This window comes from Drosophila willistoni, chromosome 3R (assembly GCF_018902025.1).
Source record: "Drosophila willistoni isolate 14030-0811.24 chromosome 3R, UCI_dwil_1.1, whole genome shotgun sequence".
NCBI classification, from domain to species: Eukaryota; Metazoa; Arthropoda; class Insecta; order Diptera; family Drosophilidae; genus Drosophila; species Drosophila willistoni.
Window position 1 is genome coordinate 11,948,527 of NC_061086.1, and position 214,120 is coordinate 12,162,646.

The window sequence follows — 214,120 nt, forward strand, 5'->3', positions numbered from 1 at the left end:
TGTGTCCCTGTGTGTGTTAGCCTGCTCTATTGGCCTGTTCTGTTTGGTTAGCAATTTGTGACACTTATTGTTATTATTATTGGTCAGATCACAGTTTTGATTGACTTTGAATAAATCTGTTGACAGATTGAATAGAATAAGAATGTGATACTAAATGCAGATTGAAACTTTTGTCCTCATTGAAGAATAAACAATCGAGAAAAATTGAGTTACAATTTTACTAACGGGAAGCTAATGAAATAGAATAAGAAAAATAAAGATGAAAAGTTTGCTGACATAGAAAGGAAAGATAGAAGGAAAGGTGTAAATAGAGCGCTAAAGAGGACTATAAGATATTGCCCTGATTTTAACATATTTAAAAGGCACCTTTAATTTGATTTGAATTTTAGCTTATGCGCACACTTTTTAGTTAGTTTGTTTCTTCCTAAAAGATCTTTTCGAAATAGTATTCTAAACCTTAACTACTAAGTCTATTCTAAACCAAAGAACCGTAGTATCAATAAATTCTTGTTTTAGAATATAAACAGATGTAAATTTGTATAATCTTGGCTAAAAATCTATTAGCTTATCATATCTTGAAACTCAATATGTAAGAAAGAATGGAGAAAATAATTAGATTGCATTAAGCATCTAATGAGCCAAATGTAAGTCCAATTAATATAAAATATATCTTACAATTGCTGTGATAAAATATTTTCAATATGATAATAAATGTCAATTACAATCTCACTGTCAATTAATCGCATTGGAGTATCTGGAAAGTCATATCTGATTCGCACGCTTCAGTGAATCCCTTCTAAATAAAGATCTCAACAATTGTGATTTGCTCATGTACATACATACATAATGCCAACATTGATGGCCAATTCACAATTCGATCGGGCACTCTATATTCTAGATATGACTCCATCTCCTTACATCTCTGACCCGCCAGCCATCCTATATCAACTTCAGCTTCATTGAACATTCGATTCGACAACTTCAAAGTGCAAAATTCAATGCGGCACTTTACTTACTTAAAACGTTTTAGGCCAAAAAGTTTGTCGATTTTTTTGTTTCTCTAAATTTTTAGTTTTTTGTGGTTTGTGTTTGTGTGTGTGTGTGTCAGTCTTTTTTTTTTTGTATTTATAAGTATCTGGCATTTTTGTTGTTGTTGTAAATTTTGTTCAAGTACGTCAAGTTCGATTGCGTTCTTTACCTTGAAATCTTGTTTTCTATCCGTTGTTAAATATTTGTTGCGGCTTGCCAATTGCCTTTTATTGTTGTATTGCATTTGCAGCTGCAAATCTTTTGCATGCAGTCCCAACACAGTCCCTCCCCTTCCGGCCCCCCACTCCCTTATACCGCCCCCAAAAATATTTATTTATTTTGCATCTATCTACATATATTTGAGCGAGGGTCGTCAATTTAAGTATCATCAATAAAATCTTAACTTGTTTGAAATTTATCTCTAAATGTTGAAGATAATAGAGAAATAGATTAGAATCATCTAGTAAGCAGATTTTTGGAATTGTTAGGTTAAACAGATAATAAAGAGGGAGAGCTCTCATTTCTCACCTCATCACCTTTTTGGGAAACAACTTCACTTGATGAACTTTATAAGCGACCCTCTCATAAGCCAAACGTCATCAATTGTGATGTTGATGTTGCTGTTGCATTCTTTATTCTAAATACTCAATTTGCATTTATTTTTATATGCCAGAGATTAATTTGTATGCTGATAAATTCAATTAAATTGTTTTATACATTTGGGTGCAATTTGTTGTTGCGAATGTTGCTATTTATGTAATTATTTTTCTTTGCAATTTCTGGTGTTGTTGTTATCGATGCTGTGTGTGTGTGTGTTTGTGTGTGTGTTTTTTTATCATAAATAACTTTAATGTATTATTAATTTTTTTCTCAGCTCATTCAATGCGGAAATTGATGATGGCAAACTAAAATGCCAAATGCACACACGCACACACACACTTGAATACACACACACACCCACATATTTATGTATAAATAATAAATTAGGAATAATTGCAAACTAGATTCGTCCGTCAAATTTTGCATTTACATACTCAAAAATTTCATTTCGAATATTTTTGTTTAACTATTTGTTATTTATTTTGCATAAAACCTTGACATCAAAATATTTTTTAAGCTCAAATATACAAAAATTATTACGTATACGCCGCGTTGCGACTGTCTGGCAACTCTATGCCTTCTATAGCCCAAAATGCAACGCTTCGTTGCATACGCAAAACCGAAAAAACAACAAAAAACTTAGCAAACACGCTACAACAACAAAGAGTCAAATATATTTTATTCAAATTGTGAACGACTATTCAGTATCCTATGAACGAAAAATATTTAAAAACGAAAGGGAAGAAGCATATTTGGGGTTTTTTTTTCTTTAATCCTTTACTTGAATATATAATTGAAAATTTATAGTAAAGTGTTCTTAAAGCAGTAAAGAATATAGATATAAAATTTTCAAGCTTTACTTTTCGTCTAATAAATGTAATGGAAATTTCTTTACAAAGCCATCTTGAAGTATTTAAATTCGCTACTCAACATTTTCAAATATTTCTAGAGATTTGTCTAAAAAGTAAAATTTTGTATTATTTATATTACTTATTTTATATACAACCTAAGAACAATTGGGTAAAATAAAAAGTTTTGTGGGAATGTTGTTTAACTTTACAGAGAAACGATGAAATTCTTCTTCAGCTTTTTAGTAAAGGGTATCGCTGTTGTCGTTGAAGTTGTTATCGCAGTCAGTCTCTTTTTTTTTCTATTGCCATTTAGTTTTGGCTGCGCTTGGCCTCCATTTTGGCATGCATTCATAACGCTGCAATGGAAGCCGAGGTTCTCATTGGTTTCCAATTTTTACTATTTGCTATTTGAGCTGCCGCCGTTGCAGTCGTCGTCGTCGTCGTTGTCGTTGTCGACTTCTCCATTCTCTGCCCCTTTCTGCTGCCCGCAGTTTCTGCCGCTTTGTGCCTAAAATTTATCGTTTCGTATTGTTGTTTTCGGTTAATTTTTTTTATGTTTGTTCGTCGCATCAACCTCGAACTTTAGATTTGTTTGCAATGTTTATGAGAGCATAACATTCTGTATTTTTTTGTGTTTTGTTTGTTAAGTATTGTAGAACTACGTGTTTTTTTTTTTATCAGTGTCTTAAATGACCAAGGGCAATATCATATTCCGCTTGGACTTTAATTGGAGTGGCCCAAAATCAATAATTAATGGAATTCATTTTATTCACAATAATTGCTTTCAGATGACAAATTTTCTTCTTAACCTTGTCGCCGAATCATCAAATGAAGTTTCATTGAAGTAAATATAGCTGAAACTATGTACATACATATACATACCTACATATGTATTAAGTTGCTTGACTTTCCTATTTGCACATTCATTCATGGATTGAAAAATGAAACTGTTTAAGTCATTTTCAGCTTTTTTCATATTTGGCATTAAATTAATTCAAAAGAACATCTCAATTATTAAGACATTTTTATAGAGTATGAGTTTAAAATTAGATTATCATTATGTCATCTTTGTTATTTATTAAGATTTATTAGAGAACATTTGAATGTTAGCTAGCTGTTTTTTTTTTAATTAATCAGAACTTTCTGAAAGCTTCTTTAAGGAAGAAATTTAAATTTTTGTAGCTAAAACTAAATGGTCATTAAAATTATTCATGCTCACTTATTTCCTTAGCGATTGTTCCTTAGACTGTCTTAATAGTATGAATAATTTGGGTGTACTCATGGACCATAAAGAAAAATTGAACCCACATATCTCCAAGTTAATTGCAAAGGCCAAAGTTGTTCTTGGTCAAAAGTATTGATTAACCATACACAACTACAGTTCCATTTTACTTATATTGTCCGTCCTATCTTAGACTAGGAATCTTGTTAGACTTAAATCCGATCAAAAGTAGTTGTGATATTTGCTTTTCTTATGCTTCAGATTGTTTTTATGCACAACCTTTTAATTGGACTCGCCTGAGTTCTTGTCTAAGGTTAATCTATTGGTAGAAGTCCCAATCCCTAAGCCTTGCATCAACCATTTAGGGTCCTCTGCGCTGATTACAACCATGTATACCCTTTAATCTACGTAGAATCCTTTCTTCTTCTATTAATACAAAAATCTATCCTTTCCTATTTAGCACATAAATAGCTGTAGTTTTTAAATTTAAAAGGTTTGTCTTATTTGCGCAATAAACGGCTGCGATCTTTGGGAGGGAGATGAACAGTTCTGTGCTTTGTCTTGCAGGCTCTTAATGCTTCGTCCTGTTGTCTTGAGAGCCACTTGAACGGACTACGTATTATATTCGTCAACATCAGCTAAATTAAAGATATGGCCAAATATTATGCAAATTTCTTTTAATAAATTGTTAACAATTGGAAAAGTTTACATTTAAATTTAACCTATAAGTATAAGTTTTTTTTCTTTTTTTTTAGATTTTTCTAAGCCAATCTAGTTTATATCCTCGAGAGGGCAATAAATACTTGACGATTTTAGCCTAACCAACTAGTTGATTAGTACTGCCATTTAAGAGGCCGTTAATGTAACAAATTTAATTAAGCTGCTCCTTAGCCAGCATTTAATGATTTTGGCCATAACTTAAGATGGCAAACTGGCAAACTGTGTCTTTGGCAACAGGAAGGAAGCCAATAGGCGCAGTTACAGTAACACACATTTGCCATTTTCTGGCCGACAGCCATGATTTCCATTTGCCAACCGGACGGTAAGGTCGCTCCTAAGCAAGTCAGGGTCCAAGACAAGTTTTTGTATTTCGTTTTTCTCTCTGATGACGACAGCGTCGACGCCAACAGCGACAGCGACGACTTCATTGGCGGCTTTTATAGTGAGTATTTAGCCAAAGCAGTTTTGTTAGCTGTTAGTTATTGCATTTTTACCATTGCACTTGCCCCTGGCTTTGAGTTGTCTGGCTTGATAGTTAGTTAACTCGTTTGCGTTTTGAGGCTTTTCGGCTTGATAAATGACTGAATTACAACTTTGTATAGAAGTGTTTGGTTGTGCGTGTTGGCCATTTTATTGCTCTTGACCTTAATGCCAATACATTGACGACTATTGTGCATACTATGGGCATTATCAAATCTCAAGTTCACTGTAATAGCTTTCCTCATTTCGAAGACCATTTTCTGCTCTGTGGCTACTGCCACAAGTTTTGGCTAATGTCCGACCGGAAATAGCGCGCCCATTTCCGGCAGCACTCACACCCACTGAGACCCACAAGACCAAGTTTAAAAGTAGCTGTTGCTGCTGCTGCTTCTGCTGCTGTGGCTCCTGTTGCACGGACATGTTGCAGGAAACGTAAATTTATCGTTGCGAAACTGAAGCTTTCCCCCCCAACAAACGGTTAGCCATTAGTACCATCGTTTGCGGTTTGGTTTTTGTTTTTGGGGCAGGGGGGTGAGAATCATTTCATATTTATTCGTGACTCACTTGTTGCACGGAAAAACTAATTTAGTTTCGTGTGTCGGCAACTTTTCAGAGTTTTCATTTAAATAATTGCCTTGCTAATGGCCACAAATATTAAGCAGTTGCAACGATTTAGTTTCCCCCAGACAATTAATTGGAACAAAGTTCAAGATAAATAGACACACACACACACAGACTCACTAAATGACAGACGGACAGATGGAGAGACAGAGAGTAATAAAAATCATGGCATTTATATCAGTATTGGCTTAATAAATATATGGTTAACAGGCTACCCCTGGGTATTTTTTTTTTTTGCCCACTATAAACTGGAAATTGTCCGAATATAAATAACCAAATGACTGCAGCAATGCAATAAAAACAACAACAACAACAACTGTTACAATAACTGGTTCTATTATTTAGATTTTTTTGTTGTTTCTATTAGTTGTTGGTGGTATTATTTATATGGCCATTTTGTTTTTTTTTTGCCTCTTGCCTTTTTTGTGTGCAATTACCTTGAATGCATTTTTTTTTTGTATTTTTAATTACAATAATTTAGCAAATGTGAGAACTAACTAAACAAATTGGCTTAGGAAAACTCTATAAAACATCATTTTAAAATACTCTGCTAATGGAAAAATTCTTATTAAGGCCAACTTTATGGATCTCAGATCATAACGAGACTCTGTTTAATCCTTTTCATAACTAAAGTAAATGCTCATCTTTGTCTTTGTTTGGAATTCAAATTATTTTGGCTAAATAGATGAATTTTAGTCAATAACTAACAGCATAGCATTTGTATTTACTTATTTTTAGTGCCTTTAACTAAAAAGTTTTGTAATAAAAACTCTTTTAACTCAATAAATAACTCACTATATGAACCAGGAAAACAAATTAATTTCTTACTAGGTTTTTTTTTGTTAATAATAATTAAAAATTTATTATTAACAAAGGTTATGAAGTAATTTTTCTTTCAATATTTATTGGATTTTAGTATGTTTTTGTTTTAGTATCCTTCCTAATGCATTTGATTATTATATTTGAACATTTTTAGAGTATGTGACTTAGGAAAATTTAATTTTGATCTCAGTTGGTTCATTTCCTGAAATCGTTATAGATTTACCTATTCATATATTTTTTTAATAACTCTGTTGACTTATTAAGTCTCTCTCCCTCCCTGGCTGATGGTAGAGAAATTGCTGTTTTGCTATATAGTAAATATTTGCAATTTATAATCTATTGGTTAGATGTGGAGTGTGTATTTGTGTTTGCCGTCAAAGTTGGACAGCGTCAAAACGAGCTTGCAAATTAACTGCATAATGAAATGTTTATTCTATGCAAATTGCTTGGCAACAAATTTTAAGCTAAAAACCCAACTGTGCAGCTGAGAGAATTGCAGTGAGTCGTCGTTCTACATCTACATTTAGTGACATTTATTTTTGAGTTAAAAGAATTTATTGATATTGATATGGAATTTGGTTGGGTTTTTTTTGGTTTCGAGTTCTTCAACTCGAGCGACATTAGGAAAGGTCAGTGCCACTTTTTGTTGTCGTTTGTGCCACAAATGCATCAAAACTCGCATAGTTTTTTGTCTGCCTCCCGTCGTTTGTCGGCTTGAGAATCGGGGGGCAATAAGGGGGGCCAACGAGGCACAAAAACTCACTGTGTTTTGCGCTTACTTGCTTTTAATTCTTACTTTGCGTTTCAAGTTGCAGGGCACACCAACACACACACACTCTCTATAGAGAGAGAGAAAGAGAGAGGCACGCATACTCTGTAAACTGTGTGGTTGCAGCTGCAGCTGCAGCAACTGCATCACAAAAAAAAAAAAAAGAAGAACAAAAAAACGCGCAACTCATTTAAAAATGCCAACGTCCATCAACGAGGATCGCCGAAGATGGCAGAATTTGTTGTCGTTTCGCTTTTTTTGTCAAATTGTTTTGCTGAATTTTCTTGAGAACTTTTGCATTGTACTGCATTATACTCCCCTCCACAAGCAACCGCGTCAACCCCTCGACTAGTCGCAAGTCTTCTTTTTTTGCTGCCGCAGTTGCAGCTAGAGCGAGATGTCCGAGGAAGTGGCCACAACTAAAGATGACAATGAACTGTTTTTGTCTTGTTTGGTTTTGGTTTACTTTGGTTTGGCCTGCTGCACATTTTGTTTGAAGTTTTATTTAAGTTGAGTTCAGCTTAGGTCAAGTTTCTGCATTACATAATCTATGCAACAGCAACAACAGAAACAAATAACCGTCTTTCATTAGCCCCTTGTTTTAATTTAATTAAAGCAGCAGCATAAAAAAGAAATAAGAACAAAAAATGGCTCTAAATTCCTTTGACTTCAACGACTCATCATATTTTCAACCGAACAAAAACAAAAAATAGACCTCTAAATGAAGTTGGGCTAATTGAAATAAGTAAAATGCATAATGAATGAAAGAAAAATCTAAAGTTTGTAATGAAAAGTAAATAAAAATTATCAACGGCATATCTAATACCCTTTAAACTCAAATGACTGTCTAATTAATACTTCAATTGAAATTAAAAGAATTAAGAATTGAAGTTAAGCACTTTTAAAAATTTTACCGCCTGGGCCTCGTGAGCTTTTGATTTAAAAAGTGATAGTTTTTTCCCAATTTTTCAAATTATTTATGTTTTGGAATAAAGAAAAATGTTACTCTTTGAATTAAATTTCCGAAATGATTAAAACAATTATCGACATTAATTATTTAATAATATGTAGCGATAAGTGCCTTGTCGCACTCTTAAGTGTTAGACGGTTAAGGAAATATTCCATATTAAGTTTTTTACCTATCTACCTCATTTCTCAAGGCTCTATTTTGTCGATATCAAAAGCTAATTGCAATTTAACCAATAGTATGTTTTAAAATGGCAAAACACACTTGCATAGTTATGAAATATAAATTTCAAAAATAATTTTGAAAAAATTAAGGTTAAGGTTATATATTTCAATAAGTAAAATAATACTTAAATTTAAAAAAACGGGTTTAGTTTGACATAGTTATAGATTGCCAAAGCTTGATATTTCTTTAAAAAATTTCAATTTATATTTTTGGAAATTAGAATTAGATAAAATAGGTAAACTAGCGCATATTTTATTTGTTTTTTAAGTTAAAATAATTTACTGAAGTATTAATAATAAAATTAATTTGCAGGTCTTAGATATCCTGGTTCGCCATGTACAAAATGTTGTCTAAAAGGATTAAAATAAAGTAAGGGAAAAAGGGCTCAACTGTTTTGAGGAATGAATATGAAACCTCATACAGTTTTAATGCCGCATGGAATTGGGAAAAAGATAGATATAGATCTAACAATAAGACATTGCATTAAAAAGTGAGGCGAGTTGAGTAGTTGAGTTGAGTTGAACAAAAACATAATACAATTTGTGATACCTAGACTAAAAATAGAGAATTGACTTGTTTATAGTTTGCTGGCGAATTCAATTTAATTTAAAATAAAATTAAAATGGTAGTTTTTTTTTTTGTATATTTAATAATTAGAGTTTTTCTATATTTAATTTTGCACTTGCCATCTTTAAGGGGCAATTTGAAGTGATGGCTATTTATTTGTGGCACTTGAAGCTTGATAACCATATTTAGGCCACAAAACAAAGCACACACACATTCACACATAGACACATACACACACGAGTACAAATTGCAGCTAAGTGAAGAGTACTTTATTTAAAGTGCTTGGCAATTTTGTGGTCCTTGACTGGCTGCAACATACCGAAAACATACTCTCACACACACACAACCATCAAGTTCAACTCACACACTCAAACAACTCAAAAGTTTTCGGCAGCAACATTTTGTGGTAGCCTCCGGCAAATAGGGGCAGGCCATGAAGAGGAAAGCTGCTTAGGCGCCACCTGTTGCCAGCAAGCAAACTAATTTCATTATGGGTCTGGGGGCATGCCGCCTGCCATAAAGAGGCAAAAAAGGAGCAACAGCAACAGCAACATCAACCACAACAGCAACACTCAAAGTGTGATTATGGCATCTAAATTGAAAATTGCATAGGACTTTCGTTTTCAATCTACACAAACACACACACACACTGTGCAGTCTGCTCCACTCCACTCTCATTTGATGGCTAACTGGCTGGTTCAGTGGCTCACTGGCAACTGGCAACAATCCTCATTCACTCACTCTCGCACACACACACACACATTCACCCACTTATATGCATCGTCTGGTTAGTTGCCACCGCCACCCACCTGTTGGCTGCAACCATTTGGATTAGTGTCTGCTGCTGCTGCTGTTCTTGTTGTTGTTGTAGTTGTTGCAGCTTACGTTCTATGCATTTTCATTGCAAATTCAACAGCATCAACAAACACACACACACACACACAAATTAAATTGACTTTGTTTTTCGAAAAATTTAGTTCAGGGTCAATTTTGCATGTAAACCAGAGCAAATTGGGGGAGGGGTATTTGTGTTATATTCGACCGATTTTAGCCATTTTCAATTTGATTACATTTGATGAATTATGCATCCATTGCGTATACGACAAGTGGGCCTAGCTGGACCACAGTTTCGTTTTGCTAAAGGAATAATATTAATTGTGTGGTATATTGATTTATATTTTCTTCATTTCTAGTGTTATTTATAACCCCATCGATCTTGGTCAATTTTCTTTTTGGTTGCTTTTTTTCATCTTCCTGCTCTCATAATTTGCTCAACTTCTCAGCGTGTTTTTTGTTGTTCCTCTGTTCCAATTCTCATTAGCAAAAAAAAAAGATGTTGTTCCGTTTTTTTTTTTTTGGTTTCTCTTCTTTGTTCTCTCTTTTTTGTTGTTGTACTCCACCCATTTAGCTGCTCATTTAATTGCATAGCATTGCATTCGCTTGTCCCTACTTCACGTCCTTCGGTTGCAACCACCCCGCTCGCTGACTGCCAAAACAAATTGTGAGAAAAAAGAACACAAAAACAAAAAAAAAAAAAATAAGAAGAACGACATAGTACTACATAAAAACAACAACAACAAAAGCAACACAAAATGTGCGTGCTACATAAATTAAAACCTATGCTTCACTGGCCCTAGAAAGAGATGGCGAAAGAGGTTGCTGCTGCTGCTGCTGTTGCCGTTGCACACTCTCTACTTAGTCGATCTCATATTTTATGTCAAGTCTCCGTTTTTTTTTTGCGTTCTCCTCATTGCTCAGCTTGGTTTTGCATTGAATTCGGGTTTAAAATTCTACTTGTTGCCGCTGCTGCAGTTGCTGCTGCTGCTGCTGCATCATGGCATATTCGTCAATTTTTTTGTTGCTGCCGTTGCAAGTGGCTGCCATCTTGATTATGTTGTAGCTCCCGTTGTTGTTGTTGTTGCTCTCTCTTACTCTGCCCTAGCCGGGCGTCTGCAATGATAATGATGTTGTCGATAATCATGATCATCATAATGATGATGATGGCGTGTTTGCTGTAATTTGCGCTACGTAAAACGTTCAAAAATACAACAACGAACTGCAGCAACAACAAAAAAATTGCTCTCTAAATGAAGGGAATTGAGTTCTGCGATCGTTGACGCTGCCGCTGCCACTGCACCGCAGTCGAAGTCGACGCTGTCGACGCGCCGCCGCTGCAGAGCACAAAAAACAAAATATAAAGGGCAAAATACGAAAAACCTTGAGGACGGTCAGTAACCGACAACCGCCAGCCCAGTAAAATTTGTATGAGTTGCAAACGAATTTTGTTTCCTTTTTTATTTTTCGTAAATATATACCCTAGCAAATGGGGTATTGGTGATTGTATATTAGAAATGCCACAATGAAGTTGGAAAGTAATTTAAGTGACAAGAATTGTAATACAAGTCTTTTTAGTTTAACCATTTTGGACCACTGTTTGACTTTGAATAGTAAATACTGTATGTTTTGAAAAATTGTATATCTTATTTGATTATACTTGTTTAAATTAAAGTGACTGATTTGTTGACTTGACACTGATTTTTGCTCACTTCTTTGGTGATTTAAGACCATATTTACAATTTTAAATACAGCATCCAAATAATTTGAATTGAAAAGCAAGTTTAATATATGGCAAATAGTGCAAAATATTCGCAAATAATCTAAAATTTTAAAAACGGATAAAGTATACAGATTTAAATTCCTTGTATGCTAATTACCCAAAACAAAATTCCCTTTTCATCTTAGTGATCAGATAAAAGATTCTACATATTCCATAAATTCCTTAAATGTGTTAAATAACATTTTTAAATTAATTGAATCTCTTTCCATGGGTCTCATTACATGAAACAATCAATTTTTTCGGTACTTTTTAAGTTTTTGTTGTAAAAATGCTTACATACATACTTGTCTACTAATAAACTTAAAATAATTATAGTAATTATAATAAAACTGGGTTCGAAATTTCAATAATCCAAACCACCAAATTAATAAAATCTATATAAAATATAATTAAATAGTTCACTATTAAAAAATATATTTAAGATTACGATTGAGAGAGAGAGCTAACGTTATCAAAATAATTAGAAAGTAATTATTATTCTGATGGAATTAAAATACTAATTAAAAGAATTACTTTAGAAATGTAATGAAATGTTTAAACGTATTTTAAAACAAACTTGCTTAATATAGAATTAATCTAATTAAAGTGGTGACTGAATTAACACCATTTAGCCATTGGCTATTCATTTTTAATACATATTTTAAAATTAATGTGTTATATTCCCCTAAAACAAAGATAGTTTCCCCAATTATAACTAGTAAGGGCATGCCATGGGTCGACTTGAGTGTGCGATTACTTTGAAGTATTTATTTTTGGTTGCGCTTTTTGTTGCATTTTCGTTGGTTTCCATTTACTTTTTTTTTTGTGCTATTTTGTTTCATTTATTTTTTGTTGTTGTTGTTTTCTTTTATTTTCGTACAGTCAAATTGCGCATTTTTTTGGCTTTTGGGGTGGAGCCTTCTCTGGATGCGTTCTGCTGGCTGAGCTTCTGCCTTTTGTAGCTGCCCGGTTTTGTTTTTGGGTGAGGTCGTGGTTGTTGCCGGTTCATTTTGTGAGTTTTTTGTTGTGTTGCTTCTTTTATTATTATCTTTCTTTTTTTTTTGTTTTTTTGTGGTTGCCGTATTCTTATTTCCCTTTTTTTTTGGTCCGTAATTTTGCGTCATCAGCGCAGCAGCGGGGAAAGAACTCTGCACTTGAAAACTCAACTGGCGTGGTTGAATGGCGAGATGGCGGTTTGGCGAGATGACGTTATGTCGGTTTGGTTAGCGGGCTAGCCGCTGTTGGCCCGAACCGACATCAACGTCATCATTGTGGACTTTAAGTGGTTTTGGGTGTGCTTGTCTCGCTTGGCATGCATGTGTGTGTGTGTATGTGTGTGAGAGTGTATGCGTATGTGTATCTGTGTGAGAGTATCTGGACCCCATGCGGTTAATTTATGCCCTGCTTGCAATTTTGGCAGACACTGCAAAAATATTTTTGGTCTTGTACTTTTTGTGTCTTGCGTTCTGTTTTTTTCTTTCGTTTTTTGGTTTTTGTTTGCTAAAAGCCAGTTTCATTTTTAGAACTTTGGCGAACCGGTTTTTGGTTTTGGGCCGCGGCTTTCGATTTTATTTGTTGCCGTCGTATTAACTGGTTGTTGCCGTTTTAGTTTTTTTTTTTCGCTTTTTGTTGCAGTTGATAAATCTCAGCAGTGTCATAAATTTGCATTGGGCCATGCCATTGGCCCTGACATTTCTAAGGCTTCCTTGCCAACTAGCAAAGTCTTGATGCAGCAGGCAGCAGCCAATGCAATTAATCACAGCCAAATGCACAGAACGACCATGTGAAATGACAAAAACGACAGACAGATAGACATACTGAGTGAGTCTAGGAAAATCTATATATACAGATGTATATACTGAAGTTATAGTAATTCATTTTATCCAACTTATCCATACAATTCGACAGATGCGGCTAGACGATACCCCACCAACGTTTCGTTTCGATTCCATTACATTCATTTTTTGCCACACACACATACACACACACATCTACCTGAGTGTAAAGGTGCCGATGATGATATATTTCCATGTATGTGGCAACAATTTGATTGACTCTTTTGCCCGGCCATATCATATTCAGTCAAGCCAAACCAAGCATCCAACCGAAGCAATCCCAATAAGAGCATCTCTACCTTCTATCCCAACCCCACCATCAAGACTCATCTGCAAGCCTTCTTTACCTACCTTACCTATGTGGAGTAAACTGATTATTTTAAACAGAATCATTATCGTCGTCGTCGTCGTCAACCGTTGTCACTGACATTGGTGAGCAACAACCAGCAGCAACCCAAGACCAAGAGCATTTCAGTCATCCAGCCTAGTTACAAATTTCATACCCTTGATCGATTGATGGGTATAATCAATTGAACAATTAATTGGTAATGAATTTACATGTCCACATGATTGACGACATTTAACCAAAATGATTCATCAGGAAGTTTTTTCCATTAAAAACAACAAATATTTTTGATTATCTATAAGCATTGGGTATACATATATTTTAAAAATGTCTTAATAGCTAACATTTAAATCTAATTAAAATAATCACCAAAGTTTCCCCAGTTAGGGTATTCATGTTTGGGTTTATGTCAGTTATTTAGGTTTAGTTTGTTTTTTCATAATTTTTTTTTTCTTTTTTGCTGTGTGTAATTTGATTTTCTGAAAAGTTTCCGATTTCTAGTGAATTTTTCGCACAGTAAAAAAATGTCTACAGCTTGGGTTTTTGTGGTTAATTTCTTTTAAATTGTTTTTGCAGTTGTATGTATGTATGTATGTATGTATATGGCCTTATCAAAAGGCTGGCACAGCTGCTGTCAGACTACTTACTTTGGACTTTAAAATACTTATGCATATGTACATATGTATATACAATGTGTACATATGTATGAATGCATGTTGGTACCTATGTAATCTTGCTTCTTCTATGTACAAACTGGCACTGGGTACTTGTATCTTGCAGTTTATGCATGACTCAAAATTGAAATTCAAAACGAACTTGACGAAATTAAAAGAAAGAAGCTTCATTCATGCACGCACACATAGAGAGTCTAAGCAAACAGCATACACACACATACACACACACACACACACATACGCATGACAGGCCAAATAGCCAGCTAGTCAGTCAGTCAGTCGGTAGGTCGTTCTGACGGTCCGGCAGTAGTCAGTAAGTCGTCAGCCAGCGCCCTCAATGCACGCTTTATGCGATGACGACAACGCCGGCGATGACAACAACGTCAAAAGCAAAAGCAACAGCAGCAGCAGCAGCAACAACGCAGCCAAAAAGTTCATTGAACCTGGCCCAGTGCGAATTCGGTTGTCGTAGGTTAGGGACGACAGACAGACCAGGCGACCAAACAGTCAACTATAGGGGCCAAAGGGGTCTGTGCTGTAAAAGGGGCCTGCAACGTCGACGTCGTCAACGCTGTGCAAATAAGTTGCTGCCGTTGCTTTTGCTGTTGCTGTTGCTGCTGCTGCTGTCGTCGTTGCTGCTGCTGCTGCCAAGTGTGACGAAAAACATACAAAACAAAATACACAAAAACAGCTACAACAGCAACAACAACAAAAAGTGTATTCAAAATAATAATAAAAATCGGTTGTCGGTTCAGTTCATGCCCATGCCACATGAAGGAGGAGTGCTCTGCCAGTGACCGACCGACCAACCGACCGACCGTCAGACAATTGTCTGCTATTCTCTGTTCTCAATTCTTAATTCTCAGTTCCCTATACTCTCTGCACTCTGTTGTGTTGGTCATGGACACAATTTTTGTGAATCATGTGTCGCGATAACAATATATGTATACACATTATAATATGAACGAAAAACGAATCATAAGCCACAAAAGTTGAAACTCTTTAGCCCTCCCCCAAATCCCTTTGTCCAACATCCATTCGACATTTCTTTATGCATCTCCCTCTTGCCTTCGTTCTCTTCTTCTTTGGTATAGAAATATCAACAATTTAGTATGAGCAATGAGGTTTCTGAACTTTTCTTTCGTTCATATGGCTCATTGTTCTGACCCTCAATTTGGTCAAATGATTTGCAGCGAACAAAACAGAAAGAAGTTTTCTCGAGTGGGTGGGATATTTGTTACGGTTTGTTTGCTTGTCGAACGTTGGGTTACCTTTTGAGCCATTGAAAGCAGGCCAGTAATTGCCAACAACAAATTACTGTTATTTACTCATATGCGTGGATTTTTCGGATAATGCTTTAAACATTAGGGTTGAAAAAAGGCAAATGCAGAAAACAAAGAGAAGTTGCGACAACATTTTGGGGTTCATTTGCCAACTTAAAAGAACCCAATATTGAATCTGATTAGCCTTCTGGAAAAAGCAACCAGTCTCAGCTTATCGCACCGAATCACAATGTTTCCCTTAACCGAGTAAGTCTCTGTACTTTTTGGCTCTAATGGAATTCACCGAGAAACAAATTCTATTAACCATGATTAACTTAAAATATAATTGAAAAATTGCACTCCATTATTATTCGTGCTTCTTATTAAAAGCATTTTGGATGTTTTACCTGCTCTCTGAGTTAATGGAAATTGCATTAACAGTCTAAAGTTATTTTCCAGACTTTCTAGAACTTTTATATTACACAACCATACGATAACTAAATCCAGCTAAATTTCTTAAAAACAAACAGACCAAAATTTTTAATGCGGTTCAAACCAATTTAGGCCAAAGAATTTAATTAAATTTCGGAAAATTTAAGAAATTTTTAGTTTTTCATTAAAAAGTTTAATGAATTTAAGTGCTTAAATTAAAATTGACTTTGAGCAAGCTAATTAATTTGTCAATGATTTGTTTGAAATGATCTAAACTAGTTTTATATAAAACGTGTATCTTGATATAGCTTCATTGAAATTTAACTCTCAATTGGAAAAAATGGAAAGGGAATTTCTGAATTTTTACTAGCAATTAGAAAAATATTAAATTAACAATCAAACGAGAAAGATAGTATCCTTAATTCTTTTAAGAAATAACTTTCTTTCTTTTTCTACATATTTTTGTATTTTATAAAACTTTTCTATAATTTGAGACAATTTTAAATATTTTAATAAGTTTTTTACTTGTATATTTCTCAATAAAGTAGGCTTTTCGATAGCAGATTTCTATGACAGATATATGTTATAGTGGTCCAAATCGTCGAACTGCCAAAATTAATCTTAATTAGGTAGTAAAAAGCATAAACACCAAGTTTTAGACAGTCAGACAGACAGACTAATATCGATTCGGCTTTTCGTGCTGATCAAGAATATATTCATTAAGTTTTGATGCTCTCCTTCTTTGGGTCACAATTTTATAATACCCTCTGCAAGGGTTTAAAAACAGAGCTAACATTTTTTACTTCCCTTATTAGGGTAAGATCATTTCCTTGCTAAAATGTTTTTGATTTTCACGACTTTTCTCTGGTAATAAAGGTTATAAAATAAATCAGACATTTAAATAAAATAATTAAAGATTACAAAATAAATATATCCACATATATAATTCTACCACACATTTCATACCTATATTCCAAGCTATGTATATGTGTTTAGGAAAATCCAAACTTATGTGCAGACAAATTAATATTTAATATTTGTTTAGCTATTATTGTAATTACCATATCTGCAATTCTATATATGAACTTTCTATTTTCTAATTCGAAATAAAAATAAATAATTAAATTTGTGGTCTATTAAATTTAAGTGCTAATTTAATGCACATTAATTTGCCACAAGTTCAGCGACCACACAAACACACACACACACACACACACACACATACAAACAAATTAAATTGAATGCTTTGCCAACACTTTCGCTTTCGACTTCATTGATGATATCTAAAACACTAAACACATCTAAAATTGGCAGCCCCAAAAACAGCCCGGTCCTCCCTGCGGCAGCAACATGAACAACAACAACATTGGGCATATACATATGTATTTGTTTGTTTGTAAACACGTGTCTATATATGCAAAAGGCCGCACGGACTTCATCTGTTTTTGCATTTGGCATAGAGCCAAATAAAATTTAGAGATTTGACCTTACACAATGAAATGTTGTCGGCGTGCAGCAGCAACAACTCGGCCCAAATGTGGCAAAACATTTCCGCGTGGATGCTGGCTCCATTAGAAAATCATTTGTGGCTGCTGTTGCTGTTGCTGCTGCTGCGGCTCGGTTGACATTGACATTGGCTAAATGGCAATTTGTGCGTGCCTCTGTGTCTCGGTGCGTCGTCGTCGTCGTCGTCTATGTGTGGCAAATGTGAATGCTAATTTTAAATTGTGGGCAAACCAGACCAACTGTTGCACTAGGCTAAAACGTATTTTTATATTTATGGCATGCCTTTTGGCCTTTACTGACCTATAATGGCCTGATGAGCAAGCACTACGCTTTTCGCTGTCGCTGTCATTATTATCAGTTAAATAGTTATCTTATCAGCTAACTTAATCTCTCGATGGCATATGAGTGGGTATGCATACATACTTAACTGAACTTTTTCTTGTCGACATTATTATTTTCCATTGAAAATTAAAACGTATATGCCTCAAGGCAAAAAACAAAAATAATAATAACAACAACAACAACAGCCACAACAAAAAGGAAAAGTAAAAGAAAAGCAAAACAAAACAATAACAAAAAAAAAAAAGCATTTAAAATATTTATTGTATATGTACATTGTGCCTGACCAAGGCCAAGTAATTTTGTATTGCTCCCAAGTTCCTTGGCCTCAGCAATCTGTGAGGTTTTCATTGTTGTTGTTGCTGCTGATGTTGATTCTTGGTCATTGGCTTCAGCTTCGTCGGCTGCTGCTGCTGTTGCTGCTGTTCCTGCTGTCTCTACTGCTCCCCATGATTATTTGTTGATTTCATCTTGGTTTATTTGTTTAGAATTTTCGTTTACTTTTACTTGAAACTGAATTTGGCATTAAACAACTGAGGTCATCATCAACTGCAATGAAAATTAACTTATTTATCCAAATTCTGAAATCTCTATAGATGGTTTTAGTTATGTCCATATAAAGACTTTCTTTTCATTTTAAAAACTATAATAAACTTGTATGCGTTTTTATAAAGAAACCAATTAAATTGCTGAAATATAAGTACATTGGTCTGTACTTGGACCATTCCTGAAAGTCCTCAAAAGAGTCACTCTCAGATAAAGAAAAACTTGTTCGAAATAACTTCTCATATGAGCCCTTAAATATATGTAGGGGAGACGGCCTAGTTATGAGACGGGTTTTGAAAAACATCAACATTTTTTCCTCAGTTCCGGGAAATGAAAAATTAAGAAAATTAACATTTAAATATTAACCTAACGCAACTTTTTTCTAAAGAAAGTATGTTTATTTGAGTTACTCCAAAAATTTAGAACAGATTTAATCTGGATATCTTTTTTTAGGCGGAAAAAAATTAAGAAATTCAATAAAAATAAGAAAATATGAAAGGAATGTCACACGAATTGTTGTAATTTAATGGTTTATTATTTATGAAGGCCTTCAATGGCAAAAACAATAAAAAACACAAAAGAAACTGGCATAACTGGGCCAGAGGCACAACTGGGCCCTCTCCCCTAAATATATCTATACAATATAGGTGATCTATAGACCGAATATCTATTTCTGATTTCTTAACTTCTGTAGAAGATCATTGACAGTCTCTGCTGATATATCAATAATTACATTACAAGAACTTATTTTTTTTTGCAATCATTATACAATTTTTATATTCTAATGGTATAGCACTTAACCCCGTTTTCGAAAACCATTTTTTTAATAACTTTAACTGAATAATTTTCTTTTGGGAAATAACTTGACAAGGAATTATCTATGTCAATCAAAAATTTGTAATGTTTAGAATATTTAAACAACTTTAAGCAATTTCAAGCAGTCGACGAAAAATCATCAACAATGGTTTGCTATTTAGTTTGTAGGCATATACAAAGATTTGAGTTTTTTTTGGAACTTTGAATAGGGACTTGGAACTTAAACACTTATCCAACTGAAAACCAAATCTCATTAGAGGAAATTGACCTATGATTAAAAAACGTTTACAAATGTTGGAAATTTACTTTAAATTTTTGTGTCCTATTCGGTTATGTCACACTGACCCTAAAAGCAGAAGCCTTCTTCTTTCTAAAATATGATGGTCCAAAGGCGTCTTGTACTATGTTATATGGATATCGATATGGATGGACACCAAGATCTATCTCAGCTCAAGTTTTGAAAGTAAGTTTCCCTTATTAAGGTTGTTTTGCTGTAGTTCTGGACTAAAAACTCCTTTTGAAGAGTATATTAGCGGTTTTCACAGTTATCCCTATCAATTGTCTATACCTATAAAACAAATACCCTTTATATTGCAAGCTCAAACTGTCGCACAGTGATTCCACCCCATAATAATATTTGCTTCTTGTCCATTGCAAATAAATATCTAAACAAAAAATGGAATATTTCTAGTTAAAAATGAAATTAAATATAATAAGTTGGTTATTTTCAACGGGCTTTATGATAAGAAATATATATAAGGCTTAACTCTAGAGTTGATTAAATGCCAATCTCAATGCATATATGTATGTACTTAAATACGATTTCAATTATTTATTGTACCAAAATTTATAGTAATGTATGATTAGAAATTTTATGAAATTTTTATCAAATCGAGAACTTGTAGTTTTAAAGATCAAATAAATTCTGAATTAAAACCGATTGTGATTGATCGCTTGCTACATGCTAACTAATTAAATCTGCTCGATTAAGTTTGCTTCCTTTCTTATATATAACTATTCTTTATAGGAATATTTCAGTTTTTAATTACACAAACTAAGAGCATATTTAATTAGTTACTGTTTTCTTTTCTCTTTTTTTGCAAGGGGCTGTAATTTTAGTGAATAAACAAAACATTTATTCTTAATTTAGCTAAAGCATTGGCAATTATTACGGCGTTTGCTTGATTTTTATCTAATTGCGTTTAATTTCGCTCATTATTTATGGTGGCCAGGTCCGTCGACTGGCTAGCGTTAATGCCCAACTATTTCCTTGTGCCCACTGCAGCAGCAGCAGCAGCAGCAACTCATTTTAGCTTTCAACTTCCGTCTGGCTGCAGTTCCGTTTGCCAAACAACTTAGAACGGATGCAATTGGCTTCCTGTGCTGGGGCTGGGAGATGACTGTAGATGCTTTGGGACACATGGATGAGAAGTAGCCTGGGACCCCTTTGGTCTCATTTGGGCCAATCACACTGATCATCATTTTGTGCATTTTAACTCTAAAGGAAATGCATAATTCTGGCATGGCAATAATTGAAAATTATTCATTCATTTGGCCGAGATATGTTACTAATTATTCACCATATTATAAATGTTGAAAATTCACCTCGGTCTCAACCCTATTTCATGTTGATGGTGATGGATGCAGCCGCAGGATAAATGCATTCTTAAGAGAGACAGAGAGAGAGAGAGAGAGAGAGAGAGTGTGTGAGTAAAGTATCTTCAAGATGCACAAAAATGCATTTCTTTCCTGTGCCATTGCATTCGCATTGTGTTTGCCTGCAGTGGCGCGTTTTAATTGCACGTGTGTGCGTCTGTTGCAGTTGCATGCATGTATGTATGGATGTGCATGTGTGTTTGTATGTATGTGTTTGCGCACCCCTTTGGCTGTTTACATTTCGACAACCCGTCGCATTTTAATTTTAGAATATATTTTTGGGTCTGGATTTCGCACAGCTCAGCTTTCAATGTGCATGCATGCAATGCGTTTCATTATTTTGTGTGTTTGGGCTTGATATGTGAGTGTGTTAGTGTATGTGTGTGTGTGTGTGTGTTTGCCTGCTGCATTTTTCATTATGCAAAAATTGCATACCATTTTTTTCCCATTTTTGTTCTTCTCTTCTTTTTTTTTATATTTTTTGTTGTATTTTTTGGGGAACTTCCAGCGGATTTTTTTTTTTTTCAAAATGCATTCAACAAAATTGCACGTTTTGGTTCGTGCATCTTTTGTGTGCATCGGGTAAAAATGCAATTGCAATAGGGTGGATTTTTATGGGCTTCTCTTCAGTTCTTTTTATTTTACGATTTTTTGTTTTTTTTTCGGGGCTTTTTTTTTATTTTATTTTTTTTGTCGTATTTGCTTACGTGGTTTTAATTTTAATTGCTTGTCGTCGGATTTTTTGTGCATATTTTTCGTGTATTCCTGAGTTGTGCCGTGTGCATGTTGTCGCCGATTTTATCTTTTGTAAATACAGCAATTATGTGTGTGTTCCTTTATGGTGACATTATGTTTTGAAGTTTTTTTTTCTGCCGTCGTTGTCGTCGTCGTCTTTTTTGCCCAGTGAAGAGTGAGCGAGTGGTTAAGTGGTTGGGCGGTTGGAGGGATACGAGTTTAATGAGAACGGATGTGGGGATCACTCAAAGGGAAAGGATTTCACTTAATATTTAGTGAATGGTTCCGCATTTTTAATGCAGCATTTTTTTTTTCATAATATAATTGCATCAATTTTTAAATTTTTATTCCAAAAGCAGAAAAAATCTTTAAAATGTTGACAACTCAAGGAAAATTGTAATGTTTTAGTCATGAAATTATTTACAAATACATAAATACTTAAAAACAACCAAAAAAAATGTTTTCCAGAAAATGCTTCTTGTTGCTTATTTATTGATTTATGTGAATTCACTTATTGAGGTTTTTACACTTCACAATGATAAAATTCCAAATATCCTTTGTCATTGTGAACACGTGTCCTGAGCTTCATTAAAAGGTTCTCTTGAGAAATTGTGCCCTCGGAAATTGTGCCTAAGGAATCGCTAGAAGCTCGACAACAATTCAAAATTACACTTAAACTTCCCAGGACATTTAATGATGAATTTCATTCTACATAAGGACTAGAAAACTGTATTGAAAAGTTTTGCTAAACTAATTTTAAGATCGGCACTTTTGGATTTGATACAAATGTCAAAAGATTCTGAAATCTTAATGTAAATATAAAGGATAGAAACCAAGCTGAAGGCCCTCGACGCCAACGCTTTAATCTTAAGTTAGACTTAATTTCAATTATATCTAACTTCTTAAATAAATAAATAAATAAAGAATAGGTTTGCTTCAAAAATAAGACTGTTATTTTGTTACTTTTACTTTGTTTGAATGCTCACAAAACCTTAAAAAATAAGGTTTTAAGAACTTAAAAAACAGAAGGAAGGAAGTCTTTTGATTACTTTGACAAAAACAAAACAAATTGATTCTCATCTTTGGATAAATTTGATTAAATGGATTATTTAATTAAAAGCTATCAAATTCGACGCTCCTCTTGGCCATACCTGGACGTCCTTGACGTCATCGATCGACTATATAATCTGTTTCCCTTAGGATCAAGTATAGCGAATCCTTGTTGCAGCATATTGTCTGTTGGGCACAATCAACCAGATTTTTGAAATGAAAAAGAGTTTACTAGAGAGCTTTATACCGTCTTCTATGGATTTTTCCTGGTGGCTTGCTTAAAACAGACATTAATTTTAGAAGCAATTAAAGTTTTCACCTTTTTCGTTGATCCCTATCTGAAAGATTCCATATTCCGGGGCGTTTGTTATCCTAAAAAAATATTTTCTGAACTTCTGATTTGACATTTGACAATTGAATTCCTTTTCAACTTCCGGTTTCAAGCCTTCTTCCGCTATTTTACTTCATTTAATTTAACTTTAATCATTTTCCAATGACCATGGCTAACTGGGAATTGAAAGCGAAAGTAATTTTCGAATCAAGGCTTTAGTAGATTCCTTAACCTTCCAAATCCAATATAATTCTTCTCATTGCTCATTGAGACAACACTCAAATGCCCCACCTACCCCACCAGCAACCATTGTCAATTCAAATGCCACAAATGCCCAAGGTCAGACATGGCGGTATATGTATTTGAGTGCTCGTAAGTATTTGTAAGTGCAATTAAGTTTACAAATATTTTGCTTATTAGAAAAGCATTAAATGCAGTACACACAAAAACAAAAAAAAAACATATAAAAAACACACACACAGAATTCTGCAATAAAAAAACAACAACGAAAATAACAAAACAATTACTATTTTTATAATACACGAATTTGTTTCTAGTTGTTAGTTAGTTTTTTTTTTATTTTTTTATTTTACAAGCATGCAAAATAACAAAATGTGAAAAAAACAAAAAATTACAACGAAATTTTCGCATTAATTGAGGGACCTTGAAACCAGTCACGACGACTAGAATTTCTGGCAGAGACCAGGCCCAGTCCATAATTTGTTGAAGTCGCCAACGCGCAGTGCCGAAAAAAATACAAAAAAAAACGAAATATTTTTTGTCTACAATGACATGCAATTGAGTTGCTGTGACTGGCTGTGAGTCGAATCGAATTGCAGCCTGACTGTCAGTCAGTCGGTCGGTCGTTTGGTCTGTTGGTCCGCCAGGCGAATTATAATAATTTCAGTTTGCTCTCGCGCTCGACATTCGCACAACCGAAAACCACACTGAAAAAAAAAACAAAAAAACAAAAAAAAAAACGCAAAACTAAAAACAAAAAACAACAACAACAAAAAAGTGCATGTGCAACGGTCGCGCGTTGCCCAGAGTCAGTTGCATTTCGAGCGGTGAGTGAGCGTCTCCAGTGCTCTAAACAAAGCGCTGTGTCTCGGTTTCGGACTTGTTTGTAATGCTTAAAATCGAAATCGACCAGAAAAAATAAAAGGAAAACCAACAGCACAACAAAAAAATACGTAAAAAATTCACCAAACTGGAGAATAGAATATCAACAAAACCAAAAAAAAAAACTACTACTACTACTACAGGAAAAAGTGTATATAAAATAAAATAAAATCTGAGTGCAAAAAGTAAATTCTGAGAGCGCTGAGCGTTGAGTTAGTGTAAGTGTGTGAGAGTGTGTTTACCAATACCATGACATTAAGGTGCATTTGCAATTAAAAAAAATGCACTATCGCTCGACACTAGCCCCCCTTAAGCCCCCTCCCTCATTTCCCGCTAGCTTCTTGTGAACTGAGTTGTCGCTTGCTCAGTTCTCGCTCATTCACTCAAAAGCCAGGAGCTGCTGCTGCTGCCGCTGCCTCTGCCGCTGCTGCTGCTGCATTGTGAGTTGACTCTTGGCCACCATTTTCTTTTTTTTTCGTTTTTGCTTCTTCTTCTTCTTTATTTTGTGCTCTTGCTCTTGCTGCTGCTAGCCGTTGTGTTAACCAATTTCGCTTTTAACGTTTTTTTGCCGGTTGCCATGAATGAACGGCTCACCAATACAAATGCAACTTAGTTAGGAGCCAAATGCTAGCTTCTAGCCGGCTGTTGGCTTCTGCCTCCCACTTGGCAAAGGCTCTCTCTTGCCGCTCTCTCTCTCTCTCTCTCTCACTCTGTCTCTTTGGTGGGGTTTCTCTGTCTCTTTATCTGTCTGAGTGTGAGTGCATGTGAATGCAATTTTTTTTTCTTTTGCCCTACACCTACACATATGCACTTTTGAGCGAGAACCGAGAACTGGGAAACTTTTCTTAGACTTTTACATGTGTGTGTGTGTGTGTGGGGAGAGCAACTGACGCTTGCTGCACTCAGTTCTCAGCAGCAGCAGCGGCTCTTTTGGTGGAAAATGGGTATTGGGTACTCCGTGTGAAGCTCAGCTGGATGGCAGGCAGCTTTATAGTCGGTCGTTTCGAGCGGTTCGGTACGCTGTTTTTTTTTGGTTTTGCTTTTGGCTTTGGCTTTAGCTTTAGATTCGGATTCGGTTTGTTGTAATTGTAAAGGCAGCGCAGCGGCAGAAGAGGCAGCAGTGCAGCTGACGTCGTCGTCGTCATAGATGTAGATGTTGTTTTTATTGTTGTCGTTGTTGTGGTGTTGTTGTTGTTGTTCTTGATGTTGTTGGTGTTGTTGTTGTTTGCGTATTAGTAAAGTTGTCTGCGCTTGTTGTTAGTGTCGGTGTTTGTTTGTTGTTGACGTTGGTCGCGGTGCGCAATTTTTATTTATTTTTCTGCTGCTGCCTCAGCTTGCCTTCTCTTCAACACACACACACACACACACACACACACACACACACACACACGCATACATACACATGCAGCCATATGCGTGTGTGCGTATGTGTAATTCTGCTTCTTCCTCATTGAACAAAACAACAACAACAACAACATCATCACAAAGTTTAAGTGCGTTTCATCTTGTGATAACTTTTTCTAAATGACACGCCATATAAATAAATATAAAATATTTTCAACAAAATAAAAAAAATATATTAAATTTTATCAACAATTTTTGAAACTATTTGCAATTTGCTGCTTAAAAGTGCTGTGACCTCCAATAATTTTAAAACAAAAACAAATAATTTTAATCATAAAAATTTGTTCAAAGTGAGTATTATATGGAAATATTTTTGCATGTTTTATCAATCAATATGGTGAAAAGAAAGAATATTATATATACATACATATAAATTGTGAAATTTTTGCGGCATTTTTATTTATCTCTATGTGTGTGGGCGAAGCATCTGCCTATGTATGTGTGACTGTGTGTATGTGTTTGTGTGAGAGAGTGACTTTGTTGCAGCTCAAAAAAGGTCAAGAAGTTTCTATAAAATTAACGCAATTTTATATATATTTTATTTAAATTTTTTCTTAGGCATCTTAAAAACCAAAGCTTAATTTTATTGATTTTTATTTTATGAAAAATGTGGCGTTATCTGTAAAACTCATTTTCATTTTTTTTTGCTCTCCATAATTCTCCCCTTTTACCTATCTCACTCTTACTTGGGTCTCACTCTCTGCCACTCTCTGTTTTTTCCTTGTCTCCCTTGTATATGTATATTCTCTCTTTCTTTTGTCATTTGCACTCAAATACATGGAGTTTTTTTGTCTTTCTTATTATATGTTTGTGATAGTTGGGAAACTGTCTAGTAGGGATATAGAACTAGGAATAGGGATATATCCATAGGTCCTTCTAACATATCTGAGCTCTTTCATTAAACTTAATTATCTTGTTATCAAAGAATAATTACTCTATAAGATAGTTAATCAAAAGGCAACAAGACCTTACCCTGTGATATAATTACTAAAGTTCTTGGAATATTGATAAGCATTTGAAATGCAATCGCAATTCAACTATTTACTGCAGGAATTATTACCTGAACCTAGGCTAACCTAAGTGTTATATATATTTCTATTCATTTCATTGTATGGAATTGATCTAGAGAGGTATGAGAGTTAGGGTCTTTTGATAAACTATAACTTTAATGGAATCAGTTTCCTATAAAGAATAGTAATTGAAATTAAATGCTCTTAAATCAAGTCTTTAATGCAATATTACAAAAGTAGTGTTAACTTTCGTAAGATCTAAGCCGTTCTTCTATGCCAATTAAATCCTAGTAATCTGTGTATATTGATTTTAACATTTGCGTAGAGTATATACATATATACATACTTAGCTAATGGCTCCTATATTTAATGGAAAACTACAAGTTCGAAATGCCAAATTGCTATATTAAAGAGACAACGAATAAGAACTTAGCTTTGGAGCGCCATCAAAAAATACTTAGTTCCTTCTTAAAACAGAACTTCCTTGAATATGTTTCGTTTGCCAAACCTTTTTGTATTTTTATATATTTTTTTTAATTATGAGAAATTTTTAATTAAGTCTACTTTAATACAATTTTCACTAGACACACTTCTCACACTTCTCTGGCCGTAATATGTAATAGTGATCCGATCCGACAAAATGTCAATCTTGATGGCATTGCCACAGTCGGACATTCCTATGTCGATTCGGTTCCGTAGGCTTAACATTGAACAATCTATACATAGTTTAAGGGGTCGGCAAAGTGTCCTAAGCAATTTCATATTACCCTTTACAAGGATAACAATCATTACTTTCATTAGTTCCACCTAAAGTCCATATTAATTTTTATTTCAATAAAAGTATTGAAATTATTAAAAAACCATTAAGAGATTCATTGAACTTTAATAGCCTTTTATTTCCTTTCATTTCATTGCCAAAATTTGATTTTAAGTTTTTCATAATTGCTTTCTTAACTGAAATCATATCATTAATTGTGTATAAAATCAAAATTAGGTATGTGTGTGCATGTGTATGTATGTGTATCAACGTATATATGTATATACATATATACAAAGAAGCTCAACAAGTGTCACATATGGAGAAAATGCTGGCACTTGGCGTCATAATTCGTAATAAACTTTTTCGGTTGAGTTTGTTTACACAATTTCCACTATTTCTTTTTGTATGCGTATAGGTGTGTGTATGTGTGTGTGTGTGATTTCGCCTATCGAAATACAACAAATTCACGGAAATCTTTATTAGTAATTAGTTAATGCGCAAATGTGAATGTGTCGCCTCAAATTTATAACATTGGCTCTGACAAAAAACTGGTAATAATTAAAAATAATAGAAATTTCTAATTAATGCGCTTCTAATTTCACGTTGACAGACGGAAATGGTTTTTCAGTAGAGATTTTCTTTGTGTTTATTTGTAGATTTCATTTGATTTCATATAATTCATTTAATGCTTAATTTATGGCAAAGTCAGCCAAGACAACGGCGACAAGACAAATAAAACAATGAATCAGCTTTAGGGGACAGACAGAATGGATAGATGGATGGATGGATAGATGGATGAATGGATAAATGAACAAATGGATGGCCCACGCAGTTGGAAATGGTTTTTGTTTTTTTTTTTTTTTATTTGCAATAATAATTGTTTTCCATTTTTAATGCGACCGGCACGCGTTGTCCTTGGCTATATGTTTTTGCTGTCACAAAACATGATGAGGAGACGATTTTGTGACGTTGGGTGGCATTTCCGCATTGCAACTAGTTTGAGGCTTTAATTTTTACCAAGAGAAAGAGACAGTGAGAGAGAGAGATATAGAGGGGAAAGGGGTAGCAGTAGAATTATTTGATGGAAGTAAAATAAATTGAATTTTAATTTCATGTAGCATTTATGCAATGGCAAATTGATTTGAACAGACTATGCCAGAGACTTGGCAGGCGCTTCATCTTAGGCCATTAGTCATAGCTGCGGTGAAGAAGCCATTGCCGACGGCAGCAAATCTGCCAGGATTAGCATTAGAAGCAACAGCAGCAGCAGCAACAGTTGCCGACATGCAACAAACAATCATCTGACTGGATGGCTGGCTGGCTGGCTGGTCGTGGCTCTCTCAACGTTGTCATCGGCCTCTGTATGCTGTCTGCCTGTCTGTTGTCCCTCTGTCCTGGTGTCTGTGTCTGTCTGTGCCTCTGGCTTTGGCTTTGCCTCTATATGTATGTGTGTGTGTGTGTGTTGTGCATGCGGCACGTAAGAAACGAGTTATTGGAACAGGTTCATGACCTTGACCATCAACACCGTGGCAAGGCAACACTTTTATAATGCAACGGCAATTGCTTTACCAGCAGCAACACTAACAACAACAACAGCAACAACAACAACTGCAAACGTCTGCAAAACTCCGCTGACAAAGGAAACTAAAGGCAGCCCCCGTATAGTAGTTGTTGTTGCATTTGCATTTGCCCATTGTTCGCTTTGCAATGGATTAGATGCAGGCAACAAGTCGCCGGCAACTCAAAGTCGGCCAGTCAGTCGTTCACCAAGTTTGCCTTTATCATTCGAATTGTATGTATGACTCACTTAAGCTCAACAGGAGGCAAGCAAAGGGTTAGTTCTGGTTCAAATAGGCGATAAATATACAAATATAAATAATATATAAACTACTATTTATACATACACACAAACATACATACATATACATCAGTGATTTGGATGATTCACTGGCTTTCTTTCCTGGTTTAAAGACTCAAAGTTTTCATTTCAAATTAAATAAATAAATCAAAACCCAAATTTGATTTACTCATCGGCTATGCCTCACAGCAAATTAAACAAAAAACTATGATTAATACCATTTAATGAACAAAAGAAATTCAATAAAATTATATATATATATATATATATTTTTTTTTTTTTTATAAATTCTGATTTTAAAACTGTTTTTCTATAGCAAATAACGGGGAATTTTCACAACGCAATTTATACAAAAATATGTATATGTAAGCGATATTTTGATAAAGAAAACTAATTTACATTTTATCAGGGACTTTTTGTTTTTGTATGCAATTTGATTCGAAAACCAGTTCAGCCAGAAATCTCGACTTCTAATTGCAGTATTTGACTAAAGTATTCACTGAAATGCAATTTGAAGCTTAACTATTGCAAGATTATATAAACTTTTTATAAATTTTTAAAGCTACAAGTGACTTGATAGTTTAGCAAAAATTTAGTAATAGATAGTAACTAAAATGTAATTCTAAAAAAAGGAAACGTACTCAATTTATATATAGAATTTTTGTCGCCTTAGATAGTTTCAGTAAAGAAGAATAATTACTTAGGTATTATAAGCGCAAATTTCCTAAGAATGCCAATTTTTGAGTAATGCCAAATTTTTATTTTCTTACAATTAATTGATATTAACCCATTTTGGACCACTGTTCGACTTTTCAAACAGCAAGTTTTGTATGTTTTCAAAGATTCTGTATTTTATTTGACTCTATTTCAATCAAAGGGAAGTATATAGTTAGTTCCACAAAAATTACATTGAATAAACCTTCAAATCCATTTTTTGAACCAGTTTCATCCCAAACTAAAACAGGCAAAATGTTTTATTTTTTAAAAAAGTCATTTTGCAACATTCAGCCCGGTCCAAAATGAGTTAAATTAAAACGAAGAAGAGTCTAGATAATAGAAAAGTATTTTTATTGTTTCTTTTAGTTTTTTAGATGTCTTATTGTTAGACTTTTTTAAAACAAAATAGAGAATAAATTCTGACATCAAAAACTATATTTATTCTTGCTCAGGAAGTCAAGTCGACTATCTGTCTGTCTGTGCGTCTTGACTTCACGAGAAAGGATCAAAAATAGACCTGTAACTCGAAATGATAATATTTCAAATGTAAATAAGCCACAATTTTAACTAAAGACCTCATAATTAAACTCTAGATATGGATGTCGCGTTTAAACCTTATTTTATTATATTATTATCCATTACTTTTTGCGGTTGTTAAATTTTAACTTGTATATATCAATCATGATTAAAATTATGAACAGAACAATAAATAAAGATAAATAAAATAACAATTTAATTTAAAAAGTGGAATCCGAAGGCTGAGAATGAAATATTTTTAAATTGACAAGATATAAAAGTCTTGGATTCTTTTGTTTTTAGATAAAATTATTTAATACTTGATATTTTTATTGTATGTATAATGCATTACAAAGGCACGCTGTAAAAATGAACTATGAATCCCATGCTTAAGCCAGCAACTAGCAACTTACGCGCCATCTGGCTCTATGAAAACTCCAGAGGCAGAAGTAGAGAGTGAAAAAACTAAACTGTTGCTCTATAGTAGTAGAAGTACATGGTCGTTTGGGTGGGTGGAGTTGAGGGAAGGCTTTTGGCATTTTTTTCCAGGATTTTGCTTTTTACTTTTTGCTTACTATTTTTATTTTTTGTTTTGGTTTTTTGCCACCCACCCAATGTTGGGAGCATCAGCCCACAAATGCTGGAAATGCTGGAAATGTTCTAAGTATATAGCAAAGTGCAACAGGCAGTTGTTGTTATAGTTGCTTTGGTTGCTCTGCCTGGCGCAGAAGGCGTGGTCGTTAGAGGACCGAAAAAAAACACAACACATACATACATATATACAAGAAGTATAGCAACAAAAAATGTTTTTAATTTAACTTTAGCCATTGCACATACAATATGTATAAAAAAAAATGTACATAAATTAAGATGCACAGTTTGCATAGGAAGAGAAATGCAATTACATTTGATTCTGGCAACAGGTGTTGGTAAGTCTAAAATTTTTAAAGTAGATTGTACTTAAAAAGAATGGAGTAGCTGAATTTTGCTAGATATTTTTGCAAATTTACATAGATATTCCCTGTTTGACCATGATTTTGATAATATTAAATGTCCTTCGGTTTATCAAGTTTTACCACAAACAAAAAACTAGTAAATTCAAAAAACACATTTGTAAATATCAATAACAAAATGCTAAATAGCAGAAACAAAAAAAAAATAATAATTTATTTTTCTACATCTATCGTCAAATATTTGTTTATATGTATCTATCGAGATTATGGCATTGAATTTTTTGGATAACTTGCATATAGTTTGCATAATTTGTTTGATTGGATTATAATATAATATTCTATTGACTATTTGAGAATATAATATTTGTTTATATAGTTAATGAGGTTGTCAATTGGAAAAATAAATACTAATATCGATTACTAAATAATGTACAAAGTATTTTTTTCTTTGAAAATTGAACTTTTATTAACTAGAACACGAAATGAAATGGAAATCAACAGTTTAAAGTGACTTTTTCAAAATGTTCCAAATTACTTTCATTTCAATAGATTAAACTGGACTCTTATATGGATTTTATTTTATTTCTGAAGCATTCCACAAGAGCTTTTAAATGATGTCATGCAAATGGGGGCTGCAAAATTGGGCGGAGAGGAATGCCAAATCAATTAAATGCATAAAATTCTACCACTTTCCCACATTCTCCCCGTTGCAATTGGAGGGCTGCATGTTCCTCTATTTGGTTTTTTTTTGACGATACATATAGAAGGCATACACACACACTATATAGAGAACATATATGTATGTATATAAGGGAGAGACAACGTATGGCCAGTTCTACATATTGACGTTTCGTTGGCGACAATTGATTTTTGTTACGTTTTCGTTTATTTCTAATAGTTTATATTGTTGTTGTTGTTGGGTATTTTTTGTGCACATTTGTTGGTGTTGTTGTTGTTGTTGTTTTTGGTGCTGCTTTGTTTTTTAGCAATTTAGTTCGTTTGCTTTCTGGGCATTGTTGCCGACGCCGTTTGGCTATTATTTAGACAACTGCTGAAAAAATATTTTCCTCACATACCCTCCCAGCCATCCTATCCTCTTCTACTCAACCACACACACACACACACCCCCCTTTGTCATATCTTTTCTTCTCTTCACTCTCCAATCTATCAACAGCGAGGCCACACACATACACGCGCTGCACTTTGCTGCATTGTTCATAATTTGTTGTTCTTTCTTTCCATATTTTTTTTTGTATATTTTTTTCTATTCTTCATTTTATATACTCTTGCATTTTGAGAGGTATATAGAATTTGGCAAAAAATTAATAAAGCTTAAGTATAGGCTTAAGTAAAACGGATTAGACTAGCCAAATATATATTTACTTTTCATTTAAAAAGAGTTTTTAAAATTCCTTAAAACTTTGGAATAACTTTTATTAAGTTTTTTGTTGACTGAATACAAGAAGAATAAAAATGGGCCATAATTTTTGTCTTTCGTTTAGTTTAGATTCCGAAATTTTACTTCTTAAATGATTATCGTTAGATGTGATGGATGGTAAATCATTTGATAAAAGGAGATTTTTGAATAGTTTGGCAAAGGGTATAGAGAAAACATTGCATGTGAAAATCCATTCGTTTTCCGTCACATTTTCAGTTTCATGCAATTTCCCAAACTGCATGCGAAGTTAGTTTTTCTGGCTGCTTTGTCGGCTTGACTCAATATCGTCTTATCTAATTTTTGTTGCAATTCGTTTGTTTCCTTTTCATTTTTTTCATTTTTTCTTCTAACTGCTTACAAGCGCATTCGAGAATCGTTCCATATACATAGTTATAGTTTTCTTCACTTATATTTTCGCATTTTGTTTATTTTTGTGTCGAAATCAGGGCGAATCATCATCAACATCGTTGCTGTCGTGCCCGTTGTTTTTTTTTTTGTATTTTTTTTTTTTTTGTATAACCAAGATAAGGTTTCGCGAATGAGTGGGTTTTTCTTGTTGTTGTTGCTGATGCTGCCGCTTGCCTTTTTTTTTATTCTTTATATAATTTGAGACGAAGTCAGCGTCGGCGGCCAGTTGAGTTTTTTTTTTTCTGGGCCTTTTTTTTATTTTTTTGTTTTTTGTGTGTTTGCCGAGTTAATCATTTCGGGCGAAATTTGATAATTTGAAGGTGACCCCAATTTGTAACGATGTTGTTGCATGCACTTAGCTAAAAGAAACTGAACAAATGCACTTGCACATTTGATAAGGTGGAAGGGCAGCAGCAGCAGCAGCAGGAACAGTTGCAGCAGCTCCACCATGGTGGCGTATGCGTAATATGTGGCTTGCATATACATAAAAACGATAATGTGATGATGCATTTTTGCCTGCTCACGTATTTATTAAAAAACATTTCCATTACATTTGCCAAATTGCATTTGTCGAAGGAAGCCAAGAAGTATGAGCTGAGCTATACTCTCTCATATCTCAAAAGCAGTTTTAATAAAACCCGAAACTGACATCATAAAACATAGCATACATATGACAGCAACCAGCCAGAGTCACCCAGGTCGTATACGTAACACTTATAACCTATGGCATACGAATACACACATCTATATATATATGTGAGTGTGGGTTGAAGGTGGCAAGGAGTGCAAGAAATGCCACGCCCAATTCACACACAGACACAAAGCAACAAGTCGTTGTACCCAAATATATAGCCGCAGCAAAAACGAAGAACTAAATAAAATGGGCAAAAAAAAAATAAAAGGAAGGAAAACAAGAAGGCGGAGCAGCAGCAGGAAGAGAAGAAGAACTAGGTGGTGTACATCACACCACAATACACCACACAACCACCCACCCACCTATCCTTCCAAAACTTCCAATAGCAGCCAAAAAAAAAAGAACAAAAAAAAAGGAAACCAAGCAAAGTAAAACACAAAAACAAAGTTAAAAAAGTGGGGGGTGTGGGATGGTGGAATGTGTTAGTAGAATTGGGTGGAATTCGGCTGCGTCTCTGTTGGCGTCGCCAGCGATGCCTCCTGTTGCGCATATTGCAACGAAAAAGTTTCGTAACGATATTTTCACATTTCCTGTAGCTCGTGTTGGTGTTGGTTCTTAGTTGCTTGGCTGGGGTTGGTCCCCATTTTGTCTAGCAGAAAGAGAGAAAGAGGAGATAGAGAGAGGAAGAGAGAGAGAGAGAAATCTGCCAGATAGTTGTGTGTGTGTGTGTGTGTGTGTGTAGAGAGGTCGTTGTTGTCACTACTATTATTATTGTTGTTGTTGTTTTTGCTGCCAAAATGTGCACAAAACATGTCGAAAATGTGCCACATGCCAGCAGCCAGAGCCATGTTCTACCGGTTGCTGCTTCTGCTGCTGCTCATTCCACAATCTGTTGCTGCATGCAACAGTTATGCCGACATAGAGACAAAGATACACACACACACACATACACAGTGAGGAGACAGAGACAAGCACATTCACAGATATAGACAATGCCGCAAGCCAAATAGTGCCATACAAATACAGACAACACATTTCGACATGGCACATTTAGCATCCTTGAGCGGCATTTAACTTCATTTTGTGCACACAACACCCAGGATACGAGAACGATGCTTGGCATTCTTATTGTTGTTGTTGTTGTTGTTGTTGTAGTAGTTGTAGTTGTAGTTGTTGCTGATGTTGCTGGTGTTGTTATTTTATTTGATTTTAAAACAGTTCTAGGGTCTCGTTTATGCAATCAATGTCAGCAGCAGTTTCGTTATTTGGAGCTTGCTCTTTTTAACTATGTAGGTTTTCCCCCCACAAAAAAGGAAATTGAATTTTGGGCTAAACTGGAAATTTACGAACGTTCCTTTGCTCTTACTAACATAGACAAGCACACACACACACACACACACACACACACACTAACTATAAAACATTCATTAGGGTCAAGAGCAATTGGAATGGGCTATCATAAAACGAAAAAACGAATGCTAGTAATCCCAAAAAGACTTAGCATATGTATGTGCATACAATAAATCAGCCAATATCTACCACAACAACAACAACAACAACAACAACAACAACAGCAACAAATAAAACTCAAAGCCAAGAGCAAGTCCAATGGCAACAACTGTTGCTGTTGCTGGTGTTGCTGCTGCAATGGCTAAACTTGTCTTTGGTTGCAGTTTTCGGTTTGTAGGTGAGCTGGGCCATGAACGAGCTCGGCGACCTTACTGCCAGCATAGTGCAACACTACCAGCGCGAGGCCTATGTGCCACCCATCCCTGCCCCTGCCAATGCCCCCTCAGCCACTACCTCATGCCATTGCAGTTTCAGTCATTGTCGTGGTTTTGTCGTGGCTGTGCGCAGATTGCAGATCAACGTTAGAAATGGAAATGCGCTTGACTGCATACAATGGCAAAAGCCACACCAACAACTTCAACAACAACAACAACAACAACAACAGGCTGCAACAAATGTGTGTTACTGTAACTGAGCCAACCAACCAGCCAGATCTGTCGGTCTGTCTGAATGTCTGTCTACAAGTCGGCTGGCCAGTTAGTTAGCCAGTTAACCAGCCAGCAGTGACTTTGGTTTCGTTTTCGATTTTCCTGTCATTGTGTTGGTGTTGTTGTTATTAATCTTGTTGTTGTTGCTGTTGTTGTTGATGTTAGTGTTGGCTCGTGGCGCGTGCGCCTCTTGCTTTAGTTAGTTGTTGCATGTTATGTTGCTGCCTGCACTTGTTGCACATTGCACGCGCCCCACGGCAACAGGTGAGAGTAGTTGCTATAGCTAAGAGTTGTCATTGTGTTAAATGTTGGCATTGCACAACATTTTTAATGGACAATAATCTTCAATCAGTAGACATCAACCAGGGCCAAAACGCTGCAAGTGACAGCATCAACGGAAATGATGAACATCTTAAAAACAAATGCTAGAAATTATCACCGGAAGCGATAACATTCAGTCAGAAAAGACTTATAAAATATCTTTAAGCTACAGTTTCTTTCAATATTTATTTCTAAAAAGTAAATTTAGCAGGAAAAACTTCTTCGAATTTCAATCTCTATTAAAGATTATTAGTTAGTTAACAATTAGAGGAATTGTCTGTTATTTTCCTCTAACCTTCTCAGTTTACTACCCTTGATGTGGTCTATTACAAGTATTTAGCATATTTTACCAATTAGTTGATTTAGATCCAACTTGTTTATCATATTGAAACCATTTGATTTATTAATACAAATAATAATATGTGTGAAATTTGAAAATTACAAACACAACTGAAGGTCGATTAGCTGCAACATGCGAACCTTATGTACTTAGTCCCTAATTTCTAGAAAGTAAATTCATAATAATTAAACACAAAAATTATGAGAACAATATAAAGTGAGTTTTAAATCGATTTCCGCCTTTTTCCTAAACAACAAAATGAACGCATAAAATTTAATTTGATTAATTCAGCTAATCAAACAACAAATTAATGCATGTTAAATAGTTAAAAGAGGGGGGATAAAAAAAATGAATTCCTAATGAAATGCAAATTGAGTATTTAAAACAAAAACAAAAAAAACAAAAAATACCCATACATTTGTTCAATATATTAAACACTCGATTGGAACAACAATGGAAAATTGCAATTGCCAGCAGCAACAACAACAACAACAACAACAATTATCAAGGTTTAACATTGGCCACGATTTCCAGCAATAATAATTAACTTAAATTTGGCCCAAGCCTTGAACAAAAAACTTTGATTACTGACAAAATAACAACAAAAAAATTGAATTTGAAATAAAAATTAGATTTCAAAACTGGTTAACCGAAATGCACTTTGTGCACTGAGAATTCTAGTATATATATTTGTTATTGCATTTGGCCGATCTAACCGATATTAACTGAGCGCCAACTTGTTTTCTATAACAATTTCTGTTGTAAATTTGTTGTTGTTGTTATTATTATTTTGTTTTGTTGCTAAGATCGGTTTGTACCTTTGTATCCAATAAATTGCGTTCGATGTTGTCGCCATTTTCTTTACAAAAAAGTTCGTTGCTGTTGTTGTTTTTCTATTCGTGATTTTTTCGACGACTTCGACTACAAACGACGACAACGACAACGGCACATGTTTGTATAAAAAACAAAAAAAAAAACTATCTCAATATTCTATATTATATTTTATATAGCTACAAGTTTCAAGCTGCAATTTGGCCTTGATATTTTGCAAAAAATTTATTTATGAAATCAAATGCATGCGAACGAGAGACGGAGATGCAGATATAGATACAGATAGAAATAGAGATAGAGATATATATAACGACAGCTACAGATACTTGTTGCATTTATTATAATGCCATCGATTGAATGAGAGCTCTTACAACACACAAGTGCAGCCAACCTATATACATTTTGTTTTCTTCTTCTTCTTCCTATAAGGAAGCAAAACAAATTTTACATATTACCAACAACTGAAATACCAGTCAGAAAAGATGCCAAGATAGATTAGATCCATCAAGGATATATATAATTGCTATGGCAACAAAGAGTAAGAGTCGCTATGTAAATAGCCAAAGTCAAAGTCAAAGCATGTTCTTCTTTTAATTACAAAATTATTTAAAATAACACCAAAAACAACATTAAGCTGAAAATGAAAAGGAAAAACAAAAAAAAGGCGTTGGGCTGGCACCACGAATCGCTCAATCTCCTTCAAGTTGTGGGCCAAAATTGCTTCTGTATCTTCTTTTTTTGCACATCTCTTGGGTTTGGGTATGGGTTCGAGGTAGGCAGAGCAACGTCCATCATAATCAACGTCCATCATCGGCTGCTGATGCCGCGTGCTCAGTTGACACGCCCACAAAGTTGCTACTGCATGCAGCAAGTTGCACGCCAACTGTGCTGCAAATTGTTGTTGTTGTTGTTGTTTTGGCTGTTGCATCTGATAGTTTGTGGATACTTTTGGCACTGCCCGCCTTTGGCAATGGCAGCGCGAGTAATTTTTCATCAACATAAGGCAGGTTGGCAGTCATCTTCCTTCCTTCCAAACTCTTGTCGGCTACCAGTTTTGAGCTAGGGATCTGATCTGACTGCCATGTTGCAGGTTGCCTTTAAATAAGCGCCCATGTAGCTGCTGCATATCTGATATTAGAATCTCAATTAGTTTTCCACTGTCTTTTTTGCGTATACTAGTTACGCTTGAAGCATGTTGGGGGTATTGTAATTTGCTTTCGGTAGGCCGTCTCAATGGGCAGTACCGAAGCTCTTGCTCCTTCTGCCAGTTGAATGGTAGCAGGTTTTCTTACAGCAACAACAACAACACTAACAAAATCCAAAAATTGCTTTTCAATCAAAAATGATAGAATGCTTACAAGTTACAATTAGTTATACATTTTATTTATTGATAAACCAAAATGAAAATCAAAGGAAATATAAAAATAGATAAGATTGGGATGAGATTGATAGACAGATTACTTCAAGATAAATTGCATCCTGTTTTACTTCACAAATTTTTGGCCAAACCCAAAAGTATCTGCCAATTATTAAAGCTTTATTTTTTAAATTACATAGAAAGAGCTAAACTCTTATTCATCATCCGGCTGCCATATTAAGGAGCCTTAATGCTTCCTGTTTAAGCCCTGAGGGAATAACAAATTACAGAGAATCCGGTCTCTTTCATTAAACCCTTTTATTGTAATTGTTCTTATTACTACTTTTCATTTTTGAATTCAACTCAACGCACTTGAAAGTTGATAGAAAACAATTTGCCATTAAGATGCAATCAAGCCTTTAGTTGTTGACTTTTGGTGATTGATACGATTTCCGCTTCGGATAAATTTGATAGATAAATACTTTCGAATTGTACCAAAAGCATATTGAATCTAATTGTACAAGTATGTATATATATATATATAGTATATGGGTAAGCAGGAGGAGTAATAGATATGTTCTCATACAGAAAACCCAACACGTTCGACAATTTACGACTTTTTAATAATAAATACAACAAAAATTAATGCAAACGCCAAACGGCGACGCCAAACGACAATTGCATTTGAATAAATTAATGTAATAGACAGCTTAAATGACAACAACAACAAATACATATATATATATAGTAAGTATATGGTTCCCTTGTTGTGTGTGTGTAACTAGGAAATATCAAAAACTGGTAGCTGCCCGAATAGTAAAAGCCCCCACAATTATAGCGAAAACCACAAAAACAAAAAATTAAAAAAAAAGCAACTACAACTAGAACTACAGCAGCAACAACAACAACGCACGACTGGCTGGACAAGAATGCAACTAAAACAACAAAACAAAAAAAAAAAACTAAAAATAATATTAATGCAAAAAAAAATTGAGCATATGAAATAATAATAATACAACAAAAAAGAAGAAAAAAAAAAGTGCAACAGGTTTTGTGTGTGTTTTCGAGCTAACCTTGAAATAAAACTCGTTTAATCATTTTTCAAGCGTTCGAAAATGCAACAACAAGAACATGAACAACAACAACAATTGCAGCCAATATATGAAATTTTATATGGCGCATTATAGATTTAATAAATTAACACTAACAACGCCATTGAGGGGGGAAATTTTCGTTTCACTAATTGCATCAAAATTTTTCCAATATTTATATATATACTTTTTTTTTGTGTTGCATTACAGGTAAAACAGACAGACAGAACAGATACAAGTACAGTTGTGTTCAATTAGTGTGCCTCAAAAAAACAAAAAACAAAAACAAAAAATATGGCCGAGTGCTCGTTTGCCAGATGCCAACAGGAGCGGCGTCTCATCAAGCGAGAGCTAATGAAATGGTCCAAGGATATGCTACATATAGTTGGTAAGCAAACGAAAACTCCTTCCTATAAAAATCCATCTATGTATATACGGAAATATGTTCTATATATATTTATATAATGTTACCTAACTACATATTACTTTTCCAATTAAAAGTCTATGAGCAGTTTCCTTCTTTTTTTTCTGTGAAATAAGCTCAATAATTTTCTGATATGCGAGCGGGTTGAAATCTAAAGGGAATAGCCACACCAATCTCTTTTTCTATATCTTTCTGTTTTTATTTTCTTTTATTCTTTATCTTGTTGTTCGTGTATATAACTAGAGCAATTTTTTTTTTGTTCGTTGTCGGCAAACACTTCCAGCAACTGCGGCGGCATCTTCCAGCAAATCCTTTGTACACACACACACACACACACACACACACACGTATAGCTGCTGGCATTAGTATTAGTAAAGATTTTTATATCCTTCTTCTTTTTTGTTGCCATACACTTTAAAAAATCAAATGTGAAAAGTGTATATTCATTTTGGCAAAATGTTTGACAGAGCTTTGAAAAAAGTCTTTATAATGTATAGAGAAAATGTTTTGGTTATATATATCATAATATGATAAAAACTATAAACTAAACAGATTCCAATTTTAGTAAATAAAGTGAAATTTATTATGGAAGAGTACAGATATAGAAACAAATACTTAGTTTTATTCTGATTAATCAAAATTCATATTTTTTTGGTAGTTACTCAAAAGGTGAATTTGATTAAGAAATTCTTTTCTCTATAAGAAGATAAATTTTGTAAATGAAACCTTAAAAATAATTAAAAACATGTTTACAATAAACCTAAATAAAAGTGCTTCAATTTAAAATTTATATATGTATAATAGCAGAGCAACTAAAAAGAAGGTTTTTTTCTGCGACAAGGAGCACATCTGTTTTTCAAGGTAATTTGTTGATTGATTTCAAATATTGACTTTTTGATTTTCTGGATTGACTCCAGTGTCTGAGATATTAAAAATACAATTTTGGAAAATCAAAATTCGATAAGGAAATGTTTCTCTTTTTTAACGTTTTAAATAATTACTACAGCTACAAATTAACTTTTAAAATTGATGTTGATACATTTTTGTCACTAGATTTAAAATGATCAGTGTGAGAAACATGTAATTTTTGGAAATTCTTTCAAATTCAATAAAAGTTATTGTTTTTATATGGTAATATTGAGAAAACTGCAAAAAATTTGAACGATTACAAACGTTAATTTCCATCCAATAAAACTATTATTAACTAGATTTTCCGGGAACAACAAGTGAACTTGAAAATGCTCTACTCTTAGAGTTATCTTCTTTATATGACCATCTGACTTCAATATTTTGGGAAGTTAATGCCAGATACAACAACTAGCGATCCTAAGAAAGGATATAAGGTGCTTTTTCAAAATTTCAGTTGACAGTCGTTTCATCGTTAGAGTATACAAAGTTTCGTTGAAGTAAAAGTTAAATTTGTTTCTATATTTTCAAGTATCGGATGTATTTGGAAGGATTCTGTGTGTGTGTGTGTGTGTGTGTCTGTGTGCAACGTAAGATAGGATTTCTACGAAGTCTCTTCTCTCATATTAAGGCTGTAAATGGGATTTGCTGGTAAATGGCAAATGAAGTGTGTGGGAGAAAAATCACAAGAAACAAAAACGAAAAACAAAAAAATGCATATAGAAATTGACTTTATCCATCCCTAATCAACATAAGTTGACACCCCCCTCACATAGCCCCCCTCTTCAGCCGCAACAGCTTTAGCTTACACCATATGGCACTGGCTTTAGCGTTCCATGAGTACATAGCACGTAAAAAAAAGAATATAGAATATAGCAGAGACAAAAAAAAAAGAGGAGAACTTTGAAATAAAAGTAAAATAAACAAAATGCAAAAAGAGAAAACAACGAAAAAAAAACCGTGTGCCCAGGCGCCCAGACGCTTGGCCTCGCTCGGCCTGGGTCTGGGCCTGAGTTGGCTTGGCCTGGCCAGGTCTGGCCAAAGCAAACACCAAGTAAAAATTAACATAAATTGCATTTTTTTCGCCCGTCTTCTTTTGCCTTGGCTTGCCTTTGCCGTCTGCCACCTTATCCTTTACCTCATGCCTGAAACACTCATTTCGGTTTTTGAGCACGTTTAGCACGTTGCCATCAAGTTGCCCTATCCCTTGGCCACCCACACCAGCCACACCACCAAACCAAACCAAACCATCCCAGTGCTAGCTCATCCTTATTCTCTATACCCAAACCATCGTCACCTGCATTAAAACGTTAAATGCCTTTTGTTGTTGTAACGAGTGGGTGGATGGTACATACATACATACCACCTATATATACAATTACTTATATATACATATATATGTATATAGTATGTATGTATGTATTTGGTTTCGTTATTTTTTTCAAGCTACAATGGGGTGGTAGCCTGGCATGTCCTTGCCTGGCCGTCCTTCGTCCCTGTCTCATGCACTCAATTACTTCCTCAATGCGCTCCATAATGCTTATCGTCCTTGTTTCTAGTTGACATTCCCACACAGCCAGCAGCGCTTCCAATGCCGCCTGGCGACAGAAGCAGTTACCCCAAACCCAAGCTCCAGCCCCCAAACTAAAAACTCAAACCCAAACCCTTGGCACATTTTTCCAACGACAATTTTTGTTGGATCTAGTTTAAGGAGAAGGAGAGATGAAGGAGAAGGATGAGTTGCATGAATGCGAGGATTCACCGTCGTCTTTCCACGAAGCTGCAAAATACGAAAATACAAAAAAAAAATCCAACACGGTGTCTGGGTTTTAGGATATATTTTCTGGGTTTGAGTTTTGGATTGGGTTAGTTTCCCAGCTAACTGCACCTACATAAAGGAGACCAAACAAGGAGTATGGGTATTCTACGTGGGTGTGTGTGTTTGTGCCCAAAACGAAGTGCTGGAAGATAACGAACCACACTTAAGCGCTAGAGAGAAGCAGGTGGTGCGGTGGTTCTGTTAGTAGCTGTGGATAACACTTTTGGTTAGAGGAGGAGTGTATCCCTACGAAATATATTGCACAATATAAAAATGCAGACGATGACTGCCGAATGCGTTGGTCTACCTCCCACCCCAGCCCCTCCTTGTTAGAGGGACGGTGTTGTTGGTTTGGTGTGCCGAAAGCCAGCAGAAAGGCAGCAACAACCGAATCATCCGAATGCTGCCACCGAAAGACGAGCCAACGAGGAGCGAGCATTGGCATCGTCTCTGCTGTTGCAATGGCTTTAGCCTCCTTTTTTGTGGCCGATTTTCGTTGCCCTCGCCCAAATGGGAGGTGTGTGTATAAGTGTGTGTGTTTCTATTTGGCACGAGCAACGAATTTTCTTCCATACCATCTTTTTTTTTTCTTCTTTTTATTCTTTGGCCCACCCCACAACGTTCGGGTATTTTTTTTCTTCCTTCTTTTCTCTTTTTTTTTGGGTTGATCGAAGAAGAGGCCAGCCAGGCAGCCGCTGGTTGGCTAAAGCAGTGTGGGTAGTAGACGGCATTGGGACACAAATCGGATTGGGTTTTTCGGGTGGGTGGAGAAGGCAAAAACTTATATAGCCTGTTGCACGAATAGTTTGGTCCTGGCCCTCGTTTCTTTGACTGTGTACCCTGTGCTTTCCGGGCAATGGCTCAATCAGTGTAGTAGTCCTCCATTTGATTGCAATGGGACATACGTATACCACTTGTGGATTCTGATATGGTCAGGCGCCATGTAACACATATAAATACATAGATAGGAATACTTATATATAAAAGATTCATTTTGTATTTATTAAAGATTTTGCCAGCATCAACAAAAATTTCTTAATTTCCAAAGACTCTTATGCAAAACTTTGTACAAAGCAAGAAAGTGTTTAAATATAATGGATAAATAATATAACTATAAGGAATTTCATTTTTAGTTTGTTTTGAAAACTCTTTTTTATCTTTCTTCTGTTATTTAGGAGTGTTTAAAAACCTTTTTTGAACTTTTTGTTGAATCAAAAGTTTTATTTAAAGTTTATGGGTAATTTGTTTTGACAACTTTTCTTTACCTTTCAGCTATTAAGCAGAACTGTTAAAAATAAACCTTTTTTAAACTTGTAAGTTTAAGTTTAAGTAATTTTTTGGCTTTTCTAATTTGCATTTTCTTTACCATTTTGACAAAAGGGCTTTGAGGTTAATGATATTTCCCTACAATTTGTTAACATCAATAGTAAGCCCACGACTTACATAACATTTGATGTTATTTTCCAAATTATTTTATAAAAGTCAATTTGGATAGCTAACAAAATCAAAATAGAAATTGAGAAAATCAACGACCTGTTGGGCAATAGCTGAAAAGTGTGAAACTAAGAAAAATTGAAGTGACTCTTAGTAGTTGAGCGAAAAGTACCAGAGTATTGGGGAAAAAAGCAGCGAAGCAGCAGGTGTTGGGTAATATTGTGGGCCATTTTTCCCAACCATTGAAATCTAACTACATGCCAGTTGGTAGTGGTTGCTTCTCTTGTAAGCCGAAACGCATCTTTCGATTGCAACAACAGCAAAACCAATGAAGCCGATGCCAAACGTCGATGGCAGCGTTTTCTTCATCGTCATCGTCTTGGTGTAAGAAACGAAAAAAAGAAAAAGGCATTTTTACGGCAATACGCTGGCAGAAGGAGATGCAACAAGCTAGAATGCCGATGACGATGCCGCCAGTTGCCAACAGTTGGCTGAGGGGGTTGAGTGGGTTGGGTTCAACCCGGAATCGCATCGTTTTATGGACTACGCAATGAGTACTCCACCTACTTTCCAGACACAACCTTCCTCTCTCCTTCTTCTTCTCGTATATACATATATATATATATATATTTTTTTTTTAGTTGAATGTTCTCGCAATATAGCGAAGCATTTTTTCTGGCGGTTTTTAGGTTACATTTTTACGAGTTCTTCACTTCCACTATGCTAGTTTGTTGTTGTTGTTGTTATTTGTGGTAACAACGAGGACGACGGCAACGACGCCAACGCCAAAGTTAACGACAATGCCGACTACGACAACGACAACGAGGACGACGATGACGAGGAGGACAACAACGCTGATGACGATGACGCTGCAAGTGCCGAAGGAGTCGCTAATGCCGCTCTCGTCCTTCGTGTTAGAGGGGGAACAACAATAGCAACAACAACAATACGATAGCAAGGACATAGCCAAATTCATGTACGCTCATTCTCTGCCCCTCTGCCCCTCCACTTCTGGCCCATCTGGTGTTGGCGAAGCGCCACAAGTGGGTGAAACCATGCTGCCGGCCTCATGTCGTGCCAAGTTTTGGGTGGCATTTCTTCCTGGTTTCGGTTCGTTCGAGTGTATGGAGCGGGTAGCATCTGGGTGCACAGAAATTGGAAAATAGATTTTTTGGTTGGTTGCTTTTGGTCGTCGCTTTTTTTTTCCTTTCTTCTCCACTTTTTCTTTAACCCACCTATCGGTTGGGCATTTTTTTTTCGTCCTCCCCATTCTGTTCTTTTCTCGTCCTTTGCTTCTTTCTTATGTGCATTTTGGCTACGAGGAGCAAGCAGGATGCAGTATTCATGGGAGGTTGTTTGGTCAGCCGTCCAGTCGATGTGTCGGTCGTTTGGTCGGTCTGTCAGGAAGTCACTGGGCTGAGGTGGCTTTGGGGCTTCAGTTTGATTGTGAATTTGCCTTGGTCCAAGGTAGGTGAACAATATTCGCTGCCAGCATGATGATATCCTCCTGGCTGGACGCACAAGACGCAGCAAACTTTTTCCTTTGCATTTTTTCTGCAGCATTTCCTTTTTTTTACATCCTCGGTTGTATTTTTGCTTTATTTTCATTCTTCTTTTTTTTGTGTGTGTGTGTGTGTGTGTGTTTGTGTTTTGTGTACAGAAAAAATGAAGCGGAAGCACGAAAAAGCACAAAGTTAATGCGAAGTAGTGTGGGTGCAACAGGGTGAAGAAGAAGGAGCGGCAGACGGGTGGGAGACGCGAAAGACATGAGGCAGGGGGAGGCTAGAAGAACAAGCAAACGCGCCAATATGGCGCTAAGGACATTGGGCAAAATGCAGTGTAAAAAAAAAATGCACATTATGTGAGTTTGTGTGCGAGTTTAGCTTGCGTGTGGACGTAGAGCTGGAGTGATGGGGCTGGGTGCTGGGGGAGGGGGCCAAGAGATGGTGGCAAGGCGTTGGGATGAGGCAAAACAGCAAAACACACAAAAACAAAATGGCGCAAAAAAAAGCTACAAAAAAAATAGTCGACGCTAGTTGGTTGGTAGATGGTTTGGGTTGGCGTTTGGCTCCGGGTTTGGGTTGCCATTTAGGGGGCTGGAAGACGAAAGGAGGCGGTAAGGGGCTTCTCTGTTGGCGTCGCTGCATTTTATTTTGTGCTGAAAAAGTTTCGTGTGCTCGAAAAAAGTTTCGTCGCTTCGTCGACATCGTTGCCTGTCCTGGTATGGCATGGCATGGCGTTGCTTTCGTCGTTTGCTTTTGGTAGTTTTTGTTGAAAGGTGAAGGGGTGGCGGTTGGGGAAGAGGTTAGAGTCTGTGTGTGTGTGTGTGTGAATAGCATTTGGCTGGGTTTGAGTTTTGCAGCAACATTTGGCTGCACTCGGTTGGCTGAATGGCTGCCTTCAACTGGGCGGGCGGGTGCCCGCCTTATAGTTTGGTGGGTGTATCTCGCATTTTTGTCGAATTTGCAGTAGTTGTAGTCGTAGTAGTTGGCAGCGACGGCAACGGCGGCAGCGACTGCAGAGTCAGAACTATTTGTCTGCTGCTGGTGCTGCTGCATATTGGCGTTCGGTGTTCGGTGCGCATTGTGCAACAAGTGAGTTTGGCAGCAGCCACCAACAGGACGACAACTACTTTTCGGCAGCTTAACCAGCAGCAGCAGCAATAGCAACAACTAAAGTGACACTCGTTTTTTGATGGCATTTGGTAACCATTACCTTTTTGAATACACCGACTTTACCTGCTCTCAGTTAATTGTGTTAACTTAAAATGGCAAAAGTGGTCGCATGAATACAATATCAAGCAGTTTGCAAGGAGCTGCCATCTGCCATCTGGCATTGTGGCATTCGCGGACTCGAGTGTTGATTGAAGCAACAATTGGCGCCAACTGTTGCTCCCTTTTGACATTTGTTAACGTTTTGACGTCGCTAACGTTTTGAATTCTTGTTGTTGTTGTTGTTATCGTCGCTGTCGCGTTCGTTTCAAGTGCTGAGACAAAAGTGTTGTGTGCTTTTGTGCGTTCCGCTCGAGCTGTCGCTATATACATATGTGTGTATGAGTGTGTGTGTGTGTGTATGAATGTGTCTTGTGTAAAATTTAATTAAAGACATTGTCGTCGACTGCAATGAGATAATTTATGTGTAGGCATTTAATTAAAGCGATCACACCAACATTTGCATACAGACACACAGATACAAAGCGGAACTTACAATAGTGAGAGTGAGACCGCCCGATGGCGAAATGGAGAGAGATATAGAGACATTTTAAAAGTCTGGCAGATAATTGCCCGATGTCTAGCATATGTATGTCAAAACTTGTATAGTTACAAACGTTGTAAGAGTTTAATTAAATTGACTGTATTCAAAAATAGAAAATTCGTTTTCGTGGAAAATTTGAAAATGCCTTTAGACAGGTGAGTGGCAATGATAGTAATAAATAAATATGTTAATTCAATTGAAATCTAATTTACAACACACAATAAACCTTTAAGTCTTTGAAATTTGTTTGGCAAGCCATATTGAAATCTCTTAAAAGTCGATTATGAAAATAGTCAATAGTCAATTACTGTCTAATTCTTGCTTTTTCGATTCTTAAATGGTCGTCCATTTGAAAATTACTTTTTGGTAGCTAAATTCTTGAGGTACAATTAATGACATTTTAACTTATTTTAAAGTTTATTATTTGTTAAAAAAAAGCTACCGAAAACCCATTTAATTATCTTTAAAGCTGACTTAATTTTTGTTTGGGATAAACGGTTTAAAAGAAATTTTTAACAATCTTTAAAAAGAATCACTAAAAACAAAATGTCAAAGACAAAAGGGATATATTTAGAGTTTTAAATTTAAACTTTTCACCTTAATTCTTAAATTTCTGAGAAATAATTAGCTTTATTTTAAACTACTGCTTTGATGTTAACAAAATAAGATTAACTGTCTTCAACGAATACCACACAAACAACTTCTGCCATCAAATAATCTCATCAAATGATAGCTTGAATAGAATATTAATTAAAAAGAATACATAAAAAAAGTTGAAGGAAAAATCACATTAAATTAATAAATTAACAAACTGCTGTGTAACAATACTTTTCAATTAAATGAATTAACTTTGATGGTTTGACTTTATAAGTATTAAATGATTTCTTAAATGTTCTGAAAAGAGACTAACTAAATACCATACAGAAGGTTTATGCCATTAAATGATCTCTTAAGTTCTAAAAGTTTGTTTTGTACAAGCAATTTAAATTGCATTTCCAGACTCTGTCAACAGTTTAAGCCAAAATGGCGTGAATATTGGCCAACTTTAGCCTTTAACAGATTGTGAAAACATATGCTTAAGAAGACACTCGTTGACTAAGTATTTTGTGTAAATTTGCAACACAACCTGAAACTAAAGTAAAGTAAACCTTGAAGGCAAACAGTGTAACAAGAATTTTATGCTTATATGGAAATGGTTTTGAGTGAAACTTTTGCAAATAGACAACAGCCAGCAAGCAGCAAATCGTTCGTACCAAACAACAAAAGCCAACAATGTGCCAAAAAAGGAAAAGGAGTAGAAGGAGGAACACAACGAGCAGCAGCAGCAGCAGAAGCAGCAACAGACCAGACACCCAGAAAACCCAAACATGCAACGACACTGATGGCGTCGTTGTAGACGTTTATGTTTGACTTTGTAACATTGTTATACAGCAACAACAAAATAGCAAAGAGAAACTAGCGCACTTGTTGCATAAGTTTTACACACACACACACACACACACGAGTTTTCCGACTCACACCAACAAGTGGCAACGCAGAAAAGTATGCAAAGACTTGTGGCCGCCACATGCACTTCACACGTCCTAACACCACACAAGGCGCAGTGGAGTTGACTTCAGCCCCAGCCTACGGCCAGTAACACGGTACGAGAGGGGGGTGGAGGGGAGAAGCTGTTGTTATTGCCATCGCGGCACTTTCGGCGATTTTCGACGAACGCCTTCCCACCATGCATGGTGCTTTGCGAAAAAAAGGAAGTTTTCCTCTGACTGGAATTCTCATCCAGCCTCAGATGTAGCAACAGTTGTCAACTGTCGACAACTTGTTGTTGTTCCATGTTACACTTGTTTGCTTGTTTGCCGCTAATGCTAGTCCCTTGGTTGGTTGGGTTGCTTGGTAGAAAGCCAAAAAGGATGAATGGTTCCACCAACACATATGTATGTAAGCAACAGGTATATAGCAGGCAAAAGACTGGTAAATTAACAAAGCAATCTCAATCTGTTGACGGCATCTCAAAATGAACAAGAAATTTCTGTATTGTTCCGAGTGCCAGCGGCCACACCCAAAAATACCATTATCACTGCATATTCAGGCAAACATTGAAATCATTTTAGGTTGTTGTTTTTTTCGGCCTGCATTGTTTTCCGCCTCCAACCGATACGCACACAAAAAAAGGACACTCTGAGAGAAAAAATGACAATTTCCAGACAATTTTCATATTTTTTTCCTAAGCTGCTTTTGTGGGTCGAGTTTGGAAAACTTGTAGAACCCAAACCCATCATAATACCATACTTTTTTCTATGTACAATGCACAAAAAAAAAACCAAAAGAATCAACGAAAAGTTCCTTGCTTTCTTTTTTATTTTTTAACTTGTGGCACTTGTGGCGTTTTTCAACTCCTTGAAGCAAGAATTGCCAGCTTTTGTATGGACACTACAAACTGTACTTCCGTTATATCTGCTGCGTCTTTGTTTCCCGAGACATGGCAAAAAAAAAAAAAAATGGCAGAAAAAAAAACAGGCAAGAGAAACTGGTGAAACAGGCGACGACATCTAATCGATAAATATTCAGCACATTGCTTGTAAAAATACATTGAAAATGCATTAGAGTCTGGCTCTACGGCATGAATTTTAATGTCAACCATTCGAATTTGTTCTCCCCTATATTGTACAATTTCAATATCGAGTATAGACATTTTGTTCATTTAATTAGGAGCAAGTTGACTCCTGGTTACTAATGCAGAAATCGTGTGCTATAAATTTTTTTTTGCTAAGCAAATCTAACAGAACCATCCAAGTGCAAAACAATTTCCTTAGCATTTAATATAATATATACTAAGTTGATATATGTATATAAATGCTCTCAAGGTTGAGAATACGAAAACTAATCAAAATCCAGTTACCTGTTGAAATTGCAATCAAAATGCTGGCAAGTCAAATGCCATGTGCCGGCCACTAATCAAACGTAACGAAATTGCCAACATAAACAAGCTGAAAGAATGAATGAGACACGTTTACCTTGGGTTTTGACCAAAATGGCGTTGCAACGGTAAAGTTGACGATGGCAGCGAATCCGATGACGACAACAACAACAACAGAAACAGCAGCAACAACAACAACAACAACAACAACTTGTTGAACGACATTTACGCGGAAGCAAAAAAATAAAAATATAATAAAGTGCGAGAGTATTTTTTGAAAAATATTCAATTCGAAAGCATGTGCAAATGCTGCGTATACGTAATAAACCGTCTAACTATAATGATGAAATTTAAAATCAATACTAAGCACCTATAATGGCAGCAAAACAAGGTAATGCAAATATCAAGAAGCTGCAATTAAGTGTCAAGTAGTTGGCATTTTAGCCAAAATTCTACACAATATTGCTCATACGACCTGTCGTTCATCTTTGAAATACATTTCGTACAGTGGAGTATTTAGAGCTGTGAAATGAGGGAACTTTGTTTCCCAAATTATGAACCTCTATTTTTAAGTAACAAGGCACACTAAAAGTTATGACTTTGTTGAAAACAATGAGCCTAAGAAAAAGTTTGGAAAATATGCATATGAAATATTTTGCAAACTTTTTCTTAACAAACTTTTATGATATTTTGAGTGAGGCTGAGGATCAATTAGTGGGGTAGTTTCATCAATTGGAAATAGTTAACTTAGCTGATTCCTTAAAATACGCAATTAACAGTGATTCAAAATATTATAAGCTTAAGAATGACAAAAAACTTAGCTAAAAATAAGAAGAAGTCTTATATCCAATCAATCAGTTAAGTGTAAAATGGCAAAAAAGATTGCGGCAATTAATAATCAGCTTAATGGAATGAGAATTGTTTCAGCGAAAAAACAATATTACGCCCTGTAATGAATTATTCATTTGTCAGCTTATAAAAATGCTCAACGCATGCAACAAAATTTTCAAATTCAATAAAAGAAATTGCAATATAAACTCAATAATAAATATGTGTGTACAGACCTCAAGAAAACAAAACAAAAAAAAATCAAGTCAAATTGATTAAAAGCTTATCAGTTGATTAAAATAGAAATAATGCAACAATTATTTGTATATAGCCACAGTTCAATGAAGATGTTGTGAAAAACTGCATGTGTCTCAATAACTTTTTGTGTGGCAACAAAAAATGCGTTGTCTTTGTCGTTTGGAAAAACAAAAAGTCAACAAAAACAAAGATAAGCAATGAACGACGATCAAACTGTGAATATGTATACACTAGAATGAATTATACAGAATTTTTACTCTCACATACACACATAAGCAATTACACTTACAATTACACTCAATTACACTTGGAAAAGAGGAATAGTTTTAGATTGGACTAATCTTTGCATTGCATTCCAATTTGTCTAAAAGGAGACAAGAAGTTGGCGAAAGATATTGAAAATATAACTATTTAGGACTTGTTATCTTAAATTGATTGATTTTGAGTATTAGACAACAAATAATTTAACTATAATTATCGGATTCTTTTTTTAGTTTTTTACAATCTTTCAACTCGAGATCATTTGTAGTTTAATTTTTTTTCTTGTGGTTCTGATATTCAAGCTATTCAAGAAAAAAAATTATCCAATTATTTATAAAGAATATCGTTGGTTTTTTATGAGTGTATGCAACGGCTCTTATCATTCAATTTTTTTGCAATGCAATTTTTCCAATACCCTTGCAGAATTGAGCATATTAATTATTGCTAAAAATTTGCATACCCCAAAAAAAACAGTTTTTTATATTTTTATATGAACATTCCTGTCATGACGAGCGAAGTTTTTGTAATTATTTAAACCAAGTGCCTACATACAGTATGCTAGTTAAAGTATCTAAATCATATTTTTCGAACTATTTTTGGCCCTTGGTAGACTTTTCTCTAAAAATTCCCATATTTCTAGAACTTTTCACTAAATGTAGCTCCACTCCATTTGATGGGGTAAAATGAAGATTCTTTGTTCATAAAATTATAAATCTATCTGATGAAAACTATTAAGTCATTCTATCCTATCATTTATTTTTTTCTAATGCTATTCTATTTCTATATTTTATTAGAACAGAATCTTTTAAATCACTATTAATCCGATTTTTTTCAAATTTTGGAGTAACAAGATTGGATTTGCTAACAATTGAGCAAAAGTCTTTATTACAACAATATATACAACAATATATAAACGTTCTTTATACGTTATTTTTTAAATGGAACACGGCTGTATCAAAAAGTTCCGTGGACCTATTTGAGTGTTATATATATGTATATAGTTTCTGTTCAGGTGTTATTTTGCCAAGTCATTTCCTAAGGGTATTGCGGCAATGTAACAACGGAAATTAGTTAATTTTGTTTTATTATTTTATTATTGCATTAACTAATGATAAATCAATCATCCAAAAGGCACTGCCTTGTTTTTCTTTCCAAAATGCGAAAGAAAGAGACAGTGGGATAGCGAGAGAGTAAAGTAGAGGGAGAGAGTGAGATAGTAGAGGGACAAGTAAGTGTGTAAGTGTCGCTCAGTTGCAGCATTCGCCATATGACTTTGCAACTGTTGCGCTCGCATTATTATTGTTGATATGAGCAAGGGCTTACACACACACACACACACACACACACACACATGTGACAGCTTCACTATGTGTGTGAGCATTTATGCGATAATACCTTGAACGTGCGTCAGTCAGGTCGTTGGCGTTTACAACTGCAATTGTTATTGTTGCTCTTGTAAGTTGTTTGTTGCCGTTACTGTTGCTCTTACTTACGACTATTGCTTAAGGCAAATGAAATCAAAAGTGTGTAGAAATTATAGCTAACATACGAAATACTTGACGAGATGTAACCCCTATCATTTTATTTTTTAGTTTGCTTTTTTTGCATAGAAAGAAATGTCAATAATTAGTCATCTTAAAAAGACAGCCAACAATCGCATGACACGTTTCGCATTTTGGACAATCTAACTGCGCATTTAGTGTACCCCTCTCTGAAATCTCCCCCCTTTTAACCATCAATCCATCTAGTTATCAGTAGAAAATTTTGTAGTTTTTATTTTTTATTATTTAGCAGTTAAACAAAGCAAAAGCAAAGTTCATATTTGCCAAAAAGAAAAAAAAAGTAAAGCCACCAAAAATATATATATATTTAATTTCAACTCTCTCATTTACATAAATAGTGCAACTAAGAATATGTGTGTGCTTGAGTGAGTGAGTGAGTGGTGTGCGTCTTGAGCCATGTTCTTGAGTCGAGTATAAACATTTGAGTCGGCTTCAACTGCATGGGGAAACTCACCACTAAAGTGTTGCCCCCTTCGCAGTGTTGCACTTTATTTTCAATGAGCAGAAGTTCTTCTATAAAGTGAGTGAGTTTTTGTATTCGAAAAGTGATTCTAATTGTAAGATCTTATTCATAAGTTTTGGATTTAAATAAAACTTAATGGAATATTTGTAAAAGATGTCTTTTTTAAATAAACGCTTGAAACAATTTAGCTTACTTACAATTACCATAAGCCACAATTATCAAATCGGGATATATGTACATAAATCACTTAATTTGTAACCTTTTGTATATTTAAATCATATTTGACTATCTAAACTTTTAGAATCATGTTGTATTAAAGTGTTCTAGCTACATAAACCAAATCTTTTTCCTAATTACTAATTCATGCCCATTTTGTAAGACTTATTACCAAAAAAAAAGGAAAATATTTGCTGAATCAACCTAATCTATCGATTAAATATAAAAATGAAAATTTTACAATAATCTTGAAGTAATGTGGAATGTAATATTTTTTGTTTCTTTCAACAACGGAGGCCATTTTTGTTTTGCTTGTTTTTACAATCCAACGATAGCAAATATGAATCATTATAAGTTAATGGTTGATAATTGAATTAGGGACTTTACACATAAATCAAATTTCACAAGGGTTGCAAAAAATGGAAAAAATTTACAACATTCTCTTCTCTAGCTTTTCATTAAAATTATGAAAAATATCAAATTTGGAGTTCTCGTTTTTTAATTTTTGTTTTTGTTTGGCTGCTCCCCCTAAAAACTTACCATTATGCAGCTAATTGCTGTGACGATGGCAGCGCTGCAGCAGAATTGCATTCTATATGTGTGTGTGTGCTTCTCTGCTTATTAACTTAACCCACAGTTATTGTAGTCGTATGCGTAAGCGAAATAAAAAAAAGGCGACACGAAAAAAAAAATGTGGTGAATAAATTTGAGATGCTTGTCTCTCTGTTTCTGTGTCTGTGTGTGTTGTCATTGTTCTATCATGTGTGTGTGTGAGCGAATGGTTAACAATTTTGAGTGACTTTTTCTTTTTTCCGCTGCTGTCCTTGCGAGTCTTTTGGTGTTTGTGTGTGTGTATGTGTATGGCACGTATGTGTTAATTGTGAGCTACATTTCTTATGGCAATTGTCAAACAATGTCAAGCTCTGACAAGCCAGGAAGAGAGGACACGAGACTAGCGGGTACACCAACAACAACAACAACAACAACAACAACATTGACACCGGCTATTTTGGCAGCGCAGTCGGCTGGCTTTTTATCAACGCGCGCTGGCTTCGCAGTCATATTGCAGTTTAGCCGAGAATTGCATTGCTAGCTAGCAATGCATTTCGCTCATCGTACTCTCTCTCTCTCTGTCACTCTCTTTTGTGGTCTGTTTCTCTCTCTCTCAGGTGCTCTCTCTATCTCTCTTTCTCGGTTAAGGCTGAGTCTCTCTGTGTGCGGCTTACACTTACCCCGTTATGTGCTACACTCCTAAAGTTCTCGCGTTTGCGCCCCTCTCAGTGACTCAATGATGGTAATGATTCTCTTGCTCTTTGGCTCGCTTTCGCTCTCGCAGGTCTCTCTGGGAGCGCTCTGAGCATTCTAGTTTTATGTATGAATGCGCTTGTATGCAATTTTTTTTTGTATACATTTTGTCGTATTGTTGTTGTGTTTTTTTTTCTTTTTTGACGTCGCTGCTGGTGCTGCGGCGGCTAGTTGCCTGTCTTCGTGTGTTGTTGTGATATAATTTTGCAGTCGGCTTCGGCAGTCGCATAAACACAACGCATCCGATATGCAACGGAACGCATTTTCGGACGCGGCCCGAGACGTACCGAGGTTTAGGTGTAGCGTCCGACCGATCGCGTATATCAATCGTAAAGAGCATTAAGCACATTGCCATTGACCATTATTAACACGTAGTCATTGCCAATAATTATTAAAACAGAATTTCCCCAAAAAAAAAATACAAAAAAAACACGAAAATAAAATACATAAAAATTATCAAAAATATAAATCACAAATTATTGAAAATTCAGAATACAACAAAGTGACAACAACAAAAAGAAACATAAATATTTAAATGAGAAACAAACATAATTCGGGAGTGTCAGTGTCAAAATAAAGAAATCATAACAGAAATTTCGGCATATCAATGAAATTATCAACAAACATATATTCCTTTATCAAGTATACGCAGTGTGTGCGCCCAGTGATGAGTCTTTTTGGGCAATGCACGCAACGTGAAGGCTTTCATTGACTTTAGTCGTATTTTCTGATTTTTTTCGGTTATTCTTACTGGACAATAATTGAAATTGTCTCGTCAACTGTGTGTCTCTGTGTGTGTGTGCATGTGTGTGTTTGTAATTGTGGTGTGTGAGTATGTATGGGTATACGTTAACGTCGACGCCAACGACGCAGTCACTGTCGCCGCTGCTGCTGTGCTGTCGTTGTCGTTGCCGTCATGCAAAACGCGGAAAACGTTTTTTTCGCGCACTCGCAAAATTTTTATAGAATGCATTTTTATTTCGGTCTTTTGGTTGAATAGTTGCATTGCCCAGCTCATGTGCGTATTTAAACGCCTGCGTGTGTGCCTCATTATCTCCTGCATGTGTGTGTGAATGTGTGTGTGTCCGTGTGTGTGTGTGTGTGTGTGATTGTTAATTTAAAATTTTACAATAAATTCTTAAGAATTTTTTAAGAAATTCAAAAAAGTGCATGAAAACATATAAAAGCAAAATCTTGTGATAAGAAGTGCACAATTTATGGAATTACCCTTAACGCTAATAAATATCAAAGAAATAAATAGTGAAAAAAAACCTACAAATCAATAAAATAAAAAAGAAATCATATCAAACTTTCATGCATTCATACATATATATTTCATTTATCAACAACATTTTGCCCTGCACTTTTGTTACGCTTCTGATGAAGTTGGCGAACAAAATTCATTTGACGTACCAAATTTGTCTTACCTAAAATTGCAAAAAAAAAAAACAAAATAAAATAAACAAAAACTAAAGAATTAAACAATGTGAAAGAGGAAAAAATATACCACAAAAGCAGCATATAAATGAACTGTAGCAAACTTCAGGAACAGAAACAGCAGCAGCAGCAGTAAAACAAAACAAACAAAGCAGCCAAAAAAAAAAGAGAAAGAGAATGAGAAAAGAAGATGTAACGAAAAAAATAACAAAACAAAAAAAAAGTGGAAGCTGCAAAAGAAGTATCTACAAGTACCTAACCGAGGAGTAATAACTAGAGTGTGATGGTAAAGGCTGATGGTGCGGGGTGGTGCTTTTCCTAGGTGGGATATAATGTGGGCGGTTGCCGCCTGGCTAGCCGTCAACTTTATGCAAAGGCAAATGTAACAAATTTTTGTCAGTTTCAATTTTCGTCAGGCCACACTCCCCACCACCCACATCCATCCCCCACTACTAACGCAGCAAACAGTGCAACTCCATCATGACAATGGCCAGTGGTTCCCATTACCATTTCATCCTGCCAGTCCTGGCATTTACTTTGCCGTCGGGTTTGGCGCACAGCATAATGAACAGAGAACAAAAAATAAAAAAGAAGATGAAAATAAAACACAGAGACCCCACAAAAAAAAACAAAAAACACAAATCCAAAAGAGAAAAAAGAACTTGCAACAAGAAAAAGAAAAAATTGCAAATTAAATAGCCAAAAAAATTCTACTGCCCGGATGGTTTTTGGTTCGGTTCGCAGCGAATTGTCCATGCGCTGCCATCTGCGCAGCAATTGGAATACCATCCAAGCTTAACCCATGTGCGTTCAACATCTTGGCTAGCTGCTGCAACTCCCAGCTGAATGGGCTAACCAAACTGAAAGCAGCGCAGCATCATTTGATTTTGCTTATTTCCTTGGCTTGGCTCACCTTCCGTTACGTTTTGTTCCGTTCTCTCTCTCACTCCGTCTCACTCTCTGCTGGTTGGCAATTTTTTTTGTTGTTTTTGCACCCTGCCTCATCATTCTTTTTTTTTTTTTTTGTATTTTGGCACATCCCTTTTGCCCGAAACTTAAATTACTATTTACAATGGTTTTTTCATTTTTTTGTTCTTTATTTTCCCCCTTTTTTTTGGTTTTTTGTTTTTACTGTTCAAAACTTGCCCGGCGAATGTATTTTTTCTCCCATTTCTGGCATTTTTCCGCTGCCATCAACTTTTTTTTTTTTTTGCCATCTTTCTCAAAACTGAAAATCTTCCCAGTCTTGACCATTTACAACCTGGGGCAGCTGGGCAGTTTGTTAATTTCATTTGAGTTCATATTTAACTCCGTTTATATCCACAAATTTAAAAGGTTGCCCTATTATTTTGCATAAATTGATCGGAAAAGTACTTGAAATACTTGAAAATACAGTTTTCCAATTTTAAAATATTTTAGTTCTAATAGTTCTTCATTGGTAACTAAATGAGTTAATTTAACAGTTTTCAATTCAAATCTTAATTTCAATCTTAAGGATTTCATAATCTAGATAGACTTTTCAACATATTTTAGAAATTATAGCATGACTTTTAGAATTTTTGTACGAAAGTTCTTTAAAATGACCAACCAATATACATATATATATATATATCTATAATATATATTTTATAAATGTTTAAACACATTCTTTATTAAGCGCCGCTAAATCTTATCATTGTCAGTTCATTGACAAAAAAAAAAAAACGTGAGCAACAACAAAAGCATTAATCAACGAAAAATAAAACAAAATCAAGTAAAATAAAATAAAGAAACAATAAACAAAAAAAAAAAGAAAAAGAGAAAGAACGAAAAAGAAATGCCATAAATAGCTTAAATATTTGCCAAAGAGCGATAATTTTTCTTTTTATCATGGAGATTTCAATTTCATTTTTATCTTAACAAAAGTGCAGATGCAATGACATCATAAATCACACGTTTCACAAAAATTGACTGAATACAAACAACAACAACAACAATAACACAACACCAAAAAAAAAAATGTTCATAAAGTTTTAACCATTTCGTTTGATTCTTAATATTTTAATAGCATCAGCAGCAGCAACAACAACCACTAAATTTTTGTTAATAAATTTATGTTGAATTTAATACAAAATAAAGTTATATACAACAACAACAAAAGTGCAATCCAATATAAAACATTATTATACAACAGCAACAACAAATTAAAAAGAAAGCTAGCAACAAGAAAAAGGTAAAAAAATAAAAAATAATTAAAAAAGTTGAAATTACTTTTGAATTATTTTTAATGCTGTATAATACATAAAACGAGGAAAAAAAATATTAAAATATTACATTGAAACATATCACACAAAAGACAACAACAACAACAACAACAGCAACAAAAACCATACCGAAAACCAAAAAATAATAAAAAAAAAAGAAATTCAAGAAAATTATAATTAAAATAATAAAATACATACAACAACAAAGTGCAACAACAAAATCACACAATTGCCGCTGTCTGTAAATTGAACACACATACATACACATACATATATGTATATGTATAAATATATGTAAAAAAAAAGGAAAAAAACGAGAGCTTGGGTGAAACAAAAAGGGATACAAAAAAAAACGAAAATTCGTAACGAAAAGCCGTTTTATTTTTGCGCTGCATCATATTTACTTTTTGCTCTACATAAAAACAACACCAAACAGCAACAACAACAACAACTTTAACTCCAACAACAACAACAGCAATAAGGAAAAATTTAACCAACCAACAGCCGAAAAATATATAACAAAAAAAAAATCTGCAACAACAACAACAATAACAATAATAATTGCCTGCATTTTGCCTTTTGTGCGCGCACCGAGAATCAAAAAAAAAACGCGACAGAAAAAGAGAAGAATTTATATATATTGTATATAAAAAGGCACAATAAATATAAAAAAAAAAAAAATATATATATATATACAACAACAACAGCAGCAACAGAAGAAGCATCACCAACAGCAACAGAAAAATTACCGCAGCAGCAGCAGCAACATCAACGCCAGCAGCAACATCCCAAGCCACTCCACTCGACTCCTCCGCCAACAACTCTTACTCTTTTTTTACTTTACATAGTCCAGCAGCGCAGTCGCGACCAGCAGCAGCAGCAGCAGCGCAGCATACGTAAGCTGCAACGGCAGCCGCCGCATGGTGGCAGCATCAACATCAATTTCGCTTTTGGGCAAAAATAATTTAAGAAAAATATATGTGATGCTATGCACATCAGCAGCTATGAATTATGTACGTATATCCATTACATCTTGTTATTATCTTTTTCATTCAATGCAATTGCAATTAATTTATGAAAATAATGCACCAACTACTTATGTATGTACATACATATGTACATAATGCAACAGAAACATCATTTAGCTTTCTCGTCTTGGGAGGAAAACAATCCTGACAATCGATTAGCACAAAGAATATGTTTTCAATATATATTTGACTTTGTTAGTATCCAAAAATTAATGGAATTCGTTAATTGGTCTGCTTAAAAATTGATTTGCAATATAAGTTCAGGGTTCTACAAGACTATCAACCATAACTTATATTGCAATGAAAGAAAAATGAGAACTGCTAGAGCATATAGTTTGAAAGAAGTTTTCAGAAGTGAGAAATGCCTCCAAATTTTACTATTTACTACAACATGAGGATTGTTAAGAAGTGGAACGATTTTTGATTCGTATAATTTAGCGAAATTCTATAGGATGTAATAAGCAGTCCCATCACATTAGCTTTAATATTGTTGAAACTTATACAGGGTGGGTTAAAAGAAGTCATCCGGACTAAAAGAAGTCATCCGATGTTGTTTGAGTCTTATTTTTTTGTTCTTAATAAAAAATGAATCGTATGTTTACTTGACAAATAAAATTATCAAGGTTTAAATAAACATAATTTAAAAACAGAATCAAAGTTATTTATTTAGGTAAAAAAATGAGAGCCAAACAACATCGGATGACTTTTTCAGCCCACCCTGTATACATATTATTCAAAGTAATGGAAACAACAAATTAAATCTCTAAATTCTCTAAGGGATAGATAAGAAATGAATTGAATCTCTAAGTTCTCTAAGGAATAGCTAATTTTTAAGGTCATCCGATTGTGGGGACAGCGGGATCAAACACTTATTTTGGCACATAAACCACGTTTTCATTTCATATTGGATTAAACATTTATGTTATTTATTGCCCATAGTAAGAGATATTTATTGACAAAAAAACCTATCGTGGAACCTTTTTAGGATTTTTTCGGGATTTGTTAAACAAAATTTGTGGTCCAAGAAGTCGCAATGCTTAAAATATTCATACAAAAAACTATGTCTTTAAAAGAAAGTTAGAGAATAAATATATTGGCTACTTATACTTGAAGATAGGAATTAAAATATGCTAGTTTTTTTATTCCATTTTTATTTAGAACATTTATTAAAATCTAGATATAGAATACAGATATTTCAGATATTTTATTTCATTTTGTTTAGATTATTTACACTTTTGAAAGAAGTGTAACTCTGTTCTTATTTTCCAATTCTACATTTTTTACTTAAGTCCAAATTCAATTTGATTAGATTAAAGGAGTTATTTTAAATCCTAATGCTAAAATATCTAATCTAAATTTATGTAAAGTAAATATCTGGTTAGATTACGACGTATTTGAAATTTAAATCAAACCTTGCAATTTAGCCAGCTCGAGGTCAATCTTCCAAAAAAAGATTATTTAAAAGATAGCACAAAAAGGTGAGCAGGTTGTCTGTATAGCTATTTCAACAACCACCAAGTTCTATCATCAGCAGAATTGGCTAAAGAACTCCAGAATTGCAATAGCCATACCATGTGTTTAACGCTAAAACTAACTAGTAAAATGTATTATAGCTGATCTACACCAAAAAAGAAGTTAATATAGCTAATTTATAGACAGGTTGGACGAGTAAAGTTTGGTGTAGAATAGACCTTAATAATGTCTAAATTCTCACAATTTTGATCATACATCAATTGTTAACCAAGTTTATTAAATATATACAATATATTTAAAGGCATTTTCATTGAACTCTCTTAACGAATTTCACACAAATTTTTACCTTGATTTCATTATTTTCCGTTAATGCGTCTTATTTACTTACAATCTTTTGAAATCCTTGAGTGTCTTATTTCGTATCAGTGAAAATGATTTCAAAATATATATCAATAACCTTTAGCAACTCTTTTTTCGTTTTGGTTGTATTACTTCATTTCGTTACTCAAGAACATTGAACGGTTATCAGTTTTGTAAATCCTCCATATATTAAATTGTAATTTGTGCAATAACTCATTGACATTGTCCTTCAGTGAAAACGAATTCTCTATATGTATGTATGTATACCTATAAATGTGTATGTATGCATTTAGCGAAAATCAGAGCAAAACGTACAACGAAAAGCGAAATGTGTAAACAAAGATATACACAAAGATACTTATCAGAGACTGTCGTCACAATGGTTTACATACAGAAAAACGATCACAGTAATATACTCATGAATAGATACACACTCATATGTAACCACATACTCATATGTCTATATATGTATGTATTCATATCAAACTTAAGGACAGAGGTTCAAGCAACTGTAGAGTGCTTTCTCACAAAATATAAACGATCATAAACGTAATGCCAATTCGTCAATTACAACATTTTATATCTAGGGAAATAATCTGCATTCATTCAGAAACTGAATCAGAATCAAATTATATACATATCTCAGACTTGTGTCCCAATCAAGAGCGGAAGTTTTTCTTTTTATACAGCGTGAAAAACGTAAAACTTAATGCATATCTCTTTGCATTTTTTTTTTTTGGTTCTTATCTCCAAAATGATGATGACCAAGAGCCACCACAGCTGAAGATAGTTTTAATTCAGAATGTGCTTAATATTTATTAAGTGGGTATATATATATATACATATACATCTATATAATAATCTGACAGCAGACACATACAGTTACAGTACCTTATCAGTCGGGCCTGACTCGACCAATTCTGACCCAAATTGCGAATACAGAAACATCAGCCCCGCCCCGTCCTGCCTTGTCTTGCCTTGCCTCGCCTCGCCTGATATGAGGTAGAATGTATGTACTTATGAAATCTCTCTCATAAAATACAAAAAAAAAGAACAAAAATAATAAACAGAAATAAATAAAAAAGTTTAGCAAGAAATTATTGAACAGCAACAACAAAATGAAATGCGAAATATTGATATTGAATGCATTGCATGAATCGTGCAACAGCAACAAGAACAAACAAAAGCAACAACAACAACAACCTAAAATGTGAAACAAAAAAATCAAAAGCGGAAACATTTTCGCGATTTTTTTTGTTGTTGTTGTTGTTATATTTTTTGCACTCTTTCTCTTATCAGCCGCAAAAAATTGATTTTATTTTGTGTTGAAAATTTGTGTGCCATAACGAAAATTTAGCTCTCTATGTGTAGCCACATATAAAATTATATATAAAATCAAATACATATATATAACTAAAATAATATTATATATCAAAGCAGCTGCAAAAAAACGTCAATACCACTAACTACTCATAGTTTTAATTATCACAGTTCAGTTTTTTTTTTCATTATTATTATTACAAATATGATGAACAAAATCATGGGATGTATATAGAAACATTTCATACACATTCCACAAAATAGTTTCCACTGATAGTAGAAGTCCGCTCAGTCATAAATCTATTTCAACTTTATCTCTATTTGGTTGAGACAGCAAATTATACAAAAATAAATCTAGAATTCTAGTATTATTCCATCAAAAATTTATGAAATTAGTCATAAAAGGTAGTTTTTTAGATATTCTTAAATATGCAAACAGATAAGATCAGTCGAGGTAAAAGATTAAAACATTTCTATAATGATGAACAATTTATAAAAACCACAATGGGAAATTTTTCGCTAACTAATCAAAAACAACAATCATGACTATTGCAGTTGGCTTTAAAAATCAGTGAATCATTTCAATTTTATTTCAAAACTTATTCTCATTTCAAGTAATCAATATAAGATATGAACCAATTTATATATATATTTAAAGAAATTAGTGATTGAATTCAATTTGTGCTTTGTATTGAAATGTAACTCCCATTGGATCATGAATTTATATATTATTTTAATATAATAACAAAGGGTTCTTTTTTTGTAATCTTCTCTTATTTTGCAAAAATTCTCTTATTTTTGAAGCCCTCTGAATCACAGCTCTATACAAATTTGGGTGATTAACGAGACGAAATCTAAAAAAAAACCCAAATAAAAAACAATTATAATTGAATGTGGTTATTTTTTTTTAAAGACATATCAATAGAACGCAATTATTTATATTATTTTGCGTATTTTTTCAACCAAAGTAAAGTTCAGTTTATTTAAGTTGTGATACAAAATGGAAGTCTTTTCGGAAGACATTTAATTGGAATTGAATTTAATAGTTAGTCGGGCAGCTGTTTTGGTCATTTCTATTAGATAATGGACACTCGAAAATTGTTTACCTAGATAACGCCAATTCCCCCCCACACAGACACACTTAGAGGCACACACACACACACACACACACACATAACAATAAAACAAAAAGGTGTTGTAAATAAATGCAATGTGATGGTAAACAAAACTAAAACAACAACGTGACAAATGTGTGAACATTAAATATACTTATTAACAAAAAAAAAACAAAAAACAACAATAAATAAATAATAAAAACAAAAAAAGTTAAAAAAAGAAATGTGAATTGCAAGGCAAAGTGAAATGAAAACTGCTGACTTGGCCAAATAGAAGAAAGCTTTAGGTGTTCTAGGAAAACCCAAAGACCACACACAAACATGGTAAATACTTACTTACTTACTGACGTCGTATATGTTTGTATGTATGTAATTAGTTACATTAATACATAGTCCATTGGCATTAAATGCAACAAACAAATTTATAAACATCAATGTCTTTCGGATTCAGATCTGGCTGCAATCTCTTGCCAATCATTGGGCTAACCAAACATTTTTACAAACGGAAACAGCTGTCTGTGTTGGCATGCAGATATGCCTGGCCAAGATGCTAGGCTTTTTGTCTAAAAAACATTTCTGTGGGAAAGGAGTTGTTCAAACAGGGCGGGGAAGAGGGTAGGAGAACGATTTCAAGAGCAAAGGGAACAAACGTCAAACAACTGCCAAAAGGAAGCTGCTACTACCAAACACTCTACTATAAAAAGAAGGGGGAAAAACAAAAAAAAAAAAAACCGAAAGAGGCAGAAAAATATGCAGCCGGCTGGTCGAACTTCCACCAATGCTACAGTTCTAGCCATAAAAGCAGCAACAACAACAGCGGCAAAATAGTAACAACTGCCTACCAACAAATGAAAGAACGAACCAACCTGCTGCCTGCCGGCCTGTTTGGGCCTATGCATTAAACTTGGCTAACGACTTTTTTCCGTTGGCGCTCTTGACTTTTGCATTGAAAATCGTGCAATTCACCTGCTGCCTGGCAGAGTAACTAACTGCAGCAACAACAATGACGTTGAATGCATCTGCATCTCTAGAGCAGCAGCAGCACCACCACCACCACCATCAGCAGCAGCAGCAGAAGCAGCGTTGTTGCATGTTAATGTTACAGCTGCACTTGCACTTGCAGCAAACTCCGCGTCGTCGTCGCCGTCGTCGTCATGAATGACGCGACTTGAGATCTCTTGCCTAGGCTGCTCCCTACCTCCCTGAATACTTCCACATGCAATTATTATTCTTTTTTTCTTCTCCTTTTTTTTCTAGGCTGCAAATTGCACGCCTGCATCTAGCTGCCTCTGTATATACTACTCTCTCTCTGTCAGTCTGTAGCCATCTCACTCTTTATCATTTTCTGACTCTCTATCTTAAACTCTTCTTAGCTAGTGTTTTTTTTTTTGTGTTGTGTTGTTGTTGATTTTACAAGGTGTGGAATGACTTTGGTAGCGCCTGCTTCATCGTCAAACTTTATGCCCCGTTTGCTGGTATTGGTTTCGGTTTCGGCTAAGCCAACTGCAACAACAACAACAGAAACAACAACCTCAAGACCAACTCCAGCTTTTGTGGCATGTTATTGCTGTTTGGTTGCACGTTTATGGTCGCGTTTTAATGTAATTGTTGTTGTATTACAGCAAATTGTTGCTGTTGTTGGTGTTGTTGTTGCTGCTCTTGTAATTTGCCATTCATGTTGTCGACCAAAGTGGCGATTTGTTGTTTGTTGTTAGAAATGCGAACCGCTGATGCGACTGTTGATGATCAATTTGTTAGACGCTTTGTCGTGTGCCACACCAGATTAGTTGCTCCCTCTTCTCTCTCGCGCTCTCTCTCCCTCTCTCACTCACTATAATCACAATCAATGCCAAAAGAAAACCCCGACTTAAAGAGTCTGTCTTGCAACCAAATTGCCTGGCATTAAATAATAGATATTAGCGTTGATTTTGAAAACAACCTTCAATAGACAAAATGAAGAAAAATCGAAAATAATGTTTAACAGAAAGGAAAACAGGTAGCCAAGTGCCAATTTGTTAAGAAATAAAGCTAACTATAAGGTATATATCAACCTATAATTTGCTCACTTTCCAGTCGATTGTGGGTGTGGCAAATTTCATTTTTTTTTTAAACTCTAACTATTCGAGTTCTAATTTGGAAAATAATTTTCCAAGTATTGCAGTTGGAAGTCGAGAAATAAATGGATATGTCATGATCTAATTTCAAATAACTTCTGGTTCTTAGCCATAAACAAGTTCAATTTTACACAAGCCAACAAAAATGAGTTGAAACCGTGGATCCAGCGACACTTTTCTAATAGATAATGAGGCGCTGAGTCAGAAACAGTTCTCTGAATTTTCAGATTAGCTCTTGTTCAGCTAAAATGTGCCAAAAATAGTTAGTATACCTTTTATTCATTCGACTTTGATTGGTTTAGTTATAAAAATGCAACTAAAACGATTGTTACTAAGGCCATCGACTATTGAGTCTTATTCATAAAAAGTCTATTTAAAACACAATTGCTTAAAGAATAAAGACTTAAGGTTTTAGAGAATATAAAAACCAATCCAAAACATGTCTGAAAAGGTTTTACCATAGCATAAACTAATGTTTTATATAGACAAATGTCAAAAAATGAAAACCTAATACTAGAGTTCTTTTGACTGTTCCATCCCATTTGAAATTGTTGGGCATTATTGCCGGCTAACACCCGCTACCATTGGGAAATTTATTATGACATTGATGGAAAGGATGTGCAAGTGGCATAAACCCACACACACGCACACACACACACACATGCACACATTGCGAAATGAATGCCTCTACTGGCCTAATGAATAACTGGAACTGAACTCCCTTTCAGAAATCATACATATGTATGTGGAAAAGTGAGTGAATGACTGAGTGACGAGCAAATGACTGATACTGATGGCAAAAATAACGCTTCACAGTGTCATAGAGCCAGAGTCAGTGGCAAAGCCGAAGCCAAAGCTCTGTTATTAGTTAAATGGCGTATAATGGATGAATAACTTGGTGGCCAGCGGTGGCTAACAAACAAAACAAAAAATGAAACCAAAAACAAAAGTAAAGTCAATGCGCGTGCTTTTGTGTTTGGCAAACTGTTGGACGACTGACGTTGTTGACGACTGACGACGACAACAGGCAACTGGCGACGGGGCCACACCTTAATAATTACTTAAAAGGAAAATAATTTACGAAATTGCATTCATAGTTCAACATTGCAGTGCTCGGTGCAACAAAAGCCAGCCATAACAAACAACACCACCAACAATGCCCCACAACAGCAACAACAACAACAAAAGTAAAACAAACGACCAAGGCAACAAAAAATATACACAAAAAAAAAACAAAAATAATAGGAAAAAAAAAAAATTGTGCGAAAAAAGTCAAAAGCTGCTCGTAGCCATTTTGTATTGCCAGCATATTGAGTTTCCTGTGGCTCGCATCGGTAAACATTTGTCCCACGGCAACAATGTAAAAGAAAGAACACACAAAATAAAAACAACAACAACAACAACAACAAAAATGGAGACTCACTTACCGTCCAGCTACTCGTTTATTGTCACAATTTCTTGGCCAAGTATTGGTATAAGCCATCTCAATAACCCTAATTGCCAGGCCAGCTCCTTATCAAAAGTCATATTTTTTAATTACACAAATTGATACAAGTTAACTAGCACAAGAAATTTCATTTACCACATTATGAATAATATTGGAAATTAACGTAAATATAGGCGGGTCTGACTAGTTAAAAAACTTTAATTATAAAAAATTAGTATCAAGATATTTTCTAACTATTTTAATACCTCAATATAAATTCAATTTTATTACCAATTAGATATCTTTAACCTCAACCTTTAACCTCTCCAACCTCTTCCAGAAGGTTGGAAGTATTCAAAGAATTTTGTTTTACTTACAATTAGATTAGTGGCGGAAAATGGCAATTTTACTTTTGAAACTGATTAGATTTCGAGTTTGTCAAATTTTTCGCCCGATTTTTTCTCCGTATAAGTTACATAGATCTGTTACTGATTCCAAAATATATTTCTTTTGAGTGTAAAGGAATTGTTTCTTTTTTTAAATTGAACTGAACTGAATTTTCAGTACACAAAACTCAGAGAGACCGTTTTATATGATTTTTTTAATAAATTTTTTATTGATCTACAATGTTTAATAATATTTACGAAATACAGTTTGCAATCATGAAATAAAAATGGAAATGGGTTACTTAGTTCATAAAAATTCCTGCCAAGGCTAACAATTTTTAGCCATCCTTGAAGTGTCTGAAGCCATTTTTGAAATTGTTTGACAGCTCAAAACCTAGATTGAAATGAATGACAAGAAAATGTATGCAAAGAATAACCAAATTTAGTATAGTATTTAGTTCAAGCGTATCTGAGTCATGAGTCTAACTAACTGAAAAACATTCTGGCACATTTTCAATGTGCTAATGAAAGACAAATGACTTTTGCACATTCCAATTCAATATGCATTCAAAAGTTCCTCGAAAACTAAAGTCTTTTGTATTATTTTTTGAACACTTCCAAGCTAATGAAGTTCCTAAATAACAATGGCAAAAAATTTAAATAAATTCTATAAAATTTTCATTTGTTTTTATGATCTTGGTAAATAGTAGTTCTTTTTATTTCTGCAACATTTTTTGTCATCTATAATAATTTCAATGTCATTTTCCTGAGAAATGAATTGTAGAATATTTATGCTTACTTTCTATGGGAAACGAACCAGACAAACAGACAAACAATTTCGTCCTCGAACGGAATAGACGGACACAGACTTTGTGTAACCTTCGGCAATTGCTAGCTGAATGCCAACTTGGGATAGAAATAACTACATAAAAGTAAATATGAGAAAGTGCATCTATTGTATTTGCAATTGTCTAGCCACAAAAGTGGTTTGAATACGCTAAAGGCGCTGGAGCGGGCTGCCGTTTGGACCACTCAATAATTCAAGTGTCAGCTTAAATATTTTTTTTTTGTTCACTCACTTGTTGTTGTTTCCTTGTAATCAAATTCCAATAAAACTAAGTCTGAGGAATGACAAATACTTCCCCGTTTAACAAAATTTGCATAATTCAGTGACTCAAATGTTATACGAAAACAATGAAAAATTGCACACTAAATGAATAAAACAAAAACACGAAAATAACAAAAGTGGAAAAAAAACTAAAGAAAAGAACAATTTTTTTGTTTTTTTTTTTTGCGGGAGCGCCCAGTGGCAATAATAATTCACGTGTCTGTATCTGTATCTAAACACTAACGAAGGCAGAGATCAGCTTCGATCCATTGTTGTTGCACACACACACACACACACAGGCGTAAGACGCCAAGAACCATGAACTGGAAAACCTTGAAAACTCAACTGCAATTTATGTTCATTGCAATTTATATTTTGCATCGCTTTTCTGTTCTTAACGTTGCGTATCCGAAAGATACTTTTCTTTTTTCTTCAGTTTTTTGCCTTTTAACGTTGACAATTTCCTTTTTTCTGTTGAGCAAAATCAAGAATTAGATTTGTAAACCTTTCCAACTCTGGCAAGCTAACTAATTATCAAGTGAATTACATTATATACTCTACCTTTACAACCCCTCCAACCTCTCTGCCTTTCGCTCTCTCACTCTCTGTCATTTTTTCTTGCAATTTATTCACAACTTTGCATTTCTTTTTTTTTTTGTATTCTCTTCTTCGGTTTTAGTTAGACATTTTTATTTTCCTTCTTCTTTTTTTCTCTTTTTTTGTGCGCACTCAGTCAGTTGTAATTGTATTAGAGAGAGAGATAGGCCTAGGTGGCCCCCATCCGTTGTTAGATTCGCAGTTCCATCCGCGTCCACATCCGCATCCCCATCTAGTGCCACGCATGTCTCAAACTGCATTATTATTATAATTTCTTGCCTTTTTTTCCCCCCATTTTAACCTGGCTAGCAGGTCGTAGAGCGCATAGGTTATTCCGTTGGTTAGTTGGTTGGTTATTTAGTTAGCTTTGGCCTGCCGCAATTGTTTTATAGAGAATTCGATTTGGTTAAGTGCGCTTATGTTGCCATGTTTAATTTTTAAACTAAATTATTATTAACAGCCAAGTGGCTGGCTTTGTGCTACATTTTTTTCTTCATGTTTATTTTTTTTCGTGTTTATTTTTTCATATAAATTAAACAGTGTGTCTCGACAGTTTGCGGGCTTTTTATTAATTATGCATTTGCCTTTGACAATGCAAGTGAAACGCCATTGATTAGACCGTGAGGAGGAGTTGCCTCCCCCGCACGGAATTGACGTCTTTTAGCCAACTTATTGCATGGAAATGGCAAAAGTATTATTCCACAATTTAATTATTAATCATGTCTTTAAATTTTAAAGAATATCTAAAGAGACGTTTTGATGAATTTTCTCTTATGGGTTTAGATTTGTAAATTCAACAAAACTATAGTCTATGAAAACCTATATACCCTCTATGTTAGGGTATAGAAAAATTTGCATATGCCAATGGCTCTCAAGGCTAATCAAACGCAAAATGGAAATAAAAAAACAAACAACAAAAAATTTGCCACAGATCAAAAAACCGAAATGTCAAAGCGACGCCAGCGTGGGCGACCCCTCTACTGCTCCTCCGCCCCTCCCCATCTACCCACAAACGTTTGTCGGTTCCAAATTTGGTCAAACTAAATTTACAACAAATTGCAATATAATAAATTAAATACACATATAGAAAACAAGCCTTAATTTAGATTCTCAACCGTTTAAAACGTTTTTCTTCATTTTCAGCTCTCTCGTTTAGTTTATTTTGCTATTTTTTTTGCGCTAGCAAAGTGCAACACAATTAACACCCCAAATGCATACAATTTTTGTTAACAGTAAAATTTGTTTGTCTCAAAAAAAAAAACCTAGAGAAAAAAGAAACACAGTCTTTTTCGACCTGAACATAGAGATACTTACTGTTGTACAAATTTTCCACACACACACAGACACTCACACAGAGACATAAATACCATATAGATAGGAGGTCTGTTAATGAAAATGAGCAACAAAGCCAACCTCAGACACAAACCGCATGCAAATGTGTGCAAAAACTACACAAAAAAAAAGTTTTTGCAACAAAAAAAAAAAATTAAAAGAATTAGAGAATTTTTCAGCATATACGAAAATGCGCAAAATACATACACTAAATAAGTAGAAACGTCAATAAGCTACGAAAAAAAAAACAACCTAAAAAAAAAAAAAAGAGAAATACTACCAAGAAGCTTCGACTAAAAGAATACCCTTGATTATTTTATGCCTCTGTTTAAGTAAGTGTTTCAAACAAAAGAAAGATTTAGAGATAGTTACTCATTCTTATTTAAGAATGGCAAACTAAAAGATGTGGCCAAAACTTGAAGATTAAGAGACAAAAACAAGACTCAAAACTCTCGAACTAAATATGAAAATTGTCTTAAAATAGGCGTAAAAAATTTATGATAATATACCTTTGCAACTCGATACAAAGGGTATAAAAAACCAAAGAAAACGAAAAAAATGAGCGCACATTAACGTACCCAAATCACAAGGCAAAGAGAAATAGATAGATAGATAGAACAAAAGAAAGAAAGAAAGATGGAAAAGAATGAAAGAAAAGAGATGGCAAAGTGCAACGGCGGCTTTGTGAAAAACCTGACGAAAAACTGGCATGCAAAATCACATAAGCGAAAATTCATAGAAAATTATGTACATACATATGTAGATGCAAATGATAAACACATACACACACGCACACACAGACACACACACACAATCATATATGTAGATATTTTGCTAGAAGAAAAACTAAGCTAAGCTATTCGTGTAAAGTGAGCGGTTCAAAAATGCAGTGCAAAGAAAATGAGCAAAAATTAATTTTGTAAAGTAATAAGCAAGTTTAATTATGCATAATTGGGATGCACTTTGAAAAAAACTGAAAAACTGAGAAACTGAGGGGGAGATAGAGAGCGAGAGAGAGAGAAAGGAAATTAACTATAACTATGCAGTTATGGCAGAGAGTCAAGAAGTTTGAAAATCACTTTTTTTATGACAAATAAAAATATGCATTTATATCTATTATATATTGTAGAAGACGACAGTATGCCACATTCAACTCAGCACACCCAATTGACTTTTATGGTTTGCCTTTTGTAACAGTAATTCCACAATTTCATGCTATGTACTAACACTCACCCTGACATTCAGTTTGAATACCCTAAGCCAAGAGAGGTACATTCAAAAGTCTATGCACAATGGTCTATAAGAAATATGTTAGAATTTTTCGTTCAGCTTTGATTTTAATCAACAGATTTTGAAGGGAAATTCTAAGCCGAATAGTTGAAAATGTTTTATTGCCATTTGATGTTGCCAAATTCGAATGCCAAGTTCAAAATGAAAATGACTTAGAATATGATTTTCTAGCCAACAAAATGCATTCATTAATAGAACGTTTCGCTAGGCAAACGTTTAGAATTAGTTAAATAATAAGCTCAGTCAAAAGATCATCAAATATTCGTTGAGAATGAGAGTTGTTTGTCTGTGATTCATTGCAAAGAATAAACATCAATTAGTTATAAATTATTAAACATTTATTTAATTAATGAGCATTTTTCGTTTTCGTTTTTCCTTTTTGTGTTTAAATAAGCCTCAAGTTGAATTGCAATTTGAATAAATGCAGTCAGAGATGGGAGAGAAATTCATTTGTAATTGTTATTTGTGCAATAAGTAAATAAATTAAAAATTATTTAGCTAGAAATTTATAAGGTGAATGCGACACGTTGCCAAGCCCCAGACCCAGACCCAAACTCAAAACCAAACCCAAACCCAAGCCCCGTGTCCACACCCAGTACTCCCCTACCGCAAAATCTGTACCCCCTGCCGTTGCTCCTCCCTCAGCGCACTTATCCACGACTTTATCCCACAACAACATGAGGTTCCTTCACCACCCTCCCCCACCCACCGCAAGTGGTCGCTGCTGCTGCTGTTCTACGTATGCGGAATTAAGCACTGAAATTGTAACCAAATATGGCGCAGCAAGTTCAATTCTAATTTACTTGTTGGCCCATAGAACACGGGCTAGAAGGGAAGGGTATTCGGGGGTGACAGGGACCACAATATTTTTCGTTTTTTTCTGTTTTTTTTCGTTGTCTTGCTCGCATTTTATATCAATTGATTCAAGGTTTTCTGTTGCTACTTTTGATTTGAGTTTTTGTGCAGTGGGCTGTTTATACAATATGAACGATATTATATATACCTACCCCATATATACATACACATATATGTATGTATATAGACAAATCGTGAGCCTTCATTGGAAGTGACAACAAATGCATTTTTAAATGATTGAAAATTAACACGACAAACGGCGATGAAAATTGAAAATGAATGACGCTAAAGACCAGACAAATGGATTGAGATATAGTAATATAATATAGCTGAAAGATAGATCAAATAGGCCTAATGATATTATATAGCAGTTATGTGGTCATAATAGTTATGAGGATTGATAAACAGAACTACTATACTAATAAACTAATTTACGTTTAACCTTTTGTTTTGGTTTGTCTCTTTTGTTTTGACTAGGATACTTTAGAACAAAGTTAGTTAAAAATAAATATAAAGAATGTCATAAGTACATATGTATATCTAAAGACTCAAGTTCTGTCTCATCCGAAAAAAACACATTTAATTGTTATGCTTGATAAATATATCAAATTTGCCATAAAAGTCCAAAATACATCACTCTCTTTTTGTCAGTTCAACCATGTGTGATATCTCAATTGCTATCAGATTTCCCAGTCGTGGCATTTTTTTTCCTTCCCATCAACATTGTCTGTCCTGTCGTTGCATACAAATCACTGACAATCACAGGCAGCCGCCAGTTTTGGGTCCTAGCGAAGCCAACGAGTTGCAGCTATCCAACAAAACAAAAAAAACGTGGGGTATAAAGAGATGCTCCTCTTTTTGTTTTGTATGGTTTTTATTTTCGGGGGCAGAAAAAGCACAGCCTGCCGCAGCAAAGGATAATCCATGGCACACATGCCGCCACTCGTCTCTGGTGTTTGTTCCCATACGTCCCTAGCCTCCTTTTCCTTCTGCTGCTCTTTGGCAATTCGCGACGAGGTGTTGCTGGTGTGGCCGCGAAAAAAAATTGGCAGATGCCTGTCCGGGTATGTCTATAAGGTTTTTTTTCATATTTTTTTATGCCCGCCTACAATGCAATCAAGTGGATGAGTGGTTAAGGATGTGGGCGAAGCAGAAACGAGAGGAGATCACTGTGGAGTGAGTGGGTGAGAGGGGGAGAATGTAAAGAGGACCAGCCAGTTGGCCTGTTTGCTTATGGGACGAGATTGCAACCAGTACAAACGCATACATACATATAGCACTCATACGCCATGCAGGCAGAGCATGGCCTAAAAGGATTAAGGCGATCTGTGCGCAATCCGCGCAATTATCCTTTCATTGGTTAAGAGGAGTGGAGTTGGATGGGCATGTGTGGGTGTGTATTCTGCCACTGTTCGTTGGCAATGCCCAGAGCAATTAGTTGCATCACTCAACATTCCCTTTTTTTTGGGTTTCTTTTTTTTGTTTTTCTTCTTTTGGCCAGTTGACTTTTGGCTACAGTCTCGGTGTAAAGTGGACGGGGTTTGGTGTATGTGCCACTTCACATTTGTGCTGCGCTTTGTTAGCGTTGCGTATACGTAACGCAATCATTTTTATGCTCATTCTCTCATTCGTATGCTACAGTTTTGTGTTTTTTGGGTTTTTTTGGGTTTGTTTTGGTCACTTCATCCATTTGTACGTACGTATTTATGTGTGCCATGTGTCCATTTGAAGTGTACACTTAAGTGGCCCTAAATTGGTTTCACACTTACCCATTAAGTGGAATGGCACTGCCACTGCCACTGTCTGGGCCAGCTTTTGGGTTCGGGTGCGGCTCTCCTTGTCTGTTTAGATGTTGATGCTGTCAAAAACAAAGTTCATGTTGAATGCCAACTAACTGTTAAACTGGGCTAGCTGCGGCTGCTGTGTGTCTAGAGTAGAGTGTGTCAGGCATCAGCATTAACTTGGCCATGAGCTGCTCAGGGTTGATTTTGGTTTGTTTTTTTTTGTTTCGGGGTGTGGAAACTTAGGTTAGTTATACTCACACTTATTCATTCTAATGCTGTGGTTGTTGCCACTTGTTGACTGGCAACTTGTTGTTGTTATTGTTGTTGCCAAGCATTTATATTGAAATGCCAATGTTCTGACTATTATTCTGGCTATTACACTTCTATGTACATACCAGCATAGATATGTCATCAGTGCTGGTCTCGTCTGTTTTGTCGTGAGGTTGGAAAGGGAGACTAAGTCAAAATCCTCCATTCATTGTAAATTCAACTAAATCCATGAATAAAATTTCCATCCAAGCCAACTTTCCAACGGTCTGCCTTTCGGTTTGTCCAATTGTTCAACCGTCTGTCGTCTCGCCATGCCATGCCACATTTTATTGCACATCGTTGCCTGCATTTAACAATCGTAGCTTTGCTCTCGCTTGCTCTTGCTTGCTCTATCCCTCTCTCTCTCTCACTCTCGTTCTCTGCCTGTGTGGATGTTTGCAGCATTCGCATCCTGTTGCCTCTCTGTCTAAAAACCAAATTGAATTTCCGAATTCAATGAATGAATGAATAAACGCCTGAATTGGTTTAGTTTTAGTTGTTTAGTCGTATTTTGTTTGCCTGTTGCATACTTTTTGGCTGCAGCCTGTTGCATGCTCCAGTTTTACAATTTCTATATGTATATAGAGCATATATATAACCATCTAAATATATATATGCAGACACACATACACATGTGTCTGCCATCAGTTTAATATTACTGCAACAACAGTCGTTTGTTCCTGGGTTGCCTGTTGCTGTTGGAATCTGCTTACAGCAGCTGCAATTTTAATATCCCCCCTTCCCCCGCCCATTGCAATATTGCTTGCCGCTGACGTTTATTTAGATATTTCTTCTCCCTTTTTTTATTTTGTTTGTTTATTTTCTGTGCCCAGCGGCATTTGTCAAGTTGCTTCTGCGAAGGAAATTGCATTTTTCGCTATTTTACATTTCAATAAATTTTTCGGGGCTGCTTCTTGCAACTCTATATCGCCATTTGCCAGGGTTTATCCATATTAAAACTCTTATATGCTGTATCGGATATTTTGTTAGCCCACATTTTCTTTATGGGTTGCCATAAAAAAATTTGGCAACAATTGTTCCGAAATTTCCATTAAATGAGGAAACTTTTTTTATCTTTTCGTAGGAAAATGTGCATAAATAACCGAAAAAATATAATAAAAATCCATTTTTAATCAATTCGTTTATGCTTAAATTTCATCTACAGAAAGATTATTTTAAATTAAAATGTTTTTATACCCTTGTTTTTTTAAAAAAAGTAGAGAATTAAACTTTATTATTAATATTCAATCTTTAAATTTGTTCGAACAATTTGGCCATTTTAAATCTTTAGTACGAAGAATTAACTATTTTTTAAAAGCATTATTTTCTTTTGCAAACCTTAGTCCATAAAATCGTTTGTGTCTATAGGCTGTGTTTACCTAGCTAAATTAATGCTCTAAGATTTAGCTAGATATACATAGATGGTAATATCTAAAATACCCATACATACAGTGATTTATTTATATTAATTCTGAAAATTGAGCTAGATATACACTCTGCCAAAAAACAATCATAGTATTTTGTTTACTTTGGGTATTAATTAAATTATTAAAAAATAAATCTCCAATCTCCAATTAGGTCCTTCTGAAAACCAACATTCTTTAAGTAATTATTCTCTTCCTAAACAAGCCAGTTTATGAGTTGATTGTTTAATTGTTGATTGTTTAAATTAAAATATATCGATAAATAAGTCTTTAATTGTAATAAATATTTACTGATGGAATCACTTAAAGCATTATTATAGTTGAAATACATATATAATACATAATATAATACATAATATAAAAAAATGCAAAATGATTTAAAAATTTAACAAAATTTGAAGGTTTGCTCCATACGTTAACAAATTTTAATTATTGTTCTTAAACAACAATATTTTTAATACATTTATTTTTATCTGTTATTATTATTTTGTTGTTAAAGCTTAGAACGTCATAGATAGTTTAAATCGTTTTTGAGGAGCTATCCAATAAACCAATAAATTTATTTTATATATTTAGTATAAGATTATTGAATATGGGCTTATAGCTTTTAATTGTTTTTCCTCTGCGCAAACCAACTCTACATTCTAGAATTACATGTATACAAATCACAAACATATGTACTTATTTAAGCCCTATTAAGAGCGGTTTAAATGTTTTTGCTAATGACATTAATTCGTTGAAATTTTCAACTTTGTTAACAAGCCTACAAGCCCATAACTTCAATTACCCAATCAATCAGGAATGCTGATACCTGTTATTAGCAATGGCAGAAACTCTCAACCTTTGCACTTGGTACAACAATTACAGGAATTATACAATTTGGCCAACCCTAACTACACATACATATGTACATATATAGTTTGAATTGCCAAATTCACAACAGTTTAAGGAGTTTTTTTTTTTGAACCGAAATGAAATCGACCAATTGCAGGTCTTTTTTGAAGAGCTAGGCAAACATGCAATCAAATGCAATCGAACTAAAAGAGGAACGAAACGAAACAAACAAAAAAAAAACAAGAACCGAAGAATTTTTGTTTTTGTTTTTTAGCCGAAATATTTTGCAGTCTAGCCAATCAAATTGCATGCAGGCCGAAAAGTGCATGCGAAAGCGCATTAGAGTGAGACAACGATAGCCATACGAAACATACGAAAACATAGAAGGGGTTGGGCGAAAGAGGATGAGAAGGAGGAGGTGGCGGAGGAGGGACACCCACGCCAAAAAATAAATGTACACGAACGAGACGAACTAGCATATGAGCCGAAGCCGAGGCCGAGCGGGGCAATCGAATTTATTTGCTGTTTCTAATTTTTACCTCATACCCAGAAAACGACACTGACGTTGACGACGACGACAACGACAATTTCTATGGCAAAGTGACACACAAAAAAGCCCAAACACACACACACACCTATAGACTGATGCCATGTGTTTGTGTATTGATGTTGTCAGTATGTAAATTGCCATATGCGACAAGTTTTGCTCGAGTCTTTGGCTTCTTTTATAATTTTTTTGGGGTAGGTTACGTTTTAGTTGTGAAAGGGTTGCTGCTAATGGGTCGCTGGCTGTCAACGCTGAATACTAGCCCACTGCTTGTGTGTGTGTGTGTGTGTGTGTTTGTGAGTGATTGTAGGTGAGATTGTATGCGTGTATTGCTGCGTATGTCCTTGCATTTTGTGCAATTCATTTACATTTCGACGCTGCTGCCGTTTACCGCCTTGCCTTGCCATAGCGTTGAACAATTTGGCCTAAAGCGTTTGCCTTACACACATACACACACACACACACACATACAATTCACATACATATGCATATGCATGACACGTGCCCTGTGGCCGCAACTCGCATGTCCTTTTCATTACACACAACATTAACAACAAGCCACTCAAAAAACAAAAAAAAAACAAAAAACGGTCCCTCATGCCATGTAAGGCAAAACGCAAAGCCAAATTTTCCCTCGTTTGCTTTTCATTTCCACGCATTGGCATTTTACGTATATACTTTTCTTCATTTTCTTTTTTTTTTTTTTTTGGTTGGCAAAAAGTTCACTCTTTAGCTTTGGCTTTCTTTTTGTCCTTGCAACTTTTGTGGCCTGTGGCTTGTTGTTTTCATACATTCTAAGCAATTTGTTGTTGCAGCCAGCCAGCCAGGATATGTGAAGCCGGCCGGCAGTCCCTAGGCCCCTCCCCCTCTCGAACCCTTAAGCCCTTACGCCAATTTAGCCACCAGTTAGTAGGTAACTGGCTAGGCTAGCCTAGGTAGAAGTACATTGACATTAGACATTACTCAAAATGTTATGCATAACGCGATGGCGTGTAGGGCGGCACTATATACAACAAACACAACAACAACAACAATAAATATGTTGAATTTATAATTAAAGTATTTTTACTGGTATTTTTAGGTATTTTAATTATTCGTGGGTGCAGCACAAAAAAAAACCTAAAAGTTGAATTCATTTTTATGCCAAATTGTTTCTGATGTAAATTTATTTAGACCAAAAATAGCACACAAAAAGAATAGAAATAGGAATGAAAAAGGAATACAAATTTGAATTGAAAACTGATTATAAGTTAGAAAGCATTTAGAATATTTTTGAAGATATTGATTTGGTAAAATGATAATATCAAAACTCTATCAGCTAAACGAGCTAAAGTGTTAAAATTTAAAGGATTAAAGGATGGAAGAAAGCAAGCTACTGAGAATAAATTAAAAAATTTATTATATAAATTCTCTAAATATTAAAAAAACTAATAAACACAAAAGTGCTTATACCTTTCACTTATGTGTATCCTTTTTGACGCCTTAAGTGCCAGATACTCTGAATGACTAACTACTTATACAATAGTTAACTAAGGCAATTATTTTGGCATATATACCTATGTATATGTAATCTAATTACCTTTAATTATATGTGAAAACGCCCAGATGTTATTCGCACTATACCCATGAAGTATTCATTGATAGACATATATATGTATGTATGTATAATAGACTCTAAGGTGGAGCTCAAGGTATGAAAATGACATTTGGCTTTATGGCACGCATTCATTTCGCCGAACTAAACCATGGCCAATAACAAAATTCGTAATAGCAAAAATGTCAAGATATTGTGGCATATATATGTATGTATGTAAATTTGTGTGTGTGTGTGATGTATAAGGTTGACATGGGTTGCATGCCACAAAAATAATGCAAAAGGTAATAACAAAAGAGTCAAGTATATAAAAAGAGAAATATATATGTATTATACTCGTAGACAAATACATATATATATATATATATATATATATATGTATGAATGTGCATATATCATTATGGTAATTTACTTATATAGACGGCTTGACAGCCAACAACAACAACAATTGAACAGGAACAATGACAACTTCTCAAAAATGACATAAGAAATTAAAGGATGAGCAATAAATGAAATGGGGGAGAAACAAAAAAAACGCGGATTTATTTTTTTAATGTTTCACCTATGTATGTACATACATACATACATACATATGCCCACTTTATTTACCTAAAATATATAAGGGCTTATCTACCGACTGGCACCAGTACATACATACATATATATCCGTATATAATGTGCATGTATATGAGCCATATAATGTGGCACATTAATCGATAATTGCATTTTTTTTTTCGTCCATTTCTTTTGCTACTTTTCATGCGTTGGTTGGTTGTCTCTCATGGCGCATGCCATTTGCATTTGTATGCGTGTGTGTAAGTGTGTGTGTGTTACCTTTTTTAAATGTGTTTTCGTATTTAATTGCTTTTTTTCTGAGTTGTTGTACACCTACGTAAAAAGCTAACAACATGCATATTAATCATACGCCCCATGGGTAGATGTATACACTTTAAGCCATCCGCAATTAGTTCAGTCATTTGGCTTTAATAGTTAACTTTGATTAAACGCACTTTCATTTTTGATTGCAATGATGACGCGCTGTTAGTTTTAGGTCTCCCCATGTCTCCTCGGCATAAACCGCAACGACCCTAAATAAACAATAAACAAACAAACAAACACACAAATAGACAAACAAACAAACATATGTACAGACATACTGACAGATAGGCAGACATAGCCCAACCTACCTGACATGTCACGTTGTGTTGTTGTGTGCCGTTGCCTTGAATGCGAAAAAACACACACACACACACACGCAGACAAATTCGCACACTAACACACTCACACTCACGCACAGACAGTCCCATAGCAGCAGTTGGAAGCTTGCATAGGTCAGGCCTCCCATCGACATGGTCTAAACTGACGACAACATGCACACACGTCGAAGGGCGGGTGGGGGTAGGGGCTCAAAAAAAATCTATTTAGCATACATTCAGGCGCTTTCTTGGCATAATGCAAAAAAACGCGACTCTAGCAGACAGCGAAATCAGAGCCAGAGCCAGAGTCAGAGCCAAAACCAGAACCAGCAGCAGAACCAAACAGCTCTAGTAGCAGTATTGAAATCTTGCCTTGCCTCCAACGTTGTCGTTGTCGTCATACGCAATGTGTGTCGCTCAACCACATACAAACCCATGGCACACACACATGCATACATCGCACGCACATATGGCAGACATTTTATGCGTGCCACCGTGCGTGTGCCGCATTGTATGCATTTGCTGCCTGGCTGACAGTGCAACCCCTAGCCTTATTTTTTACACATAACTGAGCTGCATTTCAACGTAGATACTCTGGGCCAAGTTGAGTAGCTGAAATTAATCATTAACCTGGCAGTTGAGTAAGCAAAGCAAAAAAAACACACACATACATTTGCAATTCGTTTAAACAAATTATGAACCAATATTTGTAATAAAGCAACAAAGTAGGTTTGTTGTTGCTTTTTATATAAATACCTGATCTGCCATATAAAGGGGAAGGAGGAGGTCTTATTATCTTATGTTTATTTGTGGATTTTGTGGTCTATATGGTAATTTATGGCTTTTATAGTATTTTGTTACCCGATCTCATGCCAAAATTGTTACACATTTTATTGTATAAAGATATTCTTTAAGCCATCTAAAAATGTTGTTATTAGCTTCTAAAGATATTGAAAAGAAGTGGACATTCAATTTCTAAGTAGCTTAATGATAGTTTTCATCATTATCATCTCTAATTTGTGGCCATAATTAAGCAGATTTGGAGAAAGTTTTAAACCTGGATAGAGTATTTAAAGAATGTTGAGTAGACTTTTAAATTTCTGTATGTGTGTGTATTTTTTTTTTAATAAAATTCACATGAGTGTGTTTGTGTGTCTGTGAACTGGTTGCATTTTAAAGTTTGAGATTCGCAGGTCCCTTGCGTACATTCACCTCGTTTTTTCGCCTTTTTTTCGGTGCGTGCGGTGATGTTGGTGGCAATGACGGAGACGGAGACGGCGACGGTGGCGTTAGCAATGTTGACGCAATGGAAACACAACCCCCTAAAGCGCTAACTTTACGGCGACGACGACGACGACTGACGACGACGACCCTGTTTATTTGAGCGCTTAAAAACGAAACGGTAACAAGAACAACAAAATGCAACTGCAACTGCAATGCAATTTTTACACTAAAAAGTTTTGAACATGACGCTCCACTTTTGCGCCGGAATGAGCAGCAGCAGCAACAGCAGCTGACGTTCAGGCGGGGCGTCGTCGACGTAGCTTCCAGGCGCTTGGCGGCCCCAACTTTGGGTCCCCAACTTGGCAATGCACGCACGAAACGCACGCACTTTTGCGCAATCAGGACGATGACGCACCGACGCAAGGACACAACATGACTAACGTTGCCGTGGATTGCCCAACTTCCGGCTTAAAAAATATATATACATATATATATTATGGTCTCGGTTTGTTTGGGTTTTTGTTTTGTATTGTTTTGCTAATAAAACTCAAAACAAGAAAAGTCCTACAAAATGCAGCCACACCAAAAAAAAGGAGGAAAAAAATTGCAATATGCATTTATTGTTGGGGATGCCAAGGTGCCCCATTTCACTCTGTCTCTCACCTTAATTTTTCTTATATGCTTCTTGTTTTTTTTTAATTCGCATTTCGTGTGAGTTGACGCGTAGCCTTTTGCCATATGCGCAAAAACTTTTGCTTTTGAGCCACGCATGCCTGGATATTAAAGTGGCACCACCAGCACCACCAACCCACCCCACCCTGTTGCTGTCGCCCTTGCCCATGCGTCCGATTGCCACGCGTATCCATCTAGCCTTAGCCTATGCATTTTGCATTAAATTGCATAACTTTTGTGGCCATATATATTTATACAGTGGATAATTGACTGCTGCCATTTCTTTCATTTCCTTTTTGCCATTTTTTTTTTTTTTTGCTCCCCCTATATATACATATATATATACCCTTTTTTTGCTGTACATTTCAATTAAGTAATTTCTGTCTGCTCAAATTCCCAGGCGCAAGAAAAAAATACGAATGCAAAAGAATTGAAAAAGAGAAGAAAAAAAAAAATTCAAAAGGGTTATAATTGCCATGCCAAGCAAATTATAGTTTATTAAGCAAATCGACTTATATAAAATTCTTGAGTGAAAAAATGCCATATTATGGCAATATACAGACCATTGCGATACGACTCAGACTTAATGAATGAATTATTTATTAAACTAAATTATTAATTATTTTCATTTGCAAACCCGTTATCGTTTTAGGCTTAGAACGCGTTGCTGAAGAATTTATGGGTCGCAGGAAATGGAAACATTATCAGGAACAACTGACGCGCATCCAACTAAATATCGCAGAGCAACAGCCCATATTAATAGGCCCAGAGGACGAGCAATACAGCAGCAACAACAGCAACAGCAGCAGCAACAACAACAACAACAACAACGGCAACGACAACCACTGTAAGACACAGAACCACCGTCTAAATAAGCCCAACGTTCTACAACAACATTTAAATAAAACGCTGCAATTGCTAACAGAAGATTTTGGTAAGATTTAATAAAATTAATAAAAGTTTGGATTAAATAGACTTGATCTTAGTTAAAAGCTAGGCAGAAAAAACCAACAAGAATCAGTTAGTAATTTATTTGGTATATGACTTTTTTCTAACTAGCTCAAGTCTTTGTTGATCTTTGTTGCTTAAACCAAGAATCATTTATCAATTTCTTTAGTACATATATGTCACAGCCCGAAAATAACAAATTTTTTAGTCTCAATATCAGAATAGAATCAAAAAAAGTTAATATAGTCGATTTTACTCTGAGTAAGAGATTAAAAAATATTATGTTTCAGTTTTTACTTGAGCGTTGTTGTTGAATTTTTTAGTCAAAGTCTCTTTAAATATATTTTTGTTTGAAGACTATGAACTTGTCAGTCGAAAGATGAGGCTCAGGAAAAAAGTGAATGACTTGAATGTGAATGCTTGGAGGCCAAAAAAATATTCTAACAGGTATCAGTTATCAATTAATTAAGTACTACTATTGGATGGGCTTAAGTTTAGATCCCAAGAAACAAGGCTTAATCAGTGTATCACCTACCTATATGCAAGATCATAATGAGAAAACTGAAACAGCTTGACAAAGTCGTGCTAAAGGTTAGTCGTGGTTTAACTTAAGCTAGAATACTGTTAGCAGTAAGCAAAAGGTTTACCAAATTACAAGTCCTTGCTTTCTTAAGACAATTAAATATTTTTGAATATAAAAATGATCATATTCATCATATTCGCCTATCTATGCATTTGTAGAGAATAACTACACATCACAAGATTCGAGTGCAACATCACCATCACGTACACGTACACCATCACCACCGCCAGAGCCCAACGATTGGATACCGTCTGAAAAGTGCAATTTTTGTGTTAACGGTCGCTTGTTAACGGTGAACGCCATAGGCGAATTAGTGGCCGAAACGGCGCCCACATTAGCCATACAACACAACGGCAACATAGTGCATCAGGTGAGTCTCTCCACTCGCACTCTAAGCCCTTTCTCTCTACTAGTCTCATACTTTTGGGACATTTAGTTAATGTATGTATATTAACTTTAAACTTTACCATGCAGCACGACAGTGACAGCGATTCGAGCGCATCACTGCATATCAGCAGCAGCAAAAGTTATAATAACAGCAACAACAACAAGTCTGGAGGGCGCAACATTGCCGCAGCAGCAACAGCAGCATCATCGGCGGCAAGTGCAACAAATTCTCAAGAACTTTATAAGCTGCTAACCCAACAGGCTGTCAAAATGACATCAATGGACTCAATGGCCGCCCAATTGGCACTGTTGGCCGATTTCAGTCTGATCAATTCATTGGCAGTGAATCAACAGCATGTTAACTCGGTAACGCCAACTACCTCAGAAGATATTTCTGCCGTTGCAATTAGTCCCACACTCAAAGATACGCCCAGTCCCAGTGTAGATGCTCCGCTGGATCTTAGTAGCAAACCATCGCCGAACTCATCAATTAGTGGCGATATAAAGTCAACCAGGTAAGTGTTAAGCCAATAAATTAATAACCTCCAAGTTCATATAATTTCATATTAATTATACATATATGCAGATAGATTTACATATATAAAAATGTATATAGGTATACATATATACATACATAGATCCTAGCATTGCGCAAACGCCAAAAAAAGAAGTACGAAAAAATTCAACCATCAACACAATACATAAGAATGCATGTAAAAATGAATGCAAAATTAAAAAAATAAAAATAAAATAAAGGCACTTAGTGGCACTTTAATACCCTTACTTATAATTTCGAAATATTTCTTAGCTCTTTATCGATATCGATTCATTACATATTACTTAAAATTTATGATCAATAGGTATTAAATGAGGTCTTTTCATCTTTGAACTCGAACCGGCTTATAAGCCAAGTTTAATATTCAAATGAAGGTTAACAAATTAATTGTTTAACCTACTAAACAATAGAACTCTTTAGCTGCCAGGTGTTTTGGCTTACATGAGTCATTAAGTTTGTATTAGTAAACAGTTTATAAACATAAAATGGCTTTGATTATTTTTTTTCTCTCACTCTTTTGCCTTTGCACAATTGAAATCCTTGGAGAGGAATGAGATTAATAAGACTTATTGGATTTATTAAATTTATTAGAATATAAATAACTTATGAAATATGTACTCAATATATCTCATTTGCATTATTACAAAGAATTTTCGAGAGTTAGCTAAAATTGTTTTAAAATTGCATTATTTTAAAAAGTATTCGTTAACTCTCCGTGTTTAAAATGGGCATAGGAAAATATGGCAAACGTTAAACCACTTTTAAGCAGATTATAAAATTACATTAAATTACATACAAAAGACAAATTAAAACTGAAGACAAGTATTGTTAAAGACAGACTACATATAGATTTTCCAAAAATAATAGGATTAAAAGCATATAGAATATTAAAAGTAAATAAAATTCGGCATGATTTTATACATTGTGAATAGGATTCAGGCTAGACCCAGGAGTGCAACGGAGGGTTAAGTACAAGAAACACACCATAAGCCACTGCTTTGATAAAAAAAAGTTTATTTTAAATGAAGCTCTATTAAAGATGACTTATCAAAGCCAAAGCCTAACGTTTTTCTGATCGTTAGCTGCTTAATATATTATTTTAATAGCAAATCTCGTTAAGAATGGATTAATCCCTACTTGGAGAGTAAAAAAGATACATATATAAAATAAAGAAAAAAAAAAAACAGGACTCGTTTGCCAAACAATACATGAGATAATTGCACTTTGGGCGTTGCTGTGTGCCTCCGCCTCTGACATTGCATTTATTGTAGCATACTTATCTGGGCTGGCTGGCTATAGCCCATCAACCTGCACAGTTGTTTTTTGTGTTTTTTTTTGGGGTGTTGTTTGTTGTTGGTTGGCAGGGAAGCTGCTTTTATTGTTATATGCCTATATAAAAATCCAGCAATTGCACTTATATACATGTATGTACATATATAAATATATATGTGTGTGTATGTAAAATCATATGTATGTAAGAGGTATACGTTTGATTGTGTGGTTTATGAAACGATGCCGAAAATTACACATACGCCCCATAGCACAGTAAAGGCAACGCATCGCTTGGCGGCCACGCTTAATTACCAACGGAAGGGCTGGGCAAAGATGGGCGTGTGTCAGCTGCATAAATTTGCATAAAATTTGAGCAAACAGAAAGAAACAAAAAATAAAAAAAAAAAATGAAACAGGAGGTAAAGAAAAACTGGCAAAGCAAAATGAAAAGAAACAGAAAGAAGAATGCAAAATTTATGTATTTCGTTTTGTGTTCTGCACCTTAACTCCTTGAGGTTTTTCACCAATTTTTTGTTTTGTTTTTGTGTTTTCTTTCCTCCTATTTCTTTTTTTTTTTAATTACTCTAAAATGTTCAGAAGCACCTTTTATTATTATTTTTCGGTATGTTCTTCTTTGTATGTGTGTGTGTGTGTCTGTGCACTTCAGACAACAGAGCCTTGTTAGTCAGCAGGAGCTAGCATAGTCAACGTGTGCATAATTTTCCAGCACTTCCACAATTTTTGTCATTACTTTTTTCGGTTATTTTTTTTGTTCTGCTTGCTTTTTTTTTTTTTTGTGTGATGCAGCGGCGACTGTGGCAACGACTGCGGCTGCCACTTGAGCCGCAAACACGAGTCCTTGTCTATTGTCTAAAGCATGGCCAAGTGTTTGTTAGCAGCCGCCGCCATGCACCATCTCGTACACCTATTTTAATTGTCATACACAAAAAAAAAACAAAAAAAAAAAATAAAGAAAGGGGGAAAGAAATGGAAGGGCAAAAAAAAAATGTCGAAAAATGGAAAAAACAATAGAGAAACAGACTGGGAATAAAGGGGGCAATGTGCGGTAGAAGGTGAAAGGCAAAGACAAAGTGTAGACAGGAAATGCGACAAAAAAAAGTTGGGAGTTAACTTTAAGTTAAAAAAAAAATGCATTAGACAACGATCGGCAAGTGCTTACGATAGAAAGGAAAACCCCTAGTCGCATCTTTGGGCTATCCTTTGCCCACCATTCCCCTCTCCCTTTCTCTCATTCCCTCTCGTTCTCTTGTTATGCGTTGCTATGTAGTTCCCTCTCAGCCACAGTCCACTTGAGGCACAAAAGCCACTGACGCTGCAATTTTTGGCTTTTTTCGAGCGTTTATTATTTCATGATGCTGCTGCTGGTGCTGATGATGAGGCAGCAGCAGCAATGACTACATTGCCACTCCAAGTCAAGCTGCAGCAGCTCGGTGTCATCGTCGACGTCGCCGTCGCCGTCGTCAGCCGTCGCAGTAGACAGAAATGAGTGCATCATATCGATCGCTTTTTTTTGCATGCTGCGTTTTACGTTTTTTTTTTTCTCATTTTTTTGGTCTTTCTTCTTTGCTACTTTTTTCTATGCACTTTGGCAAAAGGTTGCAGGGATGGGGTAGGGGGCGGTGGGGGATTGTCGTTGGGTATATATTCATTATTTTTCGTTTACGAAAAAGTCTCCCGACGCACACATACATTAGCACACACAAAAAAAAAAGACGAGATTGTGAGTGTAATAACTGGCATAGAGCGATGACGTCGACGTCAGCAGCGACAGCAACTGCAACAACGCTGCCCGCCCACCCCTTTCCCTTACAAAATTGCACAAAAACAAAAAAAAAAGAAAACACCAACAAAAAAATTTTCATTTATTTAATGCAGAAAGCGAATATCAAATACCCTTTAATTAAACTGAAACTTTGACTTGAAGAACTTAAGAATAAGCTTTGCTTTTGCCTTGCCAGTGATCTTGGAATGATCAAGAATATATATGTATTATAATTTTCTAGTGCACTATCTCTAAGCCAAAAGTTGCAGGGTATCATTGGGAAAAAACGAACAACAAAAATTCTTAATGCGTGCACTTGCCCATTGTTTTTTTGCCATAATTGTTGCTGTTGTTGTTGTTGTTGCTTCTGCTGCAGGCCAACAATTTTTAACAGGGTTTCTGCATGGTATTTTTGTTGTTCTTGTTGTTGTTGTTGTTCGTTGCCATATTTTTTGTCATTTCAATTGGGGCTGAGGCGACCTGGATTGGGCCAGGGAGGGAACCTTTTTTCGGGTGAGTTTTTCGACCTGGCTGATTGTCGTTATGTGCGTGAGTGAATGAAATGTCGCTTAAATGAGCGAGATAGAAAAAAAAAACCATATACAAAAATGCACCAGTTCGACGTTGACAGCGACGCCAGCAGAGACAGACGTAAAAAATGAGTGCATATCTTCCGAAAAAATGCAACTGCAGTGCATGCATACATACATACGTGCATACGTGTGTGTGTGTGTGTGTGGGTGTGGGTGAGTTTTTTCATACATATTTGAGTGGGTGTGTTTGGGTGTGTGTGTGTGTGTGTGTAAGAGGGTTTGCTGCGCACGCATCAAGTGTAGGCGCTGGGGGGCAGGATGAGGCGACTGCATTGGCAACAAAAACAAACATGCAATTGCATTCATACCCACACACTGACACATGGATACATATATATGTATATATACATGAATGCAGCACACGCACACATTCACTTAATGCATTTTTAACAAAATTGCATTCGACGGAGACGACACACACACACACACACACAAACAAACACATTCACATGGAGAGAGAGAGACAGAAATTTACGGTATGGGACAGTTGGAGGCATTGTATGCTCGTTGGACCCAACATCGGATGCCTGTAACCCCTTCATCTTTACATAAGTACACATATAGCACATAGCGCATTCCATTCATCCCTCAATCCGTTACTCCCTGTCCCCCCTCTTGCCCACACCCATGTAATGTCGGGAAACCCATCTTTGCCCCTTGTTCCGCCACTGGCACATTTAGCGGTCACGCAGCACGCAACGAAAGAGAAAGACTAAAACAACTGAAATTTAAGACACAAAAAACATAATTTTGTAATTAAACTCTAAAGGGCAAACAAATAAAGCAAAAACAAAAAACAGTTTCAATTTTGTTTTTATATGTACCTATATATATATACAGAGGCAAAAAGTAAGCCAATTTTAACATATTCAAATAATTATCATTCATTGAACTTTAGCGGCTTATTGAGTGATGTATTGAGTATATAATGTAGTTGATTTTACACAAACAAAAAGTTAATCCACATTTTGAAAGATTTTTTGACTTTTTAAAGAAAGAAGTGTATGATCTGTCTATGGTTTATCTTTGTGTGTTTTATATATAAGTAGGATTTGAGCTCGAACATGTCAACGAATGCCTTTAAACTAAAGATTAGCTTAGGTTAATTAGACTTTTATTACATACTTTTGAAATACTCACTCGTTTATTTAATTTTGGTCGCTAATTATTGAGTCATAAGACATGTTTCAATTAGGTAAAAGAAAATGATAATTTCTAAAAAGTTATAGTTAAAGAAGGTAACTTTAGTTGCGACGACATTCGTATACCCTTGTAGTGCGAGCCATTCAATAAATTTCCTTAATTACATTTCATTTTTCAAATATTTTTGTATATCATGATAAATTTCTATATTGTAAGAACTTTCTCACTAAGCCTCCTTTAAAAAGATTTTTAAATATTTAACTAAACATGCCCTGGGTTCAGGACGAAATAGCCAGGCTCAGCAAGGCTCATCTGGAGCGTCTCGACAGGCACCCCAACCAGCTGGCCATAAATCTTCTAGACAACAGCACTACCACCCGCCGCCTAAGAAGACTCCATCCATTGGACCTACCAGCCCGCGAAGAGTGATCAGCTCACTGGCTCCCACCACCAACACCCCTCCCTTCCACCCACCCACATAACCCTTAACCACCTTAAATACCCTAGCCTTAACGATAATTTTGCCTAAACATCATAGTCTGTTATATTTGTTCTAAAATTCAATCCCCTAAGTCACTGTTAGGCGCCACAATTCGTTTATCGTCCACAAACGGACAGATTGTAAATAGGAGATCCCCGTTATAAAAAAAAATATTTAATTTCAGTAGAAGACTTGAGTAGGATTTCGATGGATGGTCGGATCTGTGGCAGCTATATGTTATAGATATCTTGATATCAATTTGGCAATAACAAGTTTACCAAATTTCATTCAATTAGAGTTCTAATTTAAGGCTTGAAGTTGATTCTCACAGACAAACAGACTGACATCGCCTTATTGCCTCGGTTTTTCATGGTGATCAAGAGTATATATGGATTTGGCAATATCTTGGCTTACCATTTATCCGTGTGTTGTCAAAGTTCCTTGTTGCATTGGCATTTTCACATCATTTCAGTGACTGAAGTTCATTTACATTTCCAACTTAATCCCTAAAGCCTACCCCTAGATCAGGCACAGATTCTCTTAGAATACTCACTATAGATTATCGAAAAATTCCCAGAGATTGAGTCTATCTATCTATATCTGTATGTAATAACTTTATATTAATATATTATATGTATGATTTATATCGATTATTATAATGAATTGCTGTTCATAAATAAGCTTTAATCGAATTGCCGAAAAAAAGAGATTACGCACATATGTATATATACTTCAATATTTATTTATATACATGTACCTACAGAGAAGTGTATGTATGTGTATATATATATAGCTACTTATGTATGTGTGAGTTAATGTGCATATGGCGGGGTCGTCTGTTGATAAATAAACCTGAGGTAGGGTCGTGGTAAATAAAAGGTGTGGGATGAACCGACCAAACAAAAAAAAAAAAGGAAAAACACAACAATATACGCACACACAAAAAAAGACTGTAAAATATATTTCAGTTGGCACTGCAAACAGTAACAACAACAACATCAAGCCAAAATGCAACAAAAAATAAATCGAAAAAATCAACCCTTTTTTTTCATATTGCTGTTGCTTTTTGCTGCTGCTGCTGCCACAAATTAAAACAAAATGTCAGAAAAATTGCAATGCCAACAACAACAACAACAACAAAAAAGGCGAAAAATGCAAACAACAAAAAAAAAACGACATTAAAAAAACGATGGCACATTTGGGTTTGGGTGCAAATGAATCCTTGCCACATGCGTGCAGCAAGAACAACAACGGCAGCGGCAACGGCAACAAAATGCTCAATGTTGTAGAACAACTGTTTACGTTGCAGTCACTGTCGCTGCCGACAGCAACAGCAACATCAGGGACAGCAGCAGGCTGGTTGCAACAGCAAATTGCAATTGAAGTGCAGCCAAAAGGTAAACGACACCAACAAAAAATCCAAACGACATTGAAATGACATTTTTCATTTAATTTTTTTATCCTTTTTTTTTATCCGCCATCCATTCCTTTTTTGTTGTTGTTGTTTGTTGTTGTTGGTGAACTGCTGGTGCTGCTATTGCTGCTGTTGCTGGTGTTGCTGCTGTTTCTGGCTGGAGATCGGGCCCAACTCAACTCCCATGTTTCGGGATGGTTGACTTCACTTGGTGCAATTATGCAAATTTTTGCATATCTCTCTCACTCTCACCATGTTGTTGGCTCATTTTTTTTCGGGGCAAATTATTTTGTAGATGCAAAAATGCGAAAAACTGTCGCCATTAATGATGATGTCTCTCTTTCCACTTAGTCGCCTGAGTTGCCTACGTTTTCCCCTTAACCCAATCCATTTACGGTCAGCAAAGGCCACGCCTCCAGCTTAACATTTACTGCCACCTGCTGCCGCATTCTGTTCCTTTTTCGTGTGTCTGCACAAAATTTCAGACATTTTCCAGACGCGCACAAGAAATCACAAAAACAAAAACAAAAAACGAACCCAAAAAATAAAAGAAATATGAGAAGAATGAAAAATGTCGGGGGAGAGGGATATAAAAATTACTGTGACTTTGCCAGGGCCATGAGACACAAGCACAAGGCGCTGAGGACAAGAAGCTGTGCGTTTTCCTTCGCTACCTTCAGCCTCGAATTGGCGACAGTCAGTCAGTCAGTCAGTTAGTCAGTCAGTGCAATGCCCCGCGCTGCCGTCCACGAAAAAAAAGGGTCTCGAGCTCGTCTCGTCTCGTCTCCTGTCGCGCGTTTCTCCCTGCTGACAGAGCATAAAGAAAAGAAAAATTTCGTACGGCTTTCACTGATGTTGCTGCTGCTGCTGCTTCTGTCGTTATTGTTGTTGTTGTTGTTATTCTCATTCTCGTTGCAGGAGAAAAAAGTTGCCTTTTCAAACGGGCCACCAAAAGTGAGCGGGCCATCCAACCAGGAACAGAAACAGAAGTGCTCTGCCTTGCCAGGGTTTGAGTTCTGGGTTGGATTGGGTTGGGTTTTTGGACTCGCGTTGGCATTAAGTGAAAAATGTTTTGTGAAATTCGTCTAATGAACTTCAAAAACATGTTTGTCCCTTGCTCTCTTAACTCCATCCCCATCTTTAACAGTCGCAGCTTCTGTTTTTAACTCCTGGCCCTTCTCCTCCTCCTCCTCTTGCTGCTGTCGCTTGTCATCTTTTGTCTCAGTAGCACCCAAAAAAAAAGGGAAAAAATAACTGAAAATTGTATACCAATGCACATCCTTGGCTTGCCTTTGACTATGTCCTTGCCAAACTCTCCATTTGCCTGCTGCAGACATTTAAGAAGCACTCATTGTCAGCGCACTTTTGCGTATAAGTGTGTGTGTGTGTGTTTGTCTGAAGGAGTACCTACCGAAAAAAAAACCCCTGACAAAAAGCACAAGTCAACAACAACAACATCATCTTTACTCCAAAAGAAAAGATATTCTATATATTCATTCTCTTTATTGGTCTTTGAAGTTGCTGACAGCATTTAAACATCAAGTGAGAAATTACCAAAGAAATACAAGTTGATTGTAAAATATATCAATTACTACAGAGTTGATAAGGCAATCTGAATGATGATATCAGAATAATATATATCCTTTAACTCATTTCATCAAAGATTTTAAATCCAGTCATTGCTTATCTTATCACAATCTATCCACAATAAAGCCATAAAAATATCACTTGCGTGTTTTTGATTTCAGCTATATATAAGTCAATTGAAATCAATCAATAAGTAAAATATTTAAAAGCTAATTTTGAAATGAAGTTATCTAATTATACCATGAAGAACACTTAGAGAAAAGCCAAAAGAAAATAGTGAGGTGAAATCAAAAGCAAAAGGAAAGATAATTAGAAGCCACGCACAAAAAATGATAAAAGCTAAAACAGTTGAAGAAGTTGCCCAAGAAAAGGAAAATTCATTGAAAGGTTAAGGATTTTACAAAAATATATTTATAGAAATTGAAAATAATTCATAAAACTTTTCATTAATTTCCTAAAGGCATCGAATTAATGTTTATCCATTCGCTTTACCTTTGCAGAGCCCTTTCCGATTGTGCGACACCACTTTCATCGGCCAGACGGACTTACAGCGAAGAGGATCTGAATAGAGCGCTGCAAGATGTTTTGGCCAACAAATTGGGTACTCGTAAGGCGGCAAGCCAATACCATGTGCCGCGTTCCACACTCCGAAATAAGCTCTATAAGATTACATTGGATGCCAAACGTCTGAATGCCCGAACACCGCCAGAATTGCTGCGCCTGCAGCAAGAGCTTGAGTTCGATGAACCAGACGATTCGGGAGATGATGATGCCGATGGGGATGAGCATGAGATGGAACGGGAGAGCAATGCATCGACGCCGCATCAACAGCACTATCAGGACTTGGCCCAGCGTATTGCGGCCACTGCCCAATTGAGTAAACTTAGCGTCATGTCCGAGCACAATGGCAGCGATATGGGTGATGATCTGGAATCGAGATCTGCTAATATTTCGCCAAAACTGCCAAGGGGTCACGTATCATCGTCGGGAGCTGCAACAGCGGCAGCAACGGCTGCTGCCTCTGGTCTGCCCATGCCCATCGATCCCAATGTCCTGCTGCATACACTTATGTTGGCCGCTGGAATTGGTGCAATGCCCAAATTGGATGAGACGCAGACATTGGGGGATTTGATTAAAACGCTTGTGGTTGCCAATAATGGTAGCATTATCAATGAGACTTTGGCCAATTTAATGACTGCCAATCATGAGGTAGGCAATGGCAATGCCAGTGCGAATACAGCATTGCTCCTGCAACAACAGCAACAACATCAGCAGCAGCAGCAGCAACAGCAACAGCAACAACATATGAACGCAGCATCCGTTTTTCGGCATCGTTTACCAAAGTCTGAAACACCCGAGACTAGCTCCTCGTTGGATACCAATGAGACTGTCGAGGATTCCATACTGAAGATTCCGTCCTTTAAGATCAGCGGCCCGGCCAGTATCTCGCCAAGCATTCCCAGCAGCAATATCATTAACAATAACAACAACAACATTAACAATAATTCCAATTGTAGCAGCAATCGCAATGGCAGCGGCAGTGGCTCACCCATGCTAGCAGCCGCAGTGGCCAACACAAATTACTCGGGCAACTCGTTACTGTCGCCGTCACCCACATCCATACAAAAGATGATGGCCAGCAATATACAACGGCAAATCAATGAACAGATCACTCCGGATGTGGCAACAAGCTTACGCAACGGCAATGCCGGCTCCAACGATTGCAGCAGCAACAATAATGGCGGCAGTGGCATCTCCTCCAGCGGCAGCAATTACAAGAAGCCAAGCATATCGGTGGCCAAAATAATTGGCGGCACAGACACCTCACATTTTGGGGCTTCGCCCAATCTGCTGGCCCAGCATTCGCATCATTCCCATCTGCCTGCTCATCATGCCGCTGCCCATGCCCACCACCAGCAACAGCAGCAGCAGCAACTGAGTGCAGCGGAAGCCGCCGCATTAGCGGCTGGCAAGGGGACACGTCCGAAACGTGGCAAATACAGAAACTATGATCGCGACAGCCTAGTGGAGGCAGTCAAGGCTGTGCAACGGGGTGAAATGTCGGTGCATCGGGCGGGCAGCTACTACGGTGTGCCGCACTCCACATTGGAGTACAAAGTCAAAGAGCGGCACTTGATGAGGCCGCGCAAACGAGAGCCCAAGCCGCAACCGGATCTTGATGGTCTGACCGGCAGGGCGGGAGCCAGCAAACTGAGTGCACTCAGTCAGCTGGAGAAGCTTAAGGCGGGCACCAACAGTTCCAGTCAGGCCAATTCCAAGCTGAGTAATGCCCTCAAGAACAACAGCCAGGCAGCGGCGGCGGCGGCAGCAGTTGCGGCCGCAGCAGCAGCACCCAATGGTCTCAAGTTGCCCCTGTTCGATGGCGGCGCGCCGTTGTCCTTCCAGCCGAATATGTTCTGGACCCAGCCGAATGCGGCGGCCAACTATGGCCTGGACTTTAATCGCATGGCCAGCGCTGCTGCTGCCGCGGCCAATGCCAATCATCATGGCCATGGCGGAGTGCCGCCCATGAAGAGCGCCCTGGAGATTGCCGAGAATATGTACGATGGCATTATACGTCAGACCCTGCAGAATGATGCCAAGAATCAAGGCAATGGCCATGGTCATGGTAATGCCCTGCTCGATCAGCTTCTGGTGAAGAAGACTCCCCTGCCGTTTACCAATAATCGTAGCAATGATTATGCCTCCATCTGCCCGCCAGTCAGTACCGAGAGCATTAAACGCTCGGCCAGTCCAATGGGCTCGTATGCGGATATTAAGCGGGAGCGTCTCAGTGGTGAAAGTGGTAGTAGTAGCGATGAGGAACTAAATGATCATCATTCCCACAATAACAACAACAACAATAACAATAGCGATTTAGCTCACAATAAAAACAAGAGCAACAATGGCACCACTAACAACAACAACAACAATAATAATGGCAACGGACGCAGCCGAATGACCTCAAGGGACTCGGAAACGGATGTGAGTAGTCTAAAGAGCGAACAATCGCACAGTTCGGCCCAAAAGCATAGCCACCACAATAATAACAAAATGATGGATCTCAATGGCCAATGCCACAGCGGTGGACACATTAAATGTGAATCACCGCCAAGTCCCAGTCCAGCAACAGCAGCAGCAGCCGCAACAGCAGCAACAATTGGACCCAACAGCAGCGGCAGCAGCAGCAGCAGTAGCAGCAGCAGCCGCCATAGCAGCGGGTCCATTCTGCATGAGAAACTTGCCCAAATCAAGGCCGAACAACAGCAACATGAGCAGCAACAGGCCGAGGAGCAATTATAGGAGCAACAGGTGGCAGCCTCAACATTTGCCCCATGGCCACCATTGGCCACATACTACTACAGCTTCTAAAAAAAAAAAGCAGAACGGATAGATGCAACCAACCAATAAAAACAAACAAAAACAACAACCAAAATTGCAAACAGATAAGCAAGTTTTTCAATGAAAAACAAAACATAAACATAAACAAAAAAACACATTAAACGTTAGTTAAATATGTGCGCTCATAGTTAGAGACGCCAACTAGCTCTTATTGTTAGTTAAGATATAAGAAACAAGATGCAACATGCAACCAGAGAAAGAGAAACACATACATACCTACACATATAAAAAGTATTTCAAAACTTGAAATGTGTATATGTATTTTGTTTCATTTTGACAATCGACTAATAGGCATTCTCCTGTACAAACTTTCTTAACACACAAAACACTCACAACAACACAAAACACAAACAAATCTTAAACCAAATGGGCTAGTTCTTAATTCTGTTAACAAAATTGTTGGAATCCTTTTTTTAATCTCCACTTGGTAAGAACAACTTCAATCTAAAACAAATTGGCGATGAACAACTTTTTATATTCTCATAGACTTTACCAATATGAAAATTATCAAAAATTTTAATCAACAACATCCGATTGGAATCACAATTCAAGTATTTATATGTGAAACTCTTGAAAAGTCTCTTTCGTTTATATAATTTAAAGATTTTCTACAGAATACCTATACATTTTATAAAGAGTTAGAACAATATCAAAAAGCGTAAAGTATATGAAAATTTCGGCCAAGTCGATTTATGTTCATGGCCCATTTGTTTTTTGTTTGACCCAAGTGACAATGTTGAATTGCTAACGGAATTCAGAACGAACCCAAAGGAAAACAAAATGAGAAACAACAACAAAATAAACAACAACAAAAAAAACACCAAACCATACAACAACAATGATAAACAACTAAAAGACCTTAAGACCAAAACAGAGCAAAGTAAAACATTTATAATTTTGCATTTTATATTTTCGAAAATAAAAAAAATATAATTAACATTTTTTATTAGACACACAAACACACTCACATATACATATATATATTAATGTGTATATGTAGCACACATTTTGGCGTCTGTATTGATTTGTGTAGAATTTACAAGCAATTTTCACATTCCATTGAAATTTTCTAAGTAATTTTCTAAGTAAAAAAGTTGCCAAGCAGACGCCAAAATGTTTCATAGACAGTGAGAAAGAAAACAAAAACAAAAACAAAACAAAAAAATAAACAAATAACCAAACCAACTACAACAACAACAGCAAAGACCATAATAACAACAGTAACAACAACAACAACAACAACATCAATAAAATCCGATCAATAACAACAACAACAACCAACAAGCAATAATAATACAATACTCTACAATAAAACAACAACAACAAAATAGCGAATCAAAATTCAAAAACAAACCAAAAAAAAACCCCCCAAATTCAAATTCACCAAACAACAAAATTTCAATTTTTTTTTCCATTCATTTTTAGTTGAAGAAAATTTTAATTTTAAATAAGAAAAAAAAAAGACAACAAGAAAACCCTGAAACCTTAAAACAAAATAAAACTTATAACAAAACAAAAAAAGAAAAAAAAACAAAACGGAAATCAATAAACAAAGCTGCCTTCACATTTACAAATTAAATAAATTAGTAAGAATCAAAGAAAAAACAAAACAAAAAACAAAGACGAAACAAAAGGAAACGTTAGGAAAGAGCACACAAAATATTAATAATTACAATAACAACAACAACAAACACAACAAAAAACAACCATGAAGAAGAAAAAAAACGCAAGCAAAATTTCAAAAATACCCAAAAAGACCCTAAACCCCAAATCCTTAAACAAATATACAAAAAAAAAACCCAGATGCCCCTAGAAGATGACTACAAAATTTGTAGAACTTTCTTTTACACATACATACACAGAGAAAAATTCGAAATCTATTTTCAACTCTTTTTTCTTTCAGAAATTTTCTCTAAACTCGTCATTTCCAACTCATCCATAATATAAAAAAAAGAAAAAAACCCAAAACAAACAAAATTTACATGTTTCGATGTTTATATATAAAAATAATACAAAACAAAACAAAAAAACAAGAATACAAAATTATATGTGTGTTTAGGCATTAGAAATTAAACATTGGCTTAATTATGTAAACAAGGTCTAAATCAAAAAAAATTATATACCAATGCAAAATGATTACAAAATTTATCAAAAAAATTAATAACAAAAAAAAAACATAAGAGTATGGTAAACCTCTACATAATTAACACAGCATTTAAGTACTTACTTATATATGCGCATATATGTATATCTATATCTACATACATAAACATATATATGTATACATGGGTGTGTATAATTGTGCATATTTATGTATGTGTGTGTCTTCATCACTACGCGTATACCTCAAACACAACAACAAACACATGATCATTTTGAGTCACTCTACCTACTAACTTACCTAACTAACTAACTAAAACATAAATACAACATATTCTATATTGAAATTTTCTTATACACACGATTTACAAACCACAAGAACAGAGAAGAAAGTGAAAACTAGAATATCGTATGACATATTTACACATAACCCAAAAGGATCATTCTAACCCCCTACACACAAGTCCTGTACCTTTTAATACATGGAATGAATTGTAGCAGGATCAGACAAAGATACAAAACCGTATATAGCCGATCCAGTCCTCAATTTCGATTCACAGCAGAAGAAACTCTAATCAAAGTTAGATAAAAGTGTCAAAGGAAAAGCTAAAGACAAATCATTCCATGCTTAAAACAAAAAACTATTTTGGCCAACTTTAACACACACACACACATTCACATACACTCACAATACCTCCTTTCCCCTCCCCTTTTCTCGTTTCGAAAACTACATAAATAAATGTATGCGTAAAACAAAATTTAAATTCAAAAAAATAAAGAAAAAAAAATACAAAAAAATATAAATATATAAATGTACCTAAAAAAACAAAAAACATATTTTGTGTGCTAGCTAAGTAAGTGTCAAAAACAAAGAAGTAAAATTATTAGAGAATAACCAAAAAAAAAATGGAATTATACAATATATCCATATATATATATTGAAAAATGTCGGTAAAAAATGTTTAGTAAATTATAAATGGAATGAAATAAGAAATGGAAATAACATTCGAAGCAAAATCAAAAAAAAAAACAAAAAGATACTTCAAATTGATTCAAAAGGCATTTTGTCTCTATAATTTACATAAAAGTTGAAAAGAAAGAAAGGCAAGTTTAAATATATATGTGAAATATTTATTGGCTATTATCCAAATTACATTTGATGTGCATCAATGTTGTGGTTTAGTATAAAAAATATGGAAAAAAAGAAAAACCGAAATTTAACTTAAGGCGTATATACAAAATTCTAAAATCAAACATCCAGCATTAAAAAGAAAATTTAGTAAATTCTTTGTGAAGAAAGTATAAATTGAAATGCGAAATGAAACCCAACAAACAACAAAAACAAATTGTTTATTATATAAAAAAAAAAAGAAATGGAAAAAATGTAAAAAAAAAAAGAAAAGGAAACGAGAATAATTAAACAAAGTGTATTTATTGCTAATTTAATTATATTTGAAGTATACATACATATTTATTATATATACATACATATATATTAGACACACTATCTGTGATTAATAATCCAAAATTTTGAAGAGCATTTTCTGAATAATGTTGGTTAGGCATAAATTAAACAAAATGGATGAGAAACAACAACAAAACGATTATAATATTGACAAAAAACAAAAAAAAAATAACAAAAATTTTACACACGAAACTAAAGAGAAAATAAAGCTATATAATAACAGATTGTAGACAGATCGGATACAACAACTACAATAACAGCATGAACAACTGCAACAACAACAACAATATAACACAACCAGAAGTAAAGTAAAAATGATATATCTATATATCAAATACCAACTGAGATCAGTGATCAAATAAAAACTGAAAAAATAAATGGCAAAAGCACATCACTAACTTTCATCAAATCAAATGAAATGAAAACGCATATATAGTTGTATATATATTTTGGAATAATGTTTACTCAACTCTGACAACTAAAATAACAAAAGATAAAAGAAATCTACTGCATTAAAGTCAAAATTAAAACAAAAACAAAAACAAAAAAAACCAAAATGAGAATAAACCAAAAGCAAAAGTCTTTGATAATTAAAAATTATACAAGAAACACTCAAAACACATTTTGCAAACACATTTATTTTCATTAAACCAAAATTATAACAAAAAAAAAAAAAAAAAACTTAAAAGACAAGAAACAAAAAAAAAATTATAAAATAAAACAACATGAATAAAGTGCAATTATACGGTTTAAATAAGATGTAAAAAGAAAATATAAAACAAATACAAAAAATGAAGCATGTTTAGCTTAATTCCAAAGCAGAGAGAGAAAAATGTTCAAAAACAAAAATCAAATTCAAAAATCATTAACCCATAACAGACATGCCAGTCCAGAGGTACGTGGCAAAAAGGTTTGAACCCAAACCTCTTGTCATGTAGACCAATTGATCTACCACAATATTTACATACAAACAACAGGAAACAGTAAAAAGCAAAACCAAGTCGAAAGCATCTAAACAGAAAGGGGCAAAATGTCATCCTAGTAAAGGTAAAAAAAACAACAAAATGTAAAAACAAAACAAAAAACTAAAAAACAAAAAAAATTATATAAAAGATTTAAAAAGTCGAGTGTAAAATGAGGCGTGATAGCTTGAGAATGTTGAATTGTATAGAATTTTTGCATATTCATCTGGCCAAAAGAAGCCGCTTCATCTAGCGCCGAAAAGTAGGCAATAGCTGGGGCAAGCGGTTTGGCAATGGCCGCTGCCCGGATGAGCATGCAAAAACGCTCAGGTACGTGTTTTATTTTTCGGAGAGAAAAAAGATTGATTACCCATACATTACTTATTCTTTGTTTACTACTATTACTACACTACTACAACAACAGCAAAAAGAAAATACAACAAAAAAAAATATAAGAAAATTAGTTAATAATTGTAAAAAAAAGCAAAGCAAAACAATGGAAAAAAAACAAAGTCATAAATTTATGATGTATGTAGTTCATTTCGAGCAAAAAAATTTTTATTTGGCATGTGTATAGAAAAGCAAAGTCTATATATATATATATATATTGTATATGATATGATTTGAATCAAAATTTGCTGAATATAAGTGCATATACATTATGTTTAGATTATAATTTGATATATGTTAAAGAATAAATATTATAAACAAAACAAAACAATTACAATTTATTATTATTACGATTATTATTAATATTATTATTAGTTATTACAATTAACTAAGCAAAACAAAACAAAAAGGAGAAAAACAGGCAAATCAAAATTGTACTTTTGTTCTTTCTAGTTTAGCTTATGTTTATGAATTATACATTTACTTACTTTATATATATATATATATATATATATATATATATTTACATTCAATATACATATTGTTGTTAGCCTTGATTTATGGTTTGTACATATTAGACAACATATTAGAAAACCAATCAACAAAATGGTTCTTAAAACAAAAACCTAAACCTTTTTTCTATTACAAATGGGCAAGACATTTGAATTTATAGTGCAATTGTTTCAAACAAGACAAATACAACCAACAATTTATATACATATATGAATATTGTATTAATCAGAATTAATTATACATATGTATGTATATGCATATTTAATTTATTCAGCTTTCTTTGCAATGCCAAGAAAAAAACCTTTAATTGAAAATCAAAAATCATTTTAAGTGCATCAACACTTTTTTTTGTGTTGTTCGTTTTAAATATTATTAATGCTAAAGCCTAGTTTAAAGTCTAGGAATTTCATTTCAATTATATACACAAAAGCATCACAAGAATCCTAAAAAACAAAAAAACCAAGAAACAAGAAACAAAATCTCTTCATTCAAAAAGTAATTTTTCTTTATTTTTTTTTAACTTGAGCGAACCAAAAAAACAAAAATCAATCAACTTAAAAGCAAAGATCACAAGCACACGAAAACTGTAAGAAACAATAGCCCAATATGCAACATACTACAACAACAACAACAACTTCAAAAACAACAACCATAATAGCCCAAAAATAATTGAATTAAAAATTGATTAAAAACAAAGAACAAGAAAAAACATAATTTACTGCATCTACCAAAACTTAACACAAAACAACAAACAAACAAAAACAAAAAACAAAATAAGAAAAAAATCTACAGCCTAAAGTCGATTGTACTTTTCTTTTTTCTACAAGCAAATAAAACCGAAAAATAAACAACAAACAAACAACAAACAAACAGCAACAAACAACAAGAAAATAAACGAAAGTAAATCCAAACAAATTTTTATTAAACAATAGTCTTACTACTTACTACAAAACATAAAATAGCAAACAGTAATAGAAATAGCCACAGCAATTAACTTTAAAGAAATCAGCAAACCACACACACACACACACTCACACATACACACAGAGCTACACTGAGAGAATACTAAACTACAAATTCCGACAACAACAAACAATCACAGACAGAGACACAGTAAAATATGTCTTACCCAAAAACAGATTTTGTAATTTCTATAGCCATAACCAAACCAATTAAACAATAGCCACATAATTAGAGATCATAATTAAATAGCCAAGCAGCGTACATACAACAAACAAACAAACAAACAAACACCTACAATAGACAGAGACAACAATACAGTTAAGCAAGAGAGAAAAAAGATAAAGCACAATATCGAACCTAAGTGCAGTTCAGATTCAAATGAAATGTTTGCCCAATTATTACTCATACGCAATGTTGCGGCAAAAAGCAAACAATTTTTATTTCAATTATTCAACTACACACACACACACACACACACAACCTCACATCCCAACAATAAAACCAACAACAATAGTAAAACAAAACGGAAAAAAAAAACAAACAAGTGAAGAAATATTAATCATATTAATCAACAAAATGGCAATAGTTCTAAGTAAATTGGCAAACGAGTAGAAAACCAAACTATATATATTAATTTATTTGTGTCGTTCTTTTCGTTGCCTTTTCGAATCATTACAAAAATTCAAAACAATTGAACTCACCCAAATACAATAAAAAGAAAATTCAATTGCATTTTTTGGTTATTCAAAACTATTCTAATTAAAAAATCTCTATAGTTTTCACTTTATTTTTCTTTGTTTTTGTTTATTATTTGGTACACAGCCAATAAGCAGCACACACACACACACACATTATTATTATTAATAAACAATAGCCCATAAGTACGCAAAATCATATTTAATTAATTAATTAAATAAAACACAGCAAAGATTAAAGAACAAAACTCAACAACAAAACAAAGGAAAACAAAACGAAATCTGCGGCCAAGCGAAAAATGAAAATACAAAAGAAAAACTTAAAAATTTTATTTAACTAAAACAAAAAAAATAATTTGTTTTTTTTATGTGTTGTACATTCAAAAATGAGAAAAATGTTGAAATGAAATGCAAGTAAACGAATGTTAATTTTAACAACTAAATGAAATTTATCGAAATAAGTTGATTAATTTGGTTTAACTAAAGCAGCAACTATTTATAATCATTATTATTATTATTATTATTATAATTATTGTCCACCTTAAATATAAAATTATGAAGCGTGCATAATTGTTATACACACACATAAACTAAAGCCTAAGTTTTATAATTTTTCGTTATCTTTTTTAGTTTTTATTTGATTTTATTTGATATATATATATATATTATACATAAATATACAATATTTACGCAGCAAACGTTTATGAATAATAATAAAAAAAAAACAACAACAACAGAAATAAACAAACAAAAAGAAATATATATATTTTTTTTAGTTAAACAATTTACAGTTTATGTTTTTTTTTCCTTTTTCTCCGTTTTTAAACCGCAGAGGCTTTATTTCCATCAATTTCACTCAACATAAATGAAAAGTAAAGACAAAAAACCCGATTATATTAAGCACACACACACACACACAAAGGACACATTCAACTCACAGACAGTTACAATTGCTACAAGTACTTACTTATTATGTATTTACCACATATATTAACTATATACAATAGTCAACTCTTTATGATTAACTAAACAGAAAATTGATCAACATCAATAAGAAGAAATAACTAAAACCAAAAAAACTAAAATAAAAATAGCCCAAAGTAAGTATTGGCTATGTATGTGGTTTAAGCCAGATTCTAATATGGCCAATATTTGCTCCATTTTCACATTCTAACTTATGCTACTCAGAGAGTGGAAGGCACAAGGTCAATATATCATTGATATCAATATCAATTAGCTTAGTCAAGAGACAAAATCATTTCAGTCATTAGATATTTTCATTTTTAAATCATATAATATCAAGTTATATCTTATATACAGTGGCGGCAAAAAATTTTGGAACTGGATGTCATGCTCTTTTATGCTTTATAAGTACTTTTTTATAAGACATGCCAAATTTGAACTAAATTTTAGGCGATTTTGGTGAAAATTACCTCATTTGAAGGAAAATTCAATGTATTTTTTATAGTCGATTAATTTAAGTTAGTCCAAAGTTTAATTCTAAGACTAAATTTGAAATTTATGGCACATTGGTTTTATTAGGCCAAAAACTTTATCTTAGATTCCATAGATGGTTGTTTTTTTCGAAATTTTAATTTCAATTTTGGGACTTTCCATCAGAACTCACCTAAAAACAAACGGGTTAGAGCTATATTGACCAAATTTACGGTAGATCATCTCAGTACAATGACCAACTTTTATGTATAAATTGACATATGTATATGTAGTCATATAATACATTTTGCATATAATAATAAAAATTGTCTTAATTCAGAAATGGGGAACAAAAAACAATCCATCAATATGCCCAAATCTATTAGCTAAACAAACTCTTGACAATGGCGTTTGCTTTAATTGATATTTTCGAATACTTGTGCTCTCCATAATCTTGGTAACATGATTCAAACTAATAGACAGGCAACAATTAAACAATTGGCTGAAGAAGAGAAGAACGAATAAATAAATCGAATGCATTAATACAGGCACTTTTGCATTTTTTTTTTTTTGTTTTTTGATTTCGAATAAACTCATGATTATTATTTAAAATTTTTAGTTCACTTATATTTTCAATCTAATCGTAAGACTTTCGAAAAAGGTTTTTGGCTCAAACAAGTTGCAGCCCACTCAACACACTTTGGACAACAGAAACCAAAAATTTAAAAAAAAAAAATCACGACTTAATGGCATATATTTAAACTCAACAAACAGCTTCAGGGACCAATCCAAAAAAAAGAAAAAACAAAAAAAGTAAAAAACAAAAATGAAACCAAACAAACAAAAACAAGAAATTAAATAACTGGAAATTCTCAAAAAAAAAAAATAATGAAGAAACTGAAAAACTCGACTCATCATCATGACGTTCAGAACTCTGATGCATATCTCAAGAAAAACTTAAAAGGAAATGCGACAAGTTTAATTATGTTAAACATGAAAATAATAATTCAAAAGAAAAAAAATTCTAGGGATCCATTTCGGAATGAAATTGAAAACATGGAAAATGTTTTTACAAACATATGTATATAAAACAAAAAAAAACCTTTTGGTAATACTTTAAGCGTGGAAAAATATAAACAAAAATTTAATAAAAAAAAAAAAAACATTCTATCAAAATTAATGGTATGTATATTTGGAATTGCATAAATAAATCCAAAATTTGTATACGATATGGCAGATAAATTGAAAACTTGTCATTAAATTTAAATTGATGAATATGTAGAAACTAAAACAAAAATCATATTTAATAATTCAATATTTGGCTGGAATTGTATGTTTAGATTAAATTTAAGCAGCAGCAACTAAATAGGAAATTTACAATTTTATTTTGATAAACAATTTGTCCGAAGTTTCCCTCATCATTTTTTATTCGTGTGTAAATAAAAGAAGCTAAATTATGAATGGGGATATCAACTAACCCATATATACACTACACAGACACATACACACTTAAACAGACACACAAACAAACGAAGTGGGTTTTCTACAACAAGCAAAAAATTATAAACAAAAAGGATAAAAAAAACAACAAAAGGTAAATAAGAAAAACGGAAAACAACCTTAAAAATTATAATTAGCAAAATTTTTGTCAAATCTAGTAAATGCTAAATTCAAATTTATAAGTACATATTCAATAATCAAAACAAAAAAAAATTGAAAAATGAATGAATATGTACATAATTATGTGTGTAATTATTAATATTATTATATTAAACATTATGATTATCGATATGTATAATTATTTCAAAAGTTAATTCTGTTCATCAAATGAAACGAATCGAAACGAGTCAAAAACCCAAAAACCAAAAACAAAAATTCGAAAGAGCCAAAACAACAAGAATCAACCTAGAAATTGTGCTGAATTCCAATTGATAAATTGAAATGAATCATAAACATTTCCAATCTCTGTAAAATGTTTAGCAACAACAACATGGCAAAATCATTGTAAAAAATTATAAAATAAAACCACAACAACAAAAAAAAACACATAATATACAAACATTAACAAAATGAAAAAAACAAAAACACGGAAATAAACAAACAAAAAAATATAAATTTATAAAAAACAAAAAATACAATTTGTGTATATGTGTGAACAAAAATTAAAAATAAATAATAAAAAAAAAACAAAATAGCGAGTATAATTGCAAAAACAACTAAACAACAACACACACAATTTGCAGCAGAGAAATCACACACAGAGAAAACAAATATAACTATTAACTTGTAATGATGTGAACTTGGAGCATACTCTCAGTATTTTTATTAATACTGTCAATAAAAGTAAATAAAAGATCAACAAAAAAAAAAAACAATCTACGAATGTTTTTTAAGTGTTTGGGGTTTGGGCATGCTTGAAAAAATGATAAAAAGAAGAGGCGTAAAAGGAGAGCAGCTGCTTTTGAAACGCTCAAAAACTAAAATACAGGAACCATTATTCTAGTTACAACCAGTGCAGCAATCCGAAACATAAGTTTTCGCGGTATAAAATGTTTATACCCTTGCAAAAAGGACAAATGACAGGACAATAGGACAATAGAAAAATAAATCTGCCGCAATCGTAATTTTTTTTAACATTTCAAAATATAAATTGCATAAAATAAAAATTTATAACCGTCATCTAGTCGCAAAACTCAAATTCGATCATCCAAAAACTTAGTTTGAGGCGGTTGCATCTCTCCTTGATGATATCCACACTATTCGCATCCATCCAGATCTCAACCTGTTCATTGGGGCACATTTCTGTGACTATAGGGGGTACATCTTCACGGCTCACTACAGCCCACTTCTCCGTCGTAAAATCAGAGTTCTGCAGTTCCAGGAGCTTGAAAATTCGATGCAAACAAGGTTCGACCTTTAGCCACGTAACTCTGGCCATGAAGATAGAACCGGATGATATAAATGGTCAGCAGCCCTCTTACATAAACATACTTCCAGAGATCAGGGAGTTGTGGTGGTGGTTTCCTCCTCGGAATGCGGAAAAAACTTTTGCGATCTGTTAGAACAGTTCTTTGGGATATTTTTGGATTTCGGAAACGTTCGCAGCTTAGATTTTAATGAGGTCACTCACAAAAATGTGTGAATGGCTTCTGCCTAAAGTACTACATAGTTTCGAAAGTAAGTCGAAAGTCTGGTACTGCTGACTCCACTTAAATTGTGGATTTTCATAAGATATAAGATAAAAGAGACTGTTTTCTTAACATTTCTATATAATGGTATTTATGGTTATAAAACGAAAACTTTCAATCGCTTTTCGGATTTAGCTTGAATTTCAATTCAAATTCTAGGAAAGTTGGCCCTGAATCTTGAACAACAACAAACTGACTATTAATAACTAACAAAAATGTTTAGTATTATGAAAATTTTACAAGTTTCGAGTTAGACAGAGGAAAAATTTACAAGTGGCGGATGAATTTTAATAAAAAATAAAAATTAAAAAAAAAAAATAAGAAAAAAACACAAACAAAATCCTAAATTTTATTGGCAACAATAAATATTGCGAAAGTTTCATGATGGCCAGCAAAATGTTAACAACTGGCCTCAAATTGGCTGATTTTGTGCGTCCCGATTGTTGCAAAATAAGGGATCCCTTGCCAAAGGATGCAGAATGTTTCGCAAAGGACATATCGAAGGAACTGGAGAAGCTATACCAGCGCCACGAGCGTATGTTTGTGAAGCGGAAACGCCTAATGGAGATGGCCTTGCCAGTGCGACGACGCTGCCGTTTTGTGCCCAAATGTGCCTGTCAATTTAGCAAGACCATTGAAATAATTCCGGCGTATCAGGCATCCTACACACGTACAGAGCAGCTGGCATTGCCGACAGTTCGACGATTGCTCAGTCGCAGGGAATACGCCATGGCCCAAGGTGATGGTATAGGCGAGAGTATATTGAATCGATTGCTACGTTCCAGTTATCTATCGATGTACAGTCGTCTGGCCAACATGCAGCCGCTAAAGATGCCGTAAGTTTCATAGATAATAATCCCAACACTTTCAAAACTAAATGATCAATTTTTTGCTAATTACAGAATCAAAAAGAAGAAGAAGACGAAGAAGCAAAAGGCACGCCAAATGAAATATCTGGAAAAAATGGCCCAACCAAAAGTTATACCCAAGCCACCCAAGCGGGAACGTAAGGTCGGTCAGATGAGTGAACGAAGGCTTAAGAAACTCTCCCGACCTAAGAAATATGTGGAAGAAGTCCAACCGAAATGGGAGCTTACGGAGACAATGCGGGATTACAAGCCAACTAAACGTATCACGGAATTGGCCAAACATGTCATACGTGAAAATGTCCACATCAATGAGGAACCCCAAAAGATTGCACCCAATGCCTTGCACTACAAACGTGAGTTAAAATAGATCTTTTAAGGGGATTGCCTTAAAACTTTGTTCTCTATTACAGCTTCCGCTCGCATCAAAGAGATGGCTCAGCCAGCGTCAGTCCATGAGGCCAATATGGTTCCGGCCGACATCAAGGAGGAACCGTTTGCCATATCGCCCAATGCTCTTAAATATAAGGCAACTGCTCGCATTAAGGAACTTGCCGAGCCAAAGGAATTTGAAAATGCTCACATACGGGAAAATCCATTTGCCATATCTCCGGCAGCTCTCAAGGCCACCGCATCGCCTCGTCTTATCGAATTGGCCAAGCCAAAGGGTGGCTAGTGGTGAAGTCAACTTTTGCATTCTTACGAAAGCTAATATGATGCATTGTTCTATTTGGTTTATTTTGTTATGCTATATTATTAAAATGGAAATCTTGTGTACAATTGAAGCCATCGAAGTCTAATGACAGATTACAGTGGTCTAATACTGGGATTCCCAGTTCCAGACCACTAAAATCTGTCATTAAGCCCCTGTTGGGTCTCTATTTTATAATTATAATATTTTGGTAATGCCAATCGCCTCAATCGCGGTGATGCCTTAAATTGTTTTGAAGGATCTTTGGGCAACCTGGAATCCATGTTATTTATGTAAATCTTTGGTTTGGCTAGCTCCTCAATGCGTCGTAAGGTGGCTTTAGATGCTTGCGGACGTCGAACATTTTGACTTTCATGTTGAAAATTTGTAATTTTGGGTTTCGCCAAATATTTAATGCGCTCAGAAGCTGAAAGTAATTGACTGAGAATAATTCTGGCAAGGCTTTGGTTACAACAATTTACCTTTAAAGCTAAGGGCACTTAGGGATACTTTAAAAGGATCTGCCACTGTCGATGAATTGGTTTTAGTATTGACTGAATTCAAAAATTGTACGCTGGGCTGAAACTTAGTCCTCAAAGGATTCTCTTTAGATTGACTTTTGCATTGTGATAGTTTTTCTAAACGAGACGACAGAGCAATGACCACATTTTGCATTTCAGAATTTTTTGAATGTGTAAAGACATTTTTGGGTTTAGCTAGCTGACTCATATGATTCACCTGTCCTTCAGACACATGTCTTATAGTTGAGAAACTGCAATTATAATTGTTATTGTATAACATGATTATATAATAGGTTGCTTACTTACATCTGCTTTGGTAGAAACTTTTTTGGGGTCAGTATACTTTGTGAATTTAGATTTTGGTTTAATGTGGGCTCATTTTGCTTCTCGCAGGACAATGTTTTACTTGGAAAATTATAAGCGAAAAATATGTATGTATATATAAAGATAAATAGAAGATAATTGGCCACTTACCCCACCGCTGAGCGGTTCGGCTGGCCATTTAAACCACCTATGTGGGACTTGGTTTTGGCCTGCTTCAGCAAACGTTGACTCGACATTTTCATCAATTCAGCGCACCGAAGAAGGAAATTCCTCTCCTGCATATATGTCCATTGCGAGGCATTCGAAGGGTCGCCTTTGAAACGATTTGACATTTAGAGTTTGAAAAATTTAAAGCGCTTTATTCTTTTTTTTAGGTTTTTTTTATTTACTTAAAATTTAGACAGCTCAAACTGACAAAGTTGGCATGGCTTTACAATTTTTTTTAATAGATTATGAGTTTATTATCGGTTCGCCTTCAAGTGGATTCAAGTGCCACACTTTGCTGCGCTATCAGTTTATTTATTAAATTAATTAATTTGCTTTTGCTTTTCAATTTTTTCTTGTTTTTTTTCTTTTCTTTTTGCGTTGTTGCACAACAAAATAAATGTATAAACTAAAAGTTGGCACCAAATTCTAGTTTTTCAAAAAATACATAAAAAAAAAATAATACAACATAATCTTCCATCATCATCGGAATTACGGCCAATTGATAAAATGTGGGAAAGAGGGCAGCTGGGAAATTTTTGGGATCGGAATAATGGGACGGGGGGGACTGTCAATTAAACTAAACTTAAATATTCGCCAGAAATAATACTCGAAGAATGTGGAGAAACATATTGACTACTTCAAAGAAAATAATGCAAATATGGGCGGGGGGTATTACGGGGGGAAACTAAAAACAAACGTAGAAGCGTAAAATTTGATTTAAACGAATCAATTATTTTGGTAGCAAACAACACACAACTGTCAATTGTCTATGCGTGAGCCTTGGGTGGACCAATGGTTCCTGCCTGGTGATCTGTGATCTAATGGAGATTAGCAATCACTGCGCGTGTAAAGTCCAGCGTGGTCGATTGACCGCCCAAATCCTTGGTGCGCACCTTGCCATCGTTTAGTACCTTATTGATGGCATTCTGTACGACCTCACTGTAAGTGGGCAAATTAATGTGACGCAACAACTTGGTGCCGCACAGCAACATGGCAGTCGGATTGGCCACATTCTTGCCCACGGCCTCGGCGAATGTGTGTCGTGCACCCTGTGGAAGGAAAACAATTGAAACGAATGCAAAATCCAGTTTTGTGAGTCCATCTGCTTACCGGCTCAAACACAACAGCCTCGGATGAGTATGATGCTCCGGCCACGACGCCAGCGCCGCCCACCAAACCGGAGGCAAGATTATCAACAATTGCGCCATATAAATTTGGTGTAACCATCACATCAAACTGATTGGGATTGGATACCATTTGCATTGTGGTATTATCCACAATCATTTTCTCAAACTGTATGCGTGGATACAATTTGGAGACTTCCTCGCAACACTTAAGGAACAGACCATCGCCCAGCTTCATGATGTTGGCCTTGTGGACAGCGGTGACCTTCTTGCGATTGTTCTTGGTGGCATAGTCGAAGGCGAATTTGGCAATGCGCATGGATTTCTTGGCAGTGACAATCTTAAGGCACTCCACAATGCCGGGCACCGATTCGTGTTCCAAGGCGGAATACTCGCCCTCGGTCTGTTCACGAATAATCACCGTATCGATGTTTTCATGGCGGGTCTTGACGCCAGGTAAACTACGGACATGGACCACATTGGCATACAGATCCAAATCGGTGCGGAGTTTCATGTTCAGCGTTTGCAAATCACCCACATTGCTGTAATCGGGGGTGGCCAGAATACCCTTAATGCAGACTTTATTTTTCTGAATAGAGCCCACAACATCTTCCAGCTTGGCACTTAGTACGGGATTGATTTCCGACAAGAAGTACGATTCAAAATCCACAGGTACATTGGCTGCCTACAGAATGGATTTTAGCTTATTAAATGAACTCGAGTCCTTCAAGGCCTTGTCTTCCCTTACCTTGAACACTTCCTGGAGGGCATAAACTAACTCGGGTCCAACACCATCACCGGGTATCAATGTGCAGGTGGTCCGATTGGCGCCATAATTGGATTCCTGCAATATAACTCCGTATTTCAAACGAATGCACAAATTAAAATTAATCCAACACTCACCTCCCTGAGAACAGTCGAAATATGAAGGCTGCGTGTTGCTGCCGCCTATATATGGGAGGGGAACGTGGAAAAACAAAAAGGATATTAGGAGTTTTCTTGCTAGGATTATAACCTCACAAATTTTTCGCCACTTTGTGCTGAATTTTTTTTCACATAGCCACAGCAGCTACAGCTGCGGCTGCTCGAAATGTTTATGTAAGCGTTCGCATTGAGCCAAAATCAGCCCCAGCCTCACCTGCAAAGCTGCGCGTCCCAATGTTCTGGCCAGCATCGACATGTTGCTTGTTTGTTGCTACGTTTCACAATTGACGTATTGGGAGCTAAATTTAAAAGTGTCCAATTGTATTAAACTTGAAATTATGCCTTAAGACAAGCCACCACCACGGAAGATTTCAATGGAACGAGCAGACCAAACAGCTGACCAGCATTGGCCAGAACTAGGGTTGCCGCAATTCTATGGCCATATGACTATATAAACCAGTGTTGCTCAGTGCTTTTTTACATGCATTTGTATTTGGCGGCAATTGGGAATTTAGAATTTTTATATTATGAGTATCTAATTTTATTTATATAAAGACATCCTTGTTGTTTAGGTTCATAACATTTTGCACAATTTGTCAAGGCCTACTAAAGTACAAAATATCGAATTAATACATTCCCAAAGGTTGTTTATTTACTTCCAATTTCAGTTTTATATTAAATCTACAGGTGGCATGAACTATTTTACTCAATATTGAAATTCCGGACGTATTTATTATAAATTAAATGTCACATTCTAGTATATGCAATTAAATGATTGAATCATGTGATAGTACGGGCCTTTATCGCATAAAACCAACTTTTGAATTAACAACTCAGTAGCTTTTGGTAGAGAGATAGATGTCTGGCCTTTATCTATTTAGAATTTGTTTAATTGTAGCTAAAAACAAAACTTTACAAATATATATATATACGTTCTTTTAAGATGTTTTTTTCTTTCATTTCTTTTATAGGATGTTACATATTGCTGATCTTTTCATCTAGTTTCTCCATTAACACAATTTTATCAAAGGAGCGGACACGTATGCATGTGTATGTGTTTGTGTGGAGTGAGTTGTGTGGGGGGAGGAAAAACATAGTTTACAAATACAACAATCCACTGGCGGCAGCATGTGCCATAAGTGTATTGGCCGCCTGTTGCGTTTCCAACATAAGACGAGCCTCCTTCATCCATTCACCGGCAATTTCCCGTGGTGCACCTTGAAGCAGATTCAAGTACTTAAGGGCCTGCAGGAAATCACTGCGATCCACATGGTACCTAAAGAAAAACAAAGAGTCAATTTACAAGAAACTATTAAACAAATTAATAAACTTGTACCTTGCCCTGTTCAATATTTCATAAGTATCCAATTTGCTATAGTCGAAGGGCTTATTATCGAGTTCGTCCTTGGAAATGGGATTATCTGGCCTTAAAATGAACAGGGATTGCAGATAGGATAGGAAATACATTGGCAAACTGGCTCCACCCTCGGGTACCAAAGCCAATCGACGTGCAATACGTTCCACATTGAGGAAACGTTCGCGCAACGCATCCTCTGGATAAACGCCACGTTCCTGAGCCTCTCTGGGCATGCTTTGGAGAACAGCCGATACCAGTTCGTCTCCCTCTAAAAATACACACAAAATGGATTAAAAATTTTAATTATTATTTGGTTTTATAACTTACCAGCCACCTTGGCAATCGCATTGATTTCGTTCTTCAGGGGTCGCAACTTCTCCTTGTAATGCACACCGGGAGTGGCAGTGCGTACTGAAGCCCAAAGGGCTTGACAGGCAGCCCACAAGGCCTGTGCCTGATTGGCAGTTCGTTCCGCATCGGCACGTTCTGTGTGGAAATTATTCATCGAGGTTATTAAAAGTCTATTGCTTATGATTTTATGATAATTTAGGTAATGAGAAATGAGAAAATACCTTGGAACTCATCCTCTATCTCTACACAAGCAGCATGATTAAGTGTTAATCATATAAAAGTTAGTTTTCTGGCCTACTTAAGGCAAGTGAATTCTTGGCTATTTAATCTTTAATTGCTTACCCGCCAAAGCAGCATCCATGCCACGTAATTTTCCAAGCATGGCAGCCAGTTGAAGCTTATAGTTGGCCTTTTCGGTGGCCAACTTGTCCTCCAATTCGCGCTTAAAATTCCGTGTCAAATCGGTTTCACGCTGGGCCACAATATCCTTAATGTGATCGGAATGCGCCTCAGCTTGCTTCTTAAGCTGCAGACGCAGTTGCTTATCCGATTCAGCATGAATGTGGAATATCTTCTTTTGATTCTCCACAGCCAATTTGCGGCGTTCGGCCTCCAGATGATATTCCAATTGGGCACGCAATGCCTCCGAATCATTGTCACCGCGAATAGAATCAATGGCACGTTTCAGACGCAATTCTCCATCAGTTTGCAGACGCTGCAACTCCTTTTGATACGCCAAGACATGACTGTAGGCATGAAGAATGAATAGATCCAAATCTTCTTTGGACAAATTCAACTTCTTCTCCGACAGATTAATGCCAGGGAAAATTGATTCAATTTCATCAATAAAATAATTGCGAGCCTGCTCTACATTGCGCCAATATTTATCCGATACACTTGCCGTATCCTTGTGCCTATAGAGCTCATCCTTGACATTCGCAATGTGATCCACCAGCTTTTTGATCTTGTTACGTACCACCTCAACGGTCTTGTGATTTTGGGCAGTGGCCGCTTTGCTAAGTGCCAGCTCGCACTGAGCTAGAAAAGGTCAACAAAGTTATATGCGTTATACTTTAATGGATTATGACTCACCGATCTTCTCCTGAGCTGTACGAGCAGCTCGCTCAGCCGTTGCAACAGCCGTATCTCTGGCACCAGCACGATTCTTCAGCGTTGTCCACAGAGAATTTTCACCATTCTCAACAGCTTTGTCCACAACTTGACGTACATCCTCATTGAAACTGGGGAAAACAATATAAATTTTGTTACTGCACTAAATTCATTGTAATTGATTGGACTAACCCCTTTAATATGGCAATAGCCGCATTATACTCCTTGACAGCCAATTGGGCAGCCAGTTCAATGGCCGCTTCCAATTCTCCAACTTCACGGGGCAAAGGTTCAACTTTAACTGCAGCTGGCTTAGGAGCTGGTGCTGGAGTTGTCACAACTTTGGTGGCTTTCGCTTCACTTGGTTTGGCTGCCGCTGTAGGAGCAGGTTTCTTAGTCTCCGCCTTTTCGGTATTCAGTGGCTTGACTTTGGTCTCCGATTTTGGGGACTTGTCATCGTTGCTACCACCAAATAAACCAGTCACCTTTGATGTAACCGAATCCACGGTACTTGTGACAGTATCAAAACCAGATTTAACTTTATCGATTTGTTCGTTGACATTTTTCGTAATGCCCTGGAATGGTGGCTGCTCTTTGAGAGCCACTGCTATTACAGATTCAGCTCCGGGCACATTCTTCTCAACCAATTTGCGAAATTCATTATCGTATCTGCAACAAAATGAATAAAGAATCTTAACAAAACAAATTGCTGGCCATGTATATAAAGGAACTCACTTGGCATAGGTAATAACGCCGCCGACTGCAACCAGAGGTGATACAAAGAGCAGCAGTTTGCCAAAGCCAGCTTCACGCATATGTGGCGGAGGTGGCAGTCCACCATAGCCACCTTCTCCTTCTTCATTGCCATCTCTGCTACTCCTTTCGTTTCTCCTGTGGTTGTTGTTGCTGCTGCTGCTGCTGTTAAATTGTCTGCCGTTTGCCGTTTGCTGCAGCGAAAGCTAGAAAAGATACCAAAAAAAAACACGTTTTTATCTATTTTGGGGAAGAGTAAGTCCTTCTGCTGCTCCACCAATTGCCATTTGCCATAGCGATCAGCTGGAATTTTGGATATTTTCGCATATTGCCCACATTTGGTAGATGACATAACAAGCGACGACTCTTGTATATTTTTGCAATTGGCTTGGGGGGCTGGGGCTCTAACGATGTTGGTGCGGGGTGGGGGTGAGGTGGGCGAACGTGACGATTGATTTTCACGCTGTGTAACTTACCTGCCACGCGCATTTGCACTGCTCTCTGACCGCTAATCGATACATGATTGATATTTAGTTACAGAATTTTGTTAATTTTGGCTTTAGCTTAGTGCCCTCTGCTGCAGACGCTGGATGTTATAACCGGCGGCGTGAATTAAGTTCCCCCAAATGGCCAAATAACAATTCTCTCGGCAACGTTCAATTCTCACTGCTTGCTCCCGTCTTATGTGTGTCTACGTTTGCGGGTGAATGGCAAGACACAGCTGCTTTTTCCATCTAAGCAAATATTTCTTAGTTCTAATTACCCAACTAAGCTCGATTCAGTTGGATTCTTAAACATTAAATAATTTAATTTAGTTATAATTTTGTTTGCTCTTTTAATGACTGTGTTTAAAGTGTAAATGGAGTAGTAAAAAAAGCAAGAAGAAGTTGTTAATGTGTGAATGGCGAGTGGATTGTGTTATGATGCAGAACAGCTGATAACCAGCCAAAAGAGATGGGAATATCTCAGATTTTGCAAGCCTAGTGAAAGGCACTAATAGTATATAGCAAAATATGAAATAATTAAATTTTAATTCATTGAAGGCATTCACCAGGTAAACTTGTTTACAAATCATTAAAGGAATTAGTTTCCTTTGCTATTTTAACTCTAAAAGAAGATAGAAATTAGTTGTTGGTCCGTGATCGCAGTGATACGTTGGCGTGACTTGCTCATCTCTATTGGTTGGTGTTACGCGACTGAACTAGCACAAAAAAAGCGTTTTATTGTTAATTTGTTAGTTTCCTTTATAAAAAAGGTCGAAATGCTGAGGACTCTTTTCTCTGGGGGTAAGTAATTACATTCTATTAATGAAATTTCCAAGTCTAAATATGAAATTTCTCATTTATAGCCTTGAGGAGCGCCTGTCGCTTGCCGGCAACGATATCGGTTCTACCTGCCACACAACGTGCCTGCTTTTCCCAGCTAATTGTAGCCCAAAACCCAACAAATGTACTGCCCGCCTGCAGTCTAACATCGACGAGCACAACTCAGCTCCTTCAACTCCTGCCACCTGCTCCGGCGACCACAACTAGCACACGCACAGTAACCAAATTCTCCCTCATCAAGGGCAAACGCAAGACTTCGAAGGCGGTTCTGAAACGCTTTAAGCGCCTGGATTGGGGCGCCTGGATACGTACACACACTGGTCGCCACAAGAAGATGTTTAAGAAGTCATCCGCTTTGCGTCGCCGACTAAGGCAGCATGTCTTCACCAATGCCACGCAAAGTTGGCTGCTGGACAAGTTGGTCACCAGCTTTTGGCGTAGACCCAAACACTATATCGATGATCCTTATGCTCCCTATCACAAACGTCCTGAATACTTTGCCACCAAGGGAAAGACATTTAAAGTTTAACCAATGTTTTTGTTTTACTAAATGCAGAATGTTTTGTTTAATTAAATAGAACAATTTGTAACATTTTTTTTTTTTAGGGGGCAACAACTTTGTTAGTCATTGTGCCTAGGCCAACAATTTCCGTTTTGATTACATCGCCGGGCTGCAAAAACTCTGGGGGGCTGCGATGCATGCCCACACCTTTTGGAGTTCCGGTGAGAATAATATCACCGGGCAACAAGGTAATTGTCTGAGACAGACGATTGATAACATCATCGATCTTGTAGATCATGTTGCCCGTATTGCCATTCTGTTTCTCCACACCGTTGATCCAAGTCTTCAGAGGCAAATTATAGACATCCTTGACCAGACTCTTGTGCACCACAGCTGGTCCGAAAGGCAGGAATGTATCCATGGATTTTCCAATCAAGAACTGACCACCGTTGCGCTCCTTTTGCCAATCACGAGCCGAGATATCCTGGGCAACACCATAGCCGAAAACATAATCCATGGCATTCTCTTTGGCCACATGACGTGCGACCTTTCCAATGACACACACCAATTCTACCTCCCAGTCAATTTTCTGTTAAAAAACAAATATCACATCTGTAATCTCTAGAATTTCCCATTATCTGGCACTTAATGTATATGTATGTACGTACGTCAGTCGCTTTATGCGCTATCACATTATCTTGGGGACCAACAAGAGCATTATTGTACTTGCTAAAGAACATGGGCTCTTTGGGGGCTGGCTTGTTCTGCTCATCGCAATGGTCCTGATAGTTCAAACCTAAAAGCAAGACTTATGTATATAGAAAATACATTTCACATTTGATCACCTTGTATTTACCTATGCAAATAATTTTGCCAGGATCGGTAATGGGGGGTAATATTGTGACATCATCATTTACTTCCAATTTGGGTTGCTTTTGAATCTTCTTTGACAATTCCTCAATATTGGGATTCTGAGCAATTAACGCCTTCAGATCGGAGGGCACGCCCTCTACGCCTGATAACTCCACTAATGATTTTTGGTCATCGGCAAGTACACCCAAACGTTTGGCGAGATCGCCTTTCCGTAAATATTGAACGAAACGCATTCTGGCAGCTAGCATTTATGACTGTTTTATGGACGAGACGTCTCCACTTGACTCCAGAGAACAAGTTTCCTTACGTATACGTAATATAACACGATCAATAGGTCGAATAAATTGACAAATGTGTTTTCCAGCACTGGAATAATAAAAATCAGTTTTGGTTAATACCCTACAGGAATAATCGATATTTTGAAAGTTAAGCGCATTTCTCTTTGGAAAGGCATAATGCAATTATTTTATTAGCCAAATGATTACACCTGATATTCTCATTTTGCAAAAAGGTTTTAACGCATTAACTCTACAGTCTAGACGCTTTCGATAACTTATGCCAATTTTGTACAATGGTGGTTAAATGGATGCGCTTCATTCGCTGCCAGCAGACACTTTGCTATTGTCGCTGCTACCAAATTTCTCAGTTAATTCAAATTTCCAACGCATATAGGCCACACGCATGCGATCCCAAACATTGTCGAACGAATCCATGGCTGGGCGGACATCCAATAAAGCAAAGCGATAATCCTTATCGACCAAACCGCCATCATAGTAGTCAATAACATAGCGTACATCCTTTCCACATCTGTCCACAATCCAGTCGTGACGATCGAAGGGCAATTCATAGCTATTAAGGATAAATTGATCTAGATTAGAATATTTCTATCAACAAATTTGACTATAAGACTTACCCCAGCAAACTGCGGAAACGGGCACGAGGACTAAAGTCCTTGGCCTTTCCGCCAAAGCTCTTGAGACGTGGATTACCACACTCTTTGGCGTGCAACGCCTCCCATTTAAGAACCTCCTGCCAGGCCTGCTCATTGTTGGCATTGTGTATGCGTATGATGTCACCCATATCCTTTTGGCTGACATCCTCGTTCTTCCAGCGCCAGCCCTTGCGTAACATGGCATTCCAGAACATCTGTTGGCTGGGATATTGCCAGAACTGAGTGCTGCCATCCTCTGTCACTTTGGGTATACTCGATGTCTGACGGTCTGTGGGCAAAGGAAAAGGTTGATCCTTGGCCGGTTGCTGATTTGCCGGCGGCATCATATTCAATGGATTCACATCGCTGGCATCATGCTGTATAGGGCATTCGGAAGCACGCTGCATTTTGGGATGTGGCGGCACAGCTGATGCTGATTGTTCGTCTTGTTTCTTATGCATGGGACATTCGGGTGGTGGTGATCCACCGCCAGCCATGTGCTTGGCATGATCAGCTGGCGTACTCTTGGTGGCCTCCATCTGTACGTTAGTCAGCGGAGTATTACCCATGATGATGTTGACCTGCAAATAGAATGTGTGTCAAAGTCACGAGCAAAACAGAATCCTCATTCTCCTTTCAGTTGCGTAACGGCACCATTTGCTGCAGACAACTGGAAGCATCACAAGACACCTGCCCCAATGAACTCACCTGATGTCTGTGTCTCTAATGCGTGCGAATATGTCTAATTAATAAAATAGCAATCTCCTAACAGATTTAATTGATAATTTAGTTTTGCATTGCCAGCAGGAGGGATCGAATCGCAGTTAGGTTACGATTATGGTTGTCAGAGTATGTGAAAAATTATTTTATTTTATAAGTATAGTGGTATACTAGTATGCTAGTATACAGCAAGTGTAAATTGATAAATTGAAGGCAAACACATGGCATATTAGTTTTTGCTTAATTGACACTAAAAGCTACGCTTACTCTTTTTTAAATTTTTATTAAGATTATTAAGACTGGTATATAAATGCTGTGAGTTGGCAACTCTACGGCATATCGTCCACCAATTGTGGACATTTACCAACACTGACAATTGTTTTTAGGTAGTTTTCAGATTTTTGATTAAAGTGAGTAAATTTTCGAACGCTACCATAAATATGTTCAACTGGACTTCAATACAACACTTAGACCCATCTAGCCAACAAAGGAAACCAATCAAGATTAATCCTTACCTCGTATCAAAGAAATCAGCCGTCCATTGCTAGTGTGGAGCTCCTGTGATGTAACCACATCCCATCTCTTGCATTTTTTGCTTTTATTGTTAAACATTTTGGCAAGCATTAATATGTGTTTTTCCCTCACCCACAACAGATGACTGCCGTGTTTCGTGTTGGGCTGGTGCGGTTAGTCAGCCGCGGAGCCGCCGCCTCTGGTCCCAGCTCCAATGCTCTGCTGAAGGCCCAGACGAACGCTTTGCCAGCTGCCTTCATGCAAAAGTGCAATATATCTGGAAAAACTATGCGCGGTGGTCCTCGGGTACCCAAGGCGGCACCATATCCGTATAAGACCAAGAAGTATAGCGTGATTAATGCATTCTTCGACAAGACATCCAAACGTTTCGATGAGAATTCGAAAGTGATTTGCGTTGAGGGTCCTGTGGCGGCGGGTAAAACGAAATTCGCCAAGGAGCTGGCCGAAGAGTTGGATATGCAATATTTTCCAGCTGTCGATATGGATTTAATCTACATTAATCCCTATGGCTATGATATGCGTCAATTGGATGCCCAAATGCCGCCCAGTTGCCGGAGTTTTGATGTGAAAAACTTCTGTCAGGATCCCAATCATGATCTGGCTGCCTTGTTCCAGATACGCATGTACATGCTGCGTTATTCGCAATATATTGATGCACTGCAGCATATATTCTCCACTGGTCAGGGTGTTGTGCTCGAACGTAGCCCCCACTCGGACTTTGTCTTTATGGAGACCATGTTCCGTCAGGGTTATATTTCTCGCGGAGCTCGCTCTGTGTACAATGAAATCCGTCAGAATACCCTGGGTGAGTTGCTGAAGCCGCATTTGGTCATCTACTTGGATTTGCCCGTTGATGCCGTGCAGAAACAAATCAAGTCGCGTAATGTGGACTACGAGGTCAGCTCCAAAGTGTTCAGCGAAGCCTATTTGCGTGATCTGGAGACACTGTACAAGCAGCAGTATCTCAAGGATATTTCCAGTCATGCAGAGCTCCTTATCTACGATTGGACAGCTGGCGGTGAAACCGAGGTAGTAGTTGAGGATATTGAGCGTATCGACTTCGATCAACACGAATCGGATCCGCATAACAAGAAAATGCTCGACTGGCGCTTCCCCTTGGAGACCGAATGGTGCGAGGCTCGCATCAAATATTGTCACGAGAAGCCCGATCTGATGAACTATTTCAATGTACCACGTTACGATGTGCCCGAACTGCTGCGCAGTGCCGATGACAGCAAAGTCTGGCGCGATGTCTGGTTCAATGTGAGTTAAATAATGCTTTTTATTAAATTCTCTGACTAATCTTAATTCTTCCATTGCAGGCGCCCGGTATGAAATACCGACCCGGCTATAATGCTGATATGGGTGACACTGGACTGCTTACCAAGACCAAGGTGGGCATCAACGAAGCCATCTAAGACTTGTCCTTGCGATCAGAGTCTATGCAATGTGAAATTCATTTTTGGCTAAATGTGTTAATTATATAATAAAAAAAAAACTAGTGAAATAACCAAAATCGTAATTGGATATAATTAAAGAGGAATTTATGCCCAAACCAAAAAAACCCATCCATTAGCAAAATCTCTTCAAACAGTCACAAAACAAACTTGTTTAATGTTGTATAGTTAAATTCATAATATTACAGATTATGTTTGTACAATTATTTAGCACATTTAACTGTCGTGCCCTATGGAACATTTAAAATATGTTTAATGATGTTTTTCGTTTTTAATTAAGCTGCAGGATATATTCTATTGATTTATTCATCTCTCAATCGCTATCATAATCATTTTTACCAGCAACACCACCGACTGAGGTTAAGGGTCGTCGTGATTCCTCATCAGAACCATAGACAACATCCTCATCGGAGTCGTCAATCATTGAAATGGCGGGATTATCTTTAGTTACGGCCAATTCGGCTTGGGCAAAACGTCCATCTGGCGAATACACATACGCCATGGTGTACAAATAAAAATTCAATAGCCCATAGAAGCACATAAACTGAGCCGAACTGCGATAGGTGGTATTCAATGTGGCAACAAAATTATCCTCCAGTATTCCAAAACCAAAGCGACAAGTTGTCACCGTTATAGAAATGGCAAGGACAAATAACATAAGCAGAGTTAGAAACTTCAGTCGCATGTCTGGAAAAAGAATAAAGCCAATTAGAATGAGTTTCTCAAAAGCTTAGTTTTTGAAATTTACCAAAATAAGGCATAGACCGAAGCTCAGTATAGGCGCGCAGTAGTAGCAGGACAAGATATAGGACATACATGCAACAGGCAATATAGAAAAACAGCTTAAAACCCTGTAAATGAAAAATTTCAATCAAAAGATTTGTTTAACTTTCCAAAAGTCCTATTTACATTATAGTTTTTAGTGTCCACAAAATGGCTATAAGTGGGATCTTTTAGCTCATTGCACTTCTCCCAAGTGGCCAGGACAATGGCACACAACCAAATCGGCATCACGATTATCACTTTGACCAAATAGAAGCGTACAAAGCTTCTTTCATTCTGCCGCAAGCCATGATAGATGCACAGCCAGAACATTAAGAGAGCACAGAGAAAAGTCGCCTGGAGTATGGCATCCAACATGCCCGGAATCCAGGAGTTCATTAGAAATATTAGCGGAAAGAATGGATCTGTAAAAGTAAGCACATATATAGATGATTCTTTATTCGATTCAAACTTCTTCCAACTTACTGTCATAGAGTAAAAGTAATGGCAATAATACGGATAGCCATTTCTGTTCGATCGACCAATCATAAATGGGAAACTTACGCAAAGTGTGCGCATACCAGCACTGCAAAAACAATATATGATCAACAATCCAAAGAAAATCAATAGATTCTATTATAGAAATTCACTTACAATCACAATAAAAGTGAAAAGTAGAAAAATGCATCTAAACCAGATCTCAATTTGCGTAAACTCTGGATTGTATGTCTTGAACTGAAATGGAAAGAACGAAAATTCAGACAATTAGTTTTTGATGGGAACATCATATTCATATTATAAATATAAAGTTTCAATAGATATTTAATATATTAGGCGGTTCTTTACGATGAGATGGCATTATAAGCCCTCATCACAGATGTGATTCAGGGAGAAGCAACTGGGGGAGATATAAACTTTATATTATATTATATTCAAAGTTCCAAATTCCAAAATCTTCCTTTCGATTAGCTTCTGCCTTTTCAATGGTTTTGAAAAAGTTTAGAAAATAGCTTTCTCTTTTTTGAGTTATAAAAGTTTATAACTTGGATTTGTTCTTAGGTTAATTCCAAGTGTTCAATTTCGATCTTAGATCTCGAAGAAACTTTGCTCCTTAATGTATGCAATGAGTTGTAAAGGTATTCAATGTTTTTAAACAAATTTATAACTTTTCATAGACCTTCCAACTTAAGAAATGATCTATTAACAACGTTCAACGATTCTATCTTATAAACAGAACATTTCATAATTTCTTTAATTTTCGTGCAACAAGCGAATTCGTTGAGTTCTTATTGCATACTTCAAGGGGCAAAGTTCTTGCCCTTTTCATAGCCATTGTATATTCGAAGATTACAATTACAATAGAACTCAGTTAAACAGATGTAGAGCTTATCAACACAATTATGAATTAAGTTAAGTTAAGATTAGAATGAGAAGGTCCTTTTCGAATTCAAACTTAACTTAAAACCCAGCCAGAAATCATTCAAAATTCGACTACTATATTCATACCATATTTTCTACCAAATCTAAGTAACTTTTTTTGTAAACTCACGTAAAAGGTAATGGCACGTATATTGTATTTCTGATGGAATGATTCCAATCCATAAAAACGCACTGTGATGATGTAGTGGGCATAGTCTAGAAAACCCAAATGCATCACCGTAAACTCCTCACAATCATTTCGTACACAAATTAAATGTCTTGTACGATTGTGAGCAGTGCTAGAGCCCAGGACACTGAGTGGCTTATGCTGTTCATTGACTCCATCGATGGTCACGCTGACCTGGAAGCTTTTGTCGTAGCGTTCATCTAAAAATAAATTGTTATTTTTTTTAAATTAAAATAAGTAGTTGAAGATAGGTGACTTACCATCATTATTGTCGGTGACCAGTTTGGCTATTAGCCACAGCTGTTGCGAATAGGTTGTGGTTAATGGAGATTTCATGGCAAAAGGACCTGATGCCAGAACCGTAGGACTATGGGCCAATGAGGTATTGGCCAAGATCTGTTCAGCCGTCAATGTCGATGTACTTGTTATGGGTGGCCCAGTTAAGCCAATAATAATGCCCAGGCCAAAGCATGTGAAGAATCCCAAAAAGACCATCACAAATTCACGCTTATTTATGGAATAGAGGCGCATGTGGACACTCCGCTCGCAGCGATCATGATGATAGGCGGGCGAGATGTATTTACTAAAATCGCTGAAGAGATCGCTGAACTGCGACAAAGAGTTTTTAACCCGTAACAGAAGACCACCGGACGGCAACTGATAGGCATAGCCCAGACCCGAAGCATCTGCAGATTGCTTGGCCATGGCTATTGGCTGGAAGTGTAAGTTGGCTACTCCGCTGGTCTCTTCTTTCTCTATATATATATTTCTTCTTTCTACAGTTCTCCACTAAACATATTGGTTGTATTTTTATTTTTTTCAACTTAGCTTAGATAAATATTTAAAAATTTTGCGCAGTTTCGTATTTGCTTGCTTGGCCAGAGAAGTTATTGATTTTGGCCAAAAAGTCGCATATGTTTTAAACCTTTGGTGGTGGCTTTTTTTGAGGCACTGCGCACGCGCCTTCTTATCAGAAGGCAAATGACAATGTAAACAACAGTCAATACTACATTAAGTGGAACAGGAAATTGTTTTTAGGCACAGATCCTTAAATCATGGGGAAATCCTACAGTAGGATGTATGGGCTCATATTTTACAAGAGTCTTACGACACAAAACAATGAAAAAGTAAAGAGGCAGTATTTTGATGAATCTTTCATTTCTAAACGGACGAAATTATTCTATGTTATTATACCCTTGCAAAAAGGGTATATTAATTTTGGTCAGAAGTGTGCAACGCATAGAAGGAAGCATTTCCGACCATATAAAGTATATATATTCTTGATCAGCATGACGAGACGCGATCATAAAGCCGTGTCCGTCCCTCCGTCTGGATCAACGCAAACTCCTCCTAGACTGTTAGAGCTACAGAGTTGCATGTAGGCTTGTATATACTGCAGGGATTGTATATTTCGGATTCAGGCGAAGTCGCCAAAGTCACGAACAGTGACTTTTCTCAATAACTTCATTATTTTCTGAGCTATTGTCATAACTTAATATTGGTGAGTTTATTACACCCATAAACAAGAATTCAAGAATATGCCAATATGCATACAAATATACTATAGCACATATATATATTTATCCTCTGATTCAAAGGTATGCTCTTGGAAAGAAAAGAACTTTAAAATCAATAAAAGGAAGTTAAGGCGTAAGAATTTAATACACCTTGTTTTTTTATAAATTCCTATTTAAGTATGTATAATAAATCGCCTTTGAAATCATATCGTTGATAGCTAATCAGCAATCACATGTCAGAAATTGAAGCAGTCGGTAAGTAGATATTAGTGTCCGGGAAAAGTGAGGTCATCTCTAAATATCCTTTCCTCTGGAAACAAATTTTTTTTTTTGAGATTAGAGGAAATAGCATCAAATCAAGCAATACCATTTTGTTATTTTCCGAACTATTGTCGTAAAATTTAATAATAATTTATTACACTAACAAACGATTGTGACAAATTTAAGATTAAAGGCCGTTCTTTCGCCTTTTTAGATAAAACGTTTTTCCACTTTGATGACTTTGATTGGCTTTGGGTAAGGAAAGAGTTACCAAAAAAGTTGAAAGGGTATACAAACTTTGACGCGGTCGAAGTTTGCCCCATCCCTCTGGTTTATATATGAATTTAATTCGAAACGTATTATTTTAGATCGTGCAAAATGTTTATAAAATCATTAAATTATTGATTATTGGGAAGTTTTGGTTTTTTGTGCTTTGGCAAGCATCCTTCTGCAATTTCATTATCGTTATCCCTGACAACTCATATTGAATATCTGTTTATATATTCCTGTTCCAGGCGTGACCCAGTCAAGAGTGCCGGTACAAAGTAGATGTGAAACAAGCCGGGAAAATGTACCCCCTATAGTCACAGATATTTGTCCCAATGAACAGGTTGGGATCTGGATGGATGCGGACAGTGTGGATATCATTAAGGAGAGATGCAACCGCCTTAAACTATCTTTTTGGACGATCGAATTTGAGTTTTGCGATTAGATGACCGTTGTATATTTTTATTTTATTGAATTTATATTTTGCAATGTTAAAAAATAACACTTCAATATATAAATTGCATAAAATAAAAATATATAACCGTCATCTAATCGCAAAACTCAAATTCGATCATCCAAAAAGATAGTTTAAGGCGGTTGCATCTCCCCTTGATGATATCCACACTGTCCGCATCCATCCAGATCCCAACCTGTTCATTGGGACAAATATCCGTCACTAAAGGGGGTGCATCTTCGCGGCTCACCACAGCCCACTTCTTCGTAATATCAGCATTCTGCAGTTTCAGGAGCGTCAAAATTTTCAGCAAACAGTCCTCGACTCTGGCCGGTGTCAGGTGTAGGAAGTCTATAAGACTGACGGCCTGATATGTCTCCATGGCGCATACATTGCGCCACACCCAGTCCATCGTATCCTCGTTGGCCGATGCGATGTAGAGCCGCCTATTGTATTCGGTCACCGGAGTGACCTCATTAAACTACAAGCAGCTAACGTTTCTGAAGTCCAAAAAAATCCCAAAGAACTCTTCCAACAGATCCCAAAAGTTTTTGTCGCATTCTGAGGAAGATATAACCACAACAAACGTCCTGTTCTCTGGGAGAATGTTAACGTACGGGGGCCGCTGACCATTCATAACATCTGGTTCCATTTCCATCTCAGATTTAACCGGGCGTGGTCGGGACTTAATCCCGCAGCCTCCCATACCGCATGCCTCCTCCATAAATAAGAGGGGCTTTCTAGACTCTCCTCACTCGATTTGAGAACCCTTTTGAACCTATTTTCAAAAGACTGAATATTCAGTCACTGAATTTTGATTTCCTATTCCTAACACTTACCGTTTAGTCTCTATGGGTTTTTCATGTCCCTGGCCTTTTCGTTTAATACCACGTTTGCAATCAATCGTGGATGGCTGTACGCATTCGCTGCTGGATCCTGAGGATAGCTCACTGGCGGAAGATTCACTTCCTTCGGGCGACACAACTTCAATACTTGGGTCTGACACTGAATTATCGAGAAATGGAACCGCGATATCCCCGTCCTCAAGAGAAAATAGTATCAAGCACACAAAATTGTTGCCTTCATAGCAAGACACAACCGGCTTAATTTGTTTCTTGTTGCGTAGACCAGCAACTTCTGTTAAAAGATCTGAATCGACCAAAGTTACATCAGAAGCAGAAATCTCCAATGTTCCCGGCTGAATATTGAGCAGATTTTGCAGCTCTGTCTTAAGCTCGTATATGGTAGCTGAGATTGGGAGCTTCATAACCAATGGCTGGAGAAGAACACTTGGTCACGATTATGAAAAGTTATATCCTCACGTATACTAACCTTTCCGGATTGCATGATCAATTTAACAGTCAACATATTTTCACTTTTGTTTTTCTCTTTTTTGATTTTCAGAAGTTATATTTTTGTTTTATTTTTGATGTTGACTGTATGAGTTCACGAAGTAGAATGATTGAAGTACTGTACCCCCTTGACCAGGTCGAATTTTACAAACATCCCAGGCCTTCTTGGATCTCAAAAATGTGTGAATTGCTTCCGTCCAGCTGAGAGTACTAGATACTTTCGAAAATAAACTGAGCAGTATGCAAATGCCAAATCTTTCTGTCTCCTTTTAATAAGTAAATTATTAAGAATTTTCGTTAAAATAGTTGAAAAACTAAAAGATTATTAAGACGATATCAAATAGCCATGTCCGTCCGTCCGTCCGTCTGGATCAGCGCAAACTCCTCCTAGACCGTTAGAGCTACAGAGTTGAGATTTTGCATGTAGGCTTGTATATACTGCAGGGGTTGTATATCTCGGATATAGTCGGATCGGACTACTAACGGCACACAAACGGCAAAGTCACGAACAGTGACTTTTCTCAATGACTTTGTTATTTTCTGATCTATTGTTTAATATTTAATATTAGAGAGTTTATTACACCTATAAAAGATAGGAGGCTGAAAAAATTCAGTCTTTTGTCAAAGTTGTTTGTAGTAGTACAAATTTTTTTTCGTCATTCGGTGGGGAGGGGGATGCTGGCAAATGGCGCTCCCGGAAATTCTAAGAATTTTTCGGAGAATCCAAACATGGTGAACAATTTTCAATGTTTTTCAATGATCCTATTCTACTTTATGGGGACGCATTCTGAGAACAGGTGTAAAAAGATTCAAGGTAATTGCTCAATTTGTACGCCCACCAGAACTTCAGTCAGTTCGAAAAACTTTTCTATGAGAAATACGAGATCAAAGTTTTGCAGCTGCAGCCCAATAACATTTGAAATTCTTAATATGTTGTCATAATATTTTACATTCTTGAAACATGTATCTATCAGAAAACGAATTTTTTGACTCAACAAGGTCTAAACTCTTCTTAACTGGTTTGGAGTTCCAAGATGAGCAGCTTTAAATTATATATTTTAATTGAAATATAGCTAAAGATTTAGAACAAAGATGTTTTGTTCAATTATTTTAGCCCACATAAATTTTTTTGGCTGTATTATTGATGTAATACTTATACATTCGAACAATCTTAGCCCGTCCTGTTGACTAAGAAAATTCAAATTAAGAATAAAAGATATTTAAAAAGGTTTTGCGATTTTGACCTGATTAATATCAATTAAGTGAACATAAATGGATAATAAAATGGTCTTTAAATAAATAAACTCTGTTTTCATTAGTTTTAACTTTAGTCAATAAATTTGTTTATACATTTGTTGCTTAAATCTGATGGTGAGGCTAACTACACATTCAATTGGTTTAGGGTTTAATCCCAATATTTGAGTTGGCCATCCCAGCCAGCTGTTACCACTTTGCTGGCCTCATGCGGATGCCATAGGGCGCTGATGCAGACGCCATCGTGAGCTTGCCATTTTTTATACATTTTCGTTGTCTTCCAGTCCCAGATGTAGCATTTGCCATCACCATCACCTGAGACCAAATAACTCATGTCCGGGGAGAAGTCCAACTGGCAGGCATAACCAGAGACCATGTGGCCGGTGAAAGTTTTCTTGCGATTCATTTTGAAGCGATTGAGGGCGGAGAATATAACAATTTTATTGTCCAGTGACTGGCATGCCATCCATTTGCCATTGGGGGCCAACGTAACGGCCGGCATGGAGTGCATAGTGGGATCGGCTATATATTTCATATCCACAGGTATATCCCATTCCCAAATGCGCATAGATTTGTCATCCGAGGTGGTCACAAATCGACGATTGTCATCCACGAAAGTAATTGTGCTCACTGACCCCAAATGGCGATCATATTCCTGAACAATGTCGCCACTACGAGTGTCCCACTGAAAAAAAGTAATTACTTAATAGGGAATCTTTTTGAAAGAAGCAACAACTTACGCATATAATTTTCTTGTCTGATGTGCCAGCCACAAATAAATGTTGCTTACTATTATCCGGATGGAATTTGACACAGAAGGGCATTTTGCGGGTGGTAAAACGAGAGACTACATCGCCAGTTTCGGCATCCCAAAGCTTTATATAACGATCATAGGAGGCGGATAGAAAATTCGATCCCTTATTATTCCAGGCAATGTCCTTGATGGCTTGACGATGGCCCGAGAAGGTTCGTATACAACGACGTTCACCATAAACTTCCCATAACTTGACACGGCAATCCATTGAGCCCGACAGAAGCAGATGAGCGGTTTTGGGGAACCAGCGTATCGACGAGATTCCCTTATTGTGTCCCGTCCAGGTGTGTATGTGTGCCTTGGGCAGAAAGCATTTCGTGGGCGGAGCATTGGAACGTAAATTCACACCCAAATCATGCGGAGCATGCAGATACGAGCGTCCTTGATAGTCATAAGCATCTTTGACTGTAATAGAAGGTTCATTAATAATTTCCCCCTGCCAAAGAACTCAACTAACAACTCACTGTGCAATGTAGACTTCTCCTCCAGCGGCTTATCCTCGGGAATGCGACCACGTTTGTGACGCTTGGACAACAACTCGTCGAGTTCAGCTCGCTCTTGCTCGTTGGGCTTGGCCACACTCACTTCGTTCTCATATTTTCCCCAGGGACCCAGGAATCCTTCAATGTCCTCCGGACGATCGTTCTTCTCCTGCTTTCGACTTTTCTTGGCCTTGGGCCCTTCGAACACAGTCTTGCCGTTGTCATCGTAGGCCGATTGCAAGTCACCCACATAAGATTGACCATCAGCCATCTCATCCACACTGGGATCCAAGGCATATCCATATGTGTGAAATGTCCGGCGCTGATTCTCAAACTCAAAGGCATTGATGTGTGCCTTCTCCACGTAGCCGGCCAGTGTGTTTCGCGGTGCACGTTGTTGCTGGGTCATATCGGGATGTTCGGGTCCCTTAACGGGTGCGTACATCTCATCGAATCGGGGATTGTAAACGACCTCCTTTAGTGTGGGATCCAAGGACCTAGGAACTGCAGCAGCGCCAATTGGCACTACATTAGGGGCCGCGCATACGGCAAGATCCACGGACAGTGAATGCGTCTTATCCACAGGACGCAAATGCTCCGGGGTGGTCACGGGGGCGGGAATGGTGGCATCACTTTGCTCATTATCGGAATCACCCTCCGATGAGCTGGCATACGATTGCAAGCCCAACATCTTACAAACGGCGAACGAATTCTGTGTATTTGTTAACAAAGTGCTGCAAATAAATCACAATCAAAGTGTACAGCACGAAAACAAAACAACGAAACGAAATTTCCATTAATTTTTGGAAGAAAATTAATCTTCACGCGCAAAAAGGAATAAACACAACATGTTCCGAGGGTGGTAACCCTGAACAGCATTTAGTGATGGCCCATAGACAGTGATGTCATTTTTTTTTTGAGCCAAAAAAGCTAGATCAACGAATAAAATAAGCTGATTTAGCAAATAAATCAGGGCAATTATTTTATTGAAGTGAATATTGATACTTTACCAATAAAAGTACATTTTTAGCATTTCAATCACTAAACGAGATAAAAAAAATCTCATAAAATTTAGAAAATGTCAAAATGTAAAAAAAAAGAATTTGCCAAAAAGGTTAGATTTCCTGATGCCCGCTGTATTCAAATTTATCCCGCTATCGGATTTCTAAAACAGCCGAATCTGGCGGGTAAGAAGCTAAAATGACATCACTGTCCATAGAATGTTAACAGCAAAGCGAATTCATAAAAGCACAGCGAATTTGGTCGAAGGTTTTGTTGTTGTTTTATTCCGCAACACGTGCGCGCTGTTTTTTCGTTTAAGATTTTATTTTAAACTAATATATAAATTAAATATTACTAATCATGTCGATACGGGAGAAGCTGCTGATGAAGAAAATAGTGAAGCGTGAGAAAATGAAGAAGGAGCTCTCACAAAAGAAAGGCAAAGGTCAAGCCCAACAAGTTGCTCCTGCACCGGGCAAAAAGAATTCAAAGAAGCCACCAAAGCAACCAAAGGGTCCTGTGCCTCCCCAAGAAGGTAAATGTTTGTAGTCCCTTGGAAAAAGATTAACTTGAGTAAAATTGCTCTCTTTTGCCTTACAGAAGATGATGATGTTGATTTAGATGAAGAGTTCCAAGAGGCACCTCAAATCAAAAAGAAGCAACAAAAAACACAGAAAAAGAAGCCTCAAATTCAGGTGGCCAATTCGGATTCAGAATCCGATGACGACGATGATGATGATGATGATGACGACGATGAGGAGATAGACAGTGATGGTTAGTATAAACAAAGATTTAGATGTTTGATCTTTAAATGATGATTCAAAGGCGAATTTGATTAGCCCAAGAGCAGCGAGTTAATGTTGCCTTGGGCGGAAATGAAATCTATTTAAATATTTAAACTGATTATAAAAATGATACCTAGAATTCATATATGAGAAAGTCAATATTCACCACATAATCATTTTGTAGCTGCGGATTTCGATGAAGAAGAGGATGAGGATGAACCAGTGCCGGCCAAGAAATCCAAACAACCCACGACGAATGGTAAAAAGAACGACAACAATGATGATACACCATTTACTGTAGAATCCTCTTTGTCTGCCTTGGATCAACGTGATTCCGACGATCGTTCGTTCAGCTCACTCAAGGGCTGCGTTTCGGAGGCCACTCTGCAGGGAATCCAAGAGATGGGCTTTACTGAAATGACGGAAATCCAATCGAAATCCATTACACCATTGCTCAAGGGACGCGATCTTGTGGGTGCCGCTCAAACGGGTTCGGGCAAAACGTTAGCATTTCTTATTCCTGCCGTTGAACTGATCAACAAGTTACGCTTCATGCCACGAAATGGCACTGGTGTCATTATTATCTCACCAACACGTGAATTGTCCATGCAAACCTTCGGTGTCCTGAAAGAATTGATGGCCCATCATCATCATACCTATGGTTTGGTCATGGGTGGTTCCAATCGTCAGGTGGAAAGCGAAAAGCTCGGCAAAGGCATTAATATTTTGGTAGCAACTCCTGGTCGTCTATTGGATCATTTGCAGAACTCACCAGACTTTCTATATAAGAATTTGCAATGTCTGATCATTGATGAGGTAGATCGGATATTGGAGATTGGTTTCGAGGAGGAATTAAAGCAGATTATAAATCTTTTGCCAAGTAAGTAGCATATGTTTGCTCATCTTTTTGTATTTGTTGACATTTTGCATTCCCATTTTCAGCACGTCGCCAGACCATGCTCTTTTCGGCAACGCAAACGGCTCGAATCGACGCCCTTTCCAAGCTGGCTCTTAAAAAGGAACCCATCTATGTGGGTGTCCATGATAATGAAGCAAATGCCACGGTCGAGGGTCTAGAGCAGGGCTATATCGTTTGTCCTTCTGAGAAGCGATTACTTGTTCTCTTCACTTTCCTTAAAAAGAATCGTAAGAAGAAGGTCATGGTATTCTTCTCCTCCTGCATGTCTGTGAAATACCATCATGAACTATTTAACTATATTGATCTGCCTGTGACCTCCATACATGGCAAGCAAAAGCAAACGAAGCGAACAACAACATTCTTTCAGTTCTGCAATGCCGAATCTGGGATTCTACTCTGCACAGATGTGGCAGCTCGTGGCTTGGATATACCACAGGTCGATTGGATTGTGCAATATGATCCACCAGATGATCCACGCGAGTACATACATCGAGTGGGTCGTACTGCTCGTGGTTCAGGGCAATCGGGTCATGCCTTGTTGCTAATGCGGCCCGAAGAATTGGGCTTCTTGCGTTACCTTAAGGCAGCCAAAGTGCCGCTCAATGAATTTGAGTTCTCGTGGCAAAAGATTGTTGATATCCAGCTACAGGTGGGTTCTAATTTAATATTCTGTTTAAATAGTTTAATTAATTTTGTGGTCTTATGTCTTTTTGCAGCTGGAAAAGTTAATAGCCAAAAACTATTTCCTCAATCAGTCGGCCAAGGAGGCATTCAAATCATATGTGCGAGCCTATGATTCGCATCAGCTGAAACAAATATTCAATGTAAACACTTTGGACCTGCAGGCGGTGGCTAAAAGCTTTGGCTTCTTGGTGCCTCCAGTGGTTGATCTCAAAGTGGGCGCTGCTAAACGCCAACGACCCGAGAAACGTATGGGTGGAGGTGGATTTGGTTATTACAAGCAAATGAATGATACAAACAAACAGCGACACTTTAAGCAGGTCAATCGGGAACAGGCCAAGAAGTATACGCGTTAAGCAAGCGTAGAAAGAACCGAAGTGAAATGACCTTAGTACCGTTAAAATTGTTTAAATTTTGGATATAAGCTAAAGCAAATACCTATAAACATTTATACATATTAAATACAAAACAACAAAAAAAGAATCAAAAAATGAATGTGTCCATTTCACAAATTCACATAACCATTTCGCGCAACTCATCCCACTCGCTTTTGATGCGGATGTGGCTTCTCCTTATTTGTATGTTGTTTGTTTCAAATGTTTATTGACGCGCTGCCTCTTTTTGCAAAAACGTATTAAGCGAGTTTTGCCAAATTTGGCAATTTTTTTTATATATACCTACAAATACATACATATATAAATATAGATATCTGTACACGCTTAGAGCGGACCTCCGTTGTGAGCACATAAAAAAACCGATCGTTGTATTAATATCAATGAAATAACGTAATATTCTGTCGTATAAATCATTCAGCATTCATTTAGAAAAACTCACTAAACTACAAATTGTGTGGAAAAACTTATAGATAAACTTAGCTAACCATAAATTCAATGCTAACTACGAGAAGTGCCTAAAACCGTTGTCTTTGGCATATGCATACTGTTATAGAACTTTAACCATTATGATTAAGGATTTCCTTTTCTGAAATATTAAGTTTTTGAAGTTTAGAGTGCAGTAAACACGAAGTACCCGTTGAAATATTCAAAATTTATAAATAAATATGGAAATTACATACATAAATAAAAAATTTGCAGTTACAGAATTCAATGACAAAATAGAGAAAGATCTTTAGTGTTGCTTTTCGGCCATATGTTAATTTTGTGTTAGTGTTTTCTAATAAAAGTGCTTCGATTCTTAAGCATGAACCGATTTCCATACATTACCAAATACCAAATTTGATTTAGAATGTTGTCCATCCTATAGTAAATTTATTTGAACTTGAGAATATTGCTTTGGTGTCTTTTTCCAACTAAAATGTGCCAGTTTCGTGGCCCACACTCCAATTAAATAGAATAGTTAGTGGCCAATGCTTTATCAATTGGTGACATATTTGCACCCACTGTAACCAGTGCAATGGGCATTCGCCTTTGCCAATTGAAATGGCCTTTGGGGGAGCTGGAAATAATTTTCTAATAAAACTTGTTTAGGCTGCCAAATGAGAAGACACCCACTCCAAATTCAGTACCAGAGCCTAATGAAAACGACTCGCAATCGAATGTGGCATGAGGCAGTAATCGAAAACAATGTTGCAACAAATTAGTTATTGGCCGGATGGGTGGAGGGGGGATGAGGAGGAGAATGTTTGGGCGGTGGAAAAATGCTTCAAATAACAACTACGCCTACCAAATCAACGCCCTCCATGAAAATCAAAATGTTGCACTTGTTTCTATGAATGAACTATCAAGTTGGCCCATTCATTCATGCGGGACTTGTTAAAACAAATTAAACTTGGTTGAAAACAAAGTCAACGACATAGTCAAAAACTAAAAGATCTTGTGAATGAATATACAAAGACTTGCCCAACTTCTCCTCCACATTGTGGCCCAAAAGTGTGGGCAATTGACATAGAAAATGCATTCGTACAGGTGACAAAAGTTTCAATTTTCAAAAGACCGCAAAACTGGTTGTGAATTAATTTGGAAATCTATTTCTCTTTAACAGAAAACTTTTTAGGCTACTTTTTTTTTTAAGTACCTGCTTTTATTACCAATCCAGTGGCAGAATCTTGCTCATCATTTTGGTAGGAGGAATTGGGCATTTTGGCTTTTAAACCATTTCAGACATTAATCAATATTAATGGATGAATGAATTCGAAATATAAATATATAAACATACATACATATAATTAGCAAATTCTTCGAGAAATTCTAAAATACTTATCAATAATTTAAAATTTAAAAAAGTCAATTTTTATTTGATCAACATAGGCCTTATGCATATGCCAAAGACTACGGTTTTAGGCACTACGGGTATTATCTTTTACCAAAATCATTCAATATTCTCGTAGTAAGCATCGAAGTAAGTAATTTTTTTTACTCATCATCATTTTAGTGGGGAAATGAAACACTTGGGAGGCAGGTAAACAGAAATTTAACCAGTTTCCGAGGTAAAATTTAGGTCTTAGGGCAGTAATTTTCCCACATTACCACATTTAAGGATCTTTCTTTCAGAATTTTTGTCTAAGTTTTTTAGCTTTAAGGTGCTAAAGTAAGATCATCGTAAAAACTGTAAGAAGACAAAGAAATAAATAGAGAGACGAGATTCACGATTTCACAAAAAGTGGACTGTGTAGGAAATTTGTTAAGTTCAAGTTCAATCAAAGCTTTCCACGGGAATTTCGGAATTTTGATTGGCAGAGAATACTTCATAAAATAGCTTGCATATGTTAATAATATAATGTTTTTGAAACAATCTAACCATATCTGATGGTCAATAATGGAGTTTCAAAACGACAAGCACTCAAAATTGATGAATTTAGATATTAACAACAACTTAAACTAGCTTCTGTTTTCCAGATTTTTATTTGTAGGTATATTACGTGTACGTAATGCATTGTATCAAAGCGTTCTCGACTCTTCTGTGGGTTATAACACACTACATCTGCCACATGTAGGTGTATGTATGTGTGTGTGTGTAAGATGCCATATATGCATGTGGATGAGTGAGTTTTAATTTTAAACTGATGTCTGTGTGTGTGTGTGTGTGTGTGGGCGTCAAAGCCAGTCTTTGCCACAAACTGTAAGGCCGGGACAGGCGCCTACGCATCATGTGCCATGCGTAATGAAAACAACTAAGAGCTGGTTAATGGCTGATTGCTTGCCTTTTAACCAAGATTCGGCTAATTACATGCACACAGGTTGCTCGTATACCTGTACGTATGTATGTTTCTATTTTGTGTGCCAAATTGGCAATTGGCCAACTGTTGCGGCTAAATTCAATAAAAAAAAAAAAAATAAGAAAAAAAAAATGATTGGGCCAAATTTGCATCTGGCCAAAAAAGAGCGGATAGTGCCAAGGATGCATGGCCTGGCCTGGCCTGGTGCTGGTGTGAAATATTGCAAGCTAAAAAAGAGACACACACACACAGACAGAGATTGTATCCCACCCGCCGTAACTGGTTGTTTGTCAAACTGTTGGCCCGGTCGACTTCCTTATATGACACTATATATGCGACTACCAGCAACTGTGCCTCAATTGGCCAAACAATTCAAATGCATTTTAGATGCAATTTTTCTCCGTCGAGTGAAGCCATAATAACTCACACCCAAGAGGCAGACGACGACGCCATCGTTTGCCAGAGTGGTGTGAAAATCCAGCCAGTTGGCCATTTGGAAATTGAAAGTTCAGCCCAAATGGATGCCACACACATTAGGGTGACCCATGTGAAGTTTAGTCTATAATTTTACATGTCTCTCTAACCTGTTAGAGTTTAGTTAAAACAGTTCTCATCTAAATGTTTATAATAACTGATTTATTTGTCTTGACATATTCCCATTTCATAAGTTACTTCAAGAGTAAAAGTTTCTCCAGTGATTTGGCATGTCGTAATACTGATTCATATAGATCTCTTTGAGATTGTTAAGCCCTAGAGATTAACATGATGTGCGGCCCACAACAAAACTTAACACTTTTGATTGTTAATGTAGGTGTAAATATTCGAAAGGGCTTTTCTTGGTTTTTACATTGTAAATCGAAAATCCATAAGCATACAATGTCTTCATCTTTTGACACAGATATTTTGAAGGTAATAAAAAACTGTATTTCTTTGACCGGATAGTCCGGCCCACACACATCAGGCCAAGTGCGTGGCTCACTGGCCAACTTGATGTCAATATGGTGGTAATAAGTGGGCGGCAACGGCGGCGGTGGTGGTGGTGGTGCTGATGGTGTTTGCTGTTTGGTGGGCGCCTGCTTTTCACTGGCCTCTGTTAACTTTCACGTCTCATTTAAGTCATGCGGGTGCAACACACGGAAGCCGAAAACAAAGTAAGTGTGTATCTTTGCAATGGAAAGTAAAAGTTGTAGTAGTTGCAGCCATGTCCCAGGGTCACTTATATGGTGCGTTGCCAACTCTCCAGCAGCAGCAAAGACCGGCATTCGTCTTGCCAATTTCAATTTTCCCACATGTCTATTTAGTTTATTTTTTTATTTTTTTGTACCTCCAAGGCAAGTTTAACACCAATATTTGGTAATATATTTTCAAGCCAGTATGCGCATAAGGCGGGAAATTTGCATGATCTTTTGGCCAAATCACTGCCCACGAACAAAACAGTTGTTCTAATCTGCAAAACAATTTCCGTGCGTAATTAATTCATATTCATTCGCATCGATCCAACGAACTGCTTGCCAAATGATAGAGCTGCCACTTGTCAAGAGCTTCAAATCTTGCTCTCATCATTTAAAAAGAATGCAAAGATCTTGTATTAAACTTGTAGAATTATGTTTAATTTATTATTTTTATGAAATTTTTGAATAAAGTTCTTAAATCGTCTTAAAGACGACCAGCTGTGCATATGTATCTTGACTAGGTGGCAACGCCAATATATCTGATCTCGATGCAGAGCAATGAATGGAGAAAGAACTCGCAAGGTAGGGTGTAAGTATTTGCAGATCGTGTGACGTCACAATTGTCAATTAAGTTGTATATATTTAATAAAATAAGCTAAGATTATATATTGATCACTTTGCTTAAAGTTTAAAGAAAATGAACGCCATTCTAAATAAATTAATGTATATCTAAAAATGTAGAAAATATTGAGTTTTTCTCACCATGTATACTTGTGACGTCAACGCAGAGAGAGTGCGAGAGCGAAACATACGCCTACCCTCGAATGGCTGGTCGTGATCTCACAATGGAGATACCGCATTTCATACACTTACAACTAATCGCGGTCTACGCTTCGCATTCAGTTTCTTTTTCTCCGTCTTTGCGCACGGTTCAGTGTTAGGAAATAGGAAGATCGATCGTTCAATTCAAAAAAAAAATTCCGTGCGTTGTGTGCCCATCCGACTCGAATAACAGTTAAATAAATTACAAAAAGGAATCAAATTTATTGTTATTGCGATTGTGTATGAAAAATATTCCATTTAACAAAATTAAATTTATCGAATACCAAATGAAAGCAAAGCCCCCGCATTAAAACCAAGTTATAACCCTAGCCTACAGCAGTAGCAAACAACAACAAAAAAAATTGTGCAAAAAAAGCCAATCTGTTCTGATCAAATGATTTTTTTTTGCCACTCAGGCAATGGAATGGAATTCAAGGAAATGATTTTCACATTATTATTTGCTTTTCTGTTGCTAATAGTAATGAAAATAAGAATATTTGTGTAGATATATTTCATTTGCATATAAAATTATTTCCCTTTTTTCCATCCTCTCGCTCTCTGTCTCTCTTGGTAGATTTGGTTCGCATTGCAGCAGCCAACTTACAATTGAGCGAGTGTGAGTGTGAGAAGAGCAGAGATATTTTGACATTCCGCTTTCATTCATCTCCGTTGTGGTTATTGCGCTCACGCACACTATTGCACATTGCGCTCGCGCCCGTTAATATGTGTGTGTGTTGTGCGATCGCTGCGCTAAGGAATTTTCTCTCTCTTGCTCTCACAGTTTGTTTCTCCTTCTCGTTACTGCGTTGTGTTGTTGTTGTAGCTGTTATTTGCTCGCTCGTTTGAGTCCGATATTTCTCTTTCTTATACCTTCTTTTACGTTTTTCGTTTTTTTGTTTTTTTGGGTGGAGTTTTGTTTTCATTTCGTTTTCTGTTTTTTTTTTTTTAATTGTTGCTTTGCCTCCCTCACCCATCTTGCTTTGCTCTTTTTCTAATGAATTCTTGATCGCAAAAGCAATAACAATTTTGATGAAACTATTTTACAGTACATGCCACACACAACATCCCCCCTTTCTCTCATCCTTTACACACCGTTCGAGACGTGTTAAATAGAAGAAAAAAAAATTGTGCAACATCAAAATACAAAAATAAAAAAACTATAACAAATAAATAAAAAAAAATCAAAAACGAATCTCTATTTCTGTCAAAAAAAAGAAGAAAAAGAATATAAATAAAGAAAAAACACTGTGCACACATACATATACACAAAAGAATAACAAACAACAATAAAAATGAGTGTTTGTGAGAAGAACAACGTTGTGCAACATCAATTGCAACAGGCTGCCGCAGTTGCTGCAGCCGCTGCAGCTGTACAGCAGCAACAACAACAACAGCAACAACAAGTGCAACCCCCGCAAATTGTGCCACAGCCACATTTGACGCCCCAACAACAACAACAAAGCACACAAAGCATTGCCGACTATTTGGCCCAATTGCTTAAGGATCGCAAACAATTGGCTGCTTTCCCAAATGTCTTTACGCATGTCGAACGATTGCTGGAAGAAGGTAAGTCCTGCCTCCACACCCTTATCCCCCACCCCTCAAGAATCTTACCACTTTTCACTCTAGTTTCGATTTAGCTTGAATTTGCAATATATTCCACACATTCCATATTTCGATTCAGTAGTTAGTTTACAAAACATAAAATTATTTAATTCTAATAGTTTTTGAACTTGAAGCATAAAATTCATTCTCAAGACGAAAGTAGTTTAGAAAACTGAGATTTAATTTATATTAGTATTTTTATATTCTTGTTTTAACTTATAACATAAAAACCATTTGTAAAATGTTTTAGAAGTTTGTTTAGAAAACTGAGTTTGTTTACTTTGATATTCCTTTATCCTTGTTTTAACTTACAAATAACATAAAAACTATGTATTTGTAAAACGTTTTTAAAGTTAGTTTATTTGGTTTTCATTTTTTTTTTTAAATAGCATTTTAAAACGAGACTTGGTGTAATTTATTACAAAATATTAGATATTAAGTATAAAATTTAATCGTATTTACTGAGTTAAAAACAAACAGTCATATTTTAATTTCTGAAAGAAGAGACTGAAATAGAGCGAGATTTAAAAAAAAAAACGGAAGACTATTAGTTTGTAGATTTTTCCCCATTTATTTCAAAATTGAATTCAAAATTGATTAGAATTTTAGTCAAAATTCATTGTTACTTGAAATGAAATTTTGTCTTTGTATTTCTCACTTACACTTACGTATTTGTATGTTGATTCTTTGACTGAACTTTAGATGGCGTCTGGAAGTCAGAATCAGATTCCCCCAATTCTTTTTGTCTTCTGTTCTGTTTTGTTGTGTTTGGCTTTGAGTTCATTCCACCTTACACACACAGACACACACACACACGCACACACTTAAGAGACCAAGATGATCACGATGATGATGATGATGCCTCTTGTTTGTTATTTTTAGTTACTTCCTTTTTGTGTGCCACTTCGTAAACGCTCACAATCTCTCTCTCTCACTCTCTCTCTGTCTCTTCGCTCCTTCTCTCAATCTCTCGCTATGTCTATCAATTCTCTTTGGATTTTTGTGTGGCATTGTGTCCCTCCTCGGTGTATTGCCTTCTTTGTTGCATGTTGCCCCCCCACACGTCCACTCCAGAATTCAAGGGAGCAATGGATGGACCCCCACCATTTGGGTATTTTTATTATGATCCACGCACTAAGAAGGAAAAAGTGTAGAGAAAGAGATTGAAAGAAAAAGCAACTTTCGTTACCAAAAACAAAAATGTATCTGAAAGATACAAAATGAACAAATGTATGCCTACCCACGCCTGGTCAAGTCCAGTCCAAAAAGTAAACACACTTGAATTGACTTGACTTTATTTTCGGTTGCAAGAGGCAGAGGACGAACGTGCCACTACCTGGTTGCAGTGCCTCTTCTTCTTTCTCTGCCTCTAACTCTTACTCTGACTTGGTATTTGCTCAACATCTGTTGCCCATATGCATATGTGTCGCCCCTGTTAATGACAAAATTATGTTGCACAGAGATACAGATACCGAGGACTGAGACTGAGACACACACACACAAACACACACATAGATACTTTTTTTTATTATTATTTTGGATACTAGCTACAAACTAGTTTTCTATCTACAAATTGTGTACGAGTATTTGCTAAAAAAAAACCAAAAACCAAAGCGTTGACAATTTGTAAAAAAAAAAACTCGTTCGACCAGCCAAAGAAATCGGAATGAAGAAACAAATTTAACCAGCTTCACTTCCACTCTATGGCCCTCGCTCTTATCAGCGAATGACTCTAACTACCACCTATCCACTCCCACCACATTCTGGCCGAAAGCAAAAAAAAAAAAACCAAAGCCAACACCAAACTCTGGCTATCAGAAAGTAAAGGAATATAGTATGTCGAGGAACCGGCTTGGACTTGGACCTAACTGGCTAACTGGCCCGACTGACTGCGGGCTGTTAACGGCTTTCAACTTTTCAACTTTTTGCTAGAAGTTTTTGTTTTTATGTTGTTTTTACTTTATATATATGTACATATGTATATATTTTGTTTTTATAAGTACGTTTTTTCTTTTTTTATTTTGTACAACTTTCTCTTTTCAATTGCCGTTTGTTGTCGTCGCATTTGTGTTGTTGTCTTTTGATATGCGGGCCAAAAACTTCCCATGCACTTGACAAGTGGACAAAATAAACCCGTAGAGGCATACATTCCAAACGCACAAACTGATCCCTGTTAAAGGACATGAAGTTTTTAGCAAGGGAAAACTTATATATTTTGTTTCCACATCTTTTGAGTTTGTTACCTTATTTAGAGCCTTAAATATATATTTTGTATTGAATATACATAGTTAAATTTAAAATTTTGTCTTTTTGATTTTCATCTATAAATATATAGTTTTCTATTATTCATTAGCTTTTTGTACTTTGGTTTCTAGATCTCAATATTCCTTTCTCAATTTCTTGATCTTAAACATTATTTCTTATTTCATTTTATTTTTGTTATTAAATGATACTTTTTAACAAAAATTAGCGTCTTCTTTATTTTAATAAATAAGTATCCTGTGGAAAATCTTGTTTGTTATATCCATCTACTGGATTTTGAAGTTTTCGGCCATATAAATTGCTTTAAATTTGCCTTTTGCTACATTTCTCCCTTTCTAACGCCTTTTATGGATATAAAGCAAGCAATAATTTATAGTTTTGTTTTGGTCTAATGCCGAAATATTTTTAAATTATATTATTTATGCATGCAGAGCAAACACAAAATATTTTTAAAAGCAAAAATTTCTTTAGCAAAATTGTTGCAAAGACTTTTAGATACTCTTTAAAGCACATTAAAAAGTTGTATTCCCTTTCAATTTTAAGCATTTTACAAAATTCTATAGAACGATATTTTGAGACATGCAGTCGGCCGGAAAGAAAGTTAAAGCCGATCGAAGATATATAGCAAACAGTTTAATGACACTAATATACCCTCTCTTTATAGCCCTAGGGACAAATAAAGAGCGACGAAACAAGAAAAAATGCAAAATCAAATGTTAAGTAGCTTAAAATTAAAATTCTGTGGCCCACAACGACGTCTCTGGGGGGACGGGGAGGTTGCAAATTTCGTGAGAGATGTCTAATTGGGTGCCGCAAACCCCCCCAAAAAAAAATCTGAATCGGTTGAGCGCGGGTGTGTACATATAGAATTTTTTTCGTCTATATGCTTTGCTTGGTTCCTACTACCTGTTTTTATTTTTTTTTCATGTTTTTTTTTTGGGTGCTTCTCACTTGAAATGCACAGCTTGCGATTACATTTAAATATATGTGTTCAAATATATATGTGTAGATACATCTATGTATGTATATCTATTGTATATGTATATATTCTTGTCTCTCTTTGCTTATTTATTTATTTGCCGCTTTTTTTTTATTGTCTTCATTGCTTTTTGGCACTGCTGACATAAATTTTGTTGCTGCTTTAGCTTTCAACTGACTCACGCCTTAATAAAATAAAATAAAATAACATAAAAAAAAGAAAAGAAAAGAAAGAAACCAACGAATGAAAACACAACCAAAGTAGAACTTTGGCAAAAAAAAAAACGCGGCAGGTTTTTTTTGCTTTTTTATGCAGATACGTATGAAGATATAGGCATTGTATCTGTTAGATACGTCTCTATGACACACGACACGGCTGGAGCACGTTTCTTTCAATTCGCATTGTCATATTTTTGCACAGTTGAAGTGTGCCTAGACTGTGGAAAGACGACTATGACAATTACTATTACGATGCAACGTCAAAAATGCTCTCAGGTTACGTAGGGAAGAGTAGACCAAGCATAACTGCACGTACTTAACATACAGATTATAGAGAGTGAGATATCATCAAAAACTTCCGCATGACAATTGACTATCAAATGTTGTAGGGCAAATAACAGAAAGTTAGAAGATCGATGGCTAAAATCTACACCTTTTTTTTTGATCAAATCATATTTTCAACACCGCCCACGCCAAGTAACGTCTCTCTCTCACTCACTCTCATAGTGTGTCATCGTCTTTATGTAGATACCAAAATTGTTGTTTTACTTTGCGTTGTGCATTCTAAAAAACCCCCCCTCAAAAACAAGAAGAAGAAGAAGAATTACGTTTGTCCGTTTGGCTACACCCGCTATGCGAGAATGTTTATATAGTCATAGATATATATATATATATATATATGTATATACAACCTATATACACCTCACACATGCACACACTCATCTATAAATATATATATATACCTCTATAAGTGAGTGTGTGTGTGTGTGTGTAAATCTTGGCATTTCCCAGATACACACTAGAAAATTTTCTGTGCTGTGGCTCTGCCGGCCGACATTTATTTTTCATGAAAATTTTGAAATGTGTTTCATTTCATCTAAATTTAGATTATTGGAAAATGGTTTTTCTATTCGAGCGAACGATCGAATTGACTTGGACTTGTGAGAGAGTTTTGTTGGAATTTTCCTTGCCGTTTTCTTTCTTTTCTTTACTGTGTTGTTGTTGTTTTTGGGCGTTGCTGGAAAATGTGAATTTATGTTGCTGGTTAAAACTGAATGCAAATAGAGAAAATGTGGCCAAAATGCAAATACAATATCACACGCCCATCCTCACTGTGAATGAAAGAGAGAAACGAAAAAAAAAGGCAACAAGCGTTTCAATTTCATATTATCATAGGCAAGGGAGGAGACCCCTTACCAACAACAACAACAACAACAATTGACGTGCTCATAAATTTGTTGACAATTGTTATGCGGAACGCGTAGGCACAGCTGCTTGGATGGATGGATGACCCGCACCCGCACACAGGCACACGGACCCGCACTCAAAATCGTTTCCACCCCCCCTCTATCCCCTACTACTACGATTCATTGCGTTTTCAAATTCAATTAAAATCTTTTGTCATCGGCAATCGATCGTTTGTTTGTTTGTTCATTCGTTTGATCGTTCGTTGACTCGATTGATAGTTGTGAGTTGGTTATATTTTGATCTGTTGTTTGGTTGGGCTAACTAAAAGAAAATGCAGTCGAGCGTTTTAGCCCATCACAATTTAATCAAAGCTAAGTCCCCCAATGTGTATTATGTTATAAAAGGGCAACGATCGTTGGTTGATTGTTGACCAAAATTCGATTTTAACCATTCAATTTTGTTATGGGCAACTTTCGCCCAGTTTGGTGGTTGACTGAATCTAGTGGGAGGTGATGCTGATGATTTTGCGGCTTATATAATCCATTACAGATATGCCTTTAACTCCAACTGAAAATCTCTATATTTCCTTTTGGCAATGTACATATGAAAATGTATATTAATTAGCCACTTGTTGATTTTATCTAAGCCGCCACATGACTTATGCAAACATCTCTTCATCTACATATGTACATATGTTGGAAACTGATTCACTTTTTAATCCATGGCAACCCTCAAAGTAATGAATATATATACATTTTCAGCCTTCAATTAGCGTTTTTCTTTGGAATCCGTTTGCACCATTTCACATACGAAAAAAAAACACATAGAAAGAGATAGAGACAGTAAGAATCTCTAAGCAATTTGAGTGCCATTCTGACTCTTTTCCACTCCCCCACACACACAAACACATACAGAGACACAAACAGAGACAAAAACAGAGAATGAGAGATCATTACGTCATTTTTCTTATGTTATTTGATAGCCAAGCTGCAGCGCAAATAAAAAGTATTTTTTGATTTAATTTTTTTTTTTTTTGACAAAAATAGCGAAAAAAAAATTAGAAACAAAGCAAGAGAAAATGTGAAGAAGCGTAATTAAAATATTTTTCACATGCTCATGTTCCACACACAAACACACACACACACACACGCAACACATGGAAATATTTAGCACCCCTTCTCTCACCCCCGCATATGTACCACCAATCTACATCAAGGCCTCTCAGGAAGGCACGCGACTATAGACTACCGAGTGACTACCAGCAGAGCAACATCTTATGTACATCAAGAAAACCATGTGGCCTGGCATTGGGCAATTGCCTTAATATGCCCTACCAAGCTGCACAAATTGAACAATTTGATAAGATATACGATTGAGATGATGGCAGATCGAAGAGGAGGGGATGGATGGATGGAAGGCGGTTTTCAGAGGGGGTGTTCTACTTCCTTTTGAAGTCCACAGCTCAGAACAGCGCCATATGGTCGATCGGTCGATCGGTCGTTCGGTCGGTTGTGGCTTCAACTCGCTTTTGGAACTCTCTGGTCATATATGGGCAGACGATTTGGTTGATTCTGCTACAACTTCTCTTGCCTCCACTTGAGTCAGTTGCTGCAAGTGAATCACTTTTATTGTGCAATGCAATTGACAATCGATTTGGTTCTTTTACTTAACTTTTTTTTCATCTCCATCTCCATCTTTGTCTTGTATGTATATAATCGTTAATCAATTTAATGTTTTTCAATTGCTGCTGCTCCGTGTGAAATGCGGGCCCATAAAAGAAAAACAAAGAGAACCTTAAATCACTTTTCGGAACAAAGAAAGAAAGTGAAAAACCCATTGAAGTAAAGATTCAATTGGCTTAAAGGCAAAATCATTTAACAATTAAGCCAAACGATGATTATAAATGAAAATGTTGCTGAAAAGTCAACATTAAATAATGAAAAAAATAAATCAAAAAGGAATGCAGTTTTTTCGTTTTTTTTTGGCGGTTCCCATTCACTTGACATATCAACAAAGAGCCAAAAACTATGGCAAATATTTGAAAAAGAAAAGATATCCAAAGAAACTATGACAACATAAAGCAACAACAACAACGACGACCACAAAATATGCGTCATATCTAAGAAAGCGAATAGAAAGGCAAACGACAACAACAAAAACAATTTTGCCGACAACGTGCAAACATTGAAAAAAAAACAAAAAAAAAAACAGATACTAAACACAACAAAGATTGAGATACATTTTTTTGTGTGTGTTTTTTTTTGTATCTGTTTGCTGCTCATAAGCATCATTGAATCAAGAAGTAATATGTCGACTATCTACTTAAGAGGCACACACACGCACATATGATAAACCTAAAGAAACAAAAATTATGCAAACTTGGCCAAAAAGAAGTAGTGGTAGCTACTAACTCGAGTGCCCTCAATCTGCAGTGCTGCAGTAACTGCAAGTGATCGTTGCATGAATGAATGCGGTTGTCACGTCACTTCTGTGTGTGTGTGTGTGTGTTGGCATTTTTGGTATATCTTTTGGCCACTGCCAGCCGTTTTAGTTTTGCGCTATTTTCGCATATCGCATTTAAGCAAATTCATTAAATTTTGCCCCTTGAAATTGTTTCGATTGAAAGGTTTTGGTATTTCATAAAATTTCACAAATGCCACGCCCCAATGATACCCTAATTGTTGCATTTGCCTTCAGCTGTTCATTTATCATGACTCTTGTGGTGTGTGTGTGTGTGTGTGTATCTCTTTCTGCGTGTCTTTCTTGTTGGTTTGCCTGCATTGCTTTGGTTTTTTATTTTACCAATTTTGATTTTTGGTTTGTCTTGCCTTTGCCTTTTGACTTGTTTATTTTCTTGGTTTATATATACATATGTATATCTCTTTTCTTCTTTTATTTATTTTCATTTTTGGCAATTTGTTATTACTCGTGCCGTGCTTAGTGCCCCACGATTTGTTGTATCTGCTGCAAGCAAATGTATTTGGGTTAAATGCCCATTTTTATATGGACGCCCAAACATTGGCCATGTCGCCGCGGTCCAACACAACCAACACCACGACAATCATCAATAATTATTGCCATTGTTGCCATTGGACGTTTTATTTCATTTTGTCTGTATGTTTTTTTTTTTTTACTGCACGACAATTTCCGTTGACTGTTCATTTAAGTGTCTGACTATTAAACAAATGTCTTAATTTGCATAGGTAAAATTTTGTTTCAATAACGTCTTAATTTTTGCACTACTAAAAAGAGTTAATTTGAGCTAATTTTGGGGTAATTAGGTTAACAAATTCTCAAAGGATTTGGGTAGTGAGTTTCATATAATAATACATCTAGTAAAGACTTGAAGACTCTCTGCAACAGACTGCGTAAAACATTCCACATGCTCTCGCCCACTCTCTTTGTCTGATTTATACCTAGTTGTGCCTCATTTCAAGGACAACTTGTGGAGATTATCAAGACATCTTGAGCATGGCGACAAATGTTTTGCTTGAATGTCATTGGCATATACAAAAACCAGAAATCAACATACTTAGGTTTATGTATATACATACATAGATACATATATGAATATATATATATATTAACACTATTGAGTGCACTTGCATTTTCTAAAATGACAGTGGGTTGTTGTCGCATACCTTTGGAGCAACCAAATACATATACATATATACATATATATGTATGTATGTAGGTTTTCCGGTTTTGCATTCACTCTTAAAAATGAAGACGAAACCCACACGGACCCAAAGTGATAGTTGAGTTGAGGAATAGAGTGAGATGAAGACAACTTAACAAAAATGAAAAGAAAGATTGTCGTATTGCCTTTATGTTTCGCTGTCTGTATGTCTCTTTGTTTACTAAAAATAAAAATGAAACATGTGGGCGCTTCAAAAAGGTGTTAAGAACAAGTTGTACAAGAATCAAGCAAAACTTTTTATTCAGTAGATACCAAACTATATATACATACATCTTGTACTTGTATAGAGGAATTTATCATAATAAATCCCCTCACCAGGCCAGCCAAAAGAGAAAAGTCGGCATGGCTTTGGCTTTTGTTTCCAAACAAGTTGTCAGGCTTTTTTTTTGTTTTGCCTTGGTCATTTCAATGTTGGTCAAGCATATTACGGCTATATAATTATGCATATGTATGTATCACTGTGTGATGTGTGTGTGTGTTCGTATACTTAACTCGACAATTCATATAAAGAAGATGGTAGTAGCCAGGTAGGTGGTGGGTAAGTAGGCAGGCAAGTATGTTGTAGGTAGGCAGCATTATTAACAAGTGTGTGTCTGTGTGTGAGTGAGTGAATTGTCGTCGTAATAATTTATAGGGCTCTCTGTGCTGCCCATGTATTGTCTTTGTTGGTTATCTGCCATGTGTGGGGGCTGTCACACAATTGACTGTTTGGTTTGCCTTATTAAAGACCTTGCTACGTGTGTCACGTTGCGTATGAGCGATAATCAAAATTAATTATACGCCAAGTAAAAGGCACCAGCAGCAGCAGCACGATCAGGTAACACATACGCCCACATTTCAGCATACCCATTAATAAAAACTACAAATTATGAAATAATCTGAGCGCTGCTCTTTTTTTTAATGCCTAAACCTAAAAAATAAAAACGAAACCAAGAAAAAATACTTTTTTTTTGGTTTTAACTGCTCCAAAAATGGAAAACTTATTAAACTTTCACTTGACAATGACCATTGAAAAATATGCAGTTAATTATTGACTTATTGATCAATGTTTTGATTAAAAGCACTATCTAATTTTATTATAGAACGGTCTTTCCTTGAGTTAGAATACATTAATAAAGTTTAAATGATTAAACATTGCCTAAAAATAAGTAAGAAATGTCATAAAATGATCTCTAAATAGAACAAGTTCAAGCTGTCAGGAATATAATACAATTTAGTTATTAAATAGATATAGAGTTACATAATTAAATGTTTAGTTTCTGGTTTTAGTGTATATTGGGAAATTTTTAAAATGAGAACTAGTCAAATGTCGAATTTTAGCCAAAAATCACTCTTCATTCTTCTATTCTATAGATTATCTATCCCTCTGTGAGTCTATTTTAAATAAATAATAGAAAATGGACCATAAGATTAATGCCCTAAGGGGGGATGGAAGGGAAGAGGTCACAAAAAGTTTTCCCTCGCGTCAATTTGTATATTTGTTGCTGACGGATCACAGCTTGTTAAACATATTTTGAACAGAAAATGTTTACACATTAGTTGGCTGACGAGCCGCAACAATATGGAGAAATCCAATAACAAAATGAAATGAGATGAAAATATATTTTGGTAAATCTTTCCAATACCAAATGGCTAACTAAGCCAAAAAAGAAGAACACAATTTGGACTTTGGTTGAAACAAAAAATAATTTTAAAGAAGCCCTAAAGTTAATGCCAAGACAGATATAAAGAGAGAAAATTAGAAAATTTGTATCATCTAAGTAGTTTATAACACACACACAAACACACACACCAAAAAAAAAAAAGGTCATGAACTTTTGCGGTGGCTGTTTGTTTCAGAAAAACCGCCATTGTGCCTCCTCCATTGCCATTGCCATCAACGATATTTTTTTTTGTTGCTTCTATTCTATTTGTTCATCAGTTCAGCCCTGGCTGACGCGTCGCCGGTTTACGTTCCCCACAAGTTGCTTGGAGTCCGGAAAAGTCATTCGACTACTCCAGAAATAAACAAGCAATGTGGCAACAACCGGAGGCAGCAACAGCCATTGGCCAGACAATTCACAGTCGAGTTGAATCGTAGTGCGTCGGGGTGTCACAGAAATTTCATCTTATAAATATGCTTATAAATAGAAAGATGCCCAAAAAATAAAAAAAACGAAACGAAAAAACCCAAAAAGAACAGCCCAAAATGTTCAAAAGAGGCAAGCACAGCCCAGCACAGAACATTTTGCGGTATTTTTGGTTTTTACGAGAGTTCAACCGTGTTGATTGAGGTGTTTACGAAGCACAAAAGTGCTAAAAGACTAAAGATCCTTAATGTCAATTCAAAAAATTTGTGTGTTTACTATAATTATCTCTTCAACTCGAAAGTCGAATGGGTTAAACGCTCAAAACTGAAATTCATCTAACAATCAGGTGATTTGTTGGGATTTTTGATGCACTTTTCTTCTACCGATTTTTAATAATGTGAAAGAAAATATCCATGGGATGTCCTTTATGGCCTTCCAAATCTTTTTTTTTTGGTCTCTTAGTCTTTGGTCAGTTTATTAACAAGGCATTCCAACGGATTTCCTTAACTATATTAACTTATTTCATTGTAAATTTTCGTCTTTTATTACAGTGTTTAGGTGTACTTAATATTTTATTATTATTCTCAGTAGGTGCAAGTCTCCCCCATCGGATTAAACCATAATAAAAACTATTATATAGCTAAAAATATGTTTTTTAGATAACATTTTGTAATATGCCGAGAAAGTTGTGAAAATGTTTATTTTGAGATTATCTAGATATCTAAATATAGAAGTCTTCTTATCACTATGCAGTAGTTTTTCACCTAAATATTGTATCATGACTTGTAAGTAAAAATTCAAAAAAGAAAAAAAATATGCTGCCAAGGTCTTTCTTTTTAAGTTTTTCTGTATATTATCTTTGCCCAGATGGAACTTGTTGGCCATAAATTGTTTTTGTTTTTACTTTTGTTGTTCACATTATCGCCATTTTATTTGTTAGCTTAACTAATCTAATCTATGAACTTCTTTTTCTTTCATTTACAGGTAAGTTTGTTCAACAGAGCTTATCAGTGACTACCACATACATAAATACTTGTGAATAGAGGAGCATTCGTTCGGTAGCAGCAGCAGCGGCAGCAAGAAAAACCATAATAGTTTGGTCTAAAACTAACCTGATTGGTTGAGTACACAAATCGTCTATTATCTATACTAGATGCAGTTCATTTGTAATTGGTCCAAGCAATACAACAACAACAATAATGAAGTGCGGGGTGGGCTTGTCTGTCTGTCCCATCATCGATACTTATTATCTGGCTTTGAATTTTATTACCGGCTATAAAATAAGCTTTGCTTGTTAATTGCTTTATAAAAATGGGCGCGCATGTGACGTGACAGAGAGAGAGAGAGAGAGAGAATGAGAAAGAAGACTACCGTTTTTTGTATACCCTGTACCATATATTGGGTTAATATGTTCATAACAAAATTAAGTAAACAAAATCCATTTCAAATGTGTTTAATAATTAATATGAATTGTTTATTGTCCTTAGACGATTAGATTAGCGAAACATTGTTTGTTTAATATAGAGATTTCTCAAGATGTTTAAAGAAATATCTGCCAAATACTTTGTATATAATTTGTTTACATTGCTCTCAAGGAATTGAAATGACTTTTAATTGTACAGGGTATTTGGCAATGCAATGCAACGAATTTCGTTAACTGATTGAGTGTAAGTGACTGTCTGTCTATCTGTCTGACGAGTTTTGCCAGTTAAATAAGTTATATAGAAATTTATGCCCTATAGTTGTCATTTGTTGAAAAGGTTTATTCGAAATCGAGAGAACCCTGCCTTGCCCTGGTCCCTACCCTATATACATTTGAGTCGAATTGCTCCCCTGGTGCGCTCCAGTGCGCCCCCTTTTTCATTCATTATGTGAATCTTAATTAATTTTTAAATATTGACAGACCAAAGCAGCAAACTGCCGGGGTGTGGCTTCCTGCCCCAAGTAGTACTTACTATAAGCGGGTGGACAGCAAGTTTATTTATTTATCTTTTTTTTTGCCCATGTTTAAACCTTTTTCTTTTTATCTTTCATTTTGCTTTCTTTTTGTTGTTTTTGTTGTTGTTGTTGTTGTAATACCTTTTTTTGTTTTCTGCCCAATTTTCCACTTTAATCATTTCTTTTGCAGGGGAGCCTTAATTATTTGCACTTTTTTTTTTTCATTTTTTTGTATTGTATTTTTCATCAATTTACGCATTTATTGCATATATATTTGGCTCGATACGCAAGGGGGTTTTCCCAGCCTCTTACGTGGGGGTATTTTATTTTGTTTTTCGCATTGGAAATTGTGCTCATGGGAACTGATTGATTAGCGGGGCAGTTACTTGGCAGCCGCAGTAAACTGCAACTGCAACAAAAACTGCCACACAGATATTTGCAATCTTTTTTGGCAATGACAAGTTGCAGTTGCAATTTACTTTTTGTTACTGAATGTTAAGGGGGGAGACAAAAATCCAAATTCCCGTACAATTCTCAAACTTGTTTATTATTTGGTTTGTTGTTGTTGTTGTTGTTGTCATTATATAGTAAATTTGTAGTTTCATCTCTCTTACAAAATGTTGTTAGTTTAGTAAATAATAGCTATCAACCATATAAGCGATGGACGGGAAAGAAGCCATTAAACAAATAGTTATTCATTGTTTTGTTGAACTTTTATTATTTACAATAATTTTAGTATGTCTTGTGACTCAATTTTATTCCAAATATTTAAAAAACTTGAAGAATTAGCTGGCTTAAATGCAGAGTTTGACGTAAAACAATTAGTTAATCCTAAAAGGCTCTTTTAAAATATTTCAAAACAATGACAAATTCTTTTTTAAAAGAACAGTAAATAGAAGAATAGAAGTAGTAAAACTGATGCTAAAGATAATTGCCATATTTGTAATGTTCAGTTTTAGTTGGAAACTCTTAAATAATATTTTCTACTTTTAACGACTTTAAGTCAGGTATTTTTTTTGCCTTCTTCAAGTTTAACACGGCTATGACACATCTCCTTTTTTGTTTTGCATTGACAGTACACAGGAATATGTATTATGTATATTCTCTTACGATGAATCAACTTCAACTTGGCATGAAAGTAAAATAAATATTTCCCAATTACGTTTAAGTGCGTTTATTTGACAAGGGGAGAAGAGGAGAAGGGGACAACAACAGACATTTGAAATCCGATCTACCAAAAAAAAAAACGAAAACCAAACAAAAATAAAATTACTAATACATCAAAAACTGGTATGACAAACAACCTTGGCCTTACTTGTTTGCTTATTTGCATTTTGTCAATTGTTTTCAATTTCGTCTTGTTATTATAATCATTTATTTTATTATTATTATTTTTGTGTTTTTTTTTGGTTAGGTACCACGCCCATTCTTGGCCTGTGATAACTAATTGTGAGCTTAATGTCAAGTTGCAAGGCTGCTTACCACCTACACCTACACATACCACAAGTCTCACAAGTATTTGCTTTCAAATGTGTGGCATGGGAACACACAGCCTTTGCGATGCGAAGAGACGGCATTAAAACATCATTTCTATTTCCATTTACACTTGTGCACAAGTTGGCGCTTAGTTTACCTAAAAGAAATGTTGGCTTAGTTTATTTGCTTTGCTGCCATGTTGACAACAACTTTCCTTTTTTTTTTTACGCTGGCTTTGGCCATTGTCTTTGAATCTGAAACGGAAAGTTCAAATTCACGCTATTCGGCTTGCTATGTGTCTGAGATGGCATTTCACTTCCTTTCCAACGCCCTTAAGACAATCAGACAAGCAGCCACATAGCGACATTTACCTATGTGTGTACATACATATGTACATATATATGTGTGTGAATATGGCCAACTCGTCAAAAGGCATTCTGGCGTGTCGAAAATCTGGAACGTCAACAGTAAAACGAACGAACCAACGAACTCATCATCATACCAAAATCTGGCACAAAAAGAGTTGTAGTACCTTTTACTTCCACGACATGTGAAAAAGAAAAACAAAAAAAGCCAGAAAAAAATGAACCGTACGACAAAGTTGCATTGTTTTTCCAACCAGCCAACGATGTTGGCTGACACATTTTACTAATACTTGCGACTGTCTCTTGGGTCGCTCAGTTTATCACATGTTCTTTTTGGTCTTCTTGGCGTTTTCTCTTTCTCGCGGAATTGTGGGTGTTGCTCATAATGATGATGATCATAATGATGATGATGATGATGATGGGTGCTACTATTATTACTGTCGCTCATTGCCGCATGGCTTTTTGGCATTAATTTTAATGCCCTTAGTCGTCGCTTGTATCGACTGGGAAGAGTAGAAGAAGTAGGGTGTGGGTTGGGATGAAATGTTGAGTTGTATTAATGGCCGAGTGGCAAAAATAAGTCTGACTGTGTCGCCAAGCAATGTGCTTAGAGGTAAGGCCCCTAAACCGTAGTCGTCACATTGCATGCCCATTAAAATCCTAAGTATATATACATATATAGGTATAGGTATATATAATTTTTAATACTTTTCTCTTCGCCTTTGTCTTTCTTCTCTTTCGTGCGATGTACTTAAATTCGTCTTATTAAATGGCAATGGCTACTAAAATAAGCAACAATAAAATTCGTATTTAGGCAGGCATTAAATAAAAAATGCTAAAACGAAATTAGTCATTGACTCATGAATTATTTGAATACCCTGTAAATGTTTGAGCCAACACAAAAAGAGTATGATTGAGAAGGTATTCAACAGTTTTACTTAAAAGGAAATTCACTCGAAATTTCTGTCTGCATGATAATCGCTTGGTTACTAAATGGCAAAAACTACAAAATATTTTGGCAAATAAAAGTATATTTCTTAGAGAACATCTTTTAGTCTGTCATTTACTTGTGTTAATAAGAAATTTCTCTTGTTCTCCCTCTATCTCTCTCTTTCTATCTCTTTGATTTAATCACAGCAATTAATTAGTCGTCATCTGTTTGATTTCAAGGTGTTTAACATGGGCTTTAACAATTCAATTTGCAACAAATTTTAAAATGTGTATTTAGATAAATTTGAAACAGATGTGGCGAGAGCAATGATTGTAACGATTTATATTTATTGTTATCTCTCTCTTTGGCCTTTTGAATGTTATAATTAATGATGAATTAAATAACATTTAGTCATTACAATGCATATCAATGCAATGACTAATAGAATTTAATCAAAATCAACATCTACCTAATAATAATTATACTTTTATTTAGATGAATGGCATCATCAAAAATTTTATATTAGCTGTCAAATAATTATCATAAGAGAATAATTATTACATTTTAATGAGGAAATTATACACCAAAAATTCCAATTGCTGCACATGGCACATATAAAAACCAGAAATTAGCCATTTAATAAAATAAATGTAAAACCCACACATACATATACATACATATGTTTGTTAGTATGCATGTATGTACATATGTATGGCTACAAATTAAAGTTAAAAATGGTTGTTTGTTTTGTTTGTTTAATATTTGTGCCTTTTGGTTTATTTAAACTAACAATTTGTACATTTTTATTCCATTATTCTTTGTTATTGTTGAGATTAATGTGCGTTTTATCAGTTTTTTTTTTCCATATTTATGTGAAATGTTTATATACGGCTATTAAGAAAGAGAACAGCCAAATGGAATCAATGTGTTTAGTTCTAAATCAGGTGTGTATTTTCAACCGATACGAATCAGTTTTCTATTGTATATAAAATTTTCTTTTCCATTCAAATTCACACATGTGATGGAAAATGAAGAAAAGCCTCTAACATATTGTAAATTTAAGGGTTTTGAGTATTATATTTATACATATCCATTCATACAGATTGACTACTTAAATTTATTTGAACTATGAATGTGCTTGAAAAATGCTTCATAAATCTAAAAATAACTAATGGCTTCTATTAAGTGTGGTTACTTACTTTAAAAGTATTCATTGATAGTCGGGGCTTATTTTTCCACTGCTTCTCTTCTCGTTTAACTCTAAACCTCTTTACGAATTATTTATTTTCTTAATTATTGTTATAATTTACTCAAAGTTTTATAAAAAATGATATTTTTTATTCAGTCATCTTTTTGTAGGTTTCATGATTATTTTTATTTGCTTATTTACTTTTATTGTTTTGCGACAACAAAAATAAAAATGAATTAATAAGAAATTTAATTAATAAATGTCGGCGAAATTTGTCCGAATCGCAAATATTATTTTAGCAGATTGTTGATCGTGTGAATCAACATGCAAATGACACATTTATGAGTACAGAAAACAAATTCTAAAAAAAATATATGTTGGAGACAAGTATTTATGAATTTAATTTGATATGTCATATTTTTGTTAATTTAAATGTTATTCTCTGCAGTTCCTTGACCATGTTTTTAACCCAGTTAAAGTAAATTTAGTCAATTTTTGGCAAAAAAAAATGCAGTTAAAGGTAAAATGTACTCTGTAGAGAGCTTAAGTTTTGAAACCCAGCAAAGTTGGATTCATTTGAAGCGATTTACATTATAAGAATTTGCCATTTGATGGCTTATCAATATGATCAAGAAGTTGGTTCCATTGAAGATGCTAAGATTGCTTTCTGTCTGTGCGTGTTAGCCTAAACATCTGTTCAATTCAGAAGACATAATATGGGAAGTAGGTACATACATACATACATGATAATTGTTCATTGCTTTGCCTGTGGAAATTTGTATGCAAACAAAAAATTCGCGAATATATAATATGAAATTACTGCCAAAATTGTTTTTGGTGCCTGAAAACCGATTTGATTGTTTTGTTGGTTGCAAAATTTCAAGGCCAGTCTTGCCTTAGGCAAAATCGAGTTCATGTTGAAAACATAAAATCAAATGTCTTTTCATTTTTGCTTTTGTACTTGCAATTTGTTTGTTTGCTGGCCAGAAGCAAGGCTTTAAAAGATTGCAATAAAACACAAAATGAAGCAGTGTGAACTTTAAACGTTTTTATGTACGGTAATTTAAAATAATTTCGTTTTTTGGCTTTGTCATGGTTGGTGCTGCTGCTGCTGCTGTGACAATTTGTTAAAATAAAAAAACTTTGGTATTGTTAATATGTGGGCGTTTGGAGAGTGGGAGATGGAAGCGGGGGAGGGCAGAACAGTTTGCGCATTTGACATTGTTTTCTTGCAAACCCAACCCACACTCTGATCTCTTTTTTTTTTGTGCTCTCCTTGTCATCTAATTCGTGGTATGAATGGCTTTGCATTCATAAATTAGCTGGCAGATACTTTGCTTAAGATATAGACACAATGTGGATGTGTGTGTGTGTGTATATATTTATTTATATATGTCGTGAGCCAATGCAAATTGTTTGGCTAACAATCAATCAGCTGAGTCGGCGACCGAGTTAAGTTTAATTTGGTTTAGGTGTCGCCTGTATGGCATTTCCTATGAGATTGACAAGTGTGGGGATAAGATTTTGTATGTGTGTGTGTTTATGCCAGTGTTAAGCCGAGGTTATCTGTGGTTTCTGTTTTTATTTTGTGTAGGCAAAATAATTGGTTTTCACACCATATTGAAAATGTATTACAAACCATGAGAATTCACAAAGCAATCTGCTTGCAATCTAATTTAAATAATAATTTATAACGACAATTCAATAATAATCTTGAATTGATAGCAAAATCTAATTTTATACCAATTCCATGAAAATCATAAACATTAATTTGTCTAGAAACTAAAGGAAAACGTTCGTCACTAGTTTTATATAAGTTTTCTGATTAGCATTTTTTTTTAAGACGAAATAGTAAAGAAAGAATTTCTAACTCTATAAAGAGACATGTATGTATGTATGTATGTGTTGAATGTGAATGCTTTCAGTAGAACTTATTGCAAAAATTACATAAACTAAAAAAGTTCTTTATACTTTGATTAGTTTAACGAAGCATAAAGAAAAGTCTTTGGATTTACAAACTTGGCCTATGATGTTGATTCAGAAATGACTTAAATTCTAGTGTATATTCGGGGGAGACTGGAGGGTCTTTACTAATTTCATGCCTGACTAGTGAATCTTCGAAGTGTTCGGGCGATTTCGACGAGTCCCTGACAAAATACCTCCGTCGAAAATTACAGCATTTCTTAAGCCTAAGATCTTAGTTTTCTGTTCGGACATCCCCCTCGAAAATATTTTCTAGGTTCGTCAATGATTTTAGATGATGAAATTCAACAGATTTGTTGCTTAGTTTTCCTTAAGTAGGTGATGGAAAATTTCCAAATACAGTTTTTAGAAAATTTGTTGGCTTTTAGAAAAACAACTTGCATGTATTTTGTTTTTTCCACTTGTCTTTACGATTTTATATATCTATTTGAGTAGGCATTATGCATTAAGTTACATACATGTAGATGTAAGTTTGTATTTTTGTGGCACTTTGGCAGACTTAACATGTAGCGTAGAGAGAGAGTAAAACCCTTGCCAAAAATCGTAATGCATAAAATTTGACAATTTATTGACGCTCGGTTGGCTGGTGTTTGCATAAAATGAAATTGCGCACACAAGAAAGAAATAAAAACACATACACACACAACACACAAATCTAAAATTAAAATTCTTAAAATGCAAAATGTGGCAGGGCTTTAGAGGGAAGGTTACAACACCCCCTTACCCCAAACATTCATGCATTTCTGTTGGCCAGAATAAGGTATACATATATGTAGGTGCCAGCAATTTCTGATGTCATCAATAAATCAAAAATCAGAAATCAGAATATGAACAAATCCTTTTTTTTTGTCTTGGCCAATTGAAAGCCTTCAAATTTTGTGCTTCTCGTTATGATATAGCCAGAATTTTTAGTAGTTTTGTCTAATAACAAATTCGATAGAAAAAAAGGTTTGCCAACTCTAAACCGAGAGCCACTTAAAGCAACACAGTTTTTTGTTTTTGTGGGGGTTGGCTATAAAAATTATACAAAATGATAATAATAATAATAATAATACTTGAACACACACGCAAACTATATTTTCTATATATGAATATATATGTATAGAGTTGTGTGTGTGCCTTAGGCACTCGCCAAATTTGGAAGAGCTGTTTCGTGCCAAATATAGAGAGGGTCTGGCTAAAAAGTTCAAGTCATAAAATACAAAAAACCAAAACGTACAAATATATGTAAATTATAAGTTAAAACTTGACTTGCATTAAGAGAGCGGACTTTGAATGAATGAAATGAAATGATAGAAATCTTGATAGTCAGCAACTTGCCTTAAATGAGCACAAACGGCCAAGTTGTTAATGAATAAAAAGATCTTTCATTGATAATTATATTATATATTAGATTGACAAGACGACGGCCTAAAACCAGATTGCTGAGTTGGCCACCTACACGGGCACAAAACAAAAACAAAACCTACGGCTATGGGTCTTACTCTCTATATAACTTTGACTGAACCTGCCCGCCAACAGATTTATGCCCTAAAATGGTCAGCCATATGGTGTATGTGTGAGTCTCTCTCTGTGTTTGTGTGTGTTGTGTCTAAGGTAAGAGGTTTAATTATAGCAAAACTGACACACAGTTGAAGTAGGAGAGATTAGAGACAGAGCGACTGAGGGAGAGAGGTGGGGGAAAACTATTGACTAAGTTATTAATTAAGCCGCCTGCGCAGAATATGGTCAAGTTAATTATTGTAATTTCTATAAACGTTAGGTGAGTGAGCGAGTGAGTGAGTGAGTGAATGAGTTAGTTGAGTGACTAATTCGATTGAATGATTGCCCCCAAGCAAGCGCCTTTTGTCTCTTCACTCTTGCCGGCTCACATAGATATATGTATATGCAAATTGCAATTTTACACCAATTTGGCTTGGCTTATTCATCTAATCCGCCTCAATTTTCATCTTCACATCAGTCACGTTGCCTGCTTTGGCTGGGGGTTGCCGGGCCGATTGTCATCGTTTGATGGACTGACTGACATTTGCTCGATTAAAATTGACAGCTGGCATGATTGCATTCAGTGTATCTACTGGCGTTTGGTCAAAAGATCTCCGCTGATTTCCACCAATGCGCCCAGATGGAGGCCAAAAAGCACAGAAATATTTGACTTGCGTGTCACAAGAAATTATGTACAAATTATCAATGAAAAGCGCGCTTTTGCTTTTCAAAATCTGTTTTCAAATCTTTACATATCTACATACAATTTATGTCGACACATTTTCATGTTGCATTCTGTTCTCTGTTCTGTTTGGTTTTCTTTAATGAGTTTTTTTTTTTTTGGGTTGAAAAACAAAAAATTGGCAACAATTTTTCCTTATTTTTTCTGGAAAAACAAACTGAAATATGTGTGCGCGATGCTTTCTTCTTTGTTTGCCGTTGCTATACAGCGAATCAACCATATATACAAAAATATAGAAACGTATATATATATATTTGTGTAAATTTGTATATATATTTCGTGATATACATTATAATTTATTTATATGGCAAGACGGCGGCTAGCCACATAAAATAAAAACCCAAAAAAATATACAGGAGAGGCGATGCATAACAGAAAATATAGGTACATATACATATATACAAAGAATCATTAATTTAAATGCCAAAATTAAATCGTCTTAAAGAAGAAGTTGAGCAGAAAATATTGAACATTTTTGTTGTTCTTTTTTGCTTTTTTTTGGCATGCAACAAAATGGAAGAAGATGTTAAACATTATAATCAAGGTAAAAGAAAATATGTATATCGGGTCAAAGAACTGGTAACTAGGCAAAACGGAATGAGTTCTATTTCCATACCAAACATAAATTGACAAATTAAATTAAGATTGTTAACTTTTAAAGTACTAAAAAGGTTTTTTTTATGCTAGATGAAATATAAAAAAGAAGAATGCGTTTAGTTAAATATTTGTTTGTTGTTGCACATTTTGAAGTTGCAAAAAAAAATCAAAAAGTCTAGCTAATTTTTATGTAGACATTTCACAGACGAAGAATTTCTGTAGATATCCAAGTCAAAGAATACAAAAATTAACTTTGAATACTTAAAATCAAATTTAAATTTCCTTATTTGGGGATAATTAAAACTTCGTTTTATTTTATGACTCTGCCCTCTATTCTGTTGCTATTCCATTTAAAATGGTTTGTTTTATATGTTCTTTTAAAGCTTTTTAATTGGATAACAGCTTCCCTTTTGCGAAATTGCAAAATAGATTTCAGAATACAAAAAACAAACAAAGTTTAAGAATTGTTTGGGAAAAGGTATTAATTTCTTTAATTGACAAAAAAAAGTAATGGCTAAAATAGATATAAACATGTTTCTGTTATTTTATGTATTTATTAGAAATATGATTTAAGGGAGAGAGGTCGTTGATCGTTTATTTAACAAGCTTACTTTTTGCGTTTCTTACTTTAGAACTTTCTTCTAAAGTTTTAGAACACCTTTCGTAAACTTTTTATACTTGATTTAAGAACATGCCTAATTTAAATTACATGAAACTTTTTGCTCTAATCAAATAGAACATCTATGTAGATTCTAGAATGATGCAAACAAATAAAAAACAATTTTTTCTAATGTCAAAAAATAAGTGAATAATTTGTATGCGTTTTTTTTGCGTGTGTCAACTCAGACATTCAATTGATGTCATACCGTGGCCGTTTCTTAAGTCATCTGAAGTGTGACATATGCAACAGCAACAGCCCCTATCCCAGTCTCAACCCCACCCCACCCCACCTCACCGCCATCTAAACCACCGCATTATCATCATCGTCAGTACGGCACAATCTCAGTTTATCTACGTTAAAGTGACAAATTGTCATAGCAATGGTTTTTTTTTTTTTTGTTGTTGTTGCAATGTTAGGGGCAAGCTCTGGCAAATGCAAAGCACATGCCAAAAACAAACAATGCAATGTTCCTATTATGCAAAATAAAACAACAACAATAAGAAGATAGACTGTTGATCAAATCAATTCTAAAGTCACTGTCAACTGTCACAGTTGGGGGTACTAATATCCATAATTGTCACAGTAGTCGTCCAAAAAAAAAATAAGAAAAAAACGATTAGGGAAAAAAAAGTGTGAATTATGGATGGGTGACATGGCGTTTAGAGTTACCATTGGCTCGGTCATTCTAGTTCTCTCGGTTTAATAGAATTTTTAATAATAGTAATGGCATAATTTGTTTATATATAAACTAAATGATTTCATTGTCTCGTAGGTGGCAAATGCATACACCTGACTTTTGAATCTAATAAATTAGCAGTATTAGCCATCCAATAGCTATATTCACACGCCATTCCATTATATGTACATTGGATGTGCTTAATAATACTTATAAAAAGGCAAATTAAATGTAATTTAATACGTGCATTTTAACTAAATAACAAATTGTAACTATTGTTGTTGTTGCTGCTGTTGCTGGTGCTGCTGATGATGATGATGACACGTTTATGCGAATAGGGGCCATGGCAATTAAAAATTATTAAAATTACTTTTCGGCTCTTTATTGTCCACTCCATATATATATAGATATATGTACATACATTTAACATTAATTATTCATGGTCTTGTTTTTCTTTATTTTATTTATTCTAGAAATTGCACGCGTGCGTGCTTCACTGTTCCAGATCAATGGCGTTAAGAAGGAACCCTTAACTCTGCCCGAACCCGAGGGAGCTGTTGTTACAATGAATGAGAAGGTTTATGTGCCAGTTCGTGAGCATCCAGATGTAAGTTTTTATTTTTTGTTTTCGAAAAATCAAAAGCACAAATCGAAAAATTGTCGATGATCTAATTTATGAATCGAAGCACATTTGAAGCATTTCCGCTAATTAGAATTGACAACACACACACACACACTCAAACACATATACATAAAGACGCCAGCAGCTCAATGAGGCTCAATGAGCAACTGGTACACCGGAAATGGCTTTAAGGTGCGCCCTCTAGTGAGGAGGAATACTACTTTGACTTTATTGCTGCCACTGCTGCTGCTGCTTTGGCTGTTGCTGCAACAAATAGGCGGTTAGGCAAGACACAGACAAGTCATTCAGTTGTCTAACAATAGGAAAATGTTTTCTTGGGCTCGGTCTTATAAGTAAGATGCCAAATGCAAAATGCGTAGCCAGATTTTCCCTCCCCGTTAAAACACTAGATAGATCCATGTCCCATAGCTAGATTTATATATATGTATATACATATACATATATATGGGTTAGACAAAATCACTGAAGCGTTTTAGGAAGTTGTTTGACGCCGTTTGCGCGTTGTAGGCGTTTTTGTTTTGCCGCCATGGCAAATTAGAATTTGATTTAATTTTATGCAATTTAAAATGTTGTTTTTCCGCGCTCCCTTTTCTTTATGTTTGTTTTTGCTTTTTTTTTTTTTTTCTTTTGTGACTTTTGTTTTCTTCGTTTAATTTGGAAATTGTTTGGGCGTAGTTTTACTTATTTATGGCTGACAGCAGGCATCATGTATTCAGAGGGATATAGAGAGAGGGGTGTAGGATGTGAGGCTAAAAAAGTGGAACTGAGGAAATTTATTTTATTGCATGACACACTTAAGTGTATGTTTTCTTGTGTCTGTGTGTGTGTGTGTCTCTGTTTGTTGGGTGTGAGTGCTCCAAATAAATGCATAAATTTAAATATCATTAATGAGAGACAAAGACCAACAAATAACTCAAACAACTTATCTATGTATCTTTGCTAAAACAGATGTTCAAATATATCTATGAAGTTTTATTTTATTTTTTTTGTTTGTCGTCTCGCCAAATGGCGCCAAACACTTAAAAAACGACAGCAAATCGACATTTTGCATGCGACTTTAAGAGACTCGAATGTTAAGACGAAAATGAGTGTTGATCTTGCAAATTATTATTATTATTTATAAAACTAATCGAAACTGGATTACAAGAATATATGTATGTCAAACACAAGGGATCAAATAGCTAAAAACAAATCTGAAACTTTCAAATCTATAAGATAATAAACTAAAGATACCAAAAGATAGAGTATACTATATAGTAAATATCTTTATACTCTAAAGTTTATCGTCTATTACATGAGATTATATTAATTGGTTGAAGTTATGTTCAAACAAGAACTGAAATTACTTTATTCTGTATTGACAAACAGTATATTTATATTCAAAATGGCAAAAGAAATGAGTAGTTTTTCAACATATTAAGTATACGTAGTGTGTGCTTTCAAAGCACTTAAAATTTGTGAGACTTTATGGATAACTCTTTCTTTTTTACATATATTTTTCTATTTAAAGACAAATTTTTAAGTGCTATTCCTAATAAATTTTTATTAACTGCTTCATTTTATGTCTATATTTAGTGTATTTGTACTAGGAAGTTATGTTTTTAAATCGATTGCTGTTTTGTTTATTAAACATTAAGCTACTCCATGAGAACCACTTGTAATAGTCGGATATTCTACTGGGTGTTTAATAGTTTCCATTACAAGTTCAAGTTCTCCCTCTTCTTTGTAGTTGTCATCTTGACCACGTCCGTGCAATTTGTTATTTGTCTAACAATAAACGATTACCAGATGACTGTTGTTAACTTGGCCATCAAAATCAAATATCACTAAAATACCCTCTTTCTCATCACCCGGCTGCACAATGTTGTTGGACCCATAAAAATTAATTAAACCATGCTCAAACATTTCTCATCAGTGCCATTTAATTAATTACTTCTGGACATTGCATAAGCCAGAGTAGAAGGGTAGCTCAGAGCAAAGCTAAAACCAAAAACTAACAGTCGAAATGAACATAAAATTGGATTTTATTAGGGCTGACCATGTCACAATTGTGATGTGATGTTCTTGTTGCCACTGAAAGTTTCTGAATAGAACAAAAAAAGAAAAAAAATAATGAATATGAATGAGTTAGGGTAATAAATTAAAATTAAGCAAAGCAAAGACTGAAAAAAATGAAAAAGAAATAAAATAAAGAGGCAACAACATAATTTTTGAGCGAAAAAGCAGAGCAAAAAAAATAAATACAAAAACCTGAACAATTTGAGTTGATGATGACGCTGCTATATTTATGTTTTGATGTTTTTCCAAATGAAAAGTGGCACAGTGGCTGATGAGATTTATGATCTGAGGGCATAGGTTTTTCTATCTTGGTGTCGGTTTATATTTTTTTCGATATTTCCTCAGGTGTTCGAATAGTTCAAATGTCTATTTTTAATGCCAACCAGCTGAAACATTTTCTGTTCAACATCTTTGGTGCGGGCGTGTGAGCTTTGTCATAAATCATTTTATTTAATTGCAATATATCGAGCAAACAAAATTCGCACACACACACAGACGACCATCAGAAAAATATACACAAGCACATTGATTTTTCGGACATATTTCATCCAAGATAAATTGCGTTTCAAATAACATGAAAATGCAACAAGTTTGCAAAATGTTTATTGGTTTATTTAAGATGGAAAATTGCAAAAAAAAATAAAAAAGGATATGTAAATTTTATGGCCAAACTATATGTAATCAATCTATATAGATTCAGATCTTACATTAGCTAATAAATGTAGCAAAATTTTTCGTGAGGCAAGAAAAATGTTTAGAAAGTTGGCTAACGGGTATATTAAAGTCGTAAAAGGTGTGATTATAATTACATTTAGTCTATTTTTATTTAGATTTTGGGCAGCTGCGTCATCGGGCATAAATTTCAAGGCATTAAACTGACTATGCTGTGTCAATCTTAATAGCCGTAAATAATTTATACCATATTTAAACAATGCGAATAAAGATTTGTCAGTTAGTCAGCTAGAGTCGCCTGACAACCGGCAAATGCAACAAAACGCCATGTAAATAGACAACAATTTGTCAATGAGCCATTGTGGTGAGAGGAGAGGAGCTCGCATATCGTATTGAATCTGCGCTGCAACATGTCAGGCTCGTTAATAACCAAGACAGCAAACATACATACAGCCTTTAAATGCGCTCAACAACAGACGGTGATGTTGTATTGTGGCTCCTAGTTGTTGTGTCCAAAACATAAATACAACTTAATTAAAGTCAACAGCAACAACAAAAGCATTAAACAGTTTACAATTAATTACTACAGACTATTAACGCTCTGCAAGTTGATTTAAGGCGGACGACTTAAACATGTTGGCCAATGCTTCATTTGTCTTTTGTTTTCTCTGCTTGTCTGTCTTTCTGTCTCTCGATCTGTCTGTCTGTCTGTCTATCTGCCTGCTTGCTGCCTGTCGCTCTGTGTCAATGCTCATTGCTCATACGCCCCGTGGTTCGAGTTGGACACACACATACATTCATGCGACAGTTGACCCACTGAGCAGCAGGCAAGCAAACAATTTTTTACAAAATATGTATTATGTTTGACATTTTGTTATTGTAAAACAATTATTATGCACACGAAATACCAAATGTCTGATATCATCCATAAAGAATGACTACAACTTTTTCAAACACATCAAATTGCAAAGAAGTTATCCACGAAATCAATTTTCAATTTCTTAGAACCTTTTTTCCAGCAAATTGTAATTGAAATTGTCAGAAAATTGTAATTGCAATTCAAATTGTAACTTTCTCTGTGCATTTTAAAATTAAAACAGTAAAGGGCAGTGAAGTAAAGGACAACTCTTGTTCAGAAATTGCAACAGCTTATGAGGTCCTTTGTTAGAGTTTTGTTAGAGGCCAAGAGGAAGAATTTTCCTCTCCCAAGTCTGCTCTGTACTCTGACTTCAATCTTTCATATCTTTTATTAATGTCTTCCATTTTTTCCACTACGACACTCCTCGGCATTAAATTATAGAGTTTTATATTACCAAATGAGCAACTTTTTTTTGTCCTTACTTACGACTTTAATAATTCACTGAATGTATGTGTGTCTGATGTTGATTTGTTAAGGTCGCGCTTGACTTGTACCATTATCTATTGAATATATTTGAACTGCTGCTGCTGGTGGAGCACTTAGGCTTAATCGCTTTCAGCCAACCATCATTCATAGGCGAAACCCATTCGTTTCAGGTATTTTTGTTTCAAACATTATGTGAAAAAGTCAATTAATCCACAAACTGCAGCAAATTAGTCATAAACATAAAATGCTAATTACGTGCAATTTTTATGTTCACGGTGGTTGTTTTGTGTTAAGTAATTTAATAGGTACACAAACGCATTAGATGAAAAATGTGGCTCTTAAAGCGGTTTAAAGTTTTGCCTTTTAGTCTCCCACTCGCTTTGTGGCCATCTATCTCTGTTTCCTGTGTGTGTGTCTGTGTTTCGGTGTGTGTTGTTACATGTCAAACTTTGATTTATTTTTCCGTATTGTAAATAGACGCGCTTTTTGTTCCACGTAATTGTGAACACCCATACACTATATACTAAATACCACATACATATGTATGTAGCTACTTAAATGGAGAAGAGTATGTGTATGAGTATGAGTATGAGTATGAGAGAAACGTAATCTATTTGATCTGAGCCGACTGATTTCAGCATCAAGTGTACTCAGTTTTTGCATTTTTTCTATTTGATCTATTTGATCTGAGCCGACTGATTTCAGCATCAAGTGTACTCAGTTTTTGCATTTTTTCTAATTAACCAACGACCGTCGGCTAATATGAAAAGATGTTTGTTGCTACTTTAAAATATTTAGAAAATTCACTTTGATCCATGGTCTATAGATATGATGATAAATATATAGATACATATATATACTATGACTACTATTTCTTTTGAATGGTAGAGGTAAAAAAAAACCTTTTTATGTTCATTTTGATGGTTGGGTATGAATTAAAATTGATTCTTGCCACATGTTGATAAGTAGCTTTTGTGACAACTATTAAAAGAGACTTTTGCCGACTGGCAGTCACTCAGTCAGAATTTTCCTCTCCTTACTTGCCGACTGGCAGTCGCTCAGTCAGTCGTCAGGTCGTCATGGTAGTATTCTTTCTCATAAATAATTTGCATCTCTGATTTCATATAATAAATTTACAATTTGTGTGCAATAACTCATATTTTCTTTTCGAGCCTCTTTTGTGCGTTTTTGTGTAATGGGCTTATCAATTGTTTGTACCTTTTTTGCTTTATTTGAATATGTACATAGAACCTTATCACCGGTCACAATCTATCAAATGGGGGGCATACAAAAAAACATACGTATTTATATATAAATTATTTGTCCGCTTCACTTATAAGTAGCTCCCTGTTTTCTGTTTGTCTGTCTGTCTGTCTGTCTGTCTGCTAACAACAAATTTTGCTCAAGTGGCTCGCTTATCGCTCGTATGACTCTTCTCTCCTCTGTCTCTCTCCCTACCTCCCTCTGTTACTGTTACGGTTTCCCTTCTCCAACTCCAGCCATGCCTTTTAGGGCCAACGCGTGCCACTTGAGGCACATAATTGCTACCAAAAAAAGCATTTCTGTTCCACATAACACACAATCATTTATTTGACTTGCTTCAATATTTGCTTAAGCATCTTTATTATATTTGGATTTTGCTTGATTTTTTACTTAAAGGTCTTAAAGTGCTACCCCAAAATTCCAGCAATTAATTTCCGTTAAACGCCACTTGAGTTCAGTTTTGTGTAAACTTTCTTTATGAATCAGGTTCGGAGTCAAGGAAATTAAATAAAAAATGTCCCATAATAAAAAAAATGATATTGTTTCTTTAAATCATTTGAAGTTTTAAATGTTAATTTGTTTCATTTTGAAGTGATTTACATTAGAAGTATACAGAACAGATTTCGATTAGAATGATGATCTTGGAATTTTCAATTAAAACTTTTTTCTTAGTGTTTACAAGTCCATGATTTCAATTATTAATTTTGTGTATGTATTTGTTTAAATTATGCTCTTGAACCGTTCCTGTATTGTTTGGTTTGCTACTGCATTTTTAATTAAGGCAGCAACCGCAACAAGGCAGCAAGGCAAAAGCAACAACCGATAACCATCTGATAGATACATCCTATATACTTATACATATATGTATACCTATACAGATAAGGAATGCAAATGTTACTCATGATGTGCGTAGATACTTAGTTATAAACAACGACAAAAAAAAAAAGAAACAGTGCACATAACTTTACACTGGCCTTGCATAACGAAATTGCAGTCGGTGCGTTTTGCGCCTCTACTTAAAATTTAATTAAAAACTGCAAAGCCATTAGCCTGTTCAGTTGCATTAAGTGCATCTTGGCAATATTCAATTGATTTGGATCTACGAAAAAACAGATAGATATGTGTATGTATCTCTATGAGTTACAATTATAGACACTCAGACACAAGGGATGGCTGCTGTATTGCTTCTGCGGATATTGATGATCACATCGACACACATATAAAATAACATCATCATCATCATCATCGCATTTGGAATAGATCTCTCTCCCTCTATATTTAATAGAGGAAAACAAAAGCCAACTGTTTTCCCACTCTATGTGTATTATTTGTGGGTGGTCGATGACTGAGCCAGACTGTGGTCTATATATGTATGTTTGCTTTGGGCTAAAGTGGAACTAGTTTGCCAAGTAATTTATATAATTCAATGAAAATTGTTTTTGATATGAGAATTGAGTGGCTAATAAATCTAATTTATCGAAATGTCTTGAGGCAGCGTGTTGTGCAAAATATGATAATTGGTGCCACAGTCTTATCCAAACTAAAAATCTCATCATCAATTATACACACTTGGATCAGTCTTGGCTTTTAGCTATACTGTTTTGTGTGTTGTTGGCTTTTACACAAAATGGTGGGCAGTCATGTCAACTATTTGCCATCATCACTACCATCATCATCATCCATAGCCATCGCCATCGCCATAGCCATGAAGCATTCAACTACATGCTTCGTCCAGTCAAAATGCTTTGAATGTCGCCGCCTGCTGCTGTTGCAGTTGCAGTTGATCGGTTGGCCTGCCTATTTGGCTGATTGGTTTATCGTGGCAAATTCAGGCGTGTCGCCTTAGGTCATATTACGTTTTCTATTGTGCCAACTCCCTCCCTACCTCCCTCCCTCACTCACTCCTCTTTGGTAACTTGCTGACAGAATCTGATCGAATCATTCTTAACAACCATGCATTCAAGAATTGAGTTTCTATGAGTCAACTAGAGATAGACATTGACGGTTTTTCCTTCTTTTTATACGAATTGACTTTTAATGCGTTTTAAATTTATCTCCATGAACTTTGGCCTTAACTTAATGTGCTTAATATTGTTATTATTAGATTTTGCTAATGATTTCCTGTTGATTTAATTTGTTTTTTTTTTCTCTCTTTCTTTTCGCTCTATTTGCAGTTCAACTTTGTTGGTCGCATTTTGGGACCACGTGGCATGACAGCCAAACAATTAGAACAAGAGACTGGTTGTAAAATAATGGTACGCGGCAAAGGCTCCATGCGCGACAAAAAGAAGGTAAGTGTCTCCCTTGGAAATAGATATAAAGGCATCATAAAAATGTGGGCTATATTATAATGGAAGATGATTGTTTGAAAAGTTTGCCAAGAAATGAATATGAAGAACAATTTTTTTAAAAATCAGTTTTAAACTTTGATTTAAAGTACAAAGTTCTCTAAAAAAACGCATACATTTTACGGTTTTAATCCAATCTTATCTATTTTAAGATTCATTGCTCACGTCATAATCTTTTATCAAGCAAAAGAAAATTAGTTCACATTTAACGTTAATAAACAATTTTAATGTGTGGACTAGTTTTTTTTTTTGGTTTCTTCTGTGTCTTAAAAAATTCACAAGCATTAAAATATCTGTTGACAGTTCGAATTCCATGCCAAATGAGAATTATAGTCAATTAAAGCTACACAAAAATTTGTGTGTAAGAGAATTTCTATTATTTTGAGACTATACATGCATGATTGTACAGATATGTTCATTAGGTAGATACATATATAAGTATATACGCATATCTTGTCACTCAAATGGTCTGATGATTTAATTTCCTTTAGCGCAAAACAAAAAAAAAAACAAAAAAAAAGAAGAATCGAGAGACGATTAAAATGTATTTTTGTAATTTTCAAATGTAGCGAGCATTATGAGAGAATGCGAGAGACAGTCAGACGGACGAAAAGGCGACGGCAACGACGTCGACGACGACGACGACAAGTCAGACAAGTATTAAAAATAAAAGTCATTTCATTTCGCTTTTATAACATTGCAATATTTTGTTAATTTAGTAGCAATTCGAGAATCAAGAAGATGAAAATTTTTAACTTACACCCACACAGACATCACAAAATCTTCTGAGTCATTCTGAATGTTCTCGTTAAAATGTTGCTTCTTTTCGTTTGTTTCAAATGCACAGATGTCGGTGTTTGTATATGGAAAGAGGGTATATATATGGGTGACACGGGTGAGAATGTTGTTTGTTTACTTGCATGTGATAGAAATAGCCCAAAAGGCATTAGTCATTAGTCTGCATAATGCAAAAACCACAACAGAAACAAAAAGAGAAGAGAAACTAAATGCGTTGGCCAAAGTCGAAATGTAATGAAACTTAGGTAACAACAACAATATTTTTTTTGGTTTTCACCCACCAGCAAAAGTAAGCAAAGTTGCCGCTGCCAAACTAAATCCATAGACAAAATAAACTATGACAAACTCTCCGAGTCGAGAGTCATTCAGTCAGTCCTCGAACTGACTCTATGATGATGCGGCTCATTTCCACTTGACAGTTCTTAATTTGACACTTGAACGCAACTGCTTTGGGTTTAGTTAGCTGGACGCAGAAACTGACAACGCCAAAACTTCAAAAGCCAAACAAAATGTGACAGCTCTTTGGCAATTTTCAGACTAATTGATTAGAAATATGTTTCCGACTTTAGCTTCGGGTATTTATTTGTTTGCTATATCCGTCCAAAATTAGAAATGCTAACTTGGTTCAACTTTCTGACTAATTTGCCAAAAAATGAGAATGACTTTTTGACCTACAGATTGCCCTTTTCATAGATGACCAAATTAATAATTCAAATTCTGCTTTTTAAATGAAAAATTTATATCATTTGGCACGTTGTTTGAGTTGAGATTTTCGTGTGCCAACAAATTACGCAGTAAAATGTTGTAAAAATGTGCAAACAAAAAATTCAAATTATAATTCTAATTTACAGGAGGATGCCAATCGCGGCAAACCAAATTGGGAGCATTTGTCCGATGATCTACATGTTTTGATAACAGTTGAGGACACAGAGAATCGAGCCAAGGTCAAACTGGCTCAAGCTGTGGCTGAAGTTCAAAAATTGCTAGTGCCGGTAAGTGTAATCGATAGACAAAACAAAACAAAAAGAACACATAAAAAGAAAATGGAGAAAAACTTGCAATATTAAAATGTGTATTAAACTGATTTGTGAAAGTTGAAATTTGTAGTAAACGTTTGTTAAAACTAAAAATACATGAAAAAATTTGCATTAGTTTTTTAAATATAACGCATACGACAAGTTGTTTATGCTGTGACAAGCCAAAGAGTTGAGCTTTCTCTTTCAAAAATTTAGAAATCACTGCCTAAAAACCGAAGTATACAATTGTTTAAAGTAATATTTTGGTATTGCTGCAAATTTCAAAGCAAAACACAAACAGTTTAATGTTAGATTTCAAAATGAGCAATCAGAAAGCAATTGCCTATGATTAATTATTAATTAAAATTAATAAAATAAATCACTGAACAATATGCAAAATATAATTTTGTACGACCAAATGCGTTTGCTATTAATTGCGCTGTCCTTTTTTCTCCCACAAAATAATAATAATTAAAAAAAAAAACAACTATTTCATAGCCTTAACATGTTAACCAGAATAAATATATTAATAATGAATTTGTTTTTTTTTTTCTTACCAAATTTATTAATGCTTTAATGTATTTTGTTTAATACATTAAACACACATACACACACACACATACACGCAAACAAAACAAAATCTTCCTCTTCCACACAAAAAACATACGCGTACTCATACTAACAGCAAGCCGAAGGCGAAGATGAACTAAAGAAACGTCAACTTATGGAATTAGCCATTATTAACGGCACTTATAGGGACACAACAGCGAAATCTGTCGCAGGTATGTCAAAAAAAAACAACAACAAAAACCAAGTCTCTTCTATCTCTCTTAATCTCTTTTTGTTTGCGCCTTTCTCTTTCTTGAATGAAAAGAAAAGCAGAGACAAACCAGAATAAACAGCTAATCCTTAAAAAAAGAGAACCAAAAAAGTACTTACCAAATCGTAACAAAACTCATAATATATATAAAAATCACTGCCAGGCGATCCTTGTGCCGCCTGCCCAAGGAAATGATGCGAAGCCGATATAAACAATGCTAATATCAATATAGTTAATTATCAAAAGCTAACCAATAATGATTTATGCAATGTTTTATTCGTTGATTTTTTACATACTGCATTTTTGTGTCCGACGACCAGCTTTCTCATGCGTTGGTTCAACTTCTGCTTCTGTTCTGTATCCCGCAGTGTGCGATGAGGACTGGCGTCGTCTGGTTGCTGCAACAGATAATCGTCTGCTGACACCCGCCCTGCCCGGACTGGCTGCCCAGATACGTGCCCCTGCCACAGCCCCATTGGGCGCACCATTGATACTTAATCCACGCATGACCGTCCCAACGTCAGCGGCCAGCATATTGTCCGCCCAGGCAGCGCCAACCGGAGCCTTCGATCAGACCGCCCATGGAATGATATTTGCATCACCGTATGGTGATTATTCTCAATATGCAGCCCTGGCTGGTAATCCTCTGCTGACGGAATATGCAGATCATAGCGGTGGGTTGTTTGCTAGATAAACCATATACATACACACAAGTAACTGACATAAACCAACACACACACACACATACATACACACAGACATATATAACTACTTTTCTGAACTACATTTATATTATGAACCGACATTTAAATAATTTATTATTTTTAGCTTGACTATATCACTGATTGATTTTTAAAACTATTTATTTAATTATGCGCCATAACAAACACAAGAAACCAACCAATCAACACACACACATACACCAAATCGTACCAAACAGCATTGTATCACAATTTAATACTTTACATTTACATATACGCCAATAGAAGTGAAATCAAAGCCATAGTTAGTCAGAGTCATCAGTTAGAGTCAGAGTTAGTCAGTCAGTCTTAACTAGTTTGTTCGAGAGGCGAGTCCTTAGGATGAGAGTTCTCCCTATTCTATTCTATGCTATCCTAACTACAGTTAACTCAATGCAAATCTAATGATTTCTTTAATCGTCCAACTATTTTTTTTATTATTATTATTATACCTATGTAGAAATAGGCAAACCCCTTGTGAGTTTTGAGTTCTATTGTTAATTAAAACTTAATACAAATATTAACCCAAGTGCAATATGAGAAAGAAATTACAAGAAACTTAGCAGAGAGTATTATATTTTGCATTGTTTCATATACACATTAATTATAAAAATCATCTCAATGATTAATATTATTTTTATTTAATATGCATTTATTTTTGAATTGTTTTGTCATTGCTTTTTTGTGTGAAAACAAATAAATTCAAGAGCTTTAACTTTAATTCTGTGTCTATGACTGCTAAATTGTCCATTACTCAAAATACATATTCAACTAGCTTGTCCGATTGCCCTCATAAGTAGGCAACAAATTTTAAAAGATAAAGAACGGTAGAAGAACTAAAAAAGGAAATAAATTCATATAAAGTAAAACGAAGCAGACAAAGTTTAAACTACAAAAAAAAAAAAATCAATTGTTAACAAACTTTCAACTTAAATTAGAAACAAACATTTAATATATCCAGAATTTGAGTAATGGTTCAAAAAGTCTATCATATATATTCGTAGATTGTCGGATAAAATCGACAACAATGCAATTAATTATCTAATTCAATTAATAATTTTCAAAGCAGTGCCATAAAGTATGCTATAAAAAATAATTGTTCATTCTATGCAATGCACGCTTTAACCCTTAGCATTGCTTTTTATTTTAATTAACAAAAAAAAAAAAAAAAAATAGCTAACTGCAAAATGTTAACTCAAATCTGATCATATTTATATCCCCCCACCAAAAAATACGTTGATTATTTCTTTTTTAAAATTTATTTTATCTTCTCTTCATATTTTGTTATAAACAAATATTTACAGTTGGTCGATATATGCATGCCGGCTCCGTCTTTTGAACTTTTTAGTTGTTTGAGTACAGCAAAGAATTTATCCATTTAAATTTATATTTACAAATGAATTGTTAGTGCACAATACAAATACACACAATCACACACACACACCCAAACATACACATAGATTTATATACATATATACATAAATATATATATAAATATGTATCATTATATACATATTTATTTAGAAACAAGAGCAAACGGCACAAAAAACAACTGCAAAAATAGAGAAGAAAATACTCAAGAGGCAAACTCCAGTTAATTAAAAAAGAACAACAAAAAATGCAAAATATTTTTGAAAAGAAAAGAAAACCAAAAAAAAAAAATAAGTGATTATACTTTGTTTCGTTTAGGGTTTTAGGCTGAATTGGCAAAAATAAGTGATTTTTAGGCACTTAAGCAAAGGATTTATATATAACTTATTATTTCGGTTTGTTTTTGTAGATTTTGGAGATTTTGTTTTGCTTCAATGTATTTTTAAATTATTAATTTTAACAATTTTTTCACAAAAATTTTTCAATTTTCAAAGTATATTAATTTCCTTTGGAAAATGAGTATATTCTAGTTGAAAACAGCAACAACAACAACAAGAACATGTACCAAAATAAAGGGCAGCAATTTGCAAAATGTCAGAATGTCTCTATGTTTGTATTTGTTTGTTTGTTGATTGTTTTGGAACCATGAGTATTCTATTCTATTTAGAACCTTCAACTAAGTTGCTGAGTTACATATATACATATATATATATACGGCAAATTACTAGTATTTAGACTTTAAATTTAGTGCGTGTGTTTTTTCGATCGTTTAGTATGCTTTTTCTTTAGATTTTAAATTATTTACGACAGGGTTGAAGGGTTTATTTTTATTTAATTGTGTTTTTATTTTTCTTCTCATTACTATACCCTGTATCATAAGCATATAAAATGTATAAACTTCATATTTATTTATTGTCTGTTTATAAAACTTCCACTAATTGCAATAAAACAATTTCAAATTGTTACTTTCAGTTAACATAAAAGCAATCGAAGCTAATTTGGCCTACTGAATATGTGAAACAGAGGAGCTTGGCTCCTTAAAGTATGCAATAGGCTAAAAGAGTATTTATTATTTAAACTTTTGCATATCTAATAACTTCAAAATTGTCGACAAGCAATGTCTTCTTCTTTTTACCTACACAATATATCAAAACTTTCTTATGTGTTTTATAAAGCGAATTCCTGGACTGCTTATTGCATACTTTTGGGAGTAGATTTCCCATATTTCCCCTATTTAGATCCGCCTAAGAGTCCTTAGTGTGGTACAGGGTATTTTAGAAGTCGGTGTATAGCGTCTTTATGTACCGACTGGTCAGCCTTAATTTTCGTATATTTCATTTAAGCGCAATGTGTAGCAATTAGACACAGTATTTATGCACAAATGTACCTTCTTCTCATTACAACAAAGTTCAAGTTTCTACATTTGGTTTTGTGTACACCGTTTAATTTTTCCAGCCAGTGCCATTATATTTTTTTGAGAGAGAGAGAGTATATTTAAATGCAGTTTTTTTCGTTTTTAATTGATTATCTATTAGAAAACTATCTACTCTAGCTATAACACAAAACAAGGAGCCTTGAATCAAAGTGGTGCTTTTAAAACTTTGCTAGGACATAAGTAAATTAGTGAGTGGTTTAGGTTCAGGTTTAAAATCGGGCTACAGGTTCAGGTTCAAGCAGCCGTCCACACAAAAACAAATATTTTGCACAACTAGTCAAGAGCAAATCAAGAGGAGGAAAAGAAAATTTTGAAATCGAGCAGAGAGAACAAGCATAACAGCTGGAAAAATGCTAAAGAAACAAACCTTATACAGATGCATGCATATACATACATATATGTATATATATACAGATATATGTATATATACATATCATTATGATATTTTCACTATATAGTTTTAGTAATTTTTTGTTCATTTAGTTTAAAGTTAAGCTGCTTGAAAATCACTTATTTTTGTACCTTTCAAAACAATGAAAAAAAAGGGAAGAAAAAGGTCTTGTTTCGTTTTCAGTCGTTAAAACGACACAAACATACACACACACATACACACACCTACACATAAAAACATATATATACAATATATATATATAGACGACTCATTCCAAAGAAACAGAATTTAAATGTAAAATGCAAACAATGAACAATATCTTTTTTTCTTTCTTTCGGCAAATTCCTTGCACACACAATAATAATAGAGAGTGAGGCAATGTTGTCTAAAAATAATATCGGCAGCCAATTTGAATACTTTTGAAAAGAGCAAGCATAAAACAATTATTAATATAATAATATAATTATTATAATTACAAAGTTTTCGTTTTTTTTATTTAGCTATAAGTATAATTTGTAGACAAATATGAAAGAAAACCCAATATTTATTGCCACCGTCCCCCTCCCTATATATCTATATATACAAACCGAACAGAACAAAACAACAACAAAAAAAAACAAAATCAAATATATATATATCTATATATCTACATGTATCGTATCGTATATTTTAGTAGGCGCCCTTAAGCAGCAACGTCGTTTGGCGGCTAACAGAGAGCACCCCTATCAGCGTGCAACGGTCGGAGTGCCAGCCAAGCCGGCGGGTTTCATTGAGATACAGTAAAAACAGAAGACAGATTCAAAGTAACAATCAGAAAACCATAAGAAAGCTAAGAAAATTCAATTGATTTTTGATATTTATAACAACCACATTAAGCCTTAAGCACTCTTACTTGATAGCACTTGAATGCGAAGATTATCTTTCGTTTCAAAGTGCATAATTCAAATTTACGTTTATTTAATTTTTTTTGTTTAAACGTTCAGAAATAGTTTTTTTTTTTACTCTTTCAAATTTAGTTCAATTCTAGTTATTTATTTCAATTTATTTACATTTTTTAATTTTATTTTTGATAAAACTGTTTTAACTTTTATTTTGCTGCAATGAAACCCAGCCAGTTGCTGTTGGCCAGGCCAAAATGCCGCTTAATAAACTCAGTTAACAATCAAGCGCGCGCGCCTTCACAGGTTAGTTGTGTTTCTCTACTCATTTTATTTATTTTTATCTCTTAAACAATTGTTTTTTTTTTTAAATTTGAATTGCGAGTTTTTTTTTTGATATTTGATACAAACCACACACACAAACACACACACAGATACACAAAAACACATGCAAAATAAGAAACAAAAACAAAAAAAAAACATAAAGAGAGATCAGTGCAAAAAGAAACAAAAAGAACATTTTTCTTGTGAAAATTTGTATTATATATTTTCTTCGTTTTCCACGTTGACTTGTGCCTTTGACGTTAAATTCAGCAAATTCAATTATATAGTAAATTTAAGTGAGGAATATACAATTTGCAATTTATTAGAATAAACGCGTGTTTTTTTTCATTCGTCTCTCCTCGTTTTGTATTACTCTTTCTTAAGCCATATATAAATATATATATACATACATACATACATATATGTATTTATCTATATATAAATGTAAATTAAATGAAAATATATAAATTTTACATGTGTATTTAGTCATTAAGTTTATCCCCTTGTTAGTTTTTAAATGTTTTATTACTTTGTATATCAAAATGAAATGTATGTTGCAATTGAACCGAAAGTGTACCAGAAAAATAAAGATCAATGATTTTTGTTGAAGTGAAGAAAACAAAAAACAAAAAGAACACACAAAACAAAAAGGAAACACAAAAAAAAAACAAACGCCAAACGACTTTTCTGATTTGTGGATGGATTATTGCCAATTATTTTCTCAAACTTTTATTCTAGTCTAACGCTTCTTAAATTCCGAAAACTCAAAGCGATAAAAAACAGAAATCTCCTCTTCTCTTTAAATCCAATATCAAATCTCGACACACATAACTCATTGATCACTAAAAAAAGAATTAAGAATTAAAAAATGACACTTAACTTTGTTTGTTTGCAACTCTAGAGCATAAGCAACTACTTAACTTAATCGATAAGCTATCAAAAACACACCCACACACAAACACACCTACCTACAAGCAATCACATATACATACATACTTACCCTACAACACATATAAACATCCTTAATACTTTTCCTTCCATACTCCATACGCCTCTTTGCCTCTGGGACACAAACCACATACCCTAAATAAAATGCATCAACTAAATTCGAATTGTAGTAAATGTCACAAAGTTTATATATCCTTGCAAACTGATAACAAAATCTTCTTTAACTTGTAAACCGATCTGGTGCTCTTGAAATGGAAATATTCTTGTTTATTTCACAATCTATTAACTCTTGGCTTGAGCCAAATGCAAGCATATCCTAACAGACATAAGCCATCGCCAGGACCCACAATCTGGATGTCTATGAGAACTCCGAATAGATGTCCACCAACTGAATCCAAATCAACCCAAAGAACTTTCACCCAATTGCAAGGGATTTAACAATTTCAAAACAAACAAAGAATTCTATCAACATACACAATATCAATCCTATCAATCTCTCTCTCACTCTCTCTCACACTCTATCAATCTATATAATATATACTTATAATATATGTAATTTAACACAGATTTGACTTAATCCTACATACATATTAAGCTTATACTGGTTCTGGTATCATAATTAATTAATACATATATATATAAATAAATTGTTTAATATCTTTAGTTCTAATAAGTTTGAGTACAAAATATTTGTATGTATAACTCTTTGATAATAAAATTGCATATGCATTTGCTTACAACACACCCAAACAAGAGAAACCACACACACATACACACAGAAAAACACACACAGAGAGAGATAAACCCACACCCATACTAAATCGATTCTAATGCCAAAAATTGTATGATAAATGAAAATAACTTCGTGCTTGACAAGAAACTGAAGAAAACTCATACTCAACTTTTCTATAGTCAAAATTTAAATTTTTTAAATTATTATTAAAAAACTTCCATGTAAAAAATACCAAACCGAAAAAAAATTGTGATTAATGCTTTTAATTTTAATTTAAATACTTTTTTTGTTCTACTTTTCTTTTGGCATTTATGAAACGATTCCGGCCAATGCATTTGCAATTTTATTTTTTCTATTTTTTTCTTATTCTTCTCCCCTCTAATAAATATTATATCTAATACTATAGCATTAATAAATCAAAGTATATATATGTACATATATATATATATACAAATCATATATATATTTAATACAAAACAATATGTGAAATAAAACTATTGCTAATTTTAACTAACCAAAGGCCAAGTTAACAAAACAAAGAAAAAATAGTAAAACAAAACAAATGACAAAAAAAAATGATTAAAATTGAAATTTTCCATGTTCTTGTAAATTACTTTGAAAATAACGAGAAAAAAACAAACAAATTGAATAACCATAAACAAATGTTGCATTTAATAACTATAGCACAATCTATATACACACAAACACACACACACACACACACACACAGTTGCAACATTCTCGTACGTACTTTATATCTCGATCGTACGATCTCTATCTAATTAATCATTGAACATTATGTTGTATGTGTTTCTGTCTTTCTGTCGAGCCAAAGAAAAGGGATGCGTGCAGAAACTAATTCTAATATCTATTTGGTTTTTGCAGGCATAACTTGTAAAGGATCTAAACAAAGAGTTACTAAAACTATGACTTGCATGTTTCTGTGCCCAAAATCCCATTGATCTATTTACTTTAGTCATTTACTTAGTAACTTTTTGCTTATTCTTATCATTACTCGCATATTAAACAAAAAAAACAAAAAAGAAAAGAAAAACAAACTATTTCAAATATCAACTTAAATGTGTCTTAGCTTAAGGTTTTAAAGTGATAAACTAAACTAACTGCTAACCATACGATATTAACTCAAATTTCCACTTCTATGACTCTTCTTTTTTATTTCCATGCTAACCCACAAAAACCAAAAAATAAAACCAAATCATAAAAAAACCAACCAAAAAACTATACACACAAAAATACCAACAACAACCAACAACAAACAACAACAATGCATTCTAATACATCCACCCAAAAACCCACCAATACCTTTTGCATCCATCGCCTGTCGCCTGCGTTATTTTTGGGTTAGAGAAGAGAGAACTGTATCCTCTGAGAGAGATTGGGCCAAAGAAGCACAACAACCGCAGCAACAGCAGCAGCAATTCTTATGCAAGCAACAGCAGCAACATCACCAGCAGCAACAGCAACAGCAGCAGCAGCAGCAATCACATAGCATATTGTATTGTGCCATGTTGTATGTGAAATGTGAACATGTCCACTGACCAACTCTATTTTCTTACTTATACTAAAAAATCGTACAAAAACAACAAAACAAAAAACCAACAAAAAATATTCAAATATGTTGTGTGGCTTGTCTGCTGGCGCTTTAACCCGATTTCCCCAGAAAGTGAGATAGCAAGAGAATGTGAGAGTGAGAGGAAGGAAGTGCGATTAAATATTTAGAAATATATGTGCGCCTGAATAATGTCTCCATCCAATTTTTGCATATTATTGCAATTATGTATTTGAATCTTGTGGCCATTACAAACAAAAACAACAACAACAAAAAACAATTATATATTAACAATAACAACAACAACAACAAATTATTAACAAACAAACAAAAAAAAAAAAATCAAATTTAACATTTAGTAGTTAAATTAATTATACAAAAGAAAAAGAAAACCAACAAAACATACAATTATAAATGTATGACTAATGAATTAAGCAATTACTTTCTAGTTTATAACAAAAAGTTCTACGAACAAAAAAAACAACATACTTAATCAAACAGCAACAATAACATATTTTTATATATATACATGCAAGTATGTTTAACTTTAAGTCTAAATTAAAATAAGAATTTTTCTATTTTTTTTTTTCAAGAAAAGAAAGAAAAATCATGTTTCGGAATCTCATAAATGAAACTCCATAAAATGATTTTTTATTAGTTCTATTGTAATTTGCAAATCTCTAAAAAAAACAAAGAAGAATCTTAATAGTTTTTAGTTACAAGCAGAAAACAACAAACAACCAACTCATTAAGCAACAGAAATTAAATTTGTTGTAAATAAATATCAAGTTTTCATAGAGAAGAGTGAAAATAAAAGATATATAACTACAATTGAGCAGATTTTAAAGGCTTTCGATCTTCGAAATCGGGATTTCTAGTTGAAGTTATATACACATTTGACGCACATATTCTCTTTGTTAATAATAAACTTTTAAACTTTCATAATATTTAACTAACAGCCATATTTAGTTAATGAAAATGAAGTGAAGAAAATAATAATAATCATAATTAACATCATACATACTGTACAATCTAAATTTTAAATTATTTTAAACGCATAAAGTTAATGTATTATACTATACCATACTCTATATATACATATATATATATATATATATTATCAACGTAACTTATCAGATATGATGTTAATTATATTAAAAACAAAAAATAAAACAAATTGAAGTATGAGTCTCTATACAAATTCTTTAATTTAAAATAAATGTTAGGAATTTTTCTCTTGTTGAAATCTCTATATCTATACATATAAATATATATATATTTTTATATATAAAAATCTTTCTCATGGGCAGATTAGCAGCCTCAATGAATAAAACATTGCGTAGAGTTATGATTAAGCAACAAAAAAAAAAAAAAAACGTTAAATAAATTTGTAACAACAAGAAAATAGGCAAAAGAAAAGAAAACTCTTATTGACAAAAATAAAAATAAAACTGCATTTAAATTATGGTACAAAGCAAAAGAAAAAAAACCAACTAAAAAACAAAAATAACCACCTGAAAAAACCAGAAACATTATTTTAAATTAAAGAATTTTGTATGTATTTGAAAAGAAAGCGAAAAGAGATAATATGCTTGTAATTAGTGTGCCTTTTTATTAATTTCGATATAAGTTGAATTTAACAAACTAAAATCTAAAGGCAACAAATGCATCGTTATGGAAATTACTCAAAGAAAATGAAAACGGATATGAAAAAAAAAAGAAAATGTCTAGTATTTTATTAGAGCGCAGCATACTCAGCAAAACAAAAGAAAGAAGTTTTATCATTTTCTCTATATATACATACATATATATATATGTAGGTAGAATTACTAATAATATTAATATTACAATTATAATAATCTATTTACATCTATTACATCTATTGTGAACGGCAATTGTGCAATCGTAGGGCAACTCTTAGCACGGGCCAGAGAATTATTTTCTTATGTTTGGCCTATGAGCTAGAATTCGATCCGATGATCGAATTAATGAATCGATTATGATTGTGATTACGATTTTTTGACTCTGATTACAAGATTGATTTCGCGGCTGAAATTCAATACGAAATATAATTCGATGATTGTGAGTAACTTAATAATGTCGTATATATATATATATAAAGAAATTTATCTATATCTGTAACAAGTAATTAAACTATAAGACCATTACAAATTGAATGTTGTTGTGTTTTAACCAATTTTAAACCCATTATTTTTCATTTATCATATTCAAGAACATAAAACTTGGCAAGAATCATGGATTAATTTGTTCAAATGAGAAAAAAAACAAACAAAATACATTTATGTTTAATAATTATTAATATTAACTATCATAATAATAATAATAATAATAATGCAAATATGAAGCGAATCAAATTAAATTGTTTACAAAGTACATATAGTTCTTTTGCATAAATAAATGTTTATAAAAAAAAAACAATTTATTTGTGTTTATTATTAATAAAGAGGAGTAAGTGGAGGAGAGTTCCCCCAAATATTGAATATTCCCTCTATAAATCTTCCTCTGCATTCGTCACTGCGTTAAAGTAAATAATTTTACACATTGGTAAGTAGTTTAATAAGAGAAGTCGTAGCATCGAGTGATGAAAATGTCAGAATCTAAACACTACAATTAAATTCAGAAAAGAAGTTGAAGAAGTGGAAAATAAATGAACTAAGACAGTCGGGTCCAAGTTTAAGTTTCACACTACGAGATCGAATGTAAATATATAAGTTTGAAGATGATTCAATTAAAAGTGTCTTTCTCTATGTCAGCTTACAGTTCCTGGCATTAACTGTAGTACATGAAAGTATGAAAGACAAAAAATTTTAAATTTTTAGCCCACATTGATACGACTGAAAGGTAATTTTGAAATTGATTTGGCCACAATTTTAATTGTACTACTAAAAATATTACTTTTTGTCACGTATGCATACTTTTAGGCAGCCTTTTAAATTGTTATAAATTCTTTTCATACTTCAATTAAAGTTAGAAAATAAATATTCACTAATTGGCTTCAAAGATGGACTCACTGACTGTAAACACTACAAAAGTACTATTAAATGTACATCTTCTTAATAGTTTTTTATGTTTTTTAATTTAGTGTTGCATTATTGTTTTCATTTAAAATAAAAGCTTGATGGATGCATATTTGCCTTCACCTTCTTCTTTTTCCAACACGCACACACACAAATTTATTTCAACGAGTTTTTAAGATTAATATTTGGTGAAGAAGTAAGTCTTACATACAAAGTCACAAACAGTGACTCGAACTATTGTCGTAAAATTTAATAATAGTGAGTTTATTACTCTAACAAACGATTGTGACAAATTTGATCAAGATCGGGCGACTATATCTTATAGCTCTCATAGGAACAATCGGTGGAAAACAGTTACTTTGATCAATAACTTCGCTATTTCCTATGCTAAGATTAAAGACCGCTCTTTCGCCTGTTTAGCTAAAACATTTTTCCACTTTGATGACTTTGATTGGCTATGGGTAAGGAAAGAGTTACCAAAAAAGTTGAAAGGGTATACAAACTTTGACGCGGTCGAAGTTTGCCCCATCCCTCTGGTTTATATATGAATTTAATTCGAAAAGTATTATTTTAGATCGTGCAAAATGTTTATAAAATAATTAAATTATTGATTATTGGGAAGTTTTGGTTTTTCGTGCTTTGGCAAGCATCCTTCTGCAATTTCATTATCGTTATCCCTGACAACTCATATTGAATATCTGTTTATATATTCCTGTTCCAGCCGTGACCCAGCCAAGAGTGCCGGTGCAAAGTAGATGTGAAACAAGCCGGGATAATTGTACCCCTTATAGTCACAGATATTTGTCCCAATGAACAGGTTGGGATCTGGATGGATGTGGACAGTGTGGATATCATAAAGAAGAGATGCAACCGCCTTAAACTATCTTTTTGGACGATCGAATTTGAGTTTTGCGATTAGATGACTCTTATATATTTTTATTTTATTGAATTTATATTTTGCAATGTTAAAAAATAACACTTCAATATATAAATTGCATAAAATAAAAATATATAACCGTCATCTAATCGCAAAACACAAATTCGATCATCCAAAAAGATAGTTTGTCTAGATTCGACTATCTTTTTGGATGATCGAATTTGAGTTTTGCGATTAGATGACCCTTATATTTTTTTATTTTATTGAATTTATATTTTGAAATGTTAAAAAATAACACTTCAATATATAAATTGCATAAAATAAAAAAATATAAGGGTCATCTAATCGCAAAACTCAAATTCGATCATCCAAAAAGATAGTTTAAGGCGGTTGCATCTCTTCTTTATGATATCCACACTGTTAACATCCATCCAGATCCCAACCTGTGCATTGGGACAAATATCCGTCACTATAGGGGGTGCATCTTCGCGGCTCACCACAGCCCACTTCTCCGTCGTAATATCAGCATTCTGCAGTTCTAGGAGCGTCAAAGTTTTCAGCAAACAGTCCTCGACCTTTGGCCACGTAACTCTGGCCGGTGTCATGTGTAGGAAGTCTATAAGACTGACGGCCTGATATGTCTCCATGGCGCATACATTGCGCCACACCCAGTCCATCGTATCCTCGTTGGCCGATGCGATGTAGAGCCGCCCATTGTATTCGGTCACCGGAGTGACCTCATTAAACTCCAAGCAGCTAACGTTTCTGAAGTCCAAAAAAATCCCAAAGAACTCTTCCAACAGATCGCAAAAGTTTTTGTCGCATTCTGAGGAAGATATAACCACAACAAACGTCCTGTTCTCTGGGAGAATGTTAACGTACGGGGGCCGCTGACCATTCATAACATCAGGTTCCATTTCCATCTCAGATTTAACCGGGCGTGGTCGGGACTTAATCCCGCAGCCTCCCATACCGCATGCCTCCTCCATAAATCCATACGAGGGGCTTTCTAGACTCTCCTCACTCGATTTGAGAACCCTTTTGAACCTATTTTCAAAAGACTGAATATTCAGTCACTGAATTTCGATTTCCTATTCCTAATACTTACCGTTTAATCTCTATGGGTTTTTCATGTCCCTGGCCTTTTCGTTTAATACCACGTTTGCAATCAATCGTGGTTGGCTGTACGCATTCGCTGCTGGATCCTGAGGATAGCTCACTGGCGGAAGATTCACTTCCTTCGGGCGACACAACTTCAATACTTGGGTCTGACACTGAATTATCGAGAAATGGAACCGCGATATCCCCGTCCTCAAGAGAAAATAGTATCAAGCACACAAAATTGTTGCCTTCATAGCAAGACACAACCGGCTTAATTTGTTTCTTGTTGCGTAGACCAGCAACTTCTGTTAAAAGATCTGAATCGGCCAACGTTACATTAGAAGCAGAAATCTCCAATGTTTCCGGCTGAATATTGAGAAGACTCTGAAGCTCCGTCTTAAGCTCGTATATGGTAGCTGAGATTGGAAGCTTCATAACCAATGGCTGGAGAAGAACACTTGGTCAGGATTATGAAAAGAAATGTCCTTACGTTTACTAACCTTTCCGGATTGCATGATCAATTTAACAGTCAACATGTTTTCACTTTTGTTTTTCTCTTTTTTGATTTTCAGAAGTAATATTTTTATTTTATTTTTGATGTTGACTGTATGAGTTCACGAAGTAGAATGATTGAAGTACTGTACCCCCTTGACCAGGTCGAATTTTACAAACATCCCAGGCCTTCTTGGATCTCAAAAATGTGTGAATTGCTTCCGTCTAGCTGAGAGTACTAGATACTTTCGAAAATAAGCTAAGTAGTATTCAATTGCCAAATCTTTCTGTATCTTTTTAATAAGTGAATTATTAAGAATTAGCGTTAAAATAGTTGAAAAACTAAGAGATTATTAAGACGCGTTCAAATAGCCATGTCTGTCCGTCCGTCTAGATCAACGAAAACTCCTTCAGACCGTAAGAGCTACAGAGTTGAAGTTTTGCATGTAGGCTTGTATATACTGCGATGTTGTATATCTCGGATTCAGCCGGATCGGACCACTATATCATTTAGCTTCCACACAAACGGCAAAGTCACGAACAGTGACTTTTCTCCATGACTTCGTTATTTTGTGAGCTATTGTTTAATATTAGTTAATATTTAATATTAGAGAGTTTATTACACCTATAAACGACTGCCAAATTTGATCAAGATCGGATGCCTATATCATATAGCTCCCATAGGAACGATTGGTGGAAAACAGTGACTTTGATCAATAACTTCCCTATTTCCTATGCTAAGATTAAAGGCCGTTCTTTCGCCTTTTTAGCTAAAACGTTTTTTCACATTGATGACTTTCATTGGGTATGGGTAGGGAAAGAGTTACCAAAAAAGTTGCAAGGGTATACAAACTTTGACGCGGTCGAAGTTAGCACCGGCCCTCTCGTTTAATTTAATAATCCATTATTTCTTCATTTCTTCAAGAAAAAGCTTAATGGATGCATATTTGTCTTCACCTTCTTTTTTTTCAACACACACACACAAATGTATTTCAACGTGTTTTTAAGATCAGTATTTGATGGAAAAGTAAATCACATTTTGTCCATAATCTTTAATCGACAATGTTTCCTCGTATAAAGTTTACAAATTTCTTTAACGTTTTGTTAAATTTATCCGTTATAGGTTTCAAGTACTGAGTTCCACGTCTTTATAGTGCAGTTTTTAATCTAAAATTATTCAGATATGTAAAGCACACTTATTTACCTATGTGTATTCACTTGCCTAGTTTGTTCAAATTTAACAATGCGAGAAAAGGTGGCACTAAAAATTTGTTTCATATTGAAACAGACACCGAGTTTTGTACGTATTTTGCATTGTTTTCTGCTCAATTACAGAATCCTCTGTGTTGGTTCCCAGTCCACAGCAAAACGCATTGCATACTTACAAGGGGCAAATCGTATTACATGCTTGCTGCATGTAATATGAATCGTGTGGGTGCCGGTCTGTCTATGTGTGTATAAACTTAATTGTTAACAGACCGAAAAAAATACATGAAAAACCTATTTTTGTATTTATCTAGAAATCGAATGCAATTAGATAAATGTTTTTAATTTTCAATCTCTAAATGTAAAAGCTTTGATTACTTTTTACTTTCTATTTACAAGCAGATTTTTTTTTATTCTATTCCCCTTTTTTTTAAAGAAAAATGTACGTTTTATAAGAACATTCAACATTGTAATACCAAATGGCCTTGCATGTTGGCAAAAAGAACAAAAGAAATTTAATAAAGTGCAGCATGGAATGGGTGCTTTATCGTTGTGAGTGATTGTCCCTTTGAGTGTAGGCTGGAAAATGATATGCGCAATGGCAAAATAACTCAATTATGTGTGTGCCAAGGGTAGGCTTCATTGGGAGTCGTGTGTAGTGCAAGAAAAAGGGCAATTTCTTTGGCCAAATCAAGGCGACAAGTCTAGCAAACAAGTTTCGCATATTTTTGTGAAATTGCAATTGCCAATAGTTCACCGAACACAAGCTATTCGAAATGAGAAACTAGCCAACAGGTTTCGATTTCAAACTTTGCGCTTTGTTGTGGTTTCCTTTCGAAATGAAACAAAGGAAAGTTAAGTGTCAGGGATATGAGTCCTGTGGCGAAATTGTACTTTAAAGCAAAAATTAAGGCGAATGAGAGTTTAGACGGAAAAGCATTAAGATAAATAAATCTTGCCTTTATCTTGTTGTTATATGTAGGTATATAATATATATGTATGTATCTATATAATGTAGACATCGGCTTTTTAGTAAAGTAAACAAACCTCGAGAAACACGTGCTTGGCATGGATGTGCGCATGTGCAACATTTAACAGTGAGTTAACAGCCCTCAATTCGTTTGACTTAAAAGGACTTCAGTTCGGCCGGCTTGCTACAGTTCGGGATAAACGGTCGAATTGAACGGTTTGTTCTGTCGATATAGTCGCTTGTCGCCTCCTTTCCCTTTATCACTTTGTTTGATTGATTCGCTGTGGCAACAAGTGTCCAAAATGTGTGTACGAAATGCTTTGTTGTCGTGTCTTTGGTTTACTGTTGCGTTCACGGCCATTGCTTTGGCTGGCACTGAGCTTACTCAGGTGCCAGCGCAATTGGCACACGTTAATAAATGTGGCAATACTCAAAAGATGGTCGATGAGTGCTTTAACGATTTGCCCGCCCATCTAATGGATTTTTTGCAAAATACCAAAACCGTTATCAGCAAGAAGGAGATCACAGCAAAATGCAAGTACGTATCCTGCCTGCCCTTCAAGGATGAAACGTGTCGGCTCCTTAGGGTTTTTACCCACTTAACCATCAACGTGAAGTGTATCATTTTATTGATTACGCGTACCAAGTGCCTTAGAAGAAAATTAATTTCAAATTTTACTGTTTGCTTAGGTCCATTTTTTTTTTCTTTTTCCTTTTATGTATTGCTTGCGTATTAATCATTCGCCTGTAATGGACTTAAATCTGACATTGATTAGGAGTGCTTCAAAATTATAATGAATTACATTAAATTGGCATTAACAAAAAGGACCAAAATGTGTTGTTTTATCAAAATTTTAGACACGGTAACGGATTTTCAGCTTTTGTCCAATTAAAAATTGATTTGTTAACGCAAAAAAAAGGGTCTGGAAAAAAACATCTAACACTCAAATGTTATAATGTCTAAAAATCTCAATCTGCTTTGTCACGTTTTTTTTCGTTGTTGTTGTTGTAGTATTTTCAATCGCGGAATGAAATGCTTTGATGACTATTCGGCACGTTGTCTACAGAATCGCAAACTAAACACATTTAAAAATAACGTTGAGGGTGCCAGGAAATTCTTCTACAAGTTCTGTGGTGATACAGACTTTCAAAAAGGTAACTAACAACTATATAATAACAACAAGAACAAACAATTGCTACTATTGCAGTACACCAGACAGTTTAAATACCCTTTAATTGGAAGTTCTAGACTAGTGAAAGTGATCAACAGTAGATTAAGTGATCAACAGTAGATTAAGTTCTTAAGTTATGTTTGTTTGTTAGAATTACAGAAGTGAAAGAGAGCCTTATTTGATTAATGAGCTTGTCTAGTTAAAGAAAAACCTATGAAGTAAACATTTTAGTAGTGTATTAATTAGGGCGGTGCAAATGATAGGATATTTTGTACCTACTGAAAGGGCATAAATAAAAAACAGCCCCGACAAAAAATAACAACTGTTTCAGTTACCATGATGTGTTGCCATGTCAAAGGATGTTGTGAATCAATTTGACAAAATAAATTTTGAGATAACATTAGCATAGCCCCAGGCGCCAAGGTGTCGAGGCGCAAACATTTGCACACTTACACACAGCCACCCGTAAACACACAGCCACACACACACGCACACTTAAGTCAGTTGGTTTTTGAGCCCACAATAAAGTTTACATAAAAGACTTTTGTAAATTTTGTAGTCAGGGACTTTAAGTGCTTCCACTTTTGTGTATTTTTTTTGACACAGAAGATTGAACATTACTTATTCATACAAAGAAACACCTGAAGATACAGATACATAAAATGACCTACGTGTCACTGACTCTTTAACTCTGACTCTTGGACTAACTTTTTAGATTACCTGCGGCATAAAGATTGCTTTGCCTACATTCAAATGGATTGGGTTAGTTGCACAGCCGAATTCGAAGCGATACTCACGGATGAGATAAATGATTCGACACGTAATACCAGCGATAAATTTGCGGACTTTTGTTGGTAAGCTGAACAAGAATCGAGTCATTCAATCAAACACCAACCAACCAAAACCCATATTGGCTTACAGTGCCCGGCATGCATACGAGAATTGCATCTACACCAGCGCCCGATACAAGTGCTACAAAAACTCGGCGGAGTTTGCACGTGAAACGGCCAAAATGCTATCCGATGGCAAACACTTTCGAAACTGCGACGTATTCGAAAATGTGTGTGCAAAGGCTGCTTCGCTGATAGTTTCCCACTGGCTGGACACTCAATTAGGATTGCTGCTATTGTTGTTCATAGCGTTGCGAATTTTCCCATAAATTCGCAAAAGCAAAGTGAGGGTGTATGTGTGTGTGTGTGTTTGATTGCGCGTGTGTGTGAGTCTGAGTGTTTTGGGGGTCTCGAATTGAGAGTGGGGCTCTCTATTGAATGCTTCTGGTTAATGGGGTTGTCCTTAAGAGAATGCATAGCATTCAGCTAATTTTGTTATTGCACTTGCAAGAAGGGTTTGCCTAGGGCGGGTTACTTGGTCGGACAGCGGCTTTGGTTAGTCTTTAAAACCAAAAACCTTTTCATACAAACAACATAACATAAATCGATTTGCAGGGATCGTTTGTTGTCCATTTTTTGATCAATAAAACCAAAAAAAAAAAAACTATTTCAATAACACACAAACAACACAATAATCTAAAAATAATAGTTGTTAATTTCATTTTACAAGTACTAAAAACTCCATAGATGACAGCAAAAAATGTATTTAAAAACAATAACAATTATATATTTACATATATAGACGTCGTAATTACTGTTGCTAAATGTGATCACATCTTCGTGTCCATATAAAATATTTTAGATCCCTGAAAATAAAAAAAAAAAAAAAATAAAAAAAAAATTGTAAAACAAAATTTATCTCACATTGGAGTTGTTTCATTTTGAAGTGGTTGAACTGTTGCTTAAGGAGGAGTTTGCGTTGATCCAGACGGACATGGCTATTTGAACTCGTCTTAATAATCTCTTAGTTTTTCAACTATTTTAACGCAAATTCTTAATAATTCACTTATTAAAAAGAAACAGAAAGATTTGGCAATTGCAAACTACTCAGTTAATTTTCGAAAGTATCTAGTACTCTCAGCTAGACGGAAGCAATTCACACATTTTGAGATCCAAGAAGGCCTGGGATGTTTGTAAAATTCGACCTGGTCAAGGGGGTACAGTACTTCAATCATTCTACTTCGTGAACTCATACAGTCAACATCAAAAATAAAATAAAAATATAACTTCTGAAAATCAAAAAAGAGAAAAACAAAAGTGAAAATATGTTGAGTGTTAAATTGATCATGCAATCCGGAAAGGTTAGTAAACGTGAGGATATAACTTTTCATAATCGTGACCAAGTGATCTTTTCCAGCCATTGGTTATGAAGCTCCCAATCTCAGCGACCGTATACGAGCTTAAGACTGAGCTCCAAAGTCTGCTCAATATTCAGCCGGAAACATTGGAGATTTCTGCTTCTGATGTAACGTGTGCCGATTCAGATCTTTTAACAGAAGTTGTTGGTCTAGGCAACAAGAAACAAATTAAGCCGGTTGTGTCTTGCTATGAAGGCAAAAATTTTGTGGGCTTGATACTATTTTCTCTTCAAGCCGAGGATATTGCGGTTCCATTGGTCGATAATTCGGTGTCAGACCCAAGTATTGACGTTGTGTCGCTCGAAGGAAGTGAATCTTCCGCCAGTGAGCTATCCTCAGGATCCAGCAGCGAATGCGTACAGCCATCCACGATTGATTGCAAACGTGGTATTAAACGAAAAGGCCAGGGACATGAAAAACCCATAGAGACTAAACGGTAAGTATTAGGAATAGGAAATCAAAATTCAGTGACTGAATATTCAGTCTTTTGAAAATAGGTTCAAAAGGGTTCTCAAATCGAGTGAGGAGAGTCTAGAAAGCCCCTCGTATGGATTTATGGAGGAGCCATGCGGTATGGGAGGCTGCGGGATTAAGTCCCGACCACGCCCGGTTAAATCTGAGATGGAATGGAACCAGATGTTATGAATGGTCAGCGGCCCCCGTACGTTAACATTCTCCCAGAGAACAGGACGTTTGTTGTGGTTATATCTTCCTCAGAGTGCGACAAAAACTTTTGCGATCTGTTGGAAGAGTTCTTTGGGATTTTTTTGGACTTCAGAAACGTTAGCTGCTTGGAGTTTAATGAGGTCACTCCGGTGACCGAATACAATGGGCGGCTCTATGTATGCGCCATGGAGACATATCAGGCCGTCAGTCTTATAGACTTCCTACACCTGACACCGGCCAGAGTTATGTGGTCAAAGGTCGAGGACTGTTTGCTGAAAATTTTGACGCTCCTGAAACTGCAGAATGCTGATATTACGAAGGAGAAGTGGGCTGTGGTGAGCCGCGAAGATGCACCCCCTATAGTGACGGATATTTGTCCCAATGAACAGGTTGGGATCTGGATGGATGCGGACAGTATGGATATCATCAAGGGGAGATGCAACCGGCTTAAACTATCTTTTTGGATGATCGAATTTGAGTTTTGCGATTAGATGACGGTTATATATTTTTATTTTATGCAATTTGTATATTGAAGTGTTATTTTTTAACATTTCAAAATATAAATTCAATAAAATAAAAATATATAACGGTCATCTAATCGCAAAACTCAAATTCGATCGCCCAAAAAGATAGTTTAAGGCGGTTGCATCTCTTCTTAATGATATCCACACTGTCCGCATCCATCCAGATCCCAACCTGTTCATTGGGACAAATATCTGTGACTATAGGGGGTACATTTTCCCGGCTTGTTTCACATCTACTTTGCACTCTTGACTGGGTCACGGCTGGAACAGGAATATATAAACAGATATTCAATATGAGTTGTCAGGGATAACGATAATGAAATTGCAGAAGGATTCCCAATAATCAATAATTTAATGATTTTATAAACATTTTGCACGAAGTAAAATAATACGTTTCGAATTAAATTCATATATAAACCAGAGGGATGGGGCAAACTTCGACCGCGTCAAAGTTTGTATACCCTTTCAACTTTTTTGGTAACTCTTTCCTTACCCATAGCCAATCAAAGTCATCAAAGTGGAAAAACGTTTTATCTAAAAAGGCGAAGGAACGGCCTTTAATCTTAAATTTGTCACAATCGTTTGTTAGTGTAATAAATTATTTTTAAATTTTACGACAATAGTTCGGAAAATAACAAAATGGTATTGCTTGATTTGATATTTCCTCTAATCTCAAAAAAAAAATTTGTTTCCAGAGGAAAGGATATTTAGAGATGACCTCACTTTTCCTGGACACTAATAACTACTTACCGACTGCTTCAATTTCTGACATGTGATTGCTGATTAGCTATCAACGATATGATTTCAAAGGCGATTTATTATACATACTTAAATAGGAATTTATAAAAAAACAAGGTGTATTAAATTCTTACGCCTTACTTTCCTTTTATTGTCTTAAATCGTTTCGACTCACACGCAATTTATTGATTTTAAAGTTCTTTTCTTTCCAAGAGCATACCTTTGAATCAGACGATAAATATATATATGAGCTAAAGTATATTTGTATGCATATTGGCATATTCTTGAATTTCAATAAGCCACAAAAACCAACAACCTGCACAATAGAGAGTTCTTGTTCACCTGGCAAAAACTTTTCAATATACACATATGAGAGCACACATATTTGATAGCTAAATTGGTATAGCTTCTGTTTTAGCGTCTAAGATTTCAGCGTTGGCACAACAAGGACTCACCCAAGTTTGCTAAAAGTTAGCTCGCACACACACACACACAGTAGATATTTGATTTTTCCACACGTGTTGCATGGCGGGAATTTAATTTCGTTGCACTTCGCTGCAGGAGACGTTAACGCTAATAGGTCAGACACACAGCACTCCATTATCGAGGCATGGCCCAACCTCTTGATGGGTATTGACTTGCGACTTGCGACAAAAGCTTGCGCGAAGAACTCACAAACTAATAGTGTTTTATTAGCTGCAAAAGAAAAAATTCACTGCAAAATGTTGCAATTAGTTTCTGAAACTTGAATGCAAATATATATAGATTCTGTTTTTTTGTTAGTGCTTTGGGTTTGTTTCTTTCTTTTTCTTCTGTATCATCTTGTGGGTTGCTGTAGAAATTGCAAAATGGTCATGAGGTTAACTACGCTTGGCTAAACAAACCATTGACATGAACCTGCCACAAGCAGACAGACAACAACAACAACCAACCAACAATGAAAGAAAGCACATCAAAATAAGGACACCGTGTAGTGTCCTGTGGGCGGAAATGTGCATATTCCTTTGAAAACTAAAAATACTTAGTCTTGATACAATCATCGCTGTTTCTACTTATCACAATTGTCTAGAAAAACCTCATATATGTAAGATGATTATATAGAATTGTAAACAATTTAAATAACATAACATAATTATCAATACATAATGCCACAAATGCCACTCAACTCATAAATCCTTATGAGTTGAATGATTGAAATGAATATATAAATTACCTAACATAACTACAATTACAACTTAAGTTTATGTCTTTTATCATTTTACTCGCACTTTAAATGCACGAATCGTAAATAATTAAAACCAATTTAAAGAGCAAAAAGACGCGGAAAATTAAATATTCGTTGTAAATATTAACGAATCGATAACGACCTTCGGTATCGCATTCCTTCTTCTTGTCAATCTATAGAATTTTAAATTTTATATTCATGCAAAATATGTAGATAAAATTGTTGTTATTTTTGCTATGCCGACGAGAATCTATTTCGAGCATATTTTAACAGTCGTTTTTTGGGGAGGCACGTTCCACAGAAGGCAACTCAAAAAGGGCTCAAGGGGCTTAATTTCACTGTCAAGTATTGTTTATAAACTTTACTATTATAATTATTGTTGATACGACCGTGCACAATGGTCAAGATGTCGATTTTGGTTTGACATAAACTACTTACTCACCTCAAAAGCGCCATTTAATCTAATTGGACCATATATAAAACCAATTTATTTGTAGATTTTTTTTTCAATTTATACACGTAGTCGGTAATTCAGGGTTAAAAGCAGATTCTGATCAATTAAAACGTTTGCCTAAAAGTATGCAAACACATTTAAATATAAGTATTTAAGTAAGTTTAGTTCAATTGCAGAATAAAATAATATCAAAATTACCTTTACCTTAGTTTTACCAATTTATTTTCCCTACTTCATGTGTCTATCTTTCAAATTTAAAAATTTAAATTTTTGGAAGCGATATACTAACAAAATATGTATATTGCATTGCCGATTGCATATTATTGACTAATAGTCAATATATTTTATTGTTTGTTATAAAAAAATCAATTATTATTATCATGCATAAAGATGAAATTAGTTAATTAAAAAATTAAGTGAAAGTGAAGTTTTAACTCTTTGAACATTTTTACCAAAATTTAAAATACACTTAATGACACAAATTGAAATGATTCAATTACAAAAACTTACGAGATGGAGCAAAACTTGTCTGAATAGTAAGTTTTTTTTTTTTAATAGTTACGTATTGTATATTCAATGACAAATTACATATACTCCACGAATCACAAATAAGTTGAGGTTATGCTCGGCAAAAACAACATACAACAACAACGCCAAAAACAAAAGACAAAAAACTAAAAAACAATCTTGCAAAACATTACATATTTTGTTGCTTTCCATACTTATTTCTCATAATTTTGTTAATTAAAACAAAAAAAAATTGAGATTGGTAGACTAAGTAAACAGAAAATCAGTCAACTATCAGTGATTTAAAAAACTTAATAAAATTTTGTTTTTTTGAAATACTCTCTTGAAACTAAATTAATTTTTACATTATTTTTTAGGCGCAAATAAGAGGCTTTAGTACCATAGTACAGTGACCTAGAGTCTGACGTTGTCTAGAGTTTCACTTTAACCCTTAGCTTTAAATTTATTAACATTTAATCTTTAACAAATGATCAAAATTATAGCCAACAATAATTATATTCTTAATTCTTATTAAAATTATAATTTTGGTGAGCAAAAGAGACTAACTATTCCAGAATACAGTATATACAAGTTGTTTTTGTCCAATTTTGAAAAATATTTCTTAACAATTTGGCAAAAATTTGAAATCTTTAAAAGGTTATTAATTGTCACTTTGGCTTTTTTTATTGTCGGCTTTTTTTTTTTGTCCAACGAATAAAGAGAAAATCAATAAGAAGGAATCCTTAACAGTGCGCTGCAAGCCTTTTGGAATTTTTAATTAGTCCTTGACTAATAAAACATAATTGTGTCCTCACTTTGGCCGTTAATGTCATGTGGTCGTATATACTATAAATAGGTATTTATTACAAATATTTAATTAAGCCAATTAGATGATGTTGGGATTGGAAATAAAGTGCGTTGACTATGGGCTTACCCAATAATTAAGACAGGCAGAATAATTTACGTTGAACTTTGTAAAACGGCATATCAATTATTTTGGTTCACCCATTAGTAAGGATTAAAGCTGCCATGGTTAACTACGTAAAATGTATGGAATATTTATGAAATCTACTCGCATTTTTGTACCTACATCAACAACATCGCCGAGAATTGTATAGACAAAAATGCAAATTGTATGTTTATATGGCCATGAGTTTGATTGTTTTCAAGTAAAATATGCGTTTCATAGTAAATAAATGCAACATTTTTTTTCTTTAAGCTTCTGCTGAAAATTGTCCCCCTTTTTGCAATTTGTGCCATAAAATGAATTAAAATGCTGTAATTTAATACATATTTTATGGGTAGAACGAAATTTAAGTGGAATTCAATGCAGAATTTGTAAACGATGGACAGCAACAACTTATTTTAACTTAAGTGAAAGACAGTAAACACAAAAAAAAAAAAAAATTCCATTTAAATCAGATTAATATATTTAAAATTTTAAATAATCCGAAAGGGAATTTTCATACATTTTGTAGTTATTTTTTTTAATAGATTAAGATTCGATATAAATTAAAATAGAGACATGCAATATATAGACTACTCTTATTCTGGTCAGGCCCTGGTAAAGATTGCCCATGCCAGAAGGTAAATATAGAGATTCAGATTCTCAGAAAAATGCCACAGAAAAGGAATCTGTTTGGTTGCCTACGGTTGCTTTTTCTTTATGGAAATGTCATCGTTTGTTCTGCAAACAATTGGAATTCGCTACCAAAAGTTGAAAATGAAATATTTGATTCACTTGGAACTTTTGCCATTGAAACCAGTCTAAGTTTGCTTGGTGACTTCTTAAAGTGTTTTCCATTCCATTCTCGATTCTAAAAAGCGGACTTTAAAATAAATAAGTAGTAAATATTGTATACGTGGCATAGCAATAACCAACCGATAAATCAACAAAACAAGATGCGTCCCTTGGCTGATATGGAAATGAAACGATGAAATTGACTTATGGTTTAGACACTGTTGGCTCAAAATGGTTGAGACTCTCGTACAAAAAATGTGGCGAGAAAGACAGAAAGGCAGAAAACACAACTTGGGAATTGAATTTATTGCCATTTTGCCTTACCCATTTGCGCATCGAGCTGTATTTTATTTCGTTGCAACTTTAATGTGCATACATATATGTACGTATACATATACATATATATAAGTTGATAAACTTAATTGTGTTGTATTGTTCAAGTGAAATGCATTGTCTACCATTAACTGCTGAATGTTATTTAAATATTGCTCATGATGCACTTTATTGAAATATGTAAAGTGGCATATGTATTTTTTTAAGTTGACGACGATATTGTAAGTGGAATTTGTAAAAAATTCAGTGGCAAAAATATACAAAAAAAAATGAAACATATTTGCATATTGAATATGATAAAAAAAAACAGAATTTCTATTCCACAATTTGTTGAAATTTATCTACGGTGAAAGAATGTTCCAGTTTCGTTTTTGGTTTCCCTTGGTCAGCTACGTTTAGTCCTTGTTTTAAAGATGTGCCAAATTTTTGATTTAATATTCCATTCATAAGGATCGTATTTTATTAAGTTGGACCTCCACTCATTGGAGACCTACTCAAAACTATAATACGTATATAATACTGATCTCCAGCTGAAACCCAAACGTAGAAGGAACGTTTGGAAAGGTAGTTCCATTGGGGATAATGGACCAACAAATCATTTTTCATTGCAGTCCTCGGTAAATGAGGTGTCTAAGTGGCCCACTTATTTACACAACTGAACAACGAGGATCCGGGTTCGTCTAAGCCGAAGGCCTTAGTTGCCAGTACCAAATCTAGGTCTTTATATATTATATGCTTTTAATTGAATAATTTCTCATTTAAATTGTATACCCGAAAAGGCATATATTTTTTTACCATACACCCATAGGGTGAAATGGTATATTAAAGTCGCCAAAATGTATGTAACAGGCAGAAGGAAGCATCTTCAACCCCACAAAGTATATATATTCTTGATCAGGATCAACAACCGAGTCGATCTAGCCATGTCCGTCTGTCCGTCCGTCTGTCCGTCCGCCCGTCTGTCCGTATGAACACCTAGATCTCAGAGACTGTAAGAGCTAGAGCCACCAAATTTGGTATGTAGACTCGTGTAGTATGTAGAGTGATCAAGTTTATTTCAAATTTTTGCCACGCCCCTTTCCGCCCCCGCAATTTAAAAAAAGCGTTTATCTCAAAAACTATTCCAGCTAGAGACACCATATTTGGTATGTATATTCGCTTAGTAAATGCACACATTTTGTATGTATAAAAATTTTGCCACGCCCTTTTCCGCCCCCGTAATTTGAAAAACTTGATTATCTCCCGTATTTTTTTACCTTATGCAATCAAATTTGGCACACTTAAATTTAATACTAATATCTAGCAAACTACCAAATTTGATCAAAATCGGACAAAAAACAGTCGAGTTATGCATATAAACGTTTTTCCATAGGCCGGAGTTGGCCGTTGGCTGGTGGGGGCGCTATTGTGCTCGTATGACTGAGTGAGCGAGATACTAAGATATGCTTGTAAAAAGCATGTGAAAATGCATTTGTTTAATAAAGTTGAAATATTTGCTTTACTGGTGTATGGTATACCTAAGTCGGCGAGACGACTTACTTACTTCATTTTAATCGTATTTAAATTCAAATTGGATCTCAACCTGTTCATTCTTGTAGTTTTATCTAAAAATCTAAGAATTTTCCTATAATCTTTTATACCCTTGCAAAATGGATATATTGATTTTGGTCAAAAGTGTGCAACACATAGAAGGAAGCATCTCTGACCATATAAAGTATATATATTCTTGATCAGCATGACGAGACGAGTTCATATAGCCATGTCTGTCTATCCGTCCGCCCGTCTGTCCGTCCGTCTGGATCTAGACCCCTGATAGCGTCAGAGTTGAAATATAAACGACTGTGCCAAATTTGATCAAGATCGGGTGATCCGGTGCTAAAATTAAAGGTCGTTCTTTCGCCTTTTTGGATAAAACGTCTTTCCACTTTGATGACTTTAATTGGCTATAGGTAAGGAAAGACTTACCAAAAAAGTTGAAAGGGTATACAAACTTTGACGCGGTCGAAGTTTGCCCCATCCCTCTGGTTTATATATGAATTTAATTCGTCTTATTTTAGATCGTGCAAAATGTTTATAAAATCATTAAATTATTGATTGGGAAGTTTTGGTTTTTTGTGCTTTGGAAAGCATCCTTCTGCAATTTCATTATCGTTATCCCTGACAAATCATATTGAATATCTGTTTATATATTCATGTTCCAGCCGTGACCCAGTCAAGAGTGCCGGTACAAAGTAGATGTGAAACAAGCCGGGAAAATGTACCCCTTATAGTCACAGATATTTGTCCCAATGAACAGGTTGGGATCTGGATGGATGCGGACAGTGTGGATATCATTAAGGAGAGATGCAACCGCCTTAAACTATCTTTTTGGACGATCGAATTTGAGTTTTGTGATTAGATGACCGTTATATATTTTTATTTTATTGAATTTATATTTTGAAATGTTAAAAAATAACACTTCAATATATAAATTGCATAAAATAAAAATATATAACCGTCATCTAATCGCAAAACTCAAATTCGATCGTCCAAAAAGATAGTTTAAGGCGGTTGCATCTCTCCTTAATGATATCCACACTGTCCGCATCCATCCAGATCCCAACCTGTTCATTGGGACAAATATCCGTCACTATAGGGGGTGCATCTTCGCGGCTCACCACAGCCCACTTCTCCTTCGTAATATCAGCATTCTGCAGTTTCAGGAGCGTCAAAATTTTCAGCAAACAGTCCTCGACCTTTGGCCACGTAACTCTGGCCGGTGTCAGGTGTAGGAAGCGCATACATTGGCCGATGCGATGTAGAGCCGCCCATTGTATTCGGTCACCGGAGTGACCTCATTAAACTCCAAGCAGCTAACGTTTCTGAAGTCCAAAAAAATCCCAAAGAACTCTTCCAACAGATCGCAAAAGTTTTTGTCGCATTCTGAGGAAGATATAACCACAACAAACGTCCTGTTCTCTGGGAGAATGTTAACGTACGGGGGCCGCTGACCATTCATAACATCTGGTTCCATTTCCATCTCAGATTTAACCGGGCGTGGTCGGGACTTAATCCCGCAGCCTCCCATACCGCATGCCTCCTCCATAAATCCATACGAGGGGCTTTCTAGACTCTCCTCACTCGATTTGAGAACCCTTTTGAACCTATTTTCAAAAGACTGAATATTCAGTCACTGAATTTTGATTTCCTATTCCTAACACTTACCGTTTAGTCTCTATGGTTATTTCATGTCCTTGGGCTTTTCGTTTAATATCTCGCTTGCAATCAACAGTGGATGGCTCGACGGATTCGCAACTAGATCCCGAGGATAGCTCACTGCCGGAAGATTCACTTCCTTCGAGCGACACAACGTCAATACTTGGGTCTGACATCGAATTATCGACCAATGGAACCGCAATATCCTCGGCTTGAAGAGAAAATCAAGCACACAAAATTGTTGCCTTCATAGCAAGACACAACCGGCTTAATTTGTTTCTTGTTGCCTAGACCAGCAACTTCTATTAAAAGATCTGAATCGTCACACGTTACATCAGAAGCAGAAATCTCCAATGTTTCCGCCTGAATATCGAGAAGACTCTGAAGCTCTATCTTTAGCTCGTGTACGGTAGCTGAGATTGGGAGCTTTAAAACCAATTGCTGGAAAAGAACACTTGGTCAGGATTATGAAAAGAAATATCCTTACATTTACTAACCTTTCCGGATTGATGATCAATTTAACAGTCAACATGTTCTCACTTTTGTTTTTCTCTTTTTTGATTTTCAGAAGTAATATTTTTATTTTATTTTTGATGTTGACTGTATGAGTTCACGAAGTAGAATGATTGAAGTACTGTACCCCCCTGACCAGGTCGAATTTTACAAACATCCCAGGCCTTCTTGGATCTCAAAAATGTGTGAATTGCTTCCGTCTAGCTGAGAGTACTAGATACTTTCGAAAATACGCTAAGTAGTATTTAATTGCCAAATCTTTCTGTATCTTTTTAATAAGTGAATTATTAAGAATTTTCATTAAAATAGTTGAAAAACTAAGAGATTATTAAGACGAGTTCAAAAAGCCATGTCCGTCCGTCCGTCTGGATCAGCGCAAACTCCTCTTAGACAGTAAGAGCTGCAGAGCTGAAATTTTGCATGTAGGCTTGTATATACTGCAGGGGTTGACTCGGATCTCGGATTCAGCCGGATCGGACCACTATATTATATAGCTCCCATACAAATGACAAAGTCACGAACAGTGACTTTTCTCAATAACTTCGTTATTTTTTTAGCTATTGTCGTGAAATTAAATATTATAGAGTTTATTACGCCTGTAAACAACTGTGCCAAATTTGATCAAGATCGGGTGACTATATCATGTAGCTCCCATTGGAACGATCGGTTGAAAACAGTGACTTTTGTCAATAACTTCGTTACTTTTGAAGTAATTATCATAAACATTTATATTTCTCAGTTTAGCATAACTATTAATGACTTTGCCAAATTTGATTAAGATCGGGCGACTATATCATATAGCTTCCATAGGAACAATCGGTGGTGAACAGTGACTTTGATCAATATCTTCGTTATTTCCTAAGCCGTTCTTTCGCAAATATTAGACCTTTTACACAAAAAACTTGCAAGGGTATACAAACTTTGACGCGGTCAAAGTTAGCCCCGGCCCTCTGGTTTTTTGAATTGTGTTTTCTGAATTAGTTCCATTTAACTTTTTATTTATTTACTTTCCTCAGAGATCTAAAAATCAACTTATATTGCACACATTCATAAAGATCACATTTTTCAAAACTGAAGCTCGTGTTCCTGACAAATCTAAGTTCCAATATATGTACCTAATTTGATGGTATTTTAAGAAATCTGATAGGTATGCCAATTATAATTTGAGCTGATGTGATAAAATTCGGTCCAGATTCGAAATCAACTCACTCAAATCAGTAAAGAAAAGTAGAAAAACTCAATGCAACAACGATAAAGTCCGATTTGGTTCTGTAATTATCCCTAACTAAAATTATATTTAGAGCTAAAACTTAGCCTTAAATAAAATTAAAACTAAATTAAAGATTTTCTCCTATTTTTTGGTGTCTTCAAAAAGTTAAGCTTTTTCATTGATCGTTTGATTCCAGTATAAAATATGCTAAATTGCAATTAAAAAGATATGTATTCCAAAGATATTGCGACTGTTATGCCAAACATAAATTGAAATACCTAATTGACGTCAGTTTCAAAGAAAATGGCTAAAAACTATAAGCACAAACATTCAGATTTCCATTGAAACTATAAGAGTTTCTTAGCATGTAGATTACTTCAGTGATTTGGCTTCAATAATCAAAAAGCATTATGTACTTAAAATGAATGTAATTGTAGCTGCTCATTAATTTGTACCTAACAAAGTGAAATATGTGCAATGGAGCAATCTTCAACCCCAATGTTTGGCATTCCCCTGATTAAACATTTCAAAGGAAGAAGCCCTAGTTCGCCACATTTGTTCCTAATTAACGTCTCATTTTAAATGATTATATTTAGTGTATTTATAGACACCGCAGCTCTGTGAATTTCTAGCTGGAATTTGATACATTATAACAATAACCGCAAATTACGTTATGAGAATTTTTCAGCTTCTATCCTAGTCTATTTTGTAGTAATTATGCAAACTACATTATGAATCTTGTTTTTCACTTCACACTTTTCACTTTTCACACAAATACATAATCTGTATGAGGCAAGCCATGTTCGAACTATAAATGAAAGCACATTGTTTACTTAGCCAGTTATAATTTGCGTAAGACCGCTGTCATAATCATTATATCCCCGACCACCCCCACCGCCGCCGCCACCACCATAACGTGCACCACCGCCACCACCTCCGCCGTTGCTGTAGCCAGGTCCAAAGTTTCCTGAATAAACTGGACGACCACTTCCGCCGCCACCTCCAGAGCCTGGATTATAATAGTTTCCACCTCCGCCATTGCCTCGGCCACCGCCGCCATTGCCACCTGTATAGACGCCAGGAGCTTGACCATTGGGTGGATTACCTGAGAATGCCGTTAGTCAACATAATATTAATAATAATGCACTTCTCTTTTTTTCGAATTAATTTTAAAGTATGCCTTACAGTCATAACAGCCACCGCCAATGTAAACAGCTGCCTGAGCCACAGTCAAAACGGACAGGGCAAGAACCACAAAAGCCGTAAAATCTCTCATATTAAATGTTTCGGTTCCCCTGTTGATCTGATGGAGTATTGAGTGAATCTGGCTAAGGTTTCACGGCCAGCAGGCATTTTATATGCGATGTGTTCGTTCGTTGAATATTGTGTGATTTTTTTTAATTCAAATACCCTTTACAATCTTTGTGAGAGGGTAAACTCGACTTGACAGGTATGAATTCAAATGGGGAGGAGAGTTTTTTCTTATGAATTGAAACAAAGACGGAAACTTAATTTTTTAGTGATAATTGATTGATTAAGCGAAATGCCAAAATAAAAGAAAATAAGGTTTTATAGATTAAGTTTTTTCTAGAGTTTTTCGTGTTTCCTATGGGAAACTACTTATTTTGCAGCACTTGATTAGAGACATTATCTTTTAGTCGGGATTTATAAATAAGGACTTACTTATGTGACAATTCAATCTTTAATTATGGCATTCAGTTCAGCTATGAAAACAAAGTTAAAACAATTTTATATACTACTAAAAGACTTATTATTAAGGAAAATTTAAATTCTCACTGCTATGCCTGAAAAATTTGATCTATATGAAATATAGAACAAAGTGTTAGGTAAGGTTGAAGATCTTAAAAGTTGAATTTTAAAAATAAAGCAATTTGAAATCACGTGAATTGCGGATAAAAAATGCTTAAATTTAGACGAAACCAAAGGTTTTTAAGATGGTTCAATACGCTTAAATATAAAGTATTCTATATGAATGCATGAACGAATATCTATTACTTCCCCTTCTTATTCTTATTTTATAATGGATATCTATTATTTCAATTCAAAACCACAAACAAATACAAATTGGTTTCATAAAAAAACTTTTGGCTATTGTTATTAATTTGGAATCCTTCCTTTTCTAAAAATTTAATTTGTAAGTTAGTTTTGTAGTCATTCTATTTATTTTTTATTACTATTATTTAGTATAGGATATAATTGCAAACTATTAAACTAACTATTTTTAAAAAGCATCAGCAAAAATAACCATCGGTTTATTAATCGTTAGTTACTTATACTTGCTATAGGATATCACAAAAGTCGTTGCAATCAATAAATGCTTGAAAGATTTTTATTTTTGTTATCGCTGAATGCATATGACAGCTATATATATGTATGTAGACAGACAGACAAGACAGATGAGAAAGGCACTACGTAAGTAAATTTTAATCATTATAGGGAAATGCCCAGATTCTATATACTATACAAAAAGTATATACTAAGCATTTGAAAATAATTAGTAGCTATAGCTAAAGCTGCTAGTCGCTGCCTTCATCATGCGTCATATTTATGCACTACAAACATCTTGGCGGTTGTAAGGCAACTGAATAACTGAAATGCCGAGAGTCACGACTTTTGATCAGAACAAAGAGTTATATACAGAGAACAGGCAAGCTGGCTGGCTGGCTGGCTGGCTGGCTGGCTTGCAGGGCAATGCCAATTTCTAAAGAATCATTACCATTCCACTTGCCATTCATGTTCATAAACTTTAAATGCATATTTATCTTCCAAGTGTGTGTGTGTGACTGTTTTTTAAACAGAATTTCAATATTTTGGGCGTGTTTTGTGCTAAGTGTTATTGCTTTAATTAATTACCTCTTGATGTGTGTTTTGTACAAATAAATCAATTGATGGCGGTAAGTTTGTTATGGCTTATCAATGGGAAATTCACAGACTTATGTACATAGGGGTTTTTTTTACTGATTTTTTGTTTCTTTTTTCTTTGAAAATTGATTGAAATTAAAGTTTAAATAAAACTATACATATATACCGTTAAAGGCGCATTTATATGCAATTAAAAAACACAAAGCACTAGCCACATTATTTATTGATAACACTTAGCACACTTTCGACACACACACACACACACACTGTAGATTATGCAAATTGAAAACAAATTTGCATATAATAGAATAAATATATAAAAAGTATATGACCATTCAGTTGTTGAAACCATTCGTTTGTTGACAACGAGATGGGGCGATACCTGATGTTGGCATCATGCCTGATGCTCTTATTGGCGGCACTGCAACCAGCTTTGATCACCGGTAAGTACGAGCAATTTAATGGTCAGCCAAGATCTTGATAAGTGTTAATTATCGACAATTATTTATAGCCAAGCCCAGTACAGTGGTAGTAAATGGTGTTTGTCTAACATGTAAGTACAAACTAGGAATGAAGTAGAGCCAGAAAAAAATAAATTATTATTTAATTCATAGGTGACAATCCAAATGGCGAATCGGTATATATAGATGGTCAGGAATATCGCAGTTTTTCATCACCCAACAGCAATGGCAATGTCATAATTAATCGTCCCGGTTATAATGGTGGTGGCACAATCATACGTAGAGGCGGCAATACCATTGTTAATGGACGTTGTCAATATTGTAATGTGGATCCTTGATTGCTATAATTACTTTAAATTGCAATTTTAAGCCATAAATGCATTTGACAACAAAGTGTTTATAACGCTTTTATGAAATATATTCGGGAGGAAAGTATCTTGATACTCTATTTCAGAATATTCTTACTGTACTTTGTTTTAATTTAGTCATGGATTCGCCTTTAGGCATACTGGAAATTAATTCATTATCTTATAAAAAGGAAAATAAGTTTAGCATGATTTTCGTTTGGTTTTCTGAAACGAAACAGTAGCGTTTTAAGCTCATAATTTTTTGGAAATAAAGTAAAAGTCATTTTTGGATATTAAGAATTTTATGTATGTTGAGTTTCATAGATAAAATCCACTCCCTGGCACTCGATCAAAAATAGAAAAGGATTAGACGGTAAACAAAACTTTCTATTTTTTCTTTCTTATTTTTTAATGATTATGTGATAAGGAAAAAAAAGATTTTATGCATTTAAAAGTAAGGTTTTGCTTTTATTTAGCTAAAATTGGAGATGAATATGACGCGACATTGATCCAGGAGATCTCAGATCCTGGATTATGTATCGATATTGTACTAACTCTAATGGATAAAGCTTAATACCACTTGCAATGACCTTTTTTTGATTTTGCAAATTTCAACTTTTGCTTTGCTAAATTGTATACTTATATTTTGTTTTGTTTTTGTTTAGTTGGCCAAATCAAATGTTAAATGTCAAAAAGGGCACATGAATTTGATTACAATTTTACAAGAAATTTGCATGTTTTTTTTGAAATTGTATTAAACGAATGGAAAATTGTAATCAAATTCATTCTCTCAATTCATTTCATACACTTTGATATATTTCTTTTCCAATTAAAGTTATTTACAGCTTTAAAAAGATTTTACAGCTTGGTAGATTCAGCATTTTCTTAATTAAGTAATTGACAATTCCAACAAAATAAATTGCATAAGATGTTAGGTTTTTCAGCTGTGACTGATGGAGTATTGCAATAGATGTCCATTCTTTATTTCTGTGCATTTTGTAACCTTTTAATAAAGGAAATGGGGTACCTTGATTAAAATTCTAGGTATGGGATAAACTGAAATAACTTTTTATATACATATATGGAATAAGTAAGAAATTAGTTTTCGGTTTAAGCGCTTTTTGCAGTCTCTGACAAAGTTTTTTCCTTTTAACGCTTGAAAAATTCTTCGTGGTTTTTGCAACCGAAATACAGGAGATGGAAATTTCCCGTCAAATATGTGTACATATATATATAAATCAATATCTGTGTATATAACTTAAGCAAAACTGTTGAAATGTTCCGCTACTGCCACTTCCCCTTTTTTTTGTTGTGCCACCTGTAGGAATTCTATTCAGTTCAAATTGAATGAACTAAATGTTTGGGCAAGTCGCTTAGGGATGATTTTTCTTTCAAAAGATATAATAACAAAAATAGCAAAGAAGTCGTACAAGGGAAATTTTTGCCAAGAATTTTATTGAACTTGTTTATTGGCTGGTGAAAAACTGAGTAAATAAAATATGACAATGACAAACATTTTCTGCATAGAAAACAGGAACCAAGCGGAAGAGAAATATTTCATATTATATTAGCTTATTTCATTATTACTTTTTTTTTAATATATGGCACTAGCCCAAACACTTATACAGTGATATAATGGCTCAAGTTGTGATTGTTGATAAACTTGAGATATGTATGTGTAACATTGCGTATGCTTGATATGTGTGAGTCAAGTGAGAGCAAAATGTTTCCAAGTTGTAATTCCTTATGGCAATTATAATCATTTTCTTTCAAGAAGAATAAAATAACAAAAAGACCAAACACACAAATGGCTTTAATATGAATGTTTGTGTATATAAGTATCTACAAGTAGGTATATATACCTGTGTGTTTGCTGTCTTCCTCTCTTCCTCTCTCTCTTCCTTTACAGCATCTTCATCAACATCCTCAACATCACAAGGAACAATGGCGTACATAACAAACGAATAAGTATTTTCTTGATTTTTTTGTATTTTGGTTTGCCCTGAAGAAAACAATATGCAACAGTATGGAAAATGAAATTTAATGCCATCTTCAAAAAAAAAAATAAGAAGCAAAAAGGTAAACGTACAAATTTAGGGGAGAGGGCATCACAAATTACCAGAAAAGAAGCCCCGAACAGAGCGTTTAAAATCTCTTTAGTTGTGGAGTGAGATTTAAGCCAAAGTCCAAAAACTGATATGGGAAATTCTTTTTTCAGCAGTGAGCAATCAAATCAAATTTCTTATACGATTTGTAAGGCAGCACACATATTTTTCAGTTTTGCTCTTTGATTATAAGAAACAACAAAAAAAGAGAGAATAAAATGCTAGTCTCTGAGATGTATTAAAAACAACAAAAACGGATGAAAGTCCAAAATTTACTGTCTTGGCGATTTAAATACCCTTGACAATTGAGCTTAATGCAAAGAATTTAATATGTTTATTTAAAACTGGACCTCCAGATTGACTTACATGCACTTACTCAGTTTTGACTGATTTAAGTCGCAAAATATGAAAAAATTATATATGATTTAAAGGGAATATATATTTCAGCACTTAAGCCTGAAAAAAGAAGGTCAAGGATTTTGTTATGATTGGCTAAAACTATACCATCAGATTGACTTACCTATACTCAGCTTAAATTGCCCCAAAATATGAAAATAACTTAAGGTTTTGATTTATTTTTTGTAATGAAATAAAAGGATTATATATTTTAGCACTTTATTCAAAAAAAAGATAAGAGACTCTTTGCCGTGGCCATGAATTTATGACTTTTGGGGCTTGGATTATCACCAAAAACATTTTGTTAATTCATATTTTTATTTAATAAAATTAAGTTCATCTAAGCATGTATAAGATTTCTAATATCTTTCGTCTGCCGTGAAATGTATTTGCTTTAGGTAGTAGAAACGAGCGAGGCAGCATTTATGCAGGTTGTAGAGATGTTTTAATAGTAATCTTATTGGTATTTTCCCGACCTATAAAAGTTTCGGTGCTTTCGGCCTACATTATAGCCCGAGCCTGCACAGAAAATGTCAAAAGTTGATTTATAGCCATTTATAGTCTGTTTTTACTTATTACCTATTATTGACTTTACCAAATTTGATCAAAGTCGGAAAAATATATTACATAGCTGTCATATAATGATATATATAATGTCATATGATTAAATGGCATGTTAAATGCCCCGCATTGCTCAAGCCCTAAATTGTAGGAACAGACAAATCTCATTAAATTCTCTTGTAAACTTTTTGAAAAACTTGTCTAAATATAGAAACATATGGATAGAATGAGATCTATAACTTTTAAGATTAGCTCCTGCATTTGATTCCGCATTTTTTTGGCCTGACTTTGCTTTACGATGCTACTTTATATTAAAGTACTTTTTTCCTTAAACTATATAGGAAAAACAAAACAAATTCTCCGTCGAATGGATAAAGAATCGGATAAATCATTGGATATTTTTCAAAGCTTTACAAAAATCAAGTATTTTGATGAAAAACATTCCAAAAATTCCCCCTTCTCCATTTGAGTTCCTCTTCGAAGTCGAGAATCTCATAACTAAAGCCCTAAAACCTAATAGTCATAAATTTATGGCCACTACTGTATGTGGATTGGCAAATATTTTCTTTTTTCTTTGTCTTGGGCTAAACAAATATGCCTTGAGTGGTAAGTAATATACACAAGGAAACAAACCAAAACTTATACTTTACCTTTTGAGGCTATTTTCAGCAGCAATTGAATTTTCATCAATTTTCATTTTCATCATTTTGTTTTTTTTTTCGCTATTTAATATTGAGACGGGAAATAAGTGAATTTATCGAACATAAAGAGCCCGTGTTTCGTTTTGCACTTGTATGTGTGTGTGTGTGTGTGTGTGTGTGTACTTGAGTTGCCATTGTCGAACTTTGAAATGAATGAATTTTCTTCCCCCCTGCAGATATGTAATACATATATTTTCATTAGGATTCAGCATTCTTTT

The 214,120-nt window shown here is 35.0% G+C and overlaps 21 protein-coding genes across 32 annotated transcripts; 9 read left to right on the forward strand and 12 right to left on the reverse strand.

Moving 5' to 3' along the window:
- The first annotated feature begins 39,993 nt into the window (after nt 1–39,993).
- Nucleotides 39,994–98,151, forward strand: LOC6651118 (mushroom body large-type Kenyon cell-specific protein 1). 4 transcript variants are annotated; one of them, XM_023180259.2, is made up of 5 exons: nt 39,994–40,142; nt 83,723–84,004; nt 84,760–84,971; nt 85,076–85,503; nt 94,318–98,151. In XM_023180259.2, the coding sequence occupies exons 1-5, from the start codon at nt 40,049–40,051 to the stop codon at nt 97,118–97,120; spliced, it is 3,819 nt and encodes a 1,272-aa protein (XP_023036027.1). In that variant the 5' UTR covers nt 39,994–40,048; the 3' UTR covers nt 97,121–98,151. The 4 variants fall into 4 exon arrangements, with proteins under 4 accessions (XP_023036027.1, XP_023036028.1, XP_046867500.1 ...); XM_023180260.2 differs by lacking the exon at nt 39,994–40,142 and adding an exon at nt 59,807–60,095; XM_047011544.1 differs by lacking the exon at nt 39,994–40,142 and adding an exon at nt 82,315–82,576.
- A 10,997-nt stretch (nt 98,152–109,148) lies between these two features.
- On the forward strand, nt 109,149–110,580 carry LOC6651119. Its single transcript, XM_002073645.4, has 3 exons — nt 109,149–109,765; nt 109,832–110,151; nt 110,209–110,580. Exons 1-3 carry the CDS (start codon nt 109,311–109,313, stop codon nt 110,469–110,471), a joined length of 1,038 nt encoding a protein of 345 aa, XP_002073681.2. The 5' UTR covers nt 109,149–109,310; the 3' UTR covers nt 110,472–110,580.
- LOC111519408 lies at nt 110,513–111,693 on the reverse strand. The gene is made up of 4 exons (XM_023180112.2): nt 111,482–111,693; nt 111,314–111,412; nt 110,969–111,258; nt 110,513–110,913 (listed from the first exon to the last, which is right to left on the reverse strand). The coding sequence occupies exons 1-4, from the start codon at nt 111,661–111,663 to the stop codon at nt 110,642–110,644; spliced, it is 843 nt and encodes a 280-aa protein (XP_023035880.1). The 5' UTR covers nt 111,664–111,693; the 3' UTR covers nt 110,513–110,641.
- A 556-nt stretch (nt 111,694–112,249) lies between these two features.
- Nucleotides 112,250–114,127, reverse strand: LOC6650817 (isocitrate dehydrogenase [NAD] subunit beta, mitochondrial). The gene is made up of 5 exons (XM_002073646.4): nt 113,801–114,127; nt 113,566–113,610; nt 113,411–113,506; nt 112,649–113,347; nt 112,250–112,587 (listed from the first exon to the last, which is right to left on the reverse strand). The coding sequence occupies exons 1-5, from the start codon at nt 113,840–113,842 to the stop codon at nt 112,357–112,359; spliced, it is 1,113 nt and encodes a 370-aa protein (XP_002073682.1). The 5' UTR covers nt 113,843–114,127; the 3' UTR covers nt 112,250–112,356.
- Nucleotides 114,128–114,515: 388 nt separating this feature from the next.
- Nucleotides 114,516–117,916, reverse strand: LOC6650818 (MICOS complex subunit Mic60). Of its 2 annotated transcripts, XM_015176703.3 has the most exons (9): nt 117,634–117,916; nt 117,140–117,363; nt 116,597–117,073; nt 116,387–116,535; nt 115,637–116,332; nt 115,516–115,536; nt 115,271–115,429; nt 114,923–115,211; nt 114,516–114,862 (listed from the first exon to the last, which is right to left on the reverse strand). In XM_015176703.3, the coding sequence occupies exons 1-9, from the start codon at nt 117,676–117,678 to the stop codon at nt 114,685–114,687; spliced, it is 2,238 nt and encodes a 745-aa protein (XP_015032189.1). In that variant the 5' UTR covers nt 117,679–117,916; the 3' UTR covers nt 114,516–114,684. The 2 variants fall into 2 exon arrangements, with proteins under 2 accessions (XP_015032189.1, XP_002073683.1); XM_002073647.4 differs by lacking the exon at nt 115,516–115,536.
- Nucleotides 117,917–118,205: 289 nt separating this feature from the next.
- On the forward strand, nt 118,206–119,062 carry LOC6650819 (39S ribosomal protein L35, mitochondrial). Its single transcript, XM_002073648.4, has 2 exons — nt 118,206–118,443; nt 118,506–119,062. Exons 1-2 carry the CDS (start codon nt 118,419–118,421, stop codon nt 119,009–119,011), a joined length of 531 nt encoding a protein of 176 aa, XP_002073684.1. The 5' UTR covers nt 118,206–118,418; the 3' UTR covers nt 119,012–119,062.
- Nucleotides 119,038–120,176, reverse strand: LOC6650820 (fumarylacetoacetate hydrolase domain-containing protein 2). The gene is made up of 3 exons (XM_002073649.4): nt 119,841–120,176; nt 119,653–119,780; nt 119,038–119,573 (listed from the first exon to the last, which is right to left on the reverse strand). Exons 1-3 carry the CDS (start codon nt 120,103–120,105, stop codon nt 119,085–119,087), a joined length of 882 nt encoding a protein of 293 aa, XP_002073685.1. The 5' UTR covers nt 120,106–120,176; the 3' UTR covers nt 119,038–119,084.
- A 98-nt stretch (nt 120,177–120,274) lies between these two features.
- Nucleotides 120,275–121,700, reverse strand: LOC6650821 (holocytochrome c-type synthase). Its single transcript, XM_002073650.3, has 3 exons — nt 121,497–121,700; nt 120,771–121,369; nt 120,275–120,706 (listed from the first exon to the last, which is right to left on the reverse strand). Exons 2-3 carry the CDS (start codon nt 121,355–121,357, stop codon nt 120,451–120,453), a joined length of 843 nt encoding a protein of 280 aa, XP_002073686.1. The 5' UTR covers nt 121,358–121,369; nt 121,497–121,700; the 3' UTR covers nt 120,275–120,450.
- A 150-nt stretch (nt 121,701–121,850) lies between these two features.
- On the forward strand, nt 121,851–123,552 carry LOC6650822 (NADH dehydrogenase [ubiquinone] 1 alpha subcomplex subunit 10, mitochondrial). Of its 2 annotated transcripts, none has more exons than XM_002073651.4 (3): nt 121,851–121,918; nt 122,163–123,305; nt 123,365–123,552. In XM_002073651.4, the coding sequence occupies exons 2-3, from the start codon at nt 122,163–122,165 to the stop codon at nt 123,458–123,460; spliced, it is 1,239 nt and encodes a 412-aa protein (XP_002073687.1). In that variant the 5' UTR covers nt 121,851–121,918; the 3' UTR covers nt 123,461–123,552. The 2 variants fall into 2 exon arrangements, with proteins under 2 accessions (XP_002073687.1, XP_046867511.1); XM_047011555.1 differs by lacking the exon at nt 121,851–121,918 and adding an exon at nt 122,001–122,073.
- Nucleotides 123,553–123,671: 119 nt separating this feature from the next.
- LOC6650823 (transmembrane protein 181) lies at nt 123,672–126,742 on the reverse strand. The gene is made up of 7 exons (XM_002073652.4): nt 126,128–126,742; nt 125,811–126,067; nt 124,916–124,996; nt 124,748–124,847; nt 124,409–124,686; nt 124,248–124,350; nt 123,672–124,186 (listed from the first exon to the last, which is right to left on the reverse strand). The coding sequence occupies exons 1-7, from the start codon at nt 126,570–126,572 to the stop codon at nt 123,813–123,815; spliced, it is 1,638 nt and encodes a 545-aa protein (XP_002073688.1). The 5' UTR covers nt 126,573–126,742; the 3' UTR covers nt 123,672–123,812.
- Nucleotides 126,743–128,589: 1,847 nt separating this feature from the next.
- On the reverse strand, nt 128,590–129,778 carry LOC124459757. The gene is made up of 3 exons (XM_047009366.1): nt 129,699–129,778; nt 129,206–129,642; nt 128,590–129,144 (listed from the first exon to the last, which is right to left on the reverse strand). The coding sequence occupies exons 1-3, from the start codon at nt 129,732–129,734 to the stop codon at nt 129,000–129,002; spliced, it is 618 nt and encodes a 205-aa protein (XP_046865322.1). The 5' UTR covers nt 129,735–129,778; the 3' UTR covers nt 128,590–128,999.
- A 1,245-nt stretch (nt 129,779–131,023) lies between these two features.
- Nucleotides 131,024–133,032, reverse strand: LOC6650824 (pre-mRNA-processing factor 17). Its single transcript, XM_002073653.4, has 3 exons — nt 132,251–133,032; nt 131,713–132,191; nt 131,024–131,657 (listed from the first exon to the last, which is right to left on the reverse strand). Exons 1-3 carry the CDS (start codon nt 132,957–132,959, stop codon nt 131,124–131,126), a joined length of 1,722 nt encoding a protein of 573 aa, XP_002073689.1. The 5' UTR covers nt 132,960–133,032; the 3' UTR covers nt 131,024–131,123.
- Nucleotides 132,961–133,148, reverse strand: LOC111519402. The gene has a single exon (XM_023180018.2). It carries the CDS (start codon nt 133,063–133,065, stop codon nt 132,961–132,963), a length of 105 nt encoding a protein of 34 aa, XP_023035786.1. The 5' UTR covers nt 133,066–133,148.
- A 388-nt stretch (nt 133,149–133,536) lies between these two features.
- LOC6650825 (probable ATP-dependent RNA helicase pitchoune) lies at nt 133,537–136,396 on the forward strand. The gene is made up of 5 exons (XM_002073654.4): nt 133,537–133,805; nt 133,871–134,044; nt 134,240–134,935; nt 134,998–135,623; nt 135,691–136,396. The coding sequence occupies exons 1-5, from the start codon at nt 133,631–133,633 to the stop codon at nt 136,009–136,011; spliced, it is 1,992 nt and encodes a 663-aa protein (XP_002073690.1). The 5' UTR covers nt 133,537–133,630; the 3' UTR covers nt 136,012–136,396.
- A 5,675-nt stretch (nt 136,397–142,071) lies between these two features.
- LOC6650836 (protein held out wings) lies at nt 142,072–184,352 on the forward strand. Of its 7 annotated transcripts, none has more exons than XM_023180123.2 (8): nt 142,072–142,390; nt 165,359–165,492; nt 173,041–173,157; nt 174,864–175,004; nt 175,714–175,810; nt 176,169–176,522; nt 180,459–180,969; nt 184,035–184,352. In XM_023180123.2, the coding sequence occupies exons 1-7, from the start codon at nt 142,117–142,119 to the stop codon at nt 180,566–180,568; spliced, it is 1,227 nt and encodes a 408-aa protein (XP_023035891.1). In that variant the 5' UTR covers nt 142,072–142,116; the 3' UTR covers nt 180,569–180,969; nt 184,035–184,352. The 7 variants fall into 7 exon arrangements, with proteins under 7 accessions (XP_023035891.1, XP_046867533.1, XP_023035892.1 ...); XM_047011577.1 differs by having other exon boundaries at nt 184,040–184,352; XM_023180124.2 differs by having other exon boundaries at nt 180,462–180,969.
- A 4,120-nt stretch (nt 184,353–188,472) lies between these two features.
- On the reverse strand, nt 188,473–189,980 carry LOC26530158. The gene is made up of 3 exons (XM_015176706.3): nt 189,755–189,980; nt 189,262–189,698; nt 188,473–189,200 (listed from the first exon to the last, which is right to left on the reverse strand). The coding sequence occupies exons 1-3, from the start codon at nt 189,788–189,790 to the stop codon at nt 188,495–188,497; spliced, it is 1,179 nt and encodes a 392-aa protein (XP_015032192.1). The 5' UTR covers nt 189,791–189,980; the 3' UTR covers nt 188,473–188,494.
- Nucleotides 189,981–192,131: 2,151 nt separating this feature from the next.
- LOC6650837 lies at nt 192,132–194,606 on the forward strand. The gene is made up of 4 exons (XM_015176707.3): nt 192,132–192,460; nt 192,935–193,077; nt 193,810–193,948; nt 194,016–194,606. The coding sequence occupies exons 1-4, from the start codon at nt 192,225–192,227 to the stop codon at nt 194,251–194,253; spliced, it is 756 nt and encodes a 251-aa protein (XP_015032193.1). The 5' UTR covers nt 192,132–192,224; the 3' UTR covers nt 194,254–194,606.
- A 613-nt stretch (nt 194,607–195,219) lies between these two features.
- Nucleotides 195,220–196,500, forward strand: LOC124459758. Its single transcript, XM_047009367.1, has 3 exons — nt 195,220–195,285; nt 195,342–195,778; nt 195,840–196,500. The coding sequence occupies exons 1-3, from the start codon at nt 195,250–195,252 to the stop codon at nt 195,985–195,987; spliced, it is 621 nt and encodes a 206-aa protein (XP_046865323.1). The 5' UTR covers nt 195,220–195,249; the 3' UTR covers nt 195,988–196,500.
- A 7,514-nt stretch (nt 196,501–204,014) lies between these two features.
- Nucleotides 204,015–205,576, reverse strand: LOC6650838. Its single transcript, XM_002073657.4, has 3 exons — nt 205,223–205,576; nt 204,735–205,166; nt 204,015–204,673 (listed from the first exon to the last, which is right to left on the reverse strand). The coding sequence occupies exons 2-3, from the start codon at nt 204,899–204,901 to the stop codon at nt 204,292–204,294; spliced, it is 549 nt and encodes a 182-aa protein (XP_002073693.2). The 5' UTR covers nt 204,902–205,166; nt 205,223–205,576; the 3' UTR covers nt 204,015–204,291.
- Nucleotides 205,577–206,861: 1,285 nt separating this feature from the next.
- Nucleotides 206,862–207,770, reverse strand: LOC26529949 (glycine-rich protein 2). Its single transcript, XM_015176708.3, has 2 exons — nt 207,634–207,770; nt 206,862–207,553 (listed from the first exon to the last, which is right to left on the reverse strand). The coding sequence occupies exons 1-2, from the start codon at nt 207,722–207,724 to the stop codon at nt 207,282–207,284; spliced, it is 363 nt and encodes a 120-aa protein (XP_015032194.1). The 5' UTR covers nt 207,725–207,770; the 3' UTR covers nt 206,862–207,281.
- Nucleotides 207,771–209,686: 1,916 nt separating this feature from the next.
- Nucleotides 209,687–210,250, forward strand: LOC6650839 (bomanin Bicipital 1). The gene is made up of 3 exons (XM_002073658.4): nt 209,687–209,774; nt 209,843–209,884; nt 209,946–210,250. Exons 1-3 carry the CDS (start codon nt 209,702–209,704, stop codon nt 210,128–210,130), a joined length of 300 nt encoding a protein of 99 aa, XP_002073694.1. The 5' UTR covers nt 209,687–209,701; the 3' UTR covers nt 210,131–210,250.
- Nucleotides 210,251–214,120: the final 3,870 nt, after the last annotated feature.

Bases quoted from the DNA above. Each gene is read 5' to 3' on its own strand.
- LOC6651118 (XM_023180259.2), top strand. From the start codon at position 40,049: ATGGCCGAGTGCTCGTTTGCCAGATGCCAACAGGAGCGGCGTCTCATC. The intron at 40,143-83,722 runs GTAAGCAAACGA...TTATCGTTTTAG, and splicing joins GGATATGCTACATATAGTTG to GCTTAGAACGCGTTGCTGAA. The intron at 85,504-94,317 runs GTAAGTGTTAAG...TTACCTTTGCAG, and splicing joins GGCGATATAAAGTCAACCAG to AGCCCTTTCCGATTGTGCGA.
- LOC6650839 (XM_002073658.4), top strand. From the start codon at position 209,702: ATGGGGCGATACCTGATGTTGGCATCATGCCTGATGCTCTTATTGGCG. The intron at 209,775-209,842 runs GTAAGTACGAGC...AATTATTTATAG, and splicing joins GCAACCAGCTTTGATCACCG to CCAAGCCCAGTACAGTGGTA. The intron at 209,885-209,945 runs GTAAGTACAAAC...TTTAATTCATAG, and splicing joins AAATGGTGTTTGTCTAACAT to GTGACAATCCAAATGGCGAA.
- LOC6650820 (XM_002073649.4), bottom strand. From the start codon at position 120,105: ATGCTAGCTGCCAGAATGCGTTTCGTTCAATATTTACGGAAAGGCGAT. The intron at 119,781-119,840 runs GTAAATACAAGG...TCTTGCTTTTAG, and splicing joins TGGCAAAATTATTTGCATAG to GTTTGAACTATCAGGACCAT. The intron at 119,574-119,652 runs GTACGTACATAC...GTTTTTTAACAG, and splicing joins TAGCGCATAAAGCGACTGAC to AAAATTGACTGGGAGGTAGA.
- LOC6650819 (XM_002073648.4), top strand. From the start codon at position 118,419: ATGCTGAGGACTCTTTTCTCTGGGG. The intron at 118,444-118,505 runs GTAAGTAATTAC...TCTCATTTATAG, and splicing joins GAGGACTCTTTTCTCTGGGG to CCTTGAGGAGCGCCTGTCGC.
- LOC124459758 (XM_047009367.1), top strand. From the start codon at position 195,250: ATGTTGAGTGTTAAATTGATCATGCAATCCGGAAAG. The intron at 195,286-195,341 runs GTTAGTAAACGT...GATCTTTTCCAG, and splicing joins TGATCATGCAATCCGGAAAG to CCATTGGTTATGAAGCTCCC. The intron at 195,779-195,839 runs GTAAGTATTAGG...TTTTGAAAATAG, and splicing joins AAACCCATAGAGACTAAACG to GTTCAAAAGGGTTCTCAAAT.
- LOC124459757 (XM_047009366.1), bottom strand. From the start codon at position 129,734: ATGTTGACTGTTAAATTGATCATGCAATCCGGAAAG. The intron at 129,643-129,698 runs GTTAGTATACGT...GTTCTTCTCCAG, and splicing joins TGATCATGCAATCCGGAAAG to CCATTGGTTATGAAGCTCCC. The intron at 129,145-129,205 runs GTAAGTGTTAGG...TTTTGAAAATAG, and splicing joins AAACCCATAGAGACTAAACG to GTTCAAAAGGGTTCTCAAAT.
- LOC6650821 (XM_002073650.3), bottom strand. From the start codon at position 121,357: ATGGGTAATACTCCGCTGACTAACGTACAGATGGAGGCCACCAAGAGT. The intron at 120,707-120,770 runs GTAAGTCTTATA...TATCCTTAATAG, and splicing joins CGTTTCCGCAGTTTGCTGGG to CTATGAATTGCCCTTCGATC.
- LOC6650823 (XM_002073652.4), bottom strand. From the start codon at position 126,572: ATGGCCAAGCAATCTGCAGATGCTTCGGGTCTGGGCTATGCCTATCAG. The intron at 126,068-126,127 runs GTAAGTCACCTA...ATTTATTTTTAG, and splicing joins GGTCACCGACAATAATGATG to ATGAACGCTACGACAAAAGC. The intron at 124,848-124,915 runs GTAAGTGAATTT...TTGTTTTTGCAG, and splicing joins TTTTCACTTTTATTGTGATT to TGCTGGTATGCGCACACTTT.
- LOC6650822 (XM_002073651.4), top strand. From the start codon at position 122,163: ATGACTGCCGTGTTTCGTGTTGGGCTGGTGCGGTTAGTCAGCCGCGGA. The intron at 123,306-123,364 runs GTGAGTTAAATA...CTTCCATTGCAG, and splicing joins GGCGCGATGTCTGGTTCAAT to GCGCCCGGTATGAAATACCG.
- LOC6650838 (XM_002073657.4), bottom strand. From the start codon at position 204,901: ATGTCAGACCCAAGTATTGACGTTGTGTCGCTCGAAGGAAGTGAATCT. The intron at 204,674-204,734 runs GTAAGTGTTAGG...TTTTGAAAATAG, and splicing joins ATAACCATAGAGACTAAACG to GTTCAAAAGGGTTCTCAAAT.
- LOC6650825 (XM_002073654.4), top strand. From the start codon at position 133,631: ATGTCGATACGGGAGAAGCTGCTGATGAAGAAAATAGTGAAGCGTGAG. The intron at 134,045-134,239 runs GTTAGTATAAAC...ATCATTTTGTAG, and splicing joins TGAGGAGATAGACAGTGATG to CTGCGGATTTCGATGAAGAA. The intron at 135,624-135,690 runs GTGGGTTCTAAT...GTCTTTTTGCAG, and splicing joins TTGTTGATATCCAGCTACAG to CTGGAAAAGTTAATAGCCAA.
- LOC6651119 (XM_002073645.4), top strand. From the start codon at position 109,311: ATGATGGCCAGCAAAATGTTAACAACTGGCCTCAAATTGGCTGATTTT. The intron at 109,766-109,831 runs GTAAGTTTCATA...TGCTAATTACAG, and splicing joins ATGCAGCCGCTAAAGATGCC to AATCAAAAAGAAGAAGAAGA. The intron at 110,152-110,208 runs GTGAGTTAAAAT...TCTCTATTACAG, and splicing joins CAATGCCTTGCACTACAAAC to CTTCCGCTCGCATCAAAGAG.
- LOC111519408 (XM_023180112.2), bottom strand. From the start codon at position 111,663: ATGTCAAATCGTTTCAAAGGCGACCCTTCGAATGCCTCGCAATGGACA. The intron at 111,259-111,313 runs GTAAGTAAGCAA...TTATAATTGCAG, and splicing joins AAGTTTCTACCAAAGCAGAT to TTTCTCAACTATAAGACATG. The intron at 110,914-110,968 runs GTAAATTGTTGT...AATTACTTTCAG, and splicing joins AAGTGCCCTTAGCTTTAAAG to CTTCTGAGCGCATTAAATAT.
- LOC111519402 (XM_023180018.2), bottom strand. From the start codon at position 133,065: ATGGAAATTTCGTTTCGTTGTTTTGTTTTCGTGCTGTACACTTTGATT.
- LOC6650837 (XM_015176707.3), top strand. From the start codon at position 192,225: ATGTGTGTACGAAATGCTTTGTTGTCGTGTCTTTGGTTTACTGTTGCG. The intron at 193,078-193,809 runs GTAACTAACAAC...CTAACTTTTTAG, and splicing joins TGATACAGACTTTCAAAAAG to ATTACCTGCGGCATAAAGAT. The intron at 193,949-194,015 runs GTAAGCTGAACA...ATTGGCTTACAG, and splicing joins AAATTTGCGGACTTTTGTTG to TGCCCGGCATGCATACGAGA.
- LOC6650818 (XM_015176703.3), bottom strand. From the start codon at position 117,678: ATGTATCGATTAGCGGTCAGAGAGCAGTGCAAATGCGCGTGGCAG. The intron at 117,074-117,139 runs GTGAGTTCCTTT...ATTTTGTTGCAG, and splicing joins GGCGTTATTACCTATGCCAA to ATACGATAATGAATTTCGCA. The intron at 115,430-115,515 runs GTATTTTCTCAT...ATTTCCACACAG, and splicing joins GATAGAGGATGAGTTCCAAG to AACGTGCCGATGCGGAACGA.
- LOC6650817 (XM_002073646.4), bottom strand. From the start codon at position 113,842: ATGTCGATGCTGGCCAGAACATTGGGACGCGCAGCTTTGCAG. The intron at 113,348-113,410 runs GTAAGGGAAGAC...TCCATTCTGTAG, and splicing joins CCCTCCAGGAAGTGTTCAAG to GCAGCCAATGTACCTGTGGA. The intron at 112,588-112,648 runs GTAAGCAGATGG...TTCCTTCCACAG, and splicing joins AGGCTGTTGTGTTTGAGCCG to GGTGCACGACACACATTCGC.
- LOC26529949 (XM_015176708.3), bottom strand. From the start codon at position 207,724: ATGAGAGATTTTACGGCTTTTGTGGTTCTTGCCCTGTCCGTTTTGACT. The intron at 207,554-207,633 runs GTAAGGCATACT...CGGCATTCTCAG, and splicing joins TGGCGGTGGCTGTTATGACT to GTAATCCACCCAATGGTCAA.
- LOC26530158 (XM_015176706.3), bottom strand. From the start codon at position 189,790: ATGTTGACTGTTAAATTGATCATGCAATCCGGAAAG. The intron at 189,699-189,754 runs GTTAGTAAACGT...GTTCTTCTCCAG, and splicing joins TGATCATGCAATCCGGAAAG to CCATTGGTTATGAAGCTTCC. The intron at 189,201-189,261 runs GTAAGTATTAGG...TTTTGAAAATAG, and splicing joins AAACCCATAGAGATTAAACG to GTTCAAAAGGGTTCTCAAAT.
- LOC6650836 (XM_023180123.2), top strand. From the start codon at position 142,117: ATGAGTGTTTGTGAGAAGAACAACGTTGTGCAACATCAATTGCAACAG. The intron at 173,158-174,863 runs GTAAGTGTCTCC...TCTAATTTACAG, and splicing joins CCATGCGCGACAAAAAGAAG to GAGGATGCCAATCGCGGCAA. The intron at 175,005-175,713 runs GTAAGTGTAATC...TCATACTAACAG, and splicing joins TTCAAAAATTGCTAGTGCCG to CAAGCCGAAGGCGAAGATGA.
- LOC6650824 (XM_002073653.4), bottom strand. From the start codon at position 132,959: ATGTTGGGCTTGCAATCGTATGCCAGCTCATCGGAGGGTGATTCCGAT. The intron at 132,192-132,250 runs GTGAGTTGTTAG...CTTCTATTACAG, and splicing joins GGAGAAGTCTACATTGCACA to TCAAAGATGCTTATGACTAT. The intron at 131,658-131,712 runs GTAAGTTGTTGC...ACTTTTTTTCAG, and splicing joins CAGACAAGAAAATTATATGC to TGGGACACTCGTAGTGGCGA.